This window comes from Passer domesticus, chromosome 4, assembly GCF_036417665.1.
Source record: "Passer domesticus isolate bPasDom1 chromosome 4, bPasDom1.hap1, whole genome shotgun sequence".
In the NCBI taxonomy this organism is placed as follows: Eukaryota; Metazoa; Chordata; class Aves; order Passeriformes; family Passeridae; genus Passer; species Passer domesticus.
Genome location: NC_087477.1, coordinates 46,043,103 through 46,287,550, shown reverse-complemented (window position 1 = coordinate 46,287,550; position 244,448 = coordinate 46,043,103). Strand labels below are relative to the sequence as shown.

The 244,448-nt window shown below is 36.3% G+C and overlaps 1 protein-coding gene and 2 long non-coding RNA genes across 12 annotated transcripts; 2 read left to right on the top strand and 1 right to left on the bottom strand.

The window, feature by feature from the left end:
• Positions 1–10,234: 10,234 nt before the first annotated feature.
• Positions 10,235–44,823, top strand: LOC135299135 (uncharacterized). Of its 3 annotated transcripts, none has more exons than XR_010361180.1 (5): positions 10,235–10,320; positions 10,532–10,634; positions 13,990–14,163; positions 32,810–32,853; positions 44,590–44,823. It is a non-coding gene; the product is annotated as an uncharacterized LOC135299135 (long non-coding RNA). The 3 variants fall into 3 exon arrangements; XR_010361181.1 differs by lacking the exon at positions 44,590–44,823 and adding an exon at positions 36,372–36,500; XR_010361179.1 differs by lacking the exons at positions 13,990–14,163; positions 32,810–32,853; positions 44,590–44,823 and adding an exon at positions 11,376–12,517.
• A 16,632-nt stretch (positions 44,824–61,455) lies between these two features.
• Positions 61,456–220,555, top strand: SPOCK3 (SPARC (osteonectin), cwcv and kazal like domains proteoglycan 3). 7 transcript variants are annotated; one of them, XM_064417644.1, is made up of 11 exons: positions 61,462–61,590; positions 61,919–62,095; positions 122,455–122,500; positions 133,866–133,980; positions 159,421–159,547; positions 174,291–174,405; positions 199,140–199,259; positions 209,415–209,636; positions 216,144–216,206; positions 217,357–217,494; positions 218,507–220,555. In XM_064417644.1, exons 2-11 carry the CDS (start codon positions 61,919–61,921, stop codon positions 218,674–218,676), a joined length of 1,293 nt encoding a protein of 430 aa, XP_064273714.1. In that variant the 5' UTR covers positions 61,462–61,590; the 3' UTR covers positions 218,677–220,555. The 7 variants fall into 7 exon arrangements, with proteins under 7 accessions (XP_064273717.1, XP_064273714.1, XP_064273715.1 ...); XM_064417642.1 differs by lacking the exon at positions 61,462–61,590 and adding an exon at positions 61,626–61,760; XM_064417643.1 differs by lacking the exon at positions 61,462–61,590 and adding an exon at positions 61,657–61,808.
• On the bottom strand, positions 191,901–198,558 carry LOC135299132 (uncharacterized). Of its 2 annotated transcripts, XR_010361176.1 has the most exons (4): positions 198,214–198,558; positions 197,208–197,271; positions 193,433–193,565; positions 191,901–191,942 (listed from the first exon to the last, which is right to left on the bottom strand). It is a non-coding gene; the product is annotated as an uncharacterized LOC135299132 (long non-coding RNA). The 2 variants fall into 2 exon arrangements; XR_010361175.1 differs by lacking the exon at positions 191,901–191,942 and having other exon boundaries at positions 193,357–193,565.
• Positions 220,556–244,448: the final 23,893 nt, after the last annotated feature.

Sequence of the window (244,448 nt, the reverse complement as noted above, 5' to 3'; positions counted from 1 at the left end):
AAATTACAGCTAAATTACCAGGGTTAGAGATAAGCTTCCGCCTTTCAGTTTTAGTCTTTTTGCATATCTAAATCAGAGACTCCCATAATTGAATGTCTTAACCTTGCTAGCCAAGGTTTACTGTTACTGAGGCTCTTCATGCTTTAAATCTGTGAATCACTTGCAGTGACAGAACACCATGCCACTCTCTAGGAATATTTCAAGTGGAAGACATCAAAATGTCACAGCTGAACTCTACAAGACTGAGACATGACTTCAGCGTCTCTTCAGCTCCTCTTTATCGTGTTGGCTACGTGTGTTAGGTGACAAGGATGGCTGGGGGAAAGCAGGTCAGCATGGCCTGCACCTTTGTGAGTGTCCTGTCTTTCCTCCAAAGCGAGAGGCCTTTGCCTGCTCTGCCAGGAGGGAGCCCCTCTTACCTCGCATGAACAAGGCTCCAATGTGCCTTACACTGAAGAAGCTGAACTGTCTGGTGGAGCACATCAACAGTGGAATGGTATGGAATGTGTTTTGGCTGCTTTCCTCCCCTGGCTCTTACCCCCTGAGAAGTAGCATCTCCATATATGCATGCCATGGATCTTAATAACTGAACAAAACTCAAGACAGCTTAAACAGAGGGTGAAAATGAATCATGTTTTTAATGGCATATGGTGTTGAAAAAAGTCTGACTGTGGATATTCTTGTATGTAACATAGTGAGTAAGGATCAGAAAAGATCTGGGTTGGCAGGTCTCTGTTCTTCTAGTGCAGGATTATTCTTTGTAAAACTACATTCTTGCTTTATTTGATTAGAAGTCTCAAGCAGTAGGAATCAAAGAGAAATAGCACTTGAAAGGCTATTTGGTGACTTGGCTTTTATGAGTCAGAAAGGCTTTCTTAATAGTTTTTAACTTTCTCCTCTCTTAATAGTATTTGGTGCATCATACAAAATTTTTTTCTTGCTGTGTTATACATGCCCTTGATGCACATCCTCCTGTAGATACTCACAGGGTCTTTCCTACTAATCATCAACTATTGCCAGAGATTCACAGCCAAGGGTTTTATTTGCCATAGTAGGGACTCAATACTCTGTCTTCTTTAACCTCATTTGGAAAAGATCATTTTAAAAGGTGACTGAGCAGGTCAAGTTCCTTTATTCTTCCATGTTTTCTTTCATTTCTAAGGGTGCAATTTGGCTTCCCATACACCTTGGCATCTGGTGACAGTTTAGATATATTGAAGCATCCTGCCTACCCTCCAGACACCACTGCAAGCTAGTGTGGGTCTCCCCTACCCTATTTTCTTACTCTGTATGGGTCATTGTCCCTCCAGGATGTATCAGAGAAGAACAGGTAGCTAAATAATAACCAAAATGTTATTAGACATGCACAAGTGAATTCAGACCATGAAGAGCACATTTAAAATTTACTCCTGAAATAGTGTTCAGGACAATGATTCAGAAGTATCTTTTTAGAGCAATAGCTGATGATCACCTGTAAATACTCAGTAAGTATGCTAATTCAGAGATGTCAAAATGGCTGGGAAAAAGGAAAAAGCACTAAATATGGGCATGCAGACTAACTATGCCCTGCCCCACCTCTTCCCCTCCTCCTCTCCCTCTCCACCCCAATTTCTATGCATCAGTTTTGAATCTCCTTTCAAGTGCAAAATTTAGAGATTTCTGTTATCCATCTATGCATTATAATTCATTTCATAATTACTATTAATGACAAATGTTAGCATTCATTTGGGTGAGTTCAGGTAAAGACAGTATTAGAAGAATTATCATGACAATTTGATAATATATTGATAAAACTGATAGCATTAAAACCTAAATGAAAAAAAAATGTGAAATTAACCTTTATCTTGTAGGAAATCATGTAAGACAACTGGAATGAGGAAAATAGTATTCTTTAGCTCAATACTGAATTAAAGGCATGAGTTCCAGTAAGAGTGTTCATGCTAAGTTATATTAATGTATCAATTTTACCCCCTGTGGTAATTCTTTTGTTGTTCTGCAAATCATACCAAATCATGAATTTGATATATAATACTGCTGATGGGGAAAAAATAAAAAAGGATGTCCCTGCACTATTGAATAGTAGGATCAACACTTTTTCCATTTTTGCTGTAAATTTGACAACTATGTCTTTGCAAAAGCCAAACTAATAAGGTCAAAGTAAAACATCTGTAAAAAGAAAACTGCTGGTCCAGCAATATTTCATGGTGCTGACACAACATATGAGGTACCTCTTCAGCTTGCTTAGTGCACCTATAATTTTTATTGATACTGATATTATTTTGTTACCTTTTTTTAGTGATACTTCACTTCTCACATTTTTGCTGCATTTAGTTTTGATGGTAACCAACAATATGCTTTATATATGTAGGATTTTTTGAGAATCTATTATTTTTCTGTTCAAAACCATTGTCTCTTTTTAAACTTTCCACTGAAGCAACTAATTCCTACTAGTATTTTGTTTTTCTAAAACAGTTGTCATAGAAAGACCTATCTATCCACTGAGAAATGCCAGCAATAATCTACAATAGTACAAATATTTTTTATTATTTGCTTTAGGAGCTATTACTGTTTTCCTCAAACATAAAAGGCTGCAAATTCCCTGTACTGAACGAGTTGATTCAATTGATTTCTGGCAATAACAACTTTGTAATAAAAAGGTATTATAAGTTAGGAACATGGAAAGTAAACTAACCATCTAAATACTCTTGTACAATATTTTTATTGTACAGAAGTATAATTGAATTGAAACATCCCCTGCTTTCTTCAAGACTTGAACTTTAGTCTCCTGTTTTTTGTTTGTTTGTTTTGTTTTGGATTGTTATTTATTTTTTTTTTCCTCAAAGAAATACAATAGTCTTCTTAATTTCCTTGATGGTATAGTGAGAAGGTTATTGAAAGCCTTTTCAAAATGTTGCTCATAATGCTGTAGAGCAGCTAAAATAGCCCTGATCTTGTGAAGGCACATACAGGACAAAACATAAAGAAAATACTGCCTCCTCAAGTGTTTGAGGAAATGGGAAATATATCAGCCAAACATATATAAAGCACTGACAAAGATTATGCAGTAATTCTATACTGTTCCTTGAAAGACAAATTCCATGACAGCTGAAAAATCCATGTGATTCTACTGTTTCCACTGCAGCTCTAGTCTCAGGGACACCAATATTCAGACACTTTTGGGCAACTTCATTAGAAAAGAAACAAGCAGCAGATTAGAGTGTCTGGCATCCAGAGGGGTGCCCATTAACAAGGAGATCTCAAATGGGTACAGGAGCAGTCCCTGGCTGCATTTCTGCTCCCATCATGGTCTATTAACTGGTAATGCTGGCAGAGCAAAGAACAGAGCTGTGGTTAAAGCACAGCTTCCTAATGTCCAGGTTTTACTTACTGCACACTTATCTCACTGCAGGTAACTTTGGGAATGGGTCATGGACCTCTTTTCTGGAGGTGTGTAGAACCATAGGACTTTGTGAAGCTATTCAACACTTTTCTTCTTTCAAGATCATACAGAAAAGGTTAAGCAGTGTACTGAAACTATGGTGAAAGTTTGTTGCTTAAAAAAAAAGGTACATATTTTGTAATTTCTCAAACGTATCATTTTGCCTGAAAGACAAATCAATCTACTTCAATAGAATCACTGGGGAATGGTAATAATACAGTTATTTTAAAGGGAAAAGGATTGTGAAAATTGGCTCAGATGGATAAAAAAAGTATTTCAAGGCATGAACTTATCTAATTAGTCATATGTCTCTTTTTATAATTATTTGAATGGCCGTCTTTTGTGGATCTGTTGAAGCTTAAACTCTGTTGTAAAAAGTTACATCCTGAAAAATTTTGGATGACTAGTGGACACAATAAATGCCTGGATAATCCAAAAGAGAGATCTGTTCCTCTACAGCACTCCACAGAAACCTGCTTCTGAGCTATTAAAATGTAAATTGCCCACTGGATTTCTAGCTTAATATGTGACATCTTTATTGAGCACACAAAAACATAAGAATTACACTCCAAGAAGTGAGTACTCTTTTTTAATTGAAATCCTCCAAATAATTACAATATAACTTCCACTCCAATTAATATTTTTCTTTTCTATTTTAATTAAGTAAAATCAAATTCAGTTTTTTTCACTGTGCAGTCTGTGCGCTTCCCCAGGGAAGCATCTTCTTTACAGCAACTGAAAACAACAGTAATGCTTAAATGTGTCTGTCATTCTACCTTTCAAGGATAAAGCCTTAGATTATTATCTTCAAGCTCATAATCACCGCAAATTTTCTGATTAACATCATGTCTGGGCCCAGTACTAAAATGAGCACCAGAGTACTAGACTGTGCAGGTGGAAAATTCTACTCATCATCAAAATGGGCTAAAAATCTTCTCAGTGCTCTGCCAAACACCAGCACACTTGCTTTCTGAAAAAAAAAAAGCTCAATCTGATGATGTTTGGACTGAGAAAGGGAAAAAATTAAAAGAGTTGACTTTAAGGTCCTAACTTTAAGGCTGAATTCATGGTCCTATTTTCTATGAAATGCACACATGGAACGCTGTATATCTTTTGCAACCAACTCTTGTTCTATATGTCTGAATGCCTGAAGTTTGTCAGCTGGCGATAGAAGATCTGTGGATCAGAAGATGAAAAATGTAGTCTGGCCTTCTTTCCTGTCAAGCACCTGCTTCTGTAAGTTTTTGTTACTTTAAATTTATGAAACTCAAAATATACAGAAATATTTTGTGTCATACTCTTGTACATCAACAAAGATGTACAATGAATCTAGCAGAGTCAGGTAAGCTTGTCTTTAAAGCACTTCATCTCCCTGTTGTTGCAACCTTCAAACTCTGTGTTTTGGAAGGTTTGTTGATCTTGGCTTAAGACTCTCAATTTGCATTCCTGATTTGCCACACAGGCCAAGAAGGCAAGGACCTGGTGGCTGCTCTGAACATGTAGATTCATTGGTGGGAAGCAAGGGTGTTTACTGAGATAGGGGTTCAAGGAAAGGCAGACACCCTACTGACCTGATTTTACTATATGTGCACCCTTTATCATGCTTGTACTTTGAAAATGATCATTATATAAAAAAATAATATACATTTAAAGTAAATATGTAGACCGTTTTCAAAAAGCCTCGTAGATGTAGGTTCTTTTTCCATGCAGGTTTCTGATCTGTCTCTGATTATTTTCTGTTCAGCTGATAGAACATTCCCCATGTTCCAGAAACATAACAAATACTTCATATTGATAGTTGCTTGTACATGAGGTTTTATAGCTTTTGGCCAAATTATCCCCTTGCTTACACTGAAGACAAACTTTAGTCTTTAAATTTGTATGAACTAGATATGAAAACCCATAAATGCTTCTGATTTTTTTTTTCCTAATAGCAGGGTAATAGTTCATTTTTTTTCTATGATGTTTGTGGGAGATACCATAACCATTAACATGGATTGGAAGCGCATATAGTGATATTCAATAAAGCAATACAGAAGGTATATCTCCAAATTTGGCTCCAGAGTTCTGAAATGGCTGTGCCTCAGCCACTCCCCTTGCATAATTTATTGAAACATCACAGCACTGGTATTTTTGATTTTTGAAAAAACATTTTTTCATGGTGAATTATATTTATCACCAAGTCAATATCTTTTTAGCTTTTCAATATATTTTCCAGTTCTGAGATAATTCTCTTTACACTTAAATGTATGTAATTCATATTGGTAGTAAGTTCTTTGCTGTGGGCAACATGCTTAGCTGAAAGATCATATTCTTAAAATAGAGAGAGATGTAAAATACTCATCAATTCTCTAATAATTTCTTTAAGCTTAGTGATGACACAAGGAGAGAAATGCTGACAAATAAGGCATGTAAATAGTAAATGTTTGTATTTTTATTGTAACTGGAAAAACTTACATCAGGAGTGAAACTGTGTCCTGTCTGTAATGGCTGGAGTTTCTACCACTAGTTTCAAGCAGTCAGGAAGCCAGGAGCTAATGGATTAAAAGCATCACGTGCTCTTAACAGAGTCACTTCCAAAGATGCTTTTGAAAGTCCTGCTCTGCTTCATGATGTCAGTTGTATAACAGCAATGCACTCAAGCATATTCTTCATTAAAAAATAACCATGCTGAACTCCTTAATTTGCCATGTGTTCATTAAAAAAGAATAAACTGCTTTTATATTGTACAAGACATTCTTGAATGAAAAACTTAAGTTTTAAAGTGAGCTGAAACTGTCTGTGACCACAGCCGAAGCACACAATTGTCACCTGCTAATTCACACTTGCCACAGGTGAAGTTTAGGGACCCTGACTGTAGGTGACAAGACGTATGAGCTAAAAGCAAACCTGTGCATGAAGCAGGGTTCAAACCCATGGTAGATCTTGTTCGTGTTACTGCTGCCTGGCAAGATCTTGCTTGTCTCTTTTGGGCTACAGGAACAGGCAGCATGAATCTTCTTCACCCGTCTCAGCTCCAGAGTGAAGCAAGCTGCCTGAAATTCAGGTTAACAAAGTCTCAGCTTTGGAGCTTGACAGCTGGGGGAGAAGCTCAGGGGACACAGCTTGGGGGGACACTGTTTCTCGTGATAGTGGACCTTCCTGGCAGTCTACTGTGAAGATTAGAGAAGACTGTCAGGAAATACTCTTTTTGTTCCAACTCTACTTCCTCACATTCTTCCAAAAGAGAGCCCCAGTCTTCCTAGTCAAATAACTAAAGCAGTAGATCACAGAAATTTGCCTGTTACACTTAAAAAACCTAAACATAGTGAAATGAATTGGTTTGTTCCTAAGCTGTTATAGCTGTTATGTAGAATCCTGGTTGTATTTTCATGTAATTGTCTCACACAGGCCTGCCTGGGAACAAAAAGGGAATTCAGAAAAGATGTTTGCTTTTCATTTCCTGATTTTTCACATATTGAATACTCAGTTTTAAAATTAGTACTTTAAAATTGTTCAAAACTTTGTACAACTTTGTTCAAAATATATTATCATTTCATTATGGCAGCTGATGGACTTAGTGCCCTTTGATGACAGTTATTAAAAATTATTTTGTACAGCACCTGCAAAAAATACCACTGTGTTTTCTGAACACTTACTCAGTGGCTTATTTACTGTCCCTTCCCTTGAGTGCTACAAACCATAATGACAGATTTTTCTCTTAGAAATCATTCATCATTGCCTTGTGCTTGTCAAGATGAGTAAGGCTATGCCCTGCTCTTCTGTAATGGCATTCATATTTTTAAAGCCAAAGATTTCACAAAGATAAGTCTCTTGCAGGTAGAGAAGTTTGATCAGGTTGTTTGCAATATTTAAAATCATTCCTTAATTACATATATAAACTCTAGAAAGACAAATTTTATAATTTCTAAGACCTCCTAAAGAAAACAGTTTAATGTGGCTTGTTACTTTCTTTTAGAATGGCATAGTAAGTAAATCTCAATTATCCATACTGTGAAATGACATTAGGTAAAGTTTGCCCTTTTATCTGCTTTTTAGTCTTTGAATTTTATAACAAATTCATTTTCATATTTATGTTGAATCTAGAGACTTAACATGACAAATCAAAATTCTGTGGAAGAGACAATCATAGATGATAAATTATACTAAAAATAATGAAATTGTTCATTGAGGATGTTTGGGCAAGGAGCCGGTGCATAGGCAGCCCCTATAACAGTGGTGGCCATGCAGGGCCCCATCTTATTGCTGAGTGTTCAGCTGGTGGGAGACCAGAATCCACTTCACCCTATGTCTCTCTCATGACAAATCTGTCCACATGCTGAATGTGAATGGATTGGGCAGCTTTGCCCTGTTCACGTGAGGTCTCAGACCCATAGACTGAAATTTCAGTTCTCTGAACCAAACAGGCAGAGAGGACATGGCTGGCTTGGATTTCCGGTGGGTGTCAGCATTAACAGACAGCATGCATCTTGCTTCTTATATAACCTGTATTAAGAGGAAAATTAGGCTGGAAATCAGGAAATCAGATAACCTTATTTGGTAGAGATATGTAGCTAAGAACCTGAAGCAGTTACTCCCGGGCTTCAAAAACATAAATAGCTTTATGGGAACAGCAGCTGGCTGTGCCTGGGGTCATTCCAAGCAAGAGGAGCCATGCCTGGGGAAGAGACAACATGTCAACAGCAACTAGATGACTCTCAGTTCTAGAGTGGGCCTTCCTTTCTGTCTCCACCAGAAAATAAAAGAATCCCAGATTACTGTGAGCACACTAGATAAGGTTCTCTAATTATAATTTTAATTGCATCTGGGTGCCATGTTGCATTCCATTGCGTAAAAGTCTGCCTGTTTCTCTGACAGATGTGAATTCATTCAGCTTGAAAACCCTTCAGAGTCTGAGGTATGTAAGTTCATGGCAGGCATTGCTCTTGCTCCAGATGGCTGCAGCTTTAGGTTTGCAGCATTTTTTTGGAGTTCTTTTTTGAGTTCTTCGGATATGCCTCCACATTTTTGAGAACATATGGTAATAGAGAACAATGACGTCAGCCAGAAGGCAGAACCCTTTAGTCCCTACAACCCCAAAATACTTCATTTTTCATTATTCATTTAAACTTAAAAGAATGGAACTGAAGAACCTTACAGGATGATTTTGAAAGAGTGTAAATAGAATAAATGGAATTTGAAAATAGCATATGAAACAGGAGAGAATTGACAGTGTTACAGAAAAAGTAGTATTTTAGTCCATTTTCTAGTAGTTTGTTCTACAGATGCCATTTTCCTATGGGAACAAAGTAAATGAATGATCAACACCACCATGGTCTTTTAAAAGTGGGAATTCAAAGATAATTCTATTATTGTCTCCATTAAGGGTTTTATAAATAAAGACAATAGAATGACTTATCTGTACAGTCTGTAAATCCTTTAGCCTTTAACATACTGTAGTACTAGCATTTCTGTCAAGTTTGAAAATGTGATTTTTCCATGTAACATGTGAGAAACTGAGGCAGAGAAAGGGGGAGCCCTGCAGAAGGACAAAAATGTTGTCAGTTACAGGTACAGCACGGAAGCTGGCAGAGAATGGTCAAAGTATACTCTTACAAGGAGGAGATTAAAAAGTAAAGGAGTATTTCTTTTAGAGAATGTCTGGAGGCAACAGGGCTTATATATTTTCAGTGCTAGGTGTCTCAAAAATGCATTCTGACTAAAGGGAATGTGTCCCATTTATCCGCCGTAAATTCCTCCTATTTTCATCTTTCCCCTTTTGAGCTACAATAGGAAAAGCTCCAGTAGTGGCCCTGCATTTACTGACTCCAGGCAGTTTTGGTGCTCCACATAAAGTTTTTCACCCTTTAATGATATAATTTGGCTTACATTTTTACCTCACCCTTTTCGTCTTTACCTACAGGAATTGTATTAGCTCTTTTGTACATATCCACAAAAGCAGACTTTAGGTGGTTTCAGGTAAGGCAGGAAACCCTTAGCTGATCTGAATTATTTTCACCCTGCTGATTCCTTCTTCCTGCTCAGCCTCATCTATCTAACTTGGGACTTTTTAAGGTTTTTACTCTTAAATTTTGTCTGGAGATATATGCTTTATTTAAGATCTTCAGGTTAAAAATAATACCTGCAATATTAATACTTAGTTCATAGAAGCACAGAGTCACAAAAGGGTAAATTCGGAGGGGACATTGGATGTCTTCTAGTCCAATCTCCCTGCACAGGGACTCTGGCTCCTCTGCATAATTTTTCCTTGTCAGGTACTTGTGCACACCGAGATCCCCCATGAGTTTTCTCTTTTCCAGGCTGAGTGGTCCCAGCTCTCAGTCCCTTTGAGAGATGCTCTAGTCTTTTAATCATCTTTGCAATCCTGTGTTGGACTCACACAAACAAGTCCATGTCTTACTTCTACTCCGAAGCCCAGAACTGGAGTCAGCACTTGAGATGTGGACACATATTTACCAACAAGAGAGGAAGAATCATCTGACAGGAAGGATCTTTATACAGCAGGGTGAATAGATAGAAGGTAGGACAATAGAGATAGTGGTGAAGGTAATCTCACCCCTAAGGAGTTACAGCTGTGCTAATTATCAAGCATGAAGAACAAGCCTGCCCTTAATGGGTCACAGCTGGATCCAATTAGGAGGGGTATTGTAAAAGAGTAGGTTGGCTGCTTGAGGTGGAGAGGTAGGATGGAGTTTGTTGGCTGTGTGGAGGAGGAGTTGGTGTTGTGGGGAGCCGCCCATGAGAAATCACCAAGAAGGTATGAAAGCTTACAACAAAATGTCAACAGCAGGGGATGCTTTTTGCTTCAAGAGTGTACTGCTGGCTTCTATTGCATTCTCTAGGACACTGAGACCCTTCTTAGGAAAGCTGCTTTCCAACTGGTGAGCCCCCAGAATGTACAGATGCTTGAGGATATTCCTCCCTGTGCAGAGCCCTGTGTTTCTTCTTGAACTGCATGGTGTTCCCCTCAGCCACCCTCTGGCTTGTCCAGGCTCTCTGAAAGATGGCACAACTATATGGTGTACCAGCTGTTCCTTCCTGTTTTGTATCCTCTGTGAACTTTCTGAGGCTGCTCTCTGTCCCACTATCTAGGTCATCAGTGAGGTTATTGAACAGCCCTGGGCCCATTAGTGAGCCCTCAGATGCTGCACTCAGGACTTGCCTTCAGCTGCACCAAGGCCCCAGTAAAATTGTGGTAAGCAACATCCACAGCTCTTCTCTCATCCACCATCCATCCATCCATCAGGTTGGTCAAGTGGGATTTCCCCTTCCTGAATCCAAGATGTCTATTCTCAATCAGTTTCTTGAGCTCCATGTGCTTGGAAGTATTTTTTAGGAGTATCTTTTGCTATAAAAGGGGAGTTAAAAAGGCAGATTTTATCTGTGTTATTCTCTTCTGTATATTTCACACATGAAGTCACAAGGTCAGATAGTAGGTTTCTACTAAAGGGTGACTTTTCTTTTATGAAAACTTGACAGGCAATAATAGTTAATTTTTCCAGTGTTCTCTAGTTTGTTGAATTACCTGGCAATAGCTACAACAATATGGCAAGAAGAAGGAGCAGAAAAATACAGATACTTTTCAGTCAGGGCCTCAGTATTTATTTTAAAATGTCATTACCAAAATTAAACCACACAATTATGTCCAATAGCTGTGCTCTATAGAGCCATCACTTTGGACATATTTTAGTTTGAGGGAAATCTGTCAAGCATGACCACTGTTCTCTCAGCAAATATGTATGGTTATAGTTCATAACAACTTGAAAAGCCAAGAGGAAAATTGATGTGGCTGATTGTTGCAGAGGTAATGTTAAGCACTTGGCTGGGCTGCCTAAATTAGGAGTCGCTCTAGGCTTTCTGTCTAGAGAGAAAAGAGAAAATAAACGTCTTCAGATGGTATTTTTGATCCTAGGCAAACTGTGTTGTTTCTTTTGAGGCCGTTCTCTCAGCAGATGATAAGAGCCATGAACGAGCTCCACGTCAAGGTGAAGTTCTCAAAAGCCTAGAAGCAGGAAGGAGAAAATAAAGCCTCTGTTCAAATGAGACACATGAATATTAAAAAGTGCGTAACGTGTGGTTTCAGCCACATAATTTTCACATACCACTGCCTCATGGGCCCACAAACATCCTCACATGTTCAGTAAGGCTTTACTGCTGTGTGCTGGGATGCCTGTATGAAACCTGAGTGACCTCGGAGTGTCCCTGCATAAGCCTGCAGCAGAGCTGGCTGCAGAACTAGAGGGGAAGAGGACTCAAACATTGCAAGTGGAAAGCAGCACCAGTTAGGGCCCCCCAGAAAAACATGCTTCTCTCAGGAGTGCTCAACTGGGAAAGAGCATGTTCAGTAATGGTGTGAAAAATGGAACAACTTTAAAGGAATAGAGCACATGAGAGAGCCTGCAACAGAAGACTTACTCTCTTCCTATTGAGCTGACCATTGGATATCCATTTGCATCCAAAAAATAATTTGCATTCAGTGTATCCTGCTTTGCCACGCTTCTACTGTCTCTGCATTAGAATTGATTTATAAGCAGCTCCATGATTTTAACAGTATATACCAGGTGGAACCAGCACAACCTCAAGACTTCAAACATCACACTTCTCCTTGGAATATATAGAGTATTTTAATTTCTTTATCAATAACTGGGGAATTTATTCTAACCTCAAATTTAGGCAACAAATTTTTATAGGTTTAATGTTTTTTATAAACTCTCAGATATAGATTGTGGTGTTGTCCTTTCATGTTCACATGGAGAACAGATATTTGTTTTTAGAATGTCCAGGTTTTATAATATACACTACATGACTGGCAAGTGCTCTACAAAAATAAGTCAATGAAAGATTTATGTCATAGACATAGATACTAGGTCATTCACTAGTTTTCATGAGATGGCAGAATAAATTAATTTTCTGTCATGGAAATCCACTTAGACCACATTTCTCCGAAAGGGACCTATCTCAGTTGTGGTTTACGCTTAGCCAACCCATTAAAACCTTTCTCTTTCTCTATGTCTACTGATTCTTAGCTCAGTTTCATTCCTATGTACTTTAAGATTCTAACCAAGATGTTTAAGTAGAGAAAGGAAAATTTCTCTGCTCCTTCTGTACACTTTGGTGATGCAGCAAGAGGCCCTCAGGGAGTGACTGACTCCCAGAGAGGCAGGTGATGTTGGTGCTCCTTTGATGACAGAGTCTGAATAGCTACACAGCTTAAGGCACTTAATTAGATGTGGGTTGGAAATTATTAGCTATGTGCTAATTGATTGATAGGAATGACTGATTTAAATTTACAGGCCTTTAACTCCTTCCTGTGTCATATCATGGTTTCAGTAGGAGGGGTGTCCTTGGGCTAGGATAACTGGTGGCTTGGGCTGAGGACCCTGGCAGCAACTTTCAGCCCTTCTGTCTCAATTCCAATTTCTTGCCTTCATTGTGTTTCTTTTTTGTTTGCTTTTTAAATTTTTCTGTGAATTCTTTAACTACTGAAGGCAAAATGGTGAGGTAGGTGAATAGAACTAATTGTGACTAGTACTACTATTTTTTCTTGTTTCTTTGAAATGTTTCTCTAATTCAAAAGATATGTGCTGACATGCCTGTTCACACAGAGGGACTCTCTCTACATCCTATAAATCAATGTCTAAATTTGGGAAAGGGTAACATTTCAGGTACATTCTTCTTTCTAGCTTCCTTTACTGGCCCCTTCAGGCAGCTTCCTAGTAAAATTTTGTAGGATGTAGGAAATCAACGATAAATTTAATTTTGAGTATAAAAGAAGGAAAAAAAAAATTACATAGAGCTCTTGCCCTGGGCTGTAATGTCCCTTTTGACAATGTGGCAATGATGAAAGAGCAGTTCTGAGCTGCCTTACTCTTCCACCTCTCAGTTTCTTTGAGCAGCTGTGGATATTGGCAAAAGGACAGATGTGGCAGGTCATACATATCCTGCATAACTCCAGAACACAGTCTCAGCTTTAAATCAGTGAAGTAATCTGAGGTTTTTATTCCCTTCCTACAAGACTTAAAGAGCCAAAATAAAGGGTTTGGTCATGCCAAATGTATTACCCGATACCACACCAAAGAGAAACACCAGCGCAAAGAATTTGTTGCTGCTTTAATAGTGCAAAATACAACATTCTTGTTAAGGTAAAAAATCCAAAAGGGCTTGGGTGTCCAAATCTTGAGTCCTGCTCTTCAAATCAATAAGCTGCTCAAATCACTGCCTCTGTACTATTTCTCATAATTACCTAGGTTTATGTTGGGTAAAGTTTCTGGAAACAAAATAACTTTAAATCAGTGAATTTTTAAGTTAAATTTTGCAGCTTTTACACTGCCTGAAGTTACTGTTTCTAAGAGCAACCCATTCTCTCCTCACTTTTTTAAAAAAAATCCAACTTTCCCCAGTTGTTTAGCCATAAATGTCGGTGGTGGGAGAATCTCATTTCAGCTCGCTTTGTCAATACACTGCTTTGAATTTTTAATGATGACAGCTAAATAATAAACACTCCCCAAAGGTAGCAAAATCACAGTAACATTCCGATGACTTCTCTGCAGTGTGCTTTGGAAACATCTGTGAAAGATGATTTTCTTTAATGCTGCCTGATGGAGATGACCTTTCGAGTTATCACAAAAACAATGTTTTAACCACCAGCAGAGGAAGAAAAGGCAGATATTTGCATGGTAAATATTTTAACTTCTGCAGGGAAAAATATCCAGAAAATTATTTAGGTAAGTAATCAAATTATATAATAGTTGGAAATTGGGCACTAGGAATTTCTCCAAAGTTCTATTGTTACAGTTTCTGTTCATGTTTAGTAGGTTATAACAACATAAAGGAATAACTCAAAAAGTACCAAATACATGGGTTTTTTAATAGGCACACACAGGATTTCATCTGCAAATTGGGAGAGAACAACATTAAAAAAATATTAAATGTTAAGTTTAAAGTTACCAAGACTTTAGTAAGCTGTGCAAAGTAATGGTTGCAGTGCAGACTAAAGGAACCTGTGCCAGAGTAGCTCCAGGATAGCAGCTGGAAGTACACTAAGTGGTGGTGATATGGGCTGATGCAAGCTAGCAAATGCCTTCTGAAACATTTCCTAAGCTAAGTTGAAATGGGAAGCAGAATTTACAGAAGACTTCTATAAAATAGAATAGAGTTTGACATTTCTAATATTCAGAACAGTGGATCAATACACTTTGAGTGTATGAGGGTATAATTTTTTCAAGGGGGAAAATGTTTAAAAGATTTAATTTTAAACTTTTTTTGTCTGTATATATTTTTATTAAAATCTAGTTATATTTGCATGTAGGCAACATTATGTTGGCATATCAACATAATTCCACATGATATTCATAGAACTCTATGGGGTTGGAAGTGACCTCTCAGATGACCTAGTCCCAACTCCCTCTCCAATGAGCAGAGACATCCCCCACCATAATAAGGTGGACCTTGGATAAGGTTGCTCAAGCCTTATCCAACCTGGCCTTGAAAAATATATTTGCACAAAATGCAGGGAAAAACCCCACTAATTATTCACTTTATTGTGAAATTTTATTCTAATTTTCTAATAAATTATAATTATCTTTGACTTTTTCCTAAAAATCCAGTGCTCCACCCAGTAGTCAGTAAGGTTTTTTTTGTTTGTTTTTTTGTTCAGTGAAAAAGATTGTACCCCCAGAAATGCATTTCTTCCAACATTAGTTGGGGATATGGATTAATTTGGCCTTGAAAAAAAGACGAGCCATAAGTAAAGCCTCAAAATTTAGTACACATTGAGCTACTAGCATTTTTGGGAGATCTCTCCACTCATGTCCTTGCTGATGTTGTCAGAAGGGATTGAGTCCTAGAACATGGCTCAATGGATACCCTTGTCTCTTGGTTTTTTTGTTTGTTTTGGGTTGTGGGGTTTTTTTTGCGGTGTGTGTTTGGGTTTTTCCTCCTCTTTATTTCCCATTCAGATGGGACTGGTTCCTAGTGAAGAGATGTAACAATCTCTATAGTATCTGTGATGTTTTCTTTTTTGGTTAGGTTTTTCTCTATTAGCATACAGATTTGACTTTCACAAAGTAATGCTTAAAGGACTATAGTCTCAACACAACAATATGTGGGAAGAATACTTGTGATTATCAAGAATAAAAAAAATAATAAATCTAAAGGGTTGAAAATATATTTTTATTTTTCCCAGACATTTAGTGACTGGAAAAGAGGTAAAATTGATTTTTTTTTTTCAGAGAAAAGCAATTATCAAAGTTGGTTAACTGTTAACTGCTGGATTTAATAAACCTTAAATGATCCAGACAGAAGATAAATCATTAAAGTCAGCCTTTAATTATAGAGTCTGGGCATTTCTGGTAGGAGTTCATGCAAAATATCCTCTCTGTACAAATATGTAAATCCATTTCTTTTAATGTATCAGGTATGCTGTAAGATTTTGACAATGGTTTCCTTAGACTTAGTGTAGGTAGATTAATGTTAGTGGAGTTTCTGTAAATATTTTCTTGAGAGTTTTTTTCCTATCTCATCATTCAAACTGAGATTAAATGATCTTGTCTACAGTTTTCCTGGCATGAGTTTTTACCAGTTTACAGTTCCTTGAGAACTGTTCTTTCAGCTGAGTTCATGGATATATTTTTTCTGATCTTCATGCAGCCCATTTAGATCTTGGCTCTACAGGGAATACATGCTACAAGATCACACATCTTCTCACATAAGCTGTTCTAAATTTTGAGAGATTATTTCTGGATTTTCATGGACCTGTTCTCAGAAAAGAAATAACCCTCTTTTTCCATGAGAAATGACTACTTATATGATGTTTGAATTTCAGCTTGAGTTACCTTGGAAGTGGTTTGGGTAGGTGAATAGGGGAAAAGTTTCCTTTCAAAAGCTAAAGTGAAATAATTTAAGATCACTGGTATCTGTAGGTACTTGTTAATCCTGGACTAGAGACATTCTTTGCTTATGGGTAGCTTATGCTTGTGAGAAGACTTTGAGGTTAAGACGAAATGTGTCACTTTGAGTTGCCAGAAATGAAGAGTTGCAGCTAATGTCAGAGGAATTTTAGAAAGTAAAAATTTCAAGTGCATCACATTATGTGGCAAATAATTGAAGCATGCTCTCAGCTTCTACCTTAATCATAAAACTAATAAAATTCAATTATCAGTTATCAGAAGCAAGAATGTGTGAAGTATCTTCTTTAGGGATCAATCTAAATTTTAATGAAGGATTACATTTGGGACTTTGAAAACAATATAAAGCTCTGTCTGTTGGTCTACAGTGAGAAAAATCATGAGGGCTGAAATATTGATGATTCAAGGATTTGGGTGTTTAAGCAATTTGTCTATGCTGAGATTGTTTTATAAGACTTTCATTAAAATTCTGTTTGAGCAGCTAAAGGAGAGAAATAGCATTGCTAAACCCATTTTCTTGTAGTAGGACTATTATATTATGATCCACTTAAATTCTAATTAAAGAATTTAACCTGTTTAGGTCTGGGACATAGGCCTATATCCACTAAGCTATTTGAGAACCTAATTCTTATTTGACCACCTAATTGTCACTGATTTTGGGAGACTGGACTTGCCAGAATGGGAGTTAAGTGCTGAAATACCTTGGAATAGCTGATCAGTAATGCTTTTCTTCAGAGCTGTAGCTTATGCAGGTACCTACGTTCTAATTTTTTGTTAAGCTAGGCAATACCTTTCTAACCTTTTCTATTCAAACAACACGTACCCGCAAATTACGATCTGACATGGTTAAACAGGACAGCTTTTATCACTTATTTTTGTCTTCATTGCTATAGAAATATGAAAGCTAGACATTTATGTTAGCAAAGAATGCTTTGCCAGTGCATTTCTTCAATATGCTTTGACTTTGGAGTTGTTAATGCTCTCTCTCTGAAATGTTGATGCCAACAGCTAAATGAAGCTCTTGTGAATAAGCAGGGGACTTTTCTTAACTGGAAGTGCAATATTCAGCCAGCAGAGCCACCTGATTACTTAATATGTTTATGTAGCTATGCTCACTTCCATGTAATTGGGCTGCTGCTATTAGCAGAAACCATTCAGACTTTATTAAACATATTTGTAAACCTAATTTTCATTAAATGTGACATCTGCATTTTTGTCTGCTGAGTTCTGCCTTCCTACCTGAAGTAATCAAAACTAGACACATTATCCATATGTCATTTTTCATAATCTAGAGTGCCTCAAAAAGGAACAATGCATTTATATTTTCTAATGAAAAGAAAGCCTCTGAATGCCAACTAGTACACACAAATGATTATCTTTCTATTTGCCGGGCTTGGGTTGTCAGACATTAAATTTTTTAACAGCCACTTCTACTGAATTATTGATGTTCTCGCTATTTAGAAAATGGATCACATCACTAGAGTAATTAGCAGCCTGCCACTTCTGGCTATCGTATTTAATGTGTCACAAGAGAAGGCTGTGTTGAACTATTTCTTTTTAAGCGCATGACTAGCATTGTTTCTCATCCATTGCCCTGTTGCATATCATCCAACTGGTGTAGACAGATGGTCTTCCATAGGGTTAGGATCCAACGTGCATATGTGACTTCCATCTAGTGAAAGTATACATGCTTCTTGTTGGAATTTAATGACATAGATTTTTCCTCAGGAACAATTTTTATATGCAAAACAAAACGGATGCCTTCTCAAATTTTTGAAGTTTCAGTAAAGGCAGTAATTGAGGGGTGTGCAAATTCATACAACTAAGTGTTATCCCTTATATGTAAGATAACTTACTTCAGGACATCTAAATATTTAGAAATAATGATGATTAGCAGATTTTAATTTGTTCAAATGAATAAACAAGAATGCTGCTTTGAGCTTCATATTCAACAAATAACGCTGTGAAGAAGTATCTACAGATTCAGAAGAAAAAAAAAATCCCAAGGCCTTCAACATAAATACAAGTAATTAAAATCTCATCAGAGTAAAAGTTCATTACCACCATTTTCTATCCTTTTGCAAAATTAAGATACAACATTAGTGGTTTTGCTTACTTCTTGATTTATATGCATCTATGCATTTTGGAATTTGTTATGCATTCGTCATCTGTTTCTTCCCAAGAGCCTGCTAGAAATGACTGAAAACAGGACTAAATGTGTATCAGCAAAGTAATTTTTATCAGGCCAGTAATTTATAAGCATACTGCCTGTTACTTAGAAATACAAATTTTAGAGCATATATGGAACTGCATATTTGCCTGGGTTATTGTGCACTTAACTGAGCACTCAATTAGTCTTTGAATTTAATGTATATCAATACCTGATCCTTGGGAAAGCAGTAATAATAATGGTGGTACTTAAGAAAATAAGAAAGTGGAAAAAAATCTCATAGAGCTCCTGCTTATCAAAGCTTTTTTTAAAAATCAGTGTGTACCTAAACAAGAGACTGCAGAAAGAGAAAGTGGCCCCATTCAGGTATTTAAACACACAAGGGCATTGATCAGCATAATTAGATGCTTAACTGGACATGCTAGTCTATGGACTTGCATGTGTAACTATTATAGACAGTATTGAAAGGTAAGTACTGAAAGTGTTCTGTTTCAAAGGGCTTTGTTGTCTGGTTTCAGGCTATTTATATTAGTGAAGAATGTAGATTATGTAACAAGGACAATAGGGGCAAAAAAAACCCAGATGCAAACAAGAATCTTCCACAGAATAAATAAAACAAAAGCTTAAAAAATTAAAATGAAAACTAAGCAATTATAAACTGAATATAATGGCCTCCCGGCACTTCTTAAGATAATTTATTCTCAGTGATAGACATGCATTTAAATTGTGTCCTGCAATTGGAAAGTGAAATTGTGTCCTTATTTCCAAGTGGAATTTTCTTGAAGAAATTATAGAAGCTGAAGAAATGGAAGCTTTCCCTCTTGAAATCTAGCACATTTGAGGTGGAAGAACTGCCAGGCAATTTCTGTGATCACCTGGCAGGAGTCTCTAATTTGAGTGCATTAAGCCTTAGGATGGTTTTCATGCATTAATGGAGGATAGAATCACAGCATCACTTAGGTTGGAAAACACCTCTAAGAATATCAAGTCCAACCATTACCTCAGCCCTGCCACACGCACCCAAAACCATGGCTACAAGTGCCTTGTCTACATGTCTTTTAAACACAGACAGGGATGGTAACTCTACCATGTAGCAGCCTGTTCCAATACTTGGTTGCCCTTTCAGTGAAAAAAATCTTTCCAAATATCTTATCTAAATGTCCTCTGGAACAGCTTGAGGCCCTTTCCTCTTCTGTCACTTCTTATCTGGAAGAAACCAAGCCACATCTGGCCGCCCCTTTCTTTCAGACAGTTGTAGAGAGCAATGAGGTCTCCCCAGAGCCTCCTTTTTTTCCAGACTAAACATCCCCAGCTTCTTCAGCTGCTTCTCATGGGTCTTGTGCTCCAGACCTGCACCAGCTCCTTTGTCACTCCAGCAGCTCAATGTGGTTCCTGTAGTGAGGGGCCCAGAACTGGCCACAGCGCTCAAGGTGCAGCCTCACCATTGCTGAGTGAAAAAAACAGGGGGAAAAACCCTGCCCAGGTTGTGCTGGCCACACTATTGCTGATACAGGCCAGGATGCCATTGGCTTCTGTTGCCATCTGGGCACAGCTGGCTTATGTTCAGCCACTGCCAACCAGCATCCCAGTACCTTTTCCTCTGGGCAGCTTCCCAGTCACTGTCCCAGCCTGTAGTGCTGCATAGGGACCCAAGGTTGCTGGGACTCAAGGACATGACCCAGCCTTTGCATCCACCAAATGGGTCACTTTGTCATAAAGGAGATGAGGTTAGTCAAGGATTTACTGCTCTTCATCTCTCAACTTGGTGTGTTGATTTTGCTGTTGAGCTGCCTCTGTGCTGGAAGGGAAGCCAATGCTGTGCCACAAGCAAAAGCACACAGAAAGGTGGCAGAGGTGGTTGTCTCTTCACTGCCTGCTACTGCAGTGGAATAGCAATCGCTTCATTTCTGCAGTGCAGCACTGGGATTCGCTTAAATATGTGAATGGTCTGCCAGATTTTTCTGTGTGCCCAAGCTATCTAGATTTCCTATAAAGACCTATATCTCTGCAGAGCTCCTTACCAGTGTTAGATGTTGTATAGCCTCCTTTTCTGTGCTGTAGAAATATATTGTATTTCTCTCTGAAAGTGTAGTAATTTGCGACTTGCTCTTATTTTCATTGGGAATAGGGCAAAGGGAGATACTGGTACCAGTAATACAAGCTACTAAAAAGCCAGCAAATAACATGTGTGAGTGACTAAGGCAGAGCTGATCACGCTGCAGATGAGAGCACACCACTCGTCTATTGGCTTTGCTGTTGTCAGACTGAGCTGCTTGCTGTACATTGGAGAGCTGATGCAGTTCTCTAGAAAGGACCTGTGAGTCCTTGCCAGACTGCTCAGCTTACTTTAATGTGGACACAGGAGGCTTTGATGTCAGGCCAGGTTTCAAGACCTGAGAACGAGGTAGCAGGTGTGTTGGACTGGTGTGCTTGATAAGCCTATTCAAGCTTGTGTGGTTTTGATAGGGGGTTGTTCCTAGGGAGAAGCGCTTCCAAGGAAGCTGCTTCCACATAGGTGTCCTAAATTAGGGTGGTGGCATTGCCCCAGGGGGAATTCTGATGCAATTCAGTTTATGGGCAGTGAAACATTTGTAGTAGAAAAGCAGAATATTTGATGTTTATGCAGAATGGAAAATAAGTGGTAAACTGTACATACACTCTATGTATCAGAGAGAGAGAGACTGAGATACTTGAATTGGGCAAGCCACCTGGCCTCTTTGTCTTTCTCCCTTTCCTATTGTCCTTGACCACACACTCTTTCATATTTAGTAAGTTTTCCTGAGCAGACCAAATTCTGTTTCTGTACCATGCTAAAAACTCACTGTGCTGGATCCCTTATGCTTCCTGATTCTGCAGCTGAACCTCTTGCTTGCTGACTCTCAGATCATTGCAGAGAAAAGCTTGCCTTCTGTTGTAGACTCAATTTCTGGATTAGGATCTGAAAGTTCTCCTTTTGTTCCAGAAGTTGTCGTGTTAGCTACAAAACTATAAAATGTTTGATACTTCCCACAAGGTGTGTTTTACTTTTCCCATTTGTTTCAGAGTTCACAATTCAAAGCTGAAATTCTTCTCCAGTAGCAAACTTCAGTAAGAAAGAAAAAAAAAATTGAAATCTAAATTTAGTGGCCTGCACTCCTGCAGTCAGCACTAGCAGGCTTATAGCCCCACAGTGGAATCTCTGATCAGTGGAGATCACAGGACAGGAGTGGCTTTGTGAGCTGTCCACTGCTAGGTGCCTATCTTGGTTTGCATTCCAAAAGGTGTACTACCAGTACTTGTATACCTTTTAAGATTAAGTCTGTAGGAGAAAAGGACTGCTATTATGGTCTCAGAATACGAATTGGGAAGTTCTGTCAGCAAAATAGGAGTATGTGTGTGTGCTAAAATTGCTTGAATTATGTTGGGTTTATATTGTTTTTTGTGTAATTAGCTTGGATGTGCTTCAAAGAACAATTGTGGTTTACAAATCCTTTTTTTCCTAAGTACAGCCAAATAATCATGAACAAAAGATGTGTAGGAAAAAATAATTAAAAAGTCACTTCTGTCGCTTTCAAAAGTAATTATGTACACAGGGAAAAAATAAGAGACATTACAGACTAATAATTGAATTTAATATTTTCATTTATCTTAGATAGCTGCAATTGTCCAGAAGACTACTTAATTTCTCTTTCTATGAGGATTATAAAACTCATGTAACATTGTGTTTTTACTCACCTAACGTCAATATGAAAGTCTTGTATCTCTGCTGTAAAAATCTTGCTGTAGTATTTGACTTAAATAATTACATCGCACTGTCTAATGGAAATAACAATAAAGAAAAAAGTACTTTGGTGACTCAGGACTTCCTTCTCATTGACTTTCAATAATACACAGGCGTCTACAAGTCTTACTGAGTCATACAGAAAGACATTCAACATTAAAATGATGTTTAAACAGACTTCAAGACCATACTTCTGTTTAAAAAGTCCCATTTAACAGTCATCTTCCCCTAAAACTCTGTACCTCCTCTTTGTTTGATTTGGCATTTGCATAGCCTCTTGCATGATGTAGCCATGCAGTTGCCCCAGTTTGACCATCTGACTCTTATCTAAGCTTTGCAGAGATCTAAAAATTAGGGCAAGTAATGCTTTTATCCTTTGGAGGACTTTTCTGGCACTTCTGCTCTAGGGGTGCCCTATAACCAGGCCTGAAACACTGGCTAGGCATGACAGCCTTTTTTTTTTTATTTTTTTCACTGTCAGGTAGCTTAGCTGCCTTTGGGAGAGCACCTCAGGGTAGAAGCTTCAAATGCCTTCTGCGGTTTCTAATGGTGAAGGAGCAATGGGAGGGTGCTAAAATAGTGGCTTCCAATGCATGAGTCCTCCAGGTCTCCCTGAACTCTTTTTCAAAAAAAGAGTCCAAAAAAAGGAAATGTAGTAAATTTAGCCTATTATTTGGTGCAGAAAACAAAAGAAAAAAACCAAACAAACAAAACACAAAAAACCTGAAAAATAATTTATCTCAATCTCACTGCTCTATGGACTTGATCCTGAACTTTTGGGATTTTTTCCTGATTTTTGGGTAGTCTTAAATGCCTCATCTCTATAACATTACAGTGAGATATAAAGTGTTTACAGATACATAGTTGCTCTCTAACCGGACATTTAAATTCTACATGTAAGGACTCAAACCAGTGTATTGGGTTTTTGAGAAACTCTGAATTTGCTAAAGCATCATTTTGAGCTTTTAAATAGAGGGCTAGAAAGACTAACAACATCCTGCAACATTAAAAGATGGTTTCCATGTGTACCTGCAGTCATGCTGAGGAGCCTGACTTGCAGCTTTGTCTGTGTTCTGGCAGAGTGAACACACACCTACGAAGATTTCATACCCTGAAATACTGTTTAGCAGGTAATATAGACACTTTCCCTGCAAAACAAAATGAAAATAATGATTTTGTTTTTCTCTTTGGTAAACTTCCTGTGAAATAATGAGGATAAAATGTGTGTTTTCTGTGATAGACTGCCAGGAAGGTAATGAAAAGATCTGAGTATATAAAGCTGCTCAATTATTTCTGGATTTTGTGCACTGTACTTCTGCACCCATACATTTATTGTTTTACACAGCTTATGTTCAAATGAAAACTGTGTATGTGTGCTAATGTGCTCTACCTGGGAAATTCCAGTAAAGCAACTAATTATTTCTTCAAACTGACACCATGCACAATTGATGCTGATGGGTGATGAGGTTATAATTTTCTTGTGGTTTAACTGATTGTAAAAGCAGTGGTGTCTGTTAGTGGGTAAGGGTAGCTTGACACTGTAATTGAGTGATGGCCATAAACTCATTGTCATGTGTAGTTGTGTTGTTACCTGTTCACAATAAGAATCTATTGGACTTAAAGTTCGATAGCAATTGATTTTTCTTTTTAACGTGCTGCCAAGAAGATACAAATTCTGGTTGTACTAACATGACTACATTTCCAGGCAATTGTGGTAAAACTGTCTCAGGGCTTGTCCATGTGGAAGCCAGGTCTGACATAACAGCAGAGCTTTTTTCATGGTTTTGATTACAAGTGGGAGCCCAACAGCAGTGTTGTTGGGGGACAGAGAGCAGAGTATTTAGGATATGTTATCACCATGAACAGTCATAGATTTATTTATTTTTGCATTGAGAATGGATGGGGACATGGGGAAAAAAAGAGACCCTGAAAAAAGATCATCTGGACATCTATTTTATGCTGATATAAGCTTAAATTTTCTTTCCTGTCAGTCATAGATCAGCTACTGTAGTGACTCTGTGACATATTTTTTAGGCCTTTGTATGTCTGGAAGGTAATAGTGTTGCATTTGGTTTATAAACATATTTTGGATTCAAGGGGAAATTTCTGTCCCTTGGGAAAACACAAGGGCAGAGGATGAGAAGAGCATCAGAAAAATGTATTAGGAGGCAGACTGGCTTCTCTGCATTAGTTATGGCCTAACTTGAAACCTTTTTAAAGAATTCAACATTATTTCTAGAATTATAAAGTCAAATACTTCAAAATGGTTGCTGCCAGGATAATTTCAACATTGTCATTTTGAGCATGTGAGCGGCAACGACCTTAATGTGGTCACATACTGCTCCCTTAAACCCTCTAGGTCCCTAGACTTATTCAGTGTGCAGAATGTGCTTTGCAATTAAAAGGTAGGAACCATTAGTTAAAATTTTAATCTTACTTTACTGCTCAGTATATGGCACTCAAGTTTATCTAGTTTGTTATCCTAACTTTCCAAGAGATACAAAATTATTTTACCCATATGCTTTTCTGTAAATTGTCATTATCTTTTCCAAAAGCATAAACTAATTTTCACAATACTGAGAAAACAGATATTATTCCATTAGTTCCATTTCCTGGATAGAAGACCCTGGACATCAAGTAGCATCATTATTGGAACAGATTCTGGCTTTCTTCTTTGGAAGAGCTTGCATTGCAAACTTCATGTCTTGAAAGCACAATTCTGATCAGCTTTAGACACAGTTGTGAGTATTCAGTGACTCATACTCCAGAGTCTCAAGATGCGTATATATAAGTAGAAAATATTAGAAAATATATTGGTATCCAGCTGTGAAGCTAAATATCAATAACTATGCAAGCATCACGTCAACTTGAATCAGCAATAGTGTGGCCAGCAGACCACAGCAGTGATTGTCCCCCTGAACTCAGCACTGGTGGGGCCACACCTCGAGTACTGTGTCCAGTTCTGGGCCCTTCACCACAGGAAACACATAGAGGTGCTGGAGCCTGTCCAGAGAAGGGCAGTGGAGCTGGTGAAGGGTCTGGAGCACGAGTCTTCTGAGGAGCAGCTGAGGCAGCTGGGGTTGTTTAGCCTGGAAAAAAGGAGGTTTGGGGGAGATTTTATCACTCTCTACAGCTGCCTGAAAAGAGGGATATTGTAGAGGGATTGGGCTTTTCTCACAGCTAACAAGTGATAGGACAAGAGTAAAGGGCCTCAAAAGAGGTTTAGATCGGATATTAGGAAACATTTCTTCACTGAAAGCATTGGAACAGGCCAAGCAGTAGAGTCACCATCCCTGGAGGTATTTAAGAGATACATAGATATCACACTTAGGGGCATGGATTTGTGGTGGCCTTGGGAGTTCTGGGTTAATGGCTGGACTTAATGATCTTAGAGGTATTTTTCAACCTCAGAAATCCTATGATTCTGTGATTTTCTCACAGTTCACATGTAGTGTATTGCAACACAGTTATATCTCTTTGCTTACATGCGGAGTTCAGTAGATCTGCATTAGCATGGCATTCCCACTTTGTCAGCTTTGGTTAGCCTCAGTGGAGCCAGCACAGTGCTGTGGACATAGATCCTCTCAGATGCAGCAGGAGCATCCAGCTTAGCACTGTGCTATTTGTGCCCTTGTTCACAGGAGCAGCTTCTGTGTCTGAGAAAGCTCTTGTCTTTATTCACTATACGTGTTCTAAATCCCTGAAACTATGTAATATCTGGTAGAAAACAGGCCTACCTGTTTATTTAAAGCCATGTGGAAAAAACTAGTGCAAAATAAGGTCTTGGAAGATTTTACTTTTATGCATTTGTGCAAGGTTTTTGGTTTGAAAAGCTTGACTTTATTCAGTGGGTTGTTTTTTTTTTTTTTTTAAGAAAAAGCACTCCCAGAGAATTCTGGTACCACTTCCCTGATTTATTTCATATTCTCATCTTCCTCTTACAAAAATGTATTTACTCTGTTGCTTACTGTGTCAATGCCATCTTGCCCACATTTTTTTCTCTCTGTATGCATCTTGTGTGATCCTGTCTCTTGCCAAGCAGTTGCCCCCACTTCCTAACAAGGTATAACAAATCAATTTCTCTAAATGGATGTGAGATGGCAGACCTTTCCAACGCATTTTAAAATACCAATTTCCCTACTTTTACAATAATTTTAATTGAAAGTACCATACTTTAAAAATAATTATAGCACAAGCAGCAAGATATGTTTTGATTTAGTGGTTGGTGGTTGGTTTAATTTGTTATTCTTTGTTTGCTTTTGTTTTCATTCCAATATATTTATTTGATCCTATAAACCCACATTTGGCAATGCTGGTACAGCTCTGTTCATGACTCTGACAGCTCATCAGACAGTAGGAGGACAGTGCACAGTCCTGGCAAACAGCAGGGATCAGATGAGGACTAAATCACAACTTACTTACTTACAAATTACTTACTGCTGAACATCAGAGGGCAAGTAAATTCTCTTGGGGTATCTTGCATCTCCCTTCCCCCTAATTTGTGTCAGCTTCACCTCCCTGTCTGGGAGCAAAAATGGTACTCTGTCTGTTGCAGAAGTACCTGCTTCACATAAAAAGTGCCTGGCATTCCCACACAGAGGAGTTCAGGAGATCAGCAGAGCACCTCCTTTGCTTCCTCATGAGGAGATGTGGCCTGGCCTGCAAACTGATCACCAGCCTCTGTTTTCCTCAGCACTGCTCTTACCTCCCAATGCAGTGCTCACAAGGATCTCTTGTTATGCCTCCTTCTTGCCTTATTGTTATGTGATATTCAGGGTATGCTCTTATCAGAAGCTGTTTCAGATGCTTCTGAAAAACTGAAGTATGCAATATTTCCACATGCCTGCTGTAATGGTAAGAGCTTAAAAAAATTCCCACAAGTCACTTATGACATTTATCTCTCAAATTAATGTTTGGTCTCTGTCGGAGCATGTTTTTCATTCACTGTGGAATATACCCTTTATACTAAATCTGATGTTAATATGTCTGTAACTCTGTGCATCCTCCTTCAGTAGTGCTCAGCCACTTTATAAATATGCTGAACCTGTTCTTTCACTGCAAGTATGATATTATCCTTCTAAGAACACTTTCTTAAAACTGTATCTCCTGTCATTTATGGGAGGGTGCCATTATGTTTTATACAAAGAGAATCTTAACATACGGGATGTGAGCTTGTATTATTAATTGCCTCAAACCTCCATTTACTTCTCTGCCAAAGAGTATGGAGAAATCAATACTGAAGGTTCAAGACAACTGGGCTTTTCTCCCTCTGGTCTTTCTTCAAGCTGGACTATAGTTTGTAGGTGTCTGCTCTGCAGTCATTGGACTTCCAGAAGTCAGAAGTTTTGTTGCCATAATCTACAGATCAATGGATGCACCAAAACCTTCTGGAGTACCAGGGTAAGCTTATGCCATGACAGCACAGGAGACTTCTGGTTTTGCACTCTGCTGTCAGGGAGATTACAAATGCACATCTATTGTGGTATTTCAGGTAGTGCTAGGAGGCTCATTCTCCAGAAAGTTTTTCTTTTTCCTAGCTGTGAATTAAGAGGGTGTCATGATAGTTTTGTTTCAGATGGGGTAAAGCCACCTGAGTCTCTTCTATGGCTATTTTCTGAGTAGTTGTAATGTTCTAATATTTTTCAGGCTTTTGATTAGTGTGACAAAAAAACTTTCTTCATTTCCTTCCAGTCTCTTAGCGGTGTATCGCTAGACAGAGTACTTTGTCTATTTTAATACATGACTAATCTTTTCAGACCCATTTCCATTGCTATCTGTGCACTACAATTGCTAACTGTATTGTGCCATTCAATATGGTGTGCAGCAGTCCATCAATCCTCTTTCTTCATCTAAAGGCAGAAAATATATAGTAATTGCTTAATAAATCTGCCTTTCCTTTATCTCAGTCTCCCAATTCCCCATTTGCATTTTTAGTACTTTTATCTTTAGGGCTGGCTGGTCATCTAACCAAGACAGGACGATAGCTAACTTTTATAGGACAGAAAGCAATAGGATTCTATGGTGAATTAATATTTTTTTATTAATAACAGATACTAAATCTCGATGGAATCATTAATGTCATGCATAGCTCCAACCCCTGCAGAACTTGTCTTGGGTACCTGGGATGGATAGTATTCTCTTAATTTGCCTCAGGCTTGTAACACAAAGAAGTTTCCTGCATTTTGGCATAAATAATTTGACAACAAATTCAGGGCTGAATTCCAGCAAGGTCAGGTTTTCCTGTATTCTTAGCAACTATTCTTTTCAAGAGGATTACTATATTTTAAATGAAAATAGTGGCATGTTATTATTACAAGGAATTCTTTTTCGTTTCTTGCTGAGCAATGACAGGTTCACCAGGTGTGATCCTATTTTTCTGCTATAGTATCAGAGATACCGTGTTAGATGAAACTCTTAATGATTTCAGGTTTTAATGTGTACAGTTATTTATGAATTGACAAAAATTGTTTGCCATGAAGAAATCTAAAATTTCTAGCTAAGAAAAACAAAGAAAAAGCACAAAGGCTTTCAGATAGTATGTTAACCACACTCGTGTTTTACACCTCATTCTGTTCTCTGCTGAAGCTTAAGAACACCCCATTCCTTAACTGAAGTTTAATTTTCTAATAATGCTTTCCTTTCTGAACTTTGACCTGTGTGATAGTGTGATAGGGAGGATGTGCAAGGAGGCATTTATCACTGGTCTTGCTTATATATATGTACTTCTTGCCAATTCTGAACATGAGCTATCGTTTGCACATTTTCTGATTTGATAGTGAACATTTTCAGCATTTATGAAGCATGAACCTCTGCACACTCATAGAGCATATCTCATCAGCAAAACAGCTTTTGTAAACATCTTTGACCTTTCCCATCCCTCCTATTCTTCAGGCTTAGGTCAGAAGACGAAAGCAAGTTCAAGGTCTTCGTCTTCCTCTTGAGAGAACTCCATAGGTCTTCAGATATCTAAAAGAACTTAAGAGATTATGGCATAAAAGCTGTTTTGGAAAACTGGCATCATGCACCATCCTATCTAGGATTAAATCTCATTTCTGATGACAGTGAAACTTAAAGACTCTGCTTGAGACAATGGACTAAACAGGGAATTTTGACAAATACAAGTCTCATGTCTCCTGTCTTTAAACTATGTGCTTGCTAGAATAAATACATAGCAATAGACAGAAATGAAGAAAAAAATCCCCAAACCAAACACTTTTTAAAGCAAATTGGAGAAGTCACTAAGTCAAGACATTGATTGCCTGTGCTCTTGAGGGACTGTTAATAAATGGAAACACATGGCTGATATTTTGTTATTTTGCCTAAATAAATACCCAGGAAGTATTAAACGCAACCTTTGGAGGATTTCCATAGAACTGCCAAAATGTATTGCTGCTTGCTGCTATTACAACCTACATCAACATTCAGGAGCAATATAAAATCCCTCATTTATTTTGAATTGAGTGCCAAAGAAAGAGGAATAAGCAATTTTGAAATAAGTAAGTACAATAATATGACACACAGCTAAGGCCTTATTCTTCAGGGAACCAAGGAGATTTCATTTCTGGGGGAGTAGAGGTACATAAGGGAGTATAAAGGGGAAGAGTTACTGCTTTAATGTTTACATTTTCAACATTATGAGAAAAAATAAAAAGTGATAAACTTTTGTAGTTAAGCTGAACAAACATTTCTTCATGGAATCTTCTACTGTAATTTTTTTCAAATGTAGAATGGACCAAATAGTGAGTATGTGACATGAATCAGGATTCATGGTATGTAGTCCAACACAAGCTGCACAAGCAGGGAGACCATCTCAGATTTTAAAAGAATATATTTTAATGCTGACAAATGAGCACAGCAAGAGATAGAATTGTGTTTTAAATGGAACACAGACATATTCTAATACTGTAGATCTTAAAAAGTAGTTACAAGAACACGTAATCCAGACTCACAATAGAATTCCTGCTTGAAGGTGGGATAGCCACATCCAGTTAATTTTCTGACTTTTGAAGAGCTACATGTGCATACTATACTCAAAGATCTTCCTGCAGGGAGATTGTTCTGTGTGTGTGAATATCTCTCTTTTCTCCCTCCTATAATGGAGAGATAACCTCTTTCTTATTCTTCACTCTGCTTCTGATTCACCTCAGAATTTTAAATTCCTTTTAATTTTTCAGAGTATTCCATATTTAAAACTATTCTCGTTGCTTCTATTGTTCTTGATTATTCAATTATACTTGTAAAATTGGTCTTCATTGCCCTATTTTCTTTTAATTTCACCTTGGATGAATTTTAGTTATCTTCTATTCTTGTCCTCCTTGCAAATTTTGATCCCATTTTCTTAGACAATTTTACGTTTTTAAAAGATACTTATATTTTTAAAAAATAGCTGCTTTTGTTGTTTTTTGGGTTTTTTCTTTTTTTTTTTTTTTTGTAGTTCTTTCATTCTCGGATGTTTATATTGAGTGAAAGTGCTTTATTGAAGTATTCTCTAATATTAAATTCACCTACTTTACTTTTTCCCATTTGGCATAGGAGTTTATGGACAGCCTTTTTCTACATTGCCTTCTCAGGACACCAAAAGGATCAATCTCACTCCCTTTTAAAGTGGCAGAAATCCTGATTTATCTAAGCGTGAGATTGAGGCTTCTTGTAAATATTCCTAGAAATGTCTCCCAAGTTCCACATGTGCAGTTCTTCTCCCAAACTATACCCCTGTATTTTTCACAGGTCTCATGAAACCTTTCTACAGACATTCAGCTGGATACATCATTCATCTAACAGGCAAAATGAACAGGGCAACTTCCCTGTATTTCTTACCATCTATCATTCTTTACCTTTACAGCTGACCTTCTTCCTGCCTGGCTTTTCTCTATATATTTGATAAAATGTGCATTCCTGTATTTTTTGTTCCATAGGTTTGTTCTTCAGTCAGCCTTTGATATATTAGAGTGATTAGGATGTGTGGAAAAAAGGGCATGTGTCGGGTTTTGCCTTTTTTTTTTTTTTAATAATCAGTGTTTTCTCAATGTCTTCATGTAGGTAAAAAGGAAGTCAGCCCTTGCTATCTGTGTAACACTTGAATATCAAGGCTTATACCTGTAGTTAATGCCCAGATAACTAAATAAAATCTGTGAAGTCTGTTTTAAATGGTTGCAATGATAATGTCAGTAAAAGCCTGGAACTGCTATAAATAAAACATGTATAAAGCTTAATAATTTCTTTTTCTTTCTTGTAACAGCAAGCTATTTCTGGGAAAAGAAAATTAAAATTGTTTTCTGTCAGCAGTGTATATGAAGTTGGCTTTTGTGTTCAGGAGGAAAAAATAAAGACTGGAAGGCAGAAGGCAAAATAATAAAGTAGTATTTTGAATTATGTTTCTACATGACATGCCTATGAGCTACTTAATTCTGTATCTGTGTGGGATTTAAAAAAAAAAAAAGAGACCCTCATAACAGAAGCAAAACAATGAGCCAACTTCAGACCTGAATCATAAATTAATTCAGGGATTTCTTGCCAGTGTATATACTTGGAAAATCCATTGTGCACGATCTATCTTTAACTTTCTTTGGCTACCTGAATGCAAAATGTTTCAAATAGAGGCTCAATGGGGACTGAAGAGTTCTGATCCTAGTGAAGTGCTAAACTTTAACTGATCTCAGCAGACCTCAGGTTTCACCTGAGGAGTCAGGAGACATTCCTACTTGTCCTGGTTGCAGGCATGGAGCTGAGAGTGGGGGAAACTGATATGAACTGTACTAAGCCACTGCAGATAATGACACACAGTGATCACAGTAGACTTTGAAGGAATTAATTTGCTGTGTGGGAAGGGAATGCAGCAGTGGATGCATACTCACTCTCTCTCTTCCCTGCACCACACCACCCTCTCTTTCCCCAAACTCTCTTTTGTAATGATCATAGGGGTACTATAATTATAAATAATCTTAAATTCTAATTTTGGAAATAACTGTTTCTCCAATGGCCTCAGAAATGTTATTCCATGTTCTCAATCTTATTGCTGGAACAGTAAGTTAATTTCTAAGGCATCCGGAAACATGATATATGGTATAGAGGTTCTCTGAAGGTCCGGGAACACCATTTCTCCAAGAGGGAAGGATCCACTTGCTAACTAACTGCTCAGGGTCATCCCTGTAAAGTTTTTGCTTCTTCACAATGAGCAACAGCCGAAAGGTTCAGATCAGAAATCAGGTTGCATCCTTAGGTCATGGGTGATTTAAAAGCCTAACATCTATGGTCAAATGTACCAGGCAAGGAACAGAATAGGACATGAATCATAAGCTGGTTTTGAACTATATTGCAAAACCAACATTGATAAAATAGCTCCCCTATAATGATATAGAATAAATAAATAAATATATATAGATGAGATATTAATTATGAAACAAAACATTCATCTAGAACATCTTTGTTTTGTTTAGGCTGTTTTCAGTTTGGACAAATGGGAATCTGGAAATCACTTTACTGTTGCTAGTGTATATTACTATCTGTTTCTGAGTTTTATTGTATTTCCTTTACAGCTGTGATTTGTGACCATTTGCATTTTTGCTGACAGGTACTAAGGGTAAGTCAATATTTATAAAGTACTCTTTCCTATGCCTTCCTTTTACTAGAGACCTTCCTGGGTAATGAGCTCTTTTTTTCAGAAAGTGAAATACAATTTGGGTGCACATGCCAACAATAATTGTACTTGTCAAAAGAAACAGATAACATTATAACTGCCTGAAATTTAATCATAAGAAATGCGATAATTCATATGGGAAATAATGTTTTATAATTTCTTTCTTTCCATTTGGTTTAGAGAAGTTAAGGGGGAAAAATTATTCTGTTTAGGCCAAGCATGCAGTATGGCATAGAAAGGCAATTTAATGCAAAGCTTTTCCTGCCAACAGAAACATACCTGAGACTACAACAATAAAAATACCATATGAGAAATTGGAAAAAAGTAGTTATATTTAATAGTTGTTTGGTTTCATTTAGAATTTTAAGATTTCTCTTTTAAATTTTTGTCATTACTGCTGGGAGCAAGTATAATGTAGCATATATAAAAAACATTTCAGCTGTGAAGTGTGAGATCTAGTTCTGTCATTGGTGTAGCTGGGGTAATTTGTTACATCAGTTTTTTTCCATATTGATAGCCATATAAGTGAAGCTTGAATCTGGGACAGATCTTGTATACAAAAATTCACTGTAATTTTAAATTCTGCTTTACAATAACAATCAAATTACTTTTTAACAGTATGAGCCCATTGCCCTAAAAGTGAAGAACAAAAACCCCAGATCACAAATTCAACAAAACAAATCAACCAGTAAATCTCATCTAATCAATCAAAAAGTTATTAACAAAAGACTTGTTTTCATTTTCACATTTTAATTATGTATTCATACCAACCAAGATGTGCTCTTACTATGTTGCTTGGAGAACCTCATAACCAGAATGAAGGTAGATCTTTAGAGATTTTTAGATGTGTGACCCTGGCTGGAGGGAAGAGCAGAGAGCTTGTATGCTTGGTTACCCTGCAGAAAGCCTAGCTAGAGTCCCAGCAAGGGTCAGGGACAATGGCTTAGCTCTGAGCCTTGATTTGCATGCCAGCTCCTCCCAGTAAATGTCTTTGTCATCTGTCCTCTTCTGGTGGTATTTAGATAACTTTTGGTATACCTGTTTAGTGGAGACATCTTGGTTAGCAATAGGGAGTGGCTGATTCACTTGAGATGTGTCGAAAAACTTTGGAAAGAATGGGTAAAATTACAATCAGTACTCAGGTATGTATCCAGCCTTTGCAAGAATAGTCAGGTTTGTACTCATTTGGGTTTGTGTGTGTGTGTGTGCTTGGTTTGGTTTGTTTTTTGTCAGTGTTCTGCAAAGCAATAATCCCATAGCACAATCCAAATTAAATATAGGAGAAGAGTCAGTAAGTTGTTTATCATAGTGTTCCTCTCAGAAGTACAAAGAAAGTGAATGTGTTGTTTTGCCCTGGAATGATTCCCTTGAATTTGGTCAATGAGCAATAAGGGTAGTCCATGAGACTCTGCCTACTTTGCTTTATACATATTGATTTGTCCATTTGTCCTGCAAATGGGGAAAGTTAAAAATTCAACAGTCCCTTGAAGTTTTTATCAGGTGTTCCCTGCCTAGAAATGGAGTTCTGGAGTGGAGTGTGGAAATGAACAGCAACAGGGGGTTTTAATGAAAACAGGCCATGACAAAGAAAAGCAGGAAGTTTAAAATGAAGATGATTATAAATTCAGTTCAGAATAATGATTATATACTTTTCATCAAGGCTGATAGAGATTTCATTGCCCAGCTAGAAAAATTTTCAACAGTTCAGTGGCAGGAGATTCTTTGTATTCAATGGTTGCTAATGTGTAAAAAAATAAAATGGCTTCAGGCTAAATCTTGCCATACTCTGCTATAAATTCTTGGTTTTGCTCAACACTAAAAAAGCACAGAATATTCATAATGAGATTTTAAAAAATATATTTTCATTTTTATTGTTAGATATAAAATATTAACAGTTTTACATGAAAACAGTTCTACAAATTGATGAATTGAGAGTTGGTATGACCATAGTTACCCACCACAGTTTATATTTCAAGGGAACTTTTCTAAGAGCAAAGTTTCCTGCTTCAGAAAGAAGGTCACAAGCAGTATATAGTGACTTAGAGTTGATATGCTAATATATCCCTAAAGAATCCAGCAAATAATTCTGAAGAAACCAGCTATTTATACTGCAGCCTCATGAAGCAAGACCTCTGGAGATGTAATCTACGACTTTTTGAGTACTTGTACAAGTACTAATCATCAGAAGAGCTCAACAGCTCTGTAATTTTTCTCTCTGTGGGTTCCCACGGTATATTTGTAAGGTGATTCATTAAACAAGTCAGCTACGGATTTAGGATTATAAATATGTGAGCTAAGAGAAAGTATTTTAATCATTTACCTCTGTATTTATATGTAGCTGCATTTACTATTCAATTTGAGGAACATATACCTGGAGAACAGTATCTCCTGTAAAAGTAGTCAATCTGATTTACCACCAGTAAATTTCACATTGTTGAAGAAGTTGTATTACAATGTAGTTTTAAGTAAAGCCAAAGTGAAACCTTCTTCAGTGATGCAAAAGTGCGTAGAAAGTGGGTATGAAGACTAAGCTTTTGCCATTTTATCATGCTTTGGGTTCTTAAGCTTTATTGCTGTGACCTCATTTTTCAAAGAGATGTCCACAGTCCACTGTGATCCATTTTTCATCATTGTATCCAGCATTTAAGATACCACTAACTTTTACTTTGTCACATGTTTATTACTTTTTCTTTCATCATTTTTGCTTCTGTTGGTGACTCCTGAATTAGTTGCAAGTGATGCTTCAGATGTTATCACACTATTGTCAGTGTTGATCTTCTGTCATGTTGGGTGTAGACACCAAGGGTGTAATAACACTTTATGAGAGATAAGAAATTGAGGAATATGTGTGTGTGATTTTAAATGCATCATTTGCACCCTGAACTATGCCCTGTGCATTTTAAATAATGGCACTTATTTCTAGCCAGCTGCTAGAATATAAAGAAATTCACAAATGAAAGAATAGTTATTAGAAATTTCTCCTTCCATGCTGAGATGAGAAAAAGCTTGCTGTTCCACCTGTTTCCCAGCTGGTTTGGGAGAGCAAATAGGAACTGCTAGAGCTTAGGGAGGTATCAAAATTGATTTTTAAGCTATCTCGACAGTTTGAAAATACATTTAACTGGATCACTAGGAAACTAAATTAATTTGGGACATCAGTAAGTCCATTAAAATTTCTCTATCTATTACATAAAGCAACAGGGAGCAAGAGCATCTAATTTAGACCCACATATTCCAAATTCAGCAATAAAAAGTGAAAGACTGTCTTTTTTTCCATTTCTAATGCCTGATGGAAGTAGATAAAGGAGAGCTTCATGTGTTTTCCATCCATTTGTATTCCTTCCTCCTATTACCTCTAAGTTGCTTTAGTGCTTCAGGATACTGTGTTCCATTAAACAGTAGGTCTCTCCATTGTTAAACCTCCACAGGGGTTACACAGTGTTTTCCAACCTCTTTCATAGGTGGACTGGAATAAATGCAAAGGGATCTTGCTCTGGAGAATAACACATTCCTACATGGGAGTATGAACTTCTCCCCAGGGAACTGAAATAAATAAAAGAAGTGCAGTGCTTGACAGGAACAATTGGAATATGGAACCTGGAGAAGTGAGGAAGGAGACCTGAAGCTGGTTGGTTTTGTGCATGAGGGTCAATTGAGTTTATTTAACTTGATAAATAAAAATATTCTGTGTTTTTCCCCTCGATAAAATAAAGATCCTTCAAAGAAAGTGGGGAAAAAAAGCAAGTGAGAGAGCTGTGTATGTGAGGTCAGCCATCAGTTATGTGTGTATGCAGGCAGAGAAGTGAGACAGGGCTCTGTTCTCAGTTTTCCCTTCCACACTGGGGAGATGGTGGATGCTACTTAAAGAAACTTTGTAGCCTACACATCTCATGGGTAACCTATGATGTCTTTAAATTACCGATGTTTAGAATAAAACCAGAGGTCAAAATATCCTTGTTCAATTCAATCTGAATTTAAAAATTCAGAACTGAATCTAATCCAATCTAGTATTAAGACTTTCGCCTGTTCTTGTTAACTGATCAGCTCTGATAAAAGAGAAGAATCTCTTAATTTATGTTATTAATTCATGTAGTAAAGACAAAATCACTCTCCAACTATGTAAAAATTAATCAAAGAAGTAAAAATCTTTTTGGTAGAATAAACATTAATTGGGTAAATTATTAAAGAATTTTAAAATAAAATTTAAAATAATTGGAGAATTAAATAATAAAAAATCCCTGAAGAAATGAGGAATAACTCATTTTTCAGGACTGTAGTTCAGAACATGTCTTTTCAGTGATGGAAAGCTCCAAGAAAGGTAAAGCAAATTTTATGGTAACTTCTGGGATAAATTCTTTGCAAATCAGATAAACCCAGATGAAGAGCCATATGCAGTTGTCATTAAACAAATGTATCAGTGCCTTCTAAGTGTTTAATGCTGGGATGAGCCACCTACCTCAACAGAAGACAGAAGCAGTGCACAGCATTACAGTGCCAACATGCTATGATGGTAAGTGGCCGGTGACATCAGATACTGACTCTGAACAGGATCTTCTGAGTAGAGCTGTGGAAAGTTTTGATATCAGAACCATGTGAAATGTTGCTGATATTTTAAAAGCAAGGCAGAGCTCTTAGGTCTGCACTGACCCAGGACAAGCATGGCTGATGGCCAGGTGACAAATATGGTGGGTTGTTCCCTTCTCGTGGACCATTTGCTAATGGGATATAATCTAATGGCATACTCCTCTCTTCACAATGCAGGGAACCAAGATCATCTCCCATCTCAGCTATTTTGAGAAAACAAAGTTTTTTTGAATTTGTTTGGTGCTTGAATAAGTATAGAAATATTTTAGTGTTCAACTTCAAGAGTGGAGCTACCAGAAATTTCATTTTGTAACTTTGGCTCATCTTACACATTATTCACAGTAACTCTCTACTTCAAGTATTTTTTCTTTTGATGTAGAAGGAAGTGGTGGAAGACTATCTGATTATTTGAGTGCTATTTTTCTTAGTTTCTCTTATCTATATTAAGTTACATCTTCAAAGAACTTGAAGAAGAATGTGTTACCTGTTCATCCTGAACTTATCTTTGGACATGTTAGGTTTTTCAGTTTCCCTTCACTACCAAAGCCATAGTTTCCTTTCTAAGAAATTCTTCAAAATTAATAGAAAACCTGTAGGATCTTTGCACAGTCAATAGCCAGTGCAATTGCACAGCATTCTCTCACTCATCTGCAATCCCTTTGCTGCACAAGGGTCTTGCTGAAGGAAATACAAAAGATTAAATTCCTCAAATACAAGGAAAAATTGTGAACTATTTCCACTTGGAAGACACTTTTCAGATAATCTGTTGGTCTGATTTAATATCTCTGAAACTTCTCAAACTGTTCAGTGAAGTATGCTATGCTCTGCAAAGTGTATTTCTGTGATCAAACTGTGCTGCTTTAAAACTTTTGTTGCCATTGAGTAGAAATCTTTTTCAGCTTGACTCCCCCCAGCATGTTAGTCTAAGAATGACATAAATTAAAACTTAGAATTTTGTTTGCAGAGTGAACTTTCTGTTCATGGTTTTTTTCCTGCTCTAACAACTTGTTTTTTCAGCAGTTGTTTAGTATTTATGGGGAATTATTTATGGGGAATTAGTTGTATCTCTGAAATGGCACACTGCAGTAGTTGATGCCTGTAGACCGAGTACATACAAATGCACCATCCCCAGCACCACACTCCAGCCTGGTAATTTAGATGGGAATAGATAAGAATAGATAAACTCTTTTATTTGAAAAGCTACCAACTATTACTGGCTGCACACAAACTCCTTATGTTTTTATTTCAGACAAAGGCTTTTTTAAGTCAGGACTACAATTTTGACATTACTGTGATGGTGATCAGTGCTAAGGACCAGTGCCCCCAGTGACAACAGCATTGTAACATCTGTGAGCTAGCAGGTATTTTGTGTATTCAGTTTATTCATACTGAATTCATACATTATTCTAAATTCATACAATAAAGGAAAAGGCTTCTTTTCATATTGTCAGTGCTGCTAGTGAAGTCACAGTCTTCAGGTTTCAAATTGGGTATTTGTCTAAATCATGACATAGTTTAACGGATGAAACATTTTTTTTCCCCTTTAAGATACCTTTTAATTGAATTTATGGCATTTACTCAGGAATCATTCAGGTATAAATAATAACTTTCCTCCTCCTCCTCCTCTTTTCTCGGGTTTCCTTGCCACCTCCAGAAGCATCTAACAACAGTAAAAACTTCTGTATCTTGTCTCCCTTTCATCTAAGAGTCCCTTATCTCCTCCTAACATGCACAATAGCAAGAAATGATTCACTTAGAGTAGAAAACTAAATAGGATTGTTAGTATCTTAGGCACACTCTCTTCTGTGTAAAGGCTCAGTTAACGCCAGTGAGTCACAGAAACAGCAGAGAAGGGAAGAAGTCAATTTTGCCATGGCAAGAGGAGGTAGAAACCTGGCCACCATGGAATCAGATCAGACACAGACCAGGGAAATATAGCTTCACAGGAACAGCTCCTGGTGTTCAGAACAATTTCATTTGTATACAGCTGTCTGCTAAAGTTAGAGAAGGAATTTAAAGACTTCAGATAAAATCTATATGAATTTAAGTTTAGAAATATTAGTGTCTTAAAAACTTTTAAAAATACAAAATGCATTAAATTTTCAGGTTTATTTAATGGGCTATGCTAGAACTTATAAATAGTTATTTAGAAGCTTGCTTAATTTCACAGCCTTGAATATATGTTTTTTTTCTTTCTTGAAGTAACCTTCCCCTCCCCTTCTCCCCCATCTCAGTGTAGCCTTCCTTTAAAGATTTTTAAGACAAAGATGGCTTAAAAATGGATATTAACTGTGTATGAGTAAATTATGATTGATCATCATCATCAGTGCTGTGTGTTAGATGCTGTTAGATCATGGGTTAAAAGAGAGATTTTCTAATTTCAGATACTTGAAGTGGAGAGGTAGGACCAGAATGGGGTGGAATAAGAGATGTCATTTATCTTTCAAATAGATCAGTTTAAAGGGCACAGGATTCACTGACACAGTTCCACTTAGATGTACAGTAATGTATGGAACTAGAATTAGGAGTCTAATGTCTTTTACACTCTTGGGAGAGTTCCTTCAGAAAAGGAAGTAAAAGAAGTCACAAGTAGAGCAAGATGAAGTAAAAAGAGAAGGAATAAATTAAATATAAATCTTATTAAATAGTAAACAGTATTATCTTTTTTTTTTTTTTGCTTCTATTGTAAGAAAGGAACTAAAGCAAAGAAAAATGAGCTGTTAAAAAAGAGAAAGAAACATAAAGTCAGCATATTGTGGCTTATAAAGAGCTTGTACAGATAGGTAACTGTCCACATTGGAAAGTGCTACACAATATCTCTTTTCAGTTATTGTATTTCTAAACTTTTCTATTAACATACCTGTACAGAACATCATTCCACATCTATTTATTAAACAAAGTGTTTAGGATCAAATTGTTAGCTTGAATTCTGTTATGAATAAAGAAGAGAGTATTTACACTGCAAATCATAGTTATTTCCCTAGCTGCCTTCTAGTTCCTGGAAGGACAGTCAATTGCTTTGGATCTAGGCTGCCTCAGTGTCTTGAGTGGGCCAATTCAAACTGATTTAATGATCTCTCTGCTGGTTTGTTCTCTTTGGCTAAACATAACATTTGCTTGCCTTGATGAAAAATTCCACATTCTTTCTCCTTCAGACTTTCAGGGACCGTACCCCACTCACCAGGTATCCCAAGAACTATCTCAAAATGAATTTTCCTGTTGTGCATCAGATAACAGTATTTGTTGTTTGTCATGCACAGCCCCTTCTCTGAAAAATCCATTTTGAATTGAGCTAATGGCCACTCAGCTGTGAAAAGAAATACAGCATAGAGCAATGGTCAAATTGATTGGACCATGGGATATCATCACAACCTGCATAGCAATAAACCAAAACGTTCAACAAGCAGCATGACTTAAAGTTTGACCTACATTCACCACAATTTGGAAGAAAAAATCTGGGACTGTAAAGTCTCACTCTGAGACAATACACTGAAACTTTTTTGAATAACTTTCTTGGGATATTTTAATTCTTTCCTAAGTGGTGCTATTTCTCTATTCAGCTGTTCCATTTTTCATTTTAAGAGTTCATTTACCCAGAAATATTTTCACTTCTCTCTCTGATTTGTTTTAGCTGCAGGGAAAGCTTCTTCCTATGAGGTTGTTCTCATTCTGAATGTTTCATTAGGTACTTCAAATACTCAACATGCAATAAACTTTTTCAAGGATTGTATTGAAGAAAAAAATATTGATTGTACTTTTGTTGATTTCCTTTTGAATTCTGAATAATGGATTTTCTGCTTACTTTGTGATTCTCTTGCAGTGTTGTTTTACAGATTCACTTTTGCTACCAAATCATATTTTAAGACTGACAAAGTACTCGTAATCTTTGAATAGATCTTGTGACTGCTTGGAGCCCTTTTGGTGGGTCTTGTGCTGTTGGCTGGGTTTTTGTCATTCTGATTGAGTTTGTTTCATTTTAATAACTGAAATAAGTATTAAATCTGAATTGTGTCCTGCCTTTTTCCTTCATTGTCTCTTCTGAATTGATACAAGTTCCTAGAATAATTTGTATCTTGGATTTTACAGGCTTTCATAAGACCCTTTTGTAATGTGGATATGTGGAGTATATGTATACTTAGAGTATAATAAGAGATGTATCTTATGAAAAAGTACAGGTGAAATTATTGCTAAATATATGTTTCATTTTGAAGCTGTGTCTACATAGTCTTAAAAGTGTCTTTTGCAGGAATGCAAGGTCATAGCCAGAGGTAATTGAAGTCAGTAGAAAACACTGTCATTCAGGGACTAGTATTTTTTTCTATAATCTTTTAAAGGAAAAATTATTTTTTAAACATCAAACTGCTTTTACCAAACTATAGTCTAAAAGACATATTGAAAGTTAAATTTTGCTTTTCACAAGTAAACTTCTAAAAATTGTAGGATTTACCAAGGATGAAGTGCAGGAGGTTGTTGGCGCAACAACCTGTTTTATTAGTACTGAAAAACTGCAAGACTTGAATAGCAGAATACAAAATGAAAGTATTGAATGTGATTTAAAGAATCAGCTCAAATCATGTATCTTGGAAGAGCCTTCTTTAACTGATAATAAATAAGTTTACAAATGATGCCCACTAAAATCACAATGAAAAATCTTATCTTAAATAGAAGATGTGTACATAGTGATACAGAAATGGGATTGATGACTTAGTTTCATTTGGTCTTTCTCTGCAAGAAGGGACATTGTGTTGTCCAATATCAGCTCCTTCCTGTGTAAAACTTCAACAAAAAGGAGAGCGAAGGAAGTGAAATATTGTGTTTCATTTGAAAATATGGTATTAAAGACAAAGAAATAGAATGTTCTACAAGATATAGGACCCTTGTACCAGGGTTAATGCACATTTGGAGATAAATAGTCTTTAAAGTATTTTATGAGGGATTTTTACTTTTGAACCTAGATTCTAAAGAAGGAAGCTAAATAAATGAGCAAATAAACTATACTGTTATTATAGTTTTCCCATCTATTTTCTATCAATATGCCCACAAATTGTAGAAATATTTGATTCATTTTTCCAGTACTAAATAGTGTAATGAACTAGTCTTTTTAGAAGAAATAATTGCAGACTGTTGCTATGAAAATCTCCTTTAGTATGATTTTATTTCGTCAGAAATTAAATAACCTTAGTACTAGGACTTAGATTTAAATTACTTCTACTCTTGCCTACCAGTTGTCTTTCAAAATACCATTGTATATTAATTCCACATCACTTTAATGTATCACCCTACATTCTAATAAAACAATACTTTATGCTTTCTACCTTCCTCTAATCACATGAATGTAGAAAGTCTTCAAAGTAACTGATACTTCAGTGAAAATGTGGTTGTTACCATGGAGATGAACTCAAGTTTTCCAGCTGCTCTGCATCTAAAAGTAACTACTCACATAAACAACCCACTAGCCATGGAACAACCAGAAAACCCCAAAGAGTGTAACTGACCTAGCAGTGTACATGAAGTCTTCTTTAATGTACAACAGGCTGGAGAGAGAGAAAAAGCATATAATTACATTTTCCAGTTTTTACCATGTATTGTGTTTACCAAATTGTGAATAAGGAAATGTTTACATAGTTCTCAACTGTTTGTTGTTTTTGGTTTTTTTTTGTCTACCTGATGTGATAAACTTCTTTGTGAAACAGATATACAAATACTAGATTAAAAAATATTAATGTTATGGTATTATGAAAAATATGGAAAGTAATATTTTTATATTGTGTAATCACACTGATTTTATGATGAAAATTATTATATTTTTAAAGCACATTTTGACAGGGAAAAGCATGCAGCATGGATTTTAGTAGTGTTGTGTGGAAAACACAAGCATCTTTTCCATAATATGCATATTTTGTATGTACCTTATTGGCTTCAGATTTAGTTACAAATTTGAAACGTCTGAATTTGTTTGGGATTCTGACTATGGGATAAGTTTAAATTGTTAATATAGATGTCATAAGTTTTGAAACATCAAATACTGACAGTGAAGAAAGAAATTTGATTGATTTGGAAAATAGAACTGGTTAACCATGTTTGTGCTAGGTTTAAGCCATTTCCACATAGTGTAAGGAAAAACCTGATATTGTCATTAAATGTAAATAATAGTCATTGTAGAGGGTAATGCTGTTTAACTCTCTCTTACTGGCTGAGAGTTAATTTCTCCAGTTACAGTAACTAAAAGGATCAAATGTCTTATTTCTGCTGACAACTTTCAGACTTCCCCTCTTCCATCTCTGTCACACAGTCTCTTAAGAAGACTTGCAAAGTCCTTGCCTTAGAGATGGCTTTGTTATCTCAAGCAATGAGATGCATGAGGCTGTCTATGAAAGGAGAGACCACTCCTCTTTAATTGGATGGTGGAATCAGAATTCATCTTAAAATGAGAGGTTTTCAGAGGAAAGAAAAAGTAATCAAACCGATGACAAAGAAGACATAGAGAGAATGACAAGAGATGAAATTATGAGCAATCCTTAAAAATGAAACAGTGTAACTTCCTTTAAGATTGCATGGTATCTTTTTTCTCTTTTTTATGATCTTTATATGGCACACCACAGTTGACAGTCAGGAGTAAGAAGCTCCTGGAGGCCAAGTCTTTGGTTGCTTAAAATGACCTTACTGAAAGGCTAATGGAAAGAAAGCTAAAAAAACCCTGTGGTGGATGGTACTTTTGGAGATTTACTGTTTTTCAGTTCTGTTAGGTCAAATTTGAAATCTTCTGTTAAACCATAAGTCTTGATTGATGGAAAGTTTTGATGATCTTGTACTTTGGCACAAACATGCTTTAATATTGCTTCAAAAGTCCTTAATTCACCTACTTTACTTCAAGAAAACTGTCTGAGGGCAGGTCTTATTGTTCACAAACGATAATGCCCTTCAGATTGTGTTAATGTTCATTTGCAAGGAGTGTTTGTAAAGCTCAATCAATGAAGACTGCATTAGGTGAGACACTGAAGGGATTAAGGGAACAGAGAGAAGTATGTATAGCACAGCTTATCTGGGAGGCAAAAAGCAGCTTAGTAGTGCTGATTTACTTTTTCCACTCTCCAGAAGTTGTTTGAGACCGAGAGCTGTGGACAGAAGTTCAACAAGAGGCCAATGTTTTGCTGTGCCTGAGTGGAAAAACCCAGGTCCACTCAACCTGATTGCATTACACGTGCCTTTCTACAAGGTAAGCTGAGTCTGCTGTGCTCTGTTTCCTGCATTGTGTGCTGGGAGGATGGAGCTTGTTATTTAAGTGCTTAATACTGCATCCAGAATATGCAAAAGCTAAATTTAGCAATGCTAATTTAAAATTTCGAGTTTGGTTTGTTTGGTGTTTTTTACTGTCAAGAAAGAAAAACATACAGGGATAAAAATGTGTATCTTAAAAATAGTATTGCATTTTTAGAATCAGAGTCTATTTTATAAAAGATTTAATGGAATTTCTGAAAATGTTATACTCATCTTCAAAGGCAAAATTTAGAATATTGTATGCAGCAAAAATAAATTGCACACTTGTAGTATGTTTTGCATTTTGTGAACTGCTTTGAAGGAACATCCGTTCTGTGAAGACTATTCAAACTTTTTAGATGTCCTATTAAAATCTTAGAGACTATGAAGCTATTCTTGAGCCAAAGAATGGGCTAAGGGAGGAAGGACAGTTGCCTCTTTTAGCACCATATTAGTGTCCAGTGGCACTTGGGAAAAGCCTGTCCTGATCATAAAGTCACTGAATAATTGGGAGAGGTATTACTGTAATGTAAGGAAACTGATGGACAGGTAGATACTTTCTGCCATTAAGACACACTTTCAAAAGTTCCATACCCTTCTGGCAGCCTGGAGAACAAAGTAAAGTAGTAATACAGGAAGAAAAGGAAGCAAGAGCTTTAGACTGCCATTTTACATTTAAGCAAAGTTTCTTATACTAACTGCTTTTGTGATAAAAGTCCATAGATTAAAAAAAAAAAAAAAGAAAAACCAAAAAAACCCACAACTTCATCCACAGTACAACAGAACATAGTATCTATAAACTTGCTGTTACCTCTGTCAAATGCTCTTCAGCCAGGGAAAGACAAACAGGAATCTGGAAATATCCCCAAAGTTCTAAAACGTCTCCTGCATTTACAGTCACATCTGTACTGGGAAATTCTGCCAGTAAACAGGTAACAGCAGGTGCTGATCTAGATGTTATATTTTATTTATCTCCTTGTTAAAAATGTCCTCCTCAAGAGAAATTCTGTCAGAAGATTTCTGTGTCTCCCATACTTTCACTTAGTTCACTGTTGGGTAGAAACACTTCACCTGAAGAATTTAGAGTGCTCTAATCCAATGAGTCATAGTTCCTTTTCCTGTTAAAATCTTATCCTATATCTAGGCCTTTCCTCCCATGGTACCCTATGACTTCCCTTTGCCCTCACTGTTGTCTCATAGGTAGATCCTGTGCAGCTCAAAGTGTTCCCATCTCCATTTTAGAAACAAGATGTGTGGTTTCTACAGCATTTCAGTTACTAAACCACTATGTATTACCTTGGGAATGAGAAAATTGAAAGTGATGAAAACCTGCAACTGTTTCAGGTTCTATCAAACACTTGGCAACTCTTTCTGCACCCTGTGAAAAACAGCTTGTCAGTATTAGGAAGTATTAACAATCTAATTAACTGTGTGTGTGCAAATCATTCAAGTATGAAGCTTGCTTCATGAGACTCTTAAGGATGGAAGCACTAAAAGATTTAAGGGAAACAGGGAGCTCTGTCCTGATATGTGTCAATGCCCAAGTGGTTTCAACTGGGATGATAGTAGTGCAGATGGAGATTCTGAGTCCTATAGAATGGTGTTCCTAAACAATGCAGAAAACAAGAGCCAACACATCCCAAAACATCAGAATGTGTTTATGGATTCATTGGCATTCAACATGTCAATCCGTAATGCTGTTTGTGCGTACAAAGTATTTTTGAGAGTACAAGTGAAGCACTGGGAGATCTGGCTGATAGTAATACTGTCTTTATGGACCTTGTCTGCTGTTCCACAAATGGAGAATATGACATTGCTATAAAGAAAAAGATTAAAATGTTAAGTGGAAAGAATAAATATAAGTCTGACAGGAAGCTGCTCCTTCAACAGCTAGAGAGAAGTTACAGAAGCCTTTTGTTTAGTGAGCTTGACTGAGGGTGACTTAAAAGAAGGCCTTAGAGTGCCAGGCATCCCTCATATTGTGGTGCAGCTCTAGCAGTCAAAAATGGGTAATCATTGTAATTGTTTGCTGTACTTGGCTCCAGCACACATAGTAAATTATTTGCAAAAGTCCATTTTATATTAAAGTTCTGATGCAGTATATCATTAGACACAAGCAATAACATTGCCCAGACACATTTACAATAACAGTCAAAGCTTATGAAAAGTAGTCCTACATAAGTTTAATATTTAAAAAAAATTTGACTGTGATCTTTTTGCTTAACCTTATACTATATTTGAACTCAGCCCTGTTTTCTAAGTGACAGAGCTAGTGATCTGACTGTTGTCTCAGTTTAGGTGGATGGCTTGGCTGCTTTGAAATAGAGTTCCTATGCAGCCCAAGTGTAAACATTTCCACAGATGTGGAGGTTTTTTGGGTGTCTTTCCAGAATTTGTCTTTGCTGTCTGAAAATGACAAACTATCCTGCTGCACTTCTCATTACATCTCCAGACTGGGCTACTTTTTCCAGGAAGCATTTCTTTTGATCTTGCCTCCTTTGCTATGTCAAAATTATGACCTGTACATAAATTTTCCTTTTGTATGAAAGTGCGTTTATTATTAACAATGAATTTTCTTTCCTTAAACCTTTCCCACTAAATATTATCTGTAGGAAATAGTATTAAAAATGTTCAATCATTTTCCATGAAACTGCCAACAACATTAATAGAGCATCTGATTATATGAGCCGTACATTTTCTTCATTAACGAGAGGTAGTCTTCCTCTTGCCATATAATCTGGTTTACTACACACACCTACATAGATCTATTAATTTGTGACAGGCTTACACTTGGAAAGATTGTTACATTTCCTTGGTGTCCATGGAGCAATTGTAGATGCTTTTCAAGAACCTTAAGAAGATAAGCTGCTGTCACAGTGCTTTAATTCCAGCTTCTATTGTCTTCTAAGGAAGCAGAGATTTGCAGGGAAGACTATGGGACTTGGGTCTGTCATCATGTTAGTGCAGGGTGATAGCACTGCTCGCCTGCTTGCTGCACTGCTGTAGTAGCAAAATGTCATGTTGAGAGGAAGCACAGCTGATTCTAGAGACAGTGGACTTCTATGGATGTTAAAATGCTGGTCAGCCCAAGAATTTCCTGCATGGCTCTTACTGACACTCTTGCATTATCTTTTCAAAGAACAGCAGTACTGAAATATGTCTGCAGTCACACTGGGGTGCCAAAAACCCTTAGGACAATTGTACAGGCGTGTGGACTGGTATCTGCAAGAAAGGCTTTCAGGATCAAGAATTTTTGTAGTGTAACTAGTTACAGCTTAAGGGAGAAACAGAAACACAAATAATATCCAGCTGCTCTAAATAAATAATGATTAAGGAAATTAAATATCATATTTTTAAAACGAGGAATGGAAAAAACTATTTCTAGGACTGCGAGCAAGTAGCAAACAGAGTTGTAATTGCTCAGCTCTCATCCCGTCTCGACTGAGGTTCCCTGGAATTAATGCGGTTCCCCGCCGCCACCGGGGGGCGATGCTCTCCCAAGTACTTCGGGAACGAAGCACAAATTTCGCACGCCGGGCTATCCCGCTGAGATGCTAGCATGAGCATGGGTCTATTTGAAGAAGTTTCTAGAAACTAATTTTAAATGGTAATAATGTTTTGGCAGCTAACTTTTAGTCACGTTCCTAGGATTCTTGAATCTTTGACTAAATTAAATTTAAAAATTAATTTAGAAATTACTGTGTCTTAAGGAATTGGAATGTTTAATGTATTCTCCTTGATTTCAGTTTATGAAGGTTATTATTAAATATCTTGTTCCTGCTTAAAACTCACAGGTACTCTCATAATACCGTCATGTTCTTGATCTTCATTGTCATTTTGTAACCATTAACCTAACATTACTTAATACTTCCCTATTTACTATCCATATACTTTTGAAGAAATTTATAATTTATTATTCTTTGACTTAAAGGAACAAAGGATAAAAGCTTTCCAGTTATTCAGAGTATATGTATTGTTTACCACTACCATTCTTTAACCCAAACATGTATTTCGTTCCCTGCGAGTGCATTGGCATTGTATACAGGACAAAACAACTTCATTTCCAGCTGCATAAAGCAGTTGGCTAGTGAGTATATCTGAATAGGATCAGAGAAATTGAGAAATTAAACGAAAAGGAAAATACCTGCTGTTCAAAAAGTAAAAAAAAAAAAAAAAATTAGAAAGGGAGTAGTGGCACTATAAAACACAAATGTGTTATAAATCAAAACCCCAAAGATTTCACAATTTACCTTTCAGTTTTGTTTACTGTAACCTCTTACATACTTCCCTCTAAAAATCTAATAAAAGATTAGAACAACAGGCATTTTAATCAATATGTATCCACACTTTTTCAGATTGGTAAAAATGCTTTGAACAAGTTATGGAAAGGACAATTCTACTTTAAATATCCAGTTTATTATTTAGAGAAAAGCATTCATTGCATGCTTTACAACTCTCTGTCTTTTTATGTTATCTATGTACGTAGCCTAAGATCAGGAATAATCAAGTTCAAAACACAATTTCAAGTCTTTAGTGATTAGTAGACTTGTGGCATTTGTAATGCTACTTGGTGTATATTGATCAGTGCAGCTATTCATTTAATGGGGAAGATGTGATTTGCTTCTGTTGTTCTAATTCTGTGCAGCATTTTCAGAACAATCTCCGAGAGGAGATATCAAGATGATTTCCTAGGCACAAGTTTTAGGACACTGTATAAAAAAGTCTGTGCCATGTCTCAAAATATTACCTATCCCCATAGCTTCTGAACTATGGTCTGTCTTGGAGCTAATTTTCATACTGCCAAGATACAGGTTGATGTCAAAAATCAGAAATTTCTGTGTCATTCACTCATGGCTGGTTTCTAATCTTCTCTTAGTGCATGATTGTCTCCCTCTTCCAGGGGTACTTCAGGTGAAAATATAATTGTTTATTGTGAGTCTCTCTCAGAAAGGATTGAGTAACGCCAGTGTTATTACTCTGATATGTGGTCACTAATACAAAAATTTACAGAGTGATGAAGAATGGTGACATTCCCCCACCTTGGTTAAAAGAAAGTCTTCTATCATGTGGCTGAAACTGTCCCTGCTCTGTAACTCTGAATCTGAGGGAGACCCTGTTACTAGAATTAGGCGATTATCTGATATTGTTCTAATAAATATGAGGCTGGATGCTGTGCAGGATTTTGAAAAAACTCAGGCATTGATTTCCTACAATTAGTCTGGATTTGTATCCCTTAATGAATGCAATGCAACCCCTCCTTCAACAGTGTTTACAATTTGGGGTTTGGATCCTCAAAGATGCTGGTAAATTTCAGTTCCTATGTTCTTGACTCTCCCTTTTGCTATTGAGTGTGTCATTCAGAGTCATACATGAATTAAATTTCTGTATAGAATCCAGAACTGCACTTGTACAAAAGAGTGAAAAAATCTTGAAAGGACCACCCTTCTTTCTTTTTTACAATCTGAGTGATGACTTCTATTTGATATTTGGAGAGACTATGCTGGGTATTATGGGTTTCCCTGAAAGACAAGCAGCCTTGTTCAAATGAATCCTGGAGCAAGGAAGGAGCAATCTAGATTATTATCTGTAATATAGGGAAGTTATGTCTCTTGTACAATGTAAAAGGAAATTTGTGATTCTTTGTGTTTACCTTGATGGTATGAAAGAGAGGAGAACTATTAAAAAAAAAAAGCAAAGCAAACAAACCTGCAAAAAAACCGCAGTGAGAGATCAGAATAACTTGCTGTTGTATCTCCAGGGTTGGTATAGTTAAGATTGGTGCGATATATGTTAATATAATGCAAGCATAAATCATAATAATTTGTTATGGTGACATAGATATAAAACCCCCATTTTTTTAAATGCAAAGTTGTAATGCTATGTTGTGTATTATCATACCATTATTTTACTCTAATAGACTGGGAAACTATTGGACGCTTAATGTCTTTAGCTAACAAAGTATTCCAACAATTATTCTTTGAAGAGCTATTAATTAAAGGTCAACTTATGGTCTAGTATGCAGCCAAGCTACATGCAAAGTGAGAGGAAGGGGAAAGCGAATTTTCATCAACTGTGTCAATACCTTTCTGCATTTCTGTTGAGCTCTGTAGGAGTCTCTGGAGGAACTGAGGTCTGCTTGTGGGGTACAGCTGAATCTAGGGGGTATCTCATTGGGTTACCATCAGACTGACAGAGCATCTTCACTGCTGTCCAGAAAGGCACCATAGGATAACAAAATACACTGTAGAAAAGCACATGATCTCTACTAAAGAGCAGAAAATTCCAGCAGAAATGTTAAACCTGTGACCTAACAAATCTATTTAATCCTAGTTGGATTAAATTCTGGGCAAATTACAGACCTTTAAAGCCCTATGCTCGTCAAGGGGAATGGAGGAGGTTGAGCAATGTCTTCTCCCCACTTTCCCCTGTATGCATAGCCATTTGGCACATTGTGTCTATGCTAGGGAGAAAATGTTTGCTATGGATGCAGAAAAACTGCCATCTCAGAGGATTTAGGACTGAGACTGGAATTATGGTAATTCTCCCTATGGTATCTTGTGCTCTTTGAAACAGATATTCCTAATGGAAAAACATCTTTGAGTAAGGGGCATGCAAGTCTCCAAGAGATTTATAAATTGCTTTCCAAACTCCTCACAATATTTCATTCCTTTCACATTTTCTTCCATGTCAAATTGAGATGAAACAGCAATGTATTTTTATTTATCTTTATTTTATTTGGTTGTGGGGGTTTTGTTTGTTTGTTTTAGAATGTTTCACCCTCATTTTTAATGTATTAAAGGTGATGAAAAAATCAAAATAATTACCAGAATGATCATATGGAAAATATATAGTTCCTAGATGTCCTGATTAAGACAAGCTGCCAATTGTGAAACACTGCTGCCAGTTCAAAATGTCCAGTTCAATACAAAGAGATTAGGCTGGAAACTGCAATTATCTAGAAATTAGTGCCAATCTACTCCCAATAGCTTCATCAGTCCTGCTAATCTGGAAGTCCAGCTCTTCTCTAGAGCAGTGGTGTTTGTTATGGTCTTCTTGTTCCACACCAATTCTCCACTTCTGAAATAGACCATATGTATAATTAGTAAGATAAAATACAGCCAAAGCCATTAACTGAAGAAAATGAGAGAACAAGGGAGAGATGAAAAAAGATGAAAAGGAATAGGCAAAAGAGAAACTATGTATCTGTATTCTGAAAATCACAGAAAAAGAAATTAATTGGAAATAAGTGATTTTGAAAGACAAGAAGTCAAAGAAAAATGAGAAAGGTGTTGGTGGTTTTAATAAATGAAATTTCCATGAAGAATTGTGCCATTGTGAGGTTTTTGTTTGGGTTTTTTCCTGCAGTAAATTTGATATTTTCTTATTTAAAAATTGGGTAAATATGTGCAGAGGCTCTTCTGAGTTACATCCTAAAAATTCTATCCTTTTTTTTTTTTGCAAGATTTATGATAAATTTAACTTACTTTTAAATTATACAGAAGGTTTAATGATTACAGCACATTCATAATAAAAAAAAGAAATGTAATTTCAGAGACCTAGACTTTATATGTAGGGTTATTTGTAAAGAAATTGTACTTAATTGCGTAGCCTCCTCTCACTTCTGACTGAATTGGTAACAAGGTAAGACATACAGCATGTGTGATAGTGCCTACAGGCCCAAAACAAATTAACTTAATGGGCACAAATGTGTACTCCTGTCAAATTATGTATTTGATTAGGAATGGACTTGGCTTCAACTGTACATGTGGTTTTGCAGAAGAAAAATAAGCCAGTTAACCCATGTCATTCTGAAATTTCTTACACAGGTCTTGAAGGAGAGCCAAAGAATAGATGTGGTTTGTGATTGAACTGTAAAACTGAGATTCTTCTTCTGTTGTAATACAGATTCCTTTAATGCTTACACTGCTCCAAAATTTATCCTGTTAACTAAGCAAAACTTGACTCATAGCAAAATTGTTTTTAATATGTGCAGTCCTCCAGATTAACATCAAGCTGGGTGGGAGTGTTAATCTGCTGGAGGATTGCAGGCTCTGAGAAGGATCTGGACTGGCTGGATCAGTGACCTGAGGTTCAACAAGGCTGTGTCCTGTGCTTCAGCCACAACCCCATGCAGCCCTGCAGGCTTGGGGAAGAGCAGCTGGAAAGCAGCCTGTTGGAAAAGGACCTGGGCTGCTGGTCTAGCAGCAGTGTGCCCCAGTGGCCAAGAAGGTCAGTGACATCCTGGCTTGTATCAGAAATAGTGGCATCAGATTGTATCAGCAGGACCGTGGCAGTGACTGTCCCCTGTACACGGCACTGGTGGTGCCACATCTAGAGTCCTGTGTTCATTTCTGGGCCACTCATGCAGAAAGGACATTGGGATGCTGCAGCATGTCCAGAGAAGGGCAAGGAGATGGTGAAGGGTCTCGAGCACACATGTTAAGGGAAGCAGCTGGGGAAGAGGAGGCTCAGGGTAGACTTTACTGCTCTCTACAGCTGCCTGAAAGGAGGGTGTAGCCAGGTGTGGGTTGTTCACTTCTTCCTGGTGACAAGAAGAAGCAGCTTCAAGCTGCACCAGCAGAGGTTTAGACTAGATATTAGAAAATAATGCTTCATGGAAAGGGTTGTCAAGCACTGGAACAGGCCGCCCAGGGAAGTGGTTGAGTCACCATCCCTGGAGGTATTTAAGACGTGTAGATGTGGCACTTACAGCTGTGGTTTGAAATGGGCTTGCCAGTGCTGGTTAATGGTTGGACTTGATGATCTTAAAGATCTTTTCTATCTTAAATGATTCTATGATTCTACAGTAAAGAGATGTTTTAGGTGGAGGTGGCGTGGTGATTTCAACCAAACTCTAATATGACTGTGTCTAACTAGTTCTATAGGTTAATTAATCAGCCTGCAGTTAGTCAAAAAAGTATTGCATGTAAACCTGTCATCACTATAAAATGCAGGGTACCTGTGGGGAAAGGCATTTGCTCAGTTACTGACAGAAGAAAGGGGCAAGATGGTTCCATTTTGATCAGCTTAGCTTTTGCTTTTGTGAAGACTATTGTGAAGACTTTAGTTCCCTTTTAAGTTGTAAAGGCTTACATCTTTCAGAGAAATGATATTAAGCCAAATTTGTAGCTACCCATATTTTTTGCCTAAAAACATGAGCCTTGTTTCTTTTATTTCTCGTGTAAAACATTTTGATAAAGGATAGCTTTCTTCATAAATGATACCTTATTGTGCACATTTTTAGACATTATTAGAATTATTTAGATTTTATTTAATCCTGTGTAACAGTCTCAATGGCAATTAATACATTAGAAGTGTCTCATAGTATGTATTCTATTAAGAAGATAAAGCTTGATAGGATATTTGATATACAATAACCCATATATATCCAATATGTGTCCAGTATATAATAACAAGATATGTTGCATCCAATTGCTTTGGCCATCATGCATAAAACATTTTGCAGGTAAACATTAGTTTCTTAATAAATAAGATGCAAAAAAATCTGAAACATGAACTAATATAAAGTGGAATGTTTCTGTATTGGATAAATTAGAATAAATTGGTTTAAGTATTTGAGTAAACCTTGCCATTTTGATTAGTGTTCTGGCAAAACAAAACAAAAAAAACTAACCCCAGTTTTGCAAAAAAAACCCCAAAAACAAACAAAAAACCAAACAAAAGAAAAAAAAAACAAACCAAAACCACAGAAAAGCAAAGTCTTGTAATGTGTTTAGAAAACCCCATGAAAACAGTCTCAAGGTTAGAAATTTATCATTAATTTTCTTGCTTGTTGCATTATGTATATGCTAGAGCTATTGTTAAGAGAGGCATTCAAGAATTCCAATAACTGTCTCTTCAAAATAAGATGTAAGAGCAGACAATGACTTGTGGTCAGGGAGAGTAAATATTGGGAAGGAGATTAATTAGCATGCCAAAAGAACTTTACTAAGATCAGCCGGCTACAATGGGGCTGAAAATCTCCAGCTGTGCAGAACTCTCAAGAAGGAGGAAAAAGTGGTATATGAAGAATCAAAAAGGGTCCCCTACCTGTTTAATCAACCTCAATGATTAGAATAATTAATGTTTTTTCAAACTGTGTTGCAGAGACATTTCTTTAGAGATGCCAGTGATCTACCTAGTACAGAAAAGCAGGAAAGTGTGTTTCAGAGAGAAAATCTAAAAGAATCCAAAACTCTTCTGCTATGTAATATGTTTCTGGTTTCTTTCATGTTATTTTCTTTCTTATTCAAAAGAAAGAAGAACTAAAAATTTCATTATGTATTTAATCTTCAAGTTTTGTCTGCACTAAAATTACTTGCCCAGGTAAGTTATACAAGTGAATTTGCAATATTATTCTTAAAATTTTAGGCTTGAAAATGCATCGTGAAATAAGGGCACCCAAACCAAATATACTTTTCATATCATACTATCACCCATAATATTTTTTGTTGAGCATAACTCAAATTGTACATCTATATTTCTGACCAGCATACTTGAGCAAACAGGAAAATGTCAATGGGTAAAAATAGGAGCAGTATCACATCCTCTTTGCTTATCTTTATTTCTCATTTTTGCCTGAGAAGAAAAAAACATGTGGAAGACCTTCTTCAGTCATACTCTGGAAAACATAAAAACTATTAGAAAACTGCTGACCTACTCCATAAACTTCTAGAATTCTTAATTACAAATGGCAAGAAAGGCGAGAAATAAAATTAGATAAGTCAAAGCTCACAAAGGGTACCTGTGTCCAACCCAGCTTCTGAATTGTTTCTATTGAGTTTTTATGGTGTGAGATTGTTAAAACACATCACCATCCAACACACAAATGTCAATTTGATGCCCAACATTGTTTGGCGTTTAAATAAAACCAGATCTGGAAATTCAGCCACAGCTCTTAAGCTGAGTACTTCTCTATAAGGAACATGTAAAATGGAGATGCTTAAACTAGGAAAACATCTTCTCAACGAGATTGTGACTAACACAGGAAGGTCTTAACAGGCATTGCTTTAGAAGGTCCATCAATCTTATGATATTATGACTGTTTGTTCACAGAAAATCTACTGCATACAGGGTTTGATTTGAGAGAATGTGTCTAAGACTAGGACACAAGGCGACATTTGCCTTTTTCTGGAAGCTGTGATGTGTGCCAGATAAGACTATGGAATAGGAAAAGTTTCTGATATTTTATGGTCTATTGAGAACAGTCAGGTTAGAAGAGTTCCCAATTTATAATGAATAAACTGCACCTAAAAGAATTGATAGTAAGAGATAGAAGATTGTCCTTGGAATCAAGGCAGTGCTTATTATTTTGTTGTAAATTTTAACATACAGTTTAAATTGTTCACTGGACAAGAAAAGAATTATGAATTTTTGAACATCAGCAAATAGAAAAATTCATTGCATGCTTTTCTAGAGACATAAAATTAAATTTGACAATGACAACTTAAAATAGTCCGTAGTCAAAGTGAAAAACTTAAGATTTTATCTCTAGACAAGGTATTTTTCTTGAATAGGCTTGATCAAATCTGAGTTCCTGAGTTTGGCTGGGGAAATTCTTTACTTTGTAAAGTAAAAAAAGTAGTAAAAAGCTAGATCTTTCTGTGTTTAACAAATTTGGATGAAGAATAAATTCTCTTATTTTTGAAAGCCTGAGTTCCAGGATTTACCTTTTTGAATTCCTGTTGTAACTGCTGTGGGTGATGGGGCTATATAGAACGTCAGAAAGATTAGATGAAGTGTCATGCAAAGATGTCACACCATTAAGATGTTTTCTGTTTCAGTTGTAAGCCTGTGAGGATTTTGATTAGACCTGTCTTGAGATGGTCTTCTGCCTCTGATCTTGGACAGGCCCACATAACAATGCCTTATTCTGAAGTGTATGTAAGTTGTCCATAAAAACAGACGATGTGTCCTTAATGCTGACCATCTGAGCTACCATGGATCTGGGTGGTTTCTGCCTTTTTGACAGTACTTGTGTTAGCAGAGATCCACAGCTGTTTAGCAATTTAATCAAATTCATGAGGAATGAGAAATATGAGCACCTTGGAGCATTTAGCCTCTAGGAAAAATATTAAGGATTGAATTGCACTAATAGCAGAAGAATGGGGAAAGCCATAGAAAACAAATATATTAAACCTTGAAGTCTGCAGTGGTCTGAAGTAGAAGATGAAAGTTAAAGAAGAATGAAAGATGAATACTTCAAAGCAGTTCAAGACACAAGTAGCAAAAGTCAAGGAGAAGTTGAGATGCAGCTACAAAAGACATCAAGGTTAATAAGAAATAATTGCAAACATAGTATTACTGTAAAGAAGATTAAAGGAAAGGATGAGTCCCATTGTGGGGGAAGAACGTGGTAAGGAGAGAATGTAAGCAAAAGAAATTTAAAACCTATGCACCAGTCATATACATATTTAATGGCATGTAGTTGATTAACTCAGTCATCACAGCAATGACAAGAAAAAGAAAGGGCTTAGATAAGACTTTGTCTATAACAAATCTGTTTTGTAATTTTTGGTAAAAATGAGATTGTTCTAATCATCTTATGAACTCAGGCCTGCATATTCACAGAATTGTTTGAAAGGTTCTCAGAATTGTTAGTCATCGCTTTTGATAAACTGTAGAGAACAAGCAGGCACCAGATGACTGTAAAAAAAAAAAAAACAACAAAAAAACCCCAAAGCAAATTAAAGGGTTTCTTTAAAAAAGGGACCTTCAAAAAAGTGGGTGAAAAAGGGTCAGAAAATGAAACTCTTGTCATTCCACCTTCAATTTCTGGAAAACACAGGGACAGGTAATTCAGCACAGATACCAAAGACAAACAAGCCAAAATCATTTATGTTTATGAAGTAAATCCATCTGCTCTGTTCAATGGTATTTTGGAATTCTAAACACTGAGAATGGAAAAATCTTATAGCCCAATTGAGTGGGGTGATAAAGTGATCAGAGATCTCAAAATCATGGTATAAGATTCAAAGAACAGGGTAAAAATATGGTAATAAATATTATTGGGATGAAATACAGAATGGGATGACAATAGTTTCCAATATGGGAAAGACTGCTGATCAGAGGAAAAGAGTAATTTGCTCTTCAGGTTTTTGGTGAATAGGAAAACCATAAGTTATAAGCTTAAATTGCAGTAAGATCAACTTGTTTCAGGTACTGGAAACCTCAAATTAGTCTAGTAAAACCCACTGACAGATCAGTGTGGAGTTTCTACCACTGACAGACCCCACCAATGGTGATTCTGTAAGTAGATTTGGATTGACATATCCCAGCAGTGACAAGGAATGTCTGGCTTTGCCTGTGGGCCGTGGGATATCTAGGTGTTCCCTTGGGATTCCCTTCAACATAAGTTTATTCAAATATAGCCCTTGCAATTAAAATAGTTTGAAAAAAGGAACTCCATACTTAATTGCCTTAAGTGAACATATCCTTTATTTGCAGGAAGTGAATAAAGCACTTTTGTGACACAGTGCTCAGGGCATAAATTTACTTCTGTTTTCTAATAATTTCTAATAATGTCTCTTCTCTTCCATCAGTAACCTATGCATATAAACTTTTCTTCCAATATATAACTTCATGCATACGTTACATAATTCCAGCACTCTTTCATATAACACAGATGTGTACACAAAATACATATTTAAATGTATACTCCCTCTTTTATTCTCTTTCTCTCCTCTTCCTTGAGCAACAACGATATTACACCAATATTATAACTTGCAAGTACATTACCAGCTACACCATCTTAACTGGTATCTTCCTGTAGGATGCATCAGCTGCTCAGAGGGGAAGACACCTGAAAAATTATTATTCTAAATTAGTAAGTCTTAATATTGAAATATTTGTTACCAAAATTTGCAAAATAGATCATATTTTGGAATCAAGAAGAAAGAGGTTTTTTTTGCTAATAACAACAATGCTTCTTGACTGGACAATGATGAAGAGCAACGAGGCAGAGTTTCTAAACTCTCATTTCAAAATTATGTTCTTGTTACCATCAGTATAATTTTCTTACCACTGCTGCAGTAACAGATTCCCTGTCACATTTTAAAGATGCTATTGTTAAACACATCAGGATGTAACAATACAGTTACATTTTCTGTAAGAAATGTATGTACATTTAAAATAACGAATATTTCTCAAGGTGCATAGATTTAATCTTTGAAGAGAAGTGAAATTATTGAGGAAAAGAAAAAGAAAACTTGTTAGTTTTGTATCTTCAAAATGCCATTTCAATCAAGTATCATTGTGTGCTTGAATAAATGGAATTACCAACTTGTGTTAAGTCCTTGATCAGAATGAGGCTCTTAAACCAATTATGTGGAGATCAGAGTGGTTAAAATTATAAGGAATACATTTAGAATTATTAAAGACTTCAAATAGCTTGGTTCAGGCAAAATTACATATAATTGATCATTAGTATGTGTTGTCAGTAGAAACTGCAGTGATAGGTGTTGAAGATCACTTTTTAGACAAATTGCAGTGAAACTTCTGCAAAACTCAAACCATAAGAGATTTCCCCTTTCTAAGCATTTTTACTGAATGCAAATCTTAGCCACTTTTATTCCTGTTCTCTAAGTATAGAAAGATGATAACTTAAAAGTACTAACTAATATTATCTGGATGAAATTGTCAAACACAGGTGAAGCAATCCAGAACAAAAGTAGATCACCTTCATCACTGGGTAAGTGAAAACACAAATTCAGGAATTGGGATGCTGTTAAAAAAGTATAAATAAGTAATTCTTTAAAAAAAATAAACCCAAAACCCCAACCCCAAACCCCCAGCTTTATAGAGAAATCTCTTTGCTAAAGGGCAAAGCAATTTGTAGGAAATTAACATTAAGACTGACAAATACAAACTGGATTGTCAGAGAATGATTCTATGAAGCACTGACTCTGTAACCCACGCTGAGAATAACATGACTGTTTTATTGATTCTCATTCAGCCTCTGTGCAGTCCCTCTATCCCTTTGCTTTGGATTTTATGATTCATTTATTATAGAATATAATATCATTCTGGATAGGTAGCATTTTTAGAGTCAGGCACATAAATCCTAATCTGGCAATCATCCTCTTTGTCATACGGGTGACAGGATTTTCATTGATTTTAGTGATAGAAGTTTAGGAACAAAATGGCATATGTACTGTATGATGTAGATTATTTGATCTAATTAATACTTTACTATGTGTCTGTAGTTAAAGTTTATGGCCAAAATCAAAACTTGCTAAAGTCAGTGGCAATTTCATAATCACTTCTTTGTGCATGAAGTGGCATTTTTCTGCCATCGGAGAATCTCTTGATGGACTTGACCCTAGTACCAAGTCTGAAAGTAACTCATATTTGACCACAGAAAACACTTTCAGCAACCACAGTGAGAGTGTTGTGTACTCGATATACTTGGCTACCTCGCGGTGGGTTAATCTTGGCTAACAGCCAACGCTCACCCAGCTGCTCACAGCCCCTCTCCCCAGCAGGACAAGTATAGGAAGAACTGGAGTGAGAGAGCTCATGGGTTAATACATAATCAGGAATACTGTTTATCGATTACTGTTGCAGACAAAACAAACTTGATTGGAAGAATATTTATTGCCAATTAAAATAAAAATGTAACAGCTAGTTTGAGTAGTGCTAAAGGCGAAGACACACGTTAAAACAACTTTTCTCCTTTCTTTTCCTAGGCTCGTCTTCATTCCAGACTCCTTTCTCCCTGACCAGCACAGTGAGAATTGAGGGCAGGTACAGTCAGCATATAACAATTTCTTTTCACTGCTCGTTCCTTCTTACACTTTTCCTCTGCTCTGCCATGGCTTTCCCATCGGCTGCAGTCCTTCGGGAAAATGAGCTCTGGTCTGGGCTTGCCAGTTTCTCTGGGTATATCCCTTTGCTCTGGCATGTCTTCCTGGGTCTGCAGTGCTCTGCCATGGAGAGCACCTTCTCATCCCTCTCTGGCCCCGGCGTTCCCTGCTGTTTCTCACCGTTTCAGTCCCCACTTCCTCTCTCCGCACAGCGTTTTCTGCCCTTTGCCAGCGATGCTCTCACGGAGGCACCGCCAGCTTTGCCGAACGCTTAGGTGCGGCCGCAATGTGTCCGCTGTGGAGCTGCCAGGAGCCAGCTGCTCCCAAAACGGGGGAGTCCCACACCTCTTCCCACAGAGGCCACCCCGTAGCCTCTGCCCCACTCCCTCTGCCGAAACCTTGCAGCACGCTGCTAATACAAACCTAAAAAGCAGAGCGTTACTCAAGTCTAGGGAATAAAGCTAACATTGAAAATTAGATTAAAGAGGTCAACAGGATGGCAAATAGAACTTAAATATGGAGGCAGGAATGCTGGATAGGTAATTGAACTATTCCTGCACCTTGCTCAATTATAAATTAACTTTAACCAATTCGGTAAAGCAATCAAATGTCATTAAAGACTTGAAGTTAACCCAAGTGTTGCTTTTTTAAAAGACAAAAGTCAGAAAGAGAGGGAAGTGTGCGCGATCCTTAAAAAAGGGGTAGCACGGGCAGGCGGCATCACAGTGCGCCTCCATCCGCGCTCAGAGGCGCCCCGCGAGCTCGTGTCTCTCCTTGTCCCGAAGGCGCGGGAAGTTCTATCTTGACGTGACTGCGAGTTTTGAAGGATCGTGGCCGCCTAGGGGTTTTCGCCGGTCCAGTTCGGGGTGCGAGGAGCCAACGAAGCCGTAGCGAAGTTCCAGCGGCATCCACCCCCACCTGGAGGAGGCCGGGCGGGGCTCGGCGGGGTTGTGCCGGGGCCCGGGGATGTGCCGGTGCTGCCGGCGGCGCGGGGATCCCGGCTCCGGGCGGGAGCGGCGGGCGCGCGCCTCTCCCGGTGCGGCGCGCGGCGGGGCGGGGGCGGGGCGAGGGGCGGGCGGCGCGCGCGGCGCGGGAGCGGGGCGGACGGACGGGCGGCCGCAGACGGCGGCGCGTGCGGGGAGGGAGCGGGCGCGGGGCCGCCTTCCCGGCCGCGGCGAGGAGCGCGGGTGCGGGGCTCGCAGCAAGGTGACGGGCTGGGCAGCCTTCCCTTCCCCTTCCCCCCGCCGCTTTCAGGTGGGCGAGGGGTCCGCCGCGGGCGGCTGTCCCGTCCCCCGCCGGCAGCCCCCGGCCGGGGTTCGGCTCCGCTGTGGGTAACCCCCCTGCCCGTGTTTCCTCTCGCCCAGATGCTCGCGGCAGCGGCAGCCTTGGTGTGCGTGTGTGCAGCAGCCTGGTGCAGCCCGGCGGCGGCGGCGGCGGCCGGGGGCAGACCGGACAGCGGCAATTTTCTGGACGATAAACAATGGCTCACGACCATCTCCCAGTACGACAAGGAGGTCGGGCAGTGGAACAAATTCCGAGACGTAAGTTTAGCCCTTCCACCCTGCCAGCCGGCAGCCGCGCCCAGCCCGCTCCCGCTGGTTCCGTTCGTGCAGGGTGTAGGGCATCCCTTGGGGAGCGGGGGCTAGCGTACAGCCTCAACTTTCCCCCTTCTCCCCGAATTTTAGTTCTTGAGTAATTGCCTGCGGCGCCTCGGTGAGAAGGATGGGGTGCCGCCGGGCAGTTCCCGGTGCGCTCCGCCGCGGAGCGGGCAGGACCGCCCGGCGTGCCCCGGGCCCTGAGGGGCGCCCGGCCCGCACCCTGGGGCCCTTGGGGCCGGGCCGCGGGGCCGAGTCCCGCCCTGCGGAGCGCCGGGCGGTGCAGGGGGAGAGCCGCGCTCGTCCTCCCTGCTCCCGTTTCCCTCCCCGCTGCGGGAAGGGATGCGGTGGGGGCCGGGGCAGGGGCTCGCCCCGCCGCCGCTCCGCCAGTGCCGCCCGGGACAGAGCCCCGTCCCTCCCCGGGCACCTGGCAGCGGCGCCGGCCGGCACCGCCGCGTCTCGCCGTGCCCTGTCATTAGTGCCGGCTGGCAGGGCAGGACAAGGGGCAGCGCTCACGGCCGGTGCTCGCGGTGTCAGGGCTGCGGGGTTTCGGCGCAGCGGGGCGCGGTGTCCGGAGCGCCGTGCCTGGAGCCCGGGAGCAGCAGCCCCAGCCTGACCCGAATCTCGTCAGTTACGAAACCTGCCGCTGTAAGGTGGCTCTGTCCTCGGCGCGCTTCGCCTGTGCGCCTGGTTCGGGCTGTGCTTGCTGCAAGTTGAGTAAAACGCAACCTTATCTTCAAAACCAGTTCACATTTATTCAGTGGAACAGATTTTCTTTGAGCATCCAGTATTCTGCATCCCTTACTGTCACTTTTAAAAATCCGAATTCCAACCATTCAAAATAATTTTGTCTTTTCTTTACTGTTTAATGTACTGGATGTTGATTCGGTGTAAAGCATTGATTTGGTTTGCAACTTCAGAGGCAACAGGTTTCTCCTTGTTCTACAGCCGACTGGTGACTGCGGTTTGCTGTAGCAAGCTGAAGTACATGTCTCCACAAAGTCTCTTATTTTTCTGAAACCTGGATTGTCTTGTGATGCATGTGTTTTGTAGCTTTATGTCTATGGGATGCAAACTTGACTATTTATCTTAAGCAACTGGGAAAGAGCTACTAGAGTTGTGGAGAAACTTATTTTCACAATAGTTTTTATTAAACAGCATACTTCTGGTGTTTGAGAGCACTTCCAGTCAGTAGTCAGATATTTTTGTTTGCCTTGAATATCTTAAAAAAAGAAGCTCAGATTCATGTGAAAAATACCAGTTCAGTATGCTGTGCATTGGGACCTGTGATTTTTTTGGGGAAAAAAAAAAAACCCAAGTGAAAATCTGGTGCTATAGAAATGTTCTAGGATTACAGGCTGCTGCTAGAAAACTCCAAAATACATACATCAGTTATGTTTTGTAATTGGGCAAAGTCATTTATGTAAGGACTAACCTGGAAGGCTGAGGAAGCTAAGTGCTCTCTAATGCCCGTCTCCTGGGTGCCCACTGACGTGCACTGTAATATTGGATATTAGCCAGATAATTTATTCTGTGACAAGTAGGTGTCCCTAAGGGTTTTAAGAGTGACTGCTTTGAGGGATACTGCATACTGATTCTTCTGAGGCAATTTGCAAATATGCTGGCTTGTTTTTGTACTGTGTAAATTTTATAAGGCTGGTGCTTCAGTGAAGTGTATGCTTTTATTTCTTGTGCAGCATGCTTATGCCCTATTGATTGGTACCAAGTCTGTAATATTTATTTAATACTACAAGGCCCTCCCTATAAAGCATGGGTAGTTTTCAGTAATTCATAGCATATAACTGTAAACCCCCCTCCAAAATTGTGTTAATCTACCTGTGCAAGAATGCATTAGAAAAATATCTTGTAAGAACACTTATCAATTATCATACTTAAATATAACATGGTGGAGAGGTTTTACCATCCTGCATTTTATATAATTAGTAAATCTACTTGTGTGACTGTAATTTGTCTGTTTTGAAATGTGATTAGCAATGTGATTAGTGATTCCAAAGTGGCCTCCTGTTAAGGAACAGGACAGCAGCATTTGAAACATATGTAGGGGTAACTGTCTTGTGGATTTAAAATCAAGGTATGCAAGGCCTGTGTTTGTAATTTAATTCTCTGGTCAGAGTAGGATATTTTTTGCAGGCTCTCAATACCCTACAGATGTAAGGGTGAGATGGAATTCTGGTGTGAAAAGAAGTATTTAAAGGCTTAACTTAAGACTTAACTGACAGAACTGATTAATGTGAAAGATAATGACCCTGACTTCTGGCTCATTGGGTCAGTTTCTTGAAAGTTTTAGATCACAGTGAGAAAGAATGCAGTCATTCAGAAAGGAACCCTTACAGAACCTGCTAAACCAGGATATGATATTTTATTTATAAAAATCCAAAAGCCAAGCCACCCCCAAACCTAGCTCTCTTAACATACTTTAAAATGTCATTTTTGTCACTAAGTGTTGTTAATGTGAGGTTACTATCTAAGATCTTTTCAGTACTTTGAACAGGCAGAACTGTAACTGACTCTTCATGTCTTTTGAAAGGTCTTGATCATTCTGACAAATCTGTTGAAAATAATGCAGTATGTGTAGGCAAGAACTGTGCCTTAACATGTGACTGTGGGAAACTAGTGACTACCTACCTTCCCACTTCTTTTTCTTGAGCAAAAATTGAGAATGGGCTTGTTTTTAAATAGGAGACTTTCCCTCTTAAAGATGGGGGAGATGGGATGTGTCAAATACCAACTCCCTTAAGTTGTACGTGCAAGTCAAACCATTTTGGGTTCTGTACGAGGATACGTTTATTTTTTGTGTGAAGTGTGGGGGAGGAAGAGTTTTCTACCCCATCTTAGTGCTGCTGCAGTCCAGTTGCTGAGTAGCTGCAACTATTCACATCTGTCAGTAAAATAAGTTGCAGGGTTGGTGTGTTCATTAAGGTTTTCCAAGCTGCCTGGTTAGACTGCTTCAGCAGCCAGTGGTGTCAGGATGCTGGGAGGTTGTAGCCCATGGGAATGTACGCTCGGTTTATTTCAGGCTTGGGAACTGATGCTTTTCAGTAGATACTGTTAAGGGTATCTTCTTCATTCATATTTTGTTATATTGATAATGCTTTGTGGCAGTGGCTTTATCTAGGATGATAGCACTAGACATTTGAGAAATACATATACATGTACTGCAGTTTGTCTGAAATAAAGGTTATTCCTTTTGAAAAATGTGATCGAGAAATGGCATTACATTTATGCTCTCCTATTTTGAACATCCTAAATCTTGTCTAGCAGACTTTCATTATTCATAATGCTGTAAATCTGTGGAGAAAGAGAGTATCAGAAAATAGCAATTATTTTTCTCTTTCTGATTACTTTCCAAATAGTGGTAGTGTTTTCAATCCTAGAGAAAAACACAGTGGCTTTGTCATTTAAATAATTTTGTCTTTTTATATCTTTACAGTCAACTGACTGTAAAGATATAAAGTCAACTGGACAAAATTGCATACAACCGTAGTCGTCTGTTGTATCACTTTCTGAAAATCTTTCAGGCTTTTTTCAGAAATTTTAATTTTAATTTCTTTAAAATACAATGAAGCAAGATTCTATAGAGTAACTCATTTTAGTTGTTGATATTTGTAAGGTGTCTTGTGCATTTGTGGTCATTAAAAAGACTGTATTTTTTATGGTGAATTTTATACCCAACATCTTTATGGGAAAGATGTTGGGTATTAACTTGCTTGTTAGTGATGTATACCTTTTCAGAGGTCAAAATTTAAGTGATTGCTGTATTTTCAAATTTAAGTTGATAAATGAACCCCACTACTCAACTGTGTCGTAGTATTGCTATGAAATAATAGGGTTGGTTGATCATTGTAACCAGCTGCATCATACTATGGTGTTAACTATCATCCCACCATCGTAATGCAGTTATCAAGGGTGCAGAAAGTAGAAGAAAATTGAACAGACCATAAAACCAATCAGCTAGGAAGAGGAAGTTTGCACTGGTAGTACTCCTTTTTGCTCTGCTTTGCTCTGAGGTGTTCTCACATTGACCATTGAATATATTGCCTTCTACATGTGGTGAGTTTGGGCAGCTTGTGTTGGCTTCCCAGAGGAGTATTTTGGAAATATTTAAAGAGTATGTTTTTCAACATTAGTGAAAACTAAACCTCTGTGTTTGGAAAGGAGATAATCAAATATTAGGTCTCCATAGCAATTGAGTAATAGCCAGCATTAATTATTCCCTTGTCTGTTTTGGAGGTTTAAGGCTTCTCAAAAACAAAGACTGCCCCTCAGTTAAGCTCCATGCCAGCTGTGCATTGCTGTTGTGAACATCTCTGTGTGAATCACAGCTACATCTTTGTATATCTGAGCAAGCCAAAGGCCCTTTTAAAAGGGATTCATCACAAGTGCTTCGTACTTCATTGTGGGATTACCATGTAAATATTTGGAAGGTTTTCATGCTTCCAGAATGGAATACCAGTAACTTTACTTGAGGAGGAGGACTTCTGTTCAACAAGAAGCCCTCAAAGTTTATGGAGGATCCTAACTGTACTTTAGAGGAAGTCAGTATTTAGGATTGGATAGTGCAGCACTCATGGTCTTTTCTCTAACTCATGTGAGCTCATTAGTTGTGAAAAAAGGTTTGGTGGTCTTATTTCTTCAGTACTTTTTATGGTTAATGGTAAAAAATCTTATTATTTGGTACAGCAGCTCTTTTACAACATACATATGTCATGATCATGACATCAGGAGAAAATGGAATTGAAAACATGAAAGATGAGCTGCTTTTTTGTGTTGCCTTAAACCTAAGTCAAACCAAGATCTTGTAATAATGTAAAGTTAGTTCTGCAAATAGGGCTTTGAATCTTTTCCGCATGCCAGACTGTTAGCTGAAACTGGCACTTCTAAAGTAGTGTCAGTCCCTTTTTTCCATTACTTACTTTGTATGATCTGAGTTTTATTAATATGGTGAAGGAGGAAAAATTTTGAAGCCTAGGTGGTCTGACAGAATGAGTATTTTGTACCTTCACCTGTAATTACTGCCTTTGAAATGAAGCTAATAAGGACTTGACTGCTCTTTTTTAAACTATAAAATATGAGAAAGTGTTAGGAATTTGTATTAATTTTAATTAATTAAGGAAATTTAAGAAGCTATTGAATTGTTCATAACTTCTAGATTGAATGTAACAAATTATAATGGGAAGAGTAATGGAAATCTTAATTTTTCCTTTCTTCTGTGTTATAGACAAAGGCATCTAAATTTATGTGCTTTTAATTCATTCTCGAGTATGGATTCCTGTTTTCTTTTTGCAGGATTTCTTTTCCTATGGTCTGCTTTTGCTGCCTCTTTCTAGTGCCAAATACTCTTTTTGTATGAAAAGACAGAGTCTACTAATCTCAAACTATTGTTAACACTGAACTCTTAAATGTCTCTTGGAAGGCATTAACTTGGAAGCTCTTTATATAGCTGACGTTTAGAAGTTAAGTAAATGGTAATGTGCTTTTCCTTAGATTGCCCTCATAATCTAAAGTAAAGCTGATAACATTGTTTCATCTTATCTTTATCTCCTTTCTCTGAAGTATAATCTTTATTTTATATGCTGTAGGTTATTTAGTGGCTATGGATACCCAGCCTTCTCTTGTCTTTCCATTAAATCTTATTGGAATTGACTCTAGCCATCTGTGCTGATTATAGTGTAGTATATATAGCTTTGTAATGCACAAATAGATGGTAACAGTAACAGAAACTGCATAGGCTATCTTGGCTTTACACTCAGAAGGGAAAGATGCTTAAGAGGTTTTATAAGGGATGGCAGAACGTAGGAAACAGTGGATTGAGCAGAATTGGAATATTTTTAGACTGACACCATCAATCCTTTCTTCCTATCTTGTCTGTTTCTAGTCATTTGTGGTAATTGAAGCATTTGATGTAATTCTCTGCAGAAGAAAGAAATAGTAGCTTGGATTAGTTCTTTTGCAAGTGTTGACCAATTTCTGAGTGTGACTCCTTTGACTGAATTGAAGCACTTGTGTGTTGTTTCTGTGTCATGTCCACATTGTCACGACTCCTGTGTTGTCCCTGCATGCCCTCCCTTCAGCAAGATATGCTGAAGGAAAAAAGAAAATCTTTCATCAGCTGGTACTTTTTTAAAACCTAGCTTTAGAGCAACTCCCATGTTATCAAGCCTAAGGAAGCTTTTATTCTAACCATCGTATTTCTATCACTTTTTTAGCAGTATTGAAAAAGTACTTTAGTAAAATAGCTGTAGCTTTGTTTTGTGCTAATGTTTCTAATGTAGACCTTTTGAAAATTTTTGATATTGATTTTGGAATGGTGTTTCTCCTATTGCTTTTTTTTTTTTCTATTATCCTATTTTTCTTAACTTGACATATTTTAATATTTTAGTAACTACTGAGCTTTTCTTTTTCTGCATCTCAAAGTCCCACTATGCTTAATGCTAAAAATCTTGCCTGTTTGCTTTAAAAAGAAATACTATGGAGGCAATGCTAGTAAATGGCAACATAGGGGATTGTATTAAACGTTTTTTTAATTTTCATGTTTCTTGAAATTTTATTTTTGAAAGATAAAAGTTAGTGGATTGTTATATCAGTTATCAGAGCTTCAGTGGGCATTCTTAACCTAATTTGAACAACCTTTATTGTTATTTGTTAGATCTTTTTTTAAGTGGTTTTTCACTTCTACTTTCCCATTTGACACTGATAGATGACAGAAGGAATTAATGATGTACCTAAAAAGGTGGTGCAGTTTAAGGTGGTAACCTTGGACAGGACACAAGGAGAGATAGAATGAAATTATAACCAATGACAAAGCTTTTCACATTATGATGAAGATGTGATATCACTTTTCTGTTACTGTCTTTGCAAGTGACTGCTTTAACAGAACACAATAAGAGAATGGGTTTAAAAGATTGAAATAATTCAAACTTTTTGGTATTTTACCTCTTCCAGAAAGTATTGTCTTAATATGTTGTTATTAAAGGCTATCCAGTGCTTGACATATTGCTGCAGAAAATTCTTATGAACTAATTTGTTATTTTCTCATGTGATATGTAATCATTGACTCAGAAGAGACTGTCAATTTGCAGCTTGTTCAGTATCTCTGTAAAAATGTCTGTAAGTCATCAAACAATTTTATGTAGTGCACTTACACCAGGGCCTATATGCAACTGAAAACAAATTCCTTTGACATTTTTGAGCTTGCTCTTGATGATGAAATTCATTCCAGTTGTTAAATTTTTGAAGCATAGCAGTGAGAAGTACAGAACTTACTGCTTGTTATATGCTACTGCATGTGAAAAATGATCTGTGTTCTACCAGCTATTCATTAAAGCAGCAGGAAGTTATTAATATGAAGAGTGTGGGGATCTATATTTAATGATGCATATATGTTTTGAGAATTTGGCAGGGCTTGTGTTGGTGACTGGAACATCACTTTAGGAGAAAACCCGAGCAGTGATTCTAAGAAATGAAAACAGTAGATTGGTAGGTAAAGGAGCAGTGACAAGAACCCATTGTATAACTTGGCCTTCCAGCCTTTTGCAAGAGAGAAAGTTAACCACTTTAGACAGACTTAAAAAGTCTGTGTCAAGCTCTGAGAACTTTGTATTCATAAAGTTTAGGGCCAGAGAAGACCACTGGATTTGACAACATGCTTGCCTGTGTATAGTGGCTCATTTACTTACATCCTCACAGATAATATTACACCCAAAAATTCTACTTGGACAAAAGCATTTCAGGTTTCAGCAATCTTTGTGTGCTACTGGCACAGATTAAGGTTTGCTCTCTCAGGCCTGCACTATGAGGGAATTAATTATCTGCAATATTCCCAGATGATCTAGGCAACAGATTTATGCTGTTTTGCAGAATAATAAGGAAGAACACCATTTAAATTCATATTGGTCTGATCTGAAAGTGTTTCCTTTTTGGCCCAAATATGAAATACTGAAATAAGTGCTTGATTTTTCTTATGCTAATTTGCTGTTTAAAAGGATTTCTGATCTACCACCTTCATAGAATTTTCTTGTGTTTGTTGTCAATAAAAGCCAATTGCTTTTATGTGAAAAATCACAATTGACGCTGGAATGCAAGCCAATTCAAATCTTAAGGAAGATAGAGAAATGGCTTCAGAATTTTCATTAAGATAGTCACCAGAATACATACTTTTAATCTGGTGTTCAGGTCTTTAAGCATAGTAAAAAATAAGTTTAAGCATAGTAAGAAATAGGTTTCCAACATCCAGGAACAAAACATGAATGTGAAGAGCTCCTACTTTACAAAGCCAGCAAAGGGCTGTCAGATTTCTCACTGTATTGCCAATAGTGCACAATATTTCATATGTGAACTGGATTAAAGCACACTAAGTGCATAACTGTTTTTCTAAATTGTACTCAATCTAGCATTTCTCTCCTAAATTGTTAAACTGTTCAATTTTACATAGATGTGCTTATTTTTACAGGTGTATATATTTAACTTTAGTCAGGACTTCTTGGTAGGCAGTTACAAGGTCCTGTTTTGATGAACTCTGGTACTTGGGGCATGAGTGGACAGAATTTCTTTACTCTATTAAGAAAAAGACTCAATTATGTTAGAAAAAGAGGCAATTGGTTCCACCTGTGATATCCACTGGTATTCATGGGCTCCTCAAAAGAAAATATCCTCTCAAAGCATGCAGGGATATATGCCCAAAACTGCCTTGTAGTTAGTGTATGTAATATCTTAGCCAATTTAAGTATAACATGATTATGAATCATGAGATTTCTCTCTCACATCTGCGGGTGTAGTCTCATAAAAATGGAGAGGGAGGGATATGCAGAAGTAGAATTAACTATGTAGATTTGTACTAAGTGAATAAGATAGACAAATAAAACCTCAAAACATTTCAATGTTTTTCATAAGTACTGAATGTGGGTTTATAAACTGAGTTCTACACAGTGGTAGAACTGTGGTTTGGACAAAAGCTACCATACACTGCTGTATTTGCATGCTTTTTACATATGCTGAATGTTTACAACTCCTCTCTTTCCTTTTGTCATTCCTCTGTAAAAATGGTAGTTTCTTAGGGAGTATGAAACTATCACTTTTTTCCTCCAAGTTTTCTAGATTTGGATTGCAGCACAGCGTCTGTAAATAGAATTTTGACATTTTTGAGTGACGTATCTCATTGGAAGACAATGACATTTTTCCCCCAGAAGGTTCTAAAGGACTCATATTATAGAGTATTTGATGTCCAAAACATGGAAAAGTTGAGCCACTATGTGGGGTGGGTTTTTTTTGGTTTTTTTTTTCACTAATAAGTGAATGAGTCCATTTGTGTGGGAGGGCACACATATCTTTATGCTAACTGGTACCTCAGATCAATAAAAATCTAAAGTGATTTTATGCTGTCTATCCCTCAGTCTGAGAAGCAAAATACCTCAAAGGATATTAGAAGTATTTTATAGGTCCACCTCACCATATCTGCAGTTTTATCTTATCATTTGATATCCCACTGATTGCAGATCATTTTTGAATATACACTGAAGGTGACATGGGTTTAACAATGTTTGTGGTGTGCAGAATGAAATAATTCTGAATTCATATCTCAGATTTTGAGGCAGTTATATGTAATAGTTTCAGCTCACTGACTGGAATAACTACATCTTTTTTTACATTCCTATAAATATCACATAAGAACAAGACAAGTATTGCTACAAACATGTAGAGATTATCAAGAAAATGTTTGTTTGAACTCCACCTTCTCCAAGAAAGGTGGGAGAAGTTATAAAAATAATACTTAAAGAAAATGTGAGAAATTATTCTGTAAAGCAAAGATGATGTTGATTCTAACAGTGCTTATCTGATTGTAAAATGTGATAGCATCTTACATAGTAATGGTTTTAAAAAGATCCTTCTTGTCAAACAGGTACTCTTTTAGCTGGAAAGTAAGGGGATCTTGAATTTTTTTTACAATTGGACTGTGGCTTTCCAGCCCAGTTTGAGTGTAGTTGAACTATTCAACAACATGAATGTTAGGAAATATCTTTCCCTAAAATATTGCAAATTGCTGTCAAACATTATTATTAATAAAGAGTTCATCTGGTTAGAAATATCTGTTTAGTGCTGCTTCTTCTACAGATATCTATGCCTTTTATTGTAATGCAGATAAAGGTTAGTAATTACCACATACACAGATCCTACTCTTGCTTTGTTATATCAGGTGGTTTTTTTAATTACTGAAAAAATTACCAGTTGAAGCTAAAATTTCTATAGCTGTACAATTTTTCACAGTATTTATACAACTGAGTTATGATATGTCAATGTGCATCATTCATTTATACTGCAATAAAACACATTTAAGCTTGAAAATGAAGTATTTTCAGATTTGACAAATTAATTTTTCAGTTGTTTTAACTTAGGTAGCTGTAACCAAACAGCTTGTTCATTAGACCAAAAAACCTGCCAAGAGTAATCAAGCATAGGGATGAAACAAAAGACATTGTGATGTATTATTTTATGTCTCATGTTGATCAAGGGAAGTGGTTGATTGAAGGAAAATGAAGGAAATGAAAGAAAATAATCTTCATAATGCTGAATTAATTATAATTTCAAAGGGATGTCTAGTCAACCAACCTTATAATGTGTGAATTGTTAGAGGAAGTTGTTCAAATAGTGTGTTTTTAAGGAGTTTCTCAGGAAGTGAAACATTTTTCCTTGAAGATTTAGGATTGTTTTCTTTTCTCCATTTTGTCAAATCTTCACTGGGTTTCTCTGGGCTGTATTAGACTGGATCTGAACCTGGTTTGCAGGGAGTCTTGTCTAATGGAGCTCACTGAGGATGGGTTCACTGATGTTTGCAAAAGATGGAATTATGCCATATTTATTAGAAATCATTATTTGACCATTAAGTCTACAAAACAGACTTCTGGATATATTTTGCATCTTTGAAAAAATGGAAAGAAAGCAAACTTGAACTGGAGAACAAACTAAGTCATCCACCTAATAGGTCCTTTTCATTAGAAAAACCCCTCTAGTGGTATAAAGTAGTGTAAATACCAAGATTATTGTGGGTTTTTTCTTTTATTTTTGTTTTTATAGGTATAATAGAATTGCAAGTCCATTGCAAGTTATGGACTACAATGAAAACTTTGTTTCTTATTTTGTTAAGTTACTGTATTTGACTGGGGGTTTTATTTTCTTTCTCAATAAATTATTTTCCTGAATAAATTGTTAATCTACAGCTCTTCCGTGCTGCCTCCCTTCTTCAGCCATTTGCAAGGTGTAGTTACAAAAAAAGTCTTTGTTTCACTGACCTGAATCAAAGTATTTAATTTTGGCTACTTCATCTTCAAGGATTTCTCTTTGTGTGTTTAAAGGCTGTGTCTGATTCATTTGCTGCATTGCTTCATGGCAGTGTAGGTGCCTCTGTGCTGCCTTTCCATGCCCAGCTCCTACAGTGAATTGCAGATTGTATGATCACTCTGCTTTCCCTTCTGCTGAATCATGTGTTGCACTGCAAAACAGGACAGAAAGTCAAGTAAATTGGAGGGTGACAGTTATGAAGTAGAAATAAATAAAGTCAGACAAGCATTAAAAGAGCTGCACAGTGCATAGCAAAACAATATTTCTGAGGCAGGATATTCATCCTGTATCAGAAAGGCCATTTATATAGATAATAATATTGTTATAAACTAAAACAGTGTGTCCTATTTTGTCAGAGATATAAAGCATCTGTTGTGTGGCTTAATTCTGTGGGAAATCACAGCGCTGATGGCAAAACAAAGTACTGGGAAGGATTTACACAGTAGTTGTTTCTTTCATCTGGTGCTGAGTAGATTGATCATCTGGCATTATTAAATCTTAGGTGTCCAAAGTAAGGTACAAATCTCTAGGCAGAAGAAGTCAAAACCAGGTTTAGGTAAAATATACTATTGTATAATTATAACAAAATTTTTTGAAGTCTGTATTTAATCTCTGTTCATATTATGGTATATCCTGCTTATGTCACTCATCTTAAGTGAAGTTCTGTTATACCTGTCTCAGATTTATTTCTTACTAAATTACTCATTTGATGTTTCTAACATTTATATTTTTTCTTTATTTTTATTCAGAAATCTCCTAAGCTATTTGTTATTTCCCTCCTTGAGTAGGCAAAACAATGGGTTGTTCATGTTTACATATTTTCACTAAAATCAAAAATATTTTGTCACTTGCCTTTGATGTCATTCACCAGAAAATTAGAAATGAGGGTAAGATGAAGTGAAAGTCAAGGTTGTATTGCTCTTATATCAGCTGTAGGGATTTTCAGCAATTATTTTATCCTTGTGGAGATTTCTTTGACACTGGTCACTGTGATAAATGTCCCTTTCTATTCAACCTTTACACCAGGTTCAAGTCCCTGGTCAATCCCATAAACATCTCAAGAGTTAGTGTTGCTTGGAGTCTCCAGGCAAGAACCAGTGATTTTATGCCTTTTCCACACAAGTTTATTTTGATGTATTTGGTATGACAGAACTGGAAGAATGAGTGAAGGAAGAATTTCTTCCTTTTTCAACCTGGATCTAAATAATCAAGATCACTCCTGTTTTAAACAGTTAAATGCATGAGACTATAAACTCTGAAACTGAAGGTCAGCAGCTCCAGCCATCCTTCGGGGCTGGAGTTAGTGAGCATGTAAACTCCCTGCCCTCCCTGGGCCCAGATTAGTGGAAATCTGGGAAGTACAGTTGCATTGTGTCAGAAATATAACATCTTATCTAAAAAACTTGAGTATCAATTCAGAATTCCAGATCTTATCACTTAGGTCATGAATTTGGAAGACTTTTTCTCTCATTCTATTTTTGTTCCTTCTGACAAGTAGACTGTGTAAGTCTGGAAGTCTTCCTGCTTTCCTCCTGCACCTTCAAGTGTCTTAAAAAAGGATTTGAGTGAATGGTGTGCTTGTTAAAGTTAAATATCTATAACAAGAATCTGTTTTATTTGTGAGTGTATTCTATGAAATTTGACTATGATTCTTAGATAATGCCTTCTTGTTTTTCAAAATACAGGTGCTTTCATATATTTGTCATTTGGTGGGGTTTTTTTGGTTTTATTATTCATTTAGAAGGAATTATGTACCTAATTTTTATTATAAACCAGTGCAGTTTGGCACAGAAAACGTCCTGTAAAAAGTGTAGATTGTTCACTGTGACAAAGGTTTAAGAAGTAATCAAGTTTAGGGGATTAAAAAGAGGTTAAGGGCTTTAGTCCAGTAGTATAAAATTAGTTAAGGACTTGATACTGTTTTTTAGCTGCGTATTGCTGTTCTGAGTGATTTTTGGCTTGAGTTGTTAGGAACAGGTATTTGTAATGACTGGCTGCCAGATAGTTTTGTAGGGAAGAATCCTGAAATCTTTAAACAGTATGTATTAGCTTTCTGAAAAAAGTTTATGTTGAAAAATAACACAAATATGAAATAATTATTCCATACTGTCCTTTGATTTACTGTTTCTCACCTAGTTGGTTGTCATTGCTCAGTTCATGTTTTCTCTCTGTTTACTTTCTTGTACACAGCAATTAAATCAGCATTCTTGGGAGAAAGCTTAAGAGCAATTTAGAGGGTTTCTAAAGAAAAATTGCTGGTTTATTATCACATGAGTATTGTTTCATGGTTTCTTCTGAGAATGGAACAGCACAATTTGTGAGCAAATATTCAGCCAAAGGCCTTTAAGAACCCAGAGTTCTTACCCTATTGATGTCTAGTTATCCTCAATAGGCAGCCTACTATGTGTGTTTGTTTGGAGGAGTGGAATTTATGTGATTCTTTTACTAGATCAGATTCCAAGTTAATTTCCAGGAGTCTGTGCTTTACTACACTAAAAATAGCTTGCTTATTTCCTTAAATCACTTAGTAATCTGATGGAAATAAGACTGAGTGCCAAGTCTTAATTTTCACAGCAACCATTAATGTTTGAGCAGGTTAAGTGCATCCTGAAATATCAGTGTTGAAATGGCCAGGTATAATGATTTGTTAATATAGCATTATAAAGGTTGTATTATAAAGATTCAATTTTCAAGTCCAGTACCATTGACCAATACTGGGTTAGGTTGATATCAGTCTTAGAGGGGATCTGACACTGGATTCTCAGTTGAACCAAACTGACTGCAGTCATCCTAGTTAATCACTACTGGGACTGATTTCTGCACACTGAATTTAAATGTGTCACATCTGGAGTCCTCTGTGTTCTGTCCAGTGAAGAGTTTAGGTCTGTGGCTAATGTAAGCCTGTGAACAAGCTCCATGTGAAATCACTTGTGATTCCATGAAGTAAGATTATTAATTTGTGTTAAGATCATTACTATCTGGCCAGTTTCTGTTTTTGCTGTTCATTCCAAAAGGGTAGGGTTGTTTTTTTAATAGATGAAATGGTTGAATTGTTTGCTTTTGGTAATGCCTTACTGGTGGGTTTGATATGACAATATTACTTGGAGATTTCAGAAAGTTAAGTTCTGCTAATTTGGAAAGATTAATTGTAGCCCCACTTACTTTGACAGCCTAATTCACTTTTCATACACACAAAGAAAGGAAACATGATAAACTGTCAAACTACCGAAGTGTCTGAAATGATTTGGTTCTTTTTAAAGAAAATGTTAAAACCACTGGATTTTTTTGACCACTGAAACTTGCAACCTTCTTTTAAATTAAGTTTCTCATTACTGATGTAGTATAAGTACCCAAAGCATAGAATTTGTGGATGGTTCTGCTGTGCAGGAGCAAATCATGTTAGTGCAGTAAATATCAGATCAGGCATGGGAAAACATGAAGATTAATTTCTAGATTGTTATTTGCAGGTATAAGTAGCCGGAGAAAACACTATCCTTTTCAATTTTTTAAAATGTATTCAAGAGGAATATACATAAAAAACCCCAAAATCTTTTCACTAGTTAATATAGTTTATCTTATTTGGACATGTTTCAAAATTTTATGTTAAACAGTATAGCTAAAAGTAAGATTGTGTTAGAATTTAAGATGGTACTCAGTTTCTGCAGCTTCAGCTATGTATGCTATCTTTTTAGTTACTGTTCTGTGCCTAAAAATTCTGTATTTCCTTTATATCTGGACACAAACCACTCACCCCTTCCTGTGACATGGCTCTTTTGAAGTTAAACATTTCTGTAACACACAAATCAACAGTTTATTTCGATCACTGGCTTACAGTACTTGAATTGTAGAACTTGCCTTGTTTGTAAACTTGTTCTTCTGTAGATGTGTTTTTGTTGTAAGTCTTTCACAATAACTTGCTGAAGAATAAGCAATAACTAATCAAGGGCAGCAGAAACCAAAGCATGACCTAAATTTTTTTATATCCTAGAGGAGCACTTACTATATGAAATGTAGCTTGAATATCATGAACTATGGGCCAGGTGTCTTAGCAGCCACCTCCTGTAGTTTATGTGCTTGCATTCAGCTAGAGCTGCTACTCTGAAAACACTATTCTGAAATAGATTTGTATGTTTTTTGAGTATCTTGGGAAAGTTTTGTGTTGGTAAGAGATTGTTTCAGGTTCTGTGGGGCTATTGATGAATTCAGCAGAAGATGAAAGTAGCTTTGAAATTGAACACGTGTAGGAAGCACTCAAGTTTCTAGATAGAAAATAGCCTTATCCAGTGGGATTTCTGTATTGTTTTCTTATAAAATGTGGACTTTTTAATGTAAAAATAATTATTTTCAGCAAATCTGATGATTTTCTCTGGAATGTTTGAAACTGTAAATGTTTGAAACAGTCAATTTGTCTTCATTAAGACTTTTTTCATAGGAAGTGAAGTCAGAAAAACGTGGTATGGAAAGTTAGTTGGATGCTCATGGACTTGTAGTATTAATTGTTACACAGCACTACCTGTGAGAAAAAAAAAATCACCAGAAGTACTGTTTGTATGAGAAAGGTTCTCATGGGTTGTAATGAATTCAAGGTAGAACTCTGACTTCAGGATGGTGTACTCTTTCAGGCTATTGAAAAAAAACCTTCTAAAATACCAGATGGAAATAAATGTGCGGTGTATTGCTCTGTATGAGTGCTGTTAGGCACTTGCAGTTCTTTGTTGTTTCACAATGCTACAATTTATTTGTGGGCAGTGTGTTTCTTGGTGGTTTCTGTCAGTACCTTGCTGCCCCATATCACTGATTTGGAAAAAAAGTGTGATACTGCAGTGTGGTTTGACAATAGGCATCATATTTCTCAATGGATTTTGGTGATATGTAGAGATGTATGTGATTCTTAGCTTGTATTTTAAAAAATGCCCAAATGAACCCAAATGACAAAGCAGCCGAAGAAGCAGCAACTTGCTGCATGTAATTAAGTTTTCTTGCTATTAAGTTATCATTCGGATTTGGTTGCTTGGTGAACAGTTCTTTAGCATACCTAGTCTATTTAAGGGACAAAATAAATATGCTTAATATTTTCTTTCTGATTTTAAGATGTAATTTCACATACTTTACATCTTCATATATTTTACTGTTAGTTTTTATTGGTCTACTACAATGTTTTTCATATCTTTGTGTCTTGTGTTTACTTTCGTGTTGCTTTATTAGGTAACTAATGGAACAAAAGAAGCTGAGTGCTTCTCTAGGGGAAACAGGAAAATAAAATGTTGATATATATACAACAAGCACTAGAAGGATATTTTCACTGATGTAAAAAATTATAGCAACAGTATGGTAATTTCTTCATAGCCGGATTTTTAAAGCCAATGTTAGGTGTTCTAGATTTATTTAGGTGCAAAACAGCAAGGCAAACATGTGACTGTTTGCAGGAAAAGCAGGGTTTTTTTTTAGCGTGTGCATATATATGCACATGGTGGATTTTTTTGGTATAAAATTTCTTTGACTGTTAACGGTAGGTCTGAGATATTGATATTCTTCTCTTTTTTTTTAGACAGCAAGAAAAAAAGATTAGGATGGATGCTCATTTTACATCTTCTGCAATTCTAATTACAGAGCTAAACTTGAGGAAAGGGTAGTGTAGGTTCTTTTTATTGTATAACTTGCCATATAAGATGTCGGATAAATTAAGTTTGTAGGAAAATTAAAAGCTTTTTAATTTGTTTGGTTTTGTTGGTTTTTTAATTTCTCTTGCAGTCAAAAGTTATGTTTTAATTATTTTGCTTTAAAAGGGCTTTTGCAAAAATACTGATTTATTAAGTTTGTCATGTATATAATTAAACCTTTTGTCTCATATAGATATATTTCATGTAAGTTGGGAATACCAGGAAGACTTAAATCAGTTTGTGATAAATCAACAGCATATTATCCTATTATCCTATCAATTATAGCGAGAAAAGAGAGAACTTTGCAAGAACTTTTCTCTCCAAATGAAAATGGAAGATCTTGCTAAAACAGCTTAAAAACAGTATTTGTCATCAGGGCATCTGTCGCTCCAATGGGCATTAATTTCTACTAAGCACTTTTTCTATCAGTGATGCAAATACATCTGAGTTTCATGTTGACGACTTACAGAAACAGGTAATATTTTTCTGAAGTAAGAGAAATCTTTTAAATTGAGTCCTGATTACAAAATTGCTATCCACAACTGATACATGTATATGATGATTAATGTGAAATAAGTAGGTATAGAGAGCAAATGCTTTAGCTGTTCCTTTTGTATCTCCCTGGTGGAGAGACTAAAGGTGAATCTAGGTGGCAAAATGCACTCAAGACGTGTGTAACGAGTGAGGCTATAGAGGTAATAATAATAATAATATAGAAATAATAGAAATAGCACAGCTCTCATAATGCTGGGCATTATGCAAGCCAGTTTATCCCATTACTGAGCAATGCCTAAAAAAGCAGTGTATGCTTACGCTTTCAGTGATTTTGGTACTTGAATTTGGTTTGCAGAGATGATTTGAATGGATCTGTGTGGTACTTTGAACAAAATGTGTAGTTTTACATGTTTTGTGTAAAAGTGCTTAAGTGCCTTAAAGTAGCTTAATATAAATCTCATTTTTGCCACTTCCAAGTGAAAATTTATTGCAGAACAGTTAGCCAGCTTGCTTGTAGGCAGGAGTTAATCCATTGACCTTATTTTTGAACAACTACCACTAAACAATTGTATGTATTTCGGCTAGCAGGATATGTATTACTGCTGCTTTCCAAAACCAAAAAAGTTTCAGTGTCAATGTTGTAAAAGTAGGTTGTTGGTGTGCAATTATTTGGAGGCAACTGAAAATCACTGCTATTATTAAAAACATTCCAAATCCATTTATATTTAGCTTGTTCATTTTTAAACCTAAAACTTGAAAAAATATTTCAGTTGTTGGTGTCCCTTTTTTTTTTTTCACTTGGTAACTAAATTTTAATTGAAATGAAAAATAAAAGAAAGTTTTTTAAAGAACGTATTTGACACATTTCAGATTTTTTTTTCTTTCAGTAATGTTTCAGAGATCTCCAAAGGCTTATGAGTATCATGTAAAGAGTCCATGCAGATCAGGAACTTTTTTTACTAATGCTATTCATAAATCAGCTATACTGCTACAGAAATTTTGATCTTTCAGCTCGGACTTAATTCAGGACCCCTCAAAGGTTAGAAGTATTTTTTGAGTTTTTGATTTTCAGAGTACATGTTTTCTTTGACTCATTCTAGCAACTGGAGTAGGTATGAGAGGAGGAAAGACATCCTTAATCTGTGCAGGAAGTTAAGTCAGGCATTTTTTCGGCCATAGTTAACCTCACTTCTGAGGTAAAGAATGAAGAGCAAAGAGAAGGATTAAATTGAGAGAGGAAAATAAGTGCACACACACGAAAAACATTAAAATAGAAGGGAGAGATGGTTTTTTCCTTGTCTGTTTCTGACAGTGATTGGAGAGAGGAGAAACTTCAAACTGAGTGAAAGCATTGTTTGAGATGTTCATATCCTTTGTATGCACATAAATAAGATTTAAGTAATTTGCCTGTTGAGCATCAAATTGGAGCAGCCTCTTCCTGTTGATGTGTTTCTCCAAGGTTCTCAAAGATAAAGCAGCGTAAGGGAAGTTGACATGTGTTCAAATAGTATTAGAGGTGTAATTTGATTTGCTTGAGGCTATTGCATCTCCCCTTTACCTGGAAGGGTAGATGAGGAACTCGACCGCAAAGTACCAAAATGAAAGATCACAGTTAGAAAATGGATATGACTGACATTGGATATTGTTTTCACTGTTCCACAACACTTTATTAAGACTCCTCAAGTGTGTACATAATAGTCTTGATATAATTTCTTTAAAAATAGGAAGTATTAGTTAATATTACAGTAGCCTTTCTATTTTGCTAACTGTGTTCCTGTACATTAGACACTGTTTTCCATTTGTCATTGTGAACTATCTGGAAATGGAGGCATTAGTAAGATATTTTTAAGGCTTTTAAGCCTTTCAGCATTGATTAATGTGACAGTTGGAGAGAGAGAAATTTTGCTAAAGTTTTTCTCCTGAAAGGTCATCCCTTTTCCACATAATTTGAGCTGTAATTAATAGGAAGAGTTGTTTAAAAGGGGAATAAGCTTAATGGATACTACACTTGTTTGAAAGGGCAAATCTGCTGTGAGTAAAAATTCTGTTTCCCAAGTGCCTGAATTTCTTTCTCAGGAGGTCTTTCTTCACTTTTTCTGCTTGTATGAGCCTTTTAAATCTGTACCTAAATTTCTTTCTCCCTCCATCCGAATCACTAAGAATACAGTCCAGGCAGGAGTAAATTGCTAGCATTATCATCAGAGGAATGAAAAGACTTCAAGCTCTAGATGGCCATGTTATTTTTGCTCACTGGCTGTTACCATCTCTGCCTTAAATCCGATCATGAGTTGTGTGCAAGGTCTGTGCTCTGTTCCTGTACATCTCTAACCCCGGTATCTTGGTCTCAAAAGGGTGCACATAAGTACAGCTGCAAATACTATATACTTGACTTTTACTATACCAAGATATGAATATTTGACCAATGTTTCTGTCTTTCCTGCTCTTGAATTTATTTCCCGTTTCCCTCCCCATCTCTTGAATGCTGATTTTTTTGTCATTTACATGATCACACATGGCAATAGTCAGCTGGCAGAAATATGCCATGTCAAATTTTCCATTGCTAAATAATTGTTGGTAGGATTGCTCTAGATAATTTCCACTGTAGATAACTGTTACTCTACAATAATTTGTTGTCTTTCTTCATAGCTGTGAATGTAGTCTTCATGGAGGAGTTTTGCCTTAATCTGAAGTCAATTACCTGAAAACTTCATGCATTTCTTTGTGCTAGGGTGGAAGAAAGGGTCCTGTGATAAGGCAAGAGAAGATTTTAACTTTTCTTTCAGAAAAATTTTGGTAGAAGAAATAGAAGTGAAAGAAAAAAGCTATCCTTTTTTATAGCCCATCATGACTTCTATCATTATTCGTATCTTTGCCATTAGGATACAAATCCTTAAAATCTGAGAAAAAGGAAAGAACCAGTTCAAGAAATGTTTTGATAACAAGAATGCTGCTTTTCAAGGATGTCAGGATATTGTGCAGCTCCTCATGGATAGATATATATTGCCCTAATAGTAGAAAAATTTTGAGAAATCTTCTTTGTATAATTTACATATCTTTATGTGTTAAATTTTCTGTTAAAATTATTTATAGGTAAGAAATAAAATTAGGAAAAAAATAAAAATAAAATTATGGCTTTTGTTGAACTAAGAAGACTATTCAGTACCGGGACACTTACCTTGATTACGTAAACAACCAGGAATTTCTTTCTCCTTATTTTCCTTACCTGATTTCTGTCCTTACATTTCAGCTATTTCTCATTTTCAAGTCTTGTAAATTATGAATATTCTTTTCACCGGCACCCGGGGCTAGACATTAATTTGTCTTTCCTTAGGAATAGAATGTAAATTAGATATTACTATGTTACAGTGGAGATAATGAATTGTTTTGCCTAGAAAAATATCAACGTTAAAGATTTTTCAACATATTTTTCAGAGAAAAAACCCCAGATGTAAATGAAGTATTTTTGCTAGCTTGCAGAAAGCCAATTCTGATGGAGGTTGAATCAACTGTGATAGCAATGCATTGTTTCTTGTTGTGTAGAGTTGCTTCATATTCCAGCCTAAAATTGCTACCTTGATTTAAAAGGCCACGGTACTGCAACTGGAAGGGGAAAAAAAGACCCAGCAAAAAGCATTTTCCCTCTCCCATTCCTTCAGAAATAGCCATGTTTGGAAAAGTAGTGTTGTTTTTTTGGGTGAATTTTGCAAAACAAGGAAAACTTGTACATTGTCCAGGTAAAGCACTGCTGTGTTTGTGTGTTGGGTAATAATCAGGGTTTCCTTGCTTGGCCAAATAACTACTGAGCAGTGAAATGGTTATTCAGAAGGTGAAGCTGGGACTCACCTTGCCTAACTGCAGTAGTGTAGAAGCTTAGCATAAGCATGTTCTCTGCAGACTTTATATGGTAAGTGGAGACAGATGTCTGCTTTAAACAGTTTTTTTTGTTGTGATTTTTTATGTGACATATTGTCCTTTCAAAGTGCTCACCTTTTTCTGTCAGGAAGGTTAGTTGTCCTAGATGCTTTGTACAGATGGGACAGCTGATTTTGAAACACTAAAATTAGCGTTTTAGTTGTTTAGTCTCCAGTTTTAGTTGTTTTGTACAAGTTGATGGAAAGACAATTCTTTGTTATTCTGTAAATTCATCATGTGAAGAATAAAGTATTGAAGCTGCATATGTGTACATTATTTTATTTTTACAGTGCAACATTATACTGCTAAAAGAAGTTGGAAACCTTTAACCCTGACATGTATAGCTATTATGTAGTTACTAAAAATTTAATTATTTTCTTTCGAGATTCTTCTACTTTCAGTCAAGTTTGAGGTTTTTCCTGAAAAATAAAACAGAGTTATCACCTACAGGAACTTTTCTGGATTTTTATTTTTCTATTCTTTGGTGTTCAATAAAATTGTTGGTGACTTGATATCCTTTATAAGCAGTTAATACCTTTTAATGACCACAGCTATGTTAGAGAAGATACATTATATCCTTTTAATCAATTGTTTCTCTTTTTTTTTCACAGAAGTGTCTGATCTTCAGATTAGCTTGTTTAAACGTGAAATATTGCAGTGTGTTTTATATATGGTGGAGCACTGATAAAGGGCATGACCTGAAATTTTTGGCAATATTTGGAGTACTTAAGTGTGCTGTGGGTTGGTCCTTGGAGACCTTGCTGGTTAATGCACTCTGGATATGAATGTCACAGAACACTCTTTCCCTTGCAGTGCGTGCACTGTGTTGCAGTACTTTCTCTGAAGGAGGCATGGATGTGTATATTGTCAAAAAAAATCTGGTTTTGCCATAGTGCTGCAGTCTGCAGAGTGGGTGTTGGTTTCCCCAGGGAGCTACAACAAGAACATTCTTAGGTGTGCTGTAGATTGTTAAGGAAGTGTAGCTTTGAAGCTGTGAATTGCTCTTCTGTCACTCAACTAACCACATCCATTTATGTTCTGTAGTTTCAGGGAGAACTTTCAAAAGCTGCTGATCAGAGTAATGAATTGAAGGATATGTAGTAAATTCTGAAGAGGAAATGAAAACAGATAAGGGCAGAGTTTAAAAAAACTCTTTACTTCATGAGTTGTGTGAAAAGAACACAAATATGAGGTAAAAATATACAGAGATATATCCATGCATAGCAAAGCCAGAAAGGAGAAAAATCTGAAAACAAGAAAGAAAAGGAGAAAAAAATTGAAAACAAGAAATGAAGTAAACAAAACAGTTTTGTGTATACTAGCTGCCATACCCCAGTAGTCTAGGGATGCATTATATAGTATTTAGGAAGTTCCTACTGTACATAGAAGAAAAATATTGTAAACCTGTAGGCTTTGCACTGCAACTGTTTGGTTTTAAGCAAAAAATAAAGAGAATTCCACAGTGTATTAAACTACCTATGCAAAGATGAAAGCTTGAAATTTTAGCCTAGAATGCCCCAAACATTGAAAAAAAGTAGATGTTGTGGCTATTTCACCATGTTTTCTGATATGAAGCTGCTTTCACTGCAGATATTTTCTTTCTTGTCCTACATAGCCTTAGCCTGAGAAGCAGTGAGAGTTCAGAGTATGAATTTTCTGAATGTAGAGTGTTAAGTAGGGGACATTGTTTTTGAAAGGGGGATGGGAATGAAGGCAGAGGCATCAGGCTAAGAATGGTTTTTGGTGGCATATTAACACCTGAAACATCCTAACTAAAAAACATTCTTTCTCCTTTAGCCAAAATAGAAGAGAGGTGTGTGAGTAGTTCTTTTAGCAAACATTCAGTGATTTGAATTTATTTTTCTAGCCAGTCAAAAAGTCTTTTATTGTGGACTATAAGAATGCTTGTCTTTATGTTATAAAATTGAAGTGATTTTGGGCAACAGGATATACTCAGGAAGCTATTCTGGAAAGCAGAATCCAAAGTAGACTGCATTATATATAAAATGTAAAATAATTTTAAAAAGTAATTTGAGTGCATTAAATGGAAGTTTTGCTTACTGGAGTAAAGTGAGCAAAGAAATTTTGAACAGCTGGGAGTATGTGCTGTTTTAAATGCACAGCTTTTATACTTGCATGTGAATTAAAATTGGTGCTCTGTATTGTTCAGAGGAATTAAGATGTTAGTATGATCATCAGTGATTTTGTGTTTAAAAGCAAAGGATAATTGGTACTGTACACTGCAGGAAAATCTAAGAGTTTGCTTTTTATTTATTTAGAGTTTCTTTCTGATGAACTTAGATATGGAAGGGTACCTTTGGTCACAGGCTTGCTAAGCTGGTGAAGAGAGCTTTCGAACTAAAGTTGCTGGGAAAGGGGAGCTGCAGTCCATCCCCCTCTTAACACTTTGCTACCAGAGCTAGAGGAGAAGCCAGAGGCTGGAGAGGATGTGCAGAGCAACAGGAGAGGACCTCAAGGGTGGCACAAAGGAATTCCAGTAAGTCAGTCAACTTCATAGGGGCCCAGCTTAAATGCCTCCATGCAAGTGCAGGTAGCATATAATTAAACAAAGAGTTAAATGTGTGCGCACCTGCAGGGAGGTGATCTTCTTGGCATGACAGAGATGTTTTTTGTTAGCTCCTGTGGCTGGAGTGTTAGAATGGAAAGATACAGGCTTTAGGAAGACAGGCAGGGGAGATGGGGAAGGGGTCTTGTTTTCTGTGTCTGTGACCATCTGGAGTGCATGGAGCTGCATTGGGGGCAGATGAGGAGTTGACTGAGAATTATGGATCAGGATTCAAGGGAGGACCAGTAACACTGTAGTGGGGACTGACACATGGTTCCTGACCAGGAAGACCAAGGGGATGAGGCCCTCTATGGACAAATAGATGCAGCCTCATTTTAACAAATCCTGGTTCCCGTGCAGGACTTCAACCAACCCGGTGCCTGTTGGAGGGACAGCACAGCAGGGCATAAGCATTCCAGGAGGTTCCTGGAACGTGTTGCTGACAACTCCCTTCTCCAAGTGATAGAGAAGCCAGCAAGGAGAGGTGCTCTGCTGAAGCTTGTTCTCAGCTACAAGGAGGATCTGATGGGGAATGTGACTCTGAAGGGCAGTGTTGGCTGCAGTGACCATATTGCAGTGTCCACCATGCAATGGTGGAGTTCAAGATCCTTAGGGCAATGAGGGAGATGCACAGCAGACTTGCTACTCTGAACTTCAGGAGACCAGAGCCCTCTTCAGGGATGTGATTGACAGAGTACCTTGGAATAAAGCTCTGGAGGGAAAGAGGAGCCCAAGAAAACTGGTTAATATTCAAGGATCACATCCTCCAAGCTCAGGATGCATCCCAACAAAGACAAATTTGGGCAAAATCACCGAGAGGCCTGCATGGATGAACAGGCTCTTCCTTGGTAAACTCAAACACAAAAGGAAGCCTGCAGAGTGTGGATGCAGGGTTAGTTAGCCTGGGAGGAAAACAGAAATTGTCTGAAGGGTCAGAGATCAGGTGAGGAAAGCTGAAGTCTTGATAAATTTAAATCTGGCTAGGGATTTCATGGGCAATAGGAAAATCTGTCGCTGGTGAAAGAAAGGCTAGGGAAAGTGTGGGTTCTCTCAGGAAGGAAGCAGGGAACCAGGTCACACAGGATATGAAGAAAGCTGGTGTATTCCACAACTTTCTTGCCTCAGTCTTCACTGGCAAGTGTGGCAGTCACACTGGCCTGAGTTGCAGGATGCAAAGGCAGAGACTGGAAGAAGTAAGAACCAACTATTGTAAAAGATCAGATATGAGACCATCTAAGGAAACTGAGGGTCCACGGGACCTGATGAGATACAACTGTGGATCCTGTGGGAGCCATCCAAAGAAGCGGCAAAGCTACTAGCCATCATATTTGGAGAAGCTGCAGCAGTCTGGTGAAAGTTCTTTCTGGAAAAGGGGAAACATAACCCTCATTTTTAAAAAGGGAGATAGGGAAGACCTTGGAAACCACAGGTCAGTCAGTCTTACCTAAGTGCCCAGGAGAAGTTCCTCCTGGAAACTGAGTGATAGGTGACAGCCCAGATGGCCTTCTGTGATGGGATTACAGTGCTGGTGGATACAGTAAGAGCAACTGATACCACCTTCTGTGAGCTGTGAAGAGCATATGACACTGTCCAACATCGTAATTTCTAAACTGGAGAGACATGTGCATGGTGGTTGGATCACTCAGGGGATCAGGAATTAGCTGGGTGGCCACTCTGGATGGTTGTGGTCAACATCTTGATGTCCAAATGGAGAAGACTGGCATTCCTTGGGGGTTGGTGTTGGCACATCTTTGTTGTTGGCATGGACAGTGGGATCGAGGGCACCCTCAGTAAGTTTGCCAACCACACTGAGCTATGTGGTGTGATCATAATGCTGGAGGGAAGGGATGGCATCCACAGGGACCTGGACAGTCTCGAGAGATAGGCTTGTGTGAACCTCATGAATGAAGTTCAGCAAGGCCGAGTGCAAGGTCCTGCACCTGGGCTGGGCAGCCCCAAGTACAAGCACAGGCTGGGTGGAAAATGGACTGAGAGCACCCTGGGGAGGACTCGGTGTGTTGGTGGATGAGAAGCTCAACATGACCCATCAATGTGTACCTTCTGCTTGGAAAGCCAACCTCATCCTTGGCTGCATCACAAGACTCATGGCCAGCAGATTGAGGAAGGTGATTCTCCCACTCTAGTCTACTGTCATGATATTCCACCTGGAATCCCCTGTATAAGAAGGACATGGATGAGATGGAACTAGTCTGGAGGAGGGTTGTGAAAATGGCCAGGGGCCTAAAGTGCTTCCCCTGTGAAGACAGGCTGAGGGAGTTGGGGTTGTTTAGTTTGAAGAAGAGAAGGCTCTGGAAAGACCTTAGAGAAACCTTCCAGTACCTAAAGGGGGCTGCAAAAGAGCTGGAGGGGGAGCTATTACAAGGGCCAGGTAGTGATAGAACAGGGAATGGCTTCAAAGTGAAAGGGAGGAAGTTTAGATGAGATGTTAAGAATAAATCTTTTACTGTGAGGGTGGTGAGACACTGGAAAATGATGCCCAGAGCAGCTGTGGATGTCTTATCCCTGGAAGTGTTCAGTGCTGGACAGGGCTTTGAGTAACCTGGTCTACATAAAGGTTCCCCATCTGTGACGGGAAAGTTAGACCCAAATCATCTTTAAGATCTCTTGCATCCCAAAACATTCTATGCTTCTATGATACTTTCTGCTTTTTGAGTGTTTCAGCAACCTTTTAAAAAATCTGACTGGGATAGGAGGTGTTAACTATAGATAGATCCTGATCCTTCAGTCTCTGTGAAGTTCATTTAACTTTGACACTCTTGCCAATTTGCTTTTTGGCACTCTTGAAACTTCACTTCTTTTGAATAAATGCAAAGGAAGTTACAGGTTGGTTTAGTCCCATCTTCCTGTTTTCTCCAGTGAAACTAGAAAAAATGTGGTATTTGTATGGAGTCAGAAATTGTATTTTGTTTAAAACCTCCAGCGCCATTTCATTGCAGTGATTTAAAATTAATAGATTACAGTTTTCCTTACAGAGAACAGTTTATCCACTAATGCCACATGGCATAGTACAGTACTTTTTATTCTAAAGTCTGACTCCTTTTTTATTCAAATTGAATGTACCCTCAGGCTTTAGATTTAGGATTGATCCTATGTTAGGGTAGCCTGAAGATGAGCTCTCTAGTTCTTGGCAAGTCCTAAGCTCTTTTTTCAGAGTCTTTGTCATACAGACCTGTGACCATCCGGTGGTAGATGTCTTATTTTTTCCTTCTGGAAGTGTACTTTTCCTTTGTGAACCTAAATATTCTCTAATCCCTTTGAGAGTGAATAACTCTGTTCTGAAGAGCCCTGGCAATACTTTTTATTTGGATAGAATGCTCCTATTTTCTAACAGTGTCCTGGAAAGAAAGCTTACTTAATCAGGTATTGTTAAGATGAACTCTGGTTCTTCAGTTTTGCTTTTGTATCTTCTTTCGGTGGCCAGTTTCTTATTCTAGTTTATTATAGATATAGATTAATCTGACATTTAAACAAAAGATTGCTTTTGACTGTGTGTGTGGGTATTTTTTTTTTTGTAAAGTGTTTATACATTCAAAAAGAAAATTGCATGTTTTTCTACTTTATATTTTGAAAAACAACACAAAGTCCTATAGAATGGATGGGAAACAATGCCACATTTCTCCAGAAAGGAAAGAATTAGATGGTTTCAAAAGTTTACTTATTTAAAAAAATTTTTGATGCTACAATTAATGTGACTGGTGAAGAAACCTTGTATCAGGACTACTATCCCCTGGATACTGATTAGATCGTCATGTAACAGAATTGCGTGAAGAAAAGCCAGGCAGATATTCTGGGCCATTCCCCACTCTTCCCTTCCCATTAATATTTTACAGTAGTTTGTATTGCTGGCAAGTGTCTAGCTTGTAATCCTTTTTGCATGTCTGAAAGATACACCTGGAATGGGAAGGCTTTGCGCAGCTTGTACATTCCCAAATCTGTTCTTTTATAACAAAAAGACTGTCCATTTACTCCACTGCGTACCTAAGTATCAAAACTACTTAAGATAAAAAAGCAAAAGCCACAAAGGCGTAATGCTGTCATTTCAAAATGATACAAAGGCACTTCAGAGCAGCCAGTAATATTACAGGCTTTATCAGCATTGCATCAGTTCTTTCCTCCATAAATCTTTCACTACACAAATCAGATACTTGACAAAAGTGATGTAAGGGAAAAAATGTTACAAATCTCCAGTACAGGTAAAATGACTTGAATTAAGGAAGGTAATTATTTCATCATTCCATCCACAGTTCCCCAATTCATCTAGAAAACCAATTATTGAGAAAGACTTTGTAACTTTGAGGCCATGCTCATTGTAGGCTGTTTCAGACTAAGTAGTTGGCTCAGGTGCAAGAATAAATCTTACTATCCAAGTCACTGGAATTTTCTTTTGGGGTCGATTAGTTTTTTTCCCCCCTATTTAATTGCACACAGAAGTTCTCCCTTTACTTGGCTGTATTACACAGAATATGCAAGCAGATATTTACAAATTTTGCTTTAGCTGGTAGGCAGTCACTAGAGGGTAATATATTCTCATCTCACTTTTGGTCTTTCCAAATCCTCAGGCAGCTGCCTCTGTGCATTTCTTTAGCATGTGAGGCAGAATTGGCAGCTTTTTGAATGTTTGCAATCAGAATACTTTTGTTGGATGTTGCAATAATGGGGCTGCAGCATTGCCTGAAATCTTAATTGGAATAAACTGTTAATGCCAACGCTGTTGGCAAATAAAGCCTGTATTTTCAGCAAACTCTTGAATTCTTGGGTTCTTTTAAATTTTGTATTCTTGAAACTCTTTGTGAAAAAGAAAGCCCCTTTGAGAATCTACCAGGCTAATTGCTTGTGAAGAAGGATGACATTAATCTTGGATTTGATGAGAAGTGTGTTGTTGATGCATGTGGTTGTTTGAGACCATTGCAATTTGGGGACAAGAAAATGGAAAGGATTTTTTTTTAAGTAACTTGGTTTCCTGTGCATACAGGTGAATTTGATGTGTTGTTACTCAAAATCACAGAAAATTACATATTCTCAATGCTTATCAGAATAAGTGTCTGTCTAGAGCCAAAAACTGGGAAATTTTCAATGCGGTATTTCAATTCAGCAGTCAGACCTGGTCTTCTACAGAATCTGAAATGGCTTCTTAGCCCATTTGACAACTTAGTAGCTACAGATTATTTCAGGTTTGTTCTGTTCTGCTGTGAATTTTTTCATCAATCTCTTGCGAGAAATGTTATAAAATATTTTACTGAATCAGATTCTCTACACTTAGAAGTGCATGGTGGTAACAATTTGCTTTTGAGTGGTAGTTGTCACTTACCTATACAGACGCATTCACAAGTGCTTTTGAGAAACTCTGGTAATTTTTTCTGGAGTTCTTTTTTTATCCTCTGATTTATGAATTCTAGTGGCATAAATCAATTTGTTATTCTGTCCTTCAAAACTCGCTGCCCTCCATTTGCACCTTTTTATCTTTCCAGGAGACTAAAAAGTCACAGTCTGTTTTAAAAATATCTTAAACCTGGCCAATGACTGGATCTGTACAAGTGGTTTGGTAGACACTCAGAGGTATGTAGCTGGAAACTACATACCTCTGTAGAAGGAATACCAAGTTAACAGCTGCAGTTGAGTGCTAAAAATATATGAGAGCTTAGATGAAGAGCTGTAAAAGTAATTGTAACATACCTACTGCCTTCCCATGACACTGATCCCAAAGTGCATCCTTGCCTAAACCGTAGCCAGCCTTGGAATTGGCCACCAGAGGGCAAACTAAATGTGCATGCTCACACTTCTGTATGTTCTTGAAAATCAGCTGGAATTCTTCATGTCAATGTTATTCGATTTTTCCCCTCCACATTAATGGTAAATATTTTTTCACTGAAGAGGTCGTCTTGTCTTGGCTCATTGTGTAGCAACAATCACCTGAAAAACCATCTTTGAAACAGCACGTTTCATAGGAATGATGTAAAACATCACCAGGCTAGTTTTACATCTTACTGCTGGATGGGTTTTGATGGCATGTGCGAGCAGAAGATCATCTGTGAGTCTTTTGCTTCCTTTCATGATCTGAAAGAGCATTAATCAGTATTAGGCTATTAAAGAGGCTCTTGTTTATGGTAGGAAGTCTTCAGTCATGTAAGTTTGGGAATAACTATTCTAAAGTCCATTTCCCTGATGCTGTAGGCACTGACATTTTTCCTGTATGTTTGAAACAAGATAAAATTTTGTTCTGTTACTCAAAGTAGTTCCAGAAGTTTCCTTTTACACTTGCATAGAACTTTGCGAATCTTGAACTTTGTAATTTACTTTCCCTCTAAAGCAAACCACTTTACTAGACAAAATTGCACAAAAGTTTTGCTCAGGCAGGTACTAAATTTGTTTTCAGTGTAGGTATGAAAGATGACACATCTCAGTGTTCATTCATTTGTAGATCAGTAGAAAGATAGACAGGGTAGATTTCTTTGGAGAGTTATGTACAAAATTTAAATATAGAAAGAATAAATAAAACCGTCTACTCTAACTTTTCAGCTGCTTAACAAGCAGGGAATTGATTATAGTCACAAAATTTAGTAGCTTAAATGGATATTATCTTTTGTCATTGTGTACTGATGGATACATCTTAATTTTAATTTGTCTTTCTCTGAAAGAATGTCTTTCCTATTTGACATAAAATTATGCCTGTCACATAAAATAGTATACGTAATGAAATGCTTATCTTGTTGGAAGGGAATGGTACAATGATTTAATTTGGTGTTTGTTTTCATGCTGATTTTAGAATGTAGGTGAGTGCATTTTCTTCCTGGTATTTGTCAATACCAAGCTATGATGTGGTGTGTTCCTGTTTAAATTTGGGCTTCTTGGCTATGGTTAGTTTTATTTTGTGAAAGTTTCAATCTGGCCTGGGTCAAACCACTGTGAAGCTAGATGAGATATTACAGGATAGGAAGAAATGCTTTGACATTAAAAGTTCTATATTGAGTGACTTTGATTTATAGAAATTATGGGTTTATTAGCCCTCATGTGCAAGACAATAATTAACATGGACTGTATGTTTATCATAACATTTTTCTGTTATTCTTTGTAAACATTTATAAATATACTTGTTGAGCTTTATCTTTGGGATTCATGTGACTTTGCCTTTCATTATAGAAAAGAATTGATGACATTACAATTGGTATAATAGTCTGCATTAATTTTCACAACATCATCTTAATAATAATGTGGGGGATAATTTTATAATACCTTAATACAAATCTGGTTATTTCAAGAAAAAAACAAATCAAGTCCTATTGTAGTACAATTTCATATTTAAAACTCAAATGGTGTTTCTGGCATATGCAACTGAGGGGAGGCAAACCTGTGGTCTTACATGAGACTTTCCTGACTGAATATTAAAACATTTTCAAATTAATTTATAAATTATTTTTATATCATTTCTACCAACTCCTGTCCCGTTTGAACTCTTATCTGTACTATTAAGGAACATTTCTTTTCCCTTTCTTTTCCCTCAGACTTGACCTACCTGCTCATGCTCTTGAATAAATGCAGGGATATCCACTCTGAATAACTCCTGGAAGGGAAAAGTTTTTTAAAAGTGACTATAAAAATAGAAACTTGATGTATTTGTTAGTGCATTACTTATATTTCTTGAACAGGATGTAGTGAACAACTCTAAAGGAGATGATTCATGACTCAAAATTATTGAAACAAATTAATTCCCCAGAAATGTGGCGTTCACAAGTGAAACAAAACAGAGGGTTTTCTGGATACATCAGAAAAACTGACATAGATGGCTTTCCTCTCTCTGCCTTTTCTGTTCCAAATGTAAGTTCTTGCTGCCTCTGCATGAGATGGGTGACAATTCAATGATGGCACATAGGAAAGAAAAAGTGTATTTTTAATAGTTGTGTTCCTTATGAACTTCAAAACTGGCTCAGATAAATTGTTGACAACTTGAACCTTAATGACATAGAATGCATGGTTGCTTTGTTTTCTTTTACAACTAATCTTGTTCTTTTATCATGAACATGTGTTGTATATTTAACTATGTGATCCTGCATTTTTGGAAGCAGTTTTGCTTGTTTATTTAACAAACTGTCTTACTTTCAAGGTTCTTTTTATTATTATTGTTTTAGTAATGTGCACTTAGTGAATTATAGACTGCACCTTAATGAAGTAATTATTGAGGGAAGAACAGTCTGCATCCACTGTATAATTGTCTTTTGCTGGGTAATGCAATCAAATTTGTACTTACACTCATTCAGCTTTTTGTGTCTCTTCTCTAGGGTCGTTTAAGTGGATTGTTCTAAAAATAAACCAATTGGTATCTTTGATAGTGTAAATACTGTGGGAGTTTAAAGCTTAAGATCCTTTAGAGGAAAAAACCCCAATGCCTTCATTGATAGACAGATCCACAGATGCCTGTTGCTTTTTGTGATGATGGCTATTAGCAGTCTGCTTTGTAGTTCATCCACGTTTGAACTAAATCTGGAGTTTTTCAGGAGTCAGGTATGATCTTGTCTTCTAATGAAACTTATTTGGACTTTATCTTCCTAAAAAACAGTGTCTGAAGTAACTGTATCAATGTCTCTGGAATATTTTTTGTGAATGTTCCAGAGTTGACAGAAGAAATATGATCAATTTTTCTTTAAGTTATACAAGAATAAGGCTGTTTGGAACCCATATATTCAGTCTATATATAAAATATTAGATATATCTGTACTGTTTAGATTGTGGTAAGATTGCATGCAAATTTCTATATTTTAGTTCTCTTCTTTAGTATTTCTGTCATAATCAAATAAGCTTTAAGGAATAGATAAAGGGTATGGTATATATGACACTGATTTGAACGTAGCTATCCTGTTGGACTTGATCTGTATGTCCTGCTCATATATTTATAGCTGTGTATGAAATGTGTTTGAAACATACAATGTTTGCTTGCAGAAGGGAAGCCAGTGATGCACAGCTGTAGAGATGTTAATTTAGCCATTGGCTTGCCCTTTGTGTTCTTTCTTGCTCTATTTTGTCTACAGTCTTTTTTTTTTTAGCATAAAAATATGGAGAAAATGAGAATTTGTACATGGTCAGCAACCCAATGATCCTAAAAAGAAAGTTCCATACATCTGTAGTAATGACTTTATATGAAATATGTGAGGGAAAATTAAACAAGTCGGGCTCAATGTCTCTAGTTCAGCAGCTTATGTCTGATAGTTGGCAAAAACAAGCAACCAAAATAGCAGATAAAAGCATCAATGTAGTTATAGAGCCTTCGCTAAAAAAAAAAAAAATCTCTGAAAATCTGTACTGCTACAATATCTTCATATATTTCTGTAGAGTCCTATAGTTGCTCCCCTTTTTGTATTCTGTTTTGCCATTCCCAGCTGTAGTTGCAGCTTTGAATGCAAATTACTGTCCTTCTGGTGGGATAATGGTTTTATTTTGTATTCCAGACCTTGTCCATATGGATAATTAAAAATTAAGAGCAGCATTCTATTTAACTGAATTGCATGAACCATATATAATCTGTGTTTCCACAGAGTTTAACCAGGAGCTTACTTGGCCTTCTGGTTAAAATAGATCTTAAGATACTTCTGAGTCGAAAGGATTTCACCAGCTATGTCTACATCCTTTGGCTTCTACTTTAATGAGGAATAAAAATTATCTTGGATATTTTTGACTTTGATTTTCAGCAGTTAACCAACACACATTTGCATCCAGTAATGAAGGAAAAACATATTTAGGTTTGTACTTTGGTCTTAATATAAGTTTACTCCTTCTGTCTTTAAGCTTGCCTATATATTTATATATTTTTTCTTTCTTAATCAGTGTTTTTTTCTTTCTTAATCAGAATTTTGGATTTCCTAGCACTGTATTTGTACCTCTGTCTGTAGGTGATCCTTTTTCCTACTTCTGAAAGCTAAGAAAAGATTAGTCTTCTTTTCCTCTAACACTAAAGGGTTTTTTAACTATGATGAGTGGCTGTGGGATTGCTACTATTTGGAAAACAGTGATATTCCTAAGAAATCTCAGTTGTCACTTGTATTGCTTGTTTGGGTTTTGTTGTGTACCAATAAAATAATTATAGCATTTTTTATCAAGCTACAATCAATTCTGCAGTTCTAGTTTTTCTTTCCTTCAGGTTAAAAGCTGCTTTAGTTTGTTAGATGCAGTGCTTACAAATTAGGAGGTACTGCAGTACTTACAAACTGTGAAGGTGTTTTAGTTTTATCAGTGCTGTTTCCTCATCAGATTATCAGATAAGAAAAAGGATAAAACAGCAATTTACTGGATAATTTGTTAACTGAATACTTAGCTCTTCATATCATACCTTCATATATTCTTGTGTAGTATGTCCTCTAATCTTTGGCCTTCCCTAAAGAATAATGTTATGGTGCATATTTCAGGGTGAACTTGATAGTCACATTGAATTTAGCTCTCATTAGGCACTATCATGGAACTTGCCACCTTGTTTTGTGTGGAAATTTAACTTAAGCAAAAAACTGAATTGTGGTAGTCATGACTGAATGTAGAGCTTGTGGGCTATATTTAGGCATTTTTTATGAGGTAGGCTCTTCTGTAGTTTCTTTTGGCGTCACATTTAACTGGAATGAACTGATGTATTGCTGCTACAAAAAACAGGAGAGACATAGAGCAATTCAGGTTAGAAAGACAAATGAGTATTTCCAGAAACACATTCTGACATGGGTTAGTCCGTTTTATTCAAAGGCAAATTGTACGCTTTCATCACAAGTAATTAAGATAGAATCATTTTATATAGTGATCCACATTTCTAAGCAGCTAAGTATTACTTGTTTTATTCACAAATCACTGATCTTCAAAAAATTAGCATCAGTGAAAATGCAATTTTCTGAAAACTTAGGCAACAGTCAATACAGAGGGGAAGGAGAAAAAAATAAGCAATAAAAGTAATTGTTAAAGGACTTATTGAATTAATTATAGAGGATTCTACAATACTGAGGCTGTTGAAAAACCTTAATAGTTATTATGGGCCCCCAGTGATCATATAGTATAATTGTGAGTCGGTGAAATGTGGAAGAATTTTGGGTAGAAATCTTAATGGTGCCTTGGGTTTCGGAATACACAGGCTTCAAATAGGAGACAAGAAAATTTAAGATTGCAACTCTGCAGGTGATCTGCACAAAATTAAATATTCTACACTTTTACTCTTTAGTTTTTCTGTCTCTTTGAAGAGGATCTATATAAATGAAACAAAATTAAGAAACAGTTTTCAGTAACTCCTGTGTAATTTACAGAATGAGCATGTGAAGTATATTTGTGGAATGTGATCAATAATTCTGGATTTATATCATGTTTAGGTTTAATGTGGACATAACTGAAGCTGGTATTATGGAACTGTCTTATAGATAATGATCTAAAATATAGATATAATTTGGCAGATGGTGATGGCAAAATGGAATGTGCAGGCACGTGCTGGAGCTTTGCCACTCTTCAGTGAGCATATGGATTTTTCAGGTTAATCATATTCTGATACATTTTTATCATCTAGTGAAAAATGGTTGCATTGTGGGTATATATTTCAATCCAGAATGCTACATTTATAGAAGAGAGTGAGGCAGTTTCAAAGTTTAGTCATTGAAGTAAACTAGTAAACTGCTACTTGTTTACTTCGATAGCAAAGTGGGGCAGTCGTGTCACCCTTAACATTATGAAGTTTCTTTGAGGTACCCAGAGCTTATGTGGGTCTCTGGCCAGTGTGTAATCTTTAAAAGAAGTGTCAAGTATTCTGTACTTGAACCTTATACTGCTAAAAGTTCAGGAAGAGCCAAATTCTCTCTGACTGAATGTCGCAAATAGCTACTTGCAATTTCAATATTTCAATTTCAAAGTTATCATGTCGTTGTAGACCTGAGATTATTGGGTTTTCTTTCCATTCTAAGTGTCATTAGTCTTTACCTTCAAAAAACTTGTTTGATTTGTGGGGTGTCTTAAAATAATTTTCCCCTCCCTACTTTTATCTATCTTTATACAGGAGACAAATGATTGTAGGGAAAAGGCTTTTTCATACATGAATCCCCTTTTTTTTCATCCCAGCTAAGTGAGCTTGTGTACCATACACTCTATGCAGGGGGTAACCTATGTGTGATATCACTGTGACATCAAAAGGCTTAAAACAGGAAAGAGTTAGTTTGTGATCTGATCCATCTTTTGTTTAAGATGTATGCTAGATTTGGGATTACAGATATTTTAATTTAGATGCAGTCTATACTTTATTGTTTAGATTTGAACTAAATAAATCATCTTCATAAGTGTTGTTTGGAAGAAAATGCATATTGTGCTTACCCATGCAATAATTACCTGTGTTTTAAATGGGCAGGCTGATGATGTGCACTGATAGCAGTGCGTGGATACTTTTGGCTTGCAGCTTCCAAAAATGGACTTGGAGAATGGAGCAGTACATGCTGCTGTATGAGAATGAACTCCATTCCAGCCAGATTCAGTACAGCCTGCTGCCAGTTCTTATTTGCATGGCTTCTATCTTGAGTCCTTTTATTTTGTTTTGCTGGATTTCTGCCTCCTCCTTGCTTCTCCCATGTTTGCTTTCACTGCTATCCGGCTATGAAGCCTGTCTCTTGTGAGAGACAAGACATTCACAAAATTTGTCTTTGTTCTATCTATAAGAGCACTTCTCAAACTTTGATTTGCTACTGTAATCATACATTGTTCATAAAATGTGGAAGTCAGAGGTAGCTGCTTCTCCCAGACTCCCCTTTTGCTTCTAATTCAGAAGCATTACATGATGAATTAGTGCTGAAGTACTCCCCCACGTGTATGCCTCTCTTCAGGACAGGACAATTACACACTTCATCAGTGTAGACTGAGTTGAGTACTTAGTCTTCTGTCCCACTCAGTTTGCATGACTTTTTTTTTTCCTTTTTTTCTTCTTTTAGTCTGTTTTCTGTCTTTTTAAGCACAACAGCTGCAGTCAAAGCAGATAACCTATTAATTCTGTATGTATTTAAACAGATGTGTAAAACTTGTTTTTGATCAACTTAATTATAGTTTAATCACTTGAAATTATTATTGTCCTTGCCCTGATTCAAAATCAGTACTTGATTTGGCAAACAGACAAAACAAAGGATGACTCAGACATTTTAGAATCATAATGAGAACAACTGTCAAAAAAACGCTATGAGGTATGGTATTTCTTAATGGAAACGTGCTGAATACTTGAAATTGTTTACTTCATAATGGTTGGCTTAACACTTCATGGGGTTTCAAAATTATGGTGTTGGATAAGGTATGCATGAAGACTTCAAGTTGTAATGATTTTGGTTTTTTTTAAAGATGTATATCAACATGCAGCATGGGTACTGTCAGATGTTCACACTCATTATTGCAAATCAGGAGTATTGGAGGGGACTTTTGTTTTTTGCTGCACTTGGCAGATTCTTGCTCTACATAAACTTTGATGTTACAGAAATCATACTGTAAAACTTTTGCCGTAATTATTAACATGTTGCAGAGTTGTGTGCAACAGCTCAACAGCTTTAAAAATTGGTTCTTTCCAGGTATTTATGTATTAAGGGTACTATGTACCCTGGTTCTTTGCCAAGGATCCTGTTAAAATTGCAATATTGAAGACTTCATCCTTTTTCATTGTTAGCCGTTTCTTTTGTCACTATTGAATAATTTGGTTTTTAGTTGCTGTTTGTCAGTGAACAAACATTGGAGACCTAAGACTTTTGTTTATAACATTTGTTACAATACAACACTGTTTAAGTTATGTTTAAGCATTCTTTTGCATTTTCTCTCTCTTTTCACTTGGTTGTAACCTTGTGGGATAATTCCGTGGAATAAAGGAGAGAGCATAAAACATGGGAAATTTGTAATTAATTTTGAGTAGTGTTTCTTTTGTAAGTAGTACAGTTAGTATACATTCAGAGTTCAGGTAATGAGTTGCAGGACTTTACCATTAGTAATAGGACCCAGATGACCAAAAAGAAAGTCAAATCATATGTTAGCAACTGTTAGGAAGTAACAGAAAACAAATTGGAAGATGTGGTTAAGTTCCTGTATAATTCTGTGGGGCACATTGTCATTCCCCCTCTTCTTAACTCCTCAAGATACAGTACAGAATTAGAGTAAATATTAAAAAGAGGAAAATAAGTGATAAAAGGAATAAAAAGTAGATTTTCATTTAAAAACCCCTTAATATTTGAGGACTCTGATAGGGAGAAAGAAAGCAAAGCAATATCCTCTCATTAACATTCTTTCTCTAAAGACCTCTATCTTTGTTTATTGATCAGTCAGTATCTCTTCAATAACAGACTGCAGCTGTCTGTCCTTGGCTCCAGCTGGAGATGGAAATTGGGGTAGATGGTTCCATGTGGCAGAGTTAGTTGCCTGCATACAGTGGCATACATTCTAAAACCAGAAACATTTGTGTTAATGGAAGTATTTAAATGCACAGGAACTCTAGTGGAATGAATACAAGATGGATTCACTTGAGTTTTAAAGCCAAAGACAGTAGAATACTTTTAACAAATAAAATGGAAAAGTATGAGTATCAGAAGTAATGGAAACATTGGTGGGTTCTCAGTCTTGTGGGTGACCATGAATTTTGAGAGCAGAAAAGAGGTACTTCTCGTTGAATTTGGCTCAGTGCCACTGAATTTCACTTTCACAGGAGAAACAGGGTCACAAAGAAACTAGAAAATCTATTTTCCACAGCTTGTGCCAATCCTAGCAAAAATGCAAGCTGGGTGAATCTTTCATTTAATCTACCTCTAAAACCAATACTAGTGACTAAAAAGAGCTCTGAAAAACAGGTAATGATTTCATGTTTTTGAAATGTATTGCTAAAATGATTATTTTATAATAACAGTCATTGTCTGTGGACACAGGATTTGCTTCCAGTGCATTAAAGACAAAAATCATGTATAGTTCATGATGTAATTTACCTTGGTACTGGGTGAAAATCTAGATGGCAATTAAAAACCAAAATTCACCTCAGCAAAAAAATAGAAACAAAACTAAGGAAAAGAACAAAACTTGTCATTATTTTTTTTACCTTTTGTTGTCTTTACTTCCACTCATTCTGATTTTCCTACTTTTGTCCAAGTTTAAAAAAAAATAAAAATCTGCAGATCAGTAGAGCACAACCAGCACCTGTGTTAATGAACTGGGATTTATCATCCCTACTCTGAGTAGTTCCAAATTCTCATGTTTATCACTATTAATGTATTAATCACTATTCTATGAATAGAACTATTGTGGTAGGTTTTATTAATTGAGATAGGCTGGAGCCATAAGTATGGAATATAACTACTGCAGCACTTTTCTTTGAGGAACTTCTGACAAAACCAGCAGGTGACTGGTATAGATAAGGACGACTTGTTCTATGATTGTAGATTGCTTTGTCCTTATCATTGAGATCTCAGTATCTTTCAGGAATTTCATAATATAGTACAAGTAGGGCTTGAGATGTGATTTTTTTTTTGATTTCACTAAGTGAGGTTTTAAACTTGGTTTTTGCAGTACTTATTTTTTTCTAGTTTCTGATGATGGTTATCTTTTTCTTTTCTGGTAAGGTATGGCCAGAGAGTGGATATTGCATTTCAGAAAGGCAAGCAGCAGTGCCTTTAAAATTCTGTTGCTCTTACTTATTTTACAAGATATTAAAGATAGACCAAACCAGAAATAACCTGGAGGAACAGTCTTGTAGGATACATTGTGCATCATCAAAAACACCCTGAGCAATGAGCATTGAAACTCATTGCAGAAGGATGGAAGGACTGGTACGTGGCATAAATTGTGTAAATTGTATAAGTTGCCTAAAGAATTAATTTCTTCCTGGTATACTTGTTGGAAATAGATGCAGTAACAGAATGAGTAATTGGCTTTGTCATTCAAAGCATGCACATTTTGTACAAAATATTCAAAGAAAATTTTACCCAAGCCCTAAGATGCTTGAAACTTTCAGATTTACAGTAAGCTGAATTGACAGAAGAGAAATCAGCTGAGCATGTGAAGTGTAAAATTGCTTTGTTTTGGACTAATTTCATTGATACCATTTTTTTTAAAGTAATACGTTTTCCCTTTTGATTTGCTTGGTTCTTTTTAATTTCAATGAGCTTGGGCCATGTGTGGCCATAATTTCTCCTTTATTTCTCAAATGCTCTTGGAGGATTTTGAGGAAATAATAGGCTGTGAATCTGTATTATTTTGTCATGTTGATTCATGTCTGCATGGTGATTTATGTAAGAGAGCTGGTGCTTAAAGTAGTCTCCTTGTAATGGAGATGATGTGGGTGTGGAGTATTTAAGACCGGTCAATGACTTAGAATCAGGGGTAGGAAAAGGTTGGAAAAGGTCCTTAAAATCATCAAGTCTAACTGTAAAAGTATTTCTGTTGAATTATTATAATCCTTCTCTAGTAAAGCAGAAATAAAGCAGGTCTGAGTCAGATCACTGGAGTTTCAGTATGCATTTTTATGGCACGGGCAAAGATAATGCCCTAGCAGCCCCGTGTAAATAAGTAGCATCATGTTTATAAAGTCATATTTTCTTTTAAAATTGCATAGTGCCATCCATGTTGTTTATAAAGTGCCCTAAGTTAGGGAAAAAAAAAAAGGAAACACAAAAATGATTACTGAAAATTATGAAGATGTAAGTAGAGTAACATATAGAAGATAATACCATTGAAGTGCCTAGGGTTAGGAAAAAGCTGATGAATAAAAAACCTACCAAAAGTAAGGAGATTTTAGGTGGTAAAACAGGATATCTTCTTCCATGTAGTGAATGATATATTGACATAAAAGAAATACGGTAAATCAGCCTTTCCTATTGAAACTGAACAACAAAATGCATGCAAGGATACGACTGGATAGTATGGCAGGAACTTGGTATGATATATAAAGGGGTTTTACAGTGAGGTCTGTATTAGTAGCACCTTTAGCAATATTACTTTGACTGCTTGGAGTACAAGGATTGGTATTGCTGTTTTTTAAAAATCTTGTTTAATGTAACTGAGTATTTTCACCCAGAGATATGCCTAGCTCTGATAGTACTTTTGGCCTTAATTATTCTTTGCAGTGAGTATAGGCAACTGGTGACTTTGGAACATCTATCCAAATTTTGTCTTGTCAGGTATTTCTAATAATGTTAACTTTTTTTTTTCTCAATGGTCTCCAGTTTTACATATACTGTAGTATGGTAAGTAGACCCACAGAAGCAAAGAACCTTGATTATAAATTTAAGGCCAGAAAAAACCAATATTTATTTACCCTAATGTCCTGTGTTACATAGGCCAAGAAATTTCACTACCAAGCTCTGGATAAAAACCAGATTCCTTAAGACTCTCAATCTGACATACAGATATTGGGCTGATCCTTAGAATATGAAAGCATTAAGAAATCAAGCATTCAGAAATTATACTTAAAATTTCAGCCTGATGCATTTAGTAGTCCTGTTGCTGCTACACCGTGTGGTACAACTTTGTACCTGCATGCTCATGTCTTGCACCTCTTAAGTGGAAGGGATTTTCTATGAGCCATGCTTGACTTCAAGGGTAAAGGACTTATGAGTCGTCATACTTGTGTTTGAGTCATGTTTCAAAATGCAAAATAGGTGGTGAGGGCACAGAACTACAGGAAGAAAAATGAAGGTAAAATTAGTTTATACTTCAAGTTATGTGTACTGAAAAATAATCTCTTGTTTCTGTGTTTATTTTTAAATAGTCAAGCTTCCTAACTTGAAGAAAGTAATAGTATTGAATATAACGTTAAAAAAAAAGTTGCTAAAAGTAAATATTTTGCACAAAACCAGCTATTAAATATTTAATGAAATAGAAGTGATGAATCGATACTGTAGCATTGTCATGTCTAATGGACCATGCACTGAAGAGAATACCTGAAAAGAATGTTACACTTAGAAGCCTGACTACTCTTATCCAAAGACTTCTTTAAGGGAGGTCCCACACAGGTTTTCTATCTGTGAAACTCACAGAAAGGTTGTGTATCCTCGGAATGAGCACACTGTGAATCTTTTTAAAACCTTAACCTTGATTCTACTTTAAAATGTAAGTCAACTGCTTAATCTGTAATGTTCTGCAGAATAAACTGCAGAGATTACATGTAAAGTTTCAATGAAGTTTCTTCCATGCAAGCAGTCATAGTAAATTAAAGAATTAAAATCCCAAGTGAACGTGTCCCTGAGCAACCTGCTGTGGTTCACCCTGCTTTGACGCAGAGGTGAAATTAAAAATATTCAGTTGTTCATGGCAACCTGAATTTCTCTTTCTCTAATCCTGCAAAATGCAGATGCTGATAGTTCCCTGAATTAACAGAAGCTGGTAGTCATTGCTTTCAAGTTCACATCTTCAAGTAGACTGTTGTTAAATTCTAGAATGTCTTCTATGTTTAAGGGTTTGGTAGTTTTTGAGTATGACTTTTTTGGGTGTTTTTGTTGTTCTGTTTTGTGTGTTTTTTTCTTTTTTTGTTTGGTTTGTTTTGTTATGCTTTTTAAGGTATTTTGATTGTCCCAGTTATGAGCCTAGCACACAGCTTTTTGGTAGAATTCTGTTGCAGCTCCAGTGTCAGCAGTGCAAGTATGTGCTGCATGTACACACACACACAAAAAATAAATGAGCCAACTCTTAAAGTTATTTTGTATTGCCCTAAATCGTTTTTGTTTGTAAAGAATAAGAAAATAGGCTTTTGGATTCTGTCCAGTATTTCCTTCTTGAAAACCTGAATATTGAGTTTCTTCTTTGTCTGTGTATTTCTTGTGACAGTTCTGTTCAATGTGAGCAGTTGCTAAGTGGGTGCCTTAACTTATTTATTCTGCTTCATTTTCATATTCCTTTTTCAGGAAAAAATATTTTCTATTTAACTCTAATGCTCACAAGATAAAATGCAGATTATTTAAAAAAATATAACATGATCTACATAGAGGCATATGCTCCTGCTAGTAATGTTGCTTATACATGTATGTGTGTATCTGTGTACCTCATAACAAAACTGTCTAATTTGTCATATTTTACTGTGGAATTAAGTAAACAATTTGAAAGAAAAGCTTATTTGTTGAAGTATAATGAATATGTGTATGGACTTTGGTACATAGTTCTGAAACAGGACTTCTGTGGTTTCAGTAGACTTCTGAAAAATAACTGGCTTGGTATCTTATAAGCAGGTAGATAAGAGCAATTTCTTGGATTTGTGTGCATGTACATAGCAAGCAATCAAACTCTTTAGTAAACCAGTAATTTTCACTGACCACTTCAGACACAATCTCTACTTTATAGTGAAAACCAAAGCAAAGTGTCCTATTATAAAATTGATATTTTATTCCAAAAATGTGTTGCTTATTTATAATGCAAGTACTTGAGTGCTTTAGTGAAGGTTTCTTTCTTGATGATGGCAATAATATACAGTAGAATTCTTTGTATTTGCCTTTTATGTGTGAGAATTCTGTGAAAAGTGCTTGTCCACATTCAGATGTCTGTAAGTATTCCAGGACTAGTCTTAATATTTCTGTATATATAGGAAAACTGCAGTGGGACTAATGTAGTGGGAGGTCGGATATTGAAAAGCACTTTGCCCCAGTACCTGCTTTAAAATCTGGAGCTGAACTCCAGCTCTGAGATAATAAATTCCTTAATATCAGCCAGGGCTATTCAAACAGTAAATCTGCATGCAGATATGCATCCACGTTGAAGGTCAGTATTGTTTCTTCCTCCTCCTTCACTGTAAAGTGAAACAAATAAGGTCCAGTCTCTCAGTATCTGTGTTGAAAACTTAAAGATGATTTAGTGTAAAGGGACCTGGGGTAAAAAGCCAAAAGAGTTTTGACAATATGGGAGTCTCTTCAACAGGATATTATGATTAAGTTGAAAAGTGTTGTTTGCCACTTTTAGAGGAGGTACAGAATTGGGATCTGGAAGGTGACAAGAGAGCTCAAGTTTGCAAATGGGTGGCTGCATTTCATCCTGATGTAGCTGCAAGCAGTACTTTCAAGCCAGAAAGAATACAGGAATACTAGCTTTTCTTTACTGAATAGATTTAATCATAAAAAGGCAATCAAAACAAAAAAAAAAAAAAAAAAACCACAAAAAAAAAAAAACCAAAAAAAAATCAAAATGTATTGAGTAGAGATTTGAAATAAAGACATCGTTGGCATCATAGAAAAGTTCTCCTCATAGTTTTGGTCTTTTGATTAAGTATTATCATATTAAGTATAGTATATCATATAGTAGTATATAGTTCTTGCAATAAAAAAAGATTTCTATGTATTTCATAATCTCATAGAATAGTTTAGGTTCAGAGACCTTTTAAAGATTTTCAGGCCAAACCTCCTGCTATAGCGGGGGTGTCTTCAAGCAGACTAGGTTGCTCAGAGTCCCATCCAACCTGGCTTTGAATATTTTCAGACAGGGCATCTTCCACCTCTGTGGGTCACCTGTTCCAGTGTCTCACTACTCTCACCGAAAAACATTTCTTCCCTATATCTAGTCTGTGTTTGTGTTCTTAACACTTTAAAACCATTAACCCTTGTTTTATCACCACAGACATATTTGTTGTGCTTCTTTTCTTTTATAGGCCATTTTATTATTATTTAAGCATGTCAACTATCATACAAAACATCGCACAAGAAATACTTTATTAGCAAAAATTGTTGGGCTGTAATCTTGAAAGTGTTGTGTGTGGCTGAAAATAAGGCTTGTCAATGCTGATACCCTGTATCAGCTTGGAAATTGGCAGGATGTTCATAGGCTCAGCTCCAGTATTCAATCTATGCTGCAGAAGAAGAGCTGACTTGGCTATATTCTAGGGCCTGACAGGCTAAAAATAGATATGTGGGGGTTGGTATGTTTTGGGTTTTTTATTTGGTTGGTTTTTTGTTTTTATTTTAACTATATGTAGAGGGTAAAAAACTGATTTTTTAGGTTGTGATCCTCATTTATGTGCTACAGATATTTTTTAATCCCAGACTTGGAAATCTGTTCTGAGTGTCCAGTTCATTGCAATAAGAAAGCATGGACTTACTTGGTTTGCCTGTTGTCTCTCAAGAAATGTTTAGAATGTCCTTGAAAAGTGTTTGCATGAGAGGAGGATGAGAAAATAATCTTAAACTGTGAAGACTAAGACAGGTTTTGTTGTTGCTTTCAACTGCCCTTTGTGGTAGTTTAGAGAAAATAGAGCCAGGCCGTTCTTACTGATAGGCAGGGATGGGATTTAGAGGCAAAGGACATGAAAACCTTAATTAAGAGAAATCAAAACTATTTCTTGTGCGAGTAGACAAACAGTGGGATGGGTTGCTCAGACCAGGGGTTGGAATCTCTGTTCCTAGAGATACTCAAAGTTTGGCTGGGCATGACTGTGCAACCTTTTGTAGTTGGACATGCTTTAACCAGTGGTTAAGACTAGAGGACTTCCAGAGGTTGTTTACAACCTAGACTTATTTTATGATTATATGGAAAATTAATATTAAAGAAGAGACTACTATACTTGAAAAACACTAGGGAGTTTTTAAGACCTTGTTCACTAAACAGTTTGGATAGTATTTGGTGTAATTTCTGAATGTAAATTGCAAGCTTTAAGTATTAGAACTGGTATTGTTCTGTTGAGGAAATTTACAAGATGTTCCCTTCTTTCCTAAGTCAGAATGTGCAACTGTCCATTATTTGCTAGCTTATTTAATCAACACGGTAGAGGAAATACTTGAGGGAGCATGATGCACTAAATAAGTAATTTTCTTTTCAGATATAACACAAATGATACATAATTACAGAACTTAAATTGTGGAATATGTTTGAGAAAAATTATGTGTATTTATGTGTACCTTACCACAAACATATAGATCTGTGCACTGGTTTACAAATCTAGAAATTGTTGCTAAGTGCCACTACCAGACTAGGAAAGTTGCTTTCTAGTCTAGTTAAAAAGAATATAGAATGGAGGATAGACAGATTTTTTGTGTCTTGTAATGGTAGTCTCCTTTTCTGTTGTCGTTGTCTTACTGTCTCCCTTTATCAAGTGTGCACAGTAGTTTTGATGTAGCAATTTCCCTATCTCATAGGAGTAAATAAATCTGTTCCTGTGTTGATTATAATAGCAAGGAGTAGACTAATTCTACCTCCTTTCTTTTAACGGTAGGATTTTTTTAGAATTACTCAGCAAGACAGTTTAGAGATATATTTCTCCTCTGAGCCTTTTAAATGTTTTAGCACTGATGCTGCTGAGGCAACTCTTTTTATTTTTAAAATAATTTTAAATTTCACTTCATAGTGCCAAGACAGGGTGCTGGAGGAAAACACAATCTCACGCCAGGGAGGCTGGTGCAGTGCTATCCACTTTTGGATTTAACAGCATTGTTGGAGCATCTCTCCTAAAATCTGAGACACGTGCTCTAGTAGAGGATTTAGGACAAAATGCAATTTTTTCAAAGGCACCGTGATTTTCCTACAGTATTTCAAGGTCCATAGAGAAAGCTAGACTCTGCATTCAGAGACTTGGCATAAGGATTCAGATCCCATCTGACCTCACAGTGCAAAGCAGACAGGTTCTCTCAAGCATTTAAGAGGGACTGTTGTTTCAATGCAGTTGGTCATAGCTGTTGACCTGGAAAAAATTTTGCTTTTTTTGCTTCTATCACCAAAGTGAACTACACCTGATCCTGACAAAATATGACTAGTTGAGAATGGGAACTCAATCTATCTTTAAAGTACTACTGAGAAGAAATGAACTGAAATGTTAATGTACTCAAGTGCCCTTTCAGGCTATCTATTGTTTTTCTTTTCAGCAGAAGGAAGATGGTGCATATAGGCCATTAGAAATAAAGAAAGATAGTCTTCAGCTATGATTGCAGTTCATGTATAAAGTCTATTATTACTGAACATTTCCATAGACTGAAAAGGGGAGTTGGCACCTAGTCTTGAATGTTAGCTGTAGTTATTTTTATTGTTTTGAATTCACTGCAAAGATTTGGTATGTTGCTTTATTTTTGTAACTAGCACATTGACAGCCATGACATTCTGCTGCTGCTTGTTTGTCACTGCAACTAAGACAACTGAACATGCAGAGTTTGTAGACAAACACACAGTAAGGGCACTAAGGATTTGATCCCTGGTCTTGGTATGTAACTTTTTTTATTGCAAAACTGACATGACAGAGAAAGGCAATGATATGTGCAGTATTTTAGAGATTAGTTTTATGGTAGAGCAGGATTTTGTAAATTGTCATTAGCACTGTATCTGCTGCATTGAGCTGTCATTCTCTGTAAGTGTAGCTGGTTTTACTACCAAAGTGCTTCTAGTTTTAGTTGTTGTGCTCTTTGTCTGCTTGATAGCTGCATAACCGATGCTCCTTACACCACAAATTGGAATCAGATATTAATGCAAACATCTCAAGGAAGTGTCAGCCAAAGAGGAGATGCAGACAGAAAGTCTGATTCTCCTTCCACTTATATGGTGTACTTCTTTCACAATCCACATGGAATTAAATTAACAGAACAGTTATCCATAATGTTTTCTTTGTAATCTTGTTTCCCTATTTGGAAATGGGAGGTCTCAGCTGCTTTTTTCCAGATCAGTCTCCTCTGTGCCAAGCTTTAGTTGGGCAGGGAATCTACTGGCAGACACATGTAGTGCCTTGCTGAATTTAATATGCCATATTTAATAAACTGTGTTTAGAAAAATACTTCATTTCTATAGCAACATCATTGTAATAATGAAAGAAGATAATGTGTGTGATTAGTGATAGAAGTATTACTTAATGTTGCTCATTTAATAAGGCAGGTTATGCTACTTGGCATTTCCTCATGAAGTAAGCTCTAAATACAGATCCTCTGGGTTACACAAAAAGGAGTGGCAACTAATACCGCCCTCTTCCACCTACTAAAAGATCAGTAATTATTTTTAGTGTTTGAGTTTAAGATACTATGAAAAATTCAACAACAGGCAGGCCGGATATGCTCAACAAATTGTTGTAATTGTTTGTATGTCAGTCTCTTTTTCTGCATACTTTTAAGTGTGACTTTTTTTTTTTTTAATGGTGATTAAAATAATGGTGAAGCCTGGTCCCAAGGTGAGAAAAATATTTAGAAAAGCCTTAATGGGCTTATGTGGATTTTGGGTTGAGTCTGTGGGGAAATGTTCCTGAAATGTAGCTTAGAAACTTGATATAGTAAAATGGAAAATGAGGTGAGATGATTTTCACTGGATTTTTTTTTTGACAGCATAAGGCTATGGAGGTTCATACAGAAATGTAGACTGGGGTTTAGAGCTGCTATAAAAAGAACAATTAATTTGATCTTCTATCATTTTAGCTTAGTTTAACAAAGATAAGTCTCATTAAAGTACTACAGAAAATTTCTGAACAAAAGAGACAATGGCTTTTTGTGAGAAGAAATAGAGGGTTCTGTGTTTTGTCATCCTTAGTATAGAGCAGTGCATCAGGGCTTAACTCAGAAACTAAGAGTGAAAGAAGAATTAGGAAGAAGCTGAAGTTCACAAATTGCCTTCTATTTGGAAAGATCCCCAAATAAGTTGCACTATATGTTGTACAAATAATTAAAATTTGGCAACATTGAAATTAATCTGATTTTGGCGCAGGAAACATCAGATTTTTAGTGCTCAGCAATAAAATTCTATTTTAAGGCAAATTGAAGACTCTCACTGTTTTTGAAGCATGGGGAAAGTCAAGAATGCAGAATGCAATTTCCTAATTGGATACCAAAAGGGCTGATTTTCCTTTACAGGGGGTGTATGTGTGTGTGCACAGAGTTGTGTCAGTTGTAATTGCAGCTGCTGGGAATTTAGCCCAAGTGAAATAGTCAAGTCTTTACTGTTAAGTCCTTCAGAAGTAAAAATGCTTCTGACAGCACAGTCCTTTCTAATACACTGCTCCTCTGTGAGTTCAGAATGGACTTGGTGTGTCATGTACTGAAGTAGCAGCAGGGTTTCCTGCAGCCAGTGGGATTACCCTTTGTCACTCATCCTGGCAAGGTCTGAATCTGCTAGGTTTGAGATTAAAGTCCATAATAACCTGACATAAGACCTGAAGGACTGAGATAACAGAATGTTCTTGTAGATGGGAAAGGAGGATGATGCTAGGGCTACAGTAAGGTTGTGGAAGTAGCATGATGTAATTTCTTTAAGTGTTAAATAACATGTCTTGGTCATGGTATTTATTGTAGTAGTTTACAGATATTTGGTATTGGCAGTTTGCAGATAAGATCCAAACATAAAAAGCTATGTGATAAGCATTGCTTCTTTTTAATTTTGATGTGTGTAAACTAGTCCTTTAGTCAAAGCAGTGAAAGTGAGTTAGCATTCAAACATTTACCTTGTCTGAAAATATTTCTGCTGATGTCCTTGAGATCTGGAGAAGCCCTAAAGACTGAAATAAGCAAAATGTAACTTCTAAAGAAAAAATAGTGAAAAATTTTAAGAAAAAATTCAAATGATAGAGACTGAGAGTAAAGAGTAGGTGATTAGTTAATGAAATTTGGAGACAATGATAGAGTCCATTAGTGCACATTATAAGATGCTGTTGTAGCAGGGATACCAGCCAAGAGATTTTTTTCTTTCAAAAGTTTCTGGTTTTAAATTTAGCATAGTTTTCCTTCATCAGTTCCCAGCACAGCTACTGAGACTTTCTTTACTTGTGCTTGGTCTTTGGTGAAATTTGTTACCCTCGAGCTTTGTCCTGTCCTGTTTCACGTTCAGGATATCTGCTATCAGAGGATCTTATACCAATGTTATGGAAACCATTTGGAAATGGGCTGCTTCTTGATCCTTGCTTTGCTCTCCAATAAGGGATGCATTGCAGGGCATCTTACAGCACCACATGCTGAAGTTGATTGGAGGTTTTCATATAAAACAGGAATTTCATAATATAGTGCATATGAAAACTTATTTCAGAATAATGCATCTCTAAGATCTACAAGAAATGGGTCAATTACTTTGAGATAAATTTAGATTGCATGTGAGAATAATTCCTTCAAGAAATTCAGCACTTGGTGATATACTTTTTTATTATCCTGTGCGAATTACTTAAAAGAATAGTGCTGGTATTTCTAAACTTCCATTTGTGCTTAAAATCCTGTAGATTCCTTTACTGATCTTTTGAATGCTTTTATTTATTCTTTAGGCTTCATCAGTAAAAGTTACTGCTTTAGGGTCTGAAAAATAATATTGTATTATAGAGCCCTGCATATTGAATTATTCTTTTTCTGAATAGCTGCCGTTGTTCATTATGAGAATGAAGCTGCTTTGCTCTTACCAAAAATGAATAATGATTTTATTTCCTTTAGAACCAAAATGGAAGAGTTATCTTCCATTTTGGTTCTAAAGAAATGGAAAGAGAATCATTCTTCAGTGATTTCCCTGAGGAAGACTATTCTGATGTAGCAGATTTGTCAGATAACATTTAGTGATTAAAAACAGCCATAAAAAATACATGGTACCAAAGGATGGTTTTATACATGTTGTCACCGCTGCTCAATAATGATGCTAAGATGATGTTAAGGGTGGTATCTCTGTATATATGTAGGAGAAAGAGAAACCTTAATTTTCTTTTCCTCTCTTGCTGAGCTAAGATGTGTGTAAACAAGCAGATGATGCCTGGTACATTTACATGCCTAAGAGAAGAGCACTGTAGGAGCTCACTTAGAAAAACTTCTTTAGAGCTATTCCCAAACATTTGGACTAAAACCAGGGCTAGATCACCTCATTTGAAAAACAAAGGATCAGGAGGGCAAAGCAAATGTGTCACATATACAGATTATTTGCTATATCTGGCAGTATTAATAAGGGAAGCTGAACCAGTCTAAACCTTTTTGCTGCTGCTACCCTGCAGTTAGGAAGCCTACAGCTGCAGTTTGAAAGACAGAGGAAGGCCACTGTTTCTCAGCTATTTTATGGATTCTGTAGATGCACAGTGAGTAGGGTGTTTTGACTTGTGTTTCTCTGTATCATATCCTGATTTTCTTGGTATTTTAATACATGCTAATCAATTAAGATACAGAGTATCCCAGGTAGTATTTACTTCATGGGGGTTTCTTACATGTTTTTCACCACGCATGGTTAAGATATCAAAAGGATCTTAACTCTCCATAATAGAGGCATAGTGGCTGTGATTTCTTTAAAATTAATGTACTTTTATTTGGGATTCCTAAACTTCACTGTCAGTAGGATTCAGCCTGAACTTCTTGTTTTGTTTATCCACCTGGTATCACCATCATGCATTTTACTTGAAACTGTTGCAACTCTCTTGCCTTAACTTAGCATTGCTTTTGTCAAGGGAGGAAATAATTGGAATGTACAGTGTTGTTGACATTTTTGCTAGTTAGTGTTTGCAGATACAATAATAAAAATGTCACAAGACAGGTGTCTCTGAAGGCATGAGGAGGAAACAATTGATCACAGATGTGCTAGAACTAGTGTTTGAAAAATTGGAGCATTAGAAAACTTCTTGAGACAGCAGCCTCTGTTGATTTGTCTGAGAAATATTGTGGTGTTATTTTAATCTCCACTAATATAAACAGAGCTTTTCTTGAAAAGGAAGTATCTGATTAGGGGAGGTTCAGAATAGATAAATAATATAGCAATATTGTAAATTTTAGACTTACATTTCACTTTAAATATAATTTGAATGAGCACAAATCTTATTTTTTCCTGCAAATACTGGCATGTTTTTGAAAATAAGTTATAGTTTTGAAGCACATTCTTAAGGAGGTGTGTACTTCACAGCTACAGGAATTTAGGCTACTAAAGCCTAAATTTCTTCTTAAGCATGTGGAACATTTGGCTTGCAAATATTTTTCTAAGAAAAGAACCCTGACTTAGTTCTGTTTAAACAAAGAGACTAAGATATGCCAGTGAAATCCCTTTAATCTGCAGAGTAACTATTTCTTTTTGGTGACACACCTGATCTTTTCCAAATGTATCTAATTATTATGCCAAATTTAAAAATATGTTGCTTACTGAAATATCTATTTTCCCAAATCCCTATAAAATACCATTACTTTACTAAATCACCTATCACCCTGAAGTCTGTATGTGCTTCTTCCGTCTTGTTCTTCAGTTTGCTAAATTTGTTATTTTCTAATGTTGGCAAGAAGTGTGGGAATTTCTGTCCTACCAATCAAAAGGTTACTTAGAATATAGTTCTCTTTTTCTCACCATCCTTATTTTCTCTTGTCTTTATACTTCTTCTCTTATTGGTGATAAACTGCATGACATCTTATTTAAATTCTTTGATTGTAGATAGGAATTATTTTTGTATATCTGTGTAGCACTCTTGAGCTCAGATAGCAATTTAAACTACGTACCTCTGTTAAGTTCCAAACATGTGGTATACGTATGCTTTTCCCTCCATCCCATTTTTTGTTGGCACATCTGTTCTTACTTGTTTTATAATGACAATAGCACTGTAATTCCTATCTCATAACATTTTGAATTCCTTAATTTCTTCAATTTTGGACTGTTTTCACGCTAGGGTGTTCTTTGTCTCCATGGCAGTGAGGGGTAGACTAGAACATTGTCCTGAGCCTTCGCGTGAGAGGCTTTTTTTTTTTTGTCCTCTCCTGGGAGAAACAGACCAAAATTCTGTCCATGCAATTGGCATGATATAGTAGGTTTCATGATTGTCTTTGTAATTAATTTTCTCCTGGTTGGAAAAGAAACAATCAAACAAAAGCAATGTTATCAAAAGTATAGTATCTGTATTTGCAAGTGATTCTAGGACATGCTAAAAAGATATAAATTTTCATTTTTCTGAATAAAAATTGATGACCATCACTTTTTCCCCCTCTTGCTGTGGTCAGATAATGGTTGAAAAAATGTTTCCCAAACGCTGTGTGAGAGCCAAGGCCTTTTCAAATCCTTTTAGACATTTAAGAGACCTTTAAAACCTAGACTGTTACTGTCCTTGTGCCCTCTGTGTGTCCTTCACATCTTACAGGGCTTCTGTCCTGAATATGACAAGCTTTTATTGCTGCATTATACAAAAAAAAAAAGAAAAAAGAAAAAAAAAAAAGAAAAAAAAAAAAAGCTGGTGGAGGGAGAAAGAAGAGTTTGAAAAGACAAATTACATGAGCTCCTGTCATTTGTGGAATAGTGCAGCATTTGGTACAGAAGGTACACACCCCCATTGTCTCCTTGTGCACAAAACTCTTACTTCATTGTGCAAGCCTCTCTGGCTGGTCATTGGCAGGTCTGTGCACTGAGTATTCCTTTCTTAGCTTTTATCTTTTAAGATGTTAACTGTTTATTCCAGTTTCCAGAGATCTCCTTTATATATTTCACCATATTTTTTTTTAGACACAAGGCATAGCCTCACAATCATATTGCCATTCTCTTTCAGCATACAGGGTAAATTCCCTCCAGCCCCACATATGTGATCTGAGCTCCCTGTATAGTCTGTTGCTGTTTTCTGTTTTGCTCTTGGCTGTCAGTGGCACTGTATGCAGAGGATCAGGGAGTAATTTTTGCCCTTGTTGCCTTGGGCTGGTGCCTTAGTAAAGTGGCATCTGAGGAAATGAAACAGGTGTATGAAATGCTTGAGCAGGCATATGAAGGTCTCACGGATAGTCTTTCACCTCACATATGTCATCTCTTTTCTTTTTTTTTTTTATCCTATTGTCTAACAAATGTGTTTTAAGGCCTTCACAAGCTGAATCTTGAAAGCATAATAGGCGGAGCATGAATAGAACTTTTTGTATTTATAGTGAAAAGATGGTACATTATTTCTTTTATCCATGATGAGAAATATGCGATGCACTTTTAAAGAAACAATGTTTTAAATTTTACTGGGATTTAGAAGCTTATAGTGTTTGTGCTTTGATACTAATTTCTTCCTTTTCAAAATGTTTTTCAGTATTTTCTCTATATTTCTGAATATATGCTTTAGTGAGCATTTGGTATTTCTTGACAAGTGATTTCAAATACTGTGCTATTCAAACTTGCTGTTAGTAACACTGCTAGTACCAAAAAGACAGCATCCACAGAAATCTTAGTGAATGGGAGCTGTGCAACAGAGAGGGCTGAAAAGTGGTGGCTCCCAGCCCAGCTTTATCAATGGTCCTAGAAACACGAGGCAAAGGAAGGGAGCAGGATAAACATTGCATGTGGGGAGCTGAGTGCCAGAGTCACTGGAAGCAGCTATTGATTCTAATTGTGCTTTGCCAGCCCCATGAATGCCGGCCTCAGGGGTGGCAGGGCTCAGGAGCTGGAGCTGGGGAGGAAGCTGACATCAGGCTCCCTGCAGGCTGGCACGGAGCAGCAGAGCAGTGTCCTGTCACCTGCCAGTGCTGCCCCGCTCCTGCGGGCTGCCTGCCACACAAGCAGCAAAGGGGCTCTGCAGAGAGGCTCTGTCTTGCCTGCAGGGGATGATGTCTTCCTCTGCCAGAGGAACAATGCTTGTATTACCTCTGGGGTGGCTCATTATTTTGGAGTTTTTCTGGTGTTGGTCTTTGAGTTACTAAACTGATAGTTATCTGGACTCCTTGATTCTCAGAAGTATTGATGTGAAGGACCACTGCCTTTGTCTGTCTCTGAGTACTTTGAGCGCTGAACTCCTGGTGGTTTTGGCTAAACTAATTATGCTTCTAATGGGGCACTTAATCTACAGTTAAAGCTGGCGGAAGTCTCCATTTTGCTAGTCTGTAAATTGCTTCTGGGCTTGTTTTCTTTAATTTCTTAAGTATAATAAATGTGGGGTTTTAAATTTTTTTTTTAAACTGATTCACTCAAGAATGCTTCCTGCTCTGTGCAGTTCTTACATTTGGCTTTATGGGAAGCAAAACACGTATTTCGGCTGGTGAGAAAAGGAAGATCTTGTTGAGAAGAAAGCATTGAGCCAAAAAATGTGCTAGATTCAAAGTTCCTGCCCTCCTGGAACTAATTTTGTTCCTAGTTGTACTACAGACCTGTAGCTATGTGACATCACATAAGGTCTGACAGATCAAGCAACCTGTTGTATGCATCTGGGACAATTAGTAAAAAATGTGCTAAGGAGCACAAGGTCCATGCTGGCTTCTTGCCTTCACAGGTGTTCTGAGATATGTGAGATGCTGTGATTGTAAATAGGGTTCAGGGGAGTGATCTGCCTTATTCTCATGTGTGCACTGTCCTGCATTTAACAAGCTAAGCTGACACTCCACATTTGTACAGCAGAGTGCTCACATGACTTATGATAGCTCAGATGTCTGTGCACTTCAGCAGAGATGGAAACCAGCATCTGATAGGCGAGTATCCACATGCTGCTGAACAGCAGGTCTGCATCCTGGATGAGAATTGCAGACTAGCTCAGGTATCAGGCTGAGGAATTTTCTCATACATAAGCATAATGCTTTTTCATGGTGCAATTTATAGTTCCTCACTTATGGTTTATGTTTTGGGGTAGTACTCTCATTAGATGTGTGTATTTTAGTTACTCTGTGTTTGCTGTCTGTGGCCCTCATTTATTTAAGGAAACTACAGTATTTAGGACTGGTGGATTTCCCATATGATGGCAGCTTTGTTGTTGTTTCATCCTTTTATTCCTGTAACAATCCTGTATGTCTCCAGCAATTTAAGGCTTTGTAGGATAATGACAATCTCACTGTCATTAGACTGAAGGTCCTGGAGAAAAATACAAGCAGAAAAAAATTTCTGCACATGTTTCGTGCTTTCTTTTTCTGGCACTGGAAAGAGGTTGGTGCAGAGGCATCAGATGGCAACTCTACCCCAGCTCTTTTGGTGAGACTCTAGGATACAAATATCTGTTACAGTCACTGGGGACGTTTGGGGCAGATGAGCAAAATCCTCTGCTATTGGAATGGTGCAAAGATGTGAGGGGGAGATACTTGGGGAGCTCAAGTTTGCTGCAAAAGTGAGCTTGAGGCAAGGGGAGAGCTGTGATGTAGGACAGTTGGCTGAACTGAGTTGGCTTGTTGAAGTGGAGTCTGAAAATAGCACAGCTACCAAATAGCAAAGACCTAGCCTAAAAGAGGTAAAGAGCTTTTGTGTTGGATGAGAAGCAGATGGGTGTACTTGAGATGCAGATAGAAGAATTGGAATGGAAAGCCCATTAAGAACTCCTTGAAATTAAAAAGAGTGAAATACTCAATAGGAAAACAGCTAACAGCAGTGAGGAAAAAAAATCCGAATCTAATGCTGTAGATTTTAAGTTTTTAGGGAGCATGTGCAGCCAGAAAAACTTTTGCTTCTAAAATTGTCAAATACAGTTCCATGTCTCTCTATATATTGAAATATATAACTCTTCTTTGTTAAAAACAAATCAACCCCTCTGTAAGAATAGGGAGGCCAGCAGTAAAATGCACTTTTTGCATTATGGTAAGTGATACAAAATCTGAATGGAATTTTGTATAGGCAGAATTAAGTTTGCTGTTGAACAGTGTTCAGGAAATTGTGTCTTTCCTGCTTTGGCAACTCTTAGAAGTATTGTTTCTTGAAAAGTTATTATAAATGAAGCCTGGCATTGTGCAGACTTCTTCTAAAATTGGTAGTTTGTAAGTCATATAAATAACAATATCCCTGTGCTGCAGCAGTGAAATTGATTTTAATAAAATATAAAGATAATTATAAGTTCAGAAAACTGCTTCAATTTTAATGGATTCTCTGTTAAAAATCAGCTTTTATTTTAATATATTAGCTTTTATTGTGTAGGCCATTCTAGAGCTAAAATATTGAATACAAAACAAGGGCTGAGTTTTCTTTATCCAAGTTTTTGGGTCAACCTTGGTCTGAAAATATTTGTGAGGAAACTTCCTTCCTTGCCCATGGACACCTGCTGTTCTCTGAGTCACTCATCAACCATGTATCACTATGTTCTTTAGAATATAGATTTCTGTTCAAGTGATGGCAGCATCTACAGAAAATGTTACAGAGGTGAGATGGGTTAAATAATGTAACGTGCTACAGAGGAAAGAAAAGCAATAGGATAGTAGTTTCTGTGTCTATTGAAAGATGAAAACTTCCACTGCATAACTACATTCCCATGTATAGGCTAGGTTTTGTGTTGTTTGATGGTTTTTCCATTGAGTTTTTTTATTTCTTACCATATTTAAATGTGTATTTTTTAAAAACTTGCATAACAACTCATTTTTAACAATAAGAGAATACATATAGAAGAATATTCAAGTCCAAGAAGCAATAAAAATGTTCAAGGCAGAATATACTTTTTCCTATTTTTTAATATCTTTTCTCATTAAGCTGCTGTTTTGGTTCTTTTTGTAGGGTTGTCAGATTTTCAGATGATTTTGTTTTTTTAATAGTAAGAGCTTTTCAGGAAAAAAAAGTTATTAGTCTCAAATTGCATATATAACTGTACCATGAGCTTAAGTTCTTAGAAATACTTCATCGCTGTGACCCTGAATGAACATAATGCTTAAACATGCATAATTTTAAGGCATGGATATTAAACTCATTGAAATCCATCATCCCTGGCTATTAGAAGTGCTTTGTGTCTTTCACAGAGACACTTGAAAGAAATCCTGGCATTTCACATAGTTTCAAGTAGAGCAGTAAGGATGAATTTTCTGTTTAAAATGTATGAATACTGTTAGCTGGAAAATATTGAAAAAGTGGTATGGTTACTGTTACAAATCTGTGACTTTATTCTGCTGACTTTTACAACTTGCCCTTTAACATGCTCAGGACAAAGGCCAGGAAATCCCTGAAGAAATTCAGGAGACATAGGGTCTGTCCTGAGATCCTGAGACACTGACTTTTGCATTTATAGATTGCTACAGGATGCTTTACCTAGGCTGTGATGCTACCCGGCCTTCACTGTAAACTGTGTATTCCTTCATTTGGTTTTTATATTGAAATTACGAAAATGAAGCTTTGTACATTATATAATGGTCTTGATTACATTCTGCAGAGGATATTGAACATTATTATAATCAAACTTACTGACTGGAGATCAGGAAAGGTCTGAATGTAAGAGGAAGCCAGGCTTTTATGCAGAAGGTTAAACAGCTTCAGGAATATTTGTAAAATCGTGAAAATATAAGTTATTAAAGCAATTTCTTTACTTAATCTGACAACTGATTAACAATTTTAATTGTTTGTAGAGGCACGTAGGGATTTTGTTTAACATGTCCAATAGTGGATTTTATTTAAGTAGCAGCTGATTGGAAAAATTAATTCTTTAGGAAAATCAGTATAGGTACATATAGTTAATAGGTATTTATATTTTTTATTTATAATAGAAAATTCCATGCAAATCATTCAAATCATACTAAAAAGAACAAAAACATAGACAAAACCTATAAAGACAACAGATGGGTAGGCATATTGAGGAGAAGAATACAGAACAATATAGTGTTGTGTTGTGTTATAGATCCATACTGCTGCTTCATCTTGAATGATCTGCACAATTCTAGTTGCCAAGAAAACAGACTTGGGAAAGATTCACAAAAGGGTAACAAGGAAGGTAGGGAACTGCTTTGTAGACAGAAGTCAGTCAGCAAGACTTCTAGCAATGCCTGAGGGATATTATATTTGGCGTCTGTGAAGTTGTCTGCAGTATAGAGATGAACAAGAATTGATTTATCTTCTGGATGGTTTCAGGCCAACTTGAGAACATATAATTTATACAAGCCCACTTGTACATTCCTCCTTAAGCAAAATGCAGGATGCTTTTACTTAGAGGGGATATTTGTTACACTTGGGATGACTTCTCTTTTGTTCTAATAGCTGAATGTTCTAGATACTCTTAATTTTTCACTATTTTAAAAATAACGACCCAATCTTCTGCATGCGCTCATTGTGAATAAACATTGTTGATTTAGTAGATATAGAAAGAGAATCTACCACTTTGATGTTTTTTCAAGACTTTTAAGTTTTGCCACTGTGGTGTGACTCCTGGAACAGCATTACCTTACAGCTGGTTCAGACCTGTTCAGAACACCACTGTAGGAATAACATCATGGTAACTATTAGCAGGAATGTTTGAAAAACATAATAATTGTAATTTCTGTTTACTTCTTGTGTATTTGAAAAAAATGATATGCCTATGTGTATTTTATTACTTTAAAAATATAGTAATTAAAAGGCAAATCACATACACTGATTTGTAGATTGTTAATCTGTGCAGCGCCAGAGTAGAGCAATGGTTAAGTATTGGTACAGAAATACAGTTCTATTTTGCAAATCCAGATTCTGCTCATTTCTGTCTTTGTCTTTCAAAGCACAAATTTTTATAACAACATTTTTACTAATGAAACATAATCAGTCAAATACGGTTTAGGCTGCAACCACTCTTTTTTCTTCTTCTTTTGGAGTCAAAACCCAACAAGTGTTCTGTACTTGCAAAGACATATTTGATGCTTGATAATTTAAAAATTCTGACTGTGGGGCTTTGACAACTGTATGAGATTTACATTTTCTCAGTAGTTAAAATTTGTATACATTGATGGTTTTTTACAGTGATGTTTTAGCAAGTGGGATGGAACTGCTGGATTTGACAGTACACACACTGTGTTTTATTAAGTTTGATTTATGCAGACTTTAAAATGTTTGGTACAGTCTTTTAAATATTTTTTTTCTAGAGACTAGTTAGTTGGATTAGAACACAATAATAAACAATTCCAGCCATTTTTCTGTGACACCTGTTATCTGAGATGGGCAGATCTATTGTCTTGGCTATGAATTCATAATTTCTTATCAAATTTCTCATGATCTTGGAAGCAATTAATTTAATTCAAGTTTTTCCTTCTTGGAATTGAAACTTAATACAGCTGATGATATAATGAGGAAGATATTTTATGTTTATAAAGATGATTTGTAAAAAAATAGAGCTCATTAGACTGACTAAATGAAAGATCTTACTGATATGGTTAAAACTACATAGCAAATTATTTTTCTGAAACTAACATATTGTTTAAAATAGCTGTATTTTATTGATTATGACTTTGAAGCTTTACTTTGGAAAAACCATGCATTGAAAATGTAGTTAAGTTTTCCATACCTTGGAAGTACAGGAAAACTACCATAACATTTTAAAAACAGTGCTAGAGACATTACCTGTGTGAGTACTGTGAGTAAGACATTGTCTATTTTAAATGCTATTAAGTAACATTTTTGAATAACATTTTTACTATGAGCGATGGAAATGGTCTCTGAAATACACTGTTTTATGCTGTATAAGTAATTTGTCCCATTATGATAACTGTAATCTTTTTCTCTCCTTTTTTATTTTATTTTGCTGCTTGCCTTTCTAGGAAGTAGAGGTTGGTATGCTTCTTCTGTCTTTTATGATACTGTGAGCTTTCATGGTTTCCTTATATTTTACTAAATTTAGGTTGTTTCTCCCCCTCCAGGATGATTATTTTCGTACATGGAGTCCGGGTAAACCATTTGATCAAGGTAAGATTCCACTCCTAGATACTTGTGTGGGATAAAATTTAAGTAATTATATTTGTGCTCCTGTCCTAGAATACTAACAGAATTCTAATTTTCTTTGTCTTCAAATAATTGATTTAAAGAGGACCAGAAATTCAGCCTAATCATAATTTTATGTCTGTGATTTTTTCAAACATTTATTGATTAGAGAGTGATGGGACCATTAGAAAAGTAGCTTAAAGTTTCCCTTGGAAAAACATGAGGTTTGGAAGGTTTTGTTTTATTTGTATATTGAAGTTAAGAACTCAGGCGTTTTCAGTAGGACATCTGACAAAAAACAGGCATGCACTCTAATACTTGTCTTTTGCAGTCAAGAAAATAGAAATTAAGATTTTGAATGTCTCTTTATATCCGTTGGATAAAAGATGATCTAGAAAAACAATTTTGCGAGCCTGTCATGTTCAAGTGATCTATCTTGAGGCAAAATGCAGCTGGAGCATTGGGATTGCTGCAGTACAGCAATTTTGGGCTGAGAATACTATGAGCAAATTCAGCAAACATTCCCATTACACATTCCCTCCCCAGGCATTGGAACTTAATATTTACTGTCAATATAATCCCCCTCATGTATGCTGTTTCAAAGTGTATTGCTGCCATTTTAAAACTGCTGAAGATATTGGTACTTTTTTAATTGCTCTGAGAAATGACTTTAAGGATTCCCACAAAATGCTTTAGGGACTTTGTCTTGTCTGGTAGTACCAGTGGCATAAATGCAATGAAGAAACAGTGCAGGGGCTCATAGACAAGAGACCAAGATAAAAATATGTTGTGAAGATAGTGTTTATTCAGTTTCAAGAACTTCCTCCACAATGGATACTTACTTGTTGTAATTTTAAAACAAAATTGTGGCTCAAGGAACTGGTAGTTGTGCATATTATAAAAACAATTAATGTCTTTCATATAAGCCTTCCAGTCCCTAAAGGGCTCTGTGTGAAAGCTGGTGAGAAGGGACATTTTACAAGGACATGTGATAGGAAAAGAGGTAATAGCTTTAAGCAGGAGAAAGGTTTAAATTAGATACTAGGAAGAAATTCCTTACTATAAGATGGGATGAGGCACTGGAACAAGTTGCCCAGAGAGACTGTGAACTCCCCATCCCTGGAGGTGTTCAAGACCAGGCTGGATGGGGCTCTGAGTAACATGGTGTAGTGAAAGGTTCACTGCTAGCAGTGAACAGGCACACTAGAACTAGATGATATTTAAGATTCCTTCCAACCTTAACTATTTCATGATTCTATGAATAGTGTTTTAATTCATTCTTCCTCATTTCAGCACATTTTGAAACACATATTTTGAAGCACATTCATATGTTAATGTGTTAAAGTATGTTGAAATTGCTCATGTAGACAGATCTGTGTAATTCTATTTGTGTTAATAAGAGATTCTATATGGAAATATATGTTCAAGCACACTAGGAGGGTAGCCCTTACTATGAAAATATATAATGATATTTATTCCTGGGCCACAAAATCTATTTTTAAAGATAGAAAAATACTGTGATTTGCATTGCAATCCACCAACACAATTTTTTAAAGCAACATCTGGCATTTGTTTCAAAAAGACGACTTAGTCAAATTGAACTATTGTTTGCTTCTATCTTTATGAGATAGAAAAAACATATTTAAATGTTCTGACTGTATATTTTATATGTGTGCATATATGTATACACCCCTAAATATTTTTTGTATTTCTGTAAATACTGCAATGTAACTTGTTAATAAACATTTATGTGGGGCTACGTATTACTGTTGGAATAAATCTGAGTGTTCTGCTAACATATTTAGTTACTGCTAAAAGGCAGGTTTTGCTCTTTCAGTGGTTTTAGAAAGCAAGTCGAATGTTTTGTGTTTAGGACTAAAGTTGACTACTTTTGGTAGCTTTATCAACCTTTTATCAATGCTTACTCAAGTTAACCTCCCCATAGACATACAATATTTTCTGACACATTTTCTTCATGCACCACTTTTACATCAGATGAAAACATACAGAATACTTCTGGTACATTTTATTTTTAGACTACAGTTGTTAGCAGAGCTTGGAGGGTGTAACTATTGAATGAAATTGCATACACAAAGACACTGGTGTAATTTGGTGGAGTGGAAAGGATGTTTTCCTTTGCTCAATGGAAATACCTTGGAGGAAAAGTGGAGTATATTGATGTAATTGAAAAAATGCAGCATGACATTTGCTGAGGAGGTTGAATAACCTGAAGGCATGGTGGGTTCCTAGATGTATTTATGAAATTTCTTGTAGACCATTCCATTGAACTATTTTTGGCTTTTGTAGTATCAGGTTATATTAGATGTCTGTTTTCAGCAGGAATTTGTAGATACTGTTGTACAACAAAACCAGATTTTGAAACTATTTTGCTTATATTAATTTAATGTTTGCCTTTTAGCTCTGTGTATTTTATCTACCTAGTTCTGTAATAATTTGGGTAACTAAGGATATCCAAATATATGCAAACACATCTCTATAATTTGCAAATACATTTCTGTACTGTGAACTGAAATAATTTAGAGTCATATTCAAGAAAATAATTTGATTCACTCATTTGCAAGCCCTAGGAAGTCATAAGGGAGTTTAATGAAGATCCATTGGTTGAAGACTGAAAACAGTCGTGTAGAATTAACTTTGCTGCATTTGATATGTGCTCTCATGATCTAGTTTTTGCAGTAGAACTATTGATGTTTTTAAAATAGAAACATATATCCATCACTTTCAAGATAAGCTGCAGGGTTTTGCAATTAAAATGTATCACGTAGTACTTTAAGATGTTGTCTCAGATAAAGAAATAATGGTGTCTTTGTAAGAGGACACTATGAATTTCAAAAAGAGAAGAACTGAAAAGCTTTTTAAAATATTTCATGCTTATTTACTAGTAAGACTACTCTATATTTAATCTGGTGAACAGTTCCCAGTTTCAGGTGTTTAGGTATGTTTAGGAATTCTGCTCACCAATGAAGTACACTAAATCCTATGTTAACAGATTCCCGCTGATTTATTATACTATTAGCTAGCTCTTGTCTGGAAACATCTCTTGTAGATGTCTGAGGAACACTTTCATGGTGCTTTTTATTAATTATCTGATGCTGTGTTTAGATGATTCTTTTATTATTTCTCTTTTATCAATTTACCTGTTGTGGTAACATCACAAAAGTCCCTTGTCCTGCACAATTCACAGACTTGGCTCCTAGCTCAGGTTCACTGGATAATACACATCTGCTTCTCTGGTTACAGCTTGCAAATTGTTTCAGTATTTATTTCTGTGGGGTCATTGAATGGATTCTAAATTTTTTAGCTATTTTTAAAAGAGGCTGTAGAAAGGATTTTTATTGAGGCTAGACTGAGCCCATAATAAGAGGTTTTGCTACTGCCGTCAGTAGCAGTCTAAGCCCTTATTTCCTGCTGTCCTGACATCTTTGCTTTATGTTAGGTCTAGAGTCACCATGTTAAGGATTATTATAAGATAAAGTGAGAAGTGTGGTTTTTTTTGTTGTTTGTTTGTTTGATTTTAACATGGCCAAATCCAGGATGCAGGTGTCAGAAAAGTGGAAAAGTGACCATGACTGTCCAGAGGCACAGAACCAAAGCTTTTCGAGCTGGCAGTGTGCTGAGAAAAGGGTGTATGGAACTGTTTCTTTGCAGTTACAGACCTGCTAAAATTTAGTCCTGCAAAACTCTCACTTTAGAAGTTCAGCTTTTCTCTACTGTGCTGGCATGTCCCAAATAATGGCCATGTCCATGCGTATCTAAAAATATTTTGGTGTGTACTGGGACTGCTTCTTCTTTACAGTATCACTTAAAGGCCTTTGCTTATGTTTGTCACAGAAATTTAATATGAAGTCATGTAAAGCAGCTAACAGAGGTAGCTATTAAGAACATGAAATTTGGAATAATATTACAGTTTAATGGTGAGGGAAAAAGAAATAATTTAACAAATCCCTTTAAACGAATCAAACAGTAAGCAAAGACTGTAAAGAAGAAAAAAGAGCTGTACATAGTTTTACTTGAATAGAAGAATGAAACCTGAAATACTGGAAGTTGCCTTTTTGACCTATTTAACATCTTGTATTTAAAAATATCTTAATCTTAAAAATTACAAATATAAAGAATGTTAAGAAATACTCTTTACAGAATTTATTTTACGTGGAGGTTATAATTCAATTTTACCACAATTTTACAATTTTCTGGTAATTTTTGTTATTTCAGTCGTCTTCAAAATGCAGATATATTTCTATTTCTGATGTATTAGATACTTCATATGAATAGTTTACTGGATTCTGGTTTAGTTGATTTAAAAAAATTAAAAACTGAAGTTGATTACAGTAAAATGAAATTGATTAAAATTCCCTATGTAACTTAAGAATGCATAATAAAATACAAGAAATTAGAGTTCTCCAAGAGACAAAAATAGAATCATTGAGGTTGGAAAAGACCTCTGAGATCATCGAGTCTAACCGTTAATGCAGCCCTTCCAAGCCTACCACTAAACCATGTTGCTGAGTGCCACATCTACATGTCTTTTAACCACCTCCAGAGACAGTGGCTCAACTGCTTCCCAGGGCTGCCTCTTCCAATCAATGCTTGGTAACCCTTTCAGGGAAAAAACTTTTTCCGACTATCCAATCTAAAACTTCCCTGGTGCAACTTGAGGCCATTTCCTTTTTGTCCTATCACTCATTAGCTGGGAGAAAAGACCAACTCGCACCTCAATGGACTCTCAGGGAGTTGGAAAGGGTGATAAGGTCTCCCCTGAGCTTCCTTTTCTCCAGGCTAAACAACCCATCTCCTTCAGATGTTCCTCATCAGGTCTGTGGTCCAGACCTTTCCCCAGCTCTGTTGCCCTTCTCTGGACATGCTCCAGCTCCTCAATGTAGAGAGTGCCCCAAAACTAAACCGAGGATTCGAGGCGTGCCTTCACCAGCACTGTATTTTATAGGATGGTGTTTTGCAAGAATAATCACCTTGGCAAGTGAGACAATAGGTGGGAAAATTTTCAGAAAGGTGCATTTCTGTAGGTCTGCAGATGTTTCTTTGCCCTTGTTGCCCTATATGAAGAACCCAGTTCTAACACAGCCAGCATGTCTCTGAGTTATGATTTGGTGTGTTTAGGAAAGGGTAATATAATGCTTAACTGTTTACTGGTGACATACCACTATTGTGCATGTTCATGTAGTCTTAAGGTGTTCTTTCTTTTCTGCCAAATCAAGAAAGTGAACATTTTGATATAAAAATAAAACCCAAAAGTGCTTTAATAAATCTGTTGAAAACTTTAAAAGTGTGCCAGGGAAGTGTGTACTTGCATTTCTCCTTGTCTTAGTGGGTTTGGATGTCTTTGTAGAATATTTGAGAGTTCCTTATTATATATAGAAGAAGCTCTATATAATTGTCCTAATTTTGCTGTCACTTACACCAGTCTGGGCCCAAAATAGCTATGTTTTTCAGCAATTTAAACAAACGGGATAATTTCTGAATTGTCACAGATAATGATAAGGGAGGCATTTGACTCTGACTGTGTGGAATTTCTCATTTACATCTCCTTTTGAGCTATGTGTAACCTATTCTCTTGTAAACTTTCAAGTAATGCCCAAAAGACAAAACATTAAAAAATGGGAATGTTTTTGAAGCAGAGATCATAGGTATTTGTGAGGGGGAGAATTTCTTATAATTTAGTTACTGCACAAGTGGCTTAAAAAATGTGACTGAGTGAAGATAATTGTTTTAAAGGGAGTGGAGAAAGAATGAGTGAAGTATGTGAAATTTTGAAAAAGAGATCAAGCTTTAGTGGGTTTATTCCAGAGGAAGAACAGAGACTGGCAGATCCAATTTTACTTTTTTAGCACTTATTTTAACTTATATTATCAGTACCTAGAATACCATGTTATGAATCAGTGTAATGGCTTTTTCATGTCCGTTTTAGAAAAACTTTATTTGCAGCAGTGAGCAAAATAGAAATACACAGGACTTTGTGTCAGATGGTTATAAATTGGTATTAAATGTTTCTTTGTGTATCAGAACTTTTGTGTGGCATAACTACAACTGTTGCAGGGCAGCTAGAAACCCACTGCTGATGTCCCAGAGCTTACTAATATAGAACATTAGGAACAGTGGTGGTTTTTACAGACGCATGATAGAGACTTTACAATTGTCCTTGAGTCATCAGTATGGAGAGCTCTGAACACTCGTGAGAGGAGAACTTCTTGTGTAGAAGCTACCTCCATACACACAGCCACCTTATTTATTGAAGTACTTGCTCACAATTTAGAAACCAGACTACACACCAATGATGTTCAGGGATTTGAATCTAAATTTTTAATTACTTCTTTGGCCAGCTACAGAAAAACCTCTATTCTAGCCTTCTTACTGAAGTTGTAGATTCATGTGTCCAGATGGAACTAGTGTTCAGGAAGATTCCTTTTGTGAACATCCAGCTGTAATTAGCCATTCTGCTTTTTATGCTATGTAGTGAATTGTACATGGCAAATACAGTCTCTGGGAAAAGAAACAAAAATTTGAGGTTCTTCTTTTTCAGAACTTTTTCATCAAGTTACTGAGGTAGACTACTTCTTGTTTATTCTCTTTTTTTAATATAAATTTCAGATTTCTAGCAGCACATTGATTTATTTGTATATTGAAGTTAAAAGGTGTTGATCCTCAGTGGGTATGTTGCATAGTAAAATGGGTTTCTCTTGTTATGAATCCACAGCAGTGTGGATTCAAACCACCTGTGACTGAGGAGGGTCTGTATGTGCACATGCAAATTTTGAATGCTGATCACTGTCCAATTTAGGCAAAAGATAACCATTACCACTATTCATTTTAATGAAACATTGATCTGGGCTGTGTTAGCTGACAATATCAACTGAGTATTAATGTGATCTGCCTTGCTCTCCTCCCTACTGTTAATGGAAATTGTGGTGCTGGGATTCTGCAATTATCTAGACCTACGACACTTGTCAGTGAGAAATCCTGCTATAGCAGGTGAGAAATTCTCCATCTTTCAAAATGGACAAGTAAAGATACTCAGAGTCTTCAGATACCTTCAGGAACTGTGTTATTTATCAAAGGAGGCAATATGAGTCATTCCTTTCTATGGCTCTGTCTGTCTTGGGTTATAACCTAGGAATTTGACCTGATTATTAATATTTTACCTAAAACTTTTAGATAATTTAAATGCTTCTTCTCTCTGCATTGTCAAATATTTGCAAAGAAGTCAAGACTTGCCTTTTAAAGTAGTGGAATGCCTTTTAAAGTAGTGGAATATCTGAAGTTTTTAGTAAATGGAAACAAAATATGTAGTTGCTTCTTATTTGGCCCATCAGAAATAAATCAGAACATTGGAGGAAAAAAATAGACTGTAAGTCTGAAAACTTTGTCCTTAACCTTTTTTCACCTTTCATTTTACTTGGGAGTGGAAAGAGAGGAATATGTTAGAATGCTCTCAAAAGATTGTGGAATAATGATAATTTACTCTGGTTTCTGCTGAAGTGCTGCCATTAAGAATATTATTTTGTTATGGATTGCTAGTCTTCATTTCCTATTTTATTCCCCATAAAATGGGGAATAATGTCTGTTTTTGGGAGTGCCAGCTGTAAATTAGCTTACAGAAGGGATGATGGGAAGCTTTTTAAATTGCTTTCCCAAATTTTGGAATTTTGCTTTTTGTAACAGTGATATTTTTCTGCTTGTTGAAATTTAGGTAACGTAACATTTTATGTTACTGTAACCAGATACATGGGCAGATGTAAAGTAGGCATGCAGACAAATAACCTATAGCAAGTACACTTTTCTGAATATTAGGAGCTGTGTAAAGCTGAACATTATTGAGTTGTTAAAGCTCATCTCAGACCTGCATCTTCAGAATCTGGTTGTGTGTGCCATTGTAGGAAGTCAGCTGATACAGTACTAAAGAGATGATTTCTGATAAGAAATATGTTTATGCAAGTCTTATGTCTAGATTTCCCTCTCTGTAGTGCAAACCTATACCTGTTTTCAATAGCAGTGTAATTGTGCTGTGCAAATGATGTTTTCACTTCAATTATGGGGGGGCAGAAGCCTCTAATTTTCATAAATATGGTGATATTTTAGTAAATGTTGATTGGATAAAAGCTGAATAAGTAAAGACTTAGTGCCATGTATTTCTTGATATAAATGAGTTACATGCTTAACAGGAAACTCAGGAAACTATGATACTTTTCCTGAGATAAATTTATGCATTTTGATAGTAGTCTATGATATTTAGGATGATTTCTTGTAGAGACCAGACATACACATAGCCAGTCGTGTCTCTGCGTTATAAGGGGAGTACAGTTCCTCCCCAGCATGAAGAACTTCAGGCCCTGGTTTTGAAAACTGTTTTTCTTGTGGTTTCGCCTTTATTTCTCTTGAAAATTATTCATTTGCCAGTTCAAAGTATCAAATAAAACAGGCTCAAGAGAAAGGCAAGCCATTTCCATGCTTTTGTAAATATCTAATTTTTTTTAGTCCTTTCAAAGCTGGCAAAATTAGTAATGCAATCTGATGTAGATGCTGTGCACTTTATAGTGTAGGATTGTGTTCAAAGAGAAAAAAGAGACTTATAGTGGTTTTCATGGTTTCTAGCAAAATTTCTTTCTGTGTTCTTTCTTGTTATATCCTCAAAATAAACATGTTGTTAGTCCAGGCATGTTGTTAGTCCAGGCAGTTCAATTTTTTGCATTCCAAAAATCTGCCCTTTTTTATCAGTTATCTGATCTCTCCATTGCTGTTTAAAAAAATAAATTTCCAAGGATATACATTCTTTTCTGACTTCTGCCTCAGTAAAACTTAGTTCAGTAACTAAGAAAGTTTCATGAAAAAGTAGTGGGAAAAGGGAGGCCGTATATCACACGTAAGGCGAGGAAAAAACACTTCTACAGGGAGCTCATAGCTGACGGAGAACAAGTTCAGCAGGTCATGGAGGGATGATGTGAGGTAGTGTCAGTGGCAAGACTGTCAGTGCTGAACATGCTTTTGAATATAGAAATGATCCTGTGGTTTTGGCACCTGTGGCTCTGCTGGCTTGCTCACATTGTTAGTGAGTTTGTACCTCATCTGAGGTGATCCAGGGTTACATACAGGGTGTGATAGCCACTGAATCAGCAAATAGCAAAAGATGATATTACTTATATCAGTAAATACTGAAAGTCCTTGTTTCCATTTGATACCTATCTTCATGTTGACATAAAGACAAAGTGGGAATTACCATCTCTTTTTATTAAGTTGGGTTCTGCCTGTAGTTTTTTGCCAAAATGTAACATATTGCCAAAACCATGTTTTATGGCTAGCTAAATTTGATGGAATTGTTGAAAAATACCTTCACAGTCCCAAGAACTTCAGAAATGAAGTAACCATTTCAGCTGGAATGGTTACATGATCTCCTCTGTTCATCTTTTTTCTGGAACCCGTTTCCTACTTGATATTAAACTCAGCATCCTTGTATTATTCCAGTTTTCTCTTACTCATGGTTTTGGTGTTGTTGTTGTTTTTTTCTTCTTTTTTTTGTTTGTTTTGGGATTTTTTTTGTGGGTTTTTTTTTTTTTTTTTTAAATTTCATTAACTTATTCTATTTTACAGAAGAGTTATCTGAAGATAGGCAATATTCCAGTATTGGTACCTTAGTGTCTCCATCAGGGAACATTATGGGAAGAGGTACTTGGGCCAGTACATTAAATGATTACTAGTGGCTGGCATTACATCTTGCCTGACTTCAAGCAGAGAAAATATTTGAAATGGAATCTAAAACCTAAAGTAAATTGGACAAGGATATGCTTTCCTGAATTTTGACTCCAATTCTCTAACCCTAGTTCAGTAATTTTTCTTGGCTGTGGTGACTTCCCATTTGTATAGAATTGTTTTAATCAGATTCATTCTGGATTGTGTGTGGTGGTTTTATGGCTAGTTTGCCATAGAAATAAAAAATTGTGGAAGAAGAATACTTCCTTCCATATGTCTTTTGCTGCAGTTAACAAAATACTTCTTTTTTGTCTGCATTGAATTATTATTATACTAATGATTCCATCACTTTACTGCTTTGATGATAGTATGATCTATTTGTTTTTGCACAGCTGAATGTATTATTAAAAAAAAAACCTGAAAAAGTCACTGCTCAGACTATATTTAATTACACTTAGCACTACAACATCATGCGTCAAAACTGCAACTAATGAACTAATGATCAGCTCGGTTCTTGTTTTCTGGGTACATGCATGGTTAGGAGGCTTAAGTTAATATCCTCTGTCAGGTCACACAGAGATGTGGTTAAAAGATCGCATTTGATTGTAAAGAACAGAAGAAACATAAATTATCTTTCAGAAAGTAAATATGCAAATGTATGCTGTCAGGCACATGGTGTGATTGTTGGGAATGTCCTGTGCAGGGCCAAGCATTGGACTTGCTGGTTCTCGTGGGTCCCTTCAAACTCAGAAAATTCTGTGATGCTGTGCTATTTTATAAGCAGATGCAAGAAATGGAGAAAGACCATTTCTGAAACACAACTGAATATTGCAGAGTAGTATGCTAATGTGAAGAAGAACACAGGAAAACTGAATTCCAGTTGTTCATAGCTTTCCTGATTAAAACAAGGATACCAATAGGGGTGAAAAACCCAGTTTTGGATTAGTTAGATTACTTGAAAGGACATCATGAAGATTGGAGAAAGGAGAAGTTGATTGTCTCTTGAGAGAGCTTAAATTGGCAGATGCTTTTCTCTATTACAGTCATGTAGGCATGGCTACTCGAAGGATGCAAATTTAGTTGTAAGCAACAAACAGCGTTCTTTGGCTCTTCCAATATTATAGTCAGAAATCACTGTTCTTAATTGGGTTTGTACTTCAAAAATGAGTATGGATTATGACTAAAGGACTGGCTAAAAAAATGAAGCAAAAATAGCAACCTAGAAGGAGGTAGAATTTATGTTTAAAGATGGAGTCACACAAATCACTCACCTGCATATTTAAGTTTACTTTTTCTTTTACTGAAATCTCATCAGAGTAATAATCTCTTAGTAAATTCAGTGTCATTGTTCACCACTTAATGTTGAATAGGAAGAGCACAGTTGTGTCATAGTAAGCACTTAAGGGAAACTGCTTTCAAGGTGGCAATACCATTATTTGGGGATTGCAGTCAGAGAGTGGCAGTTGTTAAAAGAGTATGGCAGGGAGTACTTACCTACACAACAGCTGTATTTCTTTCTGGCTCCTTTCAGTCCAGCACTGTACAAGCAGCAGGCCAGCCCCCTCCACATACTGGGTGGGTGTTATGTGTGGTGTTTCTGTAACTGTTAACAACTTTCTAAAACTGTTTTCAGCTTTAGATCCGGCTAAAGATCCATGTTTGAAGATGAAATGTAGTCGCCATAAAGTCTGTGTTGCACAGGATCAACAAACTGCAGTTTGCATTAGTCATCGAAGGCTTACGCACAGGTAAATACTTCAGAAGTTAATCCTATACACATTTTTTGTAGTGTTCATGACTTGTAAACCATAAATCCATTTTAATTAGTTTAATTACTTAACAAGATGTGAGCAGAGTAGAAGTGGATTTTAGAAGTCATTATGTATACATAATTTGATTATAATGTTTACTACTTGATTCTTTTTAACTAGAATATTAAAAAAGTATACATATTTAAGTATTTCAAGCTTCTGGTACAAATGCATCTAAGGAAATACCCACTGTGCCAGTACTAAATGAATAAAATTATTGTGATAGTATCCTACTCCTGTACATTTCTTTGACATCATCACTTATACATGTAAGTATGAAGCTAAAGAACTCAAAACTGCTTGCTGAAGTGTAGATAACAGTCTGATACAGTGCAAGTTGTTTGAGATTAGTGGGAGGTTTTTCCTCTCTTCTTTTTCTCTTCTTCTGTGCATTCTAATTTTCTTTGCATGCTGGGCTGGTTAAATGTGAGGAGAAAATATATAGCAAACTCATGTGTTTTTGTGTCTTTATCTGAGGCAGAAATATGAATATGTAGGACCTGAACCATACACTTATTTGACTGTTGTGTGCTAAGGAGGTGGAGTCAAATTGCATTTTTGACTTGACATTGTTCTTTTTTTCACACTTTGTTATGGGAAATGGGACACAGTAGAATGGCTAAATTTCAATAAATTGATTTGAATAAGTGTCTGTTAAAGTGCTTTGCTTAGTAGAGACTGTAAAGAGCTAAGAAAAATAAGACTTCCTTGTGTGTTGAAAGAGGATCAGTTCAAGTAGAGTTTTATGAATGATACAAGGAATGTTCTTCTGAGTGTCTAGTTATGTTAAATGCATCCATCTGGAGCTTTTCAAACCATCAAGATAGTACATACTGAAAGGAAAAGTTTAAACTGTTCTTGATCTGCAGCTGTACTTAATTAACAAAAAACCAGTATTTGTGGAGTTACACTGTTTATATTAAACAATCTCAATGTAGAGCTAGACATTTTAGTTTGGTAAGGTGCTATATATGGTGCAAGAATTATTATCAGACAAAGGCAGGTAGCCTGCTTTCAACTTCCTGTGAAGTGTCAGGAATACATGAGTGTTAATTGTGAAGGAACAATACAATAATTCCAAATTTCTAAGAGGTATTACATGTCACGGAAAACAATGCAAATAATGACATTTTTTAGTTAAGTATACATGTGGTAGGTGACAACTGAACTCTTTTAGATTAGATGAAGATGACTTCTCTTGAATTAAGAAACTTTTTGACATCAGCCTTCATCCCTGTATTATTCCTCCCACAGTTCTTAGTACTCTTTTAGAATGGTAATATTTTAAAAGACAAAACTTGCCTGAATATAATGCAGTCAATAATGAGAAACTTTAGAATGGCAGAAAGGTGATGATTGTAAAAGCACTGTACATCTAGTAAAGTAGATGAAGCAATTTTTCACATACCTTTGCTGAGCCATGGCAGGGTTTTCCCAAGCTTAGATCTCCCTGTTCCCTCAGATTACCACATACAAGGAGAAATCATTTGCTTTCTTTCTAAAAAGGTTTTTCTTCATGCAATTTCTGACCTTTTTGTAACATGGTGGGTTTAAAGTATGAGTATCATAAACACAAGGAGACATGTCTGCTGGGTCTCTTTACCACGACTGATTTTCTTTGTCCAACATGTTATTCCTTCACTTGTGTCTGCAGTTTGCATACTGGTTATCAGTAGGGCCATCTGTTTCTCAGAGATCCTAAAGGATTAGTGCACTCTGTATGAGTCTTGGTAAAAATTAGAGAAAGCATAACTTGACAGTTGATAATATAACCTATCTACCAGTATCCATTTCTAGTATATCATTTGTGTGTAATCTCTTGTGAATAAACATTTACAAGAGATATTTTCATCCCAGTAATTTTAAAATTATCATCCATAAAATTTTCATCCCAGTAATCCTTCCTTTTTGCTTAGTTTGTGTGTGCACATGTGGTGTTCTTCTAGGATCAGATAATATGAATAATTAAAAAAAGGTAGTTGGGGATGTTTTCTGAATAAAATAGTTGTGACTTTTTCATGAATTATTGGGAATTATTCATAAAGAAATTGCCCATAGATTTTAATTTAGACATATTTGCTGTATAGATCCATAGAAGTTCCAGAGATTTTTCCCAAGACTCTTGCACAGGAAAAGTATTTTAAAGTACATGAATTGGCACAGTGGCAAAGATGATCCCCAAGAGACTGTCAGGGAAGAGGAGACTTTGCACATTTCCAAGATAAATAAAATGTTTATGGGCACCTTTGGACTACCTGCAGGGAAGGAAGCATGAAATACTGTTACAGCTGAATAGATTTTTCTGTAGTGTCATCAAGTTGAAGTGCTCTGATTTATAGTTGAATTCTCTATTACTAGAAGCAGCATTCCTAAGCAGCCCTATTACCTAGTTCATAAATTTCTGTTTATAAATTCTGTTACTTTCTTTTGGTAATAGCATAGAGAAGTTGCTAATCACTGAAGACTGATAATTGTATCAAATGGAAGACTCAATTTGGTAATTTCTTTTGTTGTTTGTAAGAAACTAACTTTCAGAAAAAACACATAGGCGTAGACATTTCTGTTCAGTCTGTGCTGTCCTAGGTGTTCTTCTCTGTACAGTGCAATTTCCAAACTATTGCAGCCCAGTTTGGATGACTGAGGGCCCCTCAGCACCACACAGTGAGGCATGGATGGCTATCCCAGACACCTGCAAGGCTGGTAGCGACGTGAGATGACAAGGTCCCAACAGGTTTAATTAATGTGACAGCACATTTTAGTGATGATTCTACCTGTGCTTTCAGAAGTATTAAAACTTCTGTTAGATTGGGTATCTCAGCACTGTGATCTTACGACAGTGTGTTTGCATTTGTATGGTTTCAAAACCAGCTACTGTGTCTCACTGTCCTTTTCATGGAGTTGTGGGTCAGGCAAGCCTATGGTTTTGCTCTTTCCTCAGTTTCCATGGCAGCTGAGATCATGGTCTCCCCTCAGTCTCCTCTCATGGCTCATTTCCTTTTCTGGTAGAGTGCCAAGATGGCAAGTCCTCTGCTAGCACACTCCTGCAGGGCCACAGCACAAGAGCTTCCTTTATGTGCTGTCCTGGAAAGACTGAAAAGCATTTGACAAAAAGATGAAATAGGTGTTGTAGATCATTGGTCATGAGAATAGTTGGAAATACCAGGACTTTGAAAACACAGGGATATGCTTAAATGAGCAAGGTTTTTGTTGGTAGCAGGTAACAGCATTTGCATCTCTGATGGCTTTAACTGTCTTGGAAACTGTGTTCTGTGTTCTACACACTTAGCTCTCTGCTGTGAAAGAAATATAATGTACTTGAGGGGAAAATATGCAGGATATGTATATAAATGTTGTTCACATTATTCCCATGTGGATTGCCGTGGAAAAGGAGTATCTGCCAGCACTACAATGCATCATAAACAGGTAATTCAAACTATGATGTAAAATAGAATTTCATTGATTCTTTGAAATTTGGGAATTTGTCATTAACTTTGCCTTTTGGCTGAATTGTGTTTTGTCATCCCTTGTGCTTTCCAGCTTATCTTTGTTGGTAAATAAAAGGGCTTTGTGGGGAAAAAAACCTGTAAAGGGTCTTTATATGAAATAATGAAATGCTTTGGAGTATACCTTATTCCATTACAAACACAACTTGCAGAATATTAAATACAGTATTGGTTATCTTTGGATGTATTGATGTGAGTGTTACAATGGCAGGCAGAATATTCACACTGGGAGAAATCATCTACTCATTTTAGTTTCCAATCTCTTCACTCTCAGGAGATTTAGCTATTTACATCTGCAGTACTAAGAATCTCTGGCAACTGTGAGTTCACCCCAGTGAGTTTGGGGAAGAGGAAAGAAGTTATGTGAGTGTTCTGCCAGAAGACATTTGGACAGGAATAAAAAGGATGAGTCAGAGGAGAGGGCTGTAGGTGGTAATGGACATTTCCTAATGCCCTCAATGGTATGTGTGCTTTTTGTGCATTTAGCACAGCAAGTGGTGGAGATAAATCCTCCAATCTCCATGTACTTCTTGTTGCCACTTTGAGTGAGGAAAGAAAGGATATGTGCTGACACCACGACATGCAGGAGCTCATTAAGGCCATGCAAGCTGGTAACTAACCAGGCTCAGAAAACTGGAAAAGTTAGTCCATGGTGACCTGTCCTAGATTTACAGGTCCTGATGAATGGTGTGCTAACTTTCTTTTAGATTTGAAAGGAAGAATTATGATATTGACACATACTGTAATTTTCATTAAGACTGACATTGTGTGAATAATAGGCTGCAGTACTAAACTAAGCAGTGTACAGGTGAAGTTCTAAGCCAGTAGGTTATCTGCAGATGAAGAGCAGGAAAGCTTGAAAAAATGAGAAAGGGTTGCTACCCAGCAGAGATTTTTAATGTAAACATACCAGTAAACATGGGGCAGTGCCTCTGGTTTCAGGAGAATTACATTTATTGGAATCCTTTTTGTACTCCATGTTTGTTTAAAATATTTAAACCTAACACCTAAAGGTGAAAGAAAGAAGAGGAAGTGTGGGGTCTTCTTCAAATGTTTCTCCTTGCTTTCATCTCATTTTTTTTATCTCAAATCAGCTGCAGGAGACAATTTATAAAAAAGATTAATTCAGTTGAGACCAAGTTATTGTACAGCCCATTCCAAGATTTGACTGCTTACAGCTGGAAACCAGTGAAGACTCTTTCAACATGATTATTCTAAAACTTCTGAAAAGTGGAAAATTACAAAACAGTTTTGGGGTAAAAATCATGTTTCAAGTAAATCCCAGTGTCTTTGATATATTAGAACCTGGTGACTAATGTACTCACTCATTGATCCTAGTGGACTCTGATTAAAAACCAGTCTCTTTTTCTTCTTCCATAAGGAGAAGAAAAGTACTGTGTAAAATTGATTTGATGCATTTAATCAATCAATGCTTGGAGGCATTAAATTATTTAGTGCATTGAAGGTGTGTGCAGTTTTTCTAGGCAAATGTAGATCTGTCTCTTTTGTGAATTCCCCACAAGTCATGATGCCCCCTGCCCCCACTGTGAAGGTTCTGCTATGCTCTTATGAGTTTGTTTATGTGAATTGTGCAGATCGACGCCACAGCTCCCTGCTATGGCAGAAATGGGTTTGTATTTGTCTCTGCCATAGCATGTTAAAATGGAATTACAATGTTTAAAGACCTGACAGCACTCACTTGTGTAGTGATATCGAACTCCCTATTTCTTTGGATTTTTTACCATCTCCAATCATTTATTCTTAGGTTTCAGAACAGGAAGCAGTAGTGACTGGTTTCCAGTAAATATTAACTAAGCCACAGATTCTGGTGATACTTGCAATTCTAAAAAATACACCTCACTGCATTTTATTAAAGGTTAAGGTAGGACTGGTGACCTTTTCATGGTAAAAACATTTCAGTTACAGGTGTTGATCACTTTGAAAATACTGAGAGCTCACCAGTCATGAATAGAGAGTCATAATAAGAAAGCATTTCTCTAAGTTAAAAGAAAGAAAAAATTATAAAAGAAAGAAAAAATTATAAAAGAAATAAAAAATTATAGCGGCTCTTTTTCTCTTAGAGCTTCACAAGGCAGACTCCAGAGAAGTGTGCAGACTGGACATTTGTAAGGTGCACAGCTGGGTAGAGGTGAGCAGTATAGAAGGCGTAATGATACAGAATTCACTGTCTAGGAATTAGTGGCTCTTCAGAGTTCCGTGAAATGAAGATAGATCTAGTGACAATTGTTCCCTGCCCCAGGCCTGTGTGGAGTAGGACCTGAATTTAGGGATTAATAAGAATTCTGTCATATTTCTGCCTGTGGGTGCAGTCTTCAAGGTATGACAGTTTCACTATTAAAGCATATTGAAGAGTGTCACCTTATTACAGACTCAGAGAAGCTGATAGTGGTAAAGATGTTGCATCACCTAATCCAGTTTGTTAAGGTAGTGTGGAGTTGGATAGCTTCATAGATTTTGTTGTGGCATTTAATCTTGTTACAACTTCCTTCAGGGTTTTGGTTTAAATGACATTTTGAGGTGCTCATTTAGTTCAAGTCATTGGTCGTCTAGACCATTATCTTGCCTTGGACTCTGTCCTCTTCCAGTTTTCTGAAGAATATGGAAAATCAGTCTGAATACATTTTCTGTGAGGTAGGTTTTCAGTAGAACTTCCCTGTATTTGGTCACCTTAATATTTTAACTTGAGGAAAACGTTCCATCTCAGCTTGGAAGTGATGAGTGTTGAGCCTTGGAGCATGATGTGGATTAGCCTGGATGATGTGGCAGAAGCTCAGAGTAACACTGTGAAAGAAAACAAAAACCCTTCTGTTTCTATTTGTGTGGGTGCTGCATGGCTGAAATTATGTTCCCAAGCAGAAAGAGTGAAGAAGTCAAATTTGTGAGAGGCTTATTTGTGCCTATATGTGAGAAAAATTCACACATATATATAGTGCATATGTGTACATACTTATGTGCACACGCATATATGCATATATATGAATGAATAAGTACACATGCATATGTATTCTTTTTCTTCATATTGTATGGAAACGTGTATCCCAGATTTCCAGCACATCATACTTTTGAACCTGAGGTATTTTGCTATTTCCCGTCCTTTATAATAAAGGAAAGAGGGGTTTTAATTTAGACTTGTTACCACTAAATTTGTGATTAAAAAAGGAAAAAAGGATGAAATTGCAAATCTGTGTTTGTATCTATAGTATTATTAGTCTGAACAGTTTTGAAAGCAAATCTATTAGAACTGATATGGAAAATTTTCTCATTAGTTTAGAAAAACAGGAAAAGGGGCAGAGAAAGGAGGAGCAGTATAGCTTTCCTGTCATTTCAGGTGCTGCAATGTTTTGTTATTTAAATAAAAACTCCAACAAAACAAACAAGCTTTCAAAAAACTGAAGGAAAACAAAGGAGTTTCTTTGGGCAGATTTTGTGAAAGTTGCAAACACCACTATTTAGGATGTCATCATTTCACATTATAATGCTGCTGAAGAAGGCCAGCTGGTGCAGTTAAGTCCCTTATTGGAAATTTTAGTCTGATTCATTACTGTGATTTGTAGTTGTACACAGAAACACTTAATCATTCTTATCCTCCAAGCTCTATTGAATCTACTGAAGGCTTTCTGGTTCTTTGCATAATTTGTGCTGCCAGTCTGCCAGCTTGGCAGTGTTTCAAGCTTGCTGCATTATCTGTGTTTGTTTGCACAGGAAGTGATGCTGCACGTAGGCTGAATTTACAGTAATTCTTTTGTAATAGGCTAATGAGCAACACTACTTCATTCACAATGCTAACATTATATAGCTTTGATTAGACCAATTATTGTGTAACTATGCCATTGTGATCATACTTGCACTCTGCAAAGTACTGAAAAGGAAATTTGCATAGCTGTAACTTCATTGAACTTGCAGAGAAAATAATTTGGACTTTTATGTGCTTAAGAGAGGTGAAAGTTTGAATATGTTGGAGATTTTTATATGCTATGCAATTGAATTTATTAAAGTGAGAAAATGAAGCTTCTTTTTTTACTCTCCATTTCATTGCACTGGGGAGGAAAGGAGGTGACTGACGCTGTGCAGCCTACATTCTGCATGTGCCCTGAAGGCCTGTTAATTCCTTGATGAGCTTCTGTTCCCTCCATTCTTGTTAGTAGGAGTTATGGGTACGTAGCTAGAGGAAAATAGGACTCTCTCGTGGAATTCCTTCTCTCTCTCTATGGAGCTTTTGCTAACACTAGTCGAAGACTTCTGTGTCGATTGCATTGGATATTGCAGTATCAGTGTTGTCCAGTAGTATCAGCATTACTATTTATTAAGGTTGTTATTCAGCCATACAATATTTATACTTCTTGCTGTTCAGCTCCAAAACTCAAAAATTGCTGTCCTGATAGAAAAAAACCCCAACTTATCCAACCCATGACCTTCTCAAACTGTGTCTATAAAAATTGAAAATATAAATTTTTAAATGTTTGGGGTTTGGTTGGTTTTTTTCAGTATGTAAAACAGATTTTAAATAAAAGAGACCTAAACAGTGCCTTTGTATTCTATTTGTTGGCAGAACAGAAGTTGTCCAATGTACTTTCACCATTCAAAAATCTGTGATAGGCTTTTTTTTTTTTAAGGAAAATGTGGAGCTGTATGCAAGACTAAATCATATGGACTTCATATCATATGGACTTCAGGTAGTTTAGTAAGTCCTGAGTCTAGTAATTTTCTACTGGCTCCAGCAAGAAGCTTGCTCAGATTCTCAGTTGCCTGTAGGATTGAGAAGGTGCACTGGATAATCAGTGCACATGATTTTGTTTGTGATCAAGAGAGTTCTACTTAGAAATTCTGCAATGAGATTATAAATTAGGATTGGATTTTTTTTCAGGAGAATGGATTTCAGCTTGCTGTGTTTCTTTCTGTCTTGCTGTTGGTGGCTGAAGGCACGTTCAGTTGTACTATCTCCTAAGTAGCAGTGAGTTAGAAAACTTCTGTTCATAAACTAGATAACAGGAAAGAATGTGGCTAGGAAATCTGACTATCTAGGAAAGCTTTGTTGGTAGAGTGCACAGTTTGGCTAACCCTGGGGGATGTTAACATACTGTCTTGTTTGTAAAAAATGCTGTGTCAGCTTTTGTTGTGTTGTTTTAAAATGGTCTTTATCCTTACAGTATTCCTGAGAATCTACTCCAAAAGATGGCTTTTTTGCTAAAAAGATTAAAGTGCGACAATGCTTTTAAATTACTTCTCTGCCCTTAACTATGAAGTTGTGATTGCAGTCCACAGCAGTGACTCACTGTATACAACTGAACATTGAAATAACACAAAATTATAAAATCTTTGACTATTCCTTTACTAGAAAAGGTAGGCAAAGTGAATTTAGGAATGGTTCCATGCCCCTTCCTAAGAATACCTGTTAAGCTCATGCTATATTTTTATGGTGCTTTAAAAATTGGCTGTCAGAATCAGTTTTCAGTGTACTTTATTAGAAAATATTATCAATTCTAAAATAGCTGATGCAAACATTTGTAATCAGTTAATGTTTAATTTGGAGTTTCTTTGTGGCTTGTGTGTTCATGGGTTTGGTTTTGGTTTTTTTTTTCCTTTCAGTATTACTGAAATTCTCTAATACTGGGTAATGGAACACAGTAGAATTTCAGGATGCTTGTATGTGAAGGGCTCTTTCACAGGTTTTAAAATTTGATTTTGGTTATAATGAGGTGCTTTTATTACTACCTAGCATCAGTTTTTATGCATTTCATTTTATGTGAAAGTTGTGGTTCATAAGTTGTGTATGTAGGCTCTGAATACATCTGTTATTTTGCTTATGTACCAGTGGTGGGAAAAGGATAGTGTGTGAAACCAAGTAGGAGTAGTGTTGAGGGAATAGAAATCATAGTACTAATTTCCATTTATGAAAAACAATGCATTTAAGGTTTCCAATGTTGAGAAATACCTTAAGTGTAGTAGCTGGAGGTGTTTGTCATCATCAAGTGAAGTATGTGCATATATTGCTATTTTGCAGTAAATACTATTACTGCTTTTGGAAAACAAATAGTGTACTCAGCATGCTAAATGCATGTCAGGAGTCTCTAAAAGTTCCCATTTGTTACATGGTCAGTTATATAAGGGGGTTTTGTGTCTGGCAGCATTTTTATCTTTTGTTTAAAATCAAATGCCAAAACCCTCTTCATGAGTCCAGATTGTCTGAAATAGGTTTGCATTTGCAAAATGCTGTTGTCTGCTGCAGGAGAACAGAATTATTTTACTTAGGTGTGTGGCTTTTACCACAGACAACTATATATTTTATATTAGATACTTATTACCTAAAAAGTATCTTTTTTTTTTTTTTCATTTTATGTCAAAATCTGCGTACTGGGATGCTTACACCACGCAAATACTTTTTCTAAAACACTTATGCATCTTCTGTATTAGTAATAGCAATAATAATAATGAAAATTTCTTACAATCACAGTACAATTAAGGCTGGATTTAAAGCTTCCTGAATCTGTGGGATCCACTTCCTTAATTCAGGCACTATCTGTCCAGTGGTTTCAAGAGCTGTATTGGGTTTATGGTACATGCACAGACTATCCACATGATGTGTGGCACTGTAGATTCTGTATTCAGAAATCTCAAAGAAATACTCAAATTCTGTCTAAACAGAACTCCTGAGGGAGGCAAAGAAGAGATTACACCTGAGGAAACCTGAACTCAGAGTAGCTGTGACTCTAGCGTGTTCTGGGTCAATTCCTTTGAGGGGTACTTCTTCAGTGGTACATTTGAACATTCAAGGACAGGTACACTTTGGGGGTAAAATTTATATAAGTATTTTATAATAGTAGAGTGTGGTTTTTTTACAAGAGTGCAAAAGTGCAAAATGTTCAGAATGTATCTTAATTTTATAGACTGTGTTGCCTAAGTTGCAGATGCAATAGCCACAATGCTTATTTCCTAATAGACACAGACTTGCAAATCCTAGACTGTTCCATAAAGCAATAAAAATCAAACAAACAGAGCCACCCCAAACCAAACTAACAAAATTACACAGAAAAAGAAGCATCAATTCTCTCCTGTGTTCAGGACAACTTTTCTACACTAACTAATGAGGTAGAAAGATTAAGAGACTGCTGAACTGGTTCACAGCACCTATGGATCTGTGGTACCATCCAAAGTTATCATCTTGGAGGATATGTATTCATCAATACATAACTTTTTTACTGTGATTTAAAATCATTTAATTCTTTGTGGTTTTGATCATGACTGTGTATGAGACATAATTTTTCTGTTCTGCTTTCTAATTATTATGCTTTCTTTCTTAACTGTAGATTATTTAAGTTCAGAGTCTAAAATAACAAGTGTTGTAAAATATAACCTTTTGAATCTTAGAAATAATGCCTCTGGGAAAGATGTTTCATAGAGAAATATACCTATGTGGGCTTTTTCTTGTCAGAGAGTTTCATATGTGTCAACATTTAAGATAATTATTGTAATTTAGGGATTACTTCACTCCTTGATCAGCTGAAGATCTGGGCACCTAAATGTTTCTGAAAACATTTGCACTTCTTGAAAAATAAATTCCCCTTGCCTTTGCCTTCACCATTTGAATATTTATTACCAATGAATGTTTATAGTACAAAGATTTGCATACTTACGAAAGCTGATTTGAAATTTGGATCCCTAAATTCAACACAAATTATGTTCCAAGCTCTTTCTGTTGGTCTTCTTTCTAAAGATAACCCTGGACATCATCTCCTCATTAACTCCAAGGTTAAAGGTAGAAGCAAATAAGAGAAAAGATTGTCTGAGAGGAGATTTAAGCTGGGGAGTTGGGTGGTAAACATAAGACTACAGGAAAGTGATATCCTGGTGTTATCAGCAATTGATTTTGCATATTTGGAGTATGCTGCTAGTCTCTAAAAGGTATGAAGGTACAGCCAAGATCCTCTGGATGATCTTAGGTATCATTAAACAAACATACATGTTGGGTAGTAGGAAGTGAGGGCTTGCTATTCCCTTATTCACTATTACAGCGAACACTGGAGATCTTTATATTGTTGATCTTTCTATCCATACAGTTCTTCCACAGAGAACTCTCAATAGTAACACTTCTAGGGTAACTTCAGCTTTTTTTTTACACATTTGAGATGTCCAGAAAACTGAATTTCTTCCATATTCTAGGTGTACACTGCTATCTAGAAGTTATTTGACATCAAATAACCATTTACTTCAAAGTAACCCTGGAGGTTTTTTACCGACACTGCAATGTTTTTGTCATGCTCTAATTCACCTCTCCTATCTTCAAATTGGAAAACAAGGTAATTTCTGATAGGATCAGTAATTGTTTATATATTCAACTGAAAAGCAAACACAGAGGGTCATTATGAAGAACTTGTGAAACTTATGCAGATGCAGTAGTTATAAAAACAAACAAAACAATGGAAATTTGTAAGGAATAGAGAAGAAGATAGTCTGTAAATGTTAAGAAATCTTTTTGAGTAAGGTCTCACAATTTATTTAAGAGTCCTGTTATCATGGGCACTTTGATAAATGACACATACCAGAAACAAACACTTCTGAGCTGTTGAAAATAGGATCAAAGACCTAAAGAGACGTCTGGAGGAAGACACTGGAAAATGGACGCTATGACAGGATTTTATTTCTGTAATCATTGCTCACTTACTTTAATTTACTCTCATAATGAAGGAAAGGGGAGACTACATGAGGCAGCAGATTCCAAACAGATTTTAAGAACCTCTTTAATTTTGAAAGACACTACTGCCACAGAGCTCTTGGTCCACATTGTGGTTAAAAGGAAGTTTGAGAAATGTGTATGTGAAGAGCTAGAGCAATGCTCTAAGCCAGCATGCAGGTAAGACAGTTGATTTTTCTGGCATGTGACAAACCTGTTTTTCACAATAGAGTTGTAAGTTTTGCTTCTGGTCACTTTACTCCTGAGTTCCTTTTAGCTGATTCTTTCCAGCTTCCCAGCTGCTTTCAACAAGGAGGTTCTGTGTTTGATCAGCAGACTGAATACAAGTCCAATTAGAGTCCACAATTTACTGTCTTACCAAAGTAATTTAGATATCAAAAGACACAGTTATATATGCCTGAACCTATATAGACTGAAATAAAAATAAATGTTGAGCTAAATTATTAAATAGGGAAAGAAAAATGCCACTGGAAAAAGTACACTGTCTGCTCTCAGGATTTTTAAAATTAAAAATAATTCCTTCTTTTCTGCAAACAGATGCTTTCCCAAGAAAATGATGCTTTTTTTTTTTTTTGTTGCCCCACAGTGGGGGCAGAAAATATCTATTTCCATTTTTCATCTCTCAATAGATTATTTTTTTCTTCTTCTGTATAACCACAGCATATTTATCACTCTTACTGCATTGAGATTTTGGGATTTCAAAGGTGAATTTGTGGTTGGTCTTCTAAAACAAAGTATTTGGAAGCATGTTCAGCCATGAGGCAGAGTGGTGGATATTTTGTTTTGTGGAGTCATGACTTTGAAGATGAAATTAGGCAGCTGAATCAGGATCACTACTGTGTTGTGGTATGCAGAGCACCAGGGATCTCCAGCTGAGGCACCAGCAAGGGCCCCAGTTGTATGAAAATGTAGACCCTTTAGGAGTAATGAAGCAAAGGAAAAGGTGAGGCTTTAGCCATCTGATTTTTCAGTTTTTCTGAACAGTTGGAAATAGTTTTTGAAATACTCAGATTTTTCCAAATTTTGTGTGCTGCAGAATGAAGACATGAAAGTAGAGCCCTAAAAGCTGAACCACAATTCCCTTTGTGTTACCATCCCAGAAATACTGATTATTGCTGTTTTACCTTTTGTAACATGCTTTTGTTTATTTAAGAATTTGCCTTTTAGCATTTCTGTTGTAGTTTTGTTTACTGTTTTTCTCTCTCTTCAAATAACTCTTCTCCATTTTTCTATATCACTTTTCTTCATCACAGTACTTTGCGTTTTCACTTAGCATGGCTTATTATTTATGCAGTCATATCCAGAAAGAGATGCTTTATGGTGGCTTGAATAGAGAAAAAATAGATTTTCTATTATCCTGTAGGTACTATTTTATGGGACCTGCATTTGAGTAATTGAGGAAGGAAGAAAGGAAAAGTAAGGAACAGTCTATACTGCTGATGTTTATGAACATTTATAAAAAAGGAAAAGGATTAAAATTTGAACGTTACTGGCTTCCTAATGGCAAAAAAAGAAGTTATTGTCAGTTGTGTGCCTATCAGATTATTTTATGGAATCAAGTTTCATTTGTTTTTTCTTACAGGCATAAGGGGAAATATAATGCAAACATAAATAATAAAAGAGAACTTCTGTCATACTAGGCTAAATAATGTGAAATAACATTACAGTAGTCAGTAAAACTACTTTTGGCAGTATTATTGACAATATTTTTTTCATTGATATTCTGGCACACATTTCATCATGGGTATGCCTGTTTTGTATTAAATTTCGATCTGTAAAATGATCTATTTATATGTGTGAATTATCAGACTAGAAAACCTCACACTTTAAATCTCTTTGATTTGAGCCTTGAGCAATAGCACAAATAATCTTCTGTATTTTAAAAATACCTTCATTTATAGATGGCAATGAAAGTAGCAAAGTTTTGTTTTAAACTGTTTGGTTTATTTCCAATATAGCAATAACTGTACGTATCTCTGTTGGTTTAATATGTCTATGACAAAAGCGGATTAATAAGTAAAACAAACTATATAGTATTTAAAATTTGAATATTTTCCTACTGTAAAAATCAGCACTTGCAATATATAAAAAAGCTAAATTGCTTCCTAATTGAGAAGGGAACGTTTCCCCCAGTGAGAGTCACTGTTGATGATCCTTGGATTTGATCAGAGGTAAAAGAGTATTACAAATTAAAACTAGCATTTAGGGAACGTCAGTATTGTTGCAAAATATGGTCAAGTTTTGAAGAACAAGGGCAAACACAAGCATATGCAGCCAAAATGGAGAGACTGTGCAGGTGTTGCTGTTTCTTTTAGTACATTTAGCTGGTGCAATGCTTTGTTGAACTGGGTTTTATATTTTATCAGAGTTTTGCCCTTTTCTCCCATGAAGTTTATCTAAGCAGATTTTGATACTCATTCAGTGAATTTCTGCATATTTGGCAGTATGGGTGACCACAGTATACAGACCATGCGCAGTGAGTGTGTAATAGAAATGGTACTTGCTGATGGTTTGGACTTACTGTGTCATGCATGGATGTCATTGCCTAGGCAGGCTCTGCCCTGAGCTAGCTTTGTGAGATTTGAGGAGAAGCACTCCCAACCTGAACTTAGCCTTCAGTGGTAAGCAAGGAGAAAAAAGAAAAAGGAAAAGTTTTGTGTTCTTTCAATGTAAAAAAATATCAATAGAATTAGTTACTATATTGCAGCAGATGATCCTCCATGGCTAATTGTTTGACAACCCTTTGCTCTTTTATCATTTTACTATGCACTTGTTGCGATATGTTTTATCTGAGCAGACCTCTACACGGTAAAAGCTTGTCAGCTCTATCTTCCCATTTTCTGATGTTATCAGACATAATTCATAAACTCAGAAGACATCATGCTGGCAGAAAAGATAATACCAAGCTGAAAAGCCTTTCTGTCTCTTTTCTGTTTGTTTTTTTTCTCCTTTCCTCTCCCTCTGCAGGAGTGAGAAAATCGGTGCTGATAGGTGCTCTTCCATCTAAGGAGCACTTGGAAGATTACAGTACAGTAAGCTGACAGTTGTCTACATGATCTAAAGGAATTCTCTCTTTCAGAGACATCCATAGCTATTAACCAGTGTCAGAATACAGAACTTTGATGAGGTACTGATTCGCAGACATAGACATTCCTCTTAAAAACTGACGGACTGTAAAACAGCACTCTTTTAGCACCTGATTAACGCTACCATCTAAAAACATCACAGTATTTGTCAGAAGTGACCTAGAGAAACCACAATAGCAAAACTAGTTTGAGATAATAGTTCTTTAGTTTTAATATAAATACCATATAGATGGTACTTGTAATCCTGAGCATCATTGCATAACACAATTTTCTGTCTGTGTGTGTGCTGTGTCTTACAATCTGTAACCACAGACATGTTTATGCTTTTGAAGTTATTTTGGCTGTAGAATTAAGGGCAAAAAATCCTAGCACTAGAATTATCAAGCCAGCTGGCCTATTTCAAGGCTTGTTCATAGAATGGTTTGGGTTGGAAGGAAGCTTGAAATCATGTAGTAAACCCCCCCTGCAATGGAAAGGAACACCTTCCACTAGACCAGGTTCCATAAAGGCCCATCCAGCCTGGCCTTGGACACTTCCAGGGAAAGGCCATCCACAACTTCTCTAGGTAGCCTGTTCCAGTGCCTGAGGAATTTCTTTCTGTGCCTGATGTAAACCTAACTTCTTTCAGTATAAAGACATTACCACTTGTCCTATTCCTACATGCCCCTGTGTTGCTTCTCAGCACCAGGCAGTAGATAAAACATAGAGGTCTATTATGTCTATTTGTGACTTTCTTGTTTAGCAGAATTATTCTTGATTTAGATAGAGTATTAGTCCACTTCAAAGTTGTTTGATGTAAATGGGTGTCCAGAGTAGGTAGAATTATCTTACACAGTGCCTGTAATATAGCAGTTTAAAGTAAAAAAATCCCACTTTTACTCTTTAAGCAAATGAGTTGTGCTACTTCTGGAGGAGGGGAGAAGAGTAAATTAAACCTGGCAGGTTTAAGAAGCTGAGCTGTAGATCGTGGGTGCAGCATCAACCACACAGATGGACAAACTGATGAATGAAGTACTGTACAATAAATTTGAAGCAGGGGTTGGGGAGCAGGGAAGTATCACTTGCTCCAAAGCTGTGCTAAAGAGCAAATAACATTTGTTAAAATGGATGGCTGCAAGGTTTTGTGCCATACTGTGAGCCACCCTGAGTAACTTCTGCAGTTAAGGGATATTCAGATCCCTGACCATGAATACTTTGAATGTATTCTTTGTAGAAGTGGCTTATTATTCCTCACAGGTGTAATGAGTAGCTCAGAATTGTTAAATGTAACCTGGAGAGACATATAGTTACTTAGGTCTCTCCTTAAATTTTTCAGTTTTGCTTCAAATTACGTTTCTTTAGTTACCTTCTATACACTCTTCAGAAAGAAAAAAAACCCAAACATATTCTTTTGAAATTGATCAATGACTGATACTTTCTACCTGTAATCCTACCTAAAGAGTTTAGTACAGAGAAGATAAATTTAAGTCATTGACAGAGCAGATATACATTAATAATATTAAGGGAAGAAAATGGAAATCCTTCTTTCAGATACTGATTGCTGTGATGCTTGTAAATGGGTTTTTCTTCCTTCTTTTCTGTCTTTATTTTTAAGCAGACACTGACTGATCCTGCATGAGGGAAGAAAGAGCTGCGAGTGTGGGCAGCAGGGGTGCAACTTGCATTTGCCAGGCAATGAGAAAGATAGATTGAATGGGAATCACTCTGCAGGGTTCTGAATCTGATGAGTGGAATATCAATTTGTTTTTATAGTGGTGAAAGAGCATTTTTGTGGCAGCCAGTGTTTTGAGCCAATAGGAAAAGTAGCTATTTTCTAGTGAAAATTATTCTGTAATTATGTTCAACGTAGGACAGTGCGTGTTGTAGGAGTAGACATCCTCATAGTAATATTAATCAAAATATTGTTGCTATTTGTCTGCTTTGGGTTGTGGAAGTGATTATTAGTTATTTCACTGTTTTATTTATTTTAATTTGGTTTTTATGTTTAAATTATTTTAATTCACTGTTTTTTTTATAAATCAGAAGTATTAAGATGCTCTCTAATGAAAACTGTGCCTTTAATTGTGCTATCAAATGCAGGTAGCAGAAAGCATCATATTATGCAACACAGATTTTGAATTAATAACTGAATTCTCTCTCAATAATAGATATATAATCATTGAAAAAGTTAAACCATTAACCTACCTTGCTCTTTTGCAATTGCTAAACATGCTGATAGATAGGAACCCCATTTAAGTGATGATAATCAAATGGAATTATTACACTTTTCTTGCTACTAGGGAATTTTGGATTCCTGTTCAGCAAACTACTAACAGTTTAACATGTGACACTATACTCTGGTTCTTAAAATTATGTCTATTGACTAAAGAGAATATTTGCCATCTTAAGAAAAGGTTTCTACTTTATTAAATAAAGTAGATCTTAAAAAAAGGGATTACTTTTGCTTTTGTGTTATCTGTTTTAGAAAACATTGAAAAATGTCTGCTTTCCTTTGAAACACAAGTTGATGTCTTTTTCTAGTAGAACTAATACCTAGTGAATATATTTATATTCAAAGATGTAAACTCTGCAAGGCCGAGTACACACACAAAATCTAAATAATGTTCTGTCTTTGCAAAGTAGAAAATGATAGGTTTGAAATGTGTTCAGTAATTCTTCTGGCTTTATAAAATGAAAGCAGTTCTGGGAAAAAGTAATATATATCTAAGAAATTATTAAAACACTGCATTATTACAAGGTCAGGCACTTAGATTAGCATAAAAAGCTCTTATGGAAGACATTTGCATATCTTGGTGATCAAAAGGTGAAGTCTGAGTTCATAAGTTAATATACACTGTTAAAAATCTTCCTAAAATAATACATAATTGCTTTACCAAACTAGGAGGTGTGTGTGTATGAATCTCAATTTCTTTTGTAATATTGCTTATATGTTATATCAACTAAAATGTGTATTAAATTTTTCGAGGCTTCAGTTCTAGAATGACTTAAAATTGTAAGCATCCCATGTAGTCATTGAAGTTATTGAAATCTTTGCAACTTTATTTCCATCGGTTTGATTTGTGAAAAATTTAACTATTGATTAATAGTGAGATATGTCATAGAATGTATAAGATTTTATCAATTAAAAAAGTCTTTAAAAAAATTTGTAACACTTAACTAACTTTGTAAATTAGGAGATCCTTAGTTTCTTACCATCTGTTGAATGAGTATATTCACTGAAAGGAGTCATATTTAGATCAATTCTTATATGAAGTACAGGAAGTCCTCTAAAAACTTGAATTAGGAAAAACAGTAGGCAACTTGATAAGCTTAAAAATTATGAAGTCAATTGTAATTTTTTTTTTATCTCTAATATATGAAAACAGTAGTAAAAGAAGCAAGCGTCTTTATCATTTAAATGATGATACATTTTCGTACAGTATCAAAATAATTGAAAGATCTTTCTCTGTAACTTTACTGTTCTCCAGCTCCTACCTTGGAGCCCAAAATAACTATGCTGAAGAGCCAAATTAGACATCTGTGATAGGTGGATCATTCTGCCGTGTGTGAACACCTGCTTCATCCAAGCTTTCCTTCCAGTTTGTGCTTTACTTGTGAAGCTGTTGTTGTAATCTTTGCTTTCTGGACCACTTTATTAAAGTAGTTTTTACAGGGCACAAAGGCTCTGTAGGCAGGATACATGCTACCTAAAACTATAAAATTATTTATTGCCCACTGGGCACAATATTTAGCTGGGGCTAATTTGCTGTTAGACTGTAGTGACAATGTTCAGTGGGTTTTGCTGGCCAGACAGTTCAAGTATAACATTGACTTACATGACTCATTGAAATGGTCTGATCCTCAGTATTGTTTAAAGTTCTGTCTCTGTTTTTGCTTTTATGATTTTATAACTTTCATATTTGTGGCTTGTTTTCCCTCTACTCCTGACTGACCTTGTCCAACAATCTTAGTTCTGTCTGCAGTTTTACCTTTCTTACATTGCATGGTTCCACACTACTTAATTTCTGATACTTCTTCCTCACAATTTAGTACTTTCCTCAGTAGTGTGTGCCCAGGTTTTTCATCCAATCCATATTAAAACCACAGTCCTTAGGAGGAAGGAAGGCTAATTCACTCAGCTGTGAGTTAACCTGGAAATACATGCCATTCTTCCCTGTTCTCTCTGGTCTGAACTACAGATACTTGTGGGCTGATGGAGTGTGCTTTGCTGCTTCATTGACCAGCATGCCTAGATTTCTTAGAGACAGTGAGAATATGGTTTATGCTCAACTCTTACCTTTAGTGAGTGAGGTTTTGACAGCATCTGTAGCTTAAGTTTTGACAGCATCTGTAGCTCAGGACTTCCAGGTGGGATTTGTATAGTAGGTAGGAATAAAAGGCAAAACATTCACAGAAGTCATACTGCAAATGAAAGTGTGTGGTAAAAATGGTAAATAATAATTTGTTTAACAGTTTTATTATCTAGGTATTGTTTATGCAAATGTGCCTCACGTGTTTATCTTGGTGTAATTTTATTGATCTGCTAATTTAAACAGGTATTGTGATAGAGTTATTACAGATGTTAAGGGTAAACTTGCATCTCTGTCTTTAGAAAAATCTGAGTGCATGGTTTCTGTGACAGAAAACGAGGTCTGTTATATACAGGATTGCTTTCCACTTCTCTGGAGTTTGCTAAGCAAAATCTGCTTCAGCTATATGTATGTAATAATTTCTAGTTAACTATATAGGAAATGCATGGAACTCTGTCAGATCTGTAGTAAGCATATCCATAAGTAATGTTGAACAGGAAATTCCACCTGAATGGGTACTGGTGAACTTGCAGATGACACCAAGCTGTGTGGTGCTGTTGACACTCCTCAAAGACAGGGTGCTATCCAGAGGGTCCTGGACTCCAGAAGTGGGCCCGTGGGCATCTCATGAGATTTAACAAGGTGCTCCACCTGGGTCGGGGTGACCCCAGATATCTAGGCAGGAAGATGGACAGATGGAGAGCAGCCCTGCCCATAAGGATTTGGAGATGCTGGGCATGAGCTGGCAATATGCACTCTCAGCCCTGAAATCCAGCTGGATCCTGGCGCTGCATCCAAAGCAGCATGTGGCCAGTGGTTGAGGGAGGTGATTCTCTTCCTCCACTCCGTTCTTGTCAGACCCCCACATGGAGTGCTGCATCCATCCAGCATAAGAAGGATGTGGCTGGGATGGAACAGATTCAGAGGAGGGCTGCAAAGATACTCAGGTGTCTGGAGCACCTCTCCAGCAGTCGCAGGCTGAGAGAGATAGGGGTTGTTCAGCCCAGAGAAGAGAAGGCTCTGGGGAGACTTTGTAGTACCTCCTAGAGGGGGCCTGCAAGGGCTCTGGAGAGGGACTTTCTGCAAGGGCATTTAGTGATGGGACTGAAAAATAGGTTTAGATTATTTTCTAGCAGAGAATTCTTCACTGTGAGGGTAATGAGGCACTGGAACAGGTTGCCTAGAGCAGTTGTGGATACCCCATCCCACCAATGTTCAAGGCCAGGCTGGATGGGGCTCTGAGCAACCTGGTGTAGGGTAAGGTGTGCCTGGCCATGGCAGGGGGATTAGAATACAATTATCTTTAAAGTTTGTTCTTTCAAACCTAAAACTTTCTATAATCCTATGATTTCTGTCTTGGGGTGCAGTCTTTGTATTTTTGTCTTATGAAAATAGTACACTTGCTAACTCGTTCAGTCTACACTAAGATTGGTTCTCAATAAATACAAATGTCTTACTGACAATGTTAATTTGAAAATTGCTAAAAATGCTAAAATATATTTTATTTTGATTTCCACTTAATCTTACTAATATTTGTTCTATTTATCTTAGCTTTATTCAGTTGTTGTTAGTTTATTCAGATGGATTTTTCTTCTATTTGTTAGGAGTAGTGCAAAGTAAAGAAACAAGTGAAAATAATATACTCAAAAAGACTGGCAGTAATGAATTGAGAGGTTTTTGACATTTGAAAGAAACCTCTTAGTAGTATATTGACAACTATGGTTTTCTTCCAAGAGGCTTCAACATGAAAAGGCAGCTTTGAAGGATATTCAGGCAACTCTAAAGAAAGCAATTTAGATTTTATGATACAAGTGGTTTTTCTGATTATGTTAATCTTACACAGCCTGATTGTGTCCCCCAAAGGCCATGGCAAAACATAATCAGGCAGACTCTCTAATTTGGGATAACTCTAAAATCTCCTAAAGATGCAAATGTCGTTATCAGAGGAGAATTGCAAGAGTTCTTTCAAAGATCAGTTTTTAGTAACTCAGACTTCTTTCAACCAGTTTTGGAAAAATGTGTTTGAAGATTATAAAATATAGCTATAAAATACCATTTTTCACTTGAATTGGGCACTCATGCATTATATAGATATTATTAAATAAGTCATGTTGCCAAAGTGTTGCTTGAAGCTAAATTTTAAATGGGTTACATTAAATATTCTCAAAGTATTTGCAGGCACAATCACTGTGTATACAGGAAGGTGAGTTTATGTATGCAAACAGGTACATAGGCTAGACTAATTGGGCAGATTGGCTAATTATGTTTCTAGGCAGGCATGCACAGTTTGGTGTATGCAAATTAATGCAATCAGAAGCATTGCTGGTAAATTAGGCCCATATATTTAATTTTACCCTTCAGGTGTCAACAATATCAGATAAGGTGGAGCTTCCATTCAGTAATAGTGATATTGTTATGAGACAGGTACCAAAGCCTTTTCTGGAAATTTTTGGTGGGAGAGGCTGACTTTCTCATGACATCATATATTTAATGTGACAGCATACTAACAAATGCAAGAACATTTATAGTGATTGCAGTAGAATCACATAATTCAAAGACAAAATTTTATTAGCTGCAAGTTGCAGTGATCTGGGTAGTCTTCTTGAATATTGAATGATAATAAATACAAGGAAAAAAAATATTTATTAAAGTGAAATAAATGCCTTGTTTGCTATTTTTTTCCATCTCTTAACATTTTAAAATGTAAATATATATTGCTTTATTTATGTAGCTGACATAAGTAATAACTAACTATATGTGTTATAGTTTTGTACCTACTTCAGGATATTGTCGACATACATCAATGATCATATCTCAAGATAATTTTTATTATCACAGTAGTTTCTCAGTTATTTCCATGTCAATAGTTTATATGTGTGATCATTGCCTAGCTGTAAAAAGCATAACTCCCAATACCTGGTTAAAAGGAATAGTCAACAGAAACAAATCTGATGTAATTAAATAATGACGAAAGGAAAAGTTTGAGTACACAAGTAAAGTGCATTATTCAAGTATTTTATGAAATGCATGTATCTACCATAACTAACATAAAAAATTTAATTGACTGATTTGCCTGTCAGTGACTGGCAGTCAAAAATAGCTGTTCAGGAGCTTTGATAATACAGTCCACTCTCAGCATCATTGTACTAAAGCCTTAAATAGATATCCATACAAACCATTCCCATGACCAGGTCTCTGAATTGAAACCTTCAAATTATCATTTTTTGTAATTTTTTTATCATTGTACCTTTCATTACAGTTTTTGAAAAATTCAGATCTATCTGTTTTTTACAGAAATATTATTAGTTAAGTAGAAGCCAATTTTGCTAACAGTGATCTGCTGAAGGTCTCAGAGGAGTCCTGTGTAAAAGCGGAAATTTGACACTCTTCAGCTTAAATGAGTGCCCTGGGACAGTTTGCATTTAAAAGCCTAACAAAGCAGAGGTTAGTTGAGAAAGGTAGTTTATCTGACTATTCAAAATATTTTGTGTTTTCTTCATACCTCTCTGCTCACCACAGAACTGCAATTTCTGCCTTCTGAGCTCGTTCTAGTTTCCATCGTCCTTGTGATACTTTGAGACACCTCTTTTCTTTTCCTTCAGGTGGTTTTACTTCTCTTCCTCTAAAAGGAGGGCTTTTTTCCTTTCTCTGTCTTTTCATGTCTTCATCAAGAGCATGCGCAAGCGTGTATATATACTAAAACACTAAGCACCTCTAGTCCTTTCTTTGATTTATTTTAGGCATCCACACCAAGTCCCCTCTAGTGTTGCACAAATTCTGCTTCCAGTCTGTTTTTTGCTGATGTCAATGAACTTCTCTCTGTTTATGTCTGGAACTTCTGCAATTTATTTATACAGCTTCTACAATTTACTTGTATTTTAAAGTTACTGTATCTCTGATAAACAGAAATTGCATAAGGTTGATAGTTGGGATGCTGGTCCTGTCAGTAGCCTCAGGCTACTGGGATGCTTCTGGATAATTGTGAGCTATAAAAGTAACAAGAAGTTAGAGAAAGATGCAGCCATCTGTATAATCTAATGATGCTGGAACTCATGTGAATGATTGGAAAGCTCTCAGTCAAGTGAAAGGAGCAGCAATAGTCTAATTATTCCTATGTATTGTACATAATCAAAGACACAGTTTATCTTTTTTTTTTGCCATAATAGAAATTAGATGATTTTTGCGTTGTCTTCAAATTGTGCAACTCATCAGAAAGGATTGTTACTTCTTAATTAAGGTGGTATGTTTGAATTGTTTCCTTTTTAGTGCTTCCTGGTGGACATAAAAACTTCCTTTATTGATACTTTATTAATTATGCTACATAGAACTAAAGCTATTTCTAGCTTTTTCAACAGTAACTGACACCTTCTGTGTACAGCATCTCAGCTTCCTGCTTACACTGTAAAAAAATCTGTTCAGTTCAAAATTTCATTACACAGCATAACCTGAAAGCAAACTTCTATGATTCCTGTATTTTTTTTTTTTGTCTAAAATGCCACATTTACAGCTAAAATTATTCACATAAACATTAGCATGGCTTGGAAATGGGCTTTTAGTTTTTGTCATCACTAGTTTACTGTTAGGTGTGTGCTTCTAGCCTTTTACTCTGCTCATTATAAAACCAGAGGATGAGGAGTTTATTTTCTCATGTTTCTTTTTATTACTCCAGACAAGTTCTTCTCAAACAATGATTCATTACTAACAAAATAGTTCTTGATTATCTGTAGGTGAAAGAGTTGAAAGAGTTCTCTGAGAGTTGTGCTCCATGAAAGAATGTTTGCTTTGAGATTTTATAAGTTTGAATATTTGTGTGTGTCCTGATAAGTCATGGCTGTATTGTAAGTGTAATCAATTTTTGGTTCAGAATTAAGATGCCAAGAAAAAGAAAATCACTATAAAAATCATGTGCTGTTGTTTATTTTTTTATTTATATGAAAGAAGTAATTTCTTCATATATTTTTAGGTCATAAAGGAGCTGTTTCATGATACAGTGGCTGCTTTTATAGTTGAAAAAAAGATTGGACAAATTAATGAATAAGAATTAATTGAAAGCTACAGAGAAAAAGCATGTCTGTCTGATGATGGCTGTATACCACAGACTGAAAGCTATAAAAGTATTGTGAAGAAGCATCAGTAACTTCAGACTTTTATTCTGACCCAGCATTTTCCTAAGTTGAAATAATCCATCCAGCTCTGTATATGTTTATATGAGGATACACATATATGATTGTGTAGATTGATTCTGTGCCCCAGTGGATTAATTTGTTTTTTCCCCTTTGGATTATATATTGAGTGTTGACTGAATTTTGCAAATTATAGACAGTGAAAGACAGTGTTCAAAGTGGGGCAAACAGTAGAACCACCTCCCTGTTTTTCTACAAGTATTTATGATGCAGTTCTCTAAAACCTAAATGTTGCCTCATAAAATACCAGTATTGATACAATAGTTTTATTCATATTGTTTAATAACAAAAAGAGTGTCGTGTAGTTCCAACATCTTTCACTTATCAATAAATGTAACAGTCTCCAAAGCATCATCTTAATCATCTTTTTCTACTCGTATATCTTAGAAAATGAAATAATATGCAGGCATCAAGTATCAGTACAGTCAGTAAAGTACAAAGGCAAAAAAGTTTATGCCAAAGACATTGGCAGCCCATTATGTAGAAGAAAAACTTTGTTTCAAATTATGTATGGCTTACTGTTTGTAAAGGCTCATTGAAATACCCTGAATATGTTCTGTTTTTAATACTGCTTATCAGAATTACATACTTTTTGTTTACTTACAGTATGAAAGAGGCTGGTTTAGGCCATAAACAGTGGAGGGGTGGTCCCATTTCATCAAACTGCAAGCAGTGTCCAGTAGTTTATACCAATCCTGTTTGTGGATCAGATGGTCACACATATTCTTCTCAGGTAAGAATTGAATAAAGAACTAAATTAATCTTTCATTGTTCCAGTCAATTCCAGCTCTTGGAAAATAAAATAATGTGTTGTAGCACAAACCAGTATTTATTTGTTTTGGCTAAAATACATGTCACAGAATGCAACCTACAAGAATTCTAGTATTTTGTATGATGTAAAAGCAAAATGGTAGCAAACCCTAAGCAGCCAAAATCAGCAGTACCTGGAGCAGCAGAGTGTAGTAGTGCTCCACAATGTAACAGAGCACACTGAATGCTCCGTGGTGTGACAAGACACTATGGCTGGGTTTTGAGTAACAAAAAAGGTGTTTGGATGTCCCCAGCTGGGGTTAGAATAGGCATGTTAAATCAGATTTTGCAGTTGAGCACTGAAGGTGTGCTTCAGATTCCAGGCACTTAGACATAGATGTAATATACAAAAAAAAAAAAAAAAGCAATAATGTAAGGGATTTTTGGATATTGTTCCTTGCAACAGTGTATTATGAGTCTTAAGATTGTAGTCAAATCTTCCTTTTCTAGTCCTTACCCTCCTGTCTTTTTTTTTAAATATATATCTAGAGATAAAATAATAATTTTAAAATGTTGCCATCAGTTTACCCAGTCTTGTTTGGATGAAATATTTTGTGCTGCTCCTGCTGAAGTCCAAAAATCCCGGGACTGCATTAATAGAGTGCAGAGGTGAAATTGTGAGATGGAGGGACTTCATAATGCTGAAAACAGATTAATTTATTTAGCATCATTCATTAAAACATTGAGCAGAAGAATGTTCAGCCAGTATTAACAACTGAGTTTTGTTTAATAGAAAAAATGTGGGCTCTTGATAAACCCATTTTTCTCAGCAACAGCACAGTAATTCAGTAGTGTGAAAGGAGCTACTGTATTCTATCTTACTGACACTGTGTTCTTACACTAACAAATTGTTTCATTAGGAGATAATATCCAGTGCTTCAAGAGAAGTATAATAATAGATTAAAATGATGAAGATGTAAAAGCTCTGTGTTTGTTACTTATGAAGAAAAAATTCCATATCGCGTTTTAAACAAAATACTTCAAGGATATTTCTTAATATCTGAAGATATTTAGAGTTTCCATAATTTTTTGTTTGTTTTTTACATAATCACAGATTAATCACATCTGAAGTTTACACATCTGTAGTCACAAACAAGGAAATACAAAAAAGAATTAGTTGCCAGGAGGGGCTGGGTGTTGGATTGAACCAAGTACCTTCTCCAAGGATATTTTATTCTTGATAAACTAAAAACATCAGATTGAACTAGTGCTTCCTAAACTCTGACAATACTTAGGCTTTTATCTTAACTCTTACGTTAGAAAATGTTTTTCCTACTAACTTGAATATTTAATTATAGGCATTCGGTCTAGAACCCTAGTTTTCCTTTACAGAAAACAATTTAAAAATTTCTAATGCTTACGCCAGCCTATCTGAGACCCTACAAATTAATTCTGGACTCCTTGCCACAGCTAAAAACTACTTCCTTTCATTGACACTATGACTTTAATTTAGGAATTTTAAAAGTATTCTGATTTTCATTAACTGTAGTCTCTTTCCTATGTTTTTTATGAGCTAAAAGTGTGCTTCTTACTAGATATGAGGTGATGCTGTCATTTAGTATTTCCTTTGCATTGCCGTTCAAATGTTCAGGCAGTCTTTAAGTCTCAAGTCCAGGCTGCACACAGATATAACACAGATGGTAACCTCTACAATTTTGCAATTTAAATAGATGAGGTAGATAAGTTAATATAGTTAATACTGGATAAGCAACTTTTTTATTTTTTGAATACTGTATACTTCATTTATTGCAATCTCTCCCTATATTCTTCCTAATGTAATACAAAGATCACCCCACTTCAACCTCATCGTTTATTTCCTATTTTACCATATAGGAATGCTGTATTCTAAATAGCTCTGTAGGTAGAAGTGACCTTTCTGGCCTCTCATGGTCTGGAGTAGATGTACAAAAGTCTATAAATATTGATGAGATGTAGATATTTTTAAATCAGTTCATGTGTTAAAGGTGCAGCTGTTCAAAGGGAATGATGAGGAATGAGTGGATCAAATAGGCACACTGTGCTCCCGTTCCAGTGCAGCAGTACCTGTTATCCTGCCTCAATATCCCTTGCATGCCAACAATGCAGAAGTAACATACCATCAGAGATATTTTGGGTTGCACTTTTTTCTTCCACTGCCTTGTAATGGTAGATTTCAAATCTCAGCTTACAGAAGAAAAATGCTAAAAACTGTCATTGCCACAGAATATTTATATTAGTCTATAAATATTTATTTTCAGTGATATGAGGATCTTGTATTCTGCTACCAGTTGCTACCAGTTGCATCAAAACAGAGGTCCTTGCCAGGTTATTTCAAGAGCAGTGTTTTTAAAAATTGACTAAAGACAAATATTTGTGTTCCTGTACTCCAGGCAAAGTTTGTTTCATTATGTTATCAAGCTCCAGTAGGAGTTTATACAGCACTTCTCTTGTATTTAGAAAGCATTCATCAATGACTCTGGAAAATTGTATAATACATTTTCAGAAAATAAGTCATTAAATAGTAATAGTATTGTAGAACACAGCCAGACAGTTAACATTTGTCAGATGGATGCACTTCTGGGAGTATATCCTTGCTTTTCAGGACAAGTCCGTGAAATGCTTGAATTAAGTTATGTAACTACAGGTATTTCATACATGTGTTTTGCCTTGGAAAGCAAACAAGCAAAAAAAAAAAGATGATAGAATAGCTGGACTATCTAGAAAGAAAAGTTATCTCCTAAATTGAGCTTTTCCAGAGTCAGGTAAGGATATTTAGTTTCCCTCTCATTTTTGCAGTCCAGGTTAGGTTTACTGTTTTCTCAGCTCACAATTAGTCACATGAAGTCAGTGTAAAAGAAAAGTGGCAGGTATAAGATATTTGTTACTAGCATTACAACAATGTTGAAACAAAAATATTACATGCTGAAATATTGAGTAATCAAAGTAAACATGAATCATTGTGCTGGAAGAAATTCAGTATAAAAAGATCCTGACCTTGCCTTGGCACGGTGGTACAATTTTTACTTAATAGCTTTAAATAACACTGTGTGTGTTCTACAGTTGGTGTGTTTTTACCTTCTGCATTTCTCTAATCTTGGGCACTTGAAAGTGTAGTATGCATTCTTACACTAGGAATCCTCAAGCGGTGCTGTCTCATGAGGCTTTAGTACCCCTGTGTACTTGGCATTCTCCATGAAAAACACAGCCTCTTTGTATTTTCATCTTTCCTGGGATTAATAGGGAAATAAAAGGACATGAAGTGGAGCTCAGATGGGTTGTTCTGAGACAGTAACCGAGCTGCTGCCATTCTTTCACTCAGGGAGACCTCTCACTGCTGTGCAGCACATGTTGTAAAGCTGGTCTAACTGGGATGAGATGGTCATGCTCAGGCTTGGATGCTTCTGTTGGAACAAATTCTCCCATTTTGCACTATATTGTAGCTGCACTTTCAGAAAAATGGCCAAGAGGAGAAAAAAAATACAGTCATGCAGATGAATGTTCTTTTGAGTGGATTTTGCATATTTTGATTTCAGCTCTGATGTTTGGTATAATAGGCTGAAGTTTTCTCACTTAAGTTGAATGCAGTTGAAAATTAGTCCCATTTCACCAAAATCTAACCCTAAATAAGAACAACGACCGGTGCTTACAACATTTTGGAAACACAGCAGAAATAACTTAATCTTTAAATTATGCCCATGGCCCCATGGTTTTATGCCTGAATCTCTTTGGCAGTTCTATTGTTAGCAACACTTTGCTCAGGATGGCTTCATATTGATAGTGAATTTTTTATGGAATATATTTTCTCCTACCTATGGAAGCTTCATGTTATTGATGACAACCTTGTATGTGTAAATAGCAATAATAATTATGTTTTTCAAAAGTAATGGGTCTAAACTACCTTCCAAGACAAAGATGCAAACTGTATAGAAAAGCAGTCAGAAAAGAGGACAAAAATCTTGAAAGATTCCACAGATAGCCATGTGAATTTAGATACTTTTAATATTCAAATACTTTCTCCAGTCTCCCAGATTACAATTCCTTTCTATGAGGAGGTTCGGAAGAGTTGGGGATAAAATTGCACTGTGGGAAGGAGTGAGTTTAATATTCCATTCAAATAATGTTTATAATTTTGCATGAATCTGAAATAGATTTTTATTCTCAAGGCATCCCATATTTAACATTTTTTTTTTAACATCATTGCTATATTTATTATTTTCAGGTATTTTTAAAATTTTAACTTAATAATCTGTATATCTTAGCAGTATGTTTGGTATAAGACAGCTTGTTGGGAAGAAACAAAAAAAATACGTATTGGCATTTTTAATCTTTGTTGTTATTTTAAGGATTGTGGTTCTATATAACTTAAATTGATTTAAATGTATTAATTAGTGTATTGTGAGCTTTCAGGTTACATGCCTGAGCTGCTGACAGTTCTTTTCTGCTTTGGGAGAGATTGCTAGAAACAGAATTGCTATTACAGAATTGATGTTTTGTATTAGTAAAAAGTATTTTTCACAGGCCTGATTCAATGTATGTCAGTCTTACTTGTTAAATTGGGCTAATCTACTATGCCTTTCCATTTTTATCTGCCTTGTTACTAAGCAATCTGCTGTAGACTTAACTGTCAGTTGAAATGTAGCCAAAAATATTAAGGTTAAATTGTTGCCTGCCACCTTTAGTAATAAAATAATGTAATCTCTCTGAAATAAATTGTTTGACGGTGTACAGGCTCTTTTACTTTGCAGCTGCAAGAAGCAGCTTCTTCCAGGTGTTCTACCAGCAGTGATATGTTTCTCTAATAAAAGGAGATTTTGTCAAAAGGGGCATCTCAAAATTAGGATTTGTGTCTCTCCCAAGCCCAAGCAACACTCAGCCAAAATAACCCCGTTATAAGTGAAAAAAATTAAAAACTTCTTCAGACCAAATCTGGGTTGTACTGTTACAATGAACTTCTGGCTGAGGTAATCTGCAAATAAAAAATGGTGCTGATAAATGGGGGGGCGGGGGAAAAGCCAAACCCCAAAAAAATGCCAACAAACCATGGCCAGCTGTCCTTCTGCCCCATTCTCTCCCCCTAAGAAACCCCACAAACAATGAAAAGCCTGTAATAAACTTTTCTTGAATGAGACTGATGAATAGACAGTGATAAAAATGAAATGTGTCATGCTTGATTGATCCTGGAGAATACTTTGGGTCTTTACAGAAATAGTAGAAACTGGTTTGTTTAAATGTCGTTGAAACTTTGATGGGATAACCCAGTATGGACTGTCTAGGTCTGTGTCAGTTGCTTTTAGTACTTTTATTATTTTTCCTGTAATTGAAACTAATGAACATGCCCTTTAGATGCTATTTTAGCTCACATGCAACTTTATAAATATTTCAACTTAGATATAATTGGATGAATTGAACTTGTTTAATTAGCAATGCAATCAGCCAGCATGGCTTAGGAAGTCATATTACATTAAAAGTACAGTGATAATGCATACTAATAAGGAATAAGCAAATTGTTTTAACAAAAAATTCCACACTTTTAGAAGCCATTTGTGTCTTGTTATAAGGTTTTACAGCTTTACCATTACTTCTATTTTACTATTGCCATTGTTCAGAAATTTGCATGCCAGATGAAAATCAGGGAAAAGCTTTACTAGCTGATTTTTGAACCGATGCAGTCAGCTGTTTTTATGATGGTTGTGTAGGAGAATAGAATGGTTTTGTTCACCTTTAAAAATGGGTGAATGTTTTCTTTGAATGTTAATTTCCAAATTTGTAGTGGGAACTTGAAAATGTAAAGTCAGTTTTATCTGAGCAATATTTATTTTTCTGTCTCTCATGAAAATTTCTCAAATTGCAAAATACTGAATGAGAGCAATGGGGTGCACCAAGGATTTTGCATACACACAGTGTTGAGTCACATTTTGTGACATTTGCATCTCTAGCTTGGGTGGGATAAATATGATGGAGAAGTTTGAAACAAGGAGCCTGATGAAGTGCTGAGGTTTGGGCTATACAGGCAAGAGCTCTGAATAACAGTCAGGATTTATGGATTTGAGTATATGTTTGAATATATCAGAAAGAGATTTATGCTTTTTGTGTTAAACATACTTACAAGAAGCTTTTAGTAAATTTTTTGGACTGCATTAATGTTTATATTTTTGGAATAAGTTAGGTCATGATATAATATGTAACATGGTCATACATTTTTATTCCTTTTAGGAATAAGTTTTTGAAAACAATATTTTTTTATTTTGAAATATCTTTTTACACAATTTATTATATTCAAGAAAATAGAAATACTGATTTGGATGTGAGGAAATATATTACATTTTTTACACAAATACTAAAAACATTATTATTAATTATTCTCAATTTACTAGAAATAGTGTATTTCAAGTAGGAATTTACCACTAGTTAAGATTTCTGTTCCTACTTGCTGGTATAAAATATTAGTTAGCCTGATTGCCATATGTATAGAATAAGATAATGAAATATATATTTTCAAAACTGAGTAGATGTCTAAAAATTGAGACAGCTGATTTTAAAAGCAGATAAGTTCTTTGAAGGATTTGCAGAAGCTCCTAAGCATCATATGTCTCTAATAGCCTCTAAGTAGGAAAGCAAAGATAAGTAGGTGCCTAATTTAAATAATCCCAGTAGGCATCTATTGGCATGTTTCTGTGATTTAATATGTGTTCCAGGGTGTTTGAAAAAGATTGAATATCTAGTTGACCTGATTTCAGTGATTTCAAGCTTTAGATGTTATACTACTGCACTGCAGAGCATTGAAGGAAACAGATAAGAGTTAAGGTGAGTGGGAAGAAAACTGTGCATACAGGTTTTCATTTTGTCATGAAAATAGAATTCTCTAATTCATAGCTTCATAAAAAATGTATTATCAGTTGTCTTTCAACCACGAAGATTTTCTTTGCTCAGGGTCTTGGTTCAATATACACATTTTCTGTTTTTTCTGCTCAAATGCTAGTTGCATGTCTTTATCATTTGTATATTCAACAGTTGTTTTCGTTTTCAATAGCAGTACTTGTTTGCTGAAAAGCTTTTTATCCAAACCCCTATTTTTTTATGTGAGAAATACACATGCTTAGCAAGTTACTGATGAGAAAAGGCATTTGTAGATGTGATGGGTGATACTTCGTGGATAGATTTGCACATTAATTTTTCCTTTCTTAAGCTTGAATTTGTTGAAAATGTGGTCTCTTGGCAATATGCCTAGCTGCATTTGCCTTGAAATTCTTCTTGGCGGCTTTTTGTAAAGTAAATCCAAATTACATAAAATTTTCCAAATTAGGTTTACCACACCATTAACTTTAGCCAGATTTTCACCTTCATTTTAAGCCAGCCTGAAGTGATTGCATGAAGCAGTCCTTTACTTCCCTTCCATGTTCTGTATCAGCTAATGGTCTGTGTTGAACTGGACCTGGAACACACCTGATCAACACTCATCCTACCCACCCTGCCCCTGTGTTTGGTGACGGGAGCCACCAACTGAGTTAAAAAAGATACTTTCTTTACGTATTTGACTTAGATTCAAATCTGAGGACATAATTTCACATAAGATTTTGCACCAAATACAGTAGAGGCAAATTTTGTGCTGGGGAATATATGTAAGCTTTGTGTAATAGGAATAAAGTTTGAAAATGGTTAAGAAAACAGCACGAAGATGAGTTGAAAGCACATAGTACTGAGTAATCAGAGATTATCTGTCCAGCTATCAGAGATTCCAGCTTCTAACAAGAGAGAGAAAACATCTGTATTGATGCATGAATGTGGAGCTCTGTGGGAAAGATTGCTACGTGCGAAACATACAATGATACTGGGAAAAATATATCTGTGTGGTACTCTAGCAAAGAGCTCTTTTCTCAGAGATCCTGTTGATTGCATCGTACAGAAATCTTCTGACCATGAGTTGTTGATCATCTAGAAAATATACAGGAAAGAAAGAGCTGCAAGCATGTTGTGGTGGGAACATATAGACTTTAAGGGCTATTCCAAATAAACCCAGCAATTCTATTTATAGCTTATGAACTGATAATTATCAGGGGGAATCTGAATTTAATTATTTGTGTATATTTTCTTAGAGTTGGTTAGCATGCCCTGTTTGATTTTTAAATGTACAAAAGTATCAGGGACTTCTACAGAGCTGTTGTTGAGATAAGGTACACTTAAAGGTGATGGTTACCTTTCAAGATGAGACTCTGCAGTTGCATAAATATTAACTATTGGTTGACTAAAAAGTAATTTACTAAATGCTCAGTATTAAATAGGATGGTGTTCTGGAAGGCATTTCTGTAAGTATCAGCACCTCACCAGATGAAAATATCTGAAACACTCTTAACTGAATTCACACTTTGTCTAGTATTTCAGATTTGCATCTGTTTAGAGAAGGGTGTGTTGATGTATCTGGCCAGACTTCAGTCTTTCAGTATGAAGGGCTTGAAGTACCTAAGAGACACAGTATTCACTGGACATCTAGATGAATATCCTCATTTCAGCTAATTTCTGATGCGTTTTGTGCTGTAGGGGTGTACCAGATCTGCTTCCAGCTGCCCAGGATGCATACAGATGGAAAAGAGGGATTGGAGGGGAGTGTCTGCAGACTGTACCTCAAGGCTTCTGTTCTTCACTTGCCAGAGAAGTCACGGATGTCTTCATTACTTAGTTTAAGTTAGTTTTGTTTAAAAGCCACTAGACATTCCTGGCAAGACAGTACTGTTGTGGAAAATATTATCTTGCACTGAGGTTGAAGCCTTCTCAAAAAGGAACAGAATTAATTCTGGGAGAAAAAGCAGATTGATAAAATTTTTGGAATTGCCAGAGTCAATGGCTGGAGTCAGCTGCACAAGGACTTTATTTTTCTTTTTGGGTAGACTTATAATGCAGTTCTAATTCTGTTGCTTTTTTCCAGAGGTCTCTTCACTCACATAACACACAGAATGGACATTCCTCCCTTTTATCTAATCAGGAAGTTGTTAGTACACTCTTATGTCTTTTATTATATGGTAGCCAGACAGTTAAACTAAATTTCTCATCTACTTTAATATGTCTTTATTCCCTGTACATTTTGAGAAGTCTGCAAATAGCAACTAATTTACAGCTGTCTCACACACTGTCCCTCCGTGTGATATGTCATTTTACAGATAGATTATGGTTCTGCAGATAAAAGCAAATAAATTATATGTGAGATGTGGATATCCAATTTAAGGATTTTTTGTTCATATTTCACATTGCAAAGCATTTGTATATTCAACTAATTTTTGTTTTAGTTTATCTAAAAATATTTACCATGTTCCCAAATAATATATCAGGTTTTCAAGAGCTCAGGAGAGCACCAATACACAGTACCCAAGAGAATTTTGATGAAATTATCTAGGATCAATAGACCAGTATAAGCATTACTTTTCTTTCCTTTTGTGCCATCTCTCAGTTCATTCATTATACATCTTTGAAACTCTTCAGTAAATGAACAAGATTTATGCAAGCAATAATCTTTTGACGCTGGTTCATTCCTGAAGAAGGTCTGTACTATGCTTCCCAGCTGAATAAGCTGGATGCCGTCTGATCCCCCTGTGTTCTCAAAGCAAGATAAGATACTCAGGTGGAACTCCTGATGGATTTATCTAAGCCTGGTTGTAAAGACAATTATTAAGATGCCATTACCCTTCTTAAAAAGTTTGCCTAGTATCTAATTTATTACTTCTCTGCAGCAGTTTAAGACAATTATTTCTTGTAACATTCATTGTGGTATTCTTTTCAGGTACCTTTCAGGCATCTTTTGCTTATTTGACAGCTGTTTTGTGAATAGTCTTTTCTTAAGACTGAGCCCATCAGCCTCTTTTTGGTGACTATTTTCTAGGTTTCTCATTATTCCTGTTACTTCTTTTCCATTTAATTCCTGTCTTTGAAACCTTGTCACAAGCTGTACAATGCTGCCAGAACTATGTGAAATTATCTTACATGTTTTGTAGGTTGCACTAACATATATCCTCGTATAATGTTTTTAAAAAGCATTCAGTTTTTCTTAATGATCACTAGATCATCCATTCTATTTCCTTTAGAATGGGTGTCTAGCAAGTTGCTCCAGCTTGCTGTTAATATCTTGATTATTTTGTCTATGTAACAGTAGAACATAGGAGTTTTCTGTATTGAATTATATTATATTTTAGCCTATTTTAATATTATAACTATTTTTATATATTTCTGTGTTCTAAACTCTTCTATGTTTAATAGGATATCCTTTAGCTTATCTTCCAGCCTCTAGAATCATAGTATAACCTGAGTTGGAAGGCACCCATGGGAATCTTCATGTCCCACTCCTGGCCTGCACAAGACAGCCCCAAGAGTGATACCATGAGAGCCTTGAGCTCTGTCAGGCTGGTGCTGTGACCACTTCTCTGGGGAGCTTCTTCCAGTGCCCAGCCACTCTCTGGGTGCAGAGCCGTGTCCTAATACAGCACCTAAACCTCCCCTAACACAGCATCAGACCATTCCCTTGAGTCCTGTCACTGCTCGCCAGGGGGAGAGACCAGTGCTGCCCAACCTTTTTCCCTCATGAGGAAGCTGCAGACTGCAGTGAGATCTCCCCTCAGTCTCCTCTTCTCCAGGCTGAACAGACCAAGTGACCTCAGCCACTCCTCATAGAGCTTCCCCTCACGGCCCTTCCCCATATTTGTGGCTCTCCTTTGGAGGCTCTCTAATGGCTTAATATCTTTTTTTATGTTGTGGCACCCAGACCTGCACACAGGATTTGAGGTGAGGCTGCCCCAGTGCAGAGTAGAGCAGGACAATCCCCTCCTCCTTGCCTGGCTGGGGATGCTGTGCCTGATGCCCACCAGAGCACAGTTGGTCCTCCTGTTTACTGTGGATAGATAGAAGGTAGGAGACTAGAGATAGTGGTGTAAGTAATCTCACCCCTAAGGAGTTACAGCTGTGCTAATTATCAAGAATGAAGAACAAGCCTGCCCTTAATGGGCCACAGCTGGATCCAATTAAGAGGGGTATTATAAAAGAGCAGGTTGGTTGGGAGAGGGGAGGTGGAGTTTGTTGGCTGTACTGAGAAGAAAGAGTCAGTGCTGTGAGGAGCTGCTCATGAAAATCACCAAGAAGGTATGAAACCTTTGCAATAGGATAACAACAGTTTACCAGGGCACAATGACTCAAATTCAACTTGCCATCAATCAGGACCCCCAGTTGCCTTTCCACAGCGCTGCTTTCCAGCATCTCATTATCCAGTTCAGCTGTATTCATCCAGGGTTGCCCCATTCTAGGTGCAGGGTCTGGTACTTTTCTTTGTTGTTGATTGCCCACCCCTCTTATTGTCCAGGTCTCTCTGCAGGACCTCTCTGCCTTGAAGGGAGTCAACACCTCCTCCCAACTGAATGTCATTGGCAAACTTACTTCATATACTTTTGAGTCCTGAATCCAAGTTGTCTATGAGGACTTTGAAGAGCACTGGCCCTACAGTGGAGCTGTGCAGGACCCCAGTAGTAACTGGTTACCAGCCTGATGCACCCCTATGTTATCCCTTTCACCCCACAGTGCTTTGTGTCCAGCCCATGAGCCAGGTGCTCACGCATCACGTGATGGGTTTATCCAGCTGTCTGCTGGACAATTTGTCCACAAGGGCACTGTGAGAGACAGCATTGAAAGCATTACTGAAATCCAAAAAGATTATATTAACTGGCTTCCCTTGGTCAGCTAGGTGGGTAACTTCATCGTAAAAGGAAATTGTCCAGTTGGACTTCATCCTCATTAAGCTGTCCTGGCTGTGACCACTGATTGCATTGTCCTTCAAACATCTTTCTGTAACTCCCAGAATAATCTTCGCCACAATTTTACCAGGCATGGAAGTGGGACTGGGTCAGTATTTGCCAGCTTCCTGTTAATTCTCCAGATTTCCAAGACCATTGAAAAGCCATGGAGAGAGATATGCTTGGGAAGACAGGCAGCTCTTTGACTACTGCCCTGCCATGAATCCCCTCACACCCCCTCTCCCTTTTGACCACTATTTCTCATTGCATCCTCATAGCCTGCATGCCAGTTATTCCTTTTTCTGTGTTTCTTTCAGGTGTGATGCTTGCTCTTCTACCAGTTTACGAGTAACATTGAGGGAAGTTTGACCCACCTTTATTTAACTGAGCTATCTTTACAGTATCCTAGCGCACTGTTAATTTGGGGAATGATGTCAAGAGGTTGGAACCAGAGTTCTGTTCCTGGTGTCGTTAGCTGCTAATAGGAAATTGTCAGAACTGCCTTTATTCATTTCCAGCTTATGCAAGCACCATGATGTTGCTTTGTTTCTGAAAAAATGAATATATCTCTGCTGCCTGCCCATCCTTAAAAGGAGTTCAGCAAGGGTAAAATTTTATCATAGCTGTGAATGGCAATACTGATTTGGAAGTATTGTGTTTCACTCAGTACCTCTTTTATCTCTGCCTGTGTCAGGTGTTGAGCATTAAATTTTTAGTGTTTCAAAGGATAGCATTATTTTCAAATAGGACTGAGTAGACAACTTCAAAGAAAAATAAATAAAAAAGACTAAACTTGCAACTTGTGTTGCTAGCTGAAGCACCTGTGTAGTATTGACTAGTCTTTTCAGCAACATTCGAGTGAATCAAAGTTAGAACATTGGAGCTTTTAAAAAAATAATCTCTCAACATTATAATAATATAATAATCTCTCAAGAAAGAATTAAAGAAATCTTCAGAAATTAAATAGGAGTATTACTTTTTTTTTTCTTCACTTCTCATACTCTGTTTCTCAGTAAATCAGACCTGGAATGGGTTTATATGTCAAATATTAAGTGTCAGTCTCACCAAGGGAAGTAATCAAAGCCAAAAGCACCATTATCTGTAGGTTTGAATCCTTAAACTACTAAGTTTGAATAATAAAAACTCTTAGATCTTAAAAATAGAAAGACATAAGACATCTCTTTTTAACAGAGATGAGTATTAAATTTGAGTGATAATCCATTCCCCAAACTCCAAATACTGGTTGGAGCATTAAAATATGAATTAGGTCATATACTTTCTGGAGAGAGGGCTGGTAGGAATCATAGTAATGCAAGCACTCTCCTGTACAGCCAGGATAACTGAGATAGAAAAAGTATTCATTTGCTTCAAAATCGACATGGGAAGCTGTTTGCTTTTCTTCCATTTTCTAGTCCTTTGTGAGATATTAGTGCTATATAACTTTCATTTGGAACAGCTATGTTGGTTTTTTTTTGAGAGATTTAAAAGGTTCTGTTAGTGTCATTTTCCTTTAACCATGCATTTTTGGCAAAAGGTGACACATTCAGAACAGAAGTACAATAATGACTTTACTGAAGTACACAAAATTTGAGGTAATTATTTCTGTCTTTTTAGGACTGGAAGTGGTGCAAAAATGTACTATTTTGATACAGTGATGCACTTCAGGTCATGCAAGATATAGAACTGCATGAGAGTGTGACAAGACCAGAAGTCTGAGTGCTTAAAAAGTTGATAAAGTTCTGTAAATTCACAATGCTTGCATCTACTTACTGGTGGAAACTTCAGGAGGCTCCTTGATTCTTTCATAGCTACAGTGTTCCCACCCCTTACATATTTTTAGGAGAGAGAGAGAGAGAAACTTTGACTTTAACATTCTCTGGAAATCCTGCGATTTAAATAATGTAACTGCATTACAATGAAGTTATGTACACAAACAAAATATGAGTCTGGGAATAAAAGAGAAAAATTCTGGTGAGATTGTTCTGAAGTGTTGTGATGCACAGCAAACACTTCATATTTTTATTTGTTACTTGAATTGCTTTTCTGACTCATATGCTTCTGTGTCCTTTACCTATTTAATGAGACATCTGGCATCTTTTGTTCAAGGATAAAGTGTTCTCCATAACAATCTTTCTTCTTTTGCTTTGGAAAAAAGCTCTTTATAGATGCTTCTCCCCTCTTTGTTTCTTGTTTATGTTTTTCCTGATAATACATTGACAAAACATCCCAGAGAAAGATCTCTATGCAAAGAACTCTTTTATTGGAAGAAAAAGTAAGAGTGACAATGCTTACAATGGTACTATTTTCTCTTTATATGTTTTTTAACTACATTATTTTTATATGCTTGAAAGAACAATTTTGTTTCTCAGATATAGTTCGCTTTTCTGTGGTTTCTGAGTTGGAGCTGTAAGTACAGAGATCAGAACCTCACAAATGAATCTGTTTCTGTATCAAAAAAGATAGTCACTATCCAGAATTACATTAGGCACAGCTTTTCATTTTATTCATTAACGCTTTTTACCAGGATAATGTCATCTTAGAGATAGAAATTCAGTGATAAATTCTATTAAAATTGACTCTTTATTGCTTCCTATCAACAATGAATATTGTTGCTGTGTTTATTTGCTCATTGAATACAGATAAAACCAATGCAGTCTGCTTCCATTTAGCATGGACATTCAAATCAGTCTCGCACCACAAGTGCCTTCATGCTTGAATTAAGTATTGAAACTGTAGCCAGGCTAGGAACCAAAAACTTTGTACCTTTCTTGAATCTAATTTTTGTTACAAAGGTAGCATATACTGCAGAAGACTTTTCTTCACGCCTATACACAAAAATTTAAGCATTGCTTCAAATTTCTTAGAAGTATAATTTTTTTAATAAAATATGTTTATATTAATGATAGTCATTCTGTCTCTCTACAGTGCAAATTAGACTATCAAGCCTGTGTCTCAGGAAAACAAATTTCAGTGAAATGTGAAGGACGTTGCCCTTGCCCTTCTGACAAATCCACAAATGCAGGCAGAAATGACAGGAGAGGTGAGTGATGGTAATTTGTGTAATATTTTTAATACTTATTTCCAGAAGGAAGATTTTGCACATGGAATATTACAGTTATCAGAAACACTCATTATTCTTGTATAAAACCAGATGTATTTTCTTCAAGGTTGTTTCTTGGCCAAGGGTTTTGAAATTGTACCTTTAGTAAAATACCATGATATTTTTCAAATGATCTATTCTAGTGTGAGTTATTGCTGTTCTTTTTTTCATTTGCTATTTAATATTTCTTGACTCCTTGAGATGCTTATAGGTGTATTTAAAACAAGAAATTAATTCCTTGCGCCTCAGTGTTTTCAGTTGAATATTCAAGAAAATGAAGTGTAATAGGAAGGAAGGAAACTTGTCCTTGTTGCTGGTCACAGGAGCAAGCAGTTGAGCTGCAGAACTGTTAGGAATGGCTGTATTATGTAAGCGAGTTTGTTTGAAGAGTGCTTGATAAGAGTAAATCAGCTTCCTCTTCGATCAGGAATGAGATTATGCTGCTAGAAAATGAAGTTGCTTTGCAGTGCTTCTTAGGCATTTTAGGTGCAGCTGGAACAAACTGGAGAGGAATGGTGGCTGTGCATATTTGTATTTCAGCGCCTCCCAGGTGATTTTGGAAAGTAGTTTTTAAACAAAACATGATACTGTCTTTGGTGCTTCTGGACAGAGAGTTGTCATGAAGTTTTAGGCTACCAAAGGCCTGAATCTGTCAAGAAAAGCATGACTGGCGGTCTGCGTTTTTAAAATTTCTTTAGACTGATCTCTGTTGGATGCATCTTTTTGATCTGTCTGTATAGTAACATTTTTGATGAGTAAAATACATTGAAAAGACAGATTATATTTTTAAGAATGTTGGGTTTTTTCCTGTAGTAACCTTATAACAATAAAAGAAACAAACATTGCATTCCTGCATTAACGCTGATATTTCATTATTTGAAGCACTATTCCAGATTTATTGTGCAGGATAGTCTTACTTTCCATTACAAGCTGTAACTACTGCCAAAACTATATTTTTCTTTCTAGTTCAAATTGAAGTTCTTTTAACAATGAATAAAGATGACCACTATAAAAATTAAACTGTGTGCAGGCATACAATTCAATTAAAAACTGCTCTAAAACACTTCTTTAGGTCCCTTTTTTCATCTTTGGCAATATAATTGATAGTGTAATTAAATATTAATTGAATATATGCAATTAAATACTCCTTGTGCTGGAACCCCTCTGCAAAATTATAGTCTTGATGTTTTTTAAAGCATTAATTTACAGCTTCATGAAGTATCTTGAAAATAAATAGATAAATATGTCATCTTTTTGCATTGTTAAACAAAATGAAAAGTACTGGAAGACCTGGCATCGTGTGGCTAATGTGGCCCCTTTGATAAGTTACACAGTGAGTGTAACCTTAATGTGATTGCAGCATCCTCTAGCAATCATTTCTGTATCTCCATGATGGATATAGAATATTTGCTTGACAGTGGGCAGGAAGTGAAATTAAGATAATGAGGTGAAAAGCATCTCTGTGAGTAGTAGGCCTACCATTCTCCAGTGTCAGTCTTTTATTATGCTATCATTGCCCTTAGTTTTTACCAAGATAAGATCAGCATTCTCCCTGCTGGAAACTGTTTCACCTGATGCAGTTACCTTTAGTGTGTATTCTTTCAAGCATATTTGATTTTTCATATTTCTGTGCTAAAACACTGAAAAAAAAATCCTAGAGACAATTTGTTTTTGCTTCAAAAATTGGAATTTTTTTTTTAAATTAAGAATGAACTCTTCTTGATGATTTAAGTTGCCAGGGAATCAAGATTACTTGTGCCTAGTTATGTAAAAGAAAAGGAAAAAACGTCTCATGGTTATAGGAATTAACACTAATCCTGTCCTGACAGATTGTCAGAGCAAGCAAAACACAGGGCTTTTCCAAATTCCATGAAATTTGTTAATATATTTTCTTTACAATGCCAAAAGCCAGGAAACTTGAAAAACACGAAAGTGAGCTGAGCATCATTAGTGAAATTTCAGGTTTTATTGTGACAGAATACAAAATTTCTTACAACAGAATTACTTCTAAAAACAGTTATAATACAATTTTTGGCTTTAAATGGAGCTCTGTAAAGTGTTGTTGCAGTTGGACTTGATGATCTTGGGAGATATTTTCCAGACTAAATGTTGCTGTGATTCTAAGCTGTGTACACATATTTCAGTTGCTTGCAAATTTGATGAAGCCAAACAGGCAAAGTAAGGTTACTGTTCTTTTTCAGGGATAACTTAAGTAAGGATATCCTAAAATACATCCCTTACCTAGGCTTTTTGGGACAGTTGTTCATTTTTCAGATTGAAATTGCTGGTTTTTTGGGTGTATCTGGAAAGCATACTATGTCTATGAACTTTACCAAATAGTCTTGGTGTGGAATCCTGTACTCCTTTGGGAAGCAAAATTAAATCACTATTCAGAAAAACTGTTTTTCTTAAAATGTCTGTGAACTTAGTAATGAAATCAGAGAGTTCTTTTAGTTGGAAGTGAACTATGAAGTTTGTCTAATCGTTATTTCTGATGAATGCATCAGGCACGTTATGGGATCCAGGCTTTTGTGAAGGCTGTCTCATTTTAATTATACACTTAAAACATTGAACCCAGTCGATGCTCAGGGTCTCTTTGGCTAAATCCAGAAATGAAAGGGCTAAGAACTTGATTTGGATCTAGATGTGTAAGCTGTTAAGAAAAACAAAAGTTACAAGCAAAAAAAAAAAAAAAAAAACAAAAAACCCAAACCCAACAACAAAGAAAACCCACAATAAAATAAAAATCTTTACTATCTTTGTTTTGATTGTAATTTAGATTAAACAATGGATATCATATAAACTATGAACTGTAATAGATACTCCAGTAATTTTTAAAAAGAGACAGACAAACCTAGGGTTACAAATGAGAACATTAGAGGAGTTAACAAATGCAGAGCATTAGAGGCAGTATTAGGGGAACATAAAGTTAGAAATAAATGAATATCTGGAGTACAGAAGAGAGGGAGGGTTTTGGAAGTTGTATAGAAGCACAATGAGAAGGGAAAGTAAAGCAGAATGGGTGGGAAGCATTACCACTTGTGACAGAGCTACTAAAGAGACACAGGAGGAGGCATCTTGTTTTCCAAGCATAGCCATTGCCTCATGTGCTGCTTTTGCCCCAATCTCCTTTTAAAGTATATGTCAGCATTTGGGGTACCCAGGTCATACTGAGTTGCACAGCTGTGAATAAAACGACTTCACTGAGTCAGAATCTGCAGATCTTGATTTTCCTGGCCACTTCTGAGGCTTTTTTGAGTGGTTATGTAGAACCAGAAGCTGGGAAGGATTCTGTGCACTGCACATTTTTACAAAACCAAGGAGTCTTTTGTCCCCTTGGCAGTGTCTGGGCACAACTTTTTCTTTCAAATAGTGGTCATGGTCCTTTTGCTCTGAGATGGTGCAAGCCCTGTCCCTTGCTTGTCCTGCTCTCCACTCTGATAACTAAGAAAAAATGCACATGATTCAAAATGTGGTCAATGAAGACCAGAAAGTTTCTCAGCAGGTGAGTGTATGACTGACAGCTCTTAGCTTATGGTTAAAAATCTTCAAAGGTATCTAAGAAGACCATCCCATCCATTGTCAGTTATCTCAAATTTGCTCTATTCCAGAGTGCATACATTGGGAAAGTATAAGTATTCTTAAAATTAAAAATCTTGACAGAGTGCTTTGCTTTATTTCCCTGTCAAGCTGCACTAACATTCTGACAAAAGTGCGCTGTGACATGCCCAGGATCCTGGTCTCCCAGTCTATTTCAAAGATTTGACTGATGTGTAGTACAGCATCCTTCTCAATTATGTCTTTGGATACCTTCATCATAGAAATAAGGTGTGTTTCTGCCCTGGCATAGAGTCAAGATTTATCTGGGACATGCAGTCACACCCAAAAGCTCAGGGCCAATTGAAGGCCCTGCAGTTTAAATGGCAAAAGCTGTTATCATTGTTGGTAAAATACTGAATATGCATTTTTATTAGCCATTGAAATAGAAGAATTCAGTCTCAATAATTTTTGAGTTCATCTCTAATAAATCCTGTGCTAAGAGCTCACTTGATATTTTCACTAAGATAAGAGATTTAGTCTTATACTCATGGAAGAAAAAAAAGTGCTTTGCTTTCAGCATCTGAGGTGGACTATGTAGGCAACAAGGAAGCTCTTACAAATGTCATACACTTTGACTCTAAGCTCTTTCCAGAAAGAGGTGAAAAGACAACACTGCATGCTCAAAGTATTTTCAGTCTGAAAGACTTTAATCACAGAATATGACTGCCCTCTCAGCTGCATCCTGTTTTATACTGAATACGGCCAAATTGTTAATTGCTTTGTAGAGATGGGGATAAATAACAGTAGGATTAAAGACATTGGATGCTGGTTTGTTCGGTGTGCATCAGTGCTTGAAAAACAAATAGAGGGACAAACAACCAAGCAACACTCTCCCAAATCCTCTGATTTCATTTGCATAGCATCATCTTTTCAATACATGACCTCTACTACTCTTCATATAGTACGGGTGTACATGCCAAAAAAGAGATTTTGTTTTGTTTACATTCAGAGAGAACACTGACTCGTTTCCAGACTTCACAAATAAAGAGATTGAGGGCCAAAATTACCACTTGTGTTAACTCCTTAATCTCTACTTTGTATTTCTGCCTTTCAATGATAGATACTGCTGTTTTGTAATCTCCTATTTCTCTTTTGAAAAGGTAACCGCAGGACATCAATAGAATAAAAATCCATGTTCAAACCAATGTGCACTAAGCCAATTAGGCCTAATATTATAAGTGACCTCTTGTGTTATATTACTGTTTGACCTTTATTTACAAACATGGTAGTATGTTTTAATTTTTTTTTTTTAAAGAGCTAATGATAACATCTAATTCCACATTGTCATGCTTGTTACAGAAACTTAAGTTTCCAGCCTATAAAAATAAACACAAAGGGAAAAGTGCTAGTTCTCATCACAGGCAAGCTGCTCTCAGTTAACCTTGTCTCTCAGAGGAATATGCACAATAAATGGAAGGAGGTGGTCTTGGTAGTGTGGGAGTATAGGTGGTAGCAACATGTGTTATATGTGAGTTAAATATGCACTGGGTAATTGTCAGCTTTCCAGTTTACTGTTCTTCTTAGCCATATATTTATATTCAATAAGGTTTTTTTATGTAAGTCCTTCTACAGTTCTATAAAATGCAGCAATAAAATAAATTCTCTATGCTTGTTTAGTTGCTTAATTTTCATAAATTTAATTAACTTTCATAAATCTTGCTAATTTTTTCAATATAGTCTTTAGCTGAAGCCTGAAATGCCAGAGCATAATGATGAGTGGTATCAGTGGAAGCACTCAAATCCAGGAGTTTGTCTTATCTGTACTGATATACACTGCTTGGGGTTGGTGTCATTGTAGGCTTACAGCTAAAATTGAATCTGGGCTAATATTTCTGCTCTTGTCTTTACTGCTGGCATCAGCATGAATCATGCTATTGATTTAAATGTAAATAGGCCATAAGATTGTGACTCAGTTTCCTTGTTAGAGGAAGATAGGTAAGCCTTCTTACTCTACTGATGTTTCTGAGCACTATTTTATTATTGTTTCTGAAACCTTTTGGCTTTAAAAGTGCTATGAAACCAAAATGTATTATTGTATATACATTGTAGTTCTTCAGTTCAGTTCTTCATTGACTTACAAGTAAATGTTCATTTTGCTTTTATTGCTTTTTTTTTTACTGAAATACATAGTTTTTACTTTTTAATCTTAATGCTATTCATGTTAAACCTGTATTTTTCCAAGCATTCAACTTTCACCTTTTATACTTTGTTACACACATTTACAGTAATGGTGAGCTGTAAGTATACCTTATTCATAATTTGAAGCTATTTGAAGATAAAGTGAAAATTGATGCATTGTGGATTTTTATGCTTTGATATTTGGTCAGCCTAATTCCTTTAGAATGTCTTTTTCTCTATTGTATATAAGGTGAGTGATAGACCATTTTTTACTTATCTTTAATAAGAAGCACTTTTGTTTTACCAAATTTTAGAGCTTTACTAGATATTTTCTAAATGGTAGGTTATTTCTGAGATAGCAGAATAATAATCTTTGCAACAATTCATTTGTATTTGTAAATTATTTCCATATGTATGATAGCAAGGGAATTTGCTAGCACAAAAATACTGTGTTACTGTATTTGTGAAAGGCATTTATTTAGGATTCATTACTGTGTTTCTGTAACAACAGAAATTCAGTGGAGCTAATTTTATTGGTTGTTTCTTCAATGCTAAGATATATATTTTTTGCATAATTCTTTTAATTTTTTTAACTGAATATCTTCTTTTTTTCAAGTGACAATTATCCAAGTAAAATTGTCAGCAGTATATTCTTTTCATTCATTAATCAGACTCCATGTTAGGACTTTCTAAAAAGAGACTTTTCCATCATAATTAGTAGTAATCTAATGTAGTGTGATTAGTAGCAATCTAATGTGGTGTCGAATGACAAATAATGTGTTTGGGATAAGAGGGGTCTGACCTGTCTGCCCACCATCCCTGGCTCCCTTGTCAGCTAGCCAGAGCACAGCCACGTAGCTGGGCTTCCTTCCTCTGGGAGCTGGGAAAGGCTGGAAAGGAGTCTTACAGGCTGCTTGCCAGGTACTGTCCATGTGTGATGTGGGAGTGATGAGGGGCCTGTGGCTGTGTTTGAAGGACTGGAGAGATGGAGATGCAGCTGTGTAAGCTGTTCTTAGGCTCTAGAAGTGACTCAGTTTTGCTCCAGATGCTTGTTTCTTCTATAATTTCAAAATTCTGTATGGAATAGTGTGTGTTCACTTTGTTCAAAACACCTTTTTAGTTCAAAAAATATAACTAGAATTGGTTACTATACTGGTAGATGACCTTTTGGATAAAAATTTTTTGCTTTTTCTTTCTGTTCTTACAGGGATTAGAATATTTGAGGGCAAGCGGTAGAAGTATGTTTTATGCAGAAAAGAAGTAAAATCATAAAGGCAGGTAGAGCAATGAGGCAGAGACATACTAGTAAAATAATACTATTAATTCATATCAGAGTGGAGCTGATAGTGTAAAAAAAGTGAAAAGGTGGAATGTGCTTGAGAAGTCATCTATAGTTTTGATATTCTCTGCAATTAAGTCATAATTGTAGAACGAATTAAAATTTGGTTGAGCTTGACTGTTACAAGGAAGAAATGAAGGATTAAGGGAAAGTTTCCTGTTCCATAATAATACTGTAAAAAAGGCTAGAGTCTACATACTGTGTTTATGAAAAATAATCCCTGTAACACTGCAGAACATACTTGAGAATGCTTTGAAGAAGAACATTTTATTGTTTCCAGGATGAAGTATAATACTGAGGCTTGTTAGCTGAGTGCTTGTTGTCAGTATTGCAAATAGCTATGACACTAAAGGGAAGATGGGAATATTACATGCCCATCACAGGAAACAGCTCTTTGTTCACAGCTCCCAAGCACTTTTGCAACAGCAGTCTTCTCTAAAACCATCTTGTCTTTGCTCTTCATTTGGCCTGTTTATTTCCAAAACATTCCAGTTTCTATGGCTGCTTTCAGAAGTTTTTTAGTACTCAAATTTGTACAGTTTTGTCAAATCCTGGTTTGTATGTCACATCCACAAATTTACTTCTAAGTGGAAAATTTCTAAGGTCTCAGTGCTGTGGAAACCTACTGTGGTGGACTGTACTTGGAGAATTTGCTCCTCATATTTCTTGTTCAACACTCAGCGAGTGTTGAACTGGCAGAGCTGGTCTTGTGTTATAAATAGTTGTGTACTACAGTTTTAGATTTATAAAATAATGTCAGTATTGCATCTCTCTTCACTGTGTGAGTACTTTTTATCACAGGACACAGAGGACATGTATGTCCTGTGCCAGCTGTGGTTTAGAAAACAGGTGTGCATGTTTGAGGAGCTGGGCACAGCATGGCACTCCTCATCCATCCTGTGCTTTTTTTTGTAATCCTTGATTTCTGTGGGGTTGTTCCAACACTCAGGGCCATTTATGCAGTGGTTCTTTTTAGGTAAAACCTCATTATATACAAGATGAGTAATCAGTCATTCAGAGTTGTATTCTTACAAAGTATTCATATACTTTTCATAGTGGAAAAGATTGTTCTAGAGGAGGTTGCTTTAAAATGATTGATTATGAAAATTTTGATTAGCTTGATTGATTTCTTTACTTCCTTTCCCCTTGTATCTTTCAGTAGGAGGGGAAGCCCCAGTGAACCCAGTGGTGAATATGCCTTTAGAGGCAAAAAAGTTATCTACTTTGTATCAGCCATGGTTTTGTGTGTATTCCTGCAATTTTAAGACAGGCAAGCTGTTATGATGAAAGAAGACAATTAATGCTGTTTTCATTTTAGGTTTTATAATCATTAATTTTAACTTAGATCTTGAAATTAATGAACAAATTCAGTTCTAGAGTCCCCAAATCGTGCAAATTATTTGGAAAGTTTAGTCTGTGTAGCACAACAAACTATTATAGGTAGTCATGAGAGCATGCTTTTTTAGGATATGTTCATTATTTTCTTTTGCACTTCACCAGCCAGCCTCTATGGATTATAAAGCGGAGGCTTAAATATAGTCCAGACCATTAAAATGGTGCTGCATTCGATTATTATGGCTATAATTGCCTTAATTATGTAAATGAAGGGGCCTTGCCAATCTTATGGTACATTAAAGGCTTTACAAGTGTGTCACAGTAGTTGTATTGAGAATAAATAACCAAAGAGATGCAGATCATATGCTAAGTATCTGGATCAGCATTATCTTTCTGTTCATGCAATATACAAATAAGCTAAGGATGCCTTTATGTTTGTGTCTCATTTACTGATGTGATGGTAATATTTTTTTACTGATACTGTTTTTATACCAACAATATGCAGTAATACTTAAAAGTCTTTCATTACACAACAGTGGAAGATAACTGCTAGAAAAATCAGGTGTTTTTGTAAATCAGGTAATTACTTTAAATTACTTCATTTACTCCTCCTTATTTTTTTCAAGATAAAACATGTGGTGCTAATTGCATAACCTAATTCTGAATTATTTTTTCTGTAAGTATGTCAGTTTATTGACAGTGAAGCTGCTTGAGATCTTTGGGAAGCTCAGGAATGGACTGTTGATGGTTCAGTAGTGTTCTGAAGGTGGATCAATAAGATTCATGAAGTCCTCTTCAAGGAGGATGTAAGCTGAGTGGTATTTAAATAACATGTGATAACCTTTTGGCAACCACTTCTCAATAATATTAATTGAGTCTTTAGTACTTCAATATCCTATTTATTTTAGTACTTCAACTGTGCTATCTGTGCTCCCTGTTAAACAGTTCCAGTATCACTTTTTCTGAAGTGAATGTTCTGATAGCTGCCAGAATTTTAGAATTTTCTTTAAAATATCAAAGGCCTTAAGAAGACAGAGATTGAAATGCCTGTCTTAGGCAGCTATTGCTGATGTTTCTACAGCTGCTACACTGAAATTGACAGAAATTTGTTAATGTGCTGGTGATATGGTGGCCCTTTCAATTTTATTTTTTTTAACATGCAGGTTGTATCTCATTTATTCTTTGAAGCTGACCTCTGTTGTGGTATCTAGTTTCTACTTGAGCTAATTTTAAGCAAATATTCTAGTAATTTATTATTCAGAGAAAAAAGTTTACTTTGGTACTAGCATATTCTCACTTGATTACACAATATCCTCTTTCTTTCAATAGTAAATATATAATCAGTTCTTACACATGAAAGTAGAATTGTTATCTAAAAAAAATATTGTTACCCCTCCTGAGCATACAGACAAAAGAGCAGAATTAATTTAATGTTTCACTCTTGCTTTTCCAGCATAAATGCTTGACCATTCTTTCACAGTTGAGAACCGTTGTTGCCTTGGTTGCTGTAAACTTTTGAGGCACTTCTGAACATTTTCACGTGGTTGTGTGTGTTCACTGATACTCTGAAAATGTCTGTCTGTGCATTGAAGGTATGATGACACCTAGGCAATGCTCACATCACTCATTTCTAGCTGTGGTAATTTCTAAAAGTTTGAAATGATGGTGCAGTGTTAGAAAAAAAATTAACAGTATTAGAAGAAACTTATTTAACAATAACTCTGCAGCGCAATTTTTGCATGCTCCTGAGTGTCTCTAAGCAAGGGAAAGATGTATTTTGAAAAACCCCCCATTCTTATTTTGCATGCAAAATAGGTAGCTTTGAGTCTTTATGTAGGTTACTACAGCTTTACTCAGAATCTTGGTAAGAAGATGTACTAGTGTCAGGATGATCTAAATCTATTTCAAATGATACATTTTCACATCTTGAATGTCTTTACTGCCAAGAAGGCAGGTTTTGTATTTGTAAATACAGATTTATTTTGTATTCTTGATGAATCAGCATTATGAAAACATGTATTAATAAAATTATTAGATCAATCTTTTGTGCCTCAAAGTATAGTAATTACCCAACTGTGTTGCATTTTATCTGCATCACAAAATACAATACTAATTTTATTTTTTCTTGATATCTTTATTTTATATCACAGATGTATATTACTTTACATATCAAAAATCCTCTAAATAAAACATTAAAGTCTTCATGGAAAATGAAAAACCCAACTTCTTTCCTGAAGGCACCATGATCCATGAAATTAGCTGTGTCATCTGTTTTAACTGTTCTGCTGATACTGCAACGTCAAGTGCTACAGCCACCTCACATGCAGGCATCAGCACTTGTTCAGTTTTATCCAATTGTTAAGCTTTGGCTCATTAACATGGTGGCACCTTTAAAACACAATTACCCCGTAAAATTCAGCAGCTTTATATTGTGATTTACTAGTGTAGAGGTATGTCTTTACTAGTACAGAGGTATGAAAAAAAGAGAAAAATATCTTCTATTTACCATTTGTAAGAGTACAAGACATAAGAAATCCTAGATTGACTCATCCTCAGTAATAATTCCTGTCAATATTTTTGCATTATTTTTCCTCTCTTTACTAGAGATTTGTTAGAATATTGAGAACAGAATGTTTAAAAAGAGAGTAGTAAAGTCAGTGTAAATGGAAAATAAGTAATTAAGATAGTTTTGTTCTGTTTGGTCTCTTCAGCAAGATTGTCTCAAATTCAGCTGTAGTTGAAGGTTTTAAGAAAGTTTTCTATGTCTCTCAGGAATCTGGGGTTTTTCTTTTCTAGTTTTAAGGTCAGTAGTTGAAGCTGATCAACCTCTGTAGTATTTCTGTATATAGAGTTTAAGAGGATTAAATGATACGTCAAAGATAGAGGTCACTAAATCGCTGGTATTATATAGTTACCTTCTTTCTAAAGGTTGAGCTGCAGAAAAGGAATACAAAAAGAGTGTATAGTTCTAACAAAGTGAAAAAAATGCTGATGGGCTCAGAAAAACAAAGAAAATAGTAATACTCTCTGGTTTTCTGTTTCGCCCTGTTTAAATCTATTAGAGAAAAAAAAGAGTTTGTACAAGCATATCCAAGACAGTTGGGATGTTTCTGACCATTTGATTGAGCGTTGTATCATAACTGAGCTTCATAGAAAACAGGATGCATAACGTTAGGAAAGCAAGTTTAAAAGAAAATGACTACAGATTGGAATAATTTAGAGGAGTTGTTCACCATCTTTAAACATTACTGATTGATAGCTTTAAAGTGTTTTTTTTTCTGAGTGAAAACCTGACAATAGCCAACAGTATATAGTGAGTCAAGGCTAAAGGATGCAGACAAGTGTCGCAGACAAGCATCTGTGACAATTTTCTGCTCAGAAAAGGAAAATTAGAGATTAATGCAGTTATTCACAAGGTTATTGTGTACATGTGTTTATTTCTTGATGTCTCTAGAATTTCATTCACTACGGTTAAAGGTAGATTTTGTAATGCAAGCACTGATTTCCCATGTCCACAGTTCATCCAGATGGTCTTTTAATTATTAGTGAGAGCTCTCACTGACAGTAAGGATTTAGCAGCCTGCACCTCTGTAGTGTTCATTTGTGGGCAACATAAATCTCGTCATGTAAGATGCCAGTCTGTCAGGATGTTTTTCCTGCGTTTCATGGGGGGCTGTTAGAAGTTCACTGATGTGAGGAACTTCAGTAAGTGATGCCAGGAATCTGATTTCTTTAGCTTCTTGAAAGAGGTTCTCAGCAGTGGCAGGAATGTAGCACTCAGTACGGAGTAAATACAGTAATTCAGCTTTCTAGCTGAAGTATATTCCCTTTCTGGAGAATATCCTAATTTTCTTACATTGAGGAACTATATATTGCTATTTTCTTTGTCTTGTCCCCCTCCCTCTGGGCCACTCGGTACTATCTTTGCACATACCATGTAACACTTCATTCTGCAAGTGATGAGTTTAAAGTGTTGGTCCTTGTAAGTTAGAGTAGGAGACTTAGAATGAATGATAAGCAGTTAGTTACTCATTCATCTTAAATTGTTTCATTTGCTATTTAGTTTTATAAAATATAAAATATATATAGTTTATTTGAAATTCATTCAGGTTTTTGCATAAGTGATATCCAGTGTCATAAAGATTTTTTCTTTTTTCTTATAAATCTTGTTTCTAAATTCCTCCAATGTATTGGGAGAGTTTTAAAATCAGTTGTTTTGTAAGATCAGACTTTGATATAACAACGGAGTCATGCTTTTGATTTGCTCTGTTTCTCTTCTCAAAACCTGAAACAAATATAGAAATAAGCTTGGGGGTGGAAAATTTTGATTAGTGTAAAAGAAGCAAGAAAGGAATATAATTTGTTCCCCAAATAATCTGTGCAACTAGCACAGAGAATCTGAATAAAGGTCCAGTAAATGAAGAATTAAATTATACCATCACTTGAATTGATTTTTGAGATTTTTGAAATTATCAGTAAAACACTTCTGCTACCAAACTTTTGCCAGGCTACACACCAGTATTACAGAATCACAGACTAGCAAAATGCTTGAGTTTGAAAGTGACTTCTGGAGGTGCTCTTGCTCCAACCCTCTGCTCAAGCAGGGCCACCTAGAAGAGGTTGCTGAAGACCATGTTCAGACAACTTGAAAATATCTCTGAGGATGGAGGCTCTACGGCCTCTCTGGAAAACTCAGTTTCTCTCACAGCAAACAACTCTTTCCTCATGCTCAGCAGAAACCTCCTGTTTTGCTTTGTCCCCATTGCTTCTTGCCCATCACTGGGGACCACTGAAAAGAGCCTGGTTGTGTTTTTATGTCCCTCCTCCAAGTATTTATTCACATTTATAAGATCCCATTGTTTTCTTCTCCAACGAAAATGGTCCAAGCACTTTCAACATTTCATTATATGAAATTCTTTTGATGCACAAAATGTAAAATGTAAAGGCTCACATTATAATTAGATAACAAAAGTTGTTTATCATAATAGAACCTCATGAGTGATTTTATCACATTCAGTGGCAATTAGTGAAACAATTTTGGTTAGCTGTGAAATACTATTCTAAGTGAGTAGGCATTATTTTAATTTGATTGCTAAGTTATGATTCTATTTAGGAGTCTGCCCACTTGGTTCTTTAATAGATTTACCCCAAACATACCTTGAGGCACAAACAGCAAAATTCACAAATTTAATTTTTAGTATCTGGAAGATAATAAAACCAAATTATTTTCTATGTTTTTATATAATTTGTTCTTCTCAGCCTTTACAAGAAAGTAAGTTTTTTGTAAGGTTTGAAGCTTTAATGAGTTTTTGGTTTATTTCTATGTTCTAAGGCTTAAACAACAGTTTTGATACCATTTTAAATTGCAAATCAATGCCTTCAGGTTTGGTGGGAAGTCTGTTCTTATTGTAACTTCACTTATCAACTTGGAAACATTAGGGTTCAATGTAATTTTTCTTTTTAGAATTTTTTTCACAACTGAAGTTACTGGCTGATTTCAAAATACTAGTTGAAGTTGTACTGAAGTTGTTTTATATGGAATATTAAACTATATTACCATAGTGGCAACTGCTGACCATACTGCATCATGTTGTGCAAAAATTTATTTAGTCATGGCCGTCAGCTCTGGGAACCCCCAGCATAAAAAGGGCATGGACCTGCTGGAGTGAATCCATAGGAGGGACACAAAGATGTTCAGAAGGCTGAGACCTGCAGTTGTTCAGCCTGGAGAAGTGAAGGCTCTGGGGGGAGCTTATAGTAGCCTTCGAGAGCAGGATGCTTAAGGCCTTATCCAACTTGGCCTTGAACCCTTCAGGGCTGGAGCATCCACAACCTCCCACATTCAACCAGTTCCAGCATCTCATCACCCTTATGGAAAATAATTTCTTCCTAAGTCTAACCTAAATTTCCTCTCTTTTAGTTTGTGCCCATTACTACAGTTGCTGATGAAAAGCTTCTCTGAAAGCTCTCTTGAGGTACTGGAAGGTTCCTATGAGGTCTCGATAGAACCATCTGTTCTCCAGGGGCTGAACATCCCCAACTCTCTCAGCTGTCATCATAGGAGAGCTGCTCCAGTCCTCATTTCAACCTCATGGCCCTCCTCTAGACTTGCTCCAGCAGCTCCCTGTCCTTCTCGTGTTGGGGAGACTGGAGCTGGAGGCAGTACTCAGGTGGGATCTCACAAGATCAGAGTAGAGAGGGAGAATAATCTTCAAGCTGCTGGCCATGCTTCTTTTAGTGCAGCCCAGGATTCCCTTGACTTTCTGAGCTGTGACTGCACATTGATGGCTCATGTTGAGTTTTTCATCAACCACCACTCTGAATTCCTTCTCTGCAGCACTCCTCTAGGTCCCTTCTCCGCTCAGCTTGTAGGTGTGCCTGGGATTGCTGCGACACAAGACTTTGCACTTGACCTTGTTGAACTTCATAAGGTTTGCATGGGCCCACCTATCAGGTGTGCCAAGGTCCCTGTGGCTGCCATCCCTTCCCTCCAGCATCTTGACTGCAGCACACCACATGGTGTTGTCAGCAAACTTGCTGAAGGTGCACTTGATTCCACTGTTCATGTTGCTAGCAAAGATGTTGAACAGTATCAGCCCCACAATATAATTATTCTCTACATTTAATGACCTTTTAAAATTACACAGTACATCCAGTCCTATTAGACTTCCAGGTCTGGCTCTAAATTATAAAAAAGACACTTTCTTCCATAGACAGTATGTTATAGGATTATGTAATTTGGGGTGTTATAGGATTATGTTTATTTTTCGTCATATTTACCAACTCCGATTAAACTGTGAGCAGCCCTAGAAACTTAGAAACTTTTGTTTCTAAAACAGGAATTCAGTATAAATTGAGACTGAACTAGTGGTTTTTCTCTGTAAGTTTGATTGCATATTAAGCAATAATAGCAGTGTTGGTTCTTAAAGTAGAAATGTGTTGATGACGTCCTTTCAATTAATTGATTAATATATGCAGACAGCAGCAAGTAAGTAAGATCCCAAGTCTGTTCAAGTATTCAAGCAATAGCCTTCAAATTACAACTGTAAAAGCAGGAGGAAGTTTTGAGGTTTTATGCAGGAGCAATAAGGGTTTTTCATCTTCGTTGAATGCAAAACTGGTACTGAGATCAGTGACAAAACTCCCATTAAATGGAACTAGGGTTTCTGTTTGTTTAATGAAATAAGAGCCATGGAGAAACTCTTAAACTTGGACCCCTTACACGGGTTAGGTAAGTTAATTTTTTGGTGGTGGTACTTGCTGTTGAGTCCAGTAATCTCTGCACACAGCTTCACCTTGCTAAATGTGAAATTGCTGTTGTCTGAAAGTCATGGAGGAGTGATATCAACATCTTGAAAGTGAGGCAATGAGCCATGCAGACAGGAAAGCAACAAATGTTTGAGTTCAGTGCAGTGGTAACAACATGGGGTTTGACCAAAGTGAATTCACAGGTGGCTGTCACAGAATCACAGAATAATGAGGTTGGAAGAGACCTCTAAGATCATCAAGTCCAACCTATGCCCTACCATCTCAACTAGACTATAGCACCAAGTGCCATGTCCAGTCTTTTTTTAAACACATCCAGAGATGGTGATTCCACCACCTCCCTGGGAAGACAATTCCAGTGCTTTATTATTCTTTCAGTGAAAAATTTTTTCCTAATATCTAACCTATACCTTCCCTGACGTAGCTTGAGACTGTGTCCTCTTGTTCTGTCAGTTGCTGCCCGGTGGAAGAGACTGACCCCCACCTGTCTACAACCTCCCTTCAGGAAGTTGTAGAGAGCAATAAGGTCACCTCTAAGCCTCCTCTTCTCCAAGCTAAACAACCCCAGTTCCTTCAAACGTTCCTCGTAGGGCTTGTTTTCCAAGCCCCTCACCAGCCTTGTTGCTCTCCTCTGGACATGCTCAAGCATCTCAATATCTTTCCTAAATTGAGGGGCCCAGAACTGGACACAGTACTCAAGATGTGGCCTCACCAGTGCCGAGTACAGGGGGAGAATGACCTCCCTGCTCCTGCTGGTCAAACAATTCCTAATGCAGGCCAGGATGCCGTTGGCCTTCTTGGCCACCAAGGCACATTGCTGGCTCATATCCAATCGGCTGTCAACCAGCACCCCCAGGTCCCTTTCTGCCTGAACACTGTCCAGCCACACCGTCCCCAGCCTGTAACGCTGTAGGGGATTTTTGTGGCCAAAATGCAGAACTCAGCACTTAGACTTATTAAACTTCATACTGTTGGACTCTGCCCATCCATCCAACCGATCTAAGTCTCTCTGCAGAGCCCTCCTTCCTTCCAATAGATCAACACAAGCTCCCAGCTTAGTGTCGTCTGCGAATTTACTAATGAAGGACTCGATGCCCTCATCCATGTCATCTATAAAAATATTAAATAGAACTGGTCCCAGTACAGACCCCTGAGGAGTCAGGGCTTGTATCTTTTAAAACTACCTAAATAGCCTAGTGATATAGCTGGCCCTATGGAATAGGATAATCAGGCAGGACTCTGTAGTGCCTGGTTGATTTAATGGTGATTGTTGTTGAAGAAATGAGGAACTTTTGTGTTCCAAAAAGAGATTTGTTTTCCATTGGGATTCAGGTATCGCTGTGATACGTTTCTCTGTAGTTATTGATGTGTTTAAAGAAATACAAAATATTTCTAAGAGCATGGCCCAAAAAGAGCAGAAGAGAAACATGCATGAAATTGAATTTCAGTAACAAAAGGAATAACAGCTAGAAAATGATGTTAAAAGTCTTTTGACAGAGAGCAGAAGAATCTGTGTGAGAAGTAGACATAATTTTTCACTATAAATATTTATTATTGTTCTTACTAGGCTGTCTTTAAAACCATTATCAGTAGGTATTTCATTATTTCTTAAAATAATTGTAGTACTGATTCTGTTTTTCACATTTAAGTTTCAAGTACTAATGCATTATTTTCAGACTCTTGCTGATGTCACTGACAGTTAAAAGACTTCTACAGATTTTGTAAACAGTGCAAAACAGTGATGCCATTATTAGGACAGTAGTTTGGAAGTCTCAGATGCAGTGGTGAAGAGTTGATGATACTTGGCAGTTCTTTTCAGCTGTAGGCAATGATAATCAGCACAACTAGTTAGTATAAATGCCTTTCATGGCTTATGATTAACAAGTGAATTTATAACTGAATAGATTACTACCTGGCATCTCTAATTGCCCATATTCTTTTTGCCTTGAAAGGTTCTTAATCACCATGTGGAAAAACATTGTGCATTCCCATGGTAGAGATTTTGTATAAAATGCAACACATTTTTTGGTATAGATTTTTTTCAAAATATAATGTCGTATTTCTTTGAAAAAAAAAAGGTTGTCTTTTTCTTGTAATACATTGCAAAATTTATTAAATGTAATTTTTCATTGTGAAAAATGTCAACATAACTGTTTAAACAATCATCAGTGTGTTGAACAGTGTTAGCGTTCCTTTCCTCTTCAAAGAACCAAGTAGTTGGTCTAGACAGCAGCAAATTGAGGGTGAAATTCTGGTTGTACTGAAGTCAGCAATAATTTTACTACGGATTTCAGTAGAGTGAGGATTTTCAGAGGGCTTTTTTCTGTTCTGCATGCACATGGTGCTGATTTGTGCCTTATGTGAGCAGCTCCTTTTGAAAACTTCAGTCCTTGCAGACAGCACTGCATGCAGGTAGCCAGCAGAAAGACTATGGCTGGAAAAGAATTTTCTGAAACCTGTCATGATACCAAGACTGACCCCTCATGGTGTCTGGTTCGGATCTGATGTTGATTTATGTCACACTCTGTGTGTTAAAATTCTCTATAGCACATATGAGAATCACTGTTGGTAATGCAGGATTTTTAGATTTAAAATATACAGGAATAACCACATTAGAAATTACGAAGGCTAAATAAATTCCTATCTGTATGAATATTCATATACAGCTCATAAAAATTCTCTGATCTACATCAGACATTCATGAACAATCCATTTAGTGCTGAATGCAAAGACTAGCAAAACATAATTGCACTTTGCTAACATATTTCATGTATGCATTTGTAAACATGTTGGGTATTTTTGCCCTAAGCATGTTTTTTAAACTCATTAGTTTCTGAATTTCTCCTTACACTTTTCATTAGTGAATTTATGTGGAGACACAACTGCAGATTACATTTACTTAACCAGCATTCTAATTTCACTGAGGTGGTGGTAGTGTAGTAGAGTTCGCATCTCACTGCCTGTTAATTCTGAGCCAGGGGAATTGAGTCCTGCTGTTACACTACTGTATAATGGATTAACTGTCATAGGTTTCTTCAATAGTAGAGAAAGAGTTTGTCTACTTCTATTGGCCTTACTTTAGTGAAGATACAAATAACTAAATTGGAGTAATTCTTCCCTCTTGGTCCTCTCTGAAGGGTCTACAGGCAATTGTGCTCTTTTAATGAACAATTTTATGAGATTGACAGCAATGTTAGTGATTAAACCTTCAAGATAAACACAGAAGCAAATGGTTAGACTAAATACAAAGTGGTTTAAAGCATCAGATCACAATCTAAATATGAAAAATATAAATTGCTGCAATGCAACCTCGGATCTGTTCGACTTCAGTGGGATCCAATATGATGTAAGATTCCTTTATGCCAGACACTTGCAGAGCAGATTGTAGTTAATTTCTGTTAAAGGGGGATTCTTCAGCCCACTGTTCAGTTCTCCTGCCCTTCTGTGACAGAGAAAAGATGCAAACCAGTAGATAGTCAAAATGAGGAGCAATAATTATCTATCGCAACAGAAAGAAAGGTCTATCAATCCCTTCTAGGTTCTGTGCATGATTACCTGATGTAATACACTTTTAAAATCTTTTATCAGGACAGAACATTTCTGATTTCAAAATACTTTATTTGAAATTGTGAAATAATATATACATATTTTTAAATTTTCTTTATAAAGAGCATTGTTCAGTGATCTTTTTACCTTTGTCAACTGTGTTTCAAGGGGTTGTGTGTCAAATGCAAGAAGTCTTTGCAGGTCTCTGTCAGTCATGATCTTGAAGGGAAGAAAATATCCAGACTTTGTCCTAGAGCTGTGTAGTGCTTTCAGGAATCCTTAAAACTGAATTTTGAAAGCTACCATACCTTTGGGTAATGGTTTCCTTAAAAGCTTTCATCACTAACACAATTTTTGGTCTGTCCCTATTTGATGCATCCCATATATTTTATTACAAGAAATACCGGATTCAATTGAATATAGAGAAATATTTTGAAATTATCTTGGAATATACCATATTGCAGTGGAACATCTCTTTCCTATCTTCTTTTGCTTTCTGTGTTCATAACTATGCAATTTACAGATTAATGACATCATTTTCATCCTCAAAAATGAGTAGTTTTGAATAGCAGAGCATGAGAGAGATGAGAATGATAACCAACCAATGAGAAATGATAACCAACATTAAAGGTTAGCAGCAGTTAGTAAAGGAAGCCATATACATTGACTGCCCAGAAAATAAATTAGCAAATTCCACAATAGGTCTGTGATACATCTGAGAGACTAAAGAATCAGTATTGTCTTAGTTAATTGCAATGTCTTTGTAAGTCCATATATTTTAAGTTGACAACAATAACGTGGCATGTAAATTGTGGTTACTAGTATTTTTCCTGCACTCTGAAATTATTATTATATTTAAATGTGAAGTCTTTAAAAACTGTGAGGACACAAAAGATCAGATTTATTTTATGAAAATGTAATTTATTGAAGTCATTTTGCATTTTATGAAACATTCATCATGTGCAGAATGTCTGTATGGAACATTAATTTGGGGCAGTAAGAATAAGCAGCTGCAGTTCCCTGATATGCTATCTGCAGAATTTGTATTAATTATCTCATAACATAGACTAACCAAAGTAGAAAATTCATTATGTTTAGTTAAATAGTAAGGAAATCAAAATGCTTTTATTTGTTAATTACAAGGTATTATCTTCTTAAGATCACTGGCCCTAGAGGTAACAGATGGCTGAGAAATATCAGCTTATAGAAATACAAATATATGCATAATTTTTTTCAGTTTAGAGCCTTTAAAAAAAAAAAAACCAAACCAGTTCTAACTGTACATCCGGCATGGTAAAAAATGACTGAAATGACTGTCCCATCTTTAGTTACAGGTTTGGATGGATTTTTGTCCTTCTGCCAAATTTATTGGTTTTGCTAGCACATTTCTTTTTGCCATATGTTACTCTTCCCATTTGTGACAGATGATGCAGAGCTAAAAGTGCTGCTCTGTATTGCAGGAATTGTAAGTAACTTGCATACAATTCTTAGATGCTTAGAGTTAGCCACATCGGTACTAGCCCTTATTCTGGAGCCAGGAATTTTCAGTCCAAGTAATCAGTTCCTCAGGGCTAAATTCACAAGCTTCTGCAGAATGGCAGCCTTGCAGAGTACTGTCAGAGTAGTTACATGTGCTATAATGTTCCAGCTTACTATAGTAGGTAATATCTTTAAAGGCAGCACTGAGTTCTGATGGCAGTTTCAGGGCTACTGTATTTTCAGAAGAATGTTTAAATGCCCAATCTGGAACAGATGCTCAACATTCACTGTGCAGCCATATGATAGTACATGACTGGTAGGTAATGCTGTCAGAGGGCACTGGGCTACATGAGCATCAGCTGTGGACAGCTCCTAATAATCCTGCTCACAGCTGATTCAGAATTGCTGCTCTAACAGGTTGCTGGGTGTCTAGCAATCCTGGACAGATGGCTGCAATCCTCAGATTACTGCATGAGGAAATACTCTTGTACTTTTAAGGGAGAACAGTATAAAGATACAAAACAGTTGATAGTAGTTCCTTTCAAAGAGGGGTTGTCTCAAACGCTGAGGAACCTTCACCTGAATTGTGTGATGGTCATAGGACATGAATGACTGGACTCTGCCCTGCGCAGCCTGATGTGATTAGGCCTACTTTTAACAGAGAGTAAAGACTGAACTACTTCTGGAGATCCCTTTTAACATATATTATTGTTTGATTCTGTGAACCAAACAATATCATATTGTTTTGTGATTGCAATGCTTTTATAAGTCATATGCAGTGATTCTAATATGTTGAAAAAGTTTGAATAGCAAGAAGTCTTGCTTCAGCACATGCTGACTGATCAGCTGCCCATCTCACATGGAGTAATTACTAGTTGACTCTAAAATATGGTTGATGTGTACCCTGTTCTTCAGGTTTTCTATATACCCTCTTTATAGTTACTTCCTGGTTATTTTATTGTATACATGAATTTATGAGTATAGTTCTGCCTGATTGAATGAGATTGTGTGCTGAGGAAGATCATCTGCATAGTGTGCAGTGTGTTTCTCACTGCTTTTTTTTTTCCTAAATCATTTTTTTCATCCTTCACTTAGCAAAAGCTACTCCTTGATATAACAGTATTGCAGTGTGCTCATTATGTCCATATCCATTCAATACTTACTGAGCTACAGGTAATTTTTTCTATGGCTGTGTTTACATAAAAAGGAAGCACTGTTAAAATAACGTACTTTCTCTTATGTCAGGAAACTAAGACTGGTTTAAATATGTTAGGGAATTTAGTTCATTATGCTAGTGCTAAAACACCTTCTGCATGTCTTTACAGCTTTCAGTAACACTATTTTTACTTCATTAATTAGCTTGAGTTGAAAGGCACTTAAAGAACTCAGGCTGATACAGCATTTTCAAATGTTTTACTTCCAATCTGTAAAGTATATTCAAATGCCAACACAAATCATAACATTTACTGTATGTGAAAACAGATTGAACTGTTGGTTCCACCTAACATTTAAATAATATTTATCATAAAGTTATATCTGGATTAAGTACCTATAAATTTTCTGATACCTTCATTTTTTTCCACAGCCATAGCTGTTAATTTTAGAAGACAGTCTCATTGCTTGAAATGACAGTAGACTCCAGTAACCTTTGAGCTAGTGACTTCATATTACCTTGTACTAATTCTCATAATGGCTACTAAAATTGATTGTAATAGCAGGATTGCCTTGCATTGGCAATATACAAAAACAGAAGTACTTCTTGGCAGGTTCCTGAGTGGATTCATGTGATTTAATATGCATTTTTTGATTACCGTCTAACCTTCTACAACCTTTACTGTCTTTCACCATTAAAGATTCATCTCCCAGTCTATCAGGTTAAATAATAGTCTGAATAGATCTGAATTACCTCATCTTGACCTATTTTAAATCAGTACAGACAAATTTGCACAACAATTTCACTATTCTGTATCTTTACAAGCTCATCACCAGGATTAAAAGTTCCTAAATATTTTTAATATGTATCAACTAATTAATACAATTTTTCATCAAACAGTATTACCTCAAGCAAGCATGTTTCAATGGTAAGTAGCATTCTGGTGAATGGATTTTTAGGTCAATCATCTCTGTTACAGAACAAGAAGTTAAATAGGAATATGTTATTCCTGATTGGCTCAGCCTTGGCCAGGAGTGGGTTTGTCCTGGAGCCAGCTGGCATTGGCTCTGCTGGACATGGAGGAAGCTTCTGGCAACTTCTCACAGAAGCCACCTCTGTAGCCTCCTGCTACCAAAACCTGGCCATAAAACAACAATATGCAGCTGTAATGGAAGGAGAAATTGAAGGGGAGCAGAGTGTCCCAAGTTAACAGCTGATTGTTTGTCCTGGCTTGTCAGCTGATTGCAAGAGTTGGCCCAGGAAGGTGTCATCGTAGCAAACATAAAAATCCCGCATTTGAATTCCGATATGTAGTCTTGCATCAGGAGACCATTTTCATCTGGTTGTTGTAATACATTTTTTAGTTCACCTGCCTATTTATCATTATTTTTTCCCTGTAAATGATCAGAAAATAAATAGTTCTGTTATACAATAGAGAAGCACAAATACAACATTTATAAAAATGTCAGTCCATCACATATGCAAATATGTTAATTATTAATATGGATTAATTTTACTTTAATCTTTCATGGATAGAATCAAAGTATCAAGAGGGACTTCACTAAAGATTAAATAATCTTGTGCTTAGATGCATGCAGTTGTACAGGCATTGATAGTCGTTGACAAAATTATATATTTCTATCTTATTCCAAAATACAAATAGGTGTTTCATAGTGTTGTTCAGTTTAATGAAGTGCTAAGAAAGTTAAGTCACTAAACGTGCTGTATTGCTACACAGTAAAGGAAAAGTAAGCAAACTGGAGATTTATTTTGAAGAGTATCACTGTGAAGCTCTGCCAACTTATGTATGAGCTCTTCAGGTTGTAGCTTATTTGCTTATTGGTAGACCTGGAAAGTGACCCAATTTGGAAATGATGACTATTGGGAATGGCAGTGGAAGGTCTTTTGTTACCTGTGCGGGGATACATTTTTTGTCTTTTCTGCTCTTGTCATCTTCCAGATACTGTTGTTTCTTTTGTCTTCCCAAACAAATGGGAAAATGGAGTTCTGTGAGGGGTATCTACTTGCTTGAATCATGCCCTTTCTTTTTCTTCTCAGTGAATAAGCCTCTTGAATGCACATCTTTCTCTGATACCTACTTCTGTTGGCTTCTGTACAAGCTGCCAGTACTTTACAGCACTTCAGCCAGTCTGCTGCTAATGTGCTGCCTCTCTTTGGTCTGGTGTGCTTTCTCTGCCTTTGCTGTTTCTGGTCAAAGAATCCATGCTTTCCATCACCAAGTGACTGTACTGACTGTTGTGTGTTTGCCGTTATGTGCTCACACGTTTGGCGTGTGGAACTTCATTCCAAGTATTCCAAACTTCCAGCACATTGTTGAAACACTTTTGCTGCCAATCCTATTTCCTCTTTTCCTCAGCAGGAAAGGTTGAGTGTTCGTAATTATCTGCCGAAATTACACCTCTGACCTGTTCTGGTAGGGATTAGATTAGTATTGCCTTAAAGAACATGGAAATGTTAAGACAAAAAAATGTCATGGATGTCTCAGCCTCATCTGCAGTTAGGTGTGAAAATACCTCTGCTATAACTGTTTATAGTAGTTTGCAAAGGAAGTTTGCTATTCCTTGGCATCTGTAATTTTATAATTCCTTTATACAGCAGGTATTTATTTCTCGGAACCTTCAATGGGTTCTGAAGGCCTACCTATGCAATGCAGCTGAATTAAATAAATTTTAAAAGCTGTGGAACATACATGTTTGTATTATTATATGGGGTTTGTGTTTTGTGGGAGTTGGGAGATTTTTTTTTTAGCATAATTTGAAAAGTTCTATTTAGCACCCTGGAGAAAAACATTAAACAACTCTGCATTTTGTATTTCAGTGTGCAGTGACCTGGAATTCAGGGAAGTTGCAAACAGATTGAGAGATTGGTTTAAGGCACTTCATGAAAGTGGAATTCAGAATAAGAAGATTAGGATTGTCCAAAGGCCTGAAAGAAGCAGTAAGTGATTTCTGCTTGTCTTGTTTGGTATTCTCTTTGATCCTTTTCTGTTCTTTTGTTTTTCTGTTGTTAAGACCTATCTTATTCCTGTGTGCTTTAAATAGACATGTGTACAAAATTATAACTTTAGGCTTTTCTGAAGGTGGTTTCCTATTTATGGCTTAGTAGTAATACAAGATGTTCACTTTGGACTTCCAATATCATTTGGCAGGACAACTATCATTCACAATGCTTTAATTTGTGAATGCCACCAAATTAAAAGAAATAAAATAAAGGAGCTTAAATTCCAAGCTGTAGGTACTGGTACTGAAAAACAGACAGAAAAGAAGCTTGTAAGTAAAAAGGAATTTTTAAGGTTACACTTGAAATTGGAAAAGACTCAGGAGTACTAATGAAATGGAAACAGTAGGGGCATATTTGCTTTTAACCCCCTCAAATATTTAAATAGATTTTTTTGTTGTTGTGGAAAGTAGTTACATTTTAAAATATAATCATCAAAGTGCTTATTTAGAAGAGCAGTTGAAGTGTGTGTTAATAGTTCCAAAAGTAAAATCCAACTGTGAGGGAAGGCAAATGGGATTTCATAAGCCACAAAACTCTAATAAGAATTAGATAATAAGAAGGGCAAACTATGAATTCTTCCAGAGTATGTTTCACAGAACTTGGCCACCACTGACTTCTTACCTTACTTATTTTATTTTTATCTTTTTAAGTATTTGGGATTTCTTATAGCTTTTTTTTTGCTTCAATTTGTCGCATTACTTTTACTTTTTTTTTTTTTCAAGAAATCCATTCATTTCACTTAATTGGAAATGCCATTTCATTGTGTGATTTTTTCATGCTAAGAAAATATGAATAATTCTGTAAAACAGAATGAATTAAAGATGGTTCTGTCCTATCTATGAGTTCTTAACATTGAGAAAAATTGTTTCTGAGGTACAGTGGTAATACAGTAATGCCACTTTTTATTGATATTGAAAAAAATTACATTTAAACCCATATATTTCCAATTTACATTCTGGTTGGTGCCCATAACTGACATGTGATCTGCTTCTCATGCAGTAGAGAACACAATAGAAATACAAAGTTTGCAGCCCTTAAGTAAGAATTTGTTGTATAGTTTAAAGAAATTTATCTAGTTATGTAGGTTAGTGCATTGCTCTGCTGAAGGTAAACTACTGAATATTGTGTAGGGTCCCGTTTCTTGCTGAATGCTTACTTTGAAATTTGGGCAATGATAAAGGAAGCAGCTGTAGAGCTGTTAGGTATTATGTGTTGCATAAATAACAAGTCAGTTTTTCAAGAAATTTGATTCCATGTAACGCAAGAAAGTCAAGTTCGTAATTAATGCTTTGAGTACAGTGGGATGTAGTGCAAACAAAGTCCTCAAAGAGTGAGATTTTTCCCTTAGCTTTTTTCCTTACGCACACAGGTGGTTTTGATAAGACCTGCAATCTCTACTTGAAACAGGCATTTGTATTGTGATGTGAATATAATAAAGTCGTATTTTTTAGGTCACTAGTTTGTTTGCAAATTTTTACTTTATAGTAGCAATACTATTGCTGTTATAGTAGCAATTTATACTATATTTATACTTAAGATCCAAGATTTTAATATGTGAAGCTAAAAATGCAAGAATCTTATGCATCTTTGATGACTCAATTTTTTTAAAGTTCTCTCCTTTGGCATTGTACAAAATCTGCAAATATTTTAGGAGGTACATGAGATTTAAGGCACAATTTAGACTGAATGCTATTCTACTATTTTTTTTGAGAAATAGAATCAAGAGTTGATTTGGATGGCTGAGAACAGTTTTTGCAAGGCTCTTTTTCATCAACAGGCAAAAGATTACAATCTCTGTGGAAAATTCTGTTTCCTGTATTTTACTGACTTTAAGTTATGTGTCAACATCATTCTGTCATAAATGTTTTACTTAGGTTTTTATCACAGTACCAGAATTTGGAATGTTGTACTAAGTATTAATTTATTATTGGTTCTAAATTTGATCAAAGTTCAGTGATAGGCTTTGGGATGTTTGTTTTCTTATTCCTAAAATAAAAGAAGTCAAGTTTTACAAAATGGTTACATGGGAGACATTCAGTTTGTCGTATGTTTTCTTCTTTCTCTTTTCAAAAACGATATTCACCAAAAACCTACAGTGTTTCACATTTGAACAATGACTGTTCAGTGAGTCATGTTTCAGTACTGTGGTCAGTTACTTAAATTGGATATAGCTAATTGTGAAAAAATACTGGGTTTATGTATTAAACGTCCTATTTGTGCAGTATTGACTCAATTTTATAAATAGCCAATATCTACATGTTTGTAATAATTTGACAGGCTACTGTGGAAAGGCAGTCCATCTGTAGACTGGAAGCAATTGAGTGTATGTTCAGTAGTAGGTTTTCTTTCATTTGTGGTTTTGGGGATGTACAAATTTTTTTAAAACTGGTTTCACTAGTGCTGTCTATTTTTCCTGTTAGGTCAATTTCTGTACTTCTAAATTTCTCATTTAAGACAGCAAAATACATACTGCATTTTATGAGAAATTAACACGTCTGTTGTTTAGAAGAAAATATTGTGTCACTATATCCCTGTAAACACATAAAAAACCATGAAAGATGATAACAATTTAACATGGTAATGTCCTTTCTAATAGCATTTATAAATTCTTAAAACTGCTCTTGCAGAACAAAGTTCTCAAGTAATATCCTTCCATGTCTCTTTCCAAAGTCATAGGAAGTCCAAGACATCAGGCCTATTGATATCTGAGTGTGTCAAGGCATCCAGCCATATTGGTATCTTAGTATACCAGGGCTGTCCAGTCCCTGTTTTGGGGATGCCTGAAAGCTACAGCTGCAAATAAAACTTGCAAAGAACTTCTTATCGTGTGTAATGACTTTGCACTTAGCCCATGAGACTTGGTGGTCTGTGCAGAATAACAGCTGCAACAAAAAGCCACCTGAATACAACTTTCCCTTTCAGAGTCCAACCTGAGAGATCCCTGGAAAAGTTCATTATCCCTGGGGAGTTAAAAATCTGTTTTGCCACCCTTCTTCCCTAGGCTTTCCTGTATTCTTATCATGAAGTTCCTTCCTCACTGAAAAACCACTCTGCATGCAAGGAAGAAATTTGTGGCATCCTCTCTGGTTCTCTCTTTGTATTTAGGGGTTTTTTTTCTATATACCAATCACTTTGGTGGCATTTAGGATGGGATATGTTAAAAGACTTGAGCACAGTCCTTCTGACCAAGGCAGATGTGGTGAAAGTTGGGAGTTGCTCCAGCTATTAAATAATCCACTTTATTCCCTACAATCATTAATATATCTAACCAAACCAAACAATGGTGTTCTGCTAGAGCCATCAATATGCTGTTAACAAGTTTAAAATGTCAGGTGCCTACATTCCTGTGTTTTTAGAAGGGTAAGGTAATTTTGTCTTACTGACACTTTTTTCCAAAGCAGAATGTAACTGAGAGTAGGATATTTCAAAAAATAATAGGGTGTTATTTCCAAAATGTCTTTTGGGTCCAGATGTGGTCTAATGTAATATATCTAAAAGTATCAATAATATAGATGCTATAGATTCTACATACACACGTAAATATTTTCCTCAGGCTATTTATGGTCTAAATAGATGACACAATGGGGAAAAACATATTTGACCCCCATACTGCAAAAATACCCCCATTATTTCTCACTTGTCGATCAGAATATGCAGAGTTAAAAAATCAAGTGACATTTTATATAAAGTCTATTAGAATACTCGTTGTATTTCTATATAAATTCTGTGTGATAAAACACAAAATTAATGCATTATGTGCAAAGCACAAATCATAGTCCCACAGATATTTCTGCTAACAGGCAGTCTATTTCTGAAGAATACTTGTGCACCTTGTCGTGTTAGAAGATAAAAGACCAGAGGCCAAAGGTAATAAATAGAGAATTTTCTTATGGTTTGGAAATAATATCATGATTTGAAGTGTAATACACTAATAGTTTTGAAAATAACCTAAAAAATCAAGAAAATTAAAAGAAAGAAAATTATTTTTAAGTGCCTTTTCTGGAACTAGTACAGGAAGATATTATTACACTAAAATTAACAAATCCCTATACAAAATTTGGGGAGGGAAAGACTAATTTTGTAAAGGAAAGTAAATAAAATAAGCAACCAGATTTTTGCTTGAAGATTTTAATTTCATTCTGACTATCCTAAATTCCTTATTGATGAAGAGACATGTTGATACTACACAGTGATAAATTACATTTCCTTTATCTTCACTGCCAAAGCATATTTGAAAACCCTGTGCTGCAGACAGAACTCGTGAGAACAATAAGGATTTCCTAACTCCTAGAGCTGGACTTATGGTTTTAAACAGTATTTTTGATGTCTTCAAAACACTGATGGCTTGAGAATTTGTCTAATTCATTATTTCAGAAAATGTTCCATAGAGCTGAACTACAAAGTTGAACAGGCTGACAACCTGAACCATAGCTCTAGCTTGCCAGAAAAGAAAAGTTCTTCCAATGAATTTCTGCACGTGTCATGTTAGCTCATGCAAAGGCATCCTCAATGCAAGAGTCTGGAAGAAGAAATCCAGCCTAGAATTAATTCTGAACAGGAATGTTAATAAATCCATCTCTACTTAAAATTAAGTCTCTAAATGAACCATATCAGTGTTGCTAACTGAAATTGGTTTTGACTCAATCTTTTGTACAGAAATAACGTTATACACAATGAAACATGTGGGTCTTTATTATTTTATTTTATTTACAATTATCTGCTTTCCTCTAACAGTCACTCCTTTTAATAAAATGGTAAGTCTGGTGTCCCAAATAACATATTTCATCTGATCCATCAATCCATTAGGAAACTAATAGTTTCTAGGAATAGGATTTATGTTGCTTTTTTTGCCCCCAGACTTCCATATAATATTCTTTAAAACACTTCCTGGAAGAGATTTCAGAGTGCAAACTTTTCACAGGAACATTGAAGTTGTATTTTGTTTCTTTCTCTTTGTTGTGACATGAGAGTCAGTGTTCGTAGGTTTATCAAAATCCCTTTGGTACCTTCTCCATGTTTCCCAGGGCCAGGAGTTGGCCTTCGGTGATTCTTATAGGTCCCTTCCAACTCAGGGTATTCTGGGATTCTGTAACCTGCCCTAACCTCTGCTCATGTCTGTGTAATCACAGTGAGCAGGAATGTATTACAGCCTGAGACAGGGGACAGGGAGTGTCATGCCTGAATCTGTCTCCTGGCTCTTGTGGAGCCAGAGGAGGCTCACCAAGATCACCACTTTTGTGATCAAGTACAAAAGCATGCACCTCTGCTTAGTCCTCTTGATTGTAGTCTTTCCTGCTTTGCCCTGTCCTGATTCCATTAGGAAGGGAAACCTTTTCCCAGCTTGTGCACAGTAGGTCTCAGCTGTGAGATGCTGTTCACTGAAGGTTTTCTACTAACCACAACATTACAGAAATCCATTACAAAAAAAAAGCCTTGCTATGCAGCTTGCATACTGAAGAGGTAAAATGCATGGTCTAGATGTCAGCCAGGAGTCTGGCAAAGAGTGCATGTGTTTATTCACATGTGTGATTTGCCAGAGACTTTTACTGCTTCAGACAGCACACTGGTATTGGAAAAAAATGTGCATTTCTTGGCCTGTTAGATAAACAATTTCTGTATAGTGCAATATGTGAGCTCTGTGTGTGTATGCTGTTCTGATTTCCACAAGCTGTCTTCCTCAATGTACACGTTACTTATGTGCTTAATAAGCAGGCAAACAATAGTTTTGCCTTGGAAGGCAGATAAGAGTTGAAATTCTCCCCAGAGAAATAACCAGAAAAGAGGAGCATTTCTGTTAGTTCCTTTTGAGCAAATGTTTTGAATGTCCAGTATGTAATCCATTTAGGATGGTTATATTTCTTAATTTTTCCCTTGGAATTGTTTGGACCAGGAAAAGAACATGAGCTGGTACTTCATATTTTTTAGATAGTGTTTAGAAATAGCTGCATAAAGGTTCACTTCATTATGCTATATGGAAATAGATTTTGAGTAAGTGGTTAAAATGAAAGAGAAAAACATCTTTCATAATTTAGTCATCTGAGCAGCAGTTTTTGTACTCCTTGGCATAATGTCCTGATACTTAATCATCAAGAATAAATTACTATCATTCAATTATACTAATTATTCCTTAGTTTCTGCTTATTGCTTTGTGTTACAACTGTGAAAAATGTGTAAAACCAGCATTCTGCTTGGTGTTCCAAGTAATAATATATGCAGTATGTATTTGGGCAATAATTTCCTAGGTTCAGGTCACCAGGTGATTTTTTGATTCTTAAGTCTGTGTCAGCTGATGCCTTCACGTGTCAAACCATTAGCCAATATTAAACTCTAGATGTGACCTTCAAGGCTTTTCTGACTCTCTTACCCAAGTACATCGCCTTCAAGATGTAGTATTTTATCAATATTATAATAGAGGAAGCAAGTCATTATTGCCAGAAAGTTGTTCTGATAATTTTAAGTTTGGACAGTTCAGTAAAAGTTTTTTTAAAATGAACCAATAATTTTACAACAAAAATCTCTAAAAGAGTTGCTAGTGTGTATGTAGACCTGAAGTGATGATATTTTTGTGGTGTGGTAGTTCTGGAAGAGGTGGAGTGCTCCATTTTATATCAAACAAAGCTGCTTCTGTATTAATGTCTGACTGGTTTACCTCTGAAATACTTGAGCCATTTTTATTTATTTTATTTGTTTGAGCAAAACTAATATTTTACCTAGATTTCAGACATTTCTATATTGCAGTGACTGATGGTTGTGAAAGACTTTGTTTTGATGAAACAAGACTAATGAAAACTGAGAAGAAATGTGATTTTTCTCTATTTACAATGCTAAAATTGTATATAGTAGACAAGAGGAAGAACAAAAAACTAGTAATAACAACAACAAATATACCTGACTGGAAATGAGAATACAAACTACTTCAGAGTTAAACTCTGAAAAAAGAAACATAAATTACTTTCAAGATAAAATATAATCAGTTTTAGAAATTATTAAATCATACAGTTGTTTAGTAGAAAGTTAGACCCCATGATCCACAGTGCTTTTTGCCTCCAGTATCTGATGCTATTTAACAGATAGGTTATGAGAGTTTTAATAAATGTCAGCTTTTCTTACATAAAATGCTATTGTTTGAAGAGGTTTATTAGTTCTGGTGTACCAAAATAATATATTCCTATCTTCTAGGGGAGTATGTCATGAATATCAGACTTCATACTCTATATTAAAATATTCAGCTATAGTTATGTTGAACTTTGACAGGATTTATTGAAAATAATTAGAACATAATAACACTTTTCTGGTGCTATCCTGTTGGTATCTGATCTGTAATAAAATTATCTGCATTTTAATTACATTGCTGACTCCAATGCAATTTTTTTTATTTCAAGTTTTGTCCTTAATTATGAAACATGTAATAGAGAAGATGCTGATCACTTTTTTAAAAAATCTAAAAGCTATATAGAAAGAAGTGAGAAAAGAATTGAGGAATGGAAGCAGAGGATGAGCTCCAGGCTAATGATAGTTAAGAAAATCAAGAAAAAGATAGGGAAAAAGTCTTACGCAGTTGTATAATATTGTTCCAACCTTAATTTAGTGGTGCATACACCTTTGAAGTGTTCAGTTCTCTGTTTAGTTCTCTTTCACTGTTCTTCAGATAAATTTATTTCTTCTTAGATTATAATTTGAAGCTGACTGAGGAGCTGGACTCAGTGATCCTTGTGGGTCCCTTCCAACTCAGCTTGTTCTGTAAAATAAGCAGAGGTTTGGAGGGTTTCTGCTTTTTCTTAGTGTAGTTTATTAAAAACATAAAACTGTGTTTTAGTATCCTAAAATAGAAATACAATGTGAGCTTTGCCAACATGAACCACAAATGCTAATTTAAAATATTTTATCAGCTGGAAAGTGATGCCTCTTTCAATAAACTTAAGCTGGAATTTCCACATGCAGAGGTATTGTCTTAAATTACTTTGACCCACAAGGTCTATCCTTAAATACACCTTTAAAAGTGGCTTTTATCTTAAATTCCCTTCTAGTTGGGATCTTACAATTAAAATAATAGTTTCTCTATTTCTGCCCTATCTATTAGAGTTGGGTGAGCTGGCCAGAGAAAAAAATTGTGAGTACAAGAATAATTTCTCCTGTCATGCAGGTACACAAAAGGCAGGATGGGTAGAAGTATGTTTCATGTTGACTTCTTTTGGTAACCAAGGTCATTCATGAGGAGGATCTCCAGCTAAAAGCAGAATTAAGAGAGAAAGTGTTAAGAGGCCTTCAGGAACAGAACCTTACAAGCAAATAATGTTACCCTGAACATTAATCCTTAGAAAAAATTGTTTTAAGATGGAGGAATATTCCAAATTTTTTCTGATCTGAGACACCTTTTAAATAATTCTGATACCTTTTACAGATTGAGGTTGCATAAGACATTTATTTACTCTATATCCTTATTCATTCACTTGGGTCCTGTATCTCACTGCTCTTTGTGATCCACAGAAAATAAGGTTTGTCTTGATGTTTTATCAGGGGCTGAAGAGGAAGGGAAAGAGATCTTTGTCTGAATGCTTGGGTATGTTTTTAAATTGTGTTAAATACATGAAAACTTAATAAATAGGAAATAGCTTGCTTAAATTTTCTTGCTTTTTTTTGTCTTCTTTCTATCAAACAAGAATCATAATTAATGCAACAGATCATCAGGGAAATAGAAAAAGTGAAATCACCCTGATGAAAAATCAGTTAATTTAGAATTTCTGGGAAAAGGGATTTCATGTGTTGGTCTAAATTGCACAGGGAGTTTTGATGCTATCAGCTGTCTTTCCTTTCTGAAATGCTCATTCTACCACAGAATAGGAATTTCCATATATAGATATATATCTAAAAGGACATCTAATGACTTCTAAATGCAATTATTGGATTAAACCTGTTTAGCACTATGGAAACACTTTTCTGATTTCTTTACTGTTGTCAGAACAGCAAAAAATCCAGGCAGGCTTGATTTTCAACAGCAATAGAAACTGGGAATTCCTGTATGCTCTCATGTTAACTTTTCTGTAGCCATACATACCGATCAAAATTTTTTTGTTCTCATTTTTAACTTAAAAGTTTCAAGAAGAATGATGTTTAGTAGCACTGAATCTTGCTCTGTATTAGGGTGTGTGCTCAACTGCCTGGCCACATGGGCCTGTGGCATGTCCCACAGCACATGGAGCAGAAAAAGATGGTGTTTGTATCATCTGCAGCTCACAGCTTTGATACAGGCAAGGGCCTGGTGGTTTCTGCATTTCCCTTTTGTGTCCATAGGCAAGTTTGCATGTACTTTAAAGTTCATGCAGGAAACATAAATAGGAGGTGTGAGGTCTGGCTACGGGAATAATTAGCTCAGCCTGTTCCATTTGGCCATTTTTTCAAGCAGTGTTTTAGGAAGATGCAAGCTGAATAGGTAAGTATGGTACTGGCAGCTGGCTGTTCTTAGCAATCATTTTTTACATTGCCTCCTCCAAGACAGAAAGTACACCATGTAAAGATAAAATACAGTTTTCAAAGCATTGCTGAAACTGACTATCATGTTCCTTTTTCATAGATGCAAATGCATGTTATTAGAACAAAAAAAAAAAAAAAAAAAAAAACAAACAAAAAAAAAAAAACACCACCCAAGCAGGGACTCCAAGAAGTTACCTGGAATTTATTCTCTTTTTAGTTCTGTAAACTTTGCAAACCACTTAATTTTCATTCTCCTGATTTGTAATATCATTTAAATTCCTCATCAGTATTTTTTTCCAGGAAATCATTATCTATCATTTATTACTGTACATAATGTGTGTGCTATATATATAATATTTGACATGAAAACTCATATTTCTAAATGTTTTGAGGCTGACTATAGGATTGATTTTTTTTTTAGCAGATTAATTTAATGTCTTTAAAAGTGAATCTGGCATATAATTTCTATGTGTGTTTCAATAGCATACAGTGTTTATTTGTGGCATCTATGTACCACCACAGCTATTTCCATGGTGCAGCATTCTTTTCTGGTGCCTGGGATCAGCAGCTGCTCCAGCTTTCCTCCTATATAATTTTGATTGGTTTTGTTTTGTCTCTTAGGATTTGATACCAGCATTTTGCCAATTTGCAAAGACTCCCTGGGCTGGATGTTTAATAGGCTTGATACGAACTATGACCTGTTGTTGGACCAGTCAGAACTTGGAAGCATTTACCTTGACAAGAACGAGCCATGCACCAGGGCATTCTTCAATTCTTGTGACACATACAAAGACAGTTTGATATCCAACAATGAGTGGTGCTACTGCTTCCAAAGACAGCAAGGTAAAAGATGAGATCAACCTGCATATGTATATGTCTGACCTTTTTATTGGGCTTTATATTTTTTTTTAACATATTAAGAAGATTACAGTGAGCTACAAGCTCTAAATGCTGTGCGATGAATTTTTGTTAAGGTTTGTGACATATGGTGAATACCTAAAATGAAGTAAAAAACCCCCAAACAAACAAAATAGCCAAATGACTAAAGCTAAATGGAAAGACTTGCTAGAAATTCAAGGATTCTAAATAAAGTGCAACACTGCCACTAATGCTTTTACAGCTATATTTTTCCATATGCCAAAATTTAGTATGTATGTGGAAGGAAAGAGATGAAAATAAAGAACAAAATTACTTAACTTATTTCTTTCCCAGTCTACTTTGCCTACATTATAAAATAAACTTTCTTATTGCTAATGTAGGGTATCTTACTGTTCAGTGAGCCTAATAAAACAGCTGAATGAACATTATGGATAAAGTTATTTCTAGTCATTTAGACCTAAAACCAGTTGATTTTTATTGCCTAGTTGAATCTCTTGTTAATGTTCTGATGTGATTTTGGTTAGACACATAAACAGAACCTATAGGCGTTATTTTCCTGAGGGATATATAACAATTTTAGACACAGGTGAGACATCACATAAATTATATGGTTGTAATTAAGCTAGTTGTAATTTATCAAGGTATTCACTCATTGAATATTGTCTGCAGTTGGTCAGAATAACCCTTGCATTTTCCTTACTAACATGAGTGGTTTTCTAAAGGATAAACAGCATCTAGGGTTCAAATTTCTATTGCTGATAGAGGAGATAAAACTGATTTGGTGGAAACTTTGCTAAGCTAATTCAGCCTTTTTGAAAGTTTTAGTATCAGTTTTTAATTCTCACTTGTACCCTTAAAACTCTCATGGTAAATTCTCATTAGCATTCAACATTTATGGTTTTATTCTGCTTTCTGTGGAAATAAAGGTTTTTATCATGCTGCATCTGCCAGTTGTAAATCTAAGTAAAAATAAAGCTGTACTTCTGTAGATAAATACTAAATAGCAGATATCTTTTCTTTGGTAACTTCCTTGTTAAAAATTAATATTTAAACTTTCAAAACACCTTGTTTGTTTTATAGCAGGACAATATCTTTTGTGTGATTTTTTTATAAGCATGTATGTCCTGCTAACAACACTAGCAAATTAAAAATAACCCATCCCATAAGTCATGCAGCTCTTAAAGAACATAACATTTTGTTCATTTGACTATAAAATAAAAATTTAAAAATTTTTTTAAAAAACCACAATAATTTCAGCTTAATATGTAAGTACCCTTAGTGTTTGGAGGGCAGTATAATACTTTCCTATTGCCAGAGGAAATACAGAAAATTACATGTGGCCTACTATGGTCCAAGTTTTTTCCAACAATTTCATAGAATGTCATAACCAGGGCATTAAGAAAACCATTCCATAGATCAGTTTCAAGTAGTTTTGCATTTTCTTACGTAATAAACACATTTTGTGCATAATATTTGCTCAGTGTGCTGTTAGAACCTGAGGATGTTATTGTAAAGACTGATCTAAACACTACGGAACTTTATTAATGGTACCCCAGCAGATCCATCTTTCAGTGACACTGATTCTTTACATTGCAGAACCCAACATTATCAAGCTTTTCTTCCCCTTCTTACCAATTTCCTCACTGTCTTGATAATGGTGTTGAGATAAGGTGCTGATTTCAAACAGATTATATAGTCTTGGATACCACAGTGTGTTTGAGTAGATAGTAAAAAGATGTCTCCTAAACATTGTATATGAAGTGAAATCTGAGTTTTCAGCAACCCTTGCACATTAAGCATGCACTTTATCCTTTGAAATTAGCAATGACATCAAAATCTGTGTTCTCCATTTTTTGGTGTAAGGAGAAAAAAAATCTTCTAGTTTTCTTTTGTCATGTCTTATTATTAGCTGTTGCACAACTGTCTGAGCTCTACATCCCTAGTGTATTAGTGACCCATTGAATTCTCTGTAATTGGCATTGTTATGCTGAACCATGGAATATGTTCGTGTCTGGTTATGTTTTACTTGATGGAATGATCTAAATAAGGCCTTTAACTAAGCCTTTGCTATTAATAGCAAGGAGATGGAAAAGCTGAGAAATTCAGCAGCTTCTTTCTGATGTTTATTAAAATAAGTTGATATTAACAGAATGCTTCAAGCCATGTAGAGCAGCTCTCTGTATTCATTGAGCTTAGTGCTTTCTGGGCAGATCAGTGGTTTTACAGTACTTTTCTTGATTAGTGCTGTTCTAAAGGGAATAAAAAATTTAGTCAACCATGTGTATTATACTGGGATAGCAATTTCATTGTGCTTTTTAAAAGTACATAGTATTAACTTGAGTCATTACCTGAGAAGCCCTTGTGGTCTTTGATCTTAGTTTTACCATGCAAGACTGTCAGCATGAGACAAGTACTTGAAACTCTTCTTCATTCTTTCTTTCTGCTTGATTACACTACACTAGACCTATTACTGAACGTTGCTGACAACTTCTAGTCAATATAGGCAACATTTTTATGAATCCTGAGGTCAGATCTTGTGGAGAAGATGATCTTCCTGTACTAGTTGTCTCGCCTTGACTAATGGTTAAACACTTAGGTACAGTCCAGTGATGCTTATTGCATTTTTTGTTGCCCTTACTCTGCCTTAAATATAGTTTAGTATTTCTGAGGTTTATCCAAGGCATTAAGATGCATTTATGCAATACATCAAAATCTGCACTGTGCTAGTGCTCTTTGCAAGTCTTTCTGTATGCTTTGGTCATTATGGCCCTCTAGTTTCAACAGTCCATGCAAGTGTTCCAGCACCCATCTTCAGAACTTACTTCCTTAGTTGTTCAATGTTAACGTGACACTTCAGTGCTTGCTGAAATGCTGAGGCCTTTGCAATGTTGGCCTTTTTATAGGCTGAATTTTTTTCTGCCAATCACTGATTGGTTCCTGCAGCCTGGTTTTGTTGCATCACTGATTCAGAGAAGGAGAGTAGCCAGTTTTGCTGAGAGTATTAATGCTTAGCAGCAAAGTATTTCTTTACTACAGGCCTCTGCATGGATCTATTAGTCCAGCACTTCTCTAGATGTGTTTTCTTAGAGGCTCTTCTCTCTGTCCTATCTGGAAGATATCTTCATCACTTTAAAAACGGTCCCTCTTATAGAAGAATGATAATTATCATAATTTGTATTTGCCAGTCTTAGGATAGCAAGGACTTCCAATATATTTATAGATAGTTACAAATGAAGATGTAACATGCTTTTATCAGGATAAATTATGGACATGAGATCCCCAGGCAGACTTCTTGAACTGTAGTATTAATGTTTCAGACCCCTGAAGTACAAACCTTGGGTGTCTAACAATTATAATGCTTGATGCCAAGTACAGGCAAGATGTCACTGCAGCCTTATCTGCAGTGGACCATATTCCAGAACTTAAGGGCTCTGCCAAATATTATGTACTTGATTGGTGAAAAATCACTGTTTTGTTCTTGAGTAAGAAGGAGAATCCTTGAAAGTTGGAGGCTCACTGTGTGAGTAATAGCTCCTTGAATAATAGCTCCTGTCTGTTAAAAGTCATGGACTTTCTTTGTCAAACCTACCAGTATGACTCCAGTTGTTCTGTTAATGTGCTATTTTGGTAAATCAAAGCTTAATTGTGCTAGCCTTGAAGCACTTCTTGACCTGACTGGATATTGGTGTCTCAAGGGCATTAATAGCACTGGATACTCTGGTGTGCAGCAGTACTCTGAGAACTGACAAACTGTGAATGGTTGGTGTTGTGTGGTTCATGATTCACTCCTAGCCATGCACTGGTGTTATCAGAAGGACAATTCCTACCACATCTGTGAAAGCAGATTAAGGATGAAGATGACCTTATTTGTATTCAGATTCTCAGACAGACTGATGTCGGATTCATTGCTATTTCAAGAGAAACTACAACCCTGATTTTTGTAAAGGATTTTTTTTCCCTCCTTGGCTCAGGGAGTTGTCCAGTGACTGCTTTTTTATAAAAATAATTTCAGAAAACCAAAAATAAAGCTTTACAAACTTAGGATCTAACCTGCAAATAAAGAGGGAGGCATTATGATTTGGGAACAGAGGAAAAAGAATGTGCTGTGAGCCAAAAGGGATTAGTTGAACTTCTAGCCTGCCATTCTCTTTGACAGTTTTAAGCACCAGAGTGATTTAATATTGTTTAGAGTTTTTGCTGCTTTTGCCCTGAGAAGCAAAGCTTAAGTGTGAATCTTGAAGGCTTAACTTCTGAGTAGAAGAGTGTTTTGGGTAAGTAACTACCTTGTGTTGCCATGTTACCTCTTGGTTAATGGTGTTCCTTTTTGTAATTATGTCACCAAAGATTTATAGCTATAATAGAAGATTTTTTTTCTTTAGGCATCATCCATAATTTTAACATTTCTACATGTTAGTACTCATGTGTGCATATTGGTGCTTCTAATTTAGGATTATTTTTCATGAAAAAAAAAAATGTATTCTTCCTATTTGACTAGTTCTTCTTCATCTGCATATTTCTTATCTCTTTTGTAGGAGAGGAGAGAATAGAATAGAAAAGAGATTCTGTGACATTACCCAACCATTAACCTAACCCTGCCAAATCCACCCTGTTCCTAGATCCTTATAACCTGTAATATTTGTATGATAAATTACTGTCATTTATTAGATTAATGGTAGTAGAAAATACCTTTAGTTTAAGAAATAATCTGTCCTCAGAATTAAGAGTTTAAATCATCAAATATTGGGAAAGACAGAAACCTTAGTTTTCAAAGGTAGTGAAATAGTGAGCATGATCATCCTCAAAGTACTTCTTGCAACAAGAAAGTAAATCATGTAGCCTCAAAAAGTAGTCAAAGACTGAATTATTAAAATCCAATACCCACCCAGTCATCTAAAATCTCAGTGATTTTTCAAGAGCACACAGAGAAATTGGTTTGTTTTCTGGAAAGACAACTCCTGAAAATTTCTTCTGGCATTAAGACTTCTGTGACCGTGTTTTGAAAGTGGAGCCTACCCTTAAGGCCTTCACTCTAAAAAGAATAATTTCATTTAGTGTGAAAAGCCAGGCCTACCACAGTTGAGGCCCCTGGAAACATTGATAAGCTTCTTTAAATGTATTGCATATGTAAATGCTATTTAAAATGTACAACCAAGAGAAATGAACAGCCGGCTGCCAGTAAGGGATTATTGTTGTATACTAGTTTTTACTTACTCTCCTAGGTAATACCAAAGGCCTGTTGGAAAGCTAGGTTATTCCACAAGGTTATTCCTCGTGGCAGCCACGAGCTCCGTGTTCACCAGAACTGTATTTTTGATCCCCACTTCATCTTGGCCTTTGTCACCAGAGTGCCATACGTAGTGACTGAGTTCTGGTCTGGTGTGTGCTCTACATCAATGGGCTGGGCCAGTCTTACTCATTTTAAACCAGCTCAGAACACCTTTTACTATTTGCATGGAGAAAAAGGGATCCTTGAGTTAAGTACATGGCAAAGATGTATTATAAATTATCAGAGTCTGCTAAAATGGAAAATGCATTTAATATTCATGGAATGTAAGATTTTTGTCTGGGAATGGTGCAAGCTAAAGACACCTGTGAGTAAATTCAGTAGTTGTATTGCTGGTTCAGAATGAGAAATGCCCTGGTGCTAATAATGGTCTAATGTGGTGTGCAGCGCCAGTGTTCAGAGATTAATTAGTCATTAATTAGTGCTTTGCTGTCTTCGATTCTTTCACTTACAGAACAGTGATGTAAACACATTCACATCTTATTTCCTTCCCATTCATGGCGCACACTGTGACTTTCTTTTATGGATAGTAAAAAATTAATTTATTCAGAAAATAAGCTGTAGCTGAAGAATGGAAAATTGATTGTTAATACATATTCTGCTTCTTAAAGCCATCTAAAGTTTGGCCTCCATTTTTAAGTTAGTTTGCTGTACATTGGGCTTTGTACCTGTGGGATCCACAGGTATCTTAAATTGTTGGCCAGAGAATCACTGAATCTTGCAGACTTCAGTGAAGAAAAAGGTCTTATTTTCTTAGTGTAGTATGTGAAATACAAAATTAGAACATGAATTCTAAAAAGGACAAAGGGAGGAAATTAAAAGATCTGTCCTGTTTTTAGCTAATACATGAGGCAAGCTTCACAGTTGCAGAGATTTTTATAGACCAGTAAAGTAGGGTGTGATAGAGTTACTATTTTGGACTAGCATTCCTTGATGCTCCACACTAGTAACTAGATGCTCACTTGGAGATGAGTTAACCATGAGTGGTGTTCTGCACAAATCCATGGTGGTGTGCAGATTTGTACTTCTGAAACTGTAGCAAGATAATTCTTTTATTTCAGATGAATGGGCTTGTTAAGATCAGTAATTAGAGTGATCTTACAACATAGCAAACTGTGAAAACATAGTCATGTGTTTTCTGTCCTAGATACTGTGTAACTTGTTTAACATTTTTTATGTCCTTTTAGACCCACCTTGCCAGACAGAACTCAGCAACATTCAGAAGCAGCAAGGAGGAAAGAAGCTCCTAGGTGAGCCATAGATCATTCTTTTGAAGGTTTTATTACTTACATAAATAACCCTAGTTAAACAGCAACACAAAATCAATATTAATCCAATGAAGATAGACCGCAGTAAATCTCAGCAGCAAAATTTATGAAATTTTTGAAAGCTATTAAACTTGGTTTTATTACGTTACCTACCAAAAGCTCTTACATCTGTTGTATTACCCTGATAGAAGGTACATTTTTACAGTACAGAGGGGACAGCATAAGGTACTCCTAAAGTAGTATTTCTGCTGATCTTTTAACTGTAATATTCTGTAAGTAATTGAAATCTTTGTTGTGAATCACTTTATACTGCATCAATATTTCTGAAGTGTAAAGTCTTTATTTACCACTAGCCACTGTATGAAAGCTGTGTAAAATAAAAGGCTTGGCCCAAAGCATTCAGAACTGTATTTCTTATAAGGATGGTTTCTAATAAGAACTATACACTTCAAATGCTTTCATATGAATATTTTGTTCATTGTGGTCTCCACTTGGTCCAAGTGATAAACAGTGGATTATTCAGGTGTAGGCAAGTCATTGCCTCCTAAAACAAGCCCTTCTTGTATATATAAATGCAAATTTAGTATTAATTTTTTACTTTTTTTTTTGTGGTGTGTTCTGCTGCATTTGTCTTCTGGGATCAACTAATTAAATATTAGTGTGTGGTGGTTTGTAAAATACATATTAAACACAAATAACTCCTTGTCGTAGTTTGTTAGGAAGTCTGACCCTTACTATTCAGACTTGTTTGTACCCCACAGATGATAGAACTTCCATTCAGGAGCGGGTCCTACATTTGAGCCTTTTCACCAGAATGAGTGAAATTCTGGACTGAGATTTTCAGGGAGTACGAGATATGTATCACAGGATCAACAAAAAATTTAAAGGAAGATCTCTCACTTTATGTTGTGAAATCAGTCCAAGACTGATATGTGATATTTTTCCTCCCACATTTGCTCCATTCAGTCAGTTTGAGTCAACTGAATTTAGTACTGCTAAAGCAGTCTGTGTAGATTCTGAAATGATGAAACAGGAAAAGGCAGTTGCTTCCTGCTATAATTGTGACATTGGCCAAGACATGGGATTTAATATACTTATTCAACATATATATGTCTATCTATCTATCTTGCAGGGCAGTACATCCCCTTCTGTGATGAGGATGGGTATTACAAGCCAAGTCAGTGCCACGGAAGCCTTGGGCAGTGCTGGTGTGTGGACAGATACGGGAATGAGGTGTCAGGATCCAGGACAAACGGCGCAGCGGAATGTGGTGAGTTAAGAACCTTCTGTTCTGCTTGGTTTAGAGGAATTATTCCCTTTGATTGCCAGCCAGGTTAAATTTCTTCAGTAAGAGGTGTGGGACCCAACTACATGGATTTTGATACAAAACCCAAAGAATTATAATTTGTTGTTGTTATTGCATTACTTTTTGGAACTCCAGTCACTGTGGACTATTAATAGACCCCTTACACGTGCTTGGCATAGTGTATATAAACCCAGGAAAAATTAATTTTCTGGAGCAGCATTAGATAAGTCCCAGAATGTTTCATGAAATTCCTTTGGGTAATCACCATGCAAGTGAATTCAATTTGACATTTTTTCAGTTTATATTTGAGGGAATTGCCAACAGTTTTTAGCACACTAAATCTTCCCTTATTTTTGCCTTCCTACAGCATTGTGCAGCTTCTTCCAAGAATTCCCATGTCACCTTTATTTGATGTCCCAGATATAAAAGATGAAAAAAAAAAAAAAGTTTTTCCTCTTTCTTTAAAAAAAAAAAGTCATTTATGACTCCTTTTCACTTCTTGTCCAACAAAAGAATATAGCCTGAAGCAGAGAGTAAATTGTACACAGTATTTGAGATACAAGCTCAGGCCTATTGTCCATCTGATCCAGGATCATTTCTGGATAAATGGACAGTTTGGTATGGTTCAAGACAATATGTAAGAAGTGAACAATAGTCAGGGTATATTATCAGTAGTTGTTATTGCCATCTGTAAGTTGGACTTAATTTTTTTTTACTTGTTCCTAGCACTCATTATAGTTCTACAAATCCATGAAATTTGTCTCCTTTTGTTAATATTGAGAAATTCGTTCAATATTGAGGTGGACTTTTTATGACAGAAGAATCTTCATATTATTCCTATTTTATTTCTATGTAACACTCTGTAGTTGTCCTGAAAGTAAATAGTCTGGTGTGCCTTTTCTATGATTATGTAAAATGTACTATAAATATATGGTGTACCTTGTGAGGCTTTTCTATAACTATCATACCTTTTTAGCTATCGATATAGAGACTTCAGGTGATTTTGCCTCTGGTGATTTCCATGAATGGACAGATGATGAAGATGAGGAAGATGAAATAATGAACGATGAAGATGAAATTGAAGATGATGATGAAGATGAAGGGGATGATGATGATGATGACGATGATCATGATGGATATATTTGATAATACTAGGAGGTCCCTATGTTGTACCTTTCTAAATTTCACAAGATGGTATTTCATAAAATCCCTTTGCTCTCCAAGATCAAAAGGGTTCTAACAAATATGTATATTTTGTATGATTATTTCAAGCATTGCAGCTGGAGTCATAGACTTTTTTGTTTAAATAAGAATAATTATATCACGTGCTTTTGAGTTTTTAAATTCCGTTGCGCTGAAGAAAACACATTGGAATTCTAGCCTGAAGAAAAAAAATGTTGTGTGCTACTGAAAATACATATATGTGCAAAACACACTAGAAAGCCGACCAGACTCTCCAAAATTCTGCTGAAAAAATATTTGCCCTTACTTGGAACTGTGCATGTCCTCGTCAGAATGCATACTGTGATTTACCTTCAGTTCCATCACTGTTTTAGGCCCTGCAACTGTCCATATAATGAATCAGAAATGTATTGCAGTAGAAAAACGTTGGTGCACAAGTAGCGTCTCAACCAGCCTTTAATTAACCAAATGTATGGAGAAAAATCAGGAGGGTAAACTGTAGCAAAGTCCTCTTTTGCATTTGTAGTTATGTTTTTTATTAGGAAGTGGCTAGATTATTGAGAGGATTTTTCAAAAGCAGTAGCATGGACAAGCACCAGTTCTGTAATTATAAAATTTTCTTGTCCTCCCTTTTTTTGGTTTTATGTCAAGGTCATATATGCTTTATCATTATTTACTTAATCATTGCTTCACCCTGTGTGGTTTCTCTGTATTTCTCTCTAATCAGACTAGCATAAAGTATTTACATTGGGAAAAAGGTTTGCTTAAAGTTTATTACCTTTATACATTACTGTATTTCAGAGTATTGTCACTTGCCCCAAGGTAGTTTTTAATAAATGTATAATGATGCTTTTTATTTTCTTATTTTGGGAAATAGTTTTGCTCCTTCTCTTAATTCATGTTGTTTTCTGTTACTAGTGCAGAAACTAATAGAACGTATTGTAAAGGTGCCTTGCAAAATAGATCTAGAGAGGTTTTAGCATGCATACCAGTATAGGATGTTAGGCAATAGCTAAGCACACCCAATTACCAAATTAATACCAGTATAGGTACTGCTGCTGGAATGAAGAAAATGGATTATTTTAATTTTTTTCCTATTATTATGTAATTACCATGTGGTCTAGATTATACTTATTGTGTAGAGTAGCACTTAAGATTTGACTGTAGAGAAAATTACTTTAATCACTGTATTTATGTTAGCATGTTGATTAATTGTGTAGACATTTTGGGACTCCACCATCTTCATTCATATCCTATCTGTTTCTTTCTGCCCACGATAAAATTGACATGACCTGTATAATGTAGTACTGCAGGTTGTATAATTTAAAAATGAGTCACTGATTTCCCATCATTAATAAAAGGAAAATCAGATTCTTATTTGAATTAATTTCTACATGGTAAATACTAAATCTAATGTTTATCTTATGTAATATTGAAAAGTATAATGCATTTTCTTTTTTACTGTTTCTGTATAGTTTGCAAAATAAAAACTCTTGTAACCAACCTTTGGCCAGTATAGCCCTTCATTTTGACTTTTTATCTAGTCTGAAATTTAGAGTCAGGAAGAATTCATGTTTCAGATGCATTTTACCTATTAAAATATGTATTTATTTAAATAAAGCCATTAATGTTTTATTTCCATTAAAAATATTTCAATAGAGCAAAACACATAGGGAACTTCTGATTTTCTGTAATTTTCCTGATTTTTCTATGGCTTTGTTATGTACTTTTATGGCATTGTTTTCATTTCATAGTAAAGATAGAGAGAGAGATTCTTCTCAAGCTTGGTCATAATTTGTGGGGCATAGTTGTGTTATTTTCTTAATAAAGACAGTTAAGAGTTTACCATTCTGATAGTGGGGTTTTGTCAAACAGTTTCTTATGACTGAAATTCACTGATATATAAACTGATTTTAAATAAAGAAGCTGAAGAAAATGTGTTGTCATTATTGGCTGATGCAGTAAGTACTGTTATGGGGAGTTTTTTGCATGTGACAAGTGGTTATTAGATGACAAACTGAAAATGCATTTCATTAAAACTTGTGATCCTAGAATTAAAGAGAATTCATAACGTGTTTTGTCTAAAGGGATTACAGTATGAAGACCTTTCTGAAGACAACTGTCATGCAGAAGAGCCTGAAAGAAGTTTATATTTTTTCTTCCCTGAAAATTCCCCACTGAACTGAAAGAGGAGGAGTATAGATGCATTTTAGTCCCTGAGTTTTAAAGCTACTTAGCGTAAATTCAGAAGTAAGTCAAGATAGTTAAATATACTAAAGAACAGTGACAGTGGGGAATATGGAAAATTTTGTTTTATTTTTGTTGTACAAAACTAAAACAGCAACAACAAAAAATTCAGTTGTTACATATTCTTGAGGAAAAGCCAGAAAAGAGGCTGATACAGCATAAATCTTCCCTTGAAAACTTCCTTTTGCTTTGTAAAAGATAGGTAAGTGTCTATGGACTAATACTTACCTTCCATAATACCAGAGGAACTGGAAACTACTTCACTGTGTGCTTCTTTCCTGCATTAAAGAAATGCAGGAAATCAGGAGCAGCTAGAATAAATAAAGGCAAAGGCTGATAATGTAAATGTACTGAATATCTAAACCATTCAGAAGCTTTTTCCTGCTTTCCATAAAATGCAAGAATTTGCACAGATGTCTGTCCTCATGATGACAGTCATGCAGAAAGCAGTCGGGAGCCCTTGACTATTTTTACAGTGTTGCTGTCATTTGTTGTTTTTTCTTGTTCTTACAGTTCTACACATGTATTTATAGATCTGCAAAGATTGGGATGTACACTTGGAGGTTTTCAGGCAGAGTGATTAATCCTTATGCTCTTCTGAGAATGTTTAGAATTATAAGTCTCAGTTTCTTTGAAAATTAAGGAATACCAAGGTCAATGCAACAAAATATGTAGTCTTTGAAAGAAGTATTTTGGGTCAAGGCACAGATTTGCTTAGTTTAGAAGGAAATGAATTAGTGTCATTAGTTTGCTTGTATGAAAACTGGATTATTGTACAAGACTGAGGAAGATGGATCATAATGATAATAGGAAAAATTTTGCCTGTTTTGTGCACATGGACAAGAACTGGATTTCCCTTATTCTTACTTAAAATTTCCACTGCCCAGCTAGAATAATAAAAGTTTATCAGGATGTGGATTATCTTTATGCTTCTTAGGAAATTAAAAAGTATTTTTATTTACAGATTCTATGTGAAAGCAGTGAACATATTTCTAATTACTAAAAGCTTTTGAAAACTGGATTTAAATAAAGTGGTGACAGCACAAATTTATTATAAATACTGTAATTATTGTTACTGTTTTTTCAGCTAATTTAAGTATATTGGTTGCAAATCATTCACAATTTCATTTCAGTGAGTGCAGTGGACAATAAAATAGTTTGTCAGCAAGTTCCTGTGTGAAGAGAGATTGGTATTAACATGAAGAATACAATGGATTTGAAGAATCTCTAACTTAACCAGGTGCCACTGGGTGAGTAATTAAAACACCAAGTTTTGTAAAACTCAGCCACCTCCTGAAGGCAAATGCAATGCCGAATATGCTGAATTAAATCTCTTGTCACAATTGGATTTCTGTTAACACACTGTTTCTGAACTTGTGCAGGAGGGGTGCAGTTTGCTAATTTGTTAATTCATCCGGTCAAAAGGCAATGGAAATTACTCTAAAGTTAAGGAACCAGAGCAAGAATGGGAAACAGAGCTGCCTAGCCTAAAAGATGACACTTCCACTTGAATTTTTTGTTGTGTTTCAGATGCTAATTGAACTAAATTTTGAAAAAGAGACTTCTGCATAGTATGTGTCTCCTTGAAGGTGAGTTTTACAAGTGAAATACGTGTGCCTATTTTTAAAAATAAGAATTTCCATGCCATAGTGTTAATAATAGTCCAAGACATTTTACATTTTTTCACCAGCTTTCCACACAACTCCGTGGAAAAATTTGATTAAAACTTCAGACAGGGGTATGCACAAAACTGGTGCTCTTGCCTGTAACCATTTTTCCCAAGGTGGTTGAAATTTATCAGTTAAGATGAACAGAGAGTTTACCTGTTCACCCTCTCTGCCCACAACATTTGCAGCTGTTTTGTAAACTCGTGGAGCATCCAGCAGTCTGCTGAATCTAAAATAAAAATAAATTTTAAAAAATTAATACACATCCTTCCAACTCAGATCATTATTCTGTTCATCAGGCGAGTGTAGCTTAGAAAGAGCTGACTGTACCAAGCACAAGACATTGAGGGGTCTGCTCTAGAGGTCTTGTCACTGATGTCAAATACACATTTTTGGGAAGTCTCTCCAATCCCTTTCCCTTTTCATAGTTTATTTACTTCATGGACTTGACATGTTTCTGTGAGATTGTGTCCTGGGCTTTGGTCTCTGTGAAGAAGAGGAGATTGGATCTCTTCTGCTGGAAATGTAATGCTCCTGATTGATTCTGTATGCCTGAGGGGACTGGAGGGCCAAAAGAAGATTTCTCGAGTCTGGGGTTAAGAGGAGAGGTATTGGCTATTAAAATATGTTGATTTTGTTTGAAAGCTAGCAAAGATTACTGAGCTTTTCACTTGTTTCAAAAAACACCTAGTAACAGCAATGTATAGGAAGAACCCAGTCTTGCAGTCATAATGCCATTATTCATTTTCCTTATTTCTTAAGAATAATGCAGTTCTTTGAAAGTACACTGTAAGTCACTTTTGATTGGTTGTTTGTATTATGCAAAATGTCCTCAGAACTTGTTCAGTTTTATGATACTTCAGTAGTAAATTTTATTAATGTGCATTAATTCCATTGTGCTGCCTTAGTGTTAAGGAACTGAAACATGCTTTAATCCAAAATATGCTGGGTGAAGTTTTTGGTTTTTTAGTGTAAGCATTCATTATTGAAGTAAACAAAATTCAGACATGGTTTTGCAGATGCCACCAGTAAAATCCAAGCCAGTTCACCCAAAGTAAAAAATTACTATAAAACCCATGCTCAGTTCGTAGGAGGCATACATTTTAGTGTTGAGTATGAAATGGTTAAAAGTGGCTTAAGAATTCTTCCTGCTGTAATATCTGTGGCAGCTACCTGAACAAAACAAATGCATCTGTAGGAAGTTTATGTATTTATTTTGTGTTGGGAAGTCTTCACGTTTGCTTAGCATGATTAAGATTTGTGCAAAGCAAAGATTTGTGTCTCTGTGCTGTGTCATCATTGTGCTTAATGGATGTCACCAGTTTATAGGTTAGTGTAACTCAGAGGATGCACAATGTGAAATGACACTGCAGCAGCACAAGATGATGTTACTAGTCTGTATTTCTTCATGTAAAGTAAACTTGTTTCCTGCAATTGCCCCATGTGTTTGGAAACATAGACTAGTTTCCAGTGAAAGAAAATCAAATGTTGGGCAGGACTACTGCCTTCAGCAGTAAGAACTCTAGGATCTGTCCCTAGAAATCCTGCAAGAATATAGGAAGGAGGCTCTTTTGTGAAGGCACAGCAGCTTCAAATGCATGATTTAGATAAGACTGATTAGTCTTAATGATTTTGTGAAGAAAACCTACACAAAATTTTAATTTATGCCTTGAAAATGTACCTGAATATAATCTTTTCTCATGGGAAGACAATTCCTAGTTAAAAAAAAAAAAAAACAAAAAAAAACAAAAAAAAACAAAAAAAAAAAACAAAAAAAAAAAAAAAAAAACCAGCCCATGATAGTAATGCAGAAAGTAAGGCAAGTTCAAAGGAAAAGAAGGCAGGAGAAACATGAGAATGTGACAGCAGTGGAATGGCATCTATGTATCTGAGTAGCTGACTGATCCTGTCATTGAATTTAAAAGTGTGAGGATTCTAAGTTCACTGCTCATGTTGCTCTTTCCCCTCATAATTTCACCACGTAGGTTTTTATTAGACTATGTAGTCTTCTAGCATACATCAGAAATTACACATAAATGCTGAGATGAGTTCAGTTCCCACAGTGGCATCTGTAGGAATTGCACCATTAAGCAGCCCAGAAGCTGAGGACATTACTGACACACTGTCATCCCTCAGAAGGAGTTTTATAGCAGGTGTTTGTCCAGATGTACTTTAGTATATCCGTTACAAATGCTTGTTTGGCTCAGTACAAGGAAATGCCCAGAGCTTTGCCTTATATAAATGATAATTTGATCAGACTCTGACGTAAAAGTGGAATACCATTGACAGTTGTATCTCTTGTCCATTAAGATAGCTTGATTTTCAGGTAGTGGAAATGGTGTAACTATTTTATGTCTCTGCCTAGTTACTTTAATTTGAATCAGCAATAATAGCAGAAAATGTATTGCCTTCTAAGTAAATTCCTGTATCAGTTTTGTAAAGATAAAAAACATCAGTGTTGACACAGGGGATGTCTTAAGGCCAAAGAGGTAATAAGTAGATCCCCTAATACAATTCACTCCTATGATTCATAGATCTGACTTTCACCATAAGCATTAGTTGCCTGGTTAGCTGTTGTCTGACCATACAAGGATTTCAATTATAATGAGAAAGTGAGTGAAAGAAGCTCTCTTTTTTCCCCACTTTCAAATCTGTGATGCGTCTGTTACTGTTAATTAGAGGTCAGATTATATTAAATTGTCTCCCACTTCACTGCTTCTTGAATACCATTACATAACAATGTGGAAAGAAAAGGCCTGATAATCTTCAGCAGCAGGAATGGAATTGCACAAAATTTCTATTATTTGCTGCTGTATGGAAAGAGGTCTTTTTCTTTCTATGTGAACACAGGAATCTCGCTGTGCAGCCCCCAGGTCCTTTGAGTGAATGGTGCTGTCATGAGCAGGGCAGGGTTTGGGAAACCTCTGCTGCCTGGCACAGCTCATCACTGCTGCCCTCCCCTCTGGCTGAGCTGTGCTGTGACCTGGCCACAGAGGACCTGGCTGTACACAGGCTGTGTCTGCTGAGGGGCTTGTGCTGCTGCTGCTGCTCGTGCTTGCCCAGTGTGGTGGAAGAAAGGGAAAGATTTTTTTCTTTTGGCTTAGTGAGGTTGAACAGACTGGATAGTCCCACAACAATGGCCCCACTGGTGCTTGTATTTCATCTTCACAAAAGATACTTGCTCTGTCAGGTGTGTCAACTTTCCATTTCTCCTGGTTGTACCAGCCCAAAATAGCCAGCTGCTTGTTTCCCTGCCATTTTATCTGTCTCAAAAAGAAATAAATACTGTGCTTGTGAGGTTTGTTTTTAATTTTTATGAAGCATTCTTGGTCCAGCTCTTGTTAAAAAAAATATTCTAAACAGGAGAAGAAAACCAGGCAGAAGTGTTAAAAAAAAGTAAACTGCTAACATAGAATTGTGGAAAAAAAAAGTAAGATTTAGGGTGAGAAAGCCTCACACCCTACTTACTCCTCCTAATTTTAGCTAACTTACTTTAGCTTTGTGACCTTTGTCTGCCAAAATCTGTAGCCAACATTTAATTTAAACATTTCTGGGATTTCACCAGCTCATGGAGCAAACATCTGTAAATTGCCAAAGCTGCCTTTTACTCATGGGAAGAATTCCAGTCACTCTCCCTTAAGACAGTGATTGCACTCTCCACATGTGAATTTTTTTTTTTGGGGGTGTTTAATTCATGCATTAATATGTTGCAGTATGATTTCTTCCATTCCCTTGAGTTCTGCAGGACCAATTTCACATGCCACAAAATGTAATCATCAACTCAGTATAAGAATACCAGAGCATCTAAGATGTGATGCATTGAACCCAAGGAACTGATGTCCACTGAGCTTTGCCTTTACCCCATGGAAGACCATCGCACAGCTGTGATTTAGTAAAGGTGCATTGCAGCGCTGTCTAGCAGACACTACCTAGCAAAAAGTAAAGAGAAATGCACAAATTAATGATTAGTGGTTATGATAATAGTTACTGTTTCTCTTTGTCCCCTACAATGACATTTTCTTCAGGGTATGGTCTGTTTGTAGTGCTAATCTGGCCCTTCCCTCTCAATCTTACTGGACCAGATACTGGTTTTAGACAAGGTACTGTCATTTCTTCCCTAAAATAGATTCAAAAGGTCAACACATGGACTACACAAACACGTAAACAGAAATATCAACAGCCATTAATGACACCTAGAAGGCTGCCCTTTTTTTCAGAAAATTAATTTCTATAAATATGCTTCTAGGCATTGCTCGGGTTTATTGGTTCGTTGTTCCAGAAAGTGACTTCTAATTCTTTTTCAAACTATGAAAATGTATAGTAGGTGCTGACTTCCCTTACTGAAACTGTTGAAAAGAATCAAACCAGAACTTTTTAATACATTCCTTCTGATCTACAAGTTGGCCTTCAAGTGGCATCTTCTTACCAGGATCACAAAGCATTCAACACATGCTCTGAAGAATTGGCCTTGTCTACAAAAAGAGCAGGTATGGCTTTCAATTTTGTATCTTCTCACTTAGGTAAACTAATATCTTTTCCCCATTTTGAAATGTGAAACTTTAAATGAAATGTGAAGTGGTGAGACTTCTTTGTGAAGAACCCGATCATTGTTCTTCTACTCTCTTAAGCTACTATCTACTGCAAATTATCACAGCTAGTAGCTGTCTGTTGCACAAATCAATTCGCCATGCATCTACATCTGTTCTACACCTTCGTTTCATCCTTTTTGTCACTAAATTCCACTCTTCTAGTAATTACAGCAGCAGTCAGGAGGCTTCAAGGTTGCTCTTGGTCTCAGAGTTTCATATGCTCAATCAATCTCTTTAAGCAGAAGACTCTTCACATGTGATTTCTGTAGCAGCAGATGGCCTACTTCATATTCCTTGAGAATTAGCAATTGACTCAGAAAAGTTTACACTGTTCTTTTTCCTCTTATACCACCTCTTTGCTATCACACTTGTTTCTTTGGAATGTTCCTTGAAAGGAGGCTTATCTAGTGGAAATTTGTCAAATTCATTATAGAAGTCCAAATAATCAAGTTGTATGTCTTGCCTTTGTTGACTTTCATTGTAAATTCATCAAAGGGAAACTTCGTGGTAGGCAAGAGCTCCTGAGGGGCTTATTACCTTTTACTTGTCAAACAGGACTGGGAAACCCACATCTGGATCCTCAGGGAAAAAACTACTGCGTGACCTGTTGGCCGGAATTGGTATTCTGTGTGACAGAATTACACAGATTCCCAGAATGGGCCAGGTTGGAAGGGACCACAGGGATTCATCTGGTCCAGCCTCCCTGCTCAGGCAGGGTCATCCCAGAGCACATGGCACAGGTTGTGTCCAGATGGTTCTCCAGTGAGGGAGACTCCACACCCTCTCTGGACAATCTGTTCCAGTGCGCACTCACCTGAACATTAAAAAATTTCTTGCTCGTGTTCAAATGGAACTTCATGTACATCAGTTTCTGCCCATTGCCTCTCGTCCCATTGCTTGGTTTATCCTATTTAAGGATCTCATCCAACAGTATTGAAAAAAATGGATTAAAAATTAGTGTGCTTTTTTTCACCAAGGTTTTTGACATTAATAGCATTTGACTGACATAAAGGAGTCACTGGTAATTTACTCTAACATGCTTGTGAAGAAAAAGACCTTTATAGCAATTCACATGTAATTTTATTTTTTAATGAGAAATTGTTTAATACTGCACTCCTGTTAGAACCTAGATTTTTATGTCAATCCTGGTTAAATGCTAATTTGAAAGTATTTGAAGTTCATTTATTTAATTATTTTTTTATTACTGAGTAAGAAGTAATTCATGCCTTTTTAACTAAGACAGTTTTAAGATTTTTTTTATCTTTTCTTTCTCCCTCTTTTTTTCTTCCTTTTTTTTTTTTTTTTTCTAGAGGGTGACATGTATATGTACAAAACCTGTATCTTATAGTTACTTTAATTTAATTTAAAACTGCACTTTGCCACCACCTGCCAAATACCATAATGGAAGTAGTATAATGCCATAGTGACTATGCTGAGTGCTGTAACTAACATGAATTTATTGTTAATGTTGTTAACACTAGGAAACAAAGTAAATCTCACCTGGAAACCTTCTCATAGGTTTTCCAGACCTAAAATTTTTTAAGAGCTGCCAAAATTCTTTAATCTCAGAGTCAATGCTCAGAATTTTCTCATTTGGCACTTGCCCATTTCAGATTATGTTTCCTCAGTGTGCACAGTGTGCATTTAGGGACAAGGCCAATTTCAGCTAGGGTCAAATCCCATTTATGTCCCCAGATGTACATTTCAGGGAAAGGAGACAGGTCTTTCCCCAAAGTTTCCCCAGAATTAACTGTTTTTATTTATCCCTTTCAGACTCCTTATTTTCTGTGGGGAATTATTTATAGGACCAAATGTGTCAATTTGTGAAAAAGAAGGATTCATGGAAGAGAAGAAGGATTAGTACTGGCTTCAGATGTGCTCTTTTATATGCATTTTTCGGAAGCTGCTTCCTTGGATACAGGGCTCTACCCATGAAATAATTTTTACATTTCCTTTAGACACCTTTGTTTGGGCTTTTTTTCCCTTTTTGTGTCTTTCCTTTTTGTATTTACTTGGTGGCTTGAAGAGTAGTGGCCAAAGGTGATTCAAATAGTACTGATGATGTTTTACACTAGTTTGTTCTTAGGATTTGTTCTATTTTTAATAGTCCACCAGAAATTAGTGATTTGGCATGTAGATATTTAGAAAGGTAGAGTCATTCCACAAAAGTGTCACTGTCTTCCTGAACTTTACAGATTTAGGTATTTTTAATGTGGAACCACTGGGACACAGAAATTTATCATCTTGTTTTTTGAGGGTAACATCTGAAACTTTTCAATGTAATTAAAAGATTTTAATTTTATTTGATATTGCGAGGTTAGGACCAGGGATAGGATTAATGCTATCTGAAAACAGCGTTTAATGAAAATTTTCTGTGGACAAAGTGTATTGTTTTGGTTATTGCTTCAGAATGAATTGTATGAAGATTGGATTCTAGAAAACCTGTGGTAGTGACTACTCTTGGATGAGCACTGGATGACAGACCTAATGGAATATTACATGCATGTGTTTGCCACACAGAAATTTAAACTTCTGCTTACAAATGGGTGATCATAAATCCTCCATTGCAATACACAAGCAAGGAAGGCCTTGTTTCTAAACAGAGAATTAAATAAAAATAAATAATTACAATAAGTAAAGTTTTTATTGTATAGCACATGTTCCAGATTTTGGTAAAATTTAGTTAGATAATTTCCCATTTTGCTTTTAAAATGTGAAAAGTACTGCACAAGTGCATGTATATTAAATATTATATATGTGCTTGGATAAACTATTATATAACTTGGATAAACCTATAAATGTTCTATTTGTATTTAAGTTCTCCTGATCATATAGGCCACTAATCTTGTTAAAATCTTGACCATCAGCAATCCTGACCCTAAAAACAATTTAAAAACACAACAAAGCCTTTTGGCAGTTTTAGATTTTTTCTTCATTAGAAATTTTAAAAAAAAAAGAAAAACAAAACACAATTTATTTTCCTTTTTGCATCATTTTAAAGACAGATTCATAATTTTTCTGGTAAACATTATTTTTCTGAAATGAACTGAGAGGAGTTAGAATCTCCATCCTTGGAAGCATTCAAAAGCCACCTGGGCACGGTCCAGGCAACCTTTTCAAGGTGATCCTGCTTGAAGAGGAGGTTGTGCAAGGTGATGTCCAGAGGCCCCTTCCAACCTCAGCCATTCTCTAATTCTGTGAAACTCAAGTATGAAAAACATCTATTCAGTGTTTGTTATTGATCTTAGATGGGATTTACAGAATCACACACTCACTAGGTTAGAAGAGACCTTCAAGATCATCACATCCAACCCAGCCCTAACACCTCAACTAAACCGTGGCACCAAGTGCCACATCCAGTCTTTTTTTAAACACATCCAGGGATCGTGACTCCACCACCTCCCTGGGTAAACCATTCTGGTACTTGATCCCTCTTTCCATAAAAAACCTTTTCTTAATATCCAGCCTGTATTTCCCTTGGTGCAGCTTAAGACTGTGTCCTCTGGTTCTGTTAGTTATTGCCTGGAAAAAGAGACCAACCCCTGACTGCAATCACTTTTTCAGGGAGTTGTAGAGACTGATAGTACCTGTCAACCCTTCTTCCTCCTCTGTTTCCTGTTAAAGGGTGTTGGAAAACAGTGTGCATTATTTAGGGTCCTCATTATTTAAGTCGCACTTATTGAAAAGGAGTCAAGATCTTTCTGTGCCATGCATGTGGTGATGTGATACAGATCAGAGTAACCAACTGTTTCGTATGTAAAGCAGACACATGTTCCTATTTGATGAGAGTTTCTGCTGGCCCTTGGTGAATTCCAGAGAATAATTTTTATATTACTTTTCTGAGGAGAAAGGAGTTTTGTTGGGGATAGAATATAGGGAGAAGACAAGATTTATAGAAATTTTGAATTGATAGGCAAGAAGTTGATATGAATATACTCATAAGATTTCCCTCTCCCCAAAATAGGACTGTTCTGTATAACACATGCCATTTATTATTTTTAACTCAAGAATACAAGCAAACTCTTGTCCTTGTCAAGGAGTACCACAGGCTGTGGATCACTGCTGTTCAACAAAAGTCTATTTTAATTCATTATTTTTACTCTATTGATTTTTTTGCCCATCTAGCTTTTTCTTCTTTTAATAAAAAAATATTTTACTATTTCCATATTCGTGAAAGTTACTGCAAAGTTTTCCATGTCATTGTTTTGTGTCTATGCATTTTGTCTGCTAATGGTTTTAGTAATCAGTTTCTTTCTCCTGCTGCTTGATTTATTTCACTACCAATCTGACCTTAAAATAAATCTGGGATTAAAAGCTTCATTTAGTTTCACCATTCAAGAACAGATAGATAGCCATAGTTTCATTGGACTACTTGCAAAAGTAGTTTGGATTTCATCCAGAAATATTGAAGCTAATGTCACTAGGAAGCCCAGTCACAGGAGAAAGGAATCCTCTCCCCATTTCTTACACACAAGGACTCTCAATAGCAGTTTTCTAGCCAGTACAAATGAAACCACTAGAGAAATCTTTGGATGATTTTTTTCTGCTGTCTGTCTTTATTAGGTTGCTTAAATATTTATTGTATGTTATCTGTCTGGAAAGAAAGGTTATTGTGACTAAGCAGTAAAGAGAATCAGGATTTGAGTAACTCCACACTTATGACAGAAAAGGACATATTTTCTAGCACAGCAGGGACTGGGGCTGGCAGCATGCTGCGAGATATCTGATTAAGTGAGTAGTTACAATGTGATGTGGCAGCTTAAGGATCAGAGAAATTCTTTTTGTATTATTTCCATGGAAAGAGATGATTGATGGGATACCAGATTTTGTTGGCCTATTCTCTGCAAGTTTTTGTGATTCGGAAGCAAAACAGGAGTCTTTACACAATTTGAAAATAATTCCTCACTGTCTGGTAAATAGTATTTATGTCTGAGAAAGAACAGAAAAATGTCTTGAGTAAAAGTGAGTTTTGCCTTATTGTCTAAATATTGTAGGATGCATTTAATAAATTCCTTGTAATCTCAGTGATGCAGGTCATGTTTCCTCTAAAGTCATGTTCCTCCACCTTAGATATTTGTTAGTGCTAATCTTGAACCTCAGTCTCCACCATAGTATCTTGATGAGTTAACATTGGACAGGCAAGAAAGCGAGTTTCTAAATTCTCTTACCATCCTGACAAAAAAAAGTCCTTAATGGGTCTAGGAAGATTTCACTTGCTTTGCAGTCAAAAAACAAATTAATGACAACATGCAGAAGAACATTTTATCACTGAAGACTTCACAGCCTTGCAAAGCTGAATTGCCTGTCAAATGTAAGAAAAAGAAGTCTAGCTAATCCCCTAAACACATAATAATTAGCAAGTTCTCACATTTTTAGACCTGAATAGCTGTAAAAAAAAAAAAAATTAAATGGCCTAAAAAGAGCTTAAATAAAATCACTCTTCCTCCATTGATTTGGAAATGTCCTGTAAGGAAGTTACTGGAAAATGACTCTGTGTGTTGTGTAGAATATATTTACAGAGAAACAATCTGTATTATAGGCAGATTCATATTCATTCTTGCTGTGACAAGGTGGCTTTGCTGTAAAATCAAATTAAAAATGGACATTAACACGTGGGATCCACATTTATTACCACATGCCACTTCTGAAGTCCATGGGCAGTGTGTTCCTTCAGCTGTAGATCAGCACTGTAGCCCTGCTCAGCTGTCAATACCTAAAAGAGCTCAGTGGGATTTTCATCACCCAAGCTGTTCTGCTGCAGGGAGATGAAGTTGCATTGAATGGGAAGTTTCATCCTACTCCTCTTTGGAGCCAATAGCAGGTTTAGAGAATATTTTTGGTTCCAGATATCCAACTTCTGCTATTGAAAATATTCTCTATGGATGACAATGGAAAAAAAGCTCTTTAAGGACTGCATCATGACGTGCAAGGACAGAAATATGGGACAAGGGTGTAATGGCATTTTTGTTTGTCTAGTAAAAAGTTTCAGATAGATTGGTCTAATTATAGTTAAATACCAAATGTGAGTGGGAAGTCATTTGAATTCCCTAAGCCAGATGGTATAATTCATCTCTCATTTAAAGCACTTTGATATGAAAATTTTGAAAGGGTCTAATGCTTAATCTTACCACATTTAATTCTATAAAAAGGTGGGAGAGCAATGCATTGGTATGTAGGATTTTACAGTCTGGCTGTGTGAAATGAGAACTTGATCACAAAGACATGCCAGCATCTTGCTGTTATGTAATAAGCCAGACGTGCTTTCCTGCTTGTGCACTTCTAGCTCTAGATGAAAACCATTAGGAAATCAAAGTCTTCTTAGCCGCTCTCTTTCCCAAATGTGTACATTTCTTTCTTGTCTACCAGTTTGACAGTTGCTGGGGAGCTGGACATTTCACCTCAGCAGGTTGACTGGCCTCTCTGCCAATTGTTTTGTACTGAATGAAATTTGAAGCCCAGAGAGACTAAGGGATTAAATCTATTGTCTGAGGCTTGTTTTCCCCAAATGTGTGTCATGTACAAATGTACATGTTTTTTATCTGGAAAAAACACCATTGGGGAAAGGATTTTGTATTCTTTATAGTTGTGAGGATTTTGAAAGGTTTACTGAGGCCGTCAGCAAAGAGATTTGTTGGAATGAGATTTCTGGGGTTATCTGCTTTAATATTTGTTAACATGAAACATATGACAGTGTTGTTGTTTAGGAATGGGATTCTCCAATTTAGTACTCTCATAATAAAAATACAAGCCCCACTCACCCTTGCCCCTCCAACTGGAAGAACAAAAGACAAAGAGCATAGGTTGAGATAAGTACAATTTACTGGAAATAGCAATAAGAAGAAAACAAACAGTAGCAGCAAAAATATTAATAACAAAAGTGTACAAAAGACAAAAATTATTGAGATGCAGGAATGTTCACTGCAGAGCCCATGCCAATAAACAGTACCAGACTGTGCTACATTTTTTTGACCAGAAGGAACCTGTTCTCCTTGGAAGAGAGTTGATTTCCCTGTCCCTGGCATTGACATGAAGTGGTATCCCTGTCCTAGCCCTGTTCCCTCCTAGCTACTGCAAAAGATTAACCCTATCCTGGCTAGGAGCAGGGCAAGTAAGTACTAAACCTACATAAATTACCCTGACCTACTCTGTTTGGAGTCAGACAAAGAGTATTGTCTAAAAGAGATTGTTTATTCAGATGCACATCCACTGAAGTAAAAATCCTGGGTGTTTTATGCATTCTTGTTCAGTTATTCAGACTCAAACTTTGATGCTGAATATTTACATGAACCTCAATCCTTGGCTTCTTAGGTAGTTTTCAAAGTGGAGTCACTCTTCAGCTTTAAATTTTGTGCTATTTTGGCACCTTTATAAACATGGAGGGGCAATTTTACTGGAAATTTTTTCAAAATCATTACCTGACCTTGACATTTTTGGGCTTACCATGTAATAATTTCTCAATTTCTCAATTGGTCTCAATAAAAAGCTTTATAAACTTTTTTATTGTAGTGGAAATACTCCACACTCAGATTTACTGTGGAATTCCAGAAGATTGCTGATTTTTGCTTAACTTTCTCCTGTGACAGATTTGCTAGGTAACTGCATTCATAACTTTCCGCTGTCTCAGCCTGACAGGCTTAGCACCTTTTTCTCTTCCTCTGAACTTCCTTAACTGCCAGTCTAGCATATTTCAGGCTTAGATACTTATACTCATTTTAAAGGCAAACTTATGATGATGTACTGGGAGAAATAGTTCTCAGAAGAACTGTCAGAGCTAGTGGTCATAAGAATGTATAGATCGCTTTAGTAGCAGGAATGATGGAATCTATCTGAATGGATCTAATGGGAATAAAAATGAATTTTGTGATGTGAGTTCTGTCCTAGTATTCAAAAGCTGTTTCCCCTGAATCCAATTTTTAAATCATTGATTTGTTACTTCCAAGTATAACTTACTGATAAGTATCAGGACTCATAGTCCTCAAGGGCTCTGCCTTGCCTTTATCTATACCTTTTCTTGGTGCATATGTGAGTAGTACCTGGGAGGCCCAAGGAAAACACAGAGGAATACACAGGTGTTGTAAACTAAATCCTAGTGTTTTGTGGTCTCTGCCATTACAAGTTACTGTATTTATGACGCAAATTCTGTAAAAGTGTATTGTAGAGAAATGAGACACCAAAGTTACTGCCAGGCAGGCACTAACACTGTGACCTATCATTAATGCCAGCTGAGGGGTGAATAATGAAAACAGAACCTCTAGAAACATTTTTTCACCAGCCTATTGACTTAAGTACAGAAAAGCATTAACAGTATCTGCCTGTTTTGTTACTATCATATTACCTTTCTATTTATTTTCTCATCTAGACATATTAAAGGGAAGGAGAATAAACATCGACATTATTAAAATCTATCCATAACATAAAAAATGCATGAATCCTTCAAGCCCAGTCTGTATCTTTATCAGTGGCTGGTGATTTTGTAACAAGGTGCTCTTCTCAACAAGCTCTTGCTAAGCAGCCTTGATGAGCCTCCTTGTAACCATGCCATGCCATCAAGGATAGGGTCAAGCATGCTCCTTCTCCAATACTAATAACAAAATAAGATAATAGTGACACTTGTCACTCTTGTGCCAAGTCAGAACAGTCCTCTTTATGTTGAGCCTGTACACAGCAGAGTTTCATCTGCTGTTTCTAGCTTGGTAGTGTTTTAATATGGTAAAGGCTTCTGGCTTTATATGGGAACTTAAAAAACAGGTTCATGTGGAAGCCCAGGTACCTCTTTCAATTTTTGTTTATTTGTTTGTTTTTGAGATGAGTATAGAACATCAGTGATTTTTCATATGTAGTTTTGAGTGAAGCCAAGAAATAATGGGCTGAATGACTGTATTTCTGAATTTGGTAACTGTGGCAGCTGGACATTTCCTATTGTTAAAATACATATTTTTATGTGCGTTCACAAAAAAAGAAGTTCTGCTTGTGTGCCTCAGGACAGTTGCTGCCTTGTTGGGCACAGGTCAGGAACTGAGGACAAACAGGATGTCCTCGTGCAGTACTTCAGGTCTGAACATAGATCTACTTCATCTATTGTTTACATTATTCTACTGTCTGACAGAGTGCCTTCAAGAAGCTTCTGAAGTGTCTGTGTGCACAGGAAGTTTGGGTTTTTTTCTGTAAATATAGGTGAAATTTTTATAATAGTTGCTGGACTGTGGTATTCATTCCCCATCTATCTTCCTGAAATGAGATCTCAGCTGAAAGAAAAACACAAAAGAAGGGCTTATATGTGAGAGTGTCTGAACAAGGAACATGTTTTTCCTTTGGTTATTTTTTTTTAATATTTGGTAGCACAAACACATAAGCTGTAAAGAATTGACAGCTGTGACAGCTGAATAGGGTGTTTGTTGAGGTTATTGATGTTGAAGATACATTCTTCTTCTTGTGAAGTTCAATAACACTTCTTAAATAGGATCAGTTTGAAAAATCCTTCACTGCAGAAAATGATTTATCTGTGTGAAGGCTGAATTGAAACAGGTTAGAGTTTAGATTTTACCCAGAATGAAAAAAACTTATTATATATTTGGGCTCATGCAAGTAGATATGTGCTCAATAGTGAGATGTAATAGGAATTTCTGGAAAGCGCTCCCTTTTTTTGGCATATCAAAGGCTTGATTTGTGGTCAGCAGCTGACATCTGTTTCTCTTTCCTGGTATATCATAAGTAGCTTTTCCTGCTTTCATCTAAAGATTAGAAGATAATGCTGTAGGGTCAAAGCTTATTCTAACTTAAACCACTGAAGTTAATGAGCAAAACTCTCCTCTGTCACATTAGCACACCTGCTGCCCTGAACTATGTTTCAGTGATGGAACTTACAAAACCACAGAATGTATTACTCTTTTGCTGGGGTTTTTTTTTTCTCTCAGCAGCAAGGACACATCTTTAGAAAAATCACTGAAAGTGACCCGTGAGGTTATTTAGGGTGTAAATTCAGCAGATAGGTTTTTTTCACTGAAGTTGCCATAACACTTTTGAACTAACTTTCAGACATCTCAGCTTCTCATCGTTTCCTTTTTTAAATAATGTAGCAGGCATAAAAAGAGTCCAAAGCAGTAACTTATTGACATGGAAACAGACAGACACAGAGAAAGACATTTGTATAAATGATACTAAATATTTTGTTTTCCTTGAACCCTGAGACAATAAGTATAGATTTTAAAAAGATTCACCGCTCAAAAAGAATTTCAGGAATATGCATGAATTAATATTAAATTGTTTGCAGAAGTTTAAGAAAAAGTACTTATTAACTTATATAACTAATAACATCTTATTAAAAGAAAAGTTTTGAACCAACATTTTCTGAAATGGATTTTAGGTGGATTAGTCAAATATTCATTTCTGTGGAGGGAAATCTCAGGAATCATGTTGATTGATAATGGTATGAATCTTTTAATGAAGCATTCGTAAATTCTGATGAAATTTGAAATTAGTTGGTAGAGGTAATTGAAGTATATGAAGTATATTTGGTAGAGACTCAAACAGCTGAGCATGTCTTATTTTACCTTTCATTAATTCTTTGCTACTTGGGACCCATATAAACTATTTAGGGGTTGGGTTTTTTTTCCTCTTATTTGCTGGGATTTTTTCCAAGAGAACTGAATTCTGCAAATGACACAAAGACTGGCAGAATCATAAACAGTGAAGAAGACAGGCCACAGTTCCCTTGTTAATTAGATCCAAACTCCCTGGAATAATTTTTATATAGGCAAAGATTCAGCCATGTATCTGGGGACCAAATAAGGCTGTCATGTAGAGTGTTAGCTCTTCTGTGTTAGACAGAAGTTTTTCTGAAAAGGACTCATGAAGACACTAATTAGTGTATCACAGTTGCAGAATAATATTTTGGCCAACCACACATATGTTATAATATTTAATGTTTTTCCTACAAAGTATAAGCCCCAAATCCCAGTATTGTTCGTCTCAAAGTTATAGGTTAATAAGTGGCTCTTGGGTTGGCTTTCTTGGAGATGTTGTTGTTGTTGTTGTTACTAGTTGAAAATGAAGAGAAGTAGAAGAAAAAGGAAGGATAAGAGGCCTCCAAGCAACATCCTGTATGGGAATCCCCATAAGCAGAGTTCTATGACCTCTGCACAGTGCTCATCAGAGCATCACATACAGGGAACACCAGGTACCACAGAAAATGTCAGATATGTTTGTGTCTACCTCAGAGATGTTCAGGTGCTCTGTCCTGACAGCTCTGAGGAACTATGATGGGATTGTGCCTTTTTTGGGTAGAATCATTCCTATGCTATCTTAGAGATAGTATTGTCACTTCTACTTAAACCAGTTCAATAGGAAACACTTAATTCTTGCTATTTGATTTACCGAAGAAAGGTGTGTGAAGCAGAGCTATGTAGAGTCCCCAGGCAGGTGCAAAGGAGAGATGCTTTACTGCAGAAACCAGGCCTTTTAAAGCAGTTAAGGCTTTATCAGTTACTCAGTTTTAAATCATAGCAAACATAATTCAAACAACCACCACACTACCACAATGTGAACAGACAATGGTGACATGACTTGTTTTTCTTGCTCTAATTCAGCAGTTACTTTCCCATAGTCCTTTTCTACTTAGCTCAAGCAACAGGTCTGAGCCATGATTTTACAAGGCCTTCCTTTTTTTTTTAACATTTTACCTATATGCAACAGAAAGGCAGTCTTAAATTAATTCTGGATGCATAAATTAATCTAGTTTATGCTCTGTTGATATGGATTATTGTTTCATATCAGTGGGCATTTTTTACTGCATCTGAATTGTTGCAACAGAAAAATGAAGCATCTTTGTTTACCTGCTCTTAGGTACAAAAGCATTCATGTAAAAGAGAGAAGACAAGAAAGGGGGAGGAATACAAAATCTGTATGCTTAGAATCCTTCTTTATTACTCTTTTTGAAAGCTCTGTCCAATATGTGGCTTCTCTAAAATATTTTTATTCACCTCATGGCTTTTAAAATAATAAACCAAATACATTGGTTCTGGAAAGGGCTGAGTACTAACAACGTTACCTTCCTCTGTGCTAATATAAGTGAAGAAACTAAGTCAACAAAACCTAAATCCAAAGAAAGGAAGCAAACTAAAACCTGCAGAGCACAGACTAATGAACATGTGGGAAAGGCAGTTAGCTCTGGAAAACTGAAATGGATTCCGAAGACAACCAGACTATTTTCATTAGAAACAGAGCACTGAAACAGTCTGATAACATACAAATGAGTGAATGTCAACATAAACAGAAAAAGGGGAATCATTTTACCCAGATGTTCTCACCCCCCCTTCTAAAATTAGTTGCAATCTGCAATGCAGTACATGCTTTGAGTGAGAAGTGAGGGGGAGAGAAGATGTTAACATCTTAAATTTGCACTGCATTTTATAATATGCCTACTGTCATATTTTGCATGCAGAATCAATGGTCCCTGCAGGCTCAAGTTGCTGCACTTCCCTAGCAAAGTCAGCCTACCTTTCTTCAACTAGATGAGGCATGTAATTGGGGATGGGTTACATCACCAGCCATGGAACTTCTTGTTTGCAAATAGACCCTGAATTTTATTTATATTGCTGGCTCAATGCAGGATGGTGTCTGAATGTCAGATCAAGGAGTTTCCTATGTTAGTTTCATATTTTTAACCTTTTGTATATAGGCATAAAAATAAAGGGACTTGGGAGTTTTCACATCTCTTGGAATATTTTATATTGAAAAGGAGGCAAGAAGAAGCTGTGCTATCAGTGTTCGAAATCTGAACAATCTAGTTACGGATTTCCTCATTTGAAGTAAATCCAGCTGTATCATAAATTCAACTCATTTTACAAGGGTTGGTTCATATCACTATGCAACCCCTTGGGATTTATATCTTTCAGGAATTTACAATATATACCCTTGAGAGCAATGCCAAGTGCAAACCTGCTAACCTGGGTGCCAGTTTCTTTCCAGTTTTGTCCTTCCCACCCTTACTTAATATTCATGTAGCTTACTCAGTGTTTGTCTTGTATCTGCAGGCCTGGAAAGCAGCACAGTGTTCCTGCTGCTCTTAAAGCTGACACAACTTTGTTTCTTTTGGCTAATCCAAGTGAGTTCAGACTAAAATTAAAATAACTATCAGTTTTGCAGTTAGTACCTATGTCTCTATCATGGAATAAGTTTTCCTGTGAATGAATCTATCAGGTTTTCTTAAGGTGAAATCCTTTTATTATCGAGTTGTCTTGGTAATGTCAGTGTGTTTACTATGGAAAGAGAATACTTCAAGATGTCGAGAGAGAACAGGAAGAAGGCCTACTCTGTAGCTACTTTCTGTACAGTAGCTTGGATGAGTTTTCTTTTATGATTAATTTTCTTAATATTTTGTTTTAATAATTCAAATAAGATGGCCAAGATGGCAATGTGTCTGTAATTGGCATCCAGGAAAATAATTTTTTTTTCTGGTTGGTAGCTAATATATTGGTGACTCAAGCATGAAACATCCTAGAGGGCTATAGAATTTCCCTAACCCTAGATGGCTTTGCTTCCTTGAGGGTGCTTAAAGTTTTTTGGAGTGGCCTTTGAAATTTGCCTTTCTATCAGATTTCCACCAACCTTCAGTGCTACAGTGTCCAACCATTTTATAAAGTGTTGGAATGTAGCCTGAATGCTGAAGAAGAATTGAGGCAGAGAAAATAGGATATATAAGGTCATAACAAGTTCATAATAAAATGAAAGCAAACCATGTCTATTCATCCTTAGCTTAAGGTTATCCTACTTTCCCTGGGAAAATATATCATGTCAAAATTTCTGTGAAACTTGGGAAAGGTTCCCTGTGGTGTTTCTGACACCATTTCTAGCAAAGCAGTCTAAGCTGCAGCAAATACTCTGTCACACAGTATCTGTTTTCTGGTATCTCACTATCCATGTGTATTTCCTCCAACTTTCCTCCAGGCTATTAAAAATAGAGTTTCCTTTCCTTCCCCAAAATGGTGGAAGAGACAGTGATACCCATTTGTCACTGTATTTTCCATCTGAATGTTTCTTTATTGCAAACAATGTGCCTTTTCTTTTAAACAAGGAAGCCCAGTTTATTTGTTAAACACTATTCTTCTTTGGTTAAGGAATACAGTTTTAGTAAAACAAATACTGTTCTAAGAAATATTTACTAAAATATCCTGAAGAATGCATCATTTTTATTTTTTAAATATCCCATTGTTAAAGGAGACTGGTTTAATCTCTAGAAGAATATTTTATTTCTTTTATTTTCTTGGCACTGTAGCAATTTTACCTAAAAAAATTTTAGTAAGAAAAAAAGTTCTGAACCAAAACAAAAACAAAACAAACCCAAAGCAAAACAAAACAAAAAAACCCCAAAACTAAAAAAAAACACACAAAGAAGACCAAACCAAATCCACAACTCAAGTATATTTTTGTGTTCATTTTTAAGATGAAATTTTTGTCTTATTGAAGACAGAAGGTATTTTGTCTTGTTACATAGAGAGAATACTCAGGATCTTGAAAACCTAGCATGTCCTTAGGGGTCCCATAATGTATCCCAGCAATTTATCATGACTGAATCCATGTTAGGAGGATGAGCAGCATAAGCACAGTAACATATTTTGAAGATGCATTTTTGACTTGGTCAAACTGGGAACTCTGTAGTGCCTGAGGAGTTAGAAATAATCTTTCTTGCTGTTATCTGTTTTACCAGTGCGTGATGTGTATCTCTGTGTTCTTTATCTTTTCAGATAGTTGTAGAAATCTCCCTTCTCTCTGTGTATGACAATTTTTTTCTCTATTCTAGTCCTGCTGTTTTTGAGTGTTTAAACCTGGTAAGCAAGAGAGCTGACTTTTACCCTATTGGGTGGTTGACCTTTCTGGCAAAGAAATGGAAGGTTTATAATGGATTTTATGTGTATACTTTTGAACTGTGTAAGATAGCTCAAAATAATGTGTGATATATACAGTGTACTGTAAAGGGTAAGCTTATGTTTCAGTGTATAACACCAACATTGATAATCACATTATCCTCTGTAAATTTGTGTTTCTACTGACATTTTGCCATTTGAAACTTTATTCATTTCGCTATGGTGTTTTGCATTTGTTTTATAAATGGCATGTGCACAAAGCAATGCCATGGTCTAGAAGAAAGGCAAAAAGTACGTAATATTAAGCCCTAAAGGCATCTGTTCAGTAACCTGTATATGAGAGTAAAGCAACCATGCTGCCATCTGTTATATTTTCTGTTTGATGGCTATTGCCCTCATTGTAGGTTATTGCAGGTCTCAAAGGGCTATGCTCACATTGCCTTTGAGCCATTTTCTAGAGAATAAAAAATATTTTGCATTTTCTCCTGTCACTGCACAAGCTGTATTGAAAAGATTGCTTCAATTATGAGATCACTTATGTTATTTTTAAGGAGAATTGATTTTGTTTTCATGTAGTATAGATGAAAGAGAACTCTCTAAGAGGCTTTTAAAATGTGATGTTGTTGCCTTGCATTACTTTGCATAGTGGTATAACATTATTTATTATTTATTTCAGATATTTAGTAAAAAAAACTCTCCGAGCAACTCTGTCACCTGTACACAGCAAAACGAAGGCATTATTTAGAGGGGGATGTTAAAAAAAACCAAAAAAAATAACATGTATAGCAGTTGTCTGGTTTTTTCGGTCTCATTCCAGCCACTAATCCGTCATGATCTCTGTCAGAGTAAGTCAGGTGTTGTATGAAGAAAAAAGCATCTCTCTTCTCACTATTTTCATGGCTCTGCTGAGTGTGAAAGGTGCAATACACTGCTGTGATCCTTTCAGATAGTAATTTCATTTCTTTGCCAAGGCTAACAAACAGGTAAGTAGAAGCCCACACACTTCACCTGCCAGTGCTTGCATTTAAACTGTAGCTGTTCTCTGAAGCAGAATTTTACTCACTTTTCTGAGTGAAAAAAAAAAAAAAAAAGAAAAAAATTAACCATGAGACTGTAAGGATGAAACTTATTTTTGAGGTAAGTAATAGTCCAGAATTTCAGAGGCCCTTTATGACCCTTAGCTCATGACATGACAAATGAATATTAAAAATCTGTTCCTTATTTATTTTTTTTTATGATAATAAAATGAAAAATTCTCCAACATGAATGGTTCATTAAAACTAGCCAATCTTAGGGGGGGCAAAATATTCCTAGATTAAGTAATAACATTTAGAGAACCTGGGGTAGGGGTATTTGTAGTATTCTTTTTTAAGAATTCTCTCCAAGAATTAGAATCTGGATTCTATGATTCTATGATGTCATTTAAAAATTGTAAACAAAGATGACAATCAGCATCCCATAATGCATTTAATGTTTGCCCAGCTCGATATAGGAATTAATCTAGCAAATACATTCTGAGTTTACCAACAAGTAATATAGGCCATCTCCCTGCATATTTTACCTTGTGATCTCCTACCTGAAGAAATTAATTGTAAATATGTTAAAATATTTCCTGTTTCTTTTTATGTTTATTTGAAAGCAATTGCAGCATTACTGGCATGTCTTTAACCAAGATGTGCAGTGTCTGTGAGGTGAGCAATACCTGAGGTTAACCAATATCCTTCCAGATAGAACTCTTATGCTTTCTGTAATCTAAAATGGTATTTCAGGTTTCAGCTCAGATGTTTTTGTATCCTGAAGAGCAAAGGAGAAGACAAGCTTGTTTCCAGGGGGGAAAGAAAGCAGATGACCTTGCAGCAGGTCTTGGAAAAGGGAAATAGAGTTGAAAGCACCTGTTTGAGGTGGACCAGTGGTACCTGTGTGTTGTGTTTAGTTCCTGTGAATTTGCTGGAGGAGAAGTATGAAGTGTTGGGCATTTAATTAGATGTACCATTGTGTTAGAGTGAACTTAGAGACTGATCTCGGCCAAAATGTGACAAACCTGGGCTAATCTTGAAGAAAAAAAAAGAAATGGTAGATCACTTGAACATCTGAAGTATGGACTCAGTTTCTGAGATATTTCCCTCTATTTTCCCACCAACAATGGTACATTTGCATTCCAAATACACCTTAGCAAAGGGCTTAAGTGAATCTTAGTGTATCCAACTTTTCTTCATACTATTTGTAAATTTTTACATTTTGGTGTGAAGTAGCAAATGTGATAAACAGACAGAACTACTTCTCCTTGTAGTGCTGCAATATGGAAATTTTGAACTTTAGTCTCTTTCAACTGCAGGAGTGATTGTTGGGTGACAATTTCTCCTTCAGACACA

Bases quoted from the DNA above. Each gene is read 5' to 3' on its own strand.
- SPOCK3 (XM_064417644.1), top strand. From the start codon at position 61,919: ATGCTCGCGGCAGCGGCAGCCTTGGTGTGCGTGTGTGCAGCAGCCTGG. The intron at 174,406-199,139 runs GTGAGTGATGGT...TTTGTATTTCAG, and splicing joins AGGCAGAAATGACAGGAGAG to TGTGCAGTGACCTGGAATTC. The intron at 209,637-216,143 runs GTAAAAGATGAG...ATGTCCTTTTAG, and splicing joins CTGCTTCCAAAGACAGCAAG to ACCCACCTTGCCAGACAGAA.